At 44.1% G+C, this 227,720-nt stretch overlaps 2 protein-coding genes across 8 annotated transcripts; both read right to left on the reverse strand.

Moving 5' to 3' along the window:
• Positions 1 to 12,725: 12,725 nt before the first annotated feature.
• LOC119930497 (complement receptor type 2-like) lies at positions 12,726 to 81,220 on the reverse strand. Its single transcript, XM_038748867.1, has 14 exons — positions 81,058 to 81,220; positions 71,332 to 71,428; positions 67,874 to 67,959; positions 65,545 to 65,736; positions 64,354 to 64,533; positions 55,348 to 55,533; positions 53,697 to 53,726; positions 46,331 to 46,522; positions 44,909 to 45,005; positions 43,707 to 43,795; positions 42,829 to 43,020; positions 41,640 to 41,822; positions 35,140 to 35,235; positions 12,726 to 13,428 (listed from the first exon to the last, which is right to left on the reverse strand). The coding sequence occupies exons 1-14, from the start codon at positions 81,173 to 81,175 to the stop codon at positions 13,364 to 13,366; spliced, it is 1,803 nt and encodes a 600-aa protein (XP_038604795.1). The 5' UTR covers positions 81,176 to 81,220; the 3' UTR covers positions 12,726 to 13,363.
• Positions 81,221 to 98,397: 17,177 nt separating this feature from the next.
• CD55 (CD55 molecule (Cromer blood group)) lies at positions 98,398 to 156,708 on the reverse strand. Of its 7 annotated transcripts, none has more exons than XR_005451833.1 (15): positions 156,573 to 156,708; positions 145,499 to 145,684; positions 144,816 to 145,007; positions 138,052 to 138,148; positions 135,288 to 135,373; positions 133,212 to 133,394; positions 132,485 to 132,670; positions 130,265 to 130,447; positions 128,729 to 128,911; positions 125,882 to 126,064; positions 118,706 to 118,882; positions 114,050 to 114,070; positions 104,043 to 104,075; positions 100,296 to 100,401; positions 99,426 to 99,488 (listed from the first exon to the last, which is right to left on the reverse strand). XR_005451833.1 is itself a non-coding variant. In XM_038748863.1 (15 exons), the coding sequence occupies exons 1-14, from the start codon at positions 156,658 to 156,660 to the stop codon at positions 100,299 to 100,301; spliced, it is 1,959 nt and encodes a 652-aa protein (XP_038604791.1). In that variant the 5' UTR covers positions 156,661 to 156,708; the 3' UTR covers positions 99,426 to 99,488; positions 100,296 to 100,298. The 7 variants fall into 7 exon arrangements, 6 of the variants coding, with proteins under 6 accessions (XP_038604793.1, XP_038604791.1, XP_038604790.1 ...); XM_038748863.1 differs by having other exon boundaries at positions 103,985 to 104,075; XM_038748865.1 differs by lacking the exons at positions 100,296 to 100,401; positions 104,043 to 104,075 and having other exon boundaries at positions 98,398 to 99,488.
• Positions 156,709 to 227,720: the final 71,012 nt, after the last annotated feature.

A 227,720-nucleotide genomic window follows, 5' to 3' on the forward strand; every position in this document is an offset into this window, starting at 1 on the left:
TTAAAGCATCACTCTACCTGCCCTCTGTCAATAGCTGTTCTGATGTTAGCAGAGCACAACTTTCTGTTTTGGCAAATACGAATCCAGACGTTAAAACTTAAATCTGAGCCCTCGCTGCCTTGTGACATCCAGATGTCAGCCCATCCATATTCCTTTGTCATTTGCAGAAGTTCTTTTGTCACCTCCCCAAGGCTAGCAGGGATTCTTCCACTGATTGACTGCCCTCATCTTTTTCCTAGTAGTAGTGGTGGTGGTAGTAGTAATAGTAGTAGTACTAGTGTTTACTAAGCATTTCTTGGTATGGTGTGCTGTATTAAGAACTTGGAAAGTACACAAAAACAAAGCGATATATCTCTGCCCACCAAGAGCTTATACTCTAATGAGGGAGACAAACAAAAAAGTGTTTATATCTAGAGAGGTTAAAAACAAAGACAGCAAACATGTATTCACAAGGGCTAAGGAGAATGAAAATACATTCTTCAGTGAACTTTGATATTCACCCCATCCCACCCCAACAGCATTTATGTACCTATTCTTAGACCCTGTTGCTGCGATTTAGCTTAATGTCTATCTCCTCCACTTGGATTATAAGCATCTCGAGAGCAAGGGTCATGTCTACCAACTCTGTTGTACCACAATTATTATTATTACTGGGAGGAGTGAAGACAGTGAGCTAGGAGAAGCCACTTCTCCCACTCCCTTCTGCATTGTCCTTGCACTTGGATTTGCTCCTGTTATTGACCCCTCCCTCTTTCCCACAGCACTTAAGTCCAGATCTGTAATTTATTAATTTATATTAATATCTAGCTCCTTTTCTAGACTGTAAGCTTGTTATGGGCAGGGAACGTGTCTACCAACTCTGTTTTATTTACTCTTCCAAGCACTTAGTACGGTGCTCAGCCCACAGTAAGTCCTCAAAAATATGACTTGGAATAGGGGGAGAAGAGACCATACAGGTAGGGTGGGGCCAGGTTGGAGTTTGAGCTTCACTTATTCTTAATGATAAAGCATCTGTATCTGTCACCCATCCACATAGAATCCTAAAAAGTCACTGAAAGGGGATTGGGTCCTGCCTCAGATAAGAAAATGTACAAACTTTGCGGGGCATCATTTTTCCATTCATCAGAAAGTGTCCCCAGGAGTCAAGAGCTTCATTCATCCATACTACCACCTCAATAACCATCATCAGTAGCACTTATTAAGCACTATGGGCCTGGTAGTCTAATGACCCGGGTTCCAATCCCAGCTCTACCATATGTCTGCTGTATGACCTTGGGCTAGTCACTTCACTTTTCAGTTCCACAGTTACCACCTCCATAAAATGGGATTCAATAATAATAATTGTGGTATTTGCTAAGTGTTTACTATGTGACAGACATCATACTAATCACTGGGTTGGATACAAAATAATTGGGTAACTCATTCATTCATTCAGTCATATTTATTGACTGCTTACTATGTGCAGAGCACTGTACTAAGCGTTTGTACAATCAACAGTGACATTTCCTGCCCACAATGAGCTTAGAGTCTCGGGGGGGTGGAGGGGAGACAGACATCAATAGAAATAAATAAAATTACAGATATGTACATAAGTGCAGCGGGGCTGGGAGGGGGAAGAGCAAAGGGAGCAAGGCAGGGTGACACAGAATGGAGTGGGAGATGAAGAAAAGTGGGGCTTAGTCTGGGAAGGCCTCTTGGAGGAGATGTTCCTTCAGTGACCCTCGTACTTAGACTTTGAGCCCCATGTGGGGCATGGACTATGTCCAACCTGATTAATTTGTATCTACCTCAGCACTTAGCACAATGCTTGGCATATAGTAAGTGCTTAACAACTACCACAGTTATTATCATTATGTTTAATATGCAAGCTAAACAGTGATGTTTGGTCTTCTAGTATCTCATACTTTAAATCAGATAACAATGATACGGCAAAACTATAATGGAAATGAGCATTAATAAGCATCATACTAAAACAGAGTTTCAGTGATTGCAAGCAGATGGAGAGGTACATTAGTGAGAAGTTACCCACTGCAGAAGAGAAGCAGGGTGACCTAGTGGAAAGAGCATTATCCTGGGAGTCAGAGGACCTGGGTTCTAATTCTAACTTCATCACCTGTGTGCTGTGTGATCTTGGGCAAACCACTTAATTTCTCTGTGCCTCAGTTTCCTCCCCTGTAAAATGAGAATTGATAATAATAATAATAATAATGGTGTTTGTTAAGCACTTACTATGTGCCAAGCACTGTTCTAAGCACTGGGATAGATACAGGGTAATCAGGTTGTCCCACATGGGGATCACACTTTTAATCCCCGTTTTACAGATGAGGTAACTGAGGCACAGAGAAGTTAAAGTGACTTGCCCAAGGTCACACAGCAGACAAGTGGCAGAGGTAGGATTCGAACCCATGTCCCCTGACTCCAAAGCCCGCGCTCTTTCCATTAAGCCATGCAGACTGTGAGCTCTCTGTGGGGAATGGATTGTATCCAACCTGATTATCTTTTATCTACCCCAGCACTTAGGACAGTGCCTGGCACACAGTAAGCGCTTAACAAATACCAAAAAAAAAGCTATGGAGTGTCAATTTCTTGTGCACCTTCAATCGATGATCCTATCTGTTTTATAAGTCAACAATCTAACCCTGCCTCCTAGCAATTTCCAATCAGTTAAGGGAAATTCCTTTATTTCTCTAGGCAGGGAACGTGTCTAACCAACTCTGTTATATTATACTCTCCCAAACGCTTAATACAGTCCTCTGCACACAATAAGCACCAGATAAATATAGCTGATTGAAAAAGGTTCTAGTTGCTGTCCTGTTTGAACCAACAGCCAGAGCTGACTTCCTGCTTTCAACAAAGCTACATATTCATTCAATCATATTTATTGAGTGCTTACTGTGTGCAGAGCACTCTACTAAGTGCTTGGGAAGTACATGGGGCCCCTGTTGAGCTGTGTGATATTTTGCTAATTACCGAGGGGCACCCTTGCTTCGTCGCTTCAGTTGATCAATCAATAGTATTTATTGAGCACTTACTGTGCGCAGAACACGGTACTAAGTTCTTGGGAGAATACAGTAGAACAGACTCATCCTTGCCCACAGTGAGTTTACAATCTCCCCCTCTAGACTATGAGCTCGTTGTGGGCAGGAATGTGTCTGCTTTTTGTTGTAGTGTACTGTCCCAAGTGCTTAGTACAGTGCTTTGTGCACAGTAAGCGCTCAATATGATTGATTGAATGAATGAATCTAAAAGGGGAGATGGACATTAATAAAAACCAATTAATTACGGATATGTACATAAAGGCTGTGGGGCTGGGGGCTGGGGTGAACAAAGGGAACAAATCCAACTGCAAGGGCAGTGCAGAAGGGAGTGGGAGAAGACGAAAGGAGGGCTTAGTCAAGGAAGGCCTCTTGGAGGAGATGGGCCTCCAATAAGGCTTTGAAGGTAGGGAGAGTAATTGTCTGTTGTATTTGAAGAGGGAGGGCATTCCTGGCCAGAGGCAAAAAGCGGGTGAGAGGTCACCGGCAAGATGGACGAGACTGAGGGACAGTGAATAAGTTGGCATTAGAGGAACAGAGTCTGCGAGCCAGGAGAGTAGCAAGGTGAGGTAGGAGGGGGCAAGGCGATTGAGTGCTTTAAAACCGATGGTAAGGAGTTTTGGGTTGATGCGGAGGTGGTTGGTGGTTCCCTTCCCCACAGCACCTGTATATATGTATATATGGTTGTACATATTTATTACTCTATTTATTTATTTATTTATTTATTTTACTTGTACATTTCTATCCTACTTATTTTATTTTGTTGGTATGTTTGGTTCTGTTCTCTGTCTTCCCCTTTTAGACTGTGAGCCCACTGTTGGGTAGGGACTGTCTCTATGTGATGCCAATTTGTACTTCCCAAGCGCTTAGTACAGTGCTCTGCACATAGTAAGCGCTCAATAAATACGATTGATTGATTGATTGATTGACAACCACTGGAGGTTCTTGAGGAGTGGGGAAATGTGGACTGAATGTTTTCATAGAAAAATGATCCAGTCAGCAGAGTGTAGTATGGCCTGAAGTGGGGAGAGAGTGGAGGCTAGGAGGTCAGCAAGGAGGCTGATGTAGTAATCAAGGCTGGATAGGATAAGCGCTTGGATTAACACAGTAGCAGCTTAGATGGAGAGGAAAGGGCTCATTATAGCTATGTGGTTAAGGTTGAACCAGCAGGATTTAGTTGAATGTGAAAAGAACACAAATTTGATTTTGAATATGTACTTGAAATTATCAGGGACCAGATGAACAATCAGATGTTTGCTCCTCTGGAAAATCCCTGCACCAGGCCAAGAAAGAACGGTGCTTTCTGTAAGATAGGAAGGGGGATAATTTGTCCTGGACACCCAGAATTCTGCTCTCTTTAGCAAACATCACTTACCCAAAGGCAGAGTTTAGGATGAGGGCTAGGATAAAAATGGAACTAAGACTGCATTACTAATTCCTTTTTATATTTTGAATTCCTCTTTATCTACAGAAAAAATCTTCTTGGTGAATGCTCCTGAAGAGGTGAACTCTTCAAGCCATCCATAAAGAAAATCATTCTTTGTGGGCAAAAATTGATACAGATCCATGAGGTCAACCTCAAAAAAATGGCGATATATACAATTCGGTTCTGAACAGCTTTTCTCAGCAGTACGTAACTATTTCCTGACTGTAAGCTCATTGTAGGGAGGGAATGTGTCTACCAATTCTCCCAAGTACTCAGTGTTCTGCATACAGAAAGCACTCAATAAATACCATTGTTTGCTTGATTAAGGTGATTTTATTTTGTATTCAACCGCAAATGGATGAAGCCCTGAATGGGGAATCGCAGCTGGGTAAAGGTAAACAAAGTAATGCCATATTAGGTCCTTTAAAATCATCTAAAATAATCTGTGCCCTTTGGGCATTTGATAGTCACTCCATCTTCAACCCCACAATGCTTTTGTCCATATCTTTTTTTAAAAATGGTATTTGTTAAGAGCTTACTATGTGCCAGGCCCTGTTCTAAGCACCGCAGCAGATGCAAGATCATCAGGTTGGACACAGTCCATGTCCAATATGGGGCTCACAGTCACAATCCCCATTTTACAGGTGAGGTAACTGAGGCACAGAAAAGTGAAGTGACTTGCCCAAGGTCACACAGCAGACAAGTAGCAGAGCGGGGACTAGAACCCAGGCCCATGCTCTGTCCACTAGATAGATAACCACTGCTTCTGTATCTTGTAAATGATTCATTTATATTAATGCCTGTCTCCTCCAGACTCTAAACTCCTGGGCAGGGAACAAGTCTGCTAACTCTCTTCTACTGTTCTGTTCCAAGCGCTTAGTACAGTGCTCTGCACATAATGCTTAATAAATGCAATGGATCGATTGACCGATCTAAGTTGCTCTGTGCGGAGAAAAGAACCTTGTCTGTTGGCTGCGACCTCGGTTTCCCTCCTAGTTGGTCTGGCCAACACCTCTCAAACCTTAGACAAGTACAGTAGCAACTTCCTTTGTCAATTTTACTATTTACCTTCAGTGGTTACCAGGGGAAACAGGAAGCAAGGTACACTACACTTTCTTTTCCATTCTGGTTTTTCTTGTAATAAAACCATAGGGTTCACAGTGACATTGAAGTTCAGTTCAAAAATTTCAGTCCGTTTTCGCCAAAGCAAAACCAATGTCAATTGATTAAAAATTGGGGAAGGTCTTAATTTCCATTCAGTATAAAATTATTTTTATGCAGTGATGCATGATTTCTACTCTACTATCAAGGGAAATGACCTAGGGAACACTGTCTTCAAAATTTGAAGATAGACAGATGATTACTTCTTTTTGTGCCAGGAGTAAATTCTGACCACAGAGACAGCGCACACATATATATACCTTTTCCAAGGAGTTCTGTGAACATTACTCTGGCAGGGTAAGCTGGATCGTAATCTCTCTGTGGGCAGGGAATGTATATTGTATTGTACTCTCCCAAGCGTTTAGTACAGTGCTCTGCACACAGTAAGCACTCAATAAATACCGCTAATGGTAGGTGGCAACAATTCCAGGACAAACTTAGTCCGTGAAAGTTGACAGTTGATGGTGGAACACCATTTTCATTTCTGGGCATCATTCTTTGTTTAAAAAAATGGTATTTGTTAAGCACTTACAATGTGCCAGGCAGTGTACTAAGCACAGAGGGAGAAACAAACTAGGTTGGACACAGTCCAGGTTCCACATGGGACCCACAGTTTTAATCCTCGTTTTACAGATAAGGTAACTGAGGCTCAGAGAAGCTAAGTGACTTGCCCAAAGTCACACAGCAGACAATAGGCAGAACTGTGATTAAGACCAGGTCTTTCTGACTCCCAAGCCCTTGCTCTAACCATTAGTCTAGATTCAAACTCTATTCACCCCTAGTTCAATTCAGGTTGTAGAAAGAAGCAACAGAGGAGAGGCCCTCCAACTATTACTCCACAAGCTGATTTGAATTCAGTCTTCCTAAAATGGACTTTTCTCCACCTAGAGCTACCCAGTAATTATCATTGGGTCTCAAAATTTTTACATGCACGTTTTCTGCAGAATATTAAAACAAACTGCAACATGTTCAGAACCAAACTTTTACTGGGTATTTCATTTAATGCAGCTGCTCTTTCAGATAGGGTATGCCCGGTGAGAAAATTTACGCTTGACTGGTATCTAAATAACATCTAAAAAAAAGGAAACAAAACTGATACTTTTAAGACCATTACGCTGTTCTTCAAATCTGTTAGACCACAGCTCTCCCCATCTTCAAAGCCCTTCTGATATTGTATCTTTTTCAGAAAGTTGTCCCTGGTTTATTTTTCTTCTCCCCAGTTCACATCCTCTTACTCTTCACTATTGGCTTAAAAGCTCTCCATCATCTTGCCCCTTCCTACCTCACATTCCTTCTCACCTACCTCACCTTCTGTCTCACCTTCTACAGACCAGCCCGCATACTCCACTCTTCTGCTGCTAACAACCTTCTCACTGTGCCTTGTTCTCGCCTGTCCCACCGGCAACTCCTGGCCCACGTCCTACTTCTGGCCTGGAATGCCCTCCCTCCTCAAATCCATCAAACTAGCACACTTCCTCCCTTCCCGGACTAAGCCCCCTTTTCCTCTGCTTTCCCTCCCCGCCCCATAGCCCCCACTCACTTCCTCTGCTCTACCCACCCTCCCCGCCCCACAGCACTTGTGTGTATATATGTCCATATTTAGAATTCTATTTATTTTATTGATGATGTGTATATATCTATAATTCTATTTATTTATATTGATGCTATTGATGCCTGTTTACTTGTTTTGATGTCTGTCTCCCCACTTCTAGACTGTGAGTCCATTGTGGGCGGGGATTGTCTCTGTTGCTGAATTGTACTAAGTGCTTAGTACAGTGCTCTGCACACTGTAAGCACTCAATGAACACGACTGAATTGAATTACTATCATCTCAGCATTTTTGTACCAACTCTGCACTCATATGTAGGAAGAAGTGTGGCCTAATGGACAGAGCATGGCCCTTGGAGTCAGGGGACCTCGGTTCTAAATCCCACCCCATCTTTTGTTTGCTGTGTGACCTTGGACAAGTCCGCAACTTCTCTGTGACTCAGTTACCTCCTCTGTAAAATGGGGATTAAGAACAGGAGCCCCATTGGTCCATGCACTGTGTCTACACCAGAACTTCATAGCTTAGAACAGTGCTTGGCACATAGTAAGCACTTAACAAATACCATCAAAAAAAAATTAAAAAGAACTTAGTATAGTGCCTGACACAAAGTAAGCACTTAACGAATTCCATTTAAAAAAATGTATTCCCAATCACCAGTAGCATTTCTTTACATAGAGACTTACCCTGCTATTTAGGCATGTTCTCCTATTTAGGCATGTTCTCATCCATGTCTCCATCTTTCCCGTCTCAATAGCCTCCATTCCGGAAATCACTTTGTGTCTTCCTCCCCAATTGCGTTGTAAGCTCCTAGAAGACAGGGGATATATGTTTTGCTAAAGTTTTACCCTCCCAAGCTCTTAGTGTTTTACCCACAGCAGATGCTCAACAAATCTATTGATTAATTAACTGATTCATAACCAAGGCCAATTAGCAATTCATTTTCATTCCTGCTATGGGACCCCGAAACAGGCCTCCTCATACTTACCCCTGGGTTCTGCTGGGTTGTTTCACTTTTGAGGTTTTTTTTAAAATGGTATTTGTTCAACGCTTACTCTGTGTCAGGAACTTTACTAAGCTTTGGGGTAGACACAAGCCAATCAGGTTGGACATAGTCCATGTTCCACATGGGGCTCACAATCTTAATCCCTATTTTACAGATGAAGTAACTGAGGTACAGAGTAGTGAAGAGACTTGCACAAAGTCACATAGCAGACAAGTGGCAGAGCTGGGATTAGAACCCGTGTCCTTTGGACTCTATCCAGTACGCCATGCTGCTTGTTTTGAAGGGAAGCTGACCACCCTGTCACCCAGAAGGACTCAGCATTGGCAGTCTGGGACTCAGCATTGGCAGTCTGGGACTACCATGAATCAAAGAACACTGGGAAGGTCCTAGCTCTGACTTTTCTGACTGTCAGACTGAAACACTAGGCCCTAAAAACTCCGCTCCTCTGGCCATGTTGATCATCCTATTCACCTCATGCGTTTAAGCTGCTTGTGCTCATTACCTGGACCGGCGGCCTTGTGCTGAGCTGTTCCAGGAAGGATTTGGTGTGAGCTCTTGTTCCTGTCTTCTCTATGTTACACTTCTCAGGAAGGGTAGCAGTGTCTTTTCCTCCCAGGTTTCAACTGGATGGTCTTCAACATGGTTTAAGTTACAGTGGTTTGCAAGCTGTGAAATAGCTAATATGGTAGGAGTTTTACTGTTCAGGAAATCAGCATGATCCAATGGCCCTTAGTATAAGATATCCAACATGCTGTGGTGACCTATTATGGGATAGTTGGAAGGGGAATTGGCTGAGAAGCTTAGCCATAGAATATTCCATAGCCTTGGGGCTCTGTGAAAATCACCACAGCAGGGTTTATGGCATCTGACTACGGATGCTCCGACATTAGAAAAAGGGGGGTTTATAACCAGTCTTTGGGGAAGTTGGCAGGGAAGAATTGGTACTTAAACAATGCAAGCCTTGCTAGACAAGCCTTCCCAGATGGAACCCTCATTTCCCCTACTTCCCCTCACTTTCGATCAATCGGATTTATTGAGAACTTATCGTGTGCAGAGCACTGTACTAAATGCTTAGGAGAGTGCAATATAACAGAGTTGATAGACGTACTCTCCTCCCACAAAGTTCTACCTTGAGCAGGATTTGTACTCTTAATTCACCTCAGAGTGTCTCACAGCAGTAACATCTCCCCCCCCAGACTGGAAGCTTGTTGTGGGCAGGGAATATGACTGTTTATTGCTATAGTGTACTCTCCCAAGTGCTTAGTACACTGCTCTGCCCACCGTAAGCTCTCAATAAATACAACTGATCAACTGTAGAAGGGGTTAGATTTATGATCCAACAAGGAGATATGTCCCTTATGATTGACATCTGTCAGTCATATGACACAATCTCACACCAACCTAGTGCCCACTCCTACTGTCCCCGTCCCCACAATCCGCATGCATCTCTGGAGGAGAAAATTGTGTGTCAAAGACCCTGCTTCCCAAGGTTGTAAGATGGAGTCTCTGTCCCCTGGTTCCCACCAGAGGGGTCAATTCCGGAGGAAGGGGCTGGGTGGTCACTGTCCTCTCCCTTCGCCACAGGGATCAGCTCCACTGGAAGGGACCCAGTGAAGAGGTTTCATTGTCAGGTGTTTGTGATCCGGGCTTCTGCCCATCCTGGAGGAGAATGCTGGATGGCCCCTCCAGGAGATTTGGAAGCCCAACTCACCCACCCCTGGCTCAGCCTGCAGCTTCTTCCATGAGTGGGACACAGAAGCAGCTCTGGGGGAGATATGAAAGACATCATCAAAAGGAGGAGGGTGACTTCCTATTAATTAATTCCTAAATAACTGAAAATGGGAGACGTGCATACTTTAAATATTCTCAAGTTCTCTTCCCTGCCCACACTTCCTCCACCCACCCCACCTTCAATTCTCTTTAGGGCTGCACTCAATCCACATGTCTGACACAGAGAGAGGTCTCACAGTTGACCTGGGGACCTTCATCAATCAATCAATCAATCAATCAATCAATCATCATATTTACTTAGCACTTACTGTGTGCAGGGCACTTTACTAAGTGCTTGGAAGGACACAACAATATAACAGACACATTCCCTGTCCTCAGTGAACATACAGTCTAGAGGGGCAGACAGACGTTATTATAAATAAATAAATTACTGATATTTTCATAAGTGCTGTGGGGCTGGGGGATAAAGGGAGCAAATTAGAGTGACAGAGAACAGAGTGGGAGAAGAGGAAAGTAGGACTTAGTCAGGGAAGGCATCTTGGAGGAGATGTGCCTCCAATAAGGCATTGAAGGTGGAGAGAGTGATTGTCTGCTGGATATGAAGAGGGAGGATGATCCAGACCAGAGGCAGGATGTGGGCGAGAGGCCACTGGTGAGATAGATGAGATGGAGATAGAATGAGTAGGTTGGCTTTAGAGGAGTGAAGTGTGTGGAGTAGGTTGTAGGAACTGACACTCATTGTTGGGGTGGTGGGGAGAGCCCCATCCAGCGGCTCCAGATCTGAGCTCTGTGGCAGGGGCAGTTGGGGTAGATGGCACAGGGTCTCCTCTGGAGCTGACCACCACAACAGGTAGAGGGAAGAGACTGCCCAGGATCTTCTCCAGACCTGATCCCCAAGTGGGGGCAGGGGACGGAGGCCGCTTAGGGTCTCCTCCAAGGCTGACCCCCTCCTAGCAGGGACAGAATGCCCAGGGCCCTCCTCTGCAGATGACCCAATAGCAGGGACAGGGAACAGAGGCTGCCTGGGGTCTCCTCCAGAGCTGACCCCCATGGCAGGTGCAAAGGGCAGAGGCTGCTCAGGGCCTCCTCCAGAGCTGACTCCCATGGTGGGGTTAGAGGGCAGAGGTCACCCAGGGTCTCCTCTGGAGCTGACCCCCATGGCAGGGTCAGCAGGTACAGCCTGCCCAGGGTCTCTCCAGGAGGGTGGGAGCCAAGCACCCAAATGCCCCTTGGTAGCGGGGGAGGGGGGGAAGCAGGGCAGGAGGGGGTCACGGAAAATCCCACTTCCCGCTTCCCTGGAGCCGCCGCTCAATCCGAATATCAGGTGACTTCGTAATTTGAACTATGAAGACAATCCATCAGGAGACGCTGTAAACCACCCGTTTATCAGATCAGCTTGTGGGGTTTCACCTGGGGATTTAACAGGTCATAATGCAAAATGTGCCAATCCACCATGGAACTCGTTTCAAGACGGCTGCAGATGACAGTGTTGGGGGTGAGCTGGGGGCGGATGGGGGTCTGGAAAGTTGACAGCTAGGAATAGCTGGTCCTTTTAGCCCAATTTATAACAATCTTGGACAACTAGGAAGGAGATAGGATGAACGAAGGAGACAGAAACTCATCTCCCTACTGCTAACCTTCTCACTGTACCTCAATCTCATCTGCCTCACCACCAACGCCTCACCCACATCCTCCCTCTGGCTTGGAACACCTCCCTCCTCAAATCCAACAGGCAATTACTCTCCCCCCTGCATTCAAGGCCTTAGTGAAGGCCCATCTCCTCCAAGAGGCCTTCCCTGACTAAGCCCTCCTTTCCTCTTCTCCCACTCCTTTCCGTGTTACCCTAACTTACTCCCTTTAATCATCCCCCCTCCCGGCCCCACAGAACTTATGTACATACCTGTAATTTATTTATTTATATTAAATAGCCTCCACCTTCAATAGACTTCAGTCAGTGAAACCCTCTTTTAGCATAGCATAGCTCCTCCTCCACATCCCCCCACCCTATGTCCTTCCCCTCTCTACAGCGCCTGTATATATGTTTGTACAGATTTATTACTCTATTTTACTTGTACATATGTACTATTCTACTTATTTTGTTCATGATCTGCATTTAGCTTTAATTCTATTTGTTGTTATGACTTGAAACCTGGTTCACATGTTTTGTTTTGTTGTCTGTCTCCCCCTTCTTGACTGTGAGCCCGTTGTTGGGTAGGGACTGTCTCTATATGTTGCCAACTTGTACTTCCCAAACACTTAGTACAGTGCTCTACACACAGTAAGCGCTCAATAAATACAATTGAATGAATGAATGAATAGCTTCTCCTTTTCTGCTCTGTTCACTGATGAGAAATTGGGTATTTTAATTCACAACTCTATCATCTTCTTTGTTGTTCAGTATGGCTCAGTAGGTGTTGCTGACTGTGAGCCCATTGTTGGGTAGGGACCGTCTCTATATGTTGCTGACTTGTACTTCCCAAGTGCTTAGTACAGTGCTCTGCACACAGTAAGCACTCAAATACGACTGAATGAATGAAATGAATAAAGGACTGTCTCCCCCTCTAGACTGTAAGCTCATTGTGGGCAGGGAATGTGTTTATTGTTCTGTAGTACTCTCCCAAATGCTTAGTACATTGCTCTGTATACGGTAAGCATTCAATAAATAACCTCTGAATGAATGAATAAATGAATGAAAGCAGCAATCCCTGCTCTCAGGGGCCGCATCATTTGTCAACAGAAAAATTTGGCTTTGCCTGTTCCAAATTGGTAAACCAATATTAATAGTTCTCATAGTGAATTCCACAGAAAACAAAAAACCAATTCATGCTCACAACATTTTACTTGGCTAACTAGTTTAAATCAAAAATCAAATGAAAAGTGACTTTGCACTTCATGTCAAACCGCTTGCAGACTAAACTATTTTCCTATCAGAGAATGTTTGTTCTTCTTTATCTTTTTCCTCCATTTGTTAAGGCTCTGGAGTGGTCTTGATTCATTCCATCCACTTCTTAACACCTTTTAACATAAATTAAATGAGATTGTTGCTCAGAAATCATTTCATGACAGTGGACTGTTAGAAAATTGGCCTTAAAACTTCAGTGAAGAATAAAGGAGAAACATCACAGTTCTCTGTTAAGCCTAGAATGACTTTTGAATACTTTACAGGAAAACCAGACTCTAACCGCAGGTTGGAAGGGCAAGCAGTCTTAAGACATCACGAGGGCTTCACTTTCAGTGAAGTGAGCTAGTTACAGAACTTGCTTAAAAAATACACAAATCAACACCTGTTGTAGAAATCCATTTCTGCCTTACTTTCTTCAGGCGAGTTCTAAGCAGTCCTAGCACAATTCATCGAGGAGTGGCTTTGGTGAAAGTGACTACTCTCATTAGAAAGCTGATTGAATTGAAAACATTCACTGCAACTGTAAGTATTCCCTTAATGTTAACTTTTCTTCTGCTTAAATCAATTCACCAGCAGCTACAAATGTCAGAATCAGCATTGCCAAAGTTAGACAAATTTGTCCTGCAAAAGTTAAAGGAAAAGAAAAAATGAGGGAAAATAATGGAGACAAGATAAAATACTAATCAAAGGGAAAGTTAACACTAAAGCATATCCTGTAGGCACAAACATTTTTTTAAGGTATTTGTTAAGCATTTACTAGATGCCAGGCACTGTACTAAGCACTGGGTAGATAGATACAAGTTAATAGGTTAGACGCAATCTATGCCCCACAAGGGGCTCAGAGTCTTAATCCCCATTTCACAGAAGAGGGAATTGAGGCACAGTGAAGTTAAGTGACTTGACCAAGGTCACACAGCAAACAAGTGGCGGAGCAGGAATGAGAATCAAAATCCTTCTGACTGCCAGGTCCATTCTGGCTGCGATCTATTTCAGAATATTCCAACATGGTGGATATTGCATTGTGTGGCAACCAAAGTAAGGCCCATTGAGGACCATGGAAAAGAAGTTTTCAAACCACAAACCCTTCAAAGGAACAGGGTGGAGAATACAAAATCGATATATCGATAACGCTTCCTACCTGCTATTTTTCTTATGACACCTTGGGCAAATTCAAAAAATGAAGAGAGGATCAATAAACTAATTTTAAAATGTTTTTATGAAATGGGCTAAATAAAAGATGTTCAGATTTTTGAGATCAGTATAATTCAGTTTCTTGCTCCATAGCAGCTTTAAATTAAATTTACAGATGTCATTCTTATTCTCAGTTTTTTCACATTAGTGCATCAGCTTCATACATAGCATTTACTCCTCAAAAATCTCCAGTGGCTACCAATCAACCTACGCATCAGGCAAAAACTCCTCACCCTTGGCTTCAAGGCTCTCCATCACCTCGCCCCCTCCTACCTCACCTCCTTTCCCTCCTTTTCCAGCCCAGCCCGCACCCTCTGCTCCTCTGCCACTAATCTCCTCCCCGTGCCTCGTTCTCACCTGTCCCACCGTCGACCCCCGGCCCATGTCCTCCCCCTGGCCTGGAATGCCCTCCCTCCACACATCCGCCAAGCTAGCTCTCTTCCTCCCTTCAAAGCCCTACTGAGAGCTCACCTCCTCCAGGAGGCCTTCCCAGACTGAGCCTCCTCCTTCCTTCCCCCTTCTCCCCCTCCCCATCGCCCCACCTTACCTCCTTCCCCTCCCCACAGCACCTGTATATACGTCTATATGTTTGTACATATTTATTACTCTATTTTACTTGTACATATTTATTCTATTTATTTTATTTTATTAATATGTTTTGTTTTGTTGTCTGTCTCCCCCTTCTAGAATGTGAGCCCATTGTTGGGTAGGGATCGTCTCTATGCTGCCAACTTGTACTTCCCAAGAGCTTAGTACAGTGCTCTGCACACAGTAAGCGCTCCATTGCTCATTGGAAAGAGCCCAGGCTTTGGAGTCAGAGGTCATGGGTTCAAACTCTGGCTCTGCCAATTGTCATCTGTGTGACTTTGGGCAAGTCACTTCACTTCTCTGGGCCTCAGTTACCTCATCTATAAAATGGGGATTAAGACTGTGAGCCCCAAGTGAGACAACCTGATCACCTTGTTTCCTCTCCAGCACTTAGAACAGTGCTTTGCACATAGTAAGCGCTTAACAAATGCCATCATTATTATTACTATTAATAAATACGATTGAATGAATGAATTTACTTATGCTTCTCATTGGGAATCAAGAGAGTTCATTTAATGAAAGAATTCCTAGATGTAGGAAATGACCCAGAATCACCTTTCTTGGCAGTGAACTCAGATGAAAAAAATGCTTTCCCCAATGCTTCCAATAGTGTTGTTGTGTTTGATTCCAAGTTTTATGGTGATATTGTATTTACCAATTAGAGTGACATGTGAAAGGAAAATGATCAAGTGAATTCAGATGTGAAAATTGAGACCAGGTCTTAAAAGTCTTAACAAAAAATCCAAGAATATTTGGGAAGATTAGTAGAGCCCATATGGCATCAATATGAGTGTCAAGTTTTAAAGCAACCTAAAGGCCTACAAAACCAAAGGGCTGCCTTTTCCGAGAGTTGATGGAACCGTCTGCCTTGCTACAAGGCATCAGATTTGTCTTTTGGAAGAACTTCACCATTCATTCATTCAATCATACTTACTGAATGCTTACTGTATGCAGAGCACTGTACTAAACGCTTGGGAAGTACAGGTTGGAAACAAATAGAGACGGTCCCGACCCAACAATGGGTTCGCAGTCAGCAACTCCTACTGAGCCATATTGAACAACAAAGAAGATGATAGAGTCGTGAATTAAAATACCCAATTTCTCATTGGTGAACAGAGCAGACAATTGGAAGCTATGCTAAAAGATGGTTGCACTGACTGAAGGCTAGAGAATATTTTTTATCGATAATTGACACGAAGAAAGAGGGAAGAATATAATCACTACATTCTTGGATGGCACCAATCAATCACAATTACTGAATGCCCACTTTGTGCAGAGCACCATACTTAGCACTTAGAAGACTGCAATAATTGGACACAATCCCTTCCTTCCAGGAATTTACAGACTAGAGGGGGAAAGAGACATTAAAATCAATGATGGATAGAGGCAATGGCAGAACATAAGCATATGAGCATAGATGCTGTGGAGCTGGGGTGCAAGGAGTACAGATCCAAGGGCATCGGTAACATAGAAGGGAGGGCCAATTGGTTGGGGAAATAAGGAATTAGTCACGCCTTCTTGGAGATGTGATTTTAGGAGGGCTTTGAAGGTGAAGAGAGTGGTGGTGTGTCATATCTAAAGAAGTAACGAGCTCCAGGCCAGAGAGAGGGTATGGACAAAGGATCAGTGGCGAGTTAGACAAGATCAAGGTACTGTGAGTATGTTGGGGTTAGGGCTGGGTTGGGTTGTAGTTGGAGATCAGCAAGGTAAGGTAGGAGGGGAGAGCTGATTGAGTGCCTTAGAGCAGATATTAAGGAGCTTCTGTTTGATGTGGTGGTGGAAAATAATAATAACACTAATAATGATGGTATTTGTTAAATGCTTACTATGTGCCAAGCACTGTTCTAAGCACTGGGGTAGATACAAAGGTAATTAGGTTGTCCCACGTGGGGCTCACACTCTTAATCCCCATTTTCCTGATGAGGTAACTGAGGCATAGAGAACTAAAGGACTTGCCCAAAGTCACACAGCTGAAAAGTGGCAGAGCCGGGAATAGACACCACGACCTCTGACTCCCAAGCCTGGGCTCTTTCCACTAAGCCAAACCACTGGAGTTTTTTGAGGAGTGGGATGACAAGGGCAGAACATTTTTAGAAAAATGATCTCAGCATCAGAGTGAAGTATGAACTAAAAAGGGGAGAGACAGGAGGCAGGGAGGTCAGCAAGGAGGCTGATGCAACAGATAGGGTAAATACTAGGATCAGGGTGGTAGAGTTTGGATGGAGAGAAAGGGGCAGATTCTAGAAATGTGAAGGTAAAGCTGACAGGATTTCATAATGATGGCATTTGTTAAGTGCTTACTATGTGCAGAGGATTTGGTGACAAACTGAATATGTGGGTTGAAAGAGAGAGATAACGTTGATAATAATAATAATGGTATTGGTTAAGTGTTTACTAGGTGCCAAGCACTATATTAAGCACTGGGCTAGATACAAGATAATCAGGACCCACATGGGGCTCAGAGTCTAAGAAGGAGGAAAAACAGGTATTTGAATCATCATTTTGCAGTTGAGGGAACTGAAGCACAGAGAAATGAAGTGACTTACCCAAAATCACACCGTACACCAGGGATCTGGCATTAGAACCCAGGGCATTTGACTCCCAGGCATGTGCTCTTTCCACTAAGCCATGCCGCTTCCCAGAGATGAGTCGGGGATGTCGGATTTCCTATAATGGGGGGTTGTGTTCTCAAGGGACTCCACGTTACAGAACACTCGCACCATAGAACTCTCCCCATGTCGGACACTGCACGCCTACATACAACCGCCTCTTCCACTGTCCCCCTGCACTGAACTCTGTTGGATGTGCACTGTCAGAAGAACATTCCCCACCTCTGTCAATACATTCTATCCAAATGCACAGTGAAAACACAAGTTAAGGGAGAACTTCCTGAAGAATTCAAAATGACCTAACCAGATCAGTGTGTATGAGCTCAACGGAATCTCGATAGGCACCATTTAGGAAGCAAAAAACTAGTAACATAAATGAAGACTCAGAAATGACTCTGACAGCATACACTTAAAGCAGAAATGATAGCAAGGGCTATAGTGAATTATGAGAACAGCAAAAACCAGTTACAGTGGGGCATAAACCTCAATTCCTGGGAGGTGAAGAAATGATAATAGCCCCTCTAGAATTGGAACCTGGATGAAAAATGATTAACTTTGCTCCCCACCCCTCAGAGTTTCTTAGTCAGCTGCAGATGAGGGCCAGCAGAAAACGGACCTGCAAGATGACTGGCTTCTCACCCCACCTTTTCCAGCTAATTCCTCTTCAGTTAGGTCACTGGGGGGCCTAGGCTGTCTCCAATCAATCAATTAACTAAACAACTGATAGTACTTATGAAGTACCTGACATGTACAAAGCCTTGGGAAAGTACAGTCAAATTAGTAAGTAGGATTCCTCTCTCAAGGAACTTACAATCTCACGAAGGAGATGAACACTAAAAAGAAATTACAAGAAGCAGGATGTAATAAAGTATATGTGGGGATGAGGGTGAGGGGGTTGAGTAGTGCTGAGGTGGCCAAGGAGGGGCCAAAATGGCGGTTGTGGGAAGAAGAATTTGGGAGATGATAAATCAATCAGGGAAGCTCGTGGAGATGTGATTTCCGAAGGGCTTTGAAGATTGGGAGAATGGAGGTCTATCAGATGTGAATGAAGAGAGAGTTTTAGGCAATAAGATGGCAGTAGGAGAGGTAAGAATGAGGAACAGGAGATAGACTCGTTTCAGAGGAACAAAGAAGTGTGAGTTTAGGAGGAGTGGGAGAAGAGGGGTTTAGTAGGAAGGAGAGAGATGATTGAGTGCCTTTTAGTCCATGGGCTGGAGTATGCACAATGTGGGAAGGGATGGACAACCATTAGCAGTTTCTGAAGAATGGGGAGATAGTAACAATAATAATAACAATAATTTTGGCATTTGTTAAGTGCTTACGATGTGCCAGACACTGTACTAAGCGCTGGGGTAAATACAACCAAATCAGATTGGACACATTCCCTGTCCCACATGGGGGGTCACAGTATCGATCCCCATTTTACAGACAAGGTAACTGAGGCACAGACTTGCCCCAGGCCACACTGAAGACAAGTGGAGGAGCTGGGATTATTAATAATAATAATAATAATAACGATAGCATTTATTAAGCACTTACTATGTGCAAAGCACTGTTCTAAGCACTGGGGAGGTTACAAGGTGATCAGGTTGTCCCACAAGGGGCTCACAGTCTTAATCCCTATTTTACAGATGAGGTACCTGAGGCACAGAGAAGTTAATTTACTTGCCGAAAGTCACACAGCTGACAATTGGTGGAGCTGGGATTTGAACCCATGGCCTCTGACTCCAAAGCCTGTGCTCTTTCCACTGAGCCACGCTACTTCTCTTAGAACCCTTGACCTTCTGACTCTAAAACTTCATCCACTACTCAAAGCTATACATCTCCGAGGGACTATATGGTCTGGAGTGGGGAAAGACTGGAGGCAGGGAGGTCAGTGAGGAGGATGACACAGTCGTCAAGCCGAGATAAGGCAAGTGCCTGGACCAGTGCATTGGCTGTAAGGATGGAGAGAAAGGAGCAGATTTTGGAAATACTATGGATGGAAAAACCACCAGGATTTGGTGACTGGCTGAATATGGGGGCTTTAAAAGATGGCCATGGCTGAAAGCAGACCTGCCCCAGGTTCTGGCCCCAGAAAGGAGCAGACATTGGCCTGGCTTGGTTGGGGGATAGGCTCTCTTCCACAGTTGCTTCGGGGGATGGTCCTGGGACTTCTCTCATGTTCCAACTCCAGGATAAGGCCTTCCCTCACCCCAGCAGAACTCTGGGATGAAGGTGTGGGCTTTCACACCCCACCTAAGCTCCAGACCAGGTTGGGGGACATTTCATGCCTTCCTCAATCAATCAATCAATCATATTTATTGAGCGCTTACTGTGTGCAGAGCACTGTAGTAAGCACTTGGGAAGTACAAGCAACATATAGAGACAGTCCCTACCCAGCAGTGGGCTCACAGTCTAGAAGCCCTCAGTAGATCAGTTGAGACTGTGTCCCATCCAATTTGCTTGTATGCACCCCAGGGCTTACTTAGTACAGTGCCTGGCACATAGTAAGTTCTTAACAAATACCATCATTATCATGATTATTATTAGTAGTATTAGATACAAAATAATAAGGTTGGACACAGTCCCTGCCCCACATTCATTCAATTATCTCTATTGAGTGCTTACTGCGTGCAGACCACTATACTAAGTGCTTAGGAAAATACAGTATAACAATGAACAGACACATTCCCTGACAACAGTGACCTTACAGTCTGGAGGAGGAGACAGACATTAATACAAATAGATAAATTACAGATATGTATGCAAGTGCTGTGAGGCTGGGAGGGGGGATGATTAAAGGGAGCAAGTTACGGTGAAGCAGAAGGGAATGGGAAAAAAGGAAAGGAGGGCTTAGTCAAAGAAGGCCTCCTGGAGGAGATGTGCTTTCAATAAGGGACTTCCTGTCTAAGAGGGAGAGTAGACAGGTACATAATCCACATTTTACGTATGGGGAAAAACCCTTATTTTACATATGAGCAAAGCACTGTTCAGTGACCCCAACAATCACACAGCAGGCAAGTGGTGAAACTGAGATTAGAACCTAAGTTCCCCTGAATCCTAAATCTGTGCTCTTTCCATTAGGTCATGCTGTTCTGAAACAAAAATCAGACCTAGCTGCCCGAGTCGTCTTTGTTGTTGCATGATGGTGTGTCCTGTGTGTTGTTTTACTTCTCTCCTACTCTTCCTTGCTTTCTTTGCCCCTCTCCTCATCAAAATCCCTACAGTTGCTCCATTTGTGGCTGCAGTTCTGGCACCTTTCCTGTTCCTTGCCTTGTGTCTTCAGCTACCTTCACCACATGTGTACCCACAATAATCTATTTTTGCACAAAATGGCTTTAGTTTGTCTTCTTAAGGGATGGATTTGATGCCATATTAGAAAATAGTGTTAGAAACGTCGGGAAGGCAGGCTGAGTTCACCGATCGTGACTCCAATTAGACAGTCTTCTTCCAGTGAGAGCCTAATGAATGCACATTCATTCATTCAATTGTATTTATTGAGTGCTTACTGCATGCAGAGCACTGTACTAAGTACTTGGGAGAGTACAGTAGTAACAATAAACAGAGACATTCCCTGTCCACAACAAGCTTAAGGGAGGAAACAGACATTAACTCACTCTGTTGTCTGGAACATTTTTCTACAGAGATGCTAAGACCATGTTTCCCCACTCCTCGAGAACCTACAGTGGTTGCCAATCCACTTCTGCATTAAACAGAAACTCCTTATCATCGGCTTTAAAGTCGTTCAATCACCTTGCCCTCTACTGTTTTACCTCCCTGACTTTCTATCACAACTCAGCCACTATACTTTGCTCCTCTAATACTAATCTGTTCAGTGCACCTCAATCTCCTCTATCTCCCTTCTTCTTCTGTTGTATTTACTGAGTGCTTACTGTGTGCAGAGCACTGTACTAAGCACTTGGGAAGTACAAGTTGGCGACATATAGAGACGGTCCCTACCCAACAGTGGGCTCACAGTCTAGAAGGGGGAAAATCTGACCTTTTGCCCACATCCTGCCTCTGGCCAGGAACTCCTTCCCTCTTCACATCCGACAGATGATCACTCTCCTCACCTTCAAATCCTTATTAAAAGCAAATCTCCTCCAAGAGTCCTCACCAGATTAAGCCCTCATTTCTCTTATCCCTTTCCCTTCTGTGTCACCTTTGCACTTGAATTTATTCCCTTTATTCACCCCTTCTTCATTCCCACAGCACTTTTGTACGTATTTGTAATTTATTTATTTTAATGTCCATCTCCACCTCTAGACTGTAACCTCATGATGGGCAGGGAACATGTCTACCAACTCTGTCATACTCCACTCTCCTCAGCGTTTAGTACAGTGCTGTACACATAGTAAGCACTCAGCCAATACCACTGATTGATGGACTGAATGTACAGAAATCTCTTTCCTTTCTTGGGTCAATCCAATATATTAGAAGCTCGATCTTCAGCAGACAGGACTCCACGAAGGGAGGGGTATGAGAAGAATTTGGTGAGAGTCTGGAGGAGGGTGCTGAAGGTTGCAGGGTTAGGGACAAGGAAGGTTAAAGGAATTGTGATTACACAAACTGAAGAGTTTATTAAGGATGACTTACCATGAAGGGCAGGGATTTGCTGCTGTCTGCTTCCATAGGACAGAGCGAGAGGAAAAGGTGCTGAACTGGAGAGATTTAAGATTAGGATGACTACCTATCTTTATGGAATGACCTGGGTGAAGCTTGTCTGGAGACACGAGGGTGAATTCTAAATCACCTTGCTCCTTGCTTCTGTACCCGCTAAACCAGAACACCCAAGCAGTGTGGTGAAGCTACTATTTCCTGGAAAGTTACAGTGGTAGAAACCACACTAGCCTTCCATCCAACAGAAATGTGCTGGTTCAATTGAAGCCAAAGGATGCTGTGACTCATAAGATAACAATAACATGTTGCATCCAATCTTTTTTAAAAAAGATCACATTCCACAAATTAGCACACCACTCTTGATGATAAGACTGTCTACATACACACGCATTTCCAGTGGAAAGGACTGGAGGACAGACAAGTCTGCATCTGCGCTAGTTGTAGCATTAGCAAAGCAAATTCTGCATAGAGAGTTCCCCCACGGTTTAGAGTTTAAGTTTCACAGCTACTTATGAAACCACTATAGTAAACACGCATTCAGCATTTTAAATGAAGTCGATTCCATTTGGCGCACTGTGTGCTACGGAAGGGAACAGAAGAAATTTCTCAGAAAAGATTTCTCACCTGAATCGCGTTAAGTGGTGGTTGGCCATTTGACTTACTGGTAACATACGTCCTAAGCATTAACCATGTTCCACTGCTACAGTGGTTACTAAGATGTTTCTGCTTCTCCAAACCATCTTTGGCACCCAAATTACCCCCAGGCCATCTTGCTGAGATCAAGGAGAATGGAAGTGGATTTGCATAAGCCATTACCGCTCCAATCCTGTTACAAGCCAGTCTGGGAGATGATGAAAAGTAACTGGGGAAGAAAGGCCTCCTCTTGGAGGTGGAAGCCACTGCTGAAAGGGAGTGAAATGGACAGCCGCTTCTAAAGTACCAGGGCAGATGGAGCTGGGCCAAATTCATCTGGGGGTTTGATAAAAGTACTTACTAATGTAAATAAAAGGGATTCTTGAATTATTTGGATCATCTGGATTTCTTTGCTCCTGTAGGTCATCGTGGTCACCTGGTTCATCTGGGTCACCCTCTGAAGGTGGAGAAATGGGTTCCAAGTAAGCCAACGTATATATTATTCCCTCCTACTATTCAGAAAAGCTTGCCGATGGGAGGGCATGTGGGCTCATGGGTAAATAAATATCTGTGAAGGTCTATCCCTTTCCTCCTCTTTACTCTCTCTCCTTTGTTGTTTTTTGTTTTGGAAGAAGGGACTCAGCTATAGTGTTTGTTAAGCTCTTGCTGTGTGTCAAGCATTGTACTAAGTGCTGGAGTAGATGCAAGCTAATCAGAATGGACACAGTTCATGTCTCACATGGGGCTCTTAGTCTTAATCCCCATTTCACAGCTTGTTGTGGGCAAGGATTGGGTCTGTTTATTGTTGTATTGTACCCCCTCACTCCCTGCACACAGTAAGCGCTCAAAATACAACTGAATGAATTTCACAGATAAGGTAACTGAGGCACAGAGAAGTTAAATGACTTGCCCAAGGTCACAGAGCAGACAGGTGGAGGAGCTGGGATTAAGATCCAGATCTTTCTGTCTCCCAGGCTTGTGCTCTATTAGGCCTTGCTGCTTCTCTTGTTTATCGAGTTTGTCCTGCCTCTCCCCAGAAAGCTTCTGATTGGCAAGGATACTGCCTTCTAGACACTTTGTAACCTCCTGCCCTTACCAGTCTTGAATAATGTGTTGGACCTGTGTCCTTCCTTGGGCCTGGGACGCCCTCCCGCTTCACATTCAAGAGTTCACCACTCTTCCCATCTTCAATATCCTCCTAAAATCCCAACTCCTCCAAGGGGCCTTCCCTCACTGAGCCCTCATTTTCCCCTCCCTGCCTTCCCCCTACATCACCTCCCCATCCTCCCTGCCTTACCTCCTTCCCCTCCCCACAGCACCTGTATATATGTATATATGTTTGTACGTATTTATTACTCTATTTATTTTATTTGTACATAATTCTATTTATTTTATTTTGTTAATATGTTTTGTTTTGTTTTCTGTCTCCCCATTCTAGACTGTGAGTCCGCTGTTGGGTAGGGACCGTCTGTATATGTTGCCAACTTGTACTTCCCAAGCACTTAGTACAGTGCTCTGCACACAGTAACTGCTCAATAAATACGATTGAATGAATAAATACTATTGAATGAATGAATGAATGAATCACCTATGCACTTGGCTGTGTAACCCTTAGGCTATTCACCCTAGTCCCACAGTACTTTTGTACATATCCTTATATTCTACTATTTCCCCCATCTGCAGTGTATTTTAATGTATCTCCCACTGTAGACTATTTAGCTCCTCATGGGCAGGGATTACATTTACCAACTCTATTGGATTGTACTTTCCCCAGCGCTTAGTACAGTGTTCTGTACAAAGTAAGCATTCAATAACTCCCACTGATTCATTGTGTACACATTAGCTACACTGCTGATTGACCAGATTCATCAACACTACCCACAAATTTTTCAGTGGTATTTGAGTGTTTACTATGTGCAGAGCACTGAACTAAAGGCTTAACTCTATTATGAAAGAATGAACCAAATTCACTAGAAATACATTTCCAGGGAGTCTCTACTTTAATCCAGATTTAAGGATGTTCTCAGATGTTAGAAGGATATGAATAATATTTACTTCTCAGCCTTTATCCTACCTTGAACAAACACCCCAGAGGCCCAAGTTTTGGACATAAAAGTATCTCTGCATTTTTGTTTCATTTCAACCATAACCTGAGATTCAAACTTTTGTTTGCCTTTTTCTTCTTTACCCAGTCACTTAGTTCATACTCTGCAGTTAACACTGACAAGGTTGGTTTTTTAAAGCATACAGGATTAATAATAGTCAAAGTCCTGCTTTCTCTTCCTCGGCTTCTGAACTTCAAAAGGTATGCCATTTCAATAATAAACTGGTACCAAAGTGAACCTCAAAAGCTACCATTTTAGCACCTGAATGTGACTTGCCTTTTTAATAAAGCACACTTTAATATTTTTATAAAGAGGTGTTAGGTAGCTGATTCCAGTTGCATTTGTGTCCATAGCAATGATCACGCTCAACTATTTAAGCAGTTCCTATCTGTAAATTATTTTGTGTCTGTCTCCCACCTTAGACTGTAAACTCCATGAGGGCCAGGATTATTTCTTCCATTTCCAGTGTTTTTTTACCCTTCTTCAGTCCTTAGTACATTCTTCTGTGTATAGTAGCTGGCTAATAAATACTACTAATAGATTCAGAATTACCTTTGTAAAAGCAGGGAAAGATATAGGGTGGTCCTTCTGCTTGAAGATGATATTGCTAGTTGTGGTAAGAATGACGATGATGGTACTTATCAAGTATTTACAAGGTACCAAGCACTGTACTAAGTGCCGGGATTGATACAATCAGCTCAGACACAGTCCCTGTCCCACATGAGGTGTACAGTTGTAAGAGGGAGGGCCAACAGGCATTGAATCCCCATTTTACAGATGAGGAAACTGAGGCACAGAGAAGTGAAGTGACTTGCCCAAGGTCACACAGCAGGCATGTGGAGGAGCCAGGATTAGGATCCAGGAACTCTGACTTCCAGGCCCACTAGGCTATGCTGATTCTCAAGGAGTGGGAGGTAGTAGTGAGATTGTATCCATGAGTGAGAATCATTGAAAGACTTAGAAACTCTTCCACACCTGGACATTTTATCCTGGATGATTACAATACTTTACCTCTCCTGGCCCCTTGCTATTCAGGTTGAGCATTACTCAGACGTTTGAGGGAAAAGCTACATCCTCCTACCAGTAGGTCATGCGGTTGAGTTGTTTGTGTGGAGCGATGATGGTTTGCGTTGAGCCATCCACACTCTTTTTCCCAGTCCTCCTGTGTCCAGAGGCGGCATGCATGCAGAGACAGCTAGTAAAGGGAACGGGGGTTGCTAGTGGTCATAGAAGAAAACATCTCTGAGATCTCAGTAGCAGCAGACATCACTGGGCCCTCACCCTTGCCACAGACCACGTCTGGGTGCCGTTCCCAGAATGGTTTAGGAAGGGTTGGAGGAGTCTTTTCCTTTTTCTCATGAAAACCAGAAGAAAGGCGGAAACAAGATATGCGAAACCAAACAACAAAGGACAACAACCACAGTTGTGGCGTTCGATTAGGGCCGGAGAGCGACAGGAGTGTCGGAGCGGTGCATAAGCTGTGTGGAGAAGCAGCATCTCCTTTTGGAAAGAGCACAGGTTTGGGAGTCAGAGGACCAGGGTTCTAATTCCAGCTCTGCCAAATAATAATACTTATGGACTCTGTTAAGCACTCACTGGGTACCAGGCACTGTACTAAGTGCTGGGGTGGGTACAAGCAAATCGGGTTGGACATAGTCCCTGTCCCATGTAGGACTCACAGTTTCAATCCCCATTTTACAGGTGAGGTAACTGAGGCACAGAGAAGTGAAGTGACGTGCCCAAGGTCCATAGCACACAAGTGGCAGAGCTGGGACTAGAGCCCACGACCTTCTGACTCCCAGCCCGTGTTCTATCCACTCTGCCATGTTTGCTGAGTGACCTTGGGCAAGTCACTTCACTTCTCCGTGCCTCAGTTCTCCTGTTCTCCCTCCTAATTAGACCCCGAGGCCCATGCAGGACAGGGACTGTGTCCAACCTAATTCACTTGTATCTACCTCAATGCTTAGAACAGTGTTTGACACGTAGTAAGCGCTTGACAAACACCATTACAACAAAAATCCAGGAAAGGGTGGTAATTTCAGGGGGCAGCACAGCATGATGGACAGTCAAATTCATCCCTGCCAGCGTGGGGAGACCTTATCCCACCCCGCCACAGAACCTCGGCTGCAATAAGAGCACTCTTCTCCGAGAGCCAAACCCAACAGCTTCGCCCACGCTGGGATATGAACTCGCGTACCCAACTGGCCATTACTTGCTTTAGCAATAAAATGACTCCTTTTCCAATGAAAGCCTTGTCATCCAAATTCTTACTGGTCAACCTTTCTGTCATGGTGCCATTAACTCGAGGCTGGAAAAACAACCCCTCTAATGAAATAAACTCAATATATGAGAAAAGGGTTGCAATCAACAACGTGAAATACCCTAACAAAGTAATCTTGTATTCCTAGGCCTTTCCTCATAAATATGAAGTCTTTGGAATTTTTTATGGTATTTCTTATGATAGAAGCTTATCAGGTTGGGCACAGTCCATGTCCCATGGGGTCTTACAGTCTCAATCCCCATTTTACAGATGAAGTAACTGAGGCACAGAGAAGTTAAGTGGCTTGTCAAAAATCACATAGCAGATGAGTGGCAGAACTGAGACTAGAACCCAGATCCTTCTGACTCCTAGGCCCATTCTGGCTGTGACCTATTTCAGACTATTCCAATTATATTCCAACATGGTGGATGTTACAATGACTGGCAACCAAATTAGGGCCCATTGAGGACAATCAAAAGGAAGTTTTCTAACCACAAACCCTTCAAAATAAACCAGGTTGGAGAGTACAAAAATCTAAAATTCAACACCTTTCTAATCCTTCTTATCTGCTCTCTTTCTTATGGTACATGGGGCAAGAATGAATGAAATCAAATAACTAATTATAAGATGGTTTTATGAAATGTGATAAATAAAAGATGTCCAGATTTTTGAGACCAAGAGAGTATAGTTTCTTTGTTCTATTGCAGCTTTAAATGAAATTTATAGATGTCATTCTTACTCCCATTTATTTCACATTATCACATTAGTTTCACACAAGGCATTTTCTTATACTTCTCACTGGGAATCAAGAGAGTTAATTTAATAAAAGAATCCCTAAAGGTAGTAAATGACCCAGAATCACCTTCCATGGCTCTGAAATGAACGTGAAAAAACACTTTCAAGAATGCCCCAATATCACTGTTGGTTTGCTTGCGAGTTTTACAGTGATACTGTACTTACCAGTTAGAATAACATTTGAAAGGAAAATGATGAGGTGAACTCAGACTTGAAAATTGAGACCAGGAGTTAAAAGTTTTATCAAAAAGTCTGCAAGTATTTGGGAAGATCAGTAGGAAGCATGTGGCATCAACATGAGTGTCAAATTTTAAATCAACCTAAAGGCCTGAAAAACCTAAGGACTGCCTTTTCCAAGAGTGGACGAAGGCATTAGACCTGCTACAAGGTATCAGATTTGGCTTCTGGAAGATTTTCACCAGCAACACCTACTGAGCCATACTGAACAACAAAGAAGAAGATAGTGCCGTGAATTAAAATACATGATTTCACATTGGTGAACAAAGCAGATAACTGAAAGCTATGCTAAAAGAGGGTCGGGCAGGCTGGGCCCTATTTAATTATTTTATCCTTATAACTGACATGAAGAACACATTCTTACAGTCTAGGGGGGCGACGGACATTAAAGTCAGTTACAGATAGGGAAATGGCAGAGTGTAAGGACATGTAGACAAATGCTGTGTGGCTGGAATGAATATCAAGTGGAAAGGTGATATTTGAGGGAAGGCGAATAGGTTGGGGCAATAAGGGGTTAGTCAGGCAAGGTTCCTTGGAGGAGATGTGATTTTAGGAGGGCCTTGAAGGTGAAGAGAGTGGTGGTGTGTCGGATATGAAGGGGAAGTGAGTTCCAGGCCAAAGGAAGGATATGGGCCAGGGATCGGTGGTGAGTTAGAAGAGATCAAGGTACAGTAAGTAAGCTGGCATTATCAGAGTGAAGTGTATGGTTTGGGATGTAGTTGGACATCAGCAGGGTAAGGAAGGAGGGGAGAACTGATTGAGTGCCTTTAAACAGAGAGTAAGGAGTTTCTGTTTGATGAAGAGGGGGATAGGCAAACGTTGGAGGTTTTTGAGGAGTGGGGAGACATAGACAGAACTTTTTCTAGAAAGATGATCTAGGCCACAGAGTGAAGTATGCACTGTATAGGGTAGAGCTGGGTGGTGGGGAGATCAACAAGGAGGCTGATGCAAAAGTCAAGCTGGGATAGGATAAGTACTGGGATCAGCACGGTAGCAGTTTGGATGGAGAGGGGCAGATTCTAAAGACATGAAAGTAGAATTGGAAGAATTTTGTGACAGACTGTATATGGGGGTTGAAATATATATACATGAATATATACATATGTAGATAAAATAATAATAATAATAATAGTCATGCTTTGTTAAGTGCTCAGTATGTGCCAAGCACCGTATTACGCACTGGGATAGACAGAAGATAACCAGGTCCCACATGGGGCTCAGAGTCTAAATCAGAGGAAGAGCAGCTATTTGAATCCCCATTTTGCAGACGAGGAAACTGAAGCACTGAGAAGTGAAGTGACTTGCTGAAGGTCACACAGCAGACAAGGGAGGTAAGTGGGATTAGGACCCAGGGTCTCTGACTCTCAGGCTCATGCTTGTTCCACTAGGCCATGCTGCTTCCCAGAGATAAGTCAAGAATATCAGTTTTCCTATAAGGAGGGCGTTGTTTTTTGAAGGACCGCACATTAAGGGACACTTGCACTGTAGAACTCCCCCTGCGGCAGACATTGCATGCACACACCCAACTGCCTCTTCCAATGTCCCGCTGCATTGTACTTAGACAGCTGCACATTGTCAGAAGTGCATTCTGTCCAAATGCACAGTGAAAACACAAGTTAAGGAAACACTTCCTGAAGAACTGATCGGAACTCAATAGGTACCATTTAGGAAGAAAAAACCAGTTACTTAAATAAAAACTGAACAATGACTGTGATGGTGTACAATTAAAACAGAGATGATAGCAAGGGTTATAGGGAATTATGAGAACAGCAGAAACTAGTTATAGTGGACCATATACCTCAACTCTTGGGAGGTAAAGAAGTGGCAATAGCCCTTTTGGAACTGAAACCTGGGGCAAAGCCATTAACTTTGCCCTCTCCCCTCACCAACTCTCCCCCCAAGTTCTTAGGCAGCTTTAGATACAGGCCAGGAAAAAATGGCTACAAGATGGCTGACTTCTCACCCCACCTTTCCTGGCTCACTCCTCTCTGGTGAGGCCATTCAGGGACTTAGGCTCTGTCCAATCAGTCAATCAATCTTCCATATCTTATCTTCCCCCCAAAATCTGGTCCTCTCCCTGATTTTCCCTTCGCTGAAGAAAGCACCACCATCTTTCCTGTCTCACAAGCCCATAACCTTGATGTTATCCTTGTCTCATCTCTCTCGCTAAACCCACATATTCAGTGTCACTAAATTCTGTCAGTTCAGTCTTCAAACATCACTAAAATCCCCCCTTTTCTCTCCATCCAATCTGCTACCACCTTAATCCAAGCACTTTTTCTATCCCACCTTGATTACTGTAGCAACCTCCTTGCTGACCTCCCTGCCTCCTGTCTCTCCCAACTCCGGTCTATACTTCACTATGTTGCCTGGATCATTTTTCTACAAGAACGTTCAGCCTATGTTTTCCCACTTCTCATGAACCTCCAGTGGATGCCCATCTACCTCCATATCAAAGAGAAACTCCTTACCATCGACTTTAAAGCACTCAATCACACTGCCCTCTCCTACCTCACCGTACTGCTCTCCTACTACAACCCAGCCTGCACACTTCACTTCTCTAACGCCAACCTACTCACTGTAGCTCCATCTCGTCTATCTCGCTGCCAACTGCTCACCCACATCCCACCTCTAACCTGGAATCCCCTCCACACACAAACACACACACACACACACACACACACACACACACACACTTCCTAACCAACAGACAATTACTCTCTCCACCTTCAAAGCCTATTTAAAGGCACATCTCCTCCAAGAGGCCTTCCCTGACTAAGCCCTTATTCCTCTTTCCCCATGCCCTTCTGCACTGCCATTGTACTTCTCTTTTCTCCCTTTATTCCCTCTTCCCTCAGCCCCATAGCACTTTCATGCATAGCCATAATTTATTCATTTATATTAATGTCTGTCTCCCACTCCAGTCTGTAAGCTCCTCATGGGCAGGGAACACGTCTATCACCTCTTATTATACTCTTCCAGGCACTCAATACATTGCTCTGCACACAGTAAGCACTCAATAAATATGCTCGATCAATTGATTGATATTTGTTAAGTAACTACTATTTGCCAAACATTGTATTAAGCACTGGGGTAGATCCAAGATAATCAGATTGGACTCAGTTCCTGCCCAATATGGGACTCCTTGTCTAAGAAGGAGGGAAGACAGGGGATGTAACCACATTTTACATAGGGGAAAAAATCCCTTATTTTACATATTGGCAGAGCACAGTTCAGTGATTCACCCAAAGGGTGGAATGAAGTTAGAACCCAGTTCTCCAGAATCCTAAATCTGTGGTCTTTCCATTAGGTCATGCTTTTCTGAAATAAAAATCAGACCTAGCCGCCTGAGTCATCGTTATTGTTGCATGATTGGGGTGGCCTGTGTCTTGTTTTGGTTCTCTCCTACCCTTCCTTGTTTTCCTTGCCCCTCTTCTCATCAAAATCCCTATAGTTGCTCCACAGGGGGCTGTAGGTCCAGAGGCTCTCCCTGTTCTGGCATCTTTCCTGCTCCTTGCTTTTTGTCTTCAGCTACCTTCACCATGCCTGTAAGCACAATAATCTATTTCTGAACAAAATGACTTTAGCTTGTCTCCTAAGGGATGGATTTGATGCCATGTAAGAAAACAAGATAGTGTTAGAAACATCGGGAAGGCAGGCTGAGCTCACAGATTGTGATTCCAATTAGAGTACCTTCGTCCAATGAAAGCCTAATGAATGTACATTGAAAACCTCCAGAGAGATGACTTTGGGCCTTCCTGAAATTAAGCGGAATCACATCTGGCCTTAATCCACACCAATTAAGTATTAATGCTGGGTCAGAAAAATAGGAGTAATTCGCTCCTGTGGCCTCAACCACCATCTTTATGTGGATGATTCCCAAATCCACATGTCCAACCCTGATCTCTCCCCTTCTCTACAATCTTGCATTTCCTCCTCCCTTCAGGATATCTCTACTAGGATGTTCTGCTGAGACCTCAAACTTAACATGTCTGAAACAGAACTCCTTATACTCCCACCCAAAGCTTGCCTTCCCCCTGACTTTCCCATCACTGTAGACAGGACCACCATCCTTTGTTTCACAAGCCTGTAATCTTGGCATTATTCTCAACTCATCTCTCTTACTCAATCCACATATTCAATGTCACCTATCAACCTTCACAAACATCCTTCTAGACTGTAAGCCCGTTGTTGGGTAGGGACAATCTCTATATGTTGCCAACTTGTACTTCCCAAGCACTTAGTACAGTGCTTTGCACACATGCACACAGTAAGCATTTAATAAATATGATTGAATGAATGAATGAATGAATGAACTGAGAAAAGCCACCTTTTCCTCTCCATCCAAATTGCTACCATCCAAGCTACCATCCAAGCAGCTTTCCTGCCTTGATTACTGCATCAGCCTCCTTGCTGATTTCCCTGCCTCATGTTTCTAGCCATTCTAGTCCACACTTCACTCTGGTGCCCGGATCATTTTTCTACAAAACCAGTCAGCCCATTTTTCCTTACTCCTCAAGAACCTCCAGGGAGTGCCTATCTACCTCCACATCAAACAAAACTCCTTACGATAGGCTTTAAAGCGCTCCATCACCTTGCCCCCTCCTACCTCACCTTGCTACTCTCCTACTACAACCCAGCCAGTACGCTTTGCTCCTCTAATGTCAACCTTCTCACTGTACCTCAGTCTCTTCTATCCCACTGCTTATCTCTTGCCCGTATCCTGCCTCTGGCCTGGAACGCCATCCCTCTTCGTATCCGACAGTTGATCACTCATCCTCACCTGAAAAGCCTTATTAAAAGCACACCTCCTCGGCCTTCCCAGATTAAGCTTTCATTTCCTCTTCACCCACTCCCTTCTGTGTCGCCTTTGCACTTGGATTTGCACCATTTATTCACCCCTCCCTCTGCCCCACAGCATTTATTAAAATTACACAGTAATTTTACTTATTTATACTAATATCGGTCTCCCCTTCAAGACTCTAACCTTGTGGTGGGCAGGGAACATGTTTACCTACTCTGTTATTCTGTACTCTCCCAAGTGTTTAGTACAGTACTCTGCACATAGTAAGCTCTCAACAAATACCACTGATTGATAGATTGAATGTATAGGAATTTCTTTCCTTTCTTGGGTCAATCCAATATTCTAGCTATCTTTGGCAGGCCAGAAATCCACAACTTGAGAGGGATGAGAAGAATTTGGCGAGGGTCTGGAGGAGGGGGCTGATGGGTTGCGGGGTTAAGGACAAAGATCTTTCAAGGAAGCTTAAAGGAATTATTATTACCCAACCTGAAGAGTTTAAGGGTGACTTAACATGAAGAGGAGGAATTAGCCACTGCCTGTTTCCATAGGACAGAGTGAGAGGAAATGAAGTTGAATTGCTGCATGAAAACTTTAGACAGGATAATAAAAATCCCAACCATAGAGATTGTTAAATCTGGATGGGGCTACCAAAAGTTTACAGCATTTCCTTGCCTGGAGAGAAATTTAAGATTGGTATGGCTACCCAACTCTCTGGAATGATTTGGGTGGAGCTTATTATATTACACTTCCACCCTTTCCTCTCCATCCAAACTGCTACCACATTAATATAATCATTCATCCTATCCCACCTGGATTACTGCATCAACCTCCTTGCTGACTTCCCAACCTTCTGTCTGTCCCCATTCCAGTCCATATTTCACTCTGCTGCCCAGATCATTTTTCTAAAAAAAATTCAGGATATGTTACCACACTCCACAAGAAACTCCAGTGGTTGTCCAGTCACCTCAGCATCAAACAAGTACTCCTCGCCATTGGCTTTAAAGGACTCAATCACCTTACCCCCTCCTACTTCACCTCACTACTCCCCTACTACAACTCAGCCTACACACCTAGTTTCTCTAATGCTATCCTTCTCACTCTGCCTTGATCTCATCTATCTTGCTGCCAAGTCCTCACCCATAACCTGCCTCTGGCCCAGAATGCCCTCCCTCCCCAAATCCAACAGACAATTACTCTCCCCCATATTCAAAGCCTTATTGAAGGCACATCTCCTCCAAAAGGCCTTCCCTGACTAAGCCCACCTTTCCTCTTCTCCCACTCCCTTCCGACTTGCTCCCTTTGTTCTTACCCACTCCCAGTTCCGCAGCACTTATGTACATATCTGTAATTTATTTATTTCTATTAATGCCTGTCTCCCCGCCTTAGACTGTAGGGTCGTTGTGGGAAGGGAATGTGTCTGTTTATTGTACTCTTCCAAGTGCATAGTACAGTGCTATGCATGTAGTAAGCACTCAAAAAATATGATTGAATTAATGAATAATTGTATTTGTTATGCACTTAGTAGGTATCAGGCACTGTACTAAGCACTGGGGTAGATACCAGCTAATCAGGTTGGATATAGTCCATGTTTCACATGGGGTTCAACCCTACTCCCCATTTTACAGATGAGATAACTGAGGCACAGAGAAGTGAAGTGACTTGCTCAAGATCACACAGCACATGAGCTGCTGAGTCAGGATTAGAACCCAAGTCCATCTAACTCCCAGGCCCAGGCTCTATCTGCTGCTTCTCTAATAATGTACTAAGCAAACAATGTATTAAAGAAAGGAATAGAAGTGATGGGCCAGTTCTCAGAAAAGATTTCCCTTTTGAGTCATGGCAATAGGTGGTTCGCCATTTGAGCTATTGGTAACATACGTTACAAGCGTTAACCACATTCTCCTGCCACGGTGGTTACTATGAGGTTTCTGCATCTACAAACATCTTTGGCACTCTAATTCCCCCAGGCCAACTTGCTAAGGTCAAAGAGAATGAAAGCAGTTTTGTATAAGCCATTAGAGCTTGAATCACTTTACTAGTGGGTCGAGTAGGTGGTGAAAATAACTGGAGAAGAAAGGCCTCCAATGTGGCACTCTCTTTGAGGTGGAGGCCAAGGCTGAAAGTGAGTGAAATAATAATAATAATAAAATAATAATAATAATAATAATAATAATAATGTTATTTGTTAAGCACTTACTATGTGCCAAGCAGTGTTCTAAGCACTGGGGTAGGTACAAGGTCATCAGGTTGTCCCACGTGGGGCTCACAGTCTTCATCCTCATTTTACAGATGAGGTCAGTGCATCACAGAGAAGTGAAGTGATTTGCCCAAAGTCACACAGCTGATAGGAGGCAGAGCTGGGATTAGAACCCACGACCTCTGACTCCCAAGCCCGGGCTCTTTCCATTGAGCCACTCTGCTTCTCTGAAATGGACAGTTGCTTCTGAGGTACCAGGGCAGATACAGCTGGGCCAAATACATCTTGGGGGTTGGTTAAAAAATACTTACTAATGCAAACAAAAGGAATTCTTGAATTATTTGGGTCATCTGGATCACCTGGTTCAACTGGGCCATCATGGTCGCCTGGTTCATCTGGGTCACCCTCTGAAGGTGGAAAACGGGTTCCAAGTAAGCCAACAAATACATCACTTCCTTCTACTATTCAGAAAATTTGCCGATGGGAGGGTGTGTGTTGTTCATGGGTTACCTGTTTAGCGCTATCCTTTTCCTCCTCTCCATTGCCCTTGGTTGTTTTTAATGGTGTTTCTTAAGCATTCTGTACCAGGCACTCTACTAAATGCTGATGTAAGTATGAGATAATCAAGTTGGACAGTGTCTCTCGTGGGATTCATAGTCTTAATCCCCATTTCGCAAATGAGGTAACTGTGGCACAGAGAAATTGAATGATTTGCCCAAGGTCACGGAGCAGACAAGTGGCAGAACTGGGATTAGAACCCAGATCCTACTGACTAGGGCCCATACTCTATCCATTAGCCCATGCTGCTTCTCGGCTTCTCTTGTTTATTGAGTTTATTCTGTTTCTCCCCAGAAAGCTTCTGGATGGCAGGATATGTCTTCTAGATGCTTCATAACCTCCTGCCCTTACCAGTCCTGTATAATGTAATAATAATAATAATAATAATAATAATAATAATAATAATGGCATTTGTTAAGTCTTACTGTGTGCAAAGCACTGTTCTAAGCGCTGGGGAGAATACAAGGTGATCAGGTTGTCCCACGTGGGGCTCACAGTTTTCATCCCCATTTTACAAATGAGGTAATGGAGGCACAGAGAAGTTGCCCAAAGTCACATAGCTAACAATTGGCGGAGCCGGGATTGAACCCATGACCTCTGACTCCCAAGCCTGGGCTCTTTTCATTGAGTGATGGACCAAAGCCCTTCCTCAGACCTGGAACTGTCTCCCCTTTCACAGCTGACAGAGCACCACTCTACCCACCTTCAAAACCCTCCTAAAATCCCATCGCCTCCAAGAGGCCTTACCTAACTAAGCCCTCATTTCCCCCCTCCTACCCTCCTCCTGTATCACCTGTGCACTTGGCTGTGTACCCCTTAGGCATACTTAGGCATACTCACTCCAGCCCCACAACACTAATGTATATATCCGTATACTGTACCATTTCCCCTATCTGTCATGAATGTAAACTCGTTGTGGGCAGGGAATGTGTCTGCTATATTGCTAGGTCGTACTCTCCCCAAGTGTTTAGTACAGTGATCTGCAAACAGTAAGTGCTCAATAAATATTATTGAATGATGGAACTGTCTCCCCCTGTAGACTGTAAGTTCCTCGTGGGAAGGGATTCCATTCATAAGTGCAAGCTTATTGTGGATAGGGAACTTGTCTGCTAATTCTGTTGTATTGTACTCCCTCAAGAGCTTAGTGTGGTGCTTTGCACGTAGTAAGCGCTCAATAAATACCATTGATTGATTGAAAAGGAATGCGTCTAGCAACTCTGTTATACTGCACTCTCCCAAGCGCTTAGTATAGTGCTCTGCACACAGTAAGTGCTCAATAAGTGATTGATTGATTGACTCAGTGCTCTGCACAAAGTGCTCAAGAATTCCCACTGATTGGTTGTGTACACATTGCTGATTGACCAGATTCCTCATCACTACCCACATATCTATCAATGGTATTTGAGTGCTTACTGTATGCAGAGCACTGTACTATGCGGTTAACTCTCACTATCATGAAAGAACAAGCCAAATTCACTAGAAATAAAATTCCAGGGGTTTTCTGCTTTCATCCACATTACGGAGGTTCTAGTAATATATTGTATCATACATCTAGTGATATGAATAAAGGTTATTTCCCGGCCTTTCTTTGACCTTGGACAAACAAACCAAAGGCCCATGTTTTGAACATAGTAATATCTCCTCATTTTTGTTTGGTGTCAATCATAACCTGAGAGCTCACCTCCTCCAGGAGGCCTTCCCAGACTGAGCCCCTTCCTTCCTCTCCCCCTCATCCCCCTCTCCACCCCCTCATCTTACCTCCTACCCTTCCCCACAGCACCTGTATATATGTATGTATGTTTGTACATATTTATTACTCTATTTATTTATTTATTTTACTTGTACCTATCTATTCTATTTATTTTATTTTGTTAGGATCATCATCATCATCAAGCATATTTATTGAGCGCTTACTATGTGCAGAGCACTGTACTAAGCGCTTGGGAAGTACAAATTGGCAACACATAGAGACAGTCCCTACCCAACAGTGGGCTCACAGTCTAAACGTTAGTATGTTTGGTTTTGTTCTCTGTCTCCCCCTTCTAGACTGTGACCCCACTGTTGGGTAGGGACTGTCTCTATATGTTGCCAGCTTGTACTTCCCAAGTGCTTAGTACAGTGCTCTGCACACAGTAAGTGCTCAATAAATACGATTGATTGATTGATTGATTCAAGCTTTCACCTTTTTCTCCTGTTCCCAATCAGCTCATACACTGCAATTACGCTATCAAGGACTTTTTTTTATGCAAACAAGAGTGATATTTGTCAAAGGTTTGTTTTCTTTGTCTGGGCTCTGAACTTCAAAAGGTATGCCATTTAAATACAAAAAGTCACTACCAAAATGAATCTAAAATGCTACCAGTTTAGATCTTGAATGCATTGTGATCTTTAATGAAGCACACTTAAAACCTTTTATAAAGAGGTGTTGGGAAGTGGGCTGATTCCAATAGCACCTGTGCTCATATCAGTGGGTACACCCAACTATTTAAGCACTTCATCCTATCTGTAAATTATTTTGTGTCTGTCTCCCCCATTAGATTGTAAACTCTATGAAGGCCAGGATTATTGCTTCTACCTCCCTTAAGTGCTTAATAAAGTGCTCTATACATAGTAGGTGGTCAATAAATACTACTAATTGATTGATTCAGAATCATCTCTGGACAAACAGGGAAAGACAATAGGGGCCCTTCAGCTTGAAGAGGATACTGCTAGTAGTGGTAAAAATAATGAAGATGGTATTTGTTAAGTATTTATGATGTGCCAAGCACTATGTTAAGTACCAGGGTTGATACAATCAGCTCAGACACAGTCCCTGTCCCACATGAGGTGCTCAGTGTAATAGAGAGGGCAAACAGGCATCGAATCCCCATTTTACAGGTGAGGAAACTGAGGCACAGAGAAGTGAGGTGACTTGCCCAAGATCACACAGCAAGCTTGTGGAGCAACCGAGACTAGGACCCAGGAACTCTGACTTCGAGGCCCAGGTTCTTTCCACGAGGCTATGCTGCTTCTCAAGGAGTGGGAGGGTTGTAGTGAGATTGTATCCAACAGTGAGAATCTTTGAAAGATTTAGAACCTCTTCCACACCTAGACACTTTGTCCAGGACGATTACAGTAGTTTACCTCTCCTGGCCCCTTGCCATTCAGGTTGAGCATTACTCAGACATTTGAGGGAAAAGGTATATCCTCCTGCCAGCAGGTCATTCGGTTGAGTTGTTTGTGAAGAGCGATGGTGGTTTGTATTGAGCCATCCACACTCTCTTTCCCAGTCCTCCTGTGTCCAGGGGCGGCGTGCGTGTAGAGACAGCTAGTAAGGCGAACGGGGGTAGCTAGTGGTCATAGAAGAGAACATCTCTGAGATCTCAATAGCAGCAGACATCACTGGCCCCTCACCCCTTCTACAAGTCATGTCCGGTTGCTATCCCCAGAATGGTTTGGGAAAGGTCGGAGGAGTCATACTTATTTTCTCCTGAAAACCAGAGGAAGGGCACAAACAAGAAATGAAAAACTAAACAACGAACGACAACAACCACAGTTGTGGCCTTCAGGTGTCTCAAGTAGGGCTGGAGAATCAAAGCAGGGCATGAGCAGGAAGGGGCGGTAGTTTCAGGGGGCAGCACAACATGAAGGGCAGTCACGTTCACCTTTGGCAGTGGGAAGACCTTATCCCATCCCTCTCAGAACCTCAGCTACAATAAGAACACTCTTCTCCAGGAGCCAAACCTCACAGCCTCACCCACGCTGGGAAGAGAACTCAAGTACCCCCTGGCCTCTCCTTCCTTTACTTGTCATCCAAATTCTAACTGGCCAGTCTTTCTGCCATGGCGCCTTTAATTCGAGCAGGGAAAACACCCCTCTAATAAAATAAACTCTACATGAGGAAAGGGCTGCAGTCAACAATGTGACTTAACCTAACAACTAGTCTTGCATTCGTCGGCCTTTCCTTCAATATACAAGTCTATTTTTTTCTTTATGGTATTCATTAAGCGCTATGTGCCAGGCAATGTACTTAGTGCTGGAGGAGATATAAGCTAAACAGGTTGGACACAGTCCATGTCCCACACGGGGCTCACTGCCTTAATCCCCATTTTACAGATGAGGTAACTGAGGCCCAGAAATGTAAAGTGACTTGTCCAAGGTCACAAAGCAGATGAGTGATGGAACTGGGATTAGGACCCAGGTCCTTCTGTCTCCCAGGCCTGTGCTTTATCCACTAGGCCATACTGCTTCCTGTCTTCCAATTTTCTGATTCAGGGTGAGAAAACTATTGTGTGAAACCAAAATATAAGGGAAAATGCTCCTTTATCCACTGGCAATGAATACATAAAACAAGCCACATTGTAGGAATTTCCAGTGGGAGCTGCCTTTGCATTTAATATCACTTCTTACAGAGATCAAGTATGCAAACACTAACCACCCTAGAGATCTACGGGTAGGTATGGATGAAAAGGCCAAGCTATGTGCATTACTACCTTCCATGTTATATAAATAAAAGGCTGCTACCTGTAGAAACTGACCCCATTTTTAACTCTCTTTCAAACTCGAGGTCTTTTACTGAAAAAGAACTACCCCTCTCCTAATTGGGCACTGCAGACGGGTCTGACGGACATTGCTGCTTTCCAATTACATTGTGTTTCGCCACCTCAAAAATATTTCCTATGGTCCTTTTTTTTGCTATTCATCACTCACTGGTTGCTAGGACATCTTAAGATCATTCCATTTTGTCATATGTTAGAGGCGCATTGTGGTTTTGCCTCCTGTCGATGCTGCTACATTGGCTCCCAACCCCACTAATTTTTACTGAACACGGGTGCACAGACTACATTCCAAGATCTCGTTTCTGGGGATTCTCAAAAACCAATATTTTAGACTTCTTAATAAAGGCTTCATAATAATACTGATGATATTACCCACCCTGCTTTACTCTGTTGATGATAGACATTGGCTGAGCCCTGGCTCCTTCAGCTCTGACAAGAAGCCACACCATCATTACATCTTGGTAAAATTCCCAGGGCAGCAGAAACTCCCTAGTAGCTTTGCGAGCAGAGATCCGGGGATTATGCTGGTTTGGTATGGTTAGTGAATACGGTGTTGAAGTGCTAACAGTGATCTATGGACTTCCATTGTGTCTCTCATGCCATAAAGATCATGTCTCCTGCACTGCGCTGAGGGGACTAAAGCTCCAGTGCAGTTCCATATCAACAGAGAGAATACAGTTTTGTTCAGAAAGCCTTTGTCTAAGATTTGCCAGCAATGGAGAGCAAGACAATTCTGCAATAATGTCTACAGTTAGCGTTCTCTTCTTTCTTTCTTTTTCTTCCTTTCTTCCTTTCATTCTTTCCTTCTTTCTTTCTTTCTTTTTCTTTTTCTTTCTTTCTTTCTTTCTTTCTTTCTTTCTTTCTTTCTTTCTTTCTTTCTGTCTTTCTGTCTTTCTCTCTCTCTCTTTCTTTCTTTCTCTTTCTTTCTTTTCCTTCCTTCCTTCCTTTCCTTCTTTCTCTTCCTTTCTTTCTTTCCTTCTTTCTCTTCTTTCTTATTTTCTTTCTCTTCTTTCTCTCTCTTCCTCACTTTCTTTCTCTCTTCCTGTCTTTCTTTTTCAGGGTATTTGTTAAGCGCTCACTAAGTGTCAAAATACTGTTCTAAGCGCTGGGGTAGATCCAAGTGAGTTAGGTTGGACACAGTCCGTGTCCCACATAGGGCTCACAGTCTAAGTAGGAGGAAGAACAGGGGAACTGAAGCACAGAAAAGTTAACTGACCTGCCTAAGGTCCCACAGCAAGCATTTGGCAGGGTCAGGATTAGAACCCAGGTCCTCTGACTCCCAGGCCTGTGCTTTTTTCCACATGGCCATGCTGCTTCTCAACCTTTTTAAGAAGAAGGTGGTGGTGCTGCTGACACTGGATACTTTGAATTCTACAAAACTGAGTTTAGATTTTAGCAAAACTTTCATTGTTGGAGAAATCAAGATTACCTAGAATTTCTGTAAAGTGGACAAAAAGTGAAACATCTTTCTGTGATACAAAAAGTCAAACTAATATAATGCAATAAAACTTTCTATTTCAAAAGAATTCCAAGACTTACCGTAGAGGAAGACAGTATTTCATTTACTGTCTGTATCTGTAGTTCATTTACTGTTAGCCCGAATCTCTCTTTTTCTTCTCTCACCATGAACAGATGAGATTTTTTTCACACAGAAAAAGGAGAAAATAAAAGTCTGACTTTGGAAAAAAAAATTATAGCAAAGGTTTGGCCCTTACCCCCTTTACATCTTGGAATCTTGGGAATCCAGAGGTTGTTGGCTCCACAATAAATTCTGCTTTTGCCTACCATGACGAATCCAGGATTGCATTGAAATGTCACATAGTTCATATATGAATAAGGGGGTGCTGAGGCAGATGTCTGATGTCCGTTTTGGACTATGGGATTTTCACAGCGGACCACTGAAAATGAAAAAGATTAGGTAAAGATAGTCTGTGTAAGTAGGGACATGGGCAAGAAGATCAATCAGTCATATTTATGGTGTGCTTACTATATGCCACACACTGTTCTAAGAGCTTGGGAAAGTACAACACAACAATATAACAGACACATTCCCTACCCACAACAAGCTTACAGTCTAGACCAGGGGGAAGAGGGCAAGAAGTAGAACTTATTCTATTATCTTCCTAAGTTAAAGTAAAATCATCAATGCAGGTATAGGGCTAGAAATTGAGATTGTTTCAAGAGTGCATCCTCCATTAGCTGTAATTGGCATACACATGGAGGGGTCAGGACTGAATGTCAATTGGAAAAAAAATCTTTAAGTCTGAATTTCCATTCTTTTGATAAAAGTGATTAAAGTAAACAAATCACTTCATTTGACTTAGTATGGACGGTTTTAAAACTCACAAATGATCTCACTCAAAAAAAGGGCAATACTGCAAAGGAGAACCTTATTTATATGCTCCACCAGGAGCTAACAAACTGGGGTAGTGGTCAGTCACCTGGGTCCTTCCCAGAATAGCCTCTTCCTCAAGTGCCCTTGAGTAAGTGGAGCAGCAACTAATCTTCACTGTCATAAGTAAAGTTAGGGATGTGTCGTTTCTGTGGTAAACAGGGGTCAGGGGAAATGTTAGCAACAAAGGCGATGCAAATTTAGTTGAGAAAAGGGAAATGGTACAGATTGAATTAACCGATGATGCAGCATTCATGAAAATAATTTTTAATACTACAGGAGAAAAGGATGTGTGAACCCTTTATCAAGCCAAACTGTATTTCATGTTCTCCAAGTTTCAGGAGATTGCCCCCATCTCCACCCAATCATACATTAAAAATAAGACCTGGTTTAAAATTGTTGGAATTCCTTTGAATTCATCTAAAACATTTAATCTTTTCTCTAGTTGCTATTTTATGGGGTGTGTATAAGAAACTTCACAGGCTGAAAAAAATGCCATGGAAACTGGTTACCTTTACATTCAGGAGGTTTGCCACTCCACTTTCCAGATCGGCGGTTATCAGAAATACAGTGGACAGAATCCAATCCAATAAGTGAGAAGCCTTTGTAACATTTATAATTCACAACAGAGCCAAAAGAATATTCATCTTCATTTTGTACCTTTACCCCATTACTGATATCTGGAGGTGGTAAACACTTAATGACTGCAGTTGGGAGTGGGGTTGGGGGGAAGTGAGAGAAAAAAAATTAAAAAGTTAAAAGTTAAAAAGTTGTTTTAACTTTGAGGTTTGAAATAAAGCATATTCCTAATTTCCAGACTTCACCTTTCCTACCATGTAGAAATGACTCATTACTCCCTCCCTCTGGAAATACCTCAGCCATTGCAAGCACTTCAGCAGGTTTCCGATTAAATCTTGTTTAGAAGATACAAAAAACCCCGGAAGATCCATCAGAAGAAGCCTTATATAAGCCTTTCATAATCAGTAAGTACAGTCAGCTCTTGATAATGGATCACTACTGATCAAAGGCATGCTTTCTTGCTATTTGATGGTGAAAAAAGCCAGAGAGGTTTAGAAAGAAAAATGACAATTTTGCAATCTGTAGTGGAGTTGATGTAAACTACATTCTTAAACTAAATTTTAGACAAACAGAAGAGAGCAATATACTGTACTAAGCACTGGGGTAGATACAATATAATCAGGTCAAAAGAGCCCCTTGTGGGACAGGAACTGTGTCCAACCTGATGGACTTGTATCTACCCCAGTGCTTGTATTTACCCCAGTTAAAACAGTGCTAGACACACAATAAATAGTTAACAAATATCATTTTTAAAAAGTCACTACCTATGCTCCAAGATTCACCCAAACATCAATTTCTGCTAATGACTTACTTTCACATACTGGATGGCTTTGACTCCAGCCAACCCTATTGTTGTCTGTAATTTCACAGATGCTCTGAGATGAGCCAATTAAGGTGTACCTAATGGGGTGGGGGCGGATAGGAAGGGAAAGGAGAAAGGAAAGTTACTTTAACAATTCCATCAGTTATGACCTCTCATAAAGCAAAGAGAAAAACATGAAATTTCACAGAAAAATGCAGAAGTCTGGAAAAAAATTCTTCTACTGTGTTCCTTCCATCTATTAGCAGAAACTGAGCCAATTCATGTTACCATAAGACTGCTATTACTACTGTGATAGTTAGCATTTATATTACTGTACTAACTTGAACAGTACTGTACAAGATAATCAGGTCTGGCACAGCCCTGGTTCCACGCGAAACTCCCGGTCTAAGTAGGAGGGAGAAAAGGTATTTAACCCCAGCTTTACAGATGACGAAACTGAGGAAACATAGAGAAATTAAATGACTTGACCAAGGACACACAGCAGCAAGTGGCAGAACTGGGATTAGAACCCAGGTCCTCTGACTCCTTAGGCCTTCATTTAGCCAATGACATGGAACATACATCAGTAGGAAGAAGGCAAGGCACAGGGATTAGATGTATTTAATGAATCCAGATTATTAGTCAGTATCTCTTGGTTTTGACAAATACTAATATTATTATTATTATTCTTGTATTACCCAATGGCTCAAAGTTGTTTTTTGAAGGGATCCTGGTCTCCCACTAACTTTCAAAATGCTGGCTACTAATACCTTCTGAGCACATGGAACGATTCCTCAAGGAACTCAACCTGCTCTACAAATAACGATTTTATAGTGAAAATGTCTGTAAAATAGATCAGTAACATTCGTTTCACTTCACAGCCAAGTAATTAAGGAACAGTTATTAAGATTATTTCTAAGTCTCTGAAAGAAGAGCACTAAAGTGCCGCAGTATGAAAACATTCATTCATTCATTCTTTCATTCTTTCAATTATATTTACTGAGTGCTTACTGTGTGCAGAGCATTGTACTAAGCTCTTAGAAAGTACAATTTGGCAACAAAGACAATCCCTACCCAACAATGGGCTTCAAGTGCTTGGGAGAGTACAATATAAAAATAAACAGACACATTCCCTTCCCACAAAGAGCTAATAGCTTAAAACATTAGCATAGTCAGAAGCCAATAGTTTTACACCACGTCCCGCAACTCACCCATCATTACATCTAAAGAAGATGGTGGAACCAAACACAGTATCCTGTATTTCAACTCGACCATTCAGAAGGTCCTCAGGATTGGGACACTGTTTTGCTAAGGTAACAAGGAAAGCTTAGAATTAATTTCCCTCCTACTAAATCAGACACACATCCTAAGCTCAACACAAATATAATAATGGCAAGATCTGCCAATCTTGATGATGATGGTATTTGTTACATGCTTATTTTGTACCAAGCACTGTTCGAAGTGCTGGGGGTAGAAACAAGTTGATCAGGGTGGACACAGTCCCTGTCCCACAAGGGGCTCACAGTCTTCATCCTCATTTTATAGATGTAGTAACAGGCACAGAGAAGTGAAGTGACTTGCCCGAGGTCCCACAACAGACAAGTGGCATACCCAGGATTAAACCCAAGTCCTTCTGACTTCCGTGCTCTATCCAGTAGACCCTCCTGCTTCTGTATTAGCAGAAGCAAATTTTAGCATGTTATTTTCCTTCTTTCTGTTCTCAGGTAAAGTCTTTGAAAAGTGTAATCCATCAACCAATCAATGATCGTTTTGAGCACTTAGTGCAGAGCGCTGTACTAAGCGCTTGGTTGAGAATTAAAGTGAGTAAAATTTGATGAATAACCTTCAGTGGTCTCTGGGAACAGCTAAATCTAGGATTGTATATTCTCCCTGACATGTAATGCTATCAGTTTAGTTTAGGAACAAATGGGACTACATTTCCTAGATCTTAAACAAAACGAACACATCCAGGGCTGAAATGAACAAAAGGTCCACCAATCAACCAATCTATCAATGGCATATATTGAGCAGTTAGTGTGTGCAGTGCACTTTACTAAACCCTCAGGAGAGTACAGCGTGGCTCAGTGGATAGAGCCCGGGCTTTGGAGTCAGAGGTCAGGGGTTCAAATCCCGGCTCCACCAATTGTCAGCTGTGTGACTTTGGGCAAGTCACTTAACTTCTCTGCGCCTCAGCTACCTCATCTGTCAAATGGGGATTAAGATTGTGAGCCCCCTGTGGGACAACCTGATCACCTTGTAACTTCCCCAGTGCTTAGAACAGTGCACTGCACACAGTAAGCGTGTAATAAATGCCATGACTAATTAATTAATTAATTAATTACTGAGATTGTGAGCCCCATATGGGACAGGAACTATGTCCAACCCGATTTGCTTATATGCACCCCAGTGCTTAACTGTACTTTCCAAGTGCTTAGTACAGTGCTCTGCACACAGTAAATGCTTAACAGATATGATTGAATGAATACAGGGCCTGGCATATAGTAAGCACTTAAAAATACCATTATTACTACTATTATTACAATAGAAACAACATTGTTATAGACACGTTCCCTGCCCACAGTCCCAGTGTAACACAGACGATAATGAAGAAGGAAACGAGCTTTCATGCTTACGCTGACAAAACCTGGGGGGTTTTGACCATGTTCCATTTGCAAGACAGGTAATTTGAGGTGAAAGGGAAGGTGTTCTCCTGTAACCCGGTCGGCAGGTATAATCCACAGTGGCTCCCACATCGAACCTAACCTGGCCTTGATACTCCGGCTTAGGTATAGCAAAGGTTAACCTGGTTGGAACTCCGCAGTTACCTGGGGATGGACGGTGGACAAATGGGTTCAGCAAGTGCTGGTAATAATCCCGGTCAATGGTCAAGCATTCCCTGCTCCCCGGGCACATCCAGTTCCTCCCTGGGGACACGGCGGACTTCGCTGGGGCCCCATCAGTTGGTATCGGCTTGGAGGGTTTGGCCCCAGGGGAGGTGCAACGATGTGCAACGGAATCAACGGGGCTGGGAGGGAGTCGCGGTGCCCGCAGGCGGGCTCACTGGGATTGGATCAGGTTGGACACAGTCCCTGTCCCATAAGGGGCTCACAGTCTTCATCCTCATTTTATAGATGCAGTAACTGAGGCACTGAGAAGAGAAGTGACTCGCCCAAGGTCACACAGCAGACAAGTGGCAGAGCCAGGATTAAACCCAGGTCCTTCTGACCTCCAGGCCATTCTCTATCTACCAGGCCTTCCTTCTTCTGTATTAGCAGAGGCAACTTTTAGTGTGCTATTTTCCTTCTTTCATTCATTCAATGGTATTTATTGAGCGCTGACTATGTCCAGAGCACTGGACTAAGCATTTGGGGAGTACAAGTCGGCAACATATAGAGACGGTCCCTACCCAACAATGGGCTTCTTTGTATTTTCAGGTAAAGTCTTTAAAAAGAGAAATCAATCAACCAATCGATGGGATCCCCGGGGGTGCCCCCTCCCCTCTCGGTCTGCCCTTTTCCAGCAGGAGCCCCCAGGGACCCTCGACTGATGTCTCTGGAAGAGCCGCGGAGCAGCCGGGGGACCGGTCCTTGAGTAGCGCAGGCATGCGGTGGCTCAGTGGAAAGAGCCCGGGCTTGGGAGTCAGAGGTCATGAGTTCTAATCCTGACTCTGCCACATGTCTCTTGTGTGACCTTGGGCAAGTCCCTTAACTTCTCTGAGCCTCTGTTCCCTCATCTGGAAAATGGGGATGAAGACTGGGAGCCCCACGTGGGCCAACCTGATCACCTTGTATCCCCCCAGCTCTTAGAACAGTGCTTCGCCCATAGTGAGTGCTTAACAAATGCCATCGTCATTATTATTATTGGGAGTCAGAGGTCATGGGTCCTAATCCCAACTCCGCCACATGTCTGTTGTGTGACCTTGGGCAAGTCACTTCACTTCTCTGGGCCTCAGTGACCTCATCTGTAAAATGGGGATGAAGACTGTGAGCCCCACGTGGGACAACCTGATCACCTTGCATCCCCCCAGCGCTTAGGACAGTGCTTTGCACATTCATTCATTCATTCAATCAATCGTATTTATTGAGCGCTTACTGTGTGCAGAGCGCTGGACTTGAGCGCTTGCGACGTACAAGGCGGCAACATACATAGAGATGGTCCCTACCCAAGAGCGGGCTCACAGTCTAGAAGGGGGAGGCAGACAACGTAACAAAACATATAGACAGGTGTCAATGATGCCATCAGCGTGGCTCAGTGGAAAAGAGCCCGGGTTCAAATCCCGCTCCGCCACTTGTCAGCTGTGTGACTTTGGGCAAGTCACTTCACTTCTCTGGGCCTCAGTTCCCTCATCTGTAAAATGGGGATGAAGACTGTGAGCCCCCCGTGGGACAACCTGATCACCTTGTAACTTCCCCAGCGCTTAGAACAGTGCTTTGCACATAGTAAGCGCTTAATAAATGCCATTATTATTATTATTATATTATTATTATTATTATGAGGGCCAAGGGGTGAACCCGTGGGTGCATGCAAGCAGCCCCATCTTACCCCCCGCCGCTGCAATGTGGTTGCCTTGGAAACGGGTGGCCACCCCGGCGCCCCATTTACCGCACGCGGTGGGGAGGAGCAGGAGCAGGAGCAGGAGCAGCAGCAGGAGGGATGGAGGGTGAGAAGAGGGGCTCATGGCTCCCGGTGAAGGCCGGCTGTCCGGCTCTAACGGCCCCTGGCCCCGGGTGGGCGGGGCCCCGAGCCGCCCCGCCCCGTCCCATTGGCCCGAGGGCCGGCCACGAGGACCCCAGCCCCGCCTGGGTAGGCCGAGGTCGTGGGTTCTAATCCCGCCTTTGCGCGGGTCCCTTCATTCATTCATCCATTCAACCGTATTTCTTGAGCGCTTACTGTGGGCAGAGCCCTGGAAGTCCAAGTGGGCAAGATATAGAGACGGTCCCTACCCAGCATTCATTCAATCGTATTTCTTGAGCGCTTACTGTGTGCAGAGAACTGGACTAAGCGCTTGGGAAGCCCGAGTGGGCAACATATAGAGACGGTCCCTACCCAACAGCGGGCTCACAGTCTAGAAGGGGGAGACAGACAACAAAACAAAACGTATCAACAAAATAAATAGAATAGTAAATATGTACAAGTAAAATAAACAGAGTAATAAATATGTACAGGCATATATACAGGTGCTGTGGGGAGAGGGAGGAGGTAAGGGGGGATGGGGAGGGTGGGATGGGATTCACTCCTCTGCACCTCATCTGTAAAATGAGCTCTCTTCCTCCCTTCAAATAACTACCTGTATAGGTATATATATGATGATGATGATGATGGTATTTGTTAAGCGCTTACTATGTGCCAAGCACTGTTCTAAGGGCTGGGGGGATACAAGGTGATCAAGTTGCCCCAAGTGGGGCTCACAGTCTTAATCCCCCTTTTACAGATGAGGTAACTGAGGCACAGAGAGGTTAAGTGACTTGCCCAAAGTCACACAGCTGACAATTGGCAGAGTTAGGATCTCAACCTATGACCTCTGACTCCAAAGCCCGGGTTCTTTCCACTGAGCCACGCTGATTATCTAATGTATACATATATAGATATGTATAGAAGCCCGCTGTTGGGTAGGGACCATCTCTATATGTTGCCAACCTGTACTTCCCAAGCGCTAAGTACAGTGTTCTGCACACAGGAAGCGCTCAATAAATACGATTGAATGAATGAATGAATGAATATAGAAGGCTCAGTGGAAAGAGCCCGGGTTTGGGAGTCCGTGGTCGTGGGTTCTAATCCCGCCTTGGAAGAGTCACTTCACTTCTCTGCACCTCATCTGTAAAATAAGCTCTCTTCCTCCCTTCAAATACCTACATGTATTTATATATATATACATATATATATATATATATGTTATGTTTAGAAGGGAAGCAGCATGGCTCATTTGATATATATAGAAGCAGTGTGGCTAGAGAAGCAGCGTGGCTCAGTGGAAAGAGCACGGGCTTTGGAGTCAGAAGTTATGGGTTCAAATCCCGACTCTGCCAACTGTCAGCTGTGTGACTTTGGGCAAGTCACTTAACTTCTCTGTGCCTCGGTTTCCTCATCTGTAAAATGGGGATCAAGACTGTGAGCACCCCGTGGGGCAACCTGATCACCTTGTGACCTCCCCAGCACTTAGAACAGTGCTTTGCACATAGTAAGCACTTAATAAATGCTATCATTATTATTACTCTCTGGGCCTCAGTTACTTCATCTGTAAAATGGGGATTATGACTGTGAGCCCCCTGTGGGACAACCTGATCAACTTGTAACCTCCCCAGCATTTAGAACAGTGCTTTGCACATGGTAAATTCTTAATAAATGCCATTATTATTATATAGCTATAATTCTATTTATTCTGATGGTATTGATGCCTATCTACTTGTTTTGTTTTTTTATCTGTCTCCCCCTTCTAGACTGGGAGCCTGTTATTGGGTAGGGTCTGTCTCTATATGTTGCCGATTTGTACTTCCCAAGCGCTTAGTACAATGCTCTGCACACAGTAAGCGCTCAATAAATATGATTGAATGAATGAATGAAATGGGAATTAAGTCAGTGAGCCTCATGTGGGACAACCTGATTACCTTGTATCTACCCCAGTGCTTAGAATAGTGCTTGGCACATAGTAAGCACTTAGCAAAGACCATCATTGTTGTTATGATGATGATGATTAGAGAAGCAGCATGGCATAGTGGCAAGAGCACGGGCTTGGGAGCCAGAGGTCGTGGGTTCTAATTCTGCTTCCGCCCTTTGCCTGCTGTGTGACCTTGGACAAGTCACTTCACTTCTCTGGGCCTCAGTTACCTCATCTGTAAAATGGGGATTGAGACCGTGAGCCCCAAAGGGGACAACCTGATTACCTTGTGTCTACCCCAGTGCTTAGAATAGTGCTTGGCACATAATAAGTGCTTAACAAATATAATAATAATAATAATAATAATAACAATAAAAAGGGAGGGACTGCCCTGGGGGAGGAGACAGAAGCGGGCTTGGCCTCTTGTCTCTGCTGCAGCTGCTCTCCGGAGAAGACACGTAAAGAGCAAAGCATCTTCCCCCATCTAAAGATGATCGTGGAAGGCCATCTTTGTTCACACCTGGAGAAGTCCTCGACGCTTGAAAGGATTCGAGGCACATTGCCTCCACCCATTCCAGAGGTTAGGGAGCTGTGGAAAAATCCTCGTTCCAAACCCCAAAATGCACCTTTTCTCCTCAAAAAGGATGGCCGTTCACCTCAGGAGGAAGTCTAGAGGGCGTCGGCGTTGTTAAAGAAAATTTAGATCGTATGATCAACCCAGAAAGGCACCATCGGATCATGATCCTTTCAAGTGTCTTTTATTTCTTCAGATGTAAATTGTAGATTGTAAATTGTAAATCATCCTGATTGAATGAGCTTTTTAAGTTGCCTAGGTAAAGTCATTCTGCAGTTTGGTATTAATAAGTGCAAGTAATAAATAATAAGACAGAGAAGCAGCATGGCTTAGTGGAAAGAGCCTGGGCTTGGGAGTCAGAGGTCATGGATTCTAATCCCGGCTCCACCACTTGTCTGCTGTGTGACCTTGGGCAAGTCACTTAACATCTCTGAGCCTCAGTTACCTCATCTGTAAAATGGGGATTAAGACTGTGAGCCCCACGAGGGACAATAATTACCTTGTACCTTCCCTAGCACTTAGAAGAGTGCTTGGCACATAGTAAGTGCTTAACAAATATCATTATTATTATTATTACAAACAAATTAAGTGCAGTATGGCACAGTGGGTAGAGTCAGAAGGACATGGGTTCTTATCCCCGCTCTGCCACTTGTCTTCTGTGCGTTCTTGAGCAAGTCACTTCACTTCTTTGTGCCTCAGTTACTTCATCTGTAAAATGGGAATTGAAACTGTGAGCCCCACGGGGGACAAGGGATTGTGTCCAACCTGATTTGTTTGTATCCACTCCAGTGCCTAGTAACAGTGCCTGGTACAGAGTAAGTGCTTAGCAAATACCATAATTATTAAATCTTGTAAATCAGGAAAATATACCTTTTGGTTTATTAATAGCTCATACCAGCAACAAATAAAAGCTATTTTACAGTTGCAGAATATAAAACAAAGTGCTTCACTTGAGCAATATGTAGTACCACAGGGCTCTTTTTTCATGTTACATAGACGATAAGGACTATAAATATGAAAAACAGTATTTTCTGGGGTTTGGGTTGAATGCAACAATGACATTTTAAAATATTTTTTTACTTTTTTATATTGGCAAGCCTTTCACTTTTCAAACCATATTTGCTCATTAATTATTACCCTTTTTACCAAAGAAAATAGAAACAAATGTCCACTCATAGTCTGAAGATTGAAAATTTCACTCATTTATTTGTCTTGTGTTAAGGTTCACAAGAACTTTGCCTTTGTAATTCCTACCAAATTACTTCTGTATTTATTTTCTCATTAACTGATTAAAAATTATTGGAAAAGTTTGGTTTTTCTCTTAAATTTAACAGAAATTCTGATTAAATGTATATGTGGAAAACTGGTTTTAAAATTAAAGATATACCACCGTGAAATGGATCATTTCTTTTTACACAAAGCAAAAATGATTTTTGCACTTAAGGAAAGCACAGGTATTTAAGGAAAACCAAGCAACCTTGATCTTCAGGGTGTTTCATTTGTGGTAGATATGTTTTTTAAATTGTAGTTTCAAAACAGTATAACTAGAATGACTGAAGCAGCCTCATTTTCTTGCTTCATTCCAGTTCTGAACATGTACGAAAGCAGGGATTAGTGAAGGACAACCCGTTTTCCTGAAGATTGGATGATTAGAAGTTTTCAGCGTGATTGAGTTCTCTTACATGAACTTTTCTTCTGTTAAAGGTCCCAGCCAGCGGTTACCCATATAACAATCACCACTGCCAATGTTAGGCACACATTTCCTGCAAAAGAAATGATCAAAATAAAAATTAAAGTTTAGAGCCTCAATTCTGCCTTGCAGTTCCAGAAAGTATTTAACAACATGCCTCTGAAGCAGTGGCGAGAATTTTCTTCTTCATTCCCATATTCTTCCATTCAGTCTGCTTTATATGTGGTCTGACTAGAGTAGTTCATTTATTCATTCAATCATATTTATTGAGCGCTTACTATGTGCACTGTACTAAGCGCTTGACAGCGCTTGACAGTCAAAGACCAGGAGCCCGAAGTCTCTTCAACTTCCTACCCTGCTGCTCCCTGGCTTTCCCAAACTCCAGTTCAGTTGCCTTTTGTATCCCGCTGCCACCTTCTACTGCTCTCTCCATCTTTCTCAGGGTTTTATCAGGGATTTCTGCAGATGCAAAGGCATTGAGATGGGGTTTCTACAGCTGTGGAATTGGAGCAGTGTTGAGAATCCAGTGTGGACAATTTTGAGGGGAGGATTTGAGATGCTGGCTGTACCAGGTAAAATGAGGAGAGAGTTAACAAGGGGTAACAGAATGGGCAGGACTGAGACTGGGAAGTGGATTGGAGTGGTCACTTTTCACTTCCATCTTGTTAGTGAATTGCTGCTGATTCTCTGGAGCTTTCTTTTTAAATTTTGAGTTTGAAATGCTAAAAACAGGCCTGTATGATAGTTACATCTGTTAAATTCAGATCTTTATGCAAATCTTCCATTAGAACCCAGAGAGAAAGGATGTAAAGAAGGGGTATGAGTCAGTCACCACGTTCATTTATAATTATTTAAAACACAAACTGCAACCATTTCCATAATGGAGTTATTACTGGCCCATTTTAATATGGCGATCCCAATTAAGTATTTCTCGGGCAGGAAAGAGGACAGATTTCCTCCATTAGCACTGGGAGGGAGAGGTCTCCCACTTGGGTGGATTCTGTTAGCCCAATTAAGTTGCATGTTTGATCAATAAATGGCATTTATTGAGCATTTACTGAGTGCAGATCAGTACTAAGTGCTTGGGAGAGTAAAATACAACAGAGTTGGTAGACACGTGCATTTGAGGGTAATACTCACCTCTAATGGCACTTGTGGCACTTTTGGCAGCTGAGGGGAAGAGATAAATCATTATAAAACTCCATCCTCTACTATTACCAAAAAAGCCAGCAAATCTTTGGAGAAATTCTAGATTGTGAGCCCGATGTGGGACAGGAACTGTGTCCAACCTGATTATCTTGCATCTACCCCAGCACTTAGTACAGCATAGTAAGTGCTTAGCAATTACCACCATTTTAAAATTATTATTTTTATTATAGAAGTAACCAGAAAGAGAATAGTGTTAATTTAGCGGGGATCTCTGAGCAGAAGATAAACAAAATCAAGGGATAAGTACTAGACAAAATCATGACTTAGAGCTAACAAGTGTGCTAAGTGATTGTGGGTATTTGCCTATAATTCTTTTTCACAACTGACTATAGGGAACATCTTAGGGGAGAGGTGAGAAGAACACCTGTTCTCAGATTTTTCATTGGCCTACTGCTTCAGTGGCCCTGGGCAAGCCTGCAGTTTAGGGATGGGAGAGGTGTTTAAAAACAGCAAAACTCAGTGGCTGCAGGAATTTTGCTCCTTAGGCCACTTCAACCAAGACTAAATTTGGGGCGGTGTTGGATCCCAGAACACAGATCTCCTGGGCTTGATTTGGGGAGGTTGGGGTCGGGAGTGTTTTGAGGAGTTCAGCTCCTGTAGCAGGAGAGACTGCCTCACATTCACACGTCTTCCCTGCCTAAAGGACTGTGACTGTAAATTTGTCTACTCCTGTGAAACTGTTAGTGCCAACCCTAAATCCAAGAACCAGAGAGTGGCATATCCTAGTCTATTTATTTATGATAGTCATAGATGAGTGAAACAAGAGAAAAACAATCAAATTAGTATGTATTTAAGAGTTCAAACCATTATTTTAAACGCTCTTTTGTGGTATTTTTAAGCACTTACTATGTGCCAGACACTAAGCACTGTACCAAGCAGTGTGGCTCAGTGGAAAGAGCTGTGTGACCTTGGGCAAGTCACTCAACTTCTCTGAGCCTCAGTTACCTCATCTGTAAAATGGGGATTAAGACTGTGAGCCCCAAGTGGGACAACCTGATCACCTTGTATCCCCCAGAGCTTAGAACAGTGCTAAGTGCTTAATACAGTGCTAAGTGCTTAGTACAGTGCTCTGCACACAGTAAGCACTCAATAAATACGATTGAATGAATGAATGAATAATAATTATTATTATGGTTTTTGTTAAGTGCTTACTATGTGCCAAGCACTGTTCTAAGCATTGGGGTAGATACAAGGTAATCACGTTGTCTCACCTAAGGCTCACAGTCTTAATCCCCGTTTTACAGATAAGGTAACAGAGTCACAGAAAAGTCGAGTGACATGCCCAAGGTCACACAGCAGAAAACTGGTAGAGCCTGGATTAGAACCCACATCCTCTGACTGGCTCTTGCCACTACGCCGTGCTGCTTCTCTCTTGGGGTCAATTTCCTTTCCTTCTTTCTCCTCCTTCTCCCCATGATAAAAAAAATCATCATAAAACTTGCCCGTTGCATAAAGTACAAGCACTTGAACAGTGCTCTGCACACAGTAAACGCTCAGTAAATACGATTGAATGAATGAATGAATGAATGAAAGTAAAAAAATATTTTGAAAAATGTATAAAAAAAACTACATAAATTCTTACCCTGACAGTATGGCAAATCAGTTAGCCATAAGCCACCGAGTCCACAAGAAATGTGAGCATTTCCTACCATGGCAAATCCAGGATCACAATCAAGTGTCAAAGTGTCACCATATGAATAACGAGGACTCGGTGATGATGATGATACTGCATGTGCATATGGGATTACAGGCACCTCACAAGTGGCCCCTGGAAAGGACAAGAAAATTGTAAAACAAATTGTGTATGTAATACCAGATGAAAAAAGAAAAAAGAGGACAGACATTTAGGAAGCTTGTACAAGCAAACACAAGTGTTCTACAAGCAACTTTTGTTTCATGGAGAATTCATCTATGCGGGACACAATTTTAAAGGAAGCCCACAGTCATTCATTCATTCATTTTCATTCAACTGTATTTATTGAGCGCTTACTGTGTGCAGAACACTGTACTAAGCGCTTGGGAAGTACAAGTCGGCAACATATAGAGATGGTCCCTTCCCAACAACGGGCTTACAGTCTAGAAGTGGGAGACAGACAACAAAAGAAAACATGTAGACAGGTGTCAAAACCATCAGAATAAATAGAATTATAGCATATGAACATCATTAACAAAATAAATAGAACAGTAAATATGTACAAGTAAAATAATATAATAAATCTAATTAAATAAATACATTCAAAATATACTGAGCTATATAAACTTTACAAAATGTATACTGACTATGAAGTAGACATTTACTGGATAATTTATGAAGATGTCAAACAGGTGGATTAGTAGTAAATTGCATTGCAGAAACGAGTTCCTAGCCAAGGTGGCAGAAGCATTCATTCATTCAATCGTATTTACTGAGCACTTACAGTGTGCAGAGCACTGTACTAAGCAGTTGGGAAGTACAAGTCGGCAACATATAGAGACGGCCCCTACCCAACAACGGGCTCACAGTCTAGAAGCAGTGGAACGGTTCCATTCTCTTTCCTGGCCACTGCTTCACTTCTTACCCCAGCTAACTATTCCTCTTAGGAGAACTAGGCAAGATAATGTAGAAGGCTCAGGACAGCCTATCAGCAACTGCTGGAAAAAAACAAGGTTATTTACTATGATGTGAGTTTTCTGAAGGCGCATAGCCACACCACAATTCTGGTTGCCATTCCCAGGTACCTGCAGGACTCGTTGGGGTAAATCTCAAGCAGCTGCTACTCCTAGATAATAGAACAATCCTGACACACAGTAAGCGCTTAATAAGTACCATAATAAATAATAAACACCACCCGGGGAAGAAGATAGCCCAATTAGAAGGCATTCAGGTCCCCATCTCCCAGTATCTAGGGAAGTCAGCCCACTCTTCTCGTCCCCATGGTTGTCCATCGCTAGGAAAATTGGCCTTTGGGTCAGAGCTTACACCCCTGACAACGAGACTGTCTTGTACTCATGGACACTGTGGCCATGAAAATACAGTAGGGCACCTTTGTCATTGAGGGTCCGCCTTGCTCACATCAATGGTAAAGCAGGGAAAGGTGTGGCCAGCAGAACAAACACTTGGGCTGTTAGTGCAGCAGGGGCAGTGGATTGCATTGAGCGACCCTCACTCTCTTGCCTGTTCCTCCCATGCCCACTGGTATCCACTGCCAGGTGGCTCGTAGAGAGATGGTGACAGTCTTTGGCCCCAAAGAAAATATCTCAGACCTCAGTGGCAGCAATGGCAGGCCCTCCTGGGCTCTCACCCATTCCAGAAGTCAACCCCGTGTATAACACTCAGACATCCCTGTGAATGATTCTCAGACTGGTTTAGAATGGGGAGCGGACTCTTTTCTACTTTCTTGCCAAAACCGGGTGGTTAAAAAAAGAGAAATGAACTACCTAAAAAACAACAGCAATTTATATATGTATGTAAATACCATGATTGTTATATATATATATTAAGCAAGCCCTTACTATGTGCCAAGCACTAGTCTAAGAGCTAGGGTAGATGCAAGGTAATTAGGTTGTCCCACATGGGGCTCACAGTCTTAATCCCCATTTTACAGATGAGGTAACTGAGGCACTAAGAAGTTAAGTGGCTTTTCCAAGGTCACAAAGCAGACAAGTGGCAGAGCCAGGATTAATTAATGTCCTCTGACTCCCAAGCCTGTGCTCCTTCTGCTAAGCCATGCTGCTTCTTATTTATATTGATATATACACAGTTGTCCTTCACACAACTAGACAAAGTAGAGCCAAAAAAAATCAGAAACACCAAAGCACGGCATATGGAGAAAGGATGGTTGTTTCAGAGGACAGTGGAGTATTTCTGGACAACCATTGCTCCCTCGAGGTAGCTATCCAGCAACTGTCTGAACATGAAACTGCTCCAAGACAGCCAATGATGCAATGAGGTGGGAAGAAACTCTGGAAAATGAGGTGAGGTGTGTACAGCGCTCGTTTCTTCATGTCAGCCTTCATCAGGCGGTAGTCTCATTCAGTGCTGGGATACTGATGCCACAAATAGTCCATGTGTCATAAAATATAATAATAATAATAGTAAGGGTATTTGTAAAGTGCTTACTTTGTGCCAAGCACTGCTCTAAGCACTGGGGAAGATACAAGCTAATCAGGTCAGACACAGTCCTTATCCCACAGAGGGCTCACAATCTAAGTAGGAAGGAGAAGAGGTAACGAATCTCCCATTTTACAGATGAGGGAACTGAGGTCCGGAGAAGTGAAGTGCCTTGCCCAAGATGACACAGCAGACAAGTAGCGAAGCCGCGATAAGAACCCAGGACCTTCTGACTCTCAGTCCGGTGCTCCATCCAGTAGGCCATACTGCCTTTCTGGGGAGAACAGGACTGCTTTCATCATCCTTCAGTGCCCCAGTTAGAAAGGGAACAATATGCAGGTGGGACTTGAATATGGTGAAGGAGTGAAATAGAAAAAATGTTTAAAAATATGAAAATCACACTTTACATCAGCTAGGAGTCCAGAAGCAGGGGAACTTCACTTCTCCAGAAACTCTCTTTTGTAGATCAGGCCAGTAGAAGGACATATAAATAAAATAAATGGTTGATCTCACTTCCTGGCCTCCTGCTGGCTGAATCTAATTGACCACTTGTTGCATGAGACTCTCACTACTTACGTGCACAGCATTAACAATTTGAAAGCATTCAGTAATGGAAATGCTAGGTGTTGATACCCGAGGAGCAGGAAAGAAAAAGTAGGAGCTTCACACCCAGTGTTTGCCTGGAGGGATGGGACAGTTAAGCATTTAGTACAGTGCTCTGCACACAGTTAAGTGCTCAATAAACACCACTGATCGATAGAAAAACCATACGTTCCTGAAAGTCCTCCTTTCCCTAAGTGGAAGGACACAGAAGTCAAAAGAAAAACTAAACAATCAGTGGTATTTATTGAACACTTACTATGTGCAGAGCACTGTACTAAAGTGCTTGGGAGGGTATACTACAACAATATAACAGACACATTCACTGCCCAAAACAAGCTTACGGTTTACAGGGGGAACAGTCTAGACAAGGAACAGAAGAAGAGACGTGGCTTATGCCACTGGCTGCTCTCCTACTGTTCTCTTCATCCTGGGTCTGTCAACCCCTTGTCAGGTTGGCGGAAAATGGATCCTGGGAGGGAAAGTCTGGAACGTTTTTTAACAGAAACTGAGGCATTCATTCATTCAATCATATTTATTGAGCACTTACTGTGTGCAGAGAACTGTACTAAGTGCTTGGGAAAGACAACTGATCCTCTTGCCCAGTGTCTTGTTCAAAATGGGTCAAGGAATCCAGGGGCCTAGGAAACAACCGCTTATGCCAAATGCCATGGCTCTCTGTGGGTAGGGAACATGTCAACCCACTCTGTTGTACTGTTCTCTCCAAAGCACTTAGTACAGTGCTCTACACATGGTAAACACTCAGTAAATACCAGTGATTAATAAAGAAATGCTCCCCTGATATCCAGGGTAGGAGGGGAAATCTCCTCTGGGGACATGAGATTCAGAGAAAACCAAGAACGGTTGATATCTACTGATTGATTGTCAGTTCCTTTAGGGCAGGGATTGGGTATACTAATTCTGCACACAGTAGCTACTCAATAAATACTATTGATTGATCAAAAACCTGAGGCCACCTTGGGAAAGCAGGTGGGTATGCCATTTCAGTTGATCTTTGAACATTCTGGTAAAGGGCAAATCTATCCCCTACACTTGGAATTCACTTTCGATGTGGGCAGGGAATATATCTACCAACTCTGTTATATTGTACACTCCCAAACCCTTACTACAATGTTCTGCAAACAGTAAGTGCTCAATAAATGTGATTAACTGAATGATTGATTATATGCTGGGGCGTGGTAGCCATCCAAAATAAGACTGTCCGCTGCCCACCCAGGTGTTGAATTGGGGAAGCAACAGTCTAGTTGAAAGCACGGGCCTGGGGGCCAGAAATTCTGTGTTCTAATCCCCTATGACAATTGCTTGCTGTGTGATCTTGGGCAAGTCACTTGACTTCTCTGTGCTTCAGTTTTCTCAACTTAAGGTGGGGACTCAGTACCTTTTCTCCTTCCTACTTAGACAGTGAGCCCCATGAGGGACAGGGACTGTGTCTGACCTAATTAACATGTACCTACTCCAGATGTGTTCTCTGATAATGTCCAGGGTTTTCTGCTGGTATTCTACCATGCAGACCACAGCTATATACTTTGGCTGAATAATTCAGCACCTTAATATTCTAGGAGAGTCTGTGCTGATACCTCCAGAGATAGAATTAAGGGAGTGAGATATATTCAGGGAGTGAGATCTGCCCCAGGATTCTTGGGCATGTCTGTGGCTACTTCCTTAAGGACAGAGTGGCAAGGAATTACTGTACTCATAATCAATCAATCAATGGTATTTATTGAGCACTTACTGTGCATGGAGCACCGTACTAAGTGCTCAGGAGAGGATGATTTATATTATATTTTATTTTATTTATATCAAAGTCTGTCTCCCCTCCTAGACTGTAACCTTCTAGACTGTAACTGTAGGCAGGGAAGGTGTCTGTTTATTGTTTTACTGTACTCTCCCAATCGCTTAATATAGCACTTCGCACACAGTTAGTGTTCAATCAATATGAATGAATGATTGAATGAATACAATATAGCAGGGTTTGTAGCCATGTTCCATGCCCACGGTGGGAAGCTGAAGATCTTTCCCTGGACCTCCTGCCATCAACCTGGTCACCAAAGTTGGAGGGCTGCATCACGGGAGAAATCGTTTCCATCACCTCTCCTGATGAATCTCTAGTGCAGTGGAGCTTGAAGCTTAACTGTGAGGAGAGCCTGAAGACAGTCCTGGACTGAAAAGGAGGAGAGAATTGCAAGTATTGCTGCAAAACCACTAGAATTCTAGTCAGTTCCTTCATGCAGGTTCTCGTTCTCAGTGACTTTCTGACTGGACCAAGGCTCATCCGCCATTTGCAAAGGGAGATTCCATCATGATCAAAGTCACTATCCTACATGTCCCCTTACCCACCTCTGAAAGTAACTCATTCCTACTCTTGATAGGATGGCCTTTAAAATTCTCCTAAGAAGGCCCAGGTTATTCATTACTTGGTTGTTGAAGAGGCCAAAGGATTAGCCAGCAGTACTCAAATGCCCGAGTAACTCTATTTAGGAATGCACTGCTCACCCTACTGGGAAAGGGGCAAGAAAAAGTATGCCCAAAATACATTCCCTAATCTCAACCAGTCATCTTTTGCTAGTAAAGAAAGAAGTAGTAGTAGTAATAGTCTTTCGTAAGTGATTACTCTATGCAGAGCACTGTACTAAGCACGGGGAAAGAGTATAGTGATGGGAATTAAGAAAAGAAGCAGATAAAGTAAATTTAGGCAGCATGTCCTTTTGGAGGTTAGTAATCAATCAGTGATAGCCACTGGGTAGCTCACTGTGTGCAGAGCACTGTACCTATCGCTTAACAGAAATAGAATGGTCACGTCAGTGACATGAAACTCCAAAGAAACTGAATGAAGGTTCCGGTCAGCAGCACTCCAAAATTTCTTGTGCTGGACTCAACTTTCTCTATGTCTGCTGGTCATCTCACAATGAGCCTTGAGCAATTCCATCAACATCATCTAGGAGTCGGGGGGGCTGAAAAATTAAAGGTGGAGCTGAGACTCACTGAAGGTTAAACCCTGACATAGAAAGATGGCTCCTTATCCTTTTGACAAGCAGGAGAGTGGGGAGAGTGGAAATGACAGGATCTTTGATTCCCAGGAACACTTGCTCTGAGATGATCCAGGACACTTGGTAAACGTCGATAAGATGTCCAAAAAAACCTCAATTTTTGGAACTGCCCTAGGAAATCCCAGTTAAAAATGATCACTTGATATCATGGAGAAAACTTTACATGAATGCTAAGGAAATAAGGCAGTAAATTTGTAGATAACAAGCACCTCTGAAAAGAACTCTGTGGAAAAACCCATCTGAATTTTGTAAAACCTAAGCAATACTGTAGGATTTCAAGTACTAGAAAGTGAAGTTGGACCACTTAATAATGCCTACAGTTCACGCTGAACGAGGCACACGCACACAAACATCAGAAAAATCAATATTACCACTTCAGTAAAAGTTGAAAGATTTCTTGTTGAATCACTATTAGAACAGGGCTGCCACTTACGGTCATTTTTTTCTCTGAATGTGACCTCTGAAAAAGCTGGAAAATCCAGAGGAAAAACCCACCACACATCCAGATTCCAATTGCATGCACACAGCCCCATCCACTGGCCTCCCTGCCAGCTCTGACCCTTCTAGTTCCGCCCACTGCCATCCTGCCAAGGCCGTGACCCTCTCTGGCCAGGGGTGAAGTCAAGCAAGCTTCCCAGGTGTTCACAAAACCCTTAAGGCAATCACTCCAGACTGAAAAGGACAGAGTAAGCGGGGAACATGCCTACCTACTCCATTACACTGTACTCTCCCGAGCACTTAGTACAGTGCTCTGCATACAGTATGCATGTGATTGATTCACTGACGGATTGACAAACCTTTAACTGATGTGCTCCGGGTGGGAGAGAGAAAAGCTACCAGATTAAGTGTCTGAGGTGGGTGCTTGGGAAACAGGACTGCTTTAATTAATTGTGGTATTTGTTAAGCGCTTACTATGTGCCAAGTACTGTACCAAGCACTAGGGTGAAAGCAGCGTGGCTCAGTGGAAAGAGCACGGGTTCTGGAGTCAGAGGTCATGGGTTCAAATCCCAGCTCCGCCAATTGTCAACTGTGTGACTTTGGGCAAGTCTCTTAATTTCTTTGTGCCTCAGTTCCCTCATCTGTAAAAGGGGATTAAAACTGTGAGCCCCCCCATGGGACAACCTGATCACCTTGTAACCTCCCCAGTGCTTAGAACAGTGCTTTGCACATAGTAAGAGCTTCACAAATACCATTATTATTATTAGAACAGTGCTTTGCACATAGTAAGCACTTAATAAATGCTATTATTATTATTATTGTTATTATTACAAGAAAATTGGGTTGGACACAGTCCCTGTCGCACATGGAGCTCACAGTCTCAATTGCCATTTTACAGATGAGGGAACTGAGGCCCAGAGAATTCATTCATTCATTCAATCGCATTTACTGAGCACTTACTGCGTGCAGAGCACTTTACTAAGCGCTTGGAAAGTACAATTCAGCAACAGAGACAATCCCTATCCAACAATGGGCTCACAGTCTAGAAAGGGGAGACAGACAACAAAACAAAACAAGTAGACAGGCATCAATAGAATCAAAATAGATCAACAGAGTTATAGAGCGCTCAATAAATACGATTGAAGGAACATCATTAATAAAATGAATAGAATAATGAATATGTACAGTGAGGTGACTTGCCCAAGGTCACACAGCAGATAAGCAGTCATGGCTCCCAGGCCCGGGCTCTATCGACTTCACCACACTGATTCTCTACGGCTTCTCTGCTGCTTTAAACTTTGGGAAAAGCGGGGAGCTGCCCCAGACCCCCTGCCCTCAGGGAAATCCCCTTACAGACATCTGAGGGGCTCTCCAGATCGGTCCTGGAAGCAGTCCTTGCTCCTTATTCTTCCAGTTGCTGGTGCTCTGGAACTAAAATTAGCCCTGGCAGCGCTCTCACCCTCAAGAGTAGGAGGAGGTGCATATTCTGGGGAGGACCATTAGGGAGCTAGGCAGCAATCAATCAATCAATCAATCAGTAGTACCTACTGAGCACTCACTGGGCACAAAGCACTGTGCTTGGAAGAGTACAATAGTGTTACTAGCTATGATCCCAGCCCTCAAGGTGCTTACAATCTATTCATTCAATCATATTTACTGAGCATTGTACTAAGCGCTTGGAAAGTACAATCCAGCAATAAAGAGAGACAATCCCTGCCCACACTGGGGTTACAGTCCAGCAGGAATTCCTCTGCCTTGGGCCTGAAACTGCCTTATTGTGGGTGAGCAGGGCAGCAAAAATCTCCAAGGGCCACTTTGGACTGGGGAAGGGGTGGGTAAGCCCCCCTATGGAATGCCCCAGGAAGGGGAGGATGTGAAGACTCAATCAGTAGTACTTATTAATAATAATAATTGTGGTATTTCTTAAGCAGTTAGTACGTGCCAGGCACTGTACTAAACTCTGGGGTGGATACAAGCAAATTGGCTTGGACATAGTCCCCACCCCAGGTGGGGCTCACAGTCTCAATCCCCATTTTACAGAAGAGGTAACTGAGGCACAGAGAAGTGAAGTGACTTGCCCAAGGTCACACAGCAGACAAGTGGCGGAGCCGAGATGAGAACACATGACCTTGAGTGCTTACTGTTTGCAGAGTGCTGTCCTAAGTGCTTGGAAGGGTACAATACAACAGAGTTGCATATAAGCCTTCATATGCAGGAGCCCCCACACACAACCCCCATGTTTCCCCTACTCACTCACACACACACACTCTCTCTCACACACACACACACACTCTTACACACACACACACACACACACACACACACTGATTCATTTCTGTGGTTTTTAGGAGCACAAAATTGATAAAAGCCAACAAGTTTTACACATCCTTACGTCTACATTCTGGAATTGCCGGGATCCACGTGCTGTTGGCTCCACAGTAAACCTTTTCCTCGCCAAAGATTATGAAGCCAGGTGCACAGGAAATATGCATAGCATCCTGATACGAATAAGGAGGAGCTGCTGGAGGTAACGCATGCCCATTTGGGATCTCTGGACTTGGGCACCTCACCTCTGAAAATGAGAGGAATAATATAAATTTTGTTTTTATGGTATTCGTTAAGCGCTTGCTATGTTCTAAGCACTGGGGTAGGTACAAGGTAAGCAGGTTGGACACAGTCCATGTCCCCCATAGGGCTCAAAGTCTTAATCCCCATTTTACAGGTGAGGTAACTGAGGCACAGAAAAATTAAGTTACAAGGCCACACAGCAGACAAGTGGTGCAGCTGGGATTAAAACCCAGGTCCTTCTGACTTCCAGGCACACGCTTTAACCACTAGTCCATGTTGCTCCTTATTTTAGATATGAAGCAGGGAGTAGACTGCTGACGAGAAAATACAAGTTTAGAATATAGAGCCTAGGAATTTAGTGATCACAGACTTTTTCCAATGCCTAAGATGTGATCACTGGGATACCACTTAAGTTAATAATTTAGGCTGAAGTAACATTTGACCATTTTCCTAGGCTTCTGAAAAATAATGTCACATCATGAGTAACATGCTAAACTATAAATCCAGTATTTTACAGACTTATGACCCATCTGCTTCCTGAAAACTAGGTTTCAAGTTGAAACTGACCCAATTTTCAGGAGGAGTCATGTTATAAATGGGGGATTGGTTACTCAACCAAGGTTGGATACCCTCATTTTTACCAAAATAATCCAGAATTGTGTTCTTAATCAATTACAGATGAGTCATAAAGCCACAGTTACAAAACAGAGTGCCCTAGTAGAAAGAACATGGGCCTGTGGGTCAAGGGGCCTGGATTCTAATCCATTTTTGTGACCTGCTATGTGACCACGGACAAGTCACTCAACTTCTCTGTGCTTCAGTTCCCTCATCTGTAAAATGTGAATTCAAATACCTGTTCTCCCTCCCCCTTAGAAAGTGAGCCCCATGTGGGAACAGGATTGTGTCCACCTGATGATCTTTTATTTACCCTGGTGCTTGGAACGGTGCCTGATACCCAATAAGCACTTAACAAGTGTCATTAAAAAAAAAAAACCAAAATATTGAAGTTAGTCACCTGTGCATTCAGGAGCCTGGGTACTCCATTTTCCCTTGTCTCTTTCAGCAGAGCAATGAAGAGTCTTATGCCCAATAAGAACAAGGCCACTGTTGCACGAATAAGTCACTCTCGTTCCAAACGAAAAATTAGCCCCATCAGCTGATGCCCATTTCCCATCAGTAACATCTGGAGGAGGCTGACAAAGAATGGCTAAAGAAAAGTATTTAAACAGGTGTTAATGGGATGGATACTCATTTTTCATAAAAAAAAGCCTGGAATAAAGGAGCCTTCTAGTGAATGGAAATCTGTTAAACTGACGAGAAGAGGGCAGTAACTAGTTTCGCACCCTCTGACTGCTGAGATGAATCATATTTACTCTCGGGCCATTCTCCTCTGCAAAAACCCTTTGCCTCAACTTGTATGAACAAGTTCTTAAATTCCTTTAAAAGATCATGAAAAGCGGTATGACCCAGTGGAAAGAGAACAGCCCTGGGAGTCAGAGGATCTGGGCTCTAATTCCGACTCTTCCGATTGTTTTCTTGGGCAAGTCACTTAACTTCTCTGTGCCTCAGTTCTCCTGTTGTGGCTCCTACTTAGACTGTGAGCCCCATGTGGGACAGGGTCTATGTCTGATCAGATGGCACTGTATCAAACCCAGCCTTTAACACAGTGCTTGGCCACTGTGTGAGGCCTTGGGCAAGTCACTTAAATTCTCTGTGCTTCAGTTCCCTCATCTGTAAAATGTGGATTAAGACTGTGAGCCCCACAAGGGCCAGGGACTTTGTCCAACCCAATTAACTTGTATCTACCCCAGCACTTAGTACAGTGCCTGGAACATAGTAAGCATTTAACAAATATCATTTAAAAAAAAGTAAGAGCTGAAAAATATCAGGATCGTGAAGATAATGATGATTACTGTTATTGTAGTTGTGATGAGAACAGCATGAGTTTTATTGTCTTTTTTTCAAATGTTACTGGGCTGGGGTTGAAGGGATGGACGATTATTCTGTGTCACTGAGTTTGCAGGAGAGAACATGAGCCTGAGAGTCAGAAGGTCAAGGGTTTTCTACTCCCGGCTCTGCCACGTGTCTGCTGTGTGACCTTGAGCAAGTCACTTCACTTCTCTGGGCCTCAATTACCTCACCTGTAAAATGGGGATTAAGACTGTAAGCCCCATGTGGGACATGGACTGTGTCCAACTTGATTACTTTGTATCTAACCCAGCTCCTCTTAGAACAGTGCCTGTCACACAGTAAGTGCTTAACAAATACTATTAACATCCCCCCGAAAAAACTGCACATTGTATTTCCCGCATTTAATAATAATAATAATAATGGCATTTATTAAGCACTTACTATGTGGAAAGCACTGTTCTAAGCGCTGGGGAGGTTACAAGGTGATCAGGTTGTCCCTCATGGGGCTCACAGTCTTAATGCCCATTTTATAGATGAGGTAACTGAGGCCCAGAGAAGTTAAGTGACTTGCCCAAAGTCACACGCTGACAATTGGCAGAGCTGGGATTTGAACCCATGACCTCTGACTCCAAACCCAGGCTCTTTCCACTGAGCCACGCTGCTTCTCTCTCAAGCGCTTAGTACAGTGCGCTGCACACAGTAACCACTCAATAAATACAATTGACTGACTGAGCTCAACTGCCATGGGGGGCAGGATTGATGATGCCCATTTGCGGCTAACAGAACAGAGATATTAAATGACTTGTTCAACGTTAGAGGTTGAGCCTGGACCTGATCCCTGACCTCTGGCCTCTCAGTTCAGTAAATTTCCCTCTAGACCAAGATGCTTCCTGCTATGGAGGCTCTTTTATTAATTTTTAAATTGTATTTGTTAAATGTTTACTATGCCCCAGGCACTGTACTAAGCACTGGGATACTTCCCAAGCGCTTAGTACAGTGCTCTGCACACAGTAAGCACTCAATAAATACGATTGATGATGATGATGATGATGATCCAAGTTAATCAGGTTGGACACAGTCTGTGTCCAAACTGGGGCTCACAGTCTTAATCTCCATTTTACAGATGAGGTAATTACGGCCCGGAGAAGTGAAGTTTTGAGGGGAACATTCTAACCAAAGCCTAGCTGTCCGTCAAGGGGTCACGTTTGCCATCTTCCACTCTAGCTCCCTGTGGGTGAGTCACAGGGAAATGGAAGCATTAGAGTTAGCAAACTGCAGCCTTGAAAATTCCCTCCTAGGAAGTAGAGTTCAGTGCCTAGACAGGCATTGGCTCCATGAAGTCAAATAACTGAGAGAAAAATACAATTAAGTCAAACACTAGAGAAAAATTTGGACATGGTGCCTCCCACTATCTCACTTGTACAATGTCTTACCTCGGCATCGTGGAAGAGGGTCACTCCACCTACTCTCATTTTTCACTGTTTTACATGTGCTCGTGGATGACCCAAACAATTTGTGCCTAAAAGAGATGACAGAAAGAAAGTTCAAGTTTCATTTCCCCTATTCCAAAAGCCCATCTAGTAGCCCTTAACTGTTTGGATTTTTTTTTTTTTTTTTGGTATTTGTTGAGCATTTACTATATGCCAGGCACTGTACTAAGTGCTGCGGTAGATATAAGCTAATCAGGTTGGACACAGTCCCTGTCTCACATGGGGCACACAGGTTTAATCCCCGTTTTACAGATGAGGGAACTGAGGCACAGAGAAGTGAAGTGACTTGCCCAAGGTTTCATGGGGTGGACAAGTGGTGCAGCGGGCATTAGAACCCAGGTTCTTCAGACTCCCAAGCCTGTGCTCTAACCATTAGGTAACGTTGCTTCACAATTGTACTTATATGAAGTTCTAAGAGGGAAAAGTGTCTGACTTCCTGGAGTAGAAGCAGCTTGGGCTAGTGGAAGGAGCGCCAGCCTGGGATTCAGAGGTCCTGGGTTCTAATCCCAGCTCTGCCGCAGTGCTTGCTGTGTGAACTTGAGTAAGTCACTTCACTTCTCTGGGCCTCAGTTACCTCACCTATAAAATGGGGATTAAGACTTTGAGCCCCCTGTGGGACAGGGACTGTGTTCACCCAATTATCTTGTATCTACCCCAGTGTTTAGAACAGTGCTTGGCACATAGTAAGCACATATCAAGTACCATTATTATTATTATTGTTATTATTGAGGATCGGTTTCTAGCAGCAGCCAGTTTGTGACACTAGGGAGGAAGGAAAGTGCCAACTGATGAAATCTGACTGGGATTAAAAGAGAAAAATTTGACTGGGATCAGAGAGAGAGAAAAGTGTGGGAAAAGGAAAGAGATCATTATGAAATTAAAAAAAACATGAAAAGAGCAGGAAAAAGATAAAAGAATAAAAGTGGACAATCAGTCAGAAAATATGAAATCAAGTCTAAAGAAGAAAGGGACAGGCATAGAACCACATCACTACAGCAGGGAAGCAATTACAGCAGAAGAAAAGATACCGAGGCTGAAACCTAAACAGAAAACAAAAAAAGAAAGAAATGGAGCAGGAAAAAGACAAGGAGAGAGAAAAAGCAAAATAACACTGTGTTCGGAGTCCAGGTGAAACATGGGCAATACTGTATTATTCCTAGAATTATCACAGGGTTGGAGAATATTCCTTTTCCCTTTCCTCTGGGCTGAAAGCTTTTGTAGACAGGAAACATGTCAATGAATTCTGACGTATTGTTCCCTCCCAAGTGTTTAATACAGTGCTCTGCACACAGTAAGTGTTCAATAAATATCATTGATTGACTGATTGTATATCAAAAGCAAGAACTCACCTAGAAGCACGAGCAGGGAAACTTAAAAAATGGGACTTAAGTTTTCCTTCGAAAAAAAAAATATCTGAAGAGTCATATCAACCAGCAGTTTCTTAAACTTTTCCAGGTCTTTCATATATTTTTTGAGAGCCCCCTATCTTGCTGCTCTTCTGAGGCAATATCACTTACAAGGACAGGCAGCATAATCTAAAGGAAAGTGTATGGGTCTGACGGTCAGGGGACCTGGTCTCTAATCCAGCCATGCCACTTGCCTTTACCTTGGGTCAATCACTTCTCTTCTCTGGGTCTCAGTTTTCTCTTTTGTAAAATGGGGAGGAAATACTTGTTCTCCTTCTCCCTTAGACTGTAGACCCCAGGTGGAACAGGGCTTGCACCTGGCCCTATTATCTTGGATCTATCTCAGGACGTAAAGCAATGTTTGGCACATAATAAGCACTTGACGGATACCACAGTTATCACCAGCTGAAACTCTTGAAACAGTTGTATTTTTTTTCTGTCAGACACTTTGTGCCTGTCATTTTCATTAGCAAGCTTCTCCTTTTCTTTTCAGTTATTCCTATTTATTTCTATTTTCTCCTTCCTCTTATCCTCGGAGCTTGAGAAGCAGCATGGCTCAGTGGAAAGAGCATAGGCTTGGGAGTCAGAGGTTTTAATCCCGGCTCCACCACACATCTGCTGTGTGACCTTGGACAAGTCACTTAACTTCTCTGAGCCTCAGTGACCTCATCTGTAAAATGGGGATTAAGACTGTGAGCCCCACATGGGACAACCTGATAATAATAATAATAATGGCATTTATTAAGTGCTTACTATGTGCAAAGCACTGTTCAAAGCGCTGGGGGAGATACAAGGTAATCAGGTTGTCCCACATGGGACTCACAGTCTTAATCCCCATTTTACAGATGAACCTTGTATCCTGATCGCCTTGTATCCCCCCAGCACTTAGAACAGTGTTTCACACGTAGTAAGCGCTTAACAAATGCCATCATCACTCACCAAATTTTTGTCTGTCCTTTGAGGGCCCCTCTGTCTTACATTCTCTAACTGTCATCTGTGGAACTCACCATGTGCCTAGCAAGCCACTCTTCCACCACTTTGTACCCGCTTGGTGACCCACCCCGCCACCGTGCCAACTCTAGGCTGGCATCCTAACTTGTTTCTGTCTGCTTTGGGTGTCCCTAATGACTTCTTCTTTTTCTTCTCCTCAAACCCACCCATCCCCTGGTTCTGCTTGATAGTTTACAGAAAACTACAAAACATTGTCAGGGAACTTGAGCCCCCCATTATTTTTTTCCATCTCCACTTAACCATCTGCCTCCATTTTTCGTTTCTCTCCCTGTTCCTTGACCCCTGTTCCAACACCCCCACACCAGTACCCGCTTTTTCCCCAGCACCAGAATTCCACTTAGTCAAATGTCCCTGCTTTCTTCTCCTCCTTTCCTTCTCCCTGTGGTTCCCAGTGCCATCTTTTCTAGCTTCCTAACACTCCCATTCCAACCCTCCTTTTTGGGCTTTCTGCCCCACCCCTTCTTGACCTTCCCAGAGTTCCCCATTCTCAATACTCCTGATTCCCTTTTTCTCAGCCTGACCAATGCCTCCACCTCCCAGGATTCCCTTTTTCCATTTTCCAGGATCTCCCTTTCTCAGCCTTCCAGGCTAGCCAGACCATCTCTCGTGGAACCTCTTCCTCTGCGCCAGGAAGCTCTTTCTTTTCTTATGGGATTTGTTAAGCGCTTGCTATGTGCCAGTTGCGGTGCTAAGCAGTTGAATAGAGACAAGCTAATCAGGTTGGACATAGTCCATGTCCCACCTGGCGCTCATAGTCTAAATCTCCATTTTACAGGTGAGGTAACTGAGGTCCAGAGAAGTGAAGTGACTTGCCCACAGTCACACAGAAGATAAGCAGGGGCCCAGGATTAGAACCCAGGTCTTTCTTACTCCTAGGCCCGGGCTCTATCTGCTGCACTGTGCTCCTTCTCAAAATAAATCCTAATTTGTTGAACCATTCAATAACTATTCACTAGCCATGGCATCTCCAACTCTGCCACTCACCCCTTGTTACATGTGAAGCGAATGACTGAATCAAGTCTGAGGTTTCCCATCTCAATGTGACCATTCAGGAGCTCTCCAGGATGAGGACATCGTTTTTCTAAGAAAGAATAAGAGTCAAATTTGGTCTTTATTTGGCCCCAATACCAGCATACAAGGATTTCCTGACAGAAAGTCGTAAATATCAATGCCTGATCTATTTCCTCCTCCACTTTCAATGAAATCAGTTTGAAGATTTTTACTCTAATTCTGCGTTGAAGGCAAAGATTCTTCAAAATGTGACATCATTTTCACTTATCTTGCATGTGGACAATCTGGGCCTTTCAGTTTTCAAAGTCAGGCCCTTTAACTGGAAAACATATTTTGTATTATTTCTTGCATTTCCAGAGTCAATAAAAGTCTTACTGGGAAAGGATCTTAGTGGCTCATGGAATATTTTGCATTTGACCAGAAAAGAAGAAGCAGGGTTTGAAAACACATTCACTATTACAAATGATGAGGGAAAAGGTCCATTTTTTACTTTTATGGCAAGTAAGTATGAGTGCTCCTTCAAGACTTTGATTTAAATTTGAATAGCAGTGATATTCTACAGTTCAACCAACAGGAAAATTGGTCCTTCTTGAGTCCTCATCTTTAAGTTTAGCATCGGGGATCTCTGCAGGGATAGGACAGCTATCTAAAAAGAAAAATAAAAGTAAAGAAACCTGTACTTACAAACTATTAAAATGTATTTTGAAAAAAATATTTGAAATCAGGCCATTTCCTGGTAAAGCTCTGCCGCTTTACCTGCTGTATGACCTTGGACAGAGCACTCGGTCTCCTTGTCAGTAAAAATATCTGTTCTCCCTCCCCCAAAGACTTTGATCCCAATTGGATACAGGGGCTGAGTTGGATCTGATCTTTATTTATCCTACAGCTGGTACAGAATGAGTGTTTAACAAATACCACAGTTATCATTGTTACTTTCATTATTATTCTTAATCTCACTGAATTAGGCTCAGAGAGAGTTACAAAGCAAAATGAAGTAATAACTAATGGGGAGATTCAATGAACCTAAACACAGGTTCATTTAATTCATTCAATCGTATTTATTGTGCGCTTACCAAGTGCAAAGCACTATACTAAGCGCAAATAAATAAAAGAGAGAAACACATCAGAGGGGTTGGTGTGAGTGGGGTCAACTGAGAACAGTCTGGGAAGTCTGTATGGGAGAAGGAAGATTTGTGGTCTTTAGGAGGTGGGTAGAGCTGTGATTTGTGGGCAGAGGTATGTCAGCTTTTACAGGGACAGGGATCATGTCTACCAACTCTATTGTATTGCACTCAACTACCAGTGCTTAGAACAGTGCTCCAGCACTTAGAACAGTGCTTGGCACATAGTAAGTGCTGAACAAATACCATTATTATTATTATTACCATCTCTTCTGAAATAGAGAGAAGATTGAAATAGTTGACAATTTCAACTATTTCAATTGCTGGGATCAATAGTCAATAATAAAGGAACTAATAGCCAAGAAATACGCCAAAGATTAATGTTAGGAAGGCTTGCCTATGAAGAGCCTGAAAAGAGTCATGAAGCGTGCAGATGTAATAATTGCCACAACAATACAAATTGTCAACTCTATGGTATTTCCCGTGACACTGTATGGATCCGAAAGCTGGACAGTGAAAAAACAGGATAGAAAGGACATTGATTCCTTTGAAATATGGTGTTGGAGAAGGCTTTTGGAAATAACATGGACTCCCCAAAAGACAAACAAATGGATTTTGGAGCAAATTAAACCAAAGTGGTCTTTGGAAGGCCAAATGACTTGACTTAGATTAGCACATTTTGTACACAAAATCAGGAGGACTAAATCTCTGGGGAAGACACTAATGCTGGGAAAAGTCCAGAAAAAACGTGGAAGAGGTAGACTGGCAGCTAGATGGATAGAGACCATGACAACAATAATGGAAGAACCATTAGAGAGGTTGCGAATTATGGCAGAGGACAGGACGTTTTGGAGAAAGTATTTCCATGGAGTCCCTATGAATTGGAAATGACTCGATGGCACATAATAATAATAATAATAACAATAATAATAATAATACCATGTCTTCATGGATAATTCCCAAATCTACATCTCCACTCTGACCTCTCTCCTTCATTTCAGTCTCGTATTTCCTCCTGCCTTCAGGACATCTCTATTTGGATGTCCTGCTGGCACTTGAATCTTTATGTGTCCAAAACAGAGCTCCTCATCTTCCCATCCAACCCCTGTCCTCCCCCTAACTTTGCCATCACTGTAGACAGCACCACCATCCTCCCTGTCCCACAAGCCCATAACCTTGGCATTATCCTTAATTTATCTCTCCCATTTGAATGACATATTCAGTTTGAGGAGCAGCAGGCCCTAGTGGCTAAGAGCCCAGGCTTGGGAGTCAGAAAGAGCTGGGCTCTAATTCTGACTCTGCCACTTGTCTGCTGTGTGACCTTGGGCATGTCACTTCACTTCTTCGTGCCACAGTTATCTCATCTGTAAAATGGGGATTAAGACCGTGAGCCCCATTTGGGACATGAACTGTGTCCAACCTTATATCTACCCCAGTGCTTAATGCAGTGCTGGCACATATTGAGCACTTAACCATTAAAAAATACCATTAAAAAAACTGTCACAAAATCCTGTCAGTTCTACCTTCACAACATCACTATAATCCACCCTTTTCTCTCCATACAAACTGCTACTTTGTCGATCCAAGCAGTTATCATATCCCATCATGACTGCCACATCAGCCTCCAGCTGACCTCCCTGCCTCTTTCTCCTTATTCCAGTCCACATTTCACTCTGCTGCCCAGGCCATTCTTCTAAAAATAAGTTCAGTCCACATTCCCCCACACATCAAGAATCTTCAGTGGTTGGCTCTGCATCAAACAGAAACTCATTACCATTAACTTGAAAGCACTCAATCGCTTTGTCCCATCCTGTCTTACGTCGCTGACTTCCTACTACATCCCAATCCGCACACTCTGCTCTTATAACTCCAACCTACTCACTGTGCCTTGATCTCATCTCTCTCACTGCTGACTCCTCACCCATGTCCTCCTTCCGGCCTGCAGAAGAAATTTCTGGAACTACCTGCCTGTCCACATCCGACAGACTATCATTCTCCCCATCTTTAATGCCTTATTAAAATCACATCTCCTCCAAGAAGCTTTCCCAGACTAAGCCCTCATTTCCCCTACTCCCTTTCCCTTCTGTGTCGCCTTTGCATTTAGGGCAAGCAGCATGGCGTAGTGGATACAGCACGGGCCTCACATCCACAAGGTCATGAGTTCTAATCCCATCTCCAACACGTGTCTGTTGTGAGATCTTGGGCAAGTCATGTCACTCCTCTGTGCCTCAGTCTTACAGGGGATTGAGATTGTGAGCCCCATGTGGGACAGGGACTACATCCAACCCAATTTGCTTGCATCCACCCCAGTGCTTAGTACAGTGCCTGGTACATAGTAAGTGCTTAACAAATACCATTATTATTATTATTATTTGTACCCTTTACACACCTGATAGTCACCCCACCTCACCCTCACAGCACTTATGTACTTATCTGCAATTTATTTTAATGTCTGTCTCCCCCTCTAGACTGTCAGCTCCTTGTCGGCAGGGACCATATCTATCAACTCTGTGGTATTATACTCTCCCAAGCGCTTAGTACAGTGCTCTGCACACAGTAAGTGCTCAGTAAATACAATTGACTGTTACCCTCCAAAGCTCTTAATACCGACTTGTACTTCCCAAGTGCTTAGTATAGTGCACTGCACACAGTAAGTGCTCAATAAATATGAATGAATGAATGAATGAATGAATGAATGAACGAATGAATGAATGAATGAATGAATGAACGAACTCCAGACGGTAAGGTCACTGTGGGCAGGGAATGTGTCTATTTTTGTATTGTATTCTCCTAAGCTTAGTACAATGTTCTGCAAAGAGTAAATGCACAATACTATTGACTGAATGATACAGTATTCTGCATACAGTAAGCCCTCAATAAATATGATTGATTGAAAGATTCTCTCCCAAGCGCTTAGTACAGTGCTCTGCACATAGTAAGTGCACACTATATACAACTGAATGAATGAATGAATGAATGATGCAGTATTCTACACAGAGTAAGCCCTCAGTAAATACCAACTGTTTGTATGGAGAGGAGTCAGAGCTCATTGTGGCCAGGAAATGTGTCTATTGTTATATTTTACACTCCCAATATCCCAATAAATCCCAAGCATTTAGTCTAGAGCTCTATGCACAGTAAACACACAATACATATCATCAATTGAATGGCTGATTGCCCGTCGGCCAGAGAATGCCCCTCCCCCAATGGAATGTGTCTGATATTCCAGTTCAACAATAATAATCATAATAATAATAATGGTATTTGTTAAGCACCTACTATGTGTCAAGCACTGTGCTAAGCCCTGGGGTAGATACAGGGTAATCAGGTTGGTCCGTGTGGGGCTCACAGTCTTAATCCCCATTTTATTACAGATGAGGTAACAGAGGCTCAGAGAAATTAAGTGACTTGCCCAAAGTCACACAGCTGACAAGTGGCGGAGGCAGGATTTGAACCCGTGACCTCTGACTCCAAAGCATGTGCTCTTTCCACTAAGCCACGCGGCTTCTCTATTGTACACTCCCAAGCGCTTAGTACAGTGCTTTGCACACAGTAAGTGCTCAATGAATGAATGAATGAATGAGTACCACCCCAGGAGAGTTGCCCTGTCCCCCCAGGTGAAGCAGGGCGGTCAGTAGCCAGTCCCAGGAGTTCTGGGGTTCCCTTGGGGGAGGCAGGGGATGCCGAAGGCTACAGTAGCTCTGCCCTTGCCTGAGTCCCAGCCCTGGGCACCAAACCAGTCCCCACCCTCCTCCTGCTGGACCAGCCTGCAAGCCTCAGCTGTCGGATACGGTCAATCCATCAACCCATCAATGGGATTTAGGGAGTGCTTACTCTGTACACAGCACTGGCCTAAGCACTTGGGAGAGGACACTAGAACGATATAACAGTGTGGCTCAGTGGAAAGAGCACGGGCTTTGGAGTCCGAGGTCATGGGTTCAAATCCCGGCTCCACCAATTGTCAGCTGTGGGACTTTGGGCAAGTCACTTCACTTCTTTGTGACTCAGTTACCTCATCTGTAAAATGGGGATTAAAAGCGTGAGCCCCATGTGGGACAACTTGATTACTCTGTATCCACCCCAGCACTTAGAACAGTGCTTGGCCCATAGTAAGCACTTAACAAATACCATAATAACAATAATAATAATTATTATTATTATTACAGAGAATTAAGTGACTTGCCCAGAGTCACACAGCTGACAAGTGGAGGAGCCAGGATTAGAACCCATGACCTCTGACTCCCAAGTCCGTGCTCTTTCCACTGAGCCGCCTCAGAGCTCGTGAGACTAAGTGACATGAGTTTGGTTTCCTCTACTCCTAACCATCATTCACGCCATCCCATCAGTCACCTTAAGGATGTGTATCCTGATTGTTCATTTTTCTTTAATGGCCTTTTAAAAAGTCATGCAAGATTACGCTCTTATTCTTTTTAAATGGGTTGTCATTTGTAATAATAATAATAACAATAATAATAATTGTGGGTTTGTTAAGAGCTTCCTATGTGCCAGGCACTGTACTAAGTGCTGGGATGGATACAAGCAAATTGGGTTGGACACAGTCCCTGTCCCATGTGGGCCTTACAGTCTCAATCCCCATTTTACAGATGAGGGAACAGAGGTCCAGAGAAGTGAAGCGACTTGCCAAGGTCACACAGCAGACAAATGGTGGAGCGGGGATTAGAACCCATGACCTTCTGACTCCCAGGACCTTGCTGTATCTGCTACATCATGTTGCTTCTAACCTCCCAGAAGTTCACCGTATAATTTTTTGTTCTTACTGGAAGGCCCAGGATTTCAAAACTCCTGTGGCCACTGTTACAGCATCGGCCACATGTTGCTCAGTGCCCAGGTGGGAGGGGGCAGAGGGGCAGCCTGCCCCAGGGAAGGGGCTGGATGACCCATGCGGGTCTTGGGTCGGGGGGTTGGGAGGTCTCCAGATTGTCCTGCAGCCTGGCTTTCCAGGGGTCTCTGGGCTGGACAAGAGTAAGCTTGCTTTGGGTAGAGATTGTGTCTCTATGAAACACTATGGGCACGTTACTCCCCTCCTCAAAAATCTCCAGTGGCTGCCAGAAATGCTCTGGGCATGTTACTCCCCTCTTCAAAAATCTCCAGTGGCTACCAGTCAACTACGCATCAAGCAAAAACTCCTCACTCTCGGCTTCAAGGCTCTCTATCCCCTCCTACCTCACCTCCCTTCTCTTCTTCTACAGCCCAGCCCGCACCCTCCATTCCTCTGCCACTAACCTCCTCACTGGGCCTCGTTCTCGCCTGTCCCGCCGTCGACCCCTGGTCCACGTCCTCCCCCTGGCCTGGAATGCCCTCCCTCCACACATCTGCCAAGCAAGCTCTCTTCTTCCCTTCAAACCCCTACTGAGAGCTCACCTCCTCCAAGAGGCCTTCTCAGACTGAGCCCCCTTTTTCCTCTTCTCCTCCCCATCCCCCCGCCCTACCTCCTTCCCCTCCCCACAGCACCTGTAAATATGTTTATGTTTATACGGATTTATTACTCTATTTATTTTCCTTGTACATATTTACTATTCTATTTATTTTGTTAATGATGTGCATCTAGCTTTACTTCTATTTGTTCTGACGACATGACACCTGTCCACATGTTTTGTTTTGTTGTCTGTCTCCCCCTTCTAGACTGTGAGCCCATTGTTGGGTAGGGACCATCTCTGTATGTTGCCAACTTGTACTTCCCAAGCTCTTAGTACAGTGTCCTGCACACAGTAAGCGCTCAATAAATACGATTGAATGAATGAATGAATTGTGTCTGTTATATTATTATGCTATATTCAACCATATTCATTGAGCGCTTACTGTGTGCAAAGCATTGTACTAAGCACTTGGGAGAGTACAATATAACAATAAAGACACATTCCCTGCCCACAAGGAGCTCACAGTCTGGAGGGGGAGGGAGACATTAACGTAAACAAATAATAGATTAATAAATAAATTACAAATATATACATATGCGCTGTGGGGATGGAAGGGAGGATGAATGAAGGAGCAAGTCAGAGCAGCACAGAAAGGCGTGAGAGGAGAGGAGGGCTTAGTCAGGGAAGACTTCTTGGAGGAGAAGTCTGTACTCTCCCAAACGCTTAGTACAGTGCTCTGCACACAGTAATCACTCAATAAATATGATCGACTGACTGAGTGACATGTCGTGCTGGCCAAAAGATGAGGAGCAGCAGGAGCAACCAGCCGGCTCTCTCCGCCCGCCCGCACAGGAGAGGCCCTTGGGTCCCCCGGGGCCGCGGCAGGAGCCTCGTGCAGCTGGCTGTGGGAGCAGACAGTGCAGCTGGCAGCTGTGGCGCTGGCATGCTGCGGGCACGTTGCGGCCACACTGCGGCCACGCTGCGGCCAGGGCTGAACACTACAGCTCGTGCTGGGGCCTGGTCTGCTCCTTTGCAAGTCGCTCTTGGGGACAGGAATCCCTAAATCTAGACTGTAAGCTCACTGTGGGCAGAGAATGTGTCTGTTTATTGTTATAGTGTACTCTCCCAAGCGCTTAGCACACTGCTCTCCAAACAGTAAGCACTCAATAAATACTGACTATTTATGGGACTTACTGACTAAATCAGAGAGGGGCATCGCTGGGAAGTCCCCATTCCGAGCTCCGCATCCGAATACTTCTGGATCACCTGGATCACATGTGTCAGCCCTTTCCCAGACTGTTGTCTGTCTCCCCCTCCTAGACTGTGAGCCCACTGTTGGGTAGGGACTGTCTCTATATGTTGCCAATTTGTACTTCCCAAGCGCTTAGTACAGTGCTCTGCACATAGTAAGCGCTCAATAAATACGATTGATGATGATGATGTCCACTGAGAATTGCTGATACTGAAACGGCAGCATCCGGCCTTATTTCTTAGTACAGTGCTTAGTGCTTAGTACGCTGCTCTGCACACAGTAGGCACTCAATAAATACAATTGGATCAATGAATATGTCTTTGCTTCTGTGGCCTTCTTGATGGCTCTAGCTTACTTTCCCCTCTGCTCTCTCCTTAGCGTGGGAGCTTCTCAACGGCTGGAAGAGTCTTCCCCTTCTGTTGTAAATCTGTCAGAACCTAGCCACAGAGGCTCATTAGAGATTGTTCATAATAATGATGCTCTGCTCTGCTCTTTCTCCTGTATCTCTAGGGTCCCAGCCCCAGCTGGGGCTTTTGGGAGCCCGTACTTTTGAGGGGTTCAAAAAAAGAAGAAAGGGGCTTCTCTCTACTCAATCTCTAAAGATATCACTAAAGGCCAGGGGGAAATCCTCTGCTCCACAGAGGTTCACTCCACAAATAACACCTCCCCTCCACCGCCCGAAAGTCAGGGCCTCTCAAAGATCTGCCCTGATTTTGTTCCCTAGCTCACACTGAAATGTCAGTACCCTTGGATGGAGAACGAAAGGAGAGTGTAAAGCAATAGAAAAGGAAAAGGTGGGAGGAGGTGAACACAGCTTGTGGTGGAAAAGGAGGAAGTTCAACACGCTCTATTGAGCATATTAAAAATCACCCTCCGGGGGCAATATAAATATAACTGTACCGTATCATATTGGCACTTTCTTAGTTAAGTGGGAGATTTAATGACGTGACAATGAAGAACTGGTGGGGAGGTATTGATTAATGAAATAAAACATTTAGAAGGGAGCATGTCCCTTTTATAGTTGACAACTTTTCATTTTCCGTGTTGGGGTGAAATTTAAGGTCAGAGCTTGGCAATGGAGCTTCGAGGATGATAATAGAACATAGGTCTGTTTGGCAGATTAATATGTGACTGTGAAATTTAGATGAATAGATCATTATAAAGTTTAAAAATGGCAACAGATGCTTGTTTTTAAGGATTCTTTCCATTCCCCAGCAGACCAGACCTTAGAAGTGTCTCAATGACATATGTGAAAGAAGTTCCACTCTCTTCCGAAAATGATTTACAAAAATGTTTTAGTTCTTATATTCATCTCAATATGGATTTACAGCTCAAAGTAATTTTGCCCATTTACAGTACTGACAGTTTCAGTAGCTCCCTGTATGACAGATGGGAAAAAAATATTTTCTTTATTCAATCCTCTGGAAATTATGTCATTTGGAAATAGCAACTGCTCTCAATTCTCCACTTTTATATTGAAAAAGGAAGCACCAAAAATTGAAATGTGAAACAGAAAAATTCACACTAGTTGCATATAATAACTGTGGTATTTGTTAGGAGTTTACTATGTGCCAAGCACTGTACTAAGTGTGGGGGTAGATACTAAATCATCAAGTCCCACATGAGGCTCACAGCCTAAGTAGGAAGGAGAACAAGCACTGAATCCCTATTTTGCAGATGAGAGAACTGAGGCACAGACAAGTTAAGCGACTTGCCCAAGGTCACACAGGAGGCACAAGGGGGAGCTGGGATTAGAACCCAGGTCCTCTGACCCCCAGGCTCGTGCTCGTCCCACTAAACCACATAGCCTTCTTTTCCGAAAATAACAGAATGATTTAGGAAATAAACAATGAAGGATTAGAATCTAAGAGACAATTTTGAGAAGATTCACAAAAAGACTGGTAAAGGTTTTTCTCTTTTCCAAGACAAAAGAATTTAAAGGACTTACCAATACAAAAATTTTCAGGGTATGACCATTCACCACTTGGAAGACAAACCACAGCATTGGAAAAGTTGGGGTCTTTTACAAAACCAGGAAAACATTTATACTTTAAAATAGTGCTCATAGGGTATTTTGTATGGACGATCTCTGTGGGTCTGGCATTCTCTACTTTGGGGGGTGGCCCACATTCACCTAAAGAAAAAAAAGATGGCTTTAATAAAGGATAAAACCAACCATATGGAAAATTTCTGAATTAAATAAAGGAGCACATCCTGCCCTACCCCTAGGCTGCAACTGCCACCCACTCTCTTGACAACAAATGAGCCTCTGTGGTTTATTTTTCCCTGAGTTGGAAGCAATGTTGCTTGATGTACTGTACAGAATTTCCATATTTTACCAGACCAGAAAATAAGCACTGCATGTCCAGGGCCTAAAATATATGGCAAATATGAAAATGACAACAGGCCCAAAGAAGAGAAGTCACTGAACCTAAAAGTAATGGAGTGCATTCTGTTTCTCCTTTTCTTTTCCCTTTTTGATTTGTTTTTATAAGAAAGTGAGTTTGAGGAAATAGGAATTAATTTTCTCCAGAAAGCCCCTTTTTCTCCCTAATTATTTCTATATTTAGCTGTTCTCTGGGATAGGAAGCCAATGATATATACTAAGAGATCTTTATCAGTGTGGGCAAGTGGGGATGATAAAACTGATGGGTGACAGCTCCTTCCAAGTTGTGAATTTTGTCTCATTTGCATTTGCTTCCCGCACACTAACTGGCACTGGCACTGTTCATTTCTCCCTTTTTGTGTAATAGTCCTCCCGAAATCCCTGCTCCAGGAGAGTCTAATTTCCAATTTCTGTACACTGAGTTGGTCTGCTTTTTACTGATGTCTCCTAGCTATCCACAGCTATGTCACATCCCAGGAGATTTTGTTTCATCACGTCTAAAACATTTATTGATCCTTCCCATTTATGCTCTCCTCACTTCAGTTCATCACAGAGCAGCTATTGTCCCTTCTCTTCACATGCCTCAGTCAACTGATCGGCTCCTAGTATGTCACCCAACAAAGTGTCATTGATCAATCCATCAATCATTGGCATTTATCAAGCACTTTGTACAGAGTGCTGTACTAAACACTTGTGGCTGCTGTGACTACTAGCATTATTTAGATAATAATAATGGCATTTATTAAGCACTTACTATGTGCAAAGCACTGTTCTAAGCACTGGGGAAGTTACAAGGTGATCAGGTTGTCTCATGGGGGGCTTACAGTCTTAATCCCCATTTTACAGATGAGGTAACTGAGGCACAGAGAAGTTAAGTGACTTGCCCAAAGTCACACAGCTGATAACTGGTGGAGCCGGGATTTGAACACATGACCTCTGACTCCAAAGCCCGGGCTCTTTCCACTGAGCCATGCTGCTTCTAGATATAGGTGGTGTAGACTGTGAGCTCTTTGTGGGCAGGGAATGTGTCTGTTATTGCATTGTACTCTCCCAAGAGCTTAGTACAGGGCTTTGCACACAGTAAGCACTCAATAAATATGACTGAATGAATGAATGAATGGACTAAACCTCATTCCAGGATCTGGAATTTCCTCCTTCTTCATACCTGACAGACGATCACTCTCCCCTCCTTCAAAGCCTATTGAAAGAAAATCTCCTCCAAGAGGCCTTCCCTGACTCAGCTCTCCCTTTCTCTTCTCCCATTCCCTTTTGCTTTGCCCTTGCACTTGGATTTGCAAGTGCAAATTCACTTCATTCGCCCCTCCCTCAGCTCCACAGCAGTTATGTACATATCCATAATTATTGTATATTAATGTCTATCTCACCTCTAGACGGTAAACTTACTGTGAACAAGGAACATATCCACCAACTCTGTTACACTGTACTCTCCCAAGGACTTAGTACAGTGCTCTGCACACTGTAAGTGCTCAAATAGACGCAATTTGATTGTTAAGAATGGTATATAGGGGATACAGATGGAATTCCTCTACAAGTTGAATGTAGCATTTGTGTTAGCTTCAGGGTTTAGGGTGGTTTAGAAGACTGAACAATACAACTGCTCTATAGATTTGAAGTTGGTGTGAAGCTTGATGTCCTTGGACAGTCACCCAAGGACATATTAATCTTCTTTGGAATGTCTCCTTCTCGCATTTTTGCAAAGTGCACTGCCCAACTTGCAGAATTCAATGATGGCATTCGGTTTGGTTAAAGGTCCGTGGTTGTTTGTAGGGATTTTCAGGTGAAGGCTGATACTTGGATCTTCTTCAGGCTAACTGCCAATGCAATTTGCTGATTCTGAAAAGGGGTTTATAATCATCTCCCTGGCTTCTTAATAATAATAATAATTGTGGTATTTGTTAAGTGCTTACTATTTGTCAGGCACTGTACTAAGAACTGGGGTAGCTACAAGGTAAGTGGGTTGGACACGGTCCCTGTCCCACACAGGGCTCACAGTCTCTATCTCCATTTTACAGATGAGGGAACAAAAGCACAGAGAGTGAAGTGACTTGCCCAGGGATACACAGCAGACAAGTGGCAGGCCCAGAATTAGAACCCAGGTCCTTCTGACTCCCAGGCCAATAGTCTATCCATTAAGCCACGCTGCTTCTTGTGTATGTGCTTCAGAGCAGTCATTAGAATATGAACCCCTGGATGGCTGACTGATTGAGTGATTGATTCAATAACTTTTCTTGATGCTCTTATCTTGTTGATTTGGAATCAAGTCTCTAAAGATCAGAAGTGTATTCTGACACCATCTTCCAGAATCCCAGTTGTATCTTCACATCTTCGAGTATGACAGCATAGAAGAGTTTGGACAATAAATCAGTCAATCATATTGATTAAGCGCTTACTGTGTGCAGAGCAGTGTACCAAGCGCTTAGGAGAGTACCGTGTAATAGAGTTTTAGACACATTCCCTGCCCACAACAAGCTTACAGTCTAGAGGATTGCATGGCATAGTGGATAAAGCATGGGCCTGGGCATCAGAAGGACATGGGTTCTGATCCCAGCTCTGCCACGTGTCTGCTGTGTGACCTTGGACAAGTCATTTCACTTTTCTGGGCCTCAGCTACCTCATCTAGAAAATGGCGATTGAGATTGTGAGCCCCATGTGGGACAGGGACTGTGTCCAACCTGATTAACTTGGATCTACCCCAGTACTTAGAACAGCGCTTGGCACATAGTAAGCGCTTAACAAGTACCAGAAGCATTATTATTATTATTATTGAATGATTTGAACAACACGGGACCTAATACAGAGCATTGTTTTACTCCACTGGCGAAGGGGAAAGGATCGGACGTGGTCATTCCTATTTTTTTTAAAATGGTATTTGTTAAGCGCTTACACTGTGCCAGACACCGTAATATTCTGGTGCAATCAATGGTATTTATCGAATGCTTGCTCTGTGCAGAGCACTGAACTAAGCACTTGTGCAGCTGGCTACATCTCTATTATAGTAATCTTAGGAACTAATGAACTTTTGAGGGATGCCAAACTTTTCTTTCATAAATGCCAGAGCCCAGGTCTGTTGATGATGTCAAATGCTTCTGTGAAGCAGCCGAGTCTCAAAATTTGAGGATTATTCCACCGTGGTTCAGTGGAAAGAGCACGGGCTTTGGAGTCAGAGGTCAGGGGTTCAAATCCCAGCTCCATCAATTGTCAGCTGTGGGACGTTAGGCAAGTCACTTAACTTCTCTGTGCCTCATTTACCTCATCTGTAAAATCGGGATGAAGAATGTGAGCCCCATGTGAGACAACCTGATCACCTTGTATCCCCCCACCCCCTCCCAGGGCTTAGAACACTGCTCTGCACATAGTAAGTGCTTAACAAGCGCCATCATTATTATCCCAGCCCTTAGAACAGTGCTTTGCACGTAGTAAGCACTTAATAAATGCCAACACTATTATTATTATTATTATTATTATTAAGGGAGTGGTCAGCAGTGTCCAAGGAAGCCAAGAGGTTGAGAAGGATTAGGAGAGAGTATTTTCAAAATGATAATGCCAAAGGTGAGACTGCAGGTACGAAGGCAAGTGTTAGGAAGAGAAAATCTCTTTCACCCTTGGTCCGTGACAATATCGTTATGTGTCTTTTCTGTCCCTTTGCCATTAGGTTGAGCATTCCTCAAAGCAGAAATGTGTGCCCTACTCCCAGCTGGACATGCGCTAACATTGTTTTTGCAGAAATAGGGACGGTTTGTGCAGAGCACAATACTCTTTCCCCTTGTGCTCCTGTGGCCCATGCCATGACCTGAAAAATGGCTGTTGGACTCGGTTATGATGCAAAAACACATGGGAAAATAAAAGCAATCATATAAAATTCAGCATATTACTATTCTCAAGTCTCTGGGGCTGGTGGGTGCCAAAATGATCTAAATCCAATTTGAAGCCATCTCTTCCCACAATTTGATACGACTTATCCTGGACGGACCACAAAAGTGATTCTCCTAACAGCCTAATTTCAGATGGAGACCTACTGGTGGTCTTGGAGTTTTGCATAGTTTTAATTAAATTTTGGTCATAAGTTGGAGCATTTGAAAATGAAAACGGCACTGGGGATGAGACAGGAGAAGCACTAAAAGGGAAGCAAGAAAAGGTGAAAGAAGCCTTTTAAAGAAAGAAGTAGTGTGGTGTATGCATGTATATGTGTGTGTGGGGGCGGGGGGGGGGGGGGTGATCCGGAAGGGCTTGGAAGTAGGAAGATAAGAAGAAATTCAGGTGCATTAGTCACCTAAGATGGGGCTGATTCAGTCCTTATAAAAATACACCAGATAATGCACTAGCTGAGCTGAAGCCAAGGAGAGCAGATCAGAAGCCCATCATTGCCCAAGGTGATAATGATAATAATAATAATAACAATGGCATTTATTAAGCACTTATTTTGTGCAAAGCACTGTTATAAGAGCTGGGGAGGTACACGGTGATCAGGTTGTCCCACAGGGGGCTCACAGTCTTAATCCCCATTTTACAGATGAGGTAACTGAGGCACAGAGAAGTTAAGTGACTTGCCCAAAGTTACACAGCTGACAGTTGGCAGAGCTGGGATTTGAACCCATGACCTCTGACTCCAAATCCCAAGCTCTTTCCACTGAGCCACGCGGATGGGGGGGTGGGCTCTGTCCAGAAGGCCAGGGGCAAGGAGTTTGATGGGCCTGATGCTTGGTGCTTGAGAAGGGTCAGGCCAAACATTTCCTGGAGGCAATGGAGGACGGTTGGGGTCTAGGGACTCTATCCGTCACCAAATCCTGTCTGTTCCACCTTCACAACATCGCTAAATTCTGCCCTTTCCTCTCCATCCAAACTGCTACCACGTTAATCCAATCACTCATCCTATCCTGCCTGGATTACTGCATTGGTCTCCTTGCTGATTTCCCAACCTCCTGTCTCTCCCCACCACCATACTTCACTCTGCTGCCCTGGTCATTTTTCTACAAAAACCTTCAGGACATGTCACCCCCCCTCCTAAAAAATCTCCAGTGGTTGCCTACCCACCTCGGTATCAAACAGAAACTCCTCACTCAAAAACTCTCAGCTCGCTTCTCTCCTTCTACAACCCAGCCCATACATTTCACTCCTCTAGTGCTAACCTTCTCACTGGGCCTCCATCTCACCTGTCTTGCCGCTGACCCCTAGCCCATGTCCTGCCTCTGGTCTGGAACCCCCTTCTCTCCTCAGATCCGCCAGACAATTACTCTCCCCCCTTTCAAAGCCTTCCTGAAGGCCCATCTCCTCCAAGAGGCCTTCCCAGATTAAGCCCCACTTTTCCTCATCTCCCATTCCCATCTGCATCTCCCTGACTTGCTCCCTTTGCTCTCCCCCCCCGCCATCCCCACAGCACTTATGTACATATCTGTCATTTTATTTATTTGTATTGATGTCTGTCTCCCCCTCTCCATGCATTCAATCGTATTTATTGAGCACTTACTGTGTGCAGAGCACTGTATTAAGCACTTAGACTATAAGCTCATTGTGGGCAGGGAATGTCACTCTTTATTATTGTATTGTACTGTCCCAAGAAGTTTGTACAGTGCTCTGCACACAGTAAGTGCTCAGTAAATATGAATGAATGAATGAAACCTACTGTACTCTCCCAAGTGATTAATACAGTGTTGACACAGTAAGGGCTCAATAAATACTATCGATTGATCCTTGATCGTGACTTAACAATAATAATAATAATACTGATGGTATTTGTTAAGCGCTTACTCTGTGCCAAGAACTGTTCTAAGCACTGGGGTAGATACAGGGTAATCAGGTTGTCCCACGGTGGGGGGCTCACAGTCTTAATCCCCATTTTACAGATGAGATACCTGAGGCACAGAGAAGTGAAGTGGCTTGCCCAAGATCACACAGCAGACAAGTGTCTGCTTCGATAGCTCAGTTGGTAGAGCGAAGGACTGCAGTAGTGAATACGTAGGCATTCTTGAGTCATTGGTTCGATTCCCGTTCGAAGGACTCTACTTTCTTTCGCCCTGCCCCGCAGACTGTGAGCCCGTTGTGGGCAGGGATTGTCTCTCTTAGTTGCTGCATTGTGCTTTCCAAGCGTTTAGTACAGTGCTCTGCCTATAGTAAGCGCTCAATAAAAACGATTGAATGAATGACCAAGTGGCGGAGGTGGGATAAGAACATCCTCTGACTCCCAAACCCGTGCTCTTTCCTCTAAGCCACGCTGCTTCTCTGCCTCCCGACTGCACTGCATTCTCCCAAGCGCTCAGTCCAGTGCTCTGTGCACAGGGAGCGCACAATAAATACCCTCGATTGATGGATCGCTCCATCGCCCCTTCCCCCAAATTACTTAAGTTACTCAACCTAACTCCGCCACTTGTCAGCTGTGTGACCTTGGGCAAGTCACTTAACTTCCCTGTGCCTCGGTTATCTCATCTGTAAAATGGGGATGAAGACTGTGAGCCCCACTTGGGACAACCTGATAATCTTGTATCTACCCCAGCGCTTAGAACAGTGCTTGGCACACAGTAAGCACTTAACAAATGCCGTTATTATTATTATTAATCCCCATTTTGCAGATGAGGGAACTGAGGCACAGAGAAGTTAAGTGACTCTGGGGAAGTGATTCATTCAATTGTATTTATCAATCAATCAATCAGTCGTATTTATTGCGCACTTACTGTGTGCAAGGACTGTACTAAGCGCTTGGGAAGTACAAGTTGGCAACATATAGAGACAGTCCCTACCCAACAGTGGGCTCACAGTCTAAAAGAGTCTATTGAGAGCGCTTACTGTGTGCAGAGCACTGGACTAAGCGCTTGGGAAGTACAAGTCGGCAACGAATAGAGACGGTCCCTACCCAACAAGGGGCTCGTGGTCTAGAAGTGGCCCATTCCCCCAAACTTTGGCGTTGCCATGGCGACAGGTGCATCTCCTCCCCGGCCCGGGATGGGGGTAAGTGGTACCCAGGGCGTCCCACTCACTGCGCGCGGCGGGTGGGAGCATCAGGAGCAGCAGCAGCAGCAGGGACGGGGGCGGGGGCCCCGCCGGGACCCCCAGGGGCCACAGCCAAGAAGGGGTGTCGGGGTTCATGCCCCCCACGGAGGGCTCCCGGAGGATGGAGGATGGAGGATGGAGGATGCGACCAGCTGGTCCCACCGCGGGCGCCGCGCTACTGGACCGCGCTGAGCCGAGACGCTAGGCGGCGCTAAGGGGCCGGGGCCCGGGGGGGGCGCTGACGTCACGGGAGGGGCGGGGCTCCGCTCCACCAATCATCAATCATCATCATCAATCGTATTCATTGAGCGCTTACTGTGTGCAGAGCACTGTACTAAGCGCTTGGGAAGTACAAGTTGGCAACATATAGAGACAGTCCCTACCCAACAGTGGGCTCACAGTCTAACTTGAACTCCAATCAATCAATCAATCGTACTTATTGGGCGCTTACTGTGTGCAGAGCGCTGTACTAAGCGCTTGGGAAGTACAAGTTGGCAACATAGAGAGACAGTCCCTACCCAACAGTGGGCTCACAGTCTAACTTGAACTCCAATCAATCAATCAATCAATCAATCAATCGTATTTATTGGGCGCTTACTGTGTGCAGAGAGCTGTACTAAGCGCTTGGGAAGTACAAGTTGGCAACATAGAGAGACGGCCCCTACCCAACAGTGGGCTCACAGTCTAAAAGGGGGAGACAGAGAACAAAACCAAACATACTAACAAAATAAAATAGAATAGATAGGTACAGGTAAAATAAATAAATAAATAAATAGAGTAATAAATATGTACAAACATATATACATATATACAGGTGCTGTGGGGAAGGGAAGGAGGTAAGATGGGGGGCGCTCTGCACACAGTAAGCCCTCAATATTGTACTTTCCCAAGCGCTTAGCACAGCGCTCTGCACACAGTAAGCACTCAATAAATACAATTGAATGAATGAATAATAATGGCATTTTATTAAGCACTCACTATGTGCAAAGCCTTCCCTCCACAGCCCTACTGAGAGCTCACCTCCTCCAGGAGGCCGTCCCAGACTGAGCCCCCTCCTTCCTCTCCCCCTCCCCATCCCCCGCGCCTTACCTTATTCATTCATTCATTCATTCATTCGGTCGTATTTATTGAGCGCTTACTGTGTGCACAGCACTGTACTAAGCGCTTGGGAAGTACAAGTTGGCAACATATAGAGACGGTCCCTACCCAACAGCGGGCTCACAGTCTAGAAGGGGGAGACAGACAACAAAACAAAACATATTAACAAAATAAAATAAATAGAATAAATATGTATAAATAAAATAAATAGAGTAATAAATATGTACAAACATATATACACATATACAGGTTCAATCGTATTTATTGAGCGCTTACTGTGTACAGAGCACTGCACTAAGTGCTTGGGAAGTACAAGTTGGCAACATATAGAGACGGTCCCTACCCAACAGCGGGCTCACAGTCTAGAAGGGGGAGACAGACAACAAAACATATTAACAAAATAAAATAAATAGAATAAATATGTACAAATACATAAATAAATAAATAGAGTAATCAATACGTACAAACATATATACATACATACGGTTCCATCGTATTTCTTGAGCGCTTACTGTGTGCACAACACTGTACTAAGCGCTTGGGAAGTACAAGTTGGCAACATATAGAAACGGTCCCTACCCAACAATGGGCTCACAGTCTAGAAGGGGGAGACAGACAAAAAAAAACAAAACATGTGGACGGGTGTCAAGTCGTCAGAACAAATAGAAGTAAAGCTAGATGCACAATAAAGCTGGACTTGCCCAAAGTCACTTATTCATTCATTCAATCGTATTTATTGAGCACTTACTGTGTGCAGAACACTGTACTAAGTGCTTGGGAGGTACAAGTTGGCAACCTATAGAGATGGTCCCTATCCAACAGTGGGCTCACAGTCTACCTCCTTCCACTCCCCACAGCACCTGTATATATGTATATATGTTTGTACGTATTTATTACTCTATTTTATTTGTACATATTTATTCTATTTATTTTATTTTGTTAATATGTTTTGTTTTGTTCTCTGTCTCCCCCTTCTAGACTGTGAGCCCGCTGTTGGGTAGGGACCATCTCTATATGTTGCCAACTTGTACTTCCCAAGCGCTTAGTACAGTGCTCTGCACACAGTAAGCGCTCAATAAGTACGATTGAATGAATGAATGCAAAGCTCTGTTCTAAGCGCTGGGGAGGTTACAACGTACTCAGGCAGTCCCATGGGGGGCTCACAGGCTTAATCCCCATTTTACAGATGAGATCACTGAGGACCAGAGAAGTTAAGTGACTTGCCCAAAGTCACAGGGCTGACAACTGGCAGAGTCGTGATTTGAACCCATGACCTTTGATTCCAAAGCCCGTGCTCTTTCCACTGAGCCATGCTAATTGTACTTTCCAAGCACTTAGTAATAATAATAATAATAACAATACTGCTACTACTAATAATAATGGTATTTGAAGCGCTTACTATGTGCCAAGCACTGTTCTAAGCACTGCGGTGGGGGGGGGGGGAATACAAGGTGATCAGGTTGTCTTATCCCACGTGGGGCTCAAGCGTGGCTTAGTGGAAAGAACACGGGCTTGGAAGTCAGAGGTCATGGGTTCTAATCCTAACTCCGCCACTTGTCAGCTTTGTGACTTTGGGCAAGTCACTTAACTTCCCTGTGCCTCAGTTATCTCATCTGTAAAATGGGGGTGAAGGATGTGAGCCCTACTTGGGACAACCTGATAATCTTGTATCTACCCCAGCGCTTAGAACAGTGCTTGGCACATAGTAAGCACTTAACAAATACCGTTATTATTATTATTAATCCCCATTTTGCAGATGAGGGAACTGAGGCACAGAGAAGTTAAGTGACTTGCCCAAAGTTACACAGCTGACAAATGGCAGTGCCGAGATTAGAACCCATGACCTCTGACTCCCAAGCCCACGATCTTTCCTCTGAGCCGTGCTGCTTCTCTAAAGTGCTCTGCACTCAATGAGCGCTCAATAAATAAATAAATAAATAAATAAATAAAACAGAAACATTCCCTGACCACAAAGAGCTCAGTGCATTGCTTAGTGCAGTACTCTGCACATAAAATATTTTGATCTCTGTCTTCACCTTTCTAGACTGTGAGCCTGTTGCGGGCCGGGATTGTCTCTATTTCTTGCCAAATTGTCCTTTCCAAGCGCTTAGTACAGTGCTGCAAACAGTAAGTGCTCAATAAATATGATTGAATGAATGAATCAAATGAATGAATAAAAGCACTTTAAAGCTTAATTAAGCACTTAATCCCCTTGCCCCCTCCTACCTCACCTCTCTGCTCTCCTAATCCAACCCCACCAGTACACTTCACTCCTCTAATGCCAACCTCCTCAATGGGCCTCCATCTCCTCTATCTCACTGCCCTCCTTTCACCCACATCCTGCCTCTGGTCTGGAACACCTTCCCTCCTCAGATCTGACAGATATTTGCTCTCCCCACCCTTCAAAGCCTTATTGAAGGCCCATCTCCTCCAAGAAGCCTTCCCTGACTAAGCCCTCCTCTCCTCTTCTCTTCTTCCACTCCCTTCTGTGTCACCCTGACTTGCACCCTTCATTCATCCTCCCTTCCATCCCCACAGCACATATGTATAAACAGACACATCTGTAATTTATGTATGTATGTATAGTAATGCCCATCTCCCCCCCTAGACTGATCTCATTTCGGGCAGGGAATGTGCCTGTTTATTGTTGTATTGTATGCTCCCATGCGCTTAGTACAGTGCTTTGCACACAACAAGTTCAACTCCAACTCTCTCCTAGATCTCCTCCAATCTGGCTTCCATCCCCTACACTCCACCGAAACTGCCCTCTCAAAGGTCACCAATGACCTCCTTCTTATAAAATCCAGTGGCTTCTACTCTATCCTAATCCTCTTCGACCACTCAGCTGCCTTTGATACTGTGGACCACCCACTTCTCCTCAACACGTTTTCCAACCTTGGCTTCACGGACTCCATCTTCTCCTGGTTCTCCTCTTACCTCTCTGGCCGTACATTCCCAGTCTCCTTCACGGGCTCCTCCTCCCCCTCCCATCCCCTTACTGTAGGGGTTCCTCAAGGGCCAATTCTTGGTCCCCTTCTGTTCTCCATCTGTACTCACTCCCCTGGTGAACTCATTCACTCCCACAGCTTCAATTATCATCTCTACGTGGATGATACCCAAATCTATATCTCTTCCCCTGTTCTCTCTACCTCCCTCCAGGCTCACATCTCCTTCTGCCTTCAGGATATCTCCACCTGGACATCATCCGGCTACCTAAAACTCAGCATGTCCAAGACAGAGCTCCTTATCTTCCCTCCCAAATCCTGTCCTCTCCCTGACTTTCCAGTCACTGTGGATGGCACTACCATCTTCCCTGTCTCACAAGTCCGCAACCTTGGTGTCATCCTTGACTCCACTCCCTCATTCACCCCACACATCCAATCCGTCACCAAAACCTGCTGGTCTCACCTTCACAACGCCAAGATCCACCCTTTCCTCTCCATCCAAACTGCTACCTTGCTGGTTCAATTTCTCATCCTATCCCGACTGGATTACTGCATCAGCCTCCTTTCTGATCTCCCATCTTCCTGTCTCTCCCCACTTCAGTCTATACTTCACTCTGCTGCCTGGATTATCTTTCTACAGAAATGCTCTGGGCATGTCACTCCCCTCCTCAAAAATCTCCAGTGGTTGCCTATCAACCTCCACATGAAGCAAAAACTCCACACTATTGGCTTCAAAGCTCTCCATCACCTTGCCCCTTCCTACCTCACCTCCCTTCTCTCCTTCTCCAGGCCAGCCCGCACACTCCGCTCCTCTGCCACTAACCTCCTCACAGGTGCCTCTTTCTCACCTGTCCCAATGTCAACCACTGACCCACATCCTACCTCTGGCCTGGAATGCCCTCCCTCCACACATCATTAATAAAATAGAGTAATACATTTGTACAAATATACACAAGTGCTGTGGGGAGGGGAAGGGGGGAGGGCAGAGGGAGGGAATGGGGGCCATGGGAAGGAGAGGAGGAGCAGAGGAAAAAGCAGGGACTCAGTCTAGGAGCTAGTTTGGTGGATGTGTGGAGGGAGGGCATTCTAGCCCAGAGGAATCTGAAAAACAATCTCAAAGCCCTACCAAGAGCTCACCTCCTCCAGGAGGCCTTCCCAGACTGAGCCAGTGGCTCAGCCCCCACTTTTTCCTCTGCTCCTCCTCCCCTCCCCATGGCCCCCACTCCCTCCCTCTGCCCTACCCCCTCCCCCTCCCCACAGCACTTACGTATACTTGTACATATTTATTACTCTATTTTATTAATGATGTGCATATATTAGAGAAGCAGCATGGCTTAGCGGAGAAAGCACGGGCTTGGGAGTCAGAAGTCATGGGTTCTAATCCCTGCTTCACCACTTGTTAGCCGTGTGACTTCAGGCAAGTCACAACTTCTCTGTGCCTCAGCTCCCTCATCTGTAAAATGGGGATGAAGACTGTGAGCCCCCCGTGGGGCAACCTGATCACCGTGTACCTCCCCAGAGCTTAGAACAGTGCTTTGCACAAAATAAGTGCTTAATAAATGTCATCATCATTATTATTATTATTCCATTTATCTATTTCGATGATATTGACACCTGTCTGCTTGTTTTGTTATTGTTATTGACACTTGTCTACTCTATATGTTGCCGATTTGTACTTCCCAAGCGCTTAATACAGTGCTCTGAGCACAGTAAGTGCTCAATAAATACGATTGAATGAATGAATAAATGAATTGTGCTTAGAATTACAGCACTTAGAACTGTGCTCGGCACATAGTAAGCACTTAACAAATACCATAATTATTATTATTACTTTCCAAGCGCTGAGTACAGTGCTCTGCACACAGTAAGCACTCAATAGATATGATTGAATGAATGAACAGACAGATTCCCTGACCACAGCGAGCTCACAGTCTCCCCAAGCATTTAGTGCAGTGCTCTGCACATAAAATGTTTTGATGTCTGCCTGAGCCCTTCTAGACTGTGAGCCCATTGTGGGCAGGGATTGTCTCTATTTGTTGCCAAATTGTACTTTCCAAGCGGTACAGTGGTATGCACACAGTAAGTGCTCAATAAATACGATTGAATGAATGAATTGAATGAATGAATAAAAGCATTTTAAAGCCTAATTAAACACTTAATCCCCTTGCCCCCTCCTACCTCACCTCTCTACTCTCCTATTCCAAACCCACCAGTACACTTGACTCCTCTGATGCCGACCTCCTCAATGGGCCCCCATTTCCACTACCTCACCACCCACCGAATTGTACTTTCCGAGCACTTAATACAATGCTCTGCACACAGTAAGCGCTCAATAAACACGATTGAATGAATGAAGTAAGCACTCAGTAAATATGATTGAATGAATGGTGAGCTCTCAAATACTATTGATTGATTGATACAAAATGACCAAAAGTTAACTCCTGGGAAGGTTCAGTTTCATAAGTACCCAAACAAAAAAGAGCTAACTTTTTGTTAACTGGCCGTCTAACTTCGTGGATTTTTTTCCCCTGCAAATAAAGATCCTGGAAGGAGTCTGAGACTCACTGGGAGATCCAGGGAGGGAGGTAACGATCCTTCAGTTTGTGTGATTCCATCAATTAATCAATAAGTCAGTAGCATTTATTCAGTCATTCATTAAATCATATTTTTTGAGTGCTTACTGTATGCAGAGCACTGTACTAAATGCTTGGAAACTAAGGGCTTGGGAGAGGTCAATACATCCGAGTTAGCAGACATGCTCCCTGCCCACAGTGAAGCAGCGTGGCTTAGTGGAAAGAGCACGGGCTTGAGAGTCAGAGGTCATGGGATCTAATCCCAGCTCTGCCACTTGTCAGCTGTGTGACTTTGAGCAAATCACTTCCCTTCCCTGTGCCTCAGTTACCTCATCTGTAAAATGGGAATTAAAACTGTGAGCCCCACATGGGATAACCTGATAACCTTGTATCTTCCTGAGGGCTTAGAACAGTGCTTGGCACTTAGTAAGCGCTTAACAAATACCATTATTAGAGAAGCAGCGTGGCTCAGTGGAAAGAACACGGGTTTAGGAGTCAGAGGTCATGGGTTCTAATCCCAGCTCTGCCACTTGTCAGCTGTGTGACTTTGGGCAAGTCACAACTTCTCTATGCCTCAGTTACCTCATCCGCAAAATGGGGATTAAGACTGTGAGCCCTATGTGGGACAACCTGATAACCTTGTATCCCCCCCAGTGCTTAGAACAGTGCTTGGCACATAGTATGCACTTAACAAATACCATTATTATTATGTATACATTTTATTCCTAGCCTCAGCACTTAGGCTTATATAAACATTTTTATTTGGACTTCCTGGGTATAGTCAATGACTTTTTTCACTATTTCCTCTTGCTAAGTGTTTTCATCAACAGAACTTGGCACTCAATAAACATTAACACCAAAATTATTACTTCCTGTTATATTTTTGCTCTTCACCTACTCACACTATTTGGAAACCATCTTTTCTGATTTCCCCATTAGACTGTGATCTTGCGCCCAAGTGAGTCAGGAACAGTGCCTGTTCTAATTATCTTGTATCTACCCCAGCACTTTGCACAATGTTTAGCACATAAGTGCTTAACAAATACCACAGTGATTATTATTGAGAACAGGTAAGATGCAAGGTGATCAGGTTGGACACAGTCCCTGTCCCACACAAGGCTCACAATCTAAGTAGGAAGGAGAATAAGTATTGAATCCCCATTTTACAGGTGAGATGACTGTAGACTATAATCATCATCATCATCATCATCATCAATCGTATTTATTGAGCGCTTACTATGTGCAGAGCACTGTACTAAGCGCTTGGGAAGTACAAATTGGCAACATATAGAGACAGTCCCTACCCAACAGTGGGCTCATTAGGAGTAGGGAATGTGTCCATTTATTGTTGTATTGAGCTCTCCCAAGCGCTCAGCACCCAGTTAGTGCTCAGTAAATGTGATTGAATGATTGAGGCACAGGAAGTATCGAATCCCCATTTTACAGATGAGGTGATTGAGGCATAGAGAAATAAAGTGATTTGCCTGAGGTTGCACAGAAGGCACATGGCAGAGCCGGGATTAGGACCCAGGCCCTCTGACCCCCAGGCCTGTGATCTTTCCACGAGTCAATACTTTCTTCTGTTGCACCTCCCCAACTTTTAGTGCAGTGTGTCACACTCAGCAGATGCTCAAGGAATTCCACCAATGGATAGATTGATTATAGGTTCACACCCAACACCACCCAGAGGTGGCTTTCGATGGTAAAGGAGTGAGACGATCACCTTAGGCTGTGGAGTTAGAGTGGCAGAGCATAAGGATATTCATTCAATCGTATTTATTGAGCGCTTACTGTGTGTAGAGTACTGTACTAAGCGCTTGGGAAGTACAAATCAGCAACATATAGAGACGGTCCCTACCCAACAGCGGGCTCACAGTCCAGAAGGGGGAGACAGACAACAAAACAAAACAAGCAGACACATGTTAATACCATAAAAATAAATAGAATTATAGCTATATACACATCATTAATAAAAACAAGAGTAATACATATGTACAAATATACACAAGTGCTGTGGGGAGGGGAAGGGGGTAGGACGGGGGGGTGAAAGGGAGGGGAGGAGGAGAGGAGAAGGGGGATACTAAGTCTGGGATGGTTTCCAAGAGGAGGTGAGCTCTCAGTAGGGCTTTGAAGGGAGGAAGAGAGCTAGCCTGGCTGATATGCGGAGGAAGGGCATTCCAGTCCAGAGGTAGGACGTGGGTCAGTGGTTGACATTGGGACAAGTGAGAAAGAGGCATCTGTGAGGAGGTTAGTGGCAGAGGAGCGGAGTGTACAGGCTGGGCTGGAGAAGGAGAGAAGGGAGGTGAGGTAGGAAGGAAGAAGGTGATGGAGAGCTTTGAAGCCGAGAGTGAGAAGTTTTTGATTGATTCAACGGCTGATAGGCAACCACTGGAGATTTTTGAGGAGGGGAGTGTCATGAGACTGGATTGAGTCCTCAGTGCTAGCCCCTTGATCCCCCTGGCTCTGTGCCATGCCGCCATCTTCAGAAGAGGCTGCTTGGATGGCCGTCTTTGAAAAGTCTGGTGCAGCTACTGTCTCTGAGGGTCCCATAGGCTGCCCGCCCCTCTCTGAGGCAACAGCTTATGTTATGCACGGTCTGAAGCCTCATTCCAGAGCAAGGGGAGGAGGACTCGGGGTTCCCTCCCGGAGATGTGCCCTAGAGAAGCAGCACAGCCTAGTTGGATAGAGCACAGACCCAGGAGCCAAAAGGACATGGGCTGGAATCCCAGCTCTGCCACTTGTCCGCTGTGTGACCTTGGGCAAGTCACTTAGCTTCTCTGTGCCTCAGTTATCTCACCTGTAAAATGGGACTAAGACTGTGAGCCCCATGTGAGACAGGGACTTTGTCCAACCCGATTTGCTTGTCTCCACCCCAGTCCTTAGTACAGGGTCTGGCACACTGTAAGCTCTTAACAAATACCACTATTATTTAAATCAGATTGGGAGTTCCAATGGGCTTCTGTATGACATAACCGTTATACACACAGTGTTATGAAATGATGTCATACGCAACAGGCGGAAGGGACTTTTTCCAGGCTTCGGGGTGATCGAATGCCTGAGGCAGGTCTGGCTCTTGAGCTCAGCAATATTTCAAAGCAGGAGCCATTCCATCGCAACCGCCTTGTCCTCAGGTGCCCTTTTATAGGGAAGTCCACCTCAGATCAAGAAAAAATGCTGCTCACTGAAAAAATATTCTCCTTGCAACACAAGCTTACACTTATCTCACCTCTTCATATTAAAATAGTGGAGTGGGAAAGGAAAAAAAAACACTTTAAACACTCTTTCGCTCTTTTATTTAGGGAAAATAAGTTATTTCTTGTAATTTTCTGAAAAAAAGAACTTAGCATGGTAAACATGTAAATCATCCTTTTCACTGGTATAAATAAGTACAAATAAATTAGGCCTTAATATTACAAAATAGCAACATATACAATTTGGCTAGGAACACCTCATTTCAGCTGTAAGAACCATTTTGTTTTGGAATTCACTATTATACAAGAATCGATATAAAAATAAAATCATTTTATTCTCCTCATCCCAGGCCTCTTGAAGTACTTATCCTGTTATTCAGTTGAAGTGAAAAATCTACACTTTATATTTAATGGACAGATTCCAGATTCTTTACCTTAAATCTTCTTCATGGCAAAATGAAGCTTTCATGAAGCTGACTTCTGAGTTAATTTTCAAGGATTTGGGTAATTAACATACTTTGTTTTGTTGATGTTGATACTAAACACACTTCACCTGGACCCAAAAGGGAATAAGAAACCTTTTCATCCTCGAAGTCCTCAGGATGAAAAAATTTCACAGCAAGATGAAATTAGCAAATTCAGTTCAGATACCTCTGGCAGTTTTGTTCAGGGCAACTGTTTTGGGAACGTTTTTCATCAGATTTCATTTAGAATCTATCGACTTAGTACAAAGATGATCTTTAGAACTTCTGTGGAATTCTACTGCCAGATTATTTCTTGAATGCAATGACAAAGTTCTAAATTTAAACCCACTCAGATCTTTAGTCCCTGTTTTAGAAGAGCAAAGTTATATGGATGTAGCAAGTTGCAATTTGTCCAGCAGCTACAGCTAGAAGCTGATTCAGCTGGTTTGGGGAAATTCAACAATGCCGATATTAACATGATTCTGAGGATCCATTTTTGGGGGGGTTGGTGGGGGAGGTTTCTTCTCTTCATTAAGATGCTATAGAGCTCTAGTACAATTTAAAATGCTACAGTGAAAATCACGTGGAAGAGTCTTGATGCTACCTAGAGATGTTTGGGGTATTGGTACGAATTGCTGTACTGCTAATCTTCTGCTGCTGCCAGCTAGCCAGTTGCGATTAGCTTCATAATCAGCACTGCGAAAATTAGGCCCATACTTCCTAAAAAGTAAAAAGGTAAAGAAACTTTAAGATCAAAACTATAATGTGCATTGTATACAGTAAAGTGAATGCTTAATTTTGAATGCATAATACAATTTTAATGCAATAATGTACCAAGGATAAAATGGCAGATATCAAGACAAGACCACCCCCATTACATTTTTTTCAAATAGCGACATCCAAAACAGCTGCAGAGAGCATTTACAAGTTAGCTTGTAATTTCATTTCAAGAATAATACTGACAAACTTAAAATAGAGCCCCCAAAGGAATGTTTCCTTCAGTTTAGGCTGTGATACTGTACTGGATATGGGGAGAGATGAGAACATGTGGAATGCTTCATAAAAGCCCCCTTTAAAGGACTTTACATCAATTAGTTTCAGTGTAACCACATCGAACTGAATGGAAAACAAAGAGAGCTGAAGAGAGTAACATTCAACCTGGTATTGACACTGTTAAAACAGATGCTGGAAAAGTTAACGGATGATGAATACCTCAGAAAGCAAGCAGTGAAATGTTTTTTATATACATAAATATATATTAAGACACCCTGTTAAGACACATTAAAAATGGGATTGGCAGAAAAAAGTTCATTGTAAAAGGATAAAAAGTTAATGAATGATGTTTTAACAATAGACTCAGTGCATTCCGGCAAAGAAAACAAAAGTGATCACCTTTGGACAGAAGAAAGCGTTTTATGAATATGTTTCCTTACACCATATTTTCTCAAATGTGGAAAACGTCCAGGACAACTTTGCGGATTGTAACTTTTACAAACCGAGGACTAGTGCTTTTGTGAAAATAGGTACCTTTCATATTTTATTGAAAGTTCTTACTTCTGTGGGGTCATCAGGCGCTGCTATTTTATGCAATGTAACATTAAGGGCTTTGTTGTTCTCATATGTATTGTAAGAGCTGAACAGCAGAAAAAGGAAGAAAACTAATTGAATCACATAAACGACATGTTTAATCAAAGCGAAAGCAAATCACCTCCCCTAACAGCCAACCCTCTTAAGAATAATGTTCTGTTATACCTCCAAAACAATTACCCAACTGTAAATTTTGGAAAGGAATGACTTTTAATGTCTGAAAATAAAGACTTTTCGCCCCACTCATTCTGGCCAAAATGTGAGCCCTGAGTGGAACAGGATCTAATGATCTTAAATCGACCCCAATGCTTATCAAGCACTTTTCACAGAGTAAGCACTTAATAAATACCACCATTATTATTACTATTATTATTATTATTATAATAAGTTAATTCACAGATTCAGTGAACTTTTGCAAATATGAGTCCACCATTCAGTTATATATATATATATATATACATATATATATATATATATATATAATATATATATATGATAACCACATTAGAGGATCAAGAAATGTGAAGAAATTTCACCATTTTCCCCATCAGCAATTTGAATACATGAGCCTTGATATTAGACAAACGATCCCAACATGTGTTGGGGACTGCATCCAACCTGATTAACGGGAATCTACCCCCAGAGTTTAGAACAGCACTTGACACATAGTAAGTGCTTAAGAAATAATAATAATAATCAATAATAATGCAACAGTATCATAGACTGTAAAGAGAAAGCTTTTCCAATATGTCCTTCATTGCATCTTTCAAGCATAATCATTCAGTTATGAGATAAGCACTTGTTTTAGTTTTATTTTATAATAGTAATGCTAAAGTTCTAAGTCTCTTCACCGTTGAAATAAGAGACATGTCACAAGCCAGGAAGAAATGCTTTGCATGCTGAATAGAGATGTGTCATTAGGTGCTGTAAAAGCAGATGATCTATTCCTTTGTAGACAGAGAATCCTTCCTGAATTTTTCACAGGATGATGAATGACCCAGAAATGTCATTCCTCAATTGACAATGAAGTAGTAAAATCAAAACTCATCAGGGCTTTCAGAGAGAGATGGCAATTTTCTTAATATTTTACTTAAATGAAAAATTTGCTCTAACTGATGGGTCTTCTGAGTTGACCCTAAATCCGTTCCATCCTGGTGAGTTTACTCAGTCTGATTTGTAATATACCCACAGAGCAAACACTTTGCCATATGATTATGGCAAAAGATGCATCGAAGTCCAGAAGGGTTTCCTATAAAATCACAATCCATAACACATCCATTTATTTGAAATGCTAAGAAAGCTTAATAGCACAGGGAAAGCTGGGAGGAAAAGCTACAAGTTATGCAAGACTGTATCAAGATACCTGTTGTAAACGTATACACTTCAAGGATCTTAGGCAGGGATTATTTGACTTAATCAATCGGGTGTATTGAGCACTTAGTGTGTTCAGAGCACTGCACTTAGTGTTTGGGAGAGTACAATATAACAAAGTTGATAGACATGTTCCCTGCCCACACGGACCTTGCAGTCTAGTGGGAGAGACAGACACTTTTATAAATTTTGAACATGTACTTAACTGCTGTGGGGCTACGGGTGAGATCTCTGCCCCCCAACTTAAACATTTCCTAAAAGATTGAATTTACACTTGTATCATTTGATTGGCATTTTGTCGTCATTCAATTACTGTTTCTGGCAGTGTCAAAATGATATAAAATGGAGTACAGTGAGCCAGTGTTGTTCATCTAATCAAATCAGTGAATTTCGTAGATTTGGGTGAAGAGGAAAATGAAGGCACTTCTGTTTCCAACAGGTGCACATGATACTGCTGCTTGGAAGAAAGTAATGGTAAGTTAAAAAGTTGACTGTTCACACCACCCAGTGTGTCCAGAAAAAAAAAAATCAATTTTTAGCATAAAGATCATTTTAGCGACTAATAAATGGACAATATATATAAATCTAGGCATTTTTGAAACACAGAATTTCCGAGGGATCCCTAAATTCTTAAATCATTTTAAATTACAAAAGGCTACAAAGCACATTTGAACAATGTTAGGTCAGAGGTCCTACAAAGAAAATTAATGCAAAATTTCAAACGTAGAGCAGAAAATGTAATAGCATTCCATGACAAAAGAAAACAACTTCTGCAGTATTCAGAAGTTACAGACAACAGAGGAGCAATGTGGGCTGGTGGAAAGAACACAGGGCTATGAGTCAGGGGATGTGGGTTCTAATACTGAGCCTGCCACTTGCCTGCTGGAAAACCTTGGGGAAATCACCACCGTCGAGACTGTAAGTCTATTGTGGGCAGGGAATGTGACCGTTTATTACTGTAGCACAGTCTCCCAAGCGCTAGTACAGTGCTCTGCACATAGTAAATGTTCAAAAAATATAACTGAACGAATTGAATGAATGAACTTAACTTTTCTGTGCTTCAGTTTCCACATCTGTAAAATAGGGATTAAATACCGGTTCTTCCTCCACCTTAGACTATGGAACATTTGGGACAGGAACTGTGTGTGACCTGATTATCTTGTTTCTACCTCAGCACTAGTACAGTGCTTGGCACATAGTGCTTAAAAATACCACTATTATTATCGATAATAATAACAACCGAAAACTTGAAAGTGAATGAGAAGTTAGGGAAAAGGTTAAGTAGAAGCCTGAGAAAGTACTGTTACTTAAAAAATGATGTCTTTCATCGTAACTCCCCACAATTATTTGTTCTTTGCACAAGATGGACACAACACACACACACACACACACCCCTCTGCAACTCTAATATCATACTTTGTTAGATTTCAAGTAAAATGAACACGACATTTTAGTAGTACAAAATGAGAGCAAGACAATTGATAAGCACTGAAGTCTAATTTTGCCAGTTAATGGGACAGATATTAAGAAGCCTTAAGAAATCATGAGTTTGAAAGTTTGTGTAAAATTTCAGAATATGGGGTGCTGATCTTGCAGGTTCCTAAATTAGCACTGTTATTTTCTCAACAAGTACACAAGCCATGCCTGAAGTTAAGCACTGCACCTGTTAACAACCAGTTGCTAAAATGTCACGCAAAAGTTAAACGTTAATGTATTAGTAAATTACACTTAGGGCAAGAGACCAAAACTCAGCAAATCTAGCAATAAAGTCAAGTTTAGAACAGATTTTTCTAGGATTCAGAATTCTTTCCAGATACTTAATTGCCAAAATGAGGTAAATTCAAAGTTAGCAGCCTGTCCATTTAAACTTTATGAATTCTTTCCTTTTTACCTACAGCAAACTGGTAGGCTCTCAACATGAATTTTCAGTTCATTCTCTGAAAATTTGCTGAAATTTCCCAATATTACATTCACTCTTTTGGAATTACATTTGGTGACATTTAACAAATACAAATACATTGAGCACCAGTTCCATTGAGTACACATGGGTGATGATTTCAGCCTAAGGGAATTGGATGAAAATCCAATACATTGAGTTAAAGGCTTTTACTTATGGAAAAAGATGGAGTTCACATATCTGTTAGCTTACAAAGCAAGAAAGCTCTGATATTATTTGCCGTTGCGACAACTGACCAGTATTAAACTGGGAAGAAAGCTGGCCAATTGATAAGAGGAAATTATGTTTGAGTCTGGCTCACCCTGATTTCCCAGAATCATAACAATATTTTGCTAGAACAGCAGCAACTATTACTATACCCAAAACACCAACTGCTATTACACCACCAACTCCTTGAAAGAAAAACACATGTGGGTGGCAAGGTTAGCTGTGGAAACAAAATAGCATACTTAACAATTATATCCATTTATAAACACATCTTGGCAATGTCACCCAAATGGATCTGGATTCAGTATCTCTTTGCATGTCCTTCTGACTCTTCAGCTACAACACCATAAACCCTCTGCACTGCTTTCTTTCTTCCTCCTTCATATTCCCTCAGAAATAGGGTTTGCTTTTCTATTATCACACTGGAAATTGCTGCCAGTCAGTCATATTTATTGAGCTCTTACTGTGTGCAGAGCACTATACTATGCACTTGGAAGAGTATAATATAACAATATAACAGATAAATTCCCTGCCCACAACAAGATTACGGTCCAAACTATACAAGTTATCCCCACACTGCACAAGACTGTTTTGACCTTAATAATAATGACAATGGCATTTGTCAAGTGCTTACTATGTGCAAAGCACTGTTCTAAGCGCTGGGGAGGATACAAAGTGATCAGGTTGTTCCACATGAGGCTCACAGTCTTAATCCCCATTTTACAGATGAGGTAACTGAAGCCCAGAGAAGTTAAGTGACTTGCCCAAAGTCACACAGCTGACAATCGGCAGAGCCGGGATTTGAACCCATGACCTCTGACTCCCAAGCCCATGCTCTTTCCATTGAGCTACACTGCTTCTCTGTAAAAGTATGATGAACCGAATATCAGATCTTGACTGTTGTTCTACAAGTAGAAATTACATTTAACAAGATCTCTGACAAAGGTTTTGTGAATATCTCTCTGGCCTACTTCTCTGGCCCTGCCCCATGAAAACTCCTACTAAATTTGGAGTATATTCTTTTTTTCTTTCTTCTTCTTTTGTAACACTTCAGTAAGAGGTTCAAATAGCAATTTAAATCCCTTGGGTGATGGGGGTTCCATTAGGCTGAAAATTTCTCGAGGTCAAGGAACATTTGGGTACTTAGGTTGAACTCTTCCAAGCACTTGATTCATTGCTTTGCACTCAGTAACTATGATAGATTGAGATGAAAGATTGATTGACATGATAGATTGGTTGAGATGAACCCCGAAGAAATTACTCCTCTCCATCCCGTGAAGGGTCTGTGTGTCAAAGGAGCTGGGTTCTAATTCTGGCCTGTGACTTCCCTGCAGTGTGACACTGGATAAATTCTCTGGGCCTCAGTTACCTCATCTAAAAAATGGGGGTAAAATACCTTTTCTCCCTCCCTCAGACTGTGAGCCCCTTGTGGAACAGGGACTGTGTCCCATCTCCTTACTGTACCAAGCCCAGCGCTTAATACAGTGCTTTACACATGATAAGTGATTAAGAAATACCACAGTTATTATTAAAACCAAAAGCTATACAATGCAAAACTTTTGACAACTATAACCGACTGGAGAAATATGGAGTGAGAGCCCAAGTGTAGAAGGAATTCTTTGAATCCCTATTCTTAAAGTTCTTTCCATGGGATACTACTACTACTAATAATAGCAGAATTTGTTAAGTCCTTACCATGTGCTAAAAACTGTACTAAGCGCTAGGATAGGAAAAAGATCATCAGGTCCCACATGGGGCTCACAGTATAAATAGGAGGGATAACAGTTATTAATAATAATAATAACGAAGGCATTTATTAAGCACTTATTATGTGCAAAGCACTGTTCTAAGCGCTGGGGAAGTTACAGGGTGATCAGGTTGTCCCACGGGGGGCTCACAGTCTTAATCCCCATTTTGCAGATGAGGTAACTGAGGTACAGAGAAGTGAAGTGACTTGCCCAAAGTCACATAGCTGACGATTGGCGGAGCGGGGATTTGAACCCATGTCCTCTGACTCCAAAGCCCGGGCTCTTTCCACTGAGCCACGATCCCCATGGTGCAGATGAATGAACTGAGGCAACAGAGAAGTTAAGTGACTTGCCCAAGGTAATACAGCAGGCAAGTGGGTGGATCCAGGATTAGAACCCAGATCCTCTGACTCCCATGCTCACAAGTCCTCTTTCTACTAGGCCATGCTGCCTTTGGAAAATGGCTCTCCACATATGAAAAGAGCTAAGAGATAAAATAGTAAATTATTCTGTCTAGTTCTTTAGAAGTTTGGCTCATCATTCTATAAAAAGAAAGAATACCTTTGATACCTGTGGTTATGAAATTTAAATTAGATCAAATACTCATTTCATGATTAGATTAGTGTGGGTGGTGGAAGACATTTGGGGTATTCCCAGTTAAAGAGTTTTTCTTACGGCCTTTCCTCAAACAGAAAGATCCATTTAAATTCCCAAGGGAATTCACAGCTAGATATCAAATCATAGAGGGAAAACACCCCATTTCTAGACTGTGAGCCTCATGTGGGACTGGGTCTGTGTCCTACCTGATTAATTTATATCTACCCCATGCTTAGAACAGTACTGACATGTAGAAAGTGTTTGACAAATACCACTTAAAATTTCGAATTGGTAAATAGCTAAAGTGTATACAGAAGATATATGTCGATGGGCAATTACTGTACCAGTGTTGAGAATCAGAGAGACCACTTAGCTTGATTTTGTCATTTCTTATAATCTTATATACCATCTGCATCCTTATTAGCGAGAAGCAGCATGGCCTAGTAGTGGAAGAGCTTGGGCTTGGAAGTCAGAGGACCTGGGTTCTGATCCCTGCTTTGCCACCTGTCTGCTGTGTGACCTTGGACAAGTCACTTCACTTCTCGGGGGTCTCAATTACCTCATCTGTAAAATAGGGAATAGGACTGTGAGCCCTATGTGGGACATGGACTGTGTCCAACCTGATTAACTTGAATCTACACCGTGCTTAAAACGGTGCCTGGCACATAGTAAGCACTTAAATACCATTTTTAAAAATCTGGGACATGGACTGTGTCCAAATGATTAGCTTGTGTCTACCCCCATGCTTAGTACAGTACCTGGTACATTAGTAAGTGCTTAACAAATGCCATAAAAAAAGTGGAGAAACCTGATGAAGTGTTACTAGGTTAGGGATTTTCTCAAGTGAAGAAAGATATGCTTAGCTTTTAAAAAAAACTTTGAAATATTTAGTAATTATTAATGCAAAGTATATTTTCCAAACAACAGTAAAACCTAGTGATACTCAAAATCATCTTGGGAAAGTTCCTCTTCCCATAACAATAGTCACCCAAAAAAACCAAAACAATTTGAGTTCCACGATAAAGTATGAGGCAAACCCCAAATAATCGGGGGTTTTGAAGCTGGATCATGCTGGGGTTTTCAGTTTGGTGGCAAGGCAGCACGTGGTTTTTAATTTCCCCCTATCTGAAAAGCTGTACGTGCATCTCCAAAGAATGCTGCGGGACAGAAGTGTAATGTATTAGAATATAGTGGTGATCCCTTCTAGACTGTGAGCCCGTTGTTGGGTAGGGACCAACTCTATATGTTGCCAACTTGTATTTCCCAAGCGCTTAGTACGGTGCTCTGCACACAGTAGGCGCTCAATAAATATGACTGACTGACTGAATGAATATCTGTGAATTTAAAGTCCCTTGGCCCCACATAATCCCATGGAACTGAGCTCAAACACTTGCCAAAGAATGAGCAATTCACCCTGAATAGAAAGTACAGGGAAGATCACTCAGTAGCCCACATATGGAAGAGAAAAATGGAAACAAGGTTCTAAAAGTCTTTAAGAGTTGGCTGGTAAATTAACCGGAGAAAATACGCAGCGAGGATCCAGAGAGGTGCACTGATTGGAACAACTAGCATTTTGGAAGAGACTCATTGCTTTTTATTAAATCTAACGGATATTGGGAAACCAAAATAAGTGAGCTCTAAATCAAATCTGCATTAGTCACCTGGTTGTAGTTGGATGATTCATCCTGTAACCGGGAAGAAGAATTCTACAGGCACAAACCAGTACTTAGTTCTAGGAGGACTCAAGCATTTATCACTGGTTAGAGTTATATGGCACCAGACGTGGCAAAAACAAAGACAACAGAAAGGAATGGTTATTAATATCGAAAACGCGGGATCCATAGGATGATGGAGAAATTATATTGCAGCAGCTTGGCCTAGTGGAAAAAAAGTATGGGCCTGGTTCTTACCTTGGCTCCTGCTGTGTGTGACTCTCGGCAAGTTAGCTAATTTTCCCATGCCTCAATTTTCTCATCTGTAAAATGGGGGTTGAATACATGTTCTCCCTGCCCCTTAGACTGTGAGCTCCCCCTGGGGCAGGGTCTGTGTCCCACCTGATTCTCTTGTATCTATCCCAGTGTATAGTACAGTGCTTGGCACATAGTAAATGCTTAACAAATACCACAATCATTACCATTTTTTATTCAGGTGGTTGATTGTGACTCCAAAAAACAATTCAGGGCGTAATCCTGCCAATGGAATGAAAAGGTATCCTTCCTCAGATGGAATAATAATAATTTTGGTATTTGTTAAGCGCTTACTATGTGCCAAGCACTGTTCTAAGCGCTGGAGGAGATCAGGTTGTCCCACATGGGCTCACAGTCTTAATCCCCATTTTCCAGGTGAGGTAACTGAGGCATAGAGAAGTTAAATGACTTGCCCAAAGTCACACAGCTGATAAGTGGCAGAGCTGGGATTAGAACTCATGACCTCTGACTCCCAACCCACGCTCTTTCCACTGAGTCACGCTGCTTCCCTGCAGAGTGGCTCAGTGGAAAGAGCACCAGGGATCCTGGGGTAGAAGTAGCCTGGCCTAGTGGAAAGAGCCCAGGCCTGGAAATCAGAGGTCATGGATTAGAACCCATGGCTCTGCTGTGTGACCTTGGGTGAGTCACTTCCCTTGTCTGCACCTCAGTTACCTCAACTGGAAAATGTGGATTAAGACTGTGAGCCCCATGTGGGAAGGGACCGTGTCTGATCTGATTACCTTGTATCTACCCCAGTGCTTAGAATAGTGTTTGTCAGCACATGCTTAACGAACATCACAATTATTATTGTTAGAAGACATGTATATTGGGTGAAATGAGCCGGGTCTGGGTTTCTCCCACCACAACTCCATTCTTCAGAGCAGGGCAGAGGTGGGCTCCAGTAGTTACACATAATTTCAGGGGATTTATGGGGAATAAAAAGTTGCAGATGCACAGAACTCACTTCTCCACAACAGACTCAAACTAAATTTGTGTAAGATCATTTCATAATCTTGACTTCAGGCACACTACGTCTGGGAATAATATAGTGTGAAAGGTCACTGTGGGACTATTGCTTAGAAAAATACAGCCCCCAAACAACTGCTAAGGCTAAAAACACGATCAGTGAAATCCAGGAGCGTGAATATAATATGACTATTACAAAAATCTATAATGTTCTTTTACCCAGAAGACTGCTTGGTGCAAACCAGTTTTGTTGGACCAATAATGCAGTGTAGCTCAGTGTACTAAAAAAGGAAAGGAGTTTAGAGATTTAAGAACTTCCGGTGTTTTACATTATTATTCAGCTACTATTTCTTATTTATTGACTTACTTTATAACCTAGATCAAAAGCCACCTTTAAATTGGAAGCAGTGACCTCATAATAGAAACAAGATAAACAAGAATGACTCCAAAGTCCTTTCATATTTTGCAAAGCTTTCTATAATTGCTAAATAATAATTCTGCTACGACAAAGTTCCGAAGTAAATAACTCCATTAAGTGGAAAGGGGCCGACACGGAAGCACACCGGAGTGTGAAGGGCAGGGTTGTCAAATTTGCAACTCAGACTGGGTAAAAACAGCGTCGAATCACTTGTACCTGGCACTGTTAAATCACGCTGTGCATACGAGTCACACCGCAAACAAAGGGTGATGTGCTGGTGCCATTTTGTTACACCAACCTCGCACACAGCGTATTGAAGCCGCACAACATTCTGTGGCATAGAATTTCTCCATGCCCCTGAAGCCAACACCTGACCAAATGGTTTAGGCAACTCAGCTCTAAAGCCAGAATTTACGCCCTGTAAATGAATAGCTTCTGTCCCACTGCCATCTTTGAGGAGGACTGCAGTGTGGTCATTTTTGAGAGAAACCATATGGCAGCTATCCCTGAGAAGGACAGTAACAGGGCCTCCTCTGGGAAGGGCAGTAACAGGGCCTCCTCCGGGAAGAAGGCCTCCTCTGGGAAGGGCAGTAACAGGGCCTCCTTTGGGAAGGGCAGTAACAGGGCCATCTTTGAGAGGAACTGGGTGGCGGCCATCTCTGAGAGGAACCGGGCGGTGGCCACCTATGGAAGCTCCTGCACGGCTGCCACAGTTGGAAGATCCGGCAAGGCCACCGTCTTTGGATGCTCCCGGGATGCGAGAATCTTAGGAAGGTTCTGGACAGCAACTTCTGACAGGCGGGGACCTGAGGCGGCGAGTTACTTCGCTTGCTGCCTGACCCTGGCCATACAAATTAAATGCAAATGCAGATTAAATGTATGCCGCTGGCAGAGGAGGGCCGGTTGGCATCGGGAGAGGAGAGAGAAATGCAAATGAAGCCCCGTCTCTGCCAGCTGCCACTGCTGGTTTGTGCATCAAACAGAATGTCACCCCCCCGCCACCGCCCGCCACTGGCATTGAGAGCTGCCATCTGGAGGCTCTGTGGGCTAATGGGTATGCCATGCTTTCACACTGGCAACTAACTTGGCCAGGCCCCTACAGTTCCTGCCATCCATTAGGTGGGGCATTCAGGAGCTGCTTGGCATGGAGGAGTAGCAGAGGTCATTGGCATGTCAGAAACCAGCAGCATTTGGGACACCCTGAACAAGTGGTCTCAGAGGCCAAAACAACAAAACCAAGTGGGGCAGTGGACACAAACCTATCAGAACGCTCAATCCAGGGCCCCTGAAAGAGAATGCAGAAAAGCCAGTTCTGCCAAGAGCCTGGAAGAGGAAAAAGTATGTTGGGGACTTGAAGATGAAGAAGATCTCGCAGCTGCCGGCTTGGATCTTTTCCAAGCTGGGGACTGAGGGAATGGTCAAGGGGCCATCTCCCAGGCTCTGAGAATGGGGAAATCTCCCTGAAATGTTAAGAAGCCACCGCAAACCAGAATTTCTACTCCCAGAGCCAGAACTCTCCTCTGAGACAAGTCTTCACAGGGCACGGTACCCTCCTACCCACAATCATCCGCAGGTTACAGGTGGGGACCCAAACACCTGCAAATATGGATATTCAGCATGGCTCAGTGGAAAGAGCATGGGCTTGGGAGTCAGAGGTCATGGGTTCTAATCCCAGCTCTGCCACTTGTCAGCTGTGTGACTTTGGGCAATCATTTAACTTCTCTGTGTCTCAGTTCCCTTATCTGTCAAATGGGAGTTAAGACTGTGAGCCCCATGCGGGACAACCTGATTACCTTGTATCTACCCCCGTGCTTAGAACAGTGCATGGCACATAGTAAGTACTTAACAAATACCACTATTATTATTACTATTATTATTATGCAGGAGAGGGCAGGGATCACAAGGTCTTACAAGTGGCTTGAGACATATCCTCGGATGATGACAGGAGATATGGAATCGGTCCTACAGAAACACCAGGGTCAATCCAAATGACGACCGGACTCGAGATGCAGGTTTTACTATTTTTGTCATCACAACCCTGGTGAATTTCCACAGGGAGAATGTCACATCACTGGGCCCAGGACTATGTGGGAATTGGGCAAGATGGCCGTCCTGATCACTTATGTACTTAAATTCACTCAATTGTATTTATTAAGCAATTATTGTGTGCAGAGCACTGTACTGTTTGGGAAAGAACAATACAATGATTAACAGTGACAATTCCTGCCCACAACGAGCTCAGTCTAGACTTATCTATTTATTCCGATATTTCATCCTGGTGTATTTGACAAATCTCACTGGTACTTATTTACGTGCTTACTAGATGAAGAGCATTGTTCTAAGTGCTTGGGAGAGTACAATACAACAGAAGTAGCAGGCAAGTTCCCTTGCCCATAAACGGAAATAATGTCTCCCTTTCTGAATCTTGTTCTTACCAGTCTCACTGTTGATAAACATTTGAACTTTCTGTTTCCCCACTAGACTCCTCACAGGCAGGGAAGGCTCAGCTGTACTTTCCCAAGCTCTTAATAAGGGGGGTTTGTACCTTCCCACCCCCCCAGCCCTACCTCCTTCCCCTTCCCACAGCACCTGTATATATGTTTGTAAAGATTTATTACTCTATTTTACTTGTACATACTGTTCTATTTATTGTGTTAATATGTGCATTTAGCTTTAATTCTATTTGTTCTGACGACTTGACACCTGTCCACGTTTTGTTTTGTTGTCTGTCTCCCCCTTGTAGACCATGAGCCCGTTGTTGGGTAGGGACCGTCTCTATATGTTGCCAACTTGAACTTCCCAAGCGCTTGGTACAGTGCTCTGCACACAGAAAGCGCTCAATAAATTGAATGAATGAATGAATGAATTACATTACCACCTTCTCAGAGAACCAAGGAGAAAGTTGCCATGTAGCACCCCGATTTGGGGATTCTTTTGATTTTATAATGTTACAATCTTTATATCTCTCAAGAATTGTATAATAAAAAGAGGAAAATCTTAGCAATCATGTGTTCTAGGCACCCACATCCAATATGGGCTCGCTTTACCAAGAGAGGAGTTCAGTTCTAGAGCATTTCTCCGAGCTCGGCAACTGCCTCAGCCTAGAGCCAGGGACAGAGGGTGGAACCTGAATTATTCCTGTCCTGGTAAAACACAGGCCTGGGAGTCAGTGGACCTGGGTTCTAATCCCAGCTCCACCGTTTGCCTGCTGTGTGACCTTGGACAAATCACTGCACATTTCTGTGCCTCAATTTCCTCAACTGCAAAAGGGAGATCCAATACTAGTTCTCCCTCCTACTTAGACTGTGAGCTCCATATGGGACAGGGACTGTGTATGACCTGATTAACTTGCAACCACTCCAGCACTTAGAACAGTGCTTGACACATAGTAGGCATTTAAATACCATAAAAAGGGGTGTGTATGTGTGTGTGTTGGGGGGCAGGGGCCTGTCACTGAAAACCACAGGATGGAGGTAGTGATTTCTCAGTGACCTCAGGGGACATCCTGGGAGAGGGGACTTCGAAATTTCAATAAACTTCAGTAGTTCAGGTTGAAGAAATTCCTGGCTGCTGTAAACAATAGCAAGCCCTGAAATTTTGCTAGTCAGAGCCATGGGTAATTGTAACAACAAAAAAAAGTCCCTTGGCTAAATCTCAAACTGCCACAGAGACCCAGAAAGGGGTATAGAGATGTAGAGAATTAGAGGGAGCTTGGAAATCCTGAGATAAAACAGAGCCCTGGATCTTCTCAGCTCATGGAAATTCTACCTCTGCTGTGTGACCTTGAGCAAATCACTTAACTGCTCTGTCTTTTCCCTCATCTGTGAAATGGGGTATTCAATACCTGTTCTACCTCCTACTTAAACTGTGAGCTCCATGTGGGACAGGGACTGTCTGATATAATTACTAGACTCTATGCTCCTTGTGGGCAGGGAATGTGTCTACCAACTCTGCTGTATTGTACTCCACTATGCCCTTAATATAGTGCTCTGCACACAGTAAGCACTCAATAAATGCCATTGATTGACTGATTGATTACCTTGTATCTAACCCAGTGCTTACCATATAAAGTACTTGGCACATAGTAAGCACTTAATCAATCAGTCAATAGTATTTATTGAGCGCTGTGTGCAGAGCATTGTACTAAGCACTTAACACATACCACAATTATTATTATTATTATCATTATTACATGAACATGGGGAGGCAAAGTGTGTGGTGGGGTATCAGACATTCAAAGGCACCTCAAGTTTGAAGGCTCCTGCATTTCTGCAGTCATGGTACATTTGCTTGATTTCTCTCTGGAACCTCGAAGTTCTGAATTCTAATAGCATTCCTAATGACCGGGGTAGGTTGCAATCTCCTCTCGTGCAATGGATTCTAGAATCAAAACTCCACACTTGCATGATTACTGATTATCCACAGTGATGACAATTTCTTAGGAAAATTGAGAGTAGACTTACCAGAAGAAATGGTGGAGGAGCCTGAAAGAGGGAAAAAAGGAAAAGGAAAAAAAAAGTCAGCTAAAATGTAAATGTCCACTAGAAGCTTGCTAGAAGTATCACAGAAAACGATTTTCACATTTGTAAAAACTGCAATTTATGAAAGACATATGGCCAAACCAGACAAAAAGCCTATTCCTCTAGAAGATACCCAGCATAATAAAAACTGCTAAATAGGCAAGACAAACATATGACAAAAAGTCAGACAAATCTGGAAGGTGAGAAACATACATAGGATAAAATATAAAGATGGATCCAATCCTGGGCAGTTTTTCTGGATGATTTCATCGCCTCTCTCATAGTCCTTCTCTCCTCATCCTTACATTGATCCTTGGGTACTTCAATATCCATGTGGACATTCCAGATGATCTCCCAGTGTCCGCTTCCTCTCACTCCAACTCTGCCGACCTCCTGCTCCACCCCACCTCACTCACTCACCAGGTTGGATACACGCTTGATGTCATTATCTCTAAATCACTGTGCAACCTTCAACCTCACCAACTCTAAAATCCTACTCTTGGATCACAACCTCCTTAGTTGCCCTCTCTCCCTTACACTTCCCCACAGAATTGTCCTGTTCTTTGACAGACACCTATGATCTCTTGACCTCCTCCAATTATCCCAGGCCATCAGGCCCCATTTGGATTCCCTACCCAATCCCTCAATCAGTGGTGTTTATTGAGTTACTACTGTGTGCAGAGTGTTATACTAGGCGCTTGGGAGAGTACAGTACAATATAATAGTCGTGATTCCTGCCCACAAGGAGCTTTCAGACCCCACCCCACTGAAAGGACAAATGTACAATCTCAACTCTGCCCTCTCTCCTGGAACTCAACTCCCTGGCTCCCCGGTTTCTTCATCAACCTCATTCCATAATCCCCAATTCCTGGATCATCTTCACAGTTTGTTTCCTCCTCTCATTTGTTCACACCACAGAGTCCTGATGGCAGAAATCCAGGCTCCAGGCTAAACTTATCCAACTCGAATTCATCCTCACTGACCATATTTCTGCTCTCTCTTCTGCCCAGCAACACTACTTCTAATTAATTTCTATGCCTACTGCCTGCACCAATTACTCCAGACTTTTAACTTCCTCCTTAAATCCCCTGTGCTCCCAACTCTCTGACTCCTGCCCCAATGACCTGGCCATCTATTTGACAAAATTAAAAGCATCAAGTGTGAACTCCCCCAAATCCCCACCTCACCTCTTCAGCTCATTCCCTTCTCCCAAGCACTCTCTTATCCTGCCCGGCTATCTCTCAAGAGATTTCCCACCAGTCTCCAAAATCTACTGCCTTCATCTGCACGGATGACTCCATCCCTTTCCAACTTATGAAAATATTTGGGCCAACTCATTTTCCCTCTCTGTCTGCCATCTTCAACCACTCATTCTCCAAGGGCTCTTCCCTTTCACTTTCAAATACACCCACGGGTCTCCAATCCTTAAAGACCCTCTCTCAACTCCACTGCACTATTCAGCTATCATCCCATCTCCCTCCTACCATTTCTGTCCAAACTCCTTGAACGGGTTGCTGACGCCTCCACTTCCTCTCCTCCAAATCCCTTTTCGACCCTCTACAACTTGACTTCCACCTGCTCCACTCCACTGAAATTGCTCTTTCCAAGGTCACCAATAAACCCACTCTTTGCTAAATCTGAAGAATCCTACTCCACAGGAGACTGAAAGCTCTTTGAGGTCACAGACCATGTTCACCACCCTATTGCACTGTACTCTTTGAGCTGCTTAATACAGTGCTCTCCACAAAGTAAGTGCTCAAGAAATACCACTGATGGTTTGACTGCTCTGTCCTAGTCCTCCTTGACTAGCCTCCTAGTGCTCCTCTTGGCAACCTTTGACACGGTGGACCACCCCCTTCTCCTGGAAATATTATCTAACTTTGGCTTCATTGACACTGTCCTCTCCTGGTTCTCCTCTTACCTCTCCTTGGTCTCTTTAGTAGGCTCCTCCTCTGTCTTCCCCTCCCTAACTATGGGTCCCTCAAGGCTCAGTTCTGGGCCCCTTTCTATTCTCCATCTACATCTGCTCCCTTAGGAAGCTTAACTCTGTTAAAATAATTGATGGCAATTTATTACGTCTATTCGCTTTTACAGGACAGAACAATTTGCACCCATAGGGGAGGGTTTTTTAAAATAGGAAGATGGGATCTAATTGTTAAAGTTTCCTTCTTTAAATTGTTCAGCTCAATTTCACTCAAATGACTATTAGAAAGTTCCTCTATAAACACAAACTATGTCAACTGACCTGAAGAAGAGCCGCTTGTTCCCTTTCCTCTGTTAGTTGTACCAGTCTTTTTAGTGGTTGTAGTGGAAGGATGAGATTTTTTAGTTGTCAGGGATTTTTTAGTTGTTGTAGAGGGTTCTTTAGTTGTTACAGGGCATTCTACAATTGTAGTTGGAGCTTCACTAGGGGTCGTAGGGGGTTCTCTAGTGGTCACTGGGGGCTTTCTAGGGGTTGTAGGAGGCTCTCTAGTGGCCAAAAGGGGTTCTCTAGTGGCCGAAGCAGGTTCTTTAGGAGTCAAAGAGGGTTCTCCAGTGGCCAAAGGGGATTCTCCAGTGGCCGAAGTGGGTTCTCTAGGATCCAAAGGGGATTCTCTAGAGGCCGAAGGGGGTTCCGTAGTGGCCAAAGGGGGTTCCGTAGTGGCCAAAGGGGGTTCCGTAGTGGTCAAAGGGGGTTCCGTAGTGGCCGAAGGGGGTTCCGCAGTGGCCGAAGGGGGTTCCCTAGTGGTCGAAGAGGGGTCCCTAGGGGCTGAAGAAGAGTCTCTAGGGCCTGAAGGGAGGTCTCGAGTGGTCATAGGGAGTTCTCTAATGGCTGAAGAGAGTTCTTTAGCGGTTGTAGGGGACTCTTTACTCGTCGTAGGGGGTTCTTTAGTTGTCGTTGGGGGTTCTTTAGTTGTCGTAGGGGGTTCTTTAGTTGTCGTAGGGGATTCTTTAGTTGTCGTAGGGGGTTCTTTAATTGTCAGAGGGGGTGATGTAGGAGTTTCTGTGCCAAAAGGAATTGCAGAAAAATGTTAAACACTACTATTCCAAATTCACTGTAAACCCAAACTATAAAAACTATAGGTTACAAAATTGACTTTTAGGAAAATTGTAGCCCTTGCTCTTGGTTATAATGATGATGATTATAATTATAATAATAATGATACTTGAGTGCTTACTATGTGCCAAGCACAGTTCTAAGCATTGGGGTAGATACAAGCTAATCAGGTTGCACACAGTCCACGTCCCACATGGGCCTCATAGTCTTAATCCCCATTGAACAGATGAGGAAACTGAGGCCCCGTGAGGTGATTTGCCTGAGCTCACATAGCAGATATGAGAAGGAACTGAGATTAGGAACCCAGGTCCTTCTGACTCCCAGGCCTGTGATCCATCCGCTAAGCCACGCTGCTTTTACAGAAACTGAAGTGCTTCCTCCTCATCTGCTGATGTGGGAAAACGGTACCCCTACTGAAAATGAAACCAAATTCGTAGTCCAGAGCTAGAACCCTGAACTAGATGTTTGACGATTCGGTTCGAGTCTTAATCGAGTGCCTGCATAATCCCTCTTCCTTCTTCAAAAGAGCAGGGAAGGGAGAGGAAGTCAAGCATTATGCTGGGCCAGTCCTGTCTGTAAATGGAAGCAGAGTGGCTTAGTGGAGAGAGCATGGACCTGGGAAACAGAGGACCTGGGTTCTAATCCTGGCTCCATCAATTGCCTGCTGTGTGACCTTGGGCAAGTCACTTCACTTGCCTCAGTTTCCTCATCTGTAAAATGGGGGTTCAATATCTACTACTCGGTCTGTGAGCCCTATATGGGGCAGGGCCTGTGTCCAGTCTGATTTATTTGGATCTACCCCAGTGCTTAGGACAGCGTTTGATGCAGAATTAGTGCTTAATTAATACCCTAATTAGTATCAATTATTAAATGGTAGCAGAATGCTGTGGAGCACAGAGCCATGACTTTCTTTCTCCTTGGGTAATGCCCATCTTCATGCCAGGTAAGGAAATGAGGTACAAGCATGTGTCTTGGTGTTCTGGCTCAGAACTTGGATTGGGGGTTGAATGCTCTCTCAGAGTTATGATGTCTTAACCAGAAGCTAACAGAGAGCGAGAGCTGCAGATTCTCCTTTTCCTCTCAACCTCATCTCACCTCTCATTTTCCTGTCCTTTGGGTTATATTCCCAGGTGGCCCAGTGGAAAATTCATGAAAAAATGAGAATATAATGTTCACCGATGTTCACAGACTGCACCACAGTGCCAATCCCTCTGTATCTCTGCTCAATTATTAACTGCTCTTCACGGTTTTAAATTAAGAATCGACAAGTATCAAACAACATAAAATCATCAAAGTTTCCCTACCAACCATCCAACAACGAAAGGTTTTGATTGGAGGCAGCTTAATTAAATGTCATTTCAGACTTACTGCCTGGTTTTCCTTATGGTCTCAATTCAAACAGGAAGAAGTACAGAAAGATATAGAGAACACATCTTTAGAAATAGAGACAGTAATAAAACTGGGAACACGTATTGCCACATAAATTACCTTCTTATTTACATGCGGAAATTTTAAAAGCAGTATAAATATTTGGCAGCAATTTTTCCTAAATTTATCCTTACTGCGACAGAGTGGAGGGGGAGGGATCCAGTTGCCATTTTCACATCTAATCCTTGGATTCCCTTCCATGGTGAATCCCGCACTGCAATTAAATCGTAGTGTGGCTTGATACAAATAGGGTGGTGGTGATGACTGTTCAACCACATGTCCATTTTTGACTACTGGATTTTCACAGAAACCTAGAAAAGAAAATAAAGAATATGACATATTGGGGAAGAGTAAAGGAGGAAGGAAATGATCCCTGATTATTGCATTTTTAAAAGATAGTGTTTCTTTTTAATTATCTTTCCATGTTTGAGAGATGTCTAAAATACAGTTGAAACGAAACTTAAATGACATTACAATAATGAGCCCTTGGAGAAAATAATCAGATGTTAGCTATAATGTTTCATGACCTATACCAAGAAAATTTTAGGAACATTATCCAACCTTGGCTTCACCTGTCACTGCCCTCTGTTTTTTTACTTGTTTGTTTGTTTTTTATGGTATTTGTTCATTCATTCATTCAATCGTATTTATTGAATGCTTACGGTGTGCAGAGCGCTTGGAAAGTACAAGTGGCAACATATAGAGATGGTCCCTACCCAACAACAGTCTCACAGTCTAGAAGAGGGAGACAGACAACAAAACGTGTGGACAGGTGTCAAGTTGTCAGAACAAATAGAAATAAAGCTAGATGCACATCATTAACAAAATAAATAGAATAGTAAATATGTACAAGTAAAATAAATAGAATAATAAATCTGTACAAACATACATACAGGTGCTGTGGGGAGGGGAAGGAGGTAGGGCAGGGGGGATGGGGAGGAGGAGAGGAAAAAGGAGGCTCAGTCTGGGAAGGCCTCTTGGTGGAGGTGAGCTCTCAGTAGGGCTCTGAAGGGAGGAAGAAAGCTAGCTTGACGGACGTGCGGAGGGAGGGCATTCCAGGCCAGGGGTCGATGGCGGGACAGGTGAGAACGAGGTACAGTGAGGAGGTTAGCGGCAGAGGAGCGGAGGGTGCAGGCTGGGCTGTAGACGGAAAGAAGGGAGGTGAGGTAGGAAGGGGCGAGGTGATGGAGAGCCTTGAAGCCGAGAGTGAGGAGTTTTTGTTTGATGCATAGGTTGACTGGCAGCCACTGGAGATTTTTGAGGAGGGGAGTAACATTCCCAGAGTGTTTCTGCACAAAGTTGATCCAGGCAGCAGCGTGAAGTACTTACTATATGCCAGGCACCACAGTAAGTAGTGGAGTAGATACACACTAATCAGGGTGGACGCAGTCCAGGTCTCCATGGGGCTCACACTGTTAATACCCATTTTACAGATAAGGTAAGGGAGGCACAGAGAAGTGAAGTGACTTGTCCAGGGTCACACAGAAAATAAGTGACTCGCTCCCTCTGCTCTTCCCCACCCCCCCCCGCCCCACAGCACTTATGTATATATGTTTAATTTTATTTATTTATATTGATACCTGTTTACTTCTATTTATGTCTGTCTCCCCCTCAACCCACCACCCAAGACTGTGAGCTCATTGTGGGCAGGGATTGTCTCTCTTTATTGCTGTACTGCACTTTCCAAGCACTTAGTACAGTGCTCTGCACACAGCTAGCGCTCAATAAATATGACTGAATGAAGCAACATTAAATTAGATTAGAATCGAGCTTCTACTGACTCTCAGATCCATGCTCAGAAATGGTATTGGGGGCTGAATGATCTCTCAGAGTTAACATGTCCTAATGAGAAGTTAACAAACAACGAGAGCTGCAGATTCCAGATTCTCCTTTTCCTGTCCTTGGGGTTATATTCCTGATGAACCCCATGGAAATTTCATGGAAAAGTGAATAAAGATAAAAGTGTGCAGAAATTCTCAACAACTCCAAAATGTTCACGGATCACACCATCCATAGGGCCAATCCTTCCTTATCTACGTTCAGTTACAAACTGCTGTCCATGATTTGAAACTAAAAATTGTCAGGTATCTGTACTCAACATAAATTAGGCAAAGTTTCTCTTTTCTTGTGTTTTTTGTTTGTTTCCCCATCTCACGCCAAGTTGTATTGAGCTGTGAGGTGAGGTGAGACACCAGCTTCATGGTGGAGTTGAGCTTGTCCTGCAGGCTGCGGGTTTCATTCTGCTCACCTTCGCCCTCGCTGCTGACCAGCGACATGGCTCGCATCACATCATCATCATCATCAATCGTATTTATTGAGTGCTTACTATGTGCAGAGCACTGTACTAAGCGCTTAGGAAGTACAAATTGGCAACATATAGAGACAGTCCCTACCCAACAGTGGGCTCACAGTCTAAAAGGGGGAGACAGAGAACAAAACCAAACATACTAACAAAATAAAATAAATAGAATAGATATGTACAAATAAAATAAATAAATAAATAGAGTAAAAAATATGTACAAACATATATACACATATACAGGTGCTGTGGGGAAGGGAAGGAGGTAAGATGGGGTGGATGGAGAGGGGGACGAGGGGGAGAGGAAGGAAGGGGTTCAGTCTGGGAAGGCCTCCTGGAGGAGGTGAGCTCTCAGCAGGGCCTTGAAGGGAGGAAGAGAGCTAGCTTGGCGGATGGGCAGAGGGAGGGCATTCCAGGCCCGGGGGATGACGTGGGCCGGGGGTCGATGGCGGGACAGGTGAGAGCGAGGTACGGTGAGGAGATCAGCGGTGGAGGAGCGGAGGGAACATACATGGGAACATACATACATGGGAACCGATCCAGGTTCTTGTTCTGGGGAAGGAGGCCATGGCTTACAAGGTCACAGGAGTTCAGGGGTCAGCGTGCACCCCAAGGGGCCTCTCGGGTCTATCCAAGGACCGGCATGAAAACAGCCTGGGCTGGCTGGGCCCGTGGCAGAGATGGTGGGCTAGCCTGGGTGGGGGGGAGTGACTTCTGCACCATCTGTCCAGTTTGCTGACACGTAAATCTTTCCTTTCAGCCTCCGAGGCTGGAGGGTCCTCAGGGCAAAGCAGGAGAGCCCCGAGAAAAGAGTAGCCCAGAGAGATAGCAGGAGAGCCCCCCAAAAAGAGTAGCCCAGACACAGTGGAGCAGGAGAGCCTCAAGAGAAGAGTAGGCTGGACAGAGAGCAGACGAGCCCTGAGGGAGCAGCTCCGACACTGATAGAGCAGGAGAGCCATGAAAGAAAAGCAGCCAGGACACAGACAGAGCACAAGAACCCCTAGAGAACCACCTTCCACTGAGGCTCCCTGGGGCTGGGCTCCCCTCCCCAGCACAGACAATCTGTACAAGAGAAGCAGTGTGGCTCAGTGGAAAGAGCACGGGCTTTGGAGTCAGAGTTCATGGGGTCAAATCCCGGCTCTGCCGATTGTCAGCTGTGTGACTTGGGGCAAGTCACTTCACTTCTCTGTGCCTCAGTTATTTCATCTATAAAATGGGGATGAAGACTGTGAACCCCCCGTGGGACAATCTGATCATCTTGTAACCTCACCAGCACTTAGAACAGTGCTTTGCACATTTCCCTCTCCCCATCCCCCCACCTTACCTCCTTCCCCTCCCCACAGCACCTGTATATATGCATATGTTTGTACATATTTATTACTCTATTTATTTCACTTGTACATACTTATTCTATTTATTTTATTTTGTTAATATGGTTTGTTTTGTTGTCTGTCTCCCCCTTCTAGACTGTGAGCCCGCTGTTGGGTGGGGACTGTCTCTATATGTTGCTGACTTATACTTCCCAAGCGCTTAGTACAGTGCTCTGCACACAGTAAGTGCTCAATAAATACGATTGAATGAATGAATGAACGTATCTGCTACTACATTGTCAGAAAAAAAAATCTGTTTCTCTTCTGGTTCTCCTCGTCTTTGTCCGTTCATTCTCAATCTCTTTCGGGGGCTCCTCCTCTGCCTCCCACCCCTTAAGTGTGGGAGTCCTTCAAGGCTCAGTTCAGTTCTCTTTTCTATCTAAACCCACTCCCTTGGAGAACTCATTTGTTCCCCTGGCTTCAACTTCAAGCGCTTAATACAGAGAGCTCATTGTCTGTTTATTGTTATATTGTACTCTCCCAAGTGCTTAGTACAGTGCCCTGCAAACAGTAAGCACTCAAAAAATATGACCGAATGGATGAACAGTAAGCACTCAATAAATACGACTGACTGATTACCAGATTCATGAGGATGATTCCCCAATCTACATGTGCTGTCTCACATTTCCTCCTGCTTTCAGGTCATCTCTACTGGCAGACCTACCAACACTTTGAAATTAACATGTACAAAACAGAACTCCTCATCTTCCCCCCAAAACCCTGTTGTCCCCCTGACTTTCTCATCACTGGGGACAGCACCACCATCCTCCCTGTCTCACAAGCCTGTAAATTTGTTATTATCCTCAAGTCATCTCTTTCATTCTACTCACAAATTCATTCTGTCACCAAATCCTGTTGGTTTAAACCTTTACAACATAACTAAAATCCACCTTTTCCTCTCCATCCAAACTGCTACCATAACCATCCAAGCACTTATCCTAGACTGTGAGCCCGCTGCTGGGTAGGGACTGTCTCTATGTGTTGCCGACTTGTACTTCCCAAGCGCTTAGTACAGTGATCTGCACACAGTAAGCGCTCAATAAATACGATTGATTGATTGATTATCCTGTCCCACCTTAATTACTGCATCAGCCTCCTTGTTGACCTCCTTGCCTCTTGTCTCTCCCTACTTCAGTTCACACTTCACTCTGCTGCCTGGATCATTTTTCTACAGAACCATTCAGTCCATGTTTCCCCACACCTCAGTTACCTCCGGTGATTGCTCATCCACTTCTGCATACTGAAACTCTTTACCACTGACTTTAAAGCACTCAATCTCCTACCCCTTCCTACCTCATTCTCTGATTTCCTACTAGAATCCAAGCCCACAAACTTTGCTCCTATAATAATAATAATGGTATTTGTTAAATGCTTACTATGTGCAAAGCACTGTTCTAAGCACTGGGGGGATACAAGGTGATCAGGTTGTCCCTTATGAGGCTCACAGTCAATCCTCATTTTACAGATGAGGTAACCGAGGCCTAGAGCAGTTAAGTGACTTGCCCAAAGTCACACAGCTGATGAGCAGTGGAGCTGGGATTAGAACCCATAACCTCTGACTCCCAAGCCCGTGCTCTTTCCACTGAGCCATGCTGCTTCTCTAATGCCAACCTACCCACAGTACTTCATTCTCTTCTATCTTGCCACTAACCTCTCATCCACATCCTGCATCTGGAATGACCTCCTTCTTCATTTCAGAAAAATGTTAACTCTCCCCACTTTCAAAGCTTTATAGAAAGCACGACTCCTCCAAGAGGCCTTCCCCAACTAAGCCCTCATCTCCTCTTCTCCCATTCTATTCTTCATCATCCTTGCACTTGGATTTGCATCCTTTTTTACCTACCCTCAGCCCCACAGCACATATGTACATATCTACAATTTATTTATCTAAATGTCTGTCTCCCCTTCTAGACTGCAAGCCCAATGTGGGCAGGGAATGGGTCTACCAACTCTGCTCTATTATTCTCTTTCAAGCAGTTAGTACAGTGCTCTGCACATAGTAAGTACTCAGTAAATATGATTCATTGATTGAATGGCTTGAAAACAAGAATAGGGTGGTGATACAGTTTTAAAACAAACTAAATTACAAATTATCAGAGAAATTTAAAAAAATAGTGTGGCAATTTTTAGGTTTGGTTTACCCTCTACAACTAGAGCAAAGATCAGTTATGCACAAATACCTGAACATAGTCCTAATCTCTCCTTTTTTATGGCATTGTTAAGTGCTTACTATGTGCCAGGAACTGTACTAAGTGCTGCAGTAGATACAAGCTAATTAGGTTAAACACAGTCCATGTCCTGCACGGAGCTCACAGTCTTAATCCCCATTTTACAGATGAGGTAACAGAGGCACAGAAAAGTGAAGTGACTTGCCCTAGGTCACAAAGCTGACAAGTGACAGAGCCAGAACTGGAACCCAGGTCCTCTTGACTCCCAGATCTGTGCTCTATTCACTAAACTACACTGTTTCGTTCTGTCCCATTGTCCCCCAATCCACCCTAAGTCACCGTCTTCAAGTTTCGCTTTGACCATGACACCTCCCCTTTCAGATCGCTACACTAGAACATCTCTTATTCTGGCTTAACTACAGGATCAGCCTCCTCACTGACCTCCAGCCTCTCCTCGCCAATCCATATTTCATTCTGCAGCCAGATATTTCCCTAAAAAGTCATTCTGCACGTCTCCCCACTCCACAATGTACTCCAATGGCTGCCCATTCCTCTCCACATCAAGCAGAAACTTCTGAGCCTTGGTTAAGACACTCAATCATCACCCTCCTTCCTACATGTTCATTCTTTTCACCCACTACATCTCAGCTTGCCTGCTTCATTCCCCCTCAAGCTAACCTATTCATCGTACCTCATTCTAGACTCTCTTCTAGCCTCTCCCATCTCTTTCTCAGACCCCTCCCCACACCTGAAACTCTCCCTCTGTGCACTCAGATAGACCACTCCTCTCCCTATCATCGAAGACCTTCTGAATTCACATCCCCTCCAGAAGGCCTTCCCCAGTTCATTTCTAATCCCCCACAACTGGCACTTCAGAACTTCCATTTTCAGCGGAGAATGTGTCTACCAACTCTGTTGTATTGTCCTCTCCTAAGCACTTAGTACAGTGCTCTGCACACAGTAACCACTCAATAAATATGATCGATTGATTGAAGAGGTAACAACAGATTGCTCATTCTTCCAGTGATAAAGAGAATTCAGGCTTTTTAACATTTCTCATTCACCTCAATGGCCATATCTACTTTGAATCCACCAAGAATTCAGCTTTCTTGATTTTATTGAATAGTTTTCATTTCTTCATCCTAACTCCTAACAAAATGTTTCCCCACCTCTCTCCTACTCTCACCCGCCAAATTGTTCAAATGAACATTATGTACGCAGGGAATGCATTTACAAGCTGTTACAATGTTATCATTGTACTCTCCTAAGTGTTTAGTAAATTGCTCCACACAGAGTAAACCCTCAGTAAATACCACTGATTGATTGATTGACTGAAGTACCTCATTACAGACATTACAGCCTCATTAACACTTCCCATTGATTGACTGATTGAAGTACCTCATTATAGACATTACAGCCTTTTAACACTTCCCCTCTGTAACCCATTCCACACCTATGCTGCTAGCTATTCACCTTTACATTCTGGGGGAGGGCCACTCCAGGTTCCATCACTGCCACAAACAAGATCTCTGTTTCCAGTGAGTAAGAAACCTCTCTCACAGGTATAAAACACCGATGCTCCGGCTACCAACTCTTCACTTCCATTTCGTTGCCATGCTCCATTGGAAACATTTTGTGGTGGAGGGCACAAAGTGGCTAAAGAAAATGACTTCAAGTTAATTTGCAAACAAGCGTGGGGCGGTGATTCGGTTTAAAAATTTGAATTGAATCACAAATCATCAAAGGAATTTGAAAAAATCAGAGTTGCAATTTGGGGGTTTGGTTTACCCACTACGTCTGGAGCAAAGATGAGTTATGCACAAATACCTGAAAAGAGACCCGATCTCTCCTTCTGTCTCATCTTTTCCCAGTCCAATTTAAGTAAATATCCTCAAGGTTGGTTAGGACCATGAGACCTCCCCCTTCAGATCTTCACACTGGAACACCCTGTATCCTGGCTTGACTACCCAATCAGCCTCCTCACCAACCTCCAGCCTCCAGTCTCTTCTCTACAATCCATACTTCATTCTGCTGCCAGATATTTCCCTAAAAAGTCGTTCTGCACACGTCTTCCCACTCCTCAACAGACGCCAATGGCTACCCATTCTTCTCCACATCAAACATAAACTCCTGAGACTTGGTTAAGACACTCAATCATCACTCTCCTTCCTACATGTCCATTCTTTTCACCCACTTCATCTCAGCTTTCCTGCTTCATTCCCCCTGAAGCAAGCCTATTCGCTGTTCCAAATTCTAGTCTCTTCCACCTTTTGCTCAGACCCCTCCCGCTAACCGAAACTCTCTCCCTCTTTGCACGCAATAGAACACCGCTATCCATAACGTCAAAAACCTTCTGAATTCACATCCCCTCCAGGAGGTCTTTCTTCCCCGATTAATTTCTACTCTCCCCACCTTACATCCTCCACAACTGGCACTTCAGGACTTCCACTGTGGGGAGGGAACGTTTCTACCAACTCTTGTATTGTACCTCCCCAAGTGCATAGAACAGTGCTCTGCACACAGTAACCACGAAGTAAATATGACTGATTGATTGAAATGGAGAGCAACAGATGCTAATGCTTCCTGTGATAAAGAGAATTCAGGCTTTTTAATATTTCTCATTCACTTCAAAGGCCATCTCTATTTTGAATCCACTAAAAATACTTGGCTTCATTGATTTTTTTTGCTTAGTTTTAATTTCTTCATCATTTCAACTCAATCTAATAAAATGTTTCCCTCTTGTCACTCTCACCTTTAAATAGTTCAAGTGAACATTAAGTAGAAGGGGGTCGTGTCTACCAATTTGCTATATTGTTATCGTTATATCCCCCAGAAGTGCTTAGTACAGTGCTCTGCACACAGTAAGCACATGATAAATATCACTGATTGATTGAAGTGCCTCATTAAAGACATTACAATCTCATCACTCATCCCCTCTGCACCAAATTCCACTCCTATGCTGCTAGCTATTCACCTTCACACTCTCGGGGAGGGCCACTCCAAGTTCCATCACTGCCATAAATGAGATCTCTTGTTTCCGATAAGTGAGAAACCTCTCTCACAGGTATAAGACACTGATGCTTCAGCTACAAGCTCTTCACTTCTATTTCGTTGCCATGCTCCACTGGCAATATTTGGAGGTGGAGGGCACAAAAGTGGCTAACGAAAATGATCAAGTCACTTTGATAAGAAGCATGGGGTGCTGATGCAATTTTAAAAATTTAACTAAATTACAAATTACCAAAGAAACAATTCAAAACAACAGAGTTGCAATTTGGGGGTTTGGCTTACCCGCTACACCTAAAGCAAAGATCAGTTATGCACAAATAACTGAAAACAGACCTGATCTCCCCTTCTGTCTCATCTTCCACCAGTCCAGCCTAAGTCAACAGCCTCACGTTTTGTTTTGATCATGACACCTCCCTCTTCAGATTTCTACACTGGAACATCCTTTATCCTGGCTTGAATACCCGGTCAGCCACCTCACCAACCTCTGGCCTCCAGTCTCTCCTCTCCAAACCATATTTCCTTCTGTTACCAGATAGTTTCCTAAAACAACATTCTGCACATTCTGCACATTTTCCCCATTCCTCAACCTACTCCAATGGCTGCCCTTTCCTCTCTACATCAAACGGAAACTCCTGAGCCTCGGTTAAGACGCTCAATCATCACTCTCCTTCCTACATGTCCATTCGTTCTCCTTCCAACACGCCCATTCTTTTCACCCACTATATCTCAGCTTGCCTGTTTCATTCCCCGGGAAGCTAACCTATTCACTGTACCAAATTCTAGTCTCACCCACCTCTTGCTCAGACTCCTCCCCCTACACTAAACTCTCTCCCTCTTTGCAATCATCAGACCACTGCTCTCCCTATCTTCAAAGACCTTCTGAATACACATCCCTTCCAGAAGGCCTTCCCCAATTAATTTCTATTCTCCCCACCTTACAGCCTACACAACTGGCCCTTCAGAAATTCCAGTGCAAGCAGAGAACATCTCTACCAACTTTGCTGTACTGCACTCCTCCAAGTGCATAGTATAGTGCTCTGCGCACAGAACCACTCAATAAATTTGATTGATTGATTGATTGAGGAAAGAAACAGATTGCAAATGCTTCCAGTGATAAAGAGAATTCAGGCTTTATAATATTTAATATTGTACTCTCCTAGGTGCTCACTAAAGTGCTTTGCACACAGTAAACATTCAATATATACCACTGATTGAATGATTGATTGATTGAAGTACCTAATTACATACATTACAGCCTCATTATTCGTCCCCTCTGCAACTCATTCCACCCCTATGCTGCTAGCTCTTCACCTTTACATTCTGGGGGAGGGCCACTCCAGGTTCCATCACTGCCACAAACAAGATCTCTGTTTCCAGAAAGTGAGAAGCCTCTCTCACAGGTATAAGACACCGACACTCCAGCTACCAACTCTTCACTTCCATTTCGTTGCCATGCTCCATTGGAAATATTTTGCGGTGGAGGGCACAAAGTGGCTAAAGAAAATGACTTCAAGTCAATTTGAAAACAAGCATGGGATGGTGATACAGTTTAAAAATTTGAATTGAATCACAAATCATCAAAGAAATTTGAAAAAATCAGAGTTGCAATTTGAGCATTTGGTTTACCCGCTATGTCTGGAGCAAAGATGAGTTATGCACAAATACCTGAAAACAGACCCGATCTCTCCTTCTGCCTCATTTCCCCCCAGTCCATCCTAAGTAAATATCCTCAAGGTTGGTTAGGACCATGACACCTCCCCCTTCAGATCTTCACACTGGAACACCCTGTATCCTGGCTTGACTACTCAATCAGCCTCCTCACTGACCTCCGGCCTCCAGTCTCTCCTCTACAATCCATATTTCAGTCTGCTGCCAGATATTTCCCTAAAAAGTTGTTCTGCACACATCTCCCCACTCCTCAACATACTCCAATGGCTGCCCATTCCTTTCTACATCAAGCAGAAACTCCTGAGCCTTGGTTAAAACACTCAATCATCATTCTCCCTCCTAGGTGCCCATTCTTTTCACACACTGCATCTCAGCTTGCCTGCATGATTTCTCCTCAAGCTAACCTATTCACAGTACCTCATTCTAGTCTCTCCCACCTCTTGCTCAGACCCCTCCCCCACCTGAAACACTGCTCTCCCCATCTTCAAAGACCTTCTGAATTCACATCCTCTCCAGGAGGCCTTTCTCAATTAATTTCTAATCCCCCACTTACATCCTTCACAAATGGCACTTCAGAACTTCCACTGTCGGCAGGTGTCTACCAACTCTGTTGTACTGTCCCTTCCTAAGCATTCAGTACAGTGCGCTGCACACAGTAACCACTCAATAAATATGATTGATTGATTGAAGATAGCAACAGATTGCTAATGATTCCAGTGATAAAGAGGATTCAGGCTTTTTAACATTTTTCATTCACCTCATTGGCCATCTCTACTTTGGATCCATCAAGAATTCAGCTTTATTGATTTTACTGAGTAGTTTTCATTTCATTTAAGCGCTTATTACAGTGCTCTGCACACAGTAAGCGCTCAATAAATACGATTGATGATGATGATGATTTCTTCATTGTTTCAACTCCTACTAACAAAATGTTTCCCTACTGTTACTCTCACCCCTAAAATGTTCAAGTGAACATTATGTACGTAGGGAATGTATCTTCCAACTTTGTTACAATGTTATCATTGTACTTTCTTAAGTGCTTAGTAAATTGCTCCACACACAGTAAATCCTCAATAATTACCATTGATTGATTGATTAAAGTACCTCATTACAGACATTACTGCCTCATTACTCTTCCCCTCCGTAACCCGTTCCGCCCCTATCATGCTAGCTATTCACCTTTACATTCTGGGGGAGGGCCATTCCAAGTTCCATCGCTGCCACAAACAAGATCTCTGTTTCCAATAAGTGAGAAACCGCTGTCACAAGTATAAAACACCGATGCTCCAGCTACCAACTCTTCACTTCCGTTTCGTTGCCATGCTCCATTGGCAATATTTTGCGGTGGAGGGCACAGAGTTGCTAAAGAAAATGACCAAGTCAATTTGCAAACAAGCACGGGGTGGCGATGCAGTTTAAAGATTTAACTAAATTAAAAATTACCAAAGAAATAATTCAAAACAATAGAGTTGCAATTCGGGGGGTTGGCTTACCCTCTAAACCTAAAGCAAAGATCACAAATAGCTGAAAACAGTCCTGATCTCTCCTCTGTCCCATCTTCCCCCAATCCATTCTAAGTCAACTTCCTTAAGCTTTGCTTGACACTTCTCTCTTCAGATCATTACATTGAAACATACTGTTTCTAGCTTGACTACTTTGTCAACCTCCTCACTGATCTCCAGCTTCCAGTCTCTCCTCTCCAATCCATATTTCCTTCTGCTACCAGATAATTTTCTAAAACATCCTTCTGCACACCTCTCCCCACTCCTCAACATACTCCAATGGCTGCCCATTCCTTTCTACATCAAGCAGAAACTCCAGACCCTCGGCTTAAGACACTCAATCATCCCTCTCCTTCCTACATGTCCATTCTTTTCACCTGCTTCATTCCCCCTCAAGCTCACCTATTCACAGTACCTCATTCTAGCCTCTCCCATCTCTTGTTCAGATCCCTCCCCTGCCTGAAACTCTCTCCCACCCTTTGCACTCAACAGCCCACCGCTCTCCCCATTTTCCAATACTTTCTGAATTCACATCCCCTCCAGGAGGCCTTCTCCGATTGATTTCTAATCTCCCCAATTTATATCCCCATCAATTGGCATTTCAGAACTTTGTTTTGTGCAGGGAATTTTTGAGCACTCAAATAATAATAATAATATTTGTTAAGTGCTTACTAAGTGCCAAGCACTGTTCTAAGCACTGGGGTAGGTAGAAGCTAATCAGGTTGGACATAGTCCCCGTTCCACAAGGGGCTCACAGTCTTAAATACAATAACACAATACAATTGATTCTGTACCAACTAGGCTCTACCACTGTGTACGTGTCTGTATACTCTATTACTTCTTGCGATCTGTAAATTATTTTAATTTACATAACGTTGAAAACTCGTTAGGGACAGGGATCATTTCTACTCATTCTTTGCCTTTTCCCCAGTGCTTAGTACAGTGCTCACTAAGAACTGATTGATCTCAATTTTTCAGTGTAAAAAATCCAACTTTGAATGAGGGCCTTCAAAGCTCTTCAGCCCATGGCCACACTCTCGTCACCACTCCCAATTTTCCAAGATCCCATGATTCATAGAGTCATGCCCTCCCTATCTTACTCACTGCTGTCCACTTTGACAAACCACAAATTTACAAATATCCATTTGCAACACAGAATACCCAAAGCTTCCACGGAAAATACAAGAGCTCATGAAGTACCCAATTACAAAATCTTCGATTGCAGACAGACTTGACTAAATTTATTTTCACACCTACTTCCTGATTTTCCTTAGGATCTCAATTCAAACAGGATGAAATACAGACAGGTACAAAGAGCGTAGCTTTAAAAATAGAGACAGTAATTGAACTTTGAACACAAACTGTTGCTTAAATTGAGACGCAGCATGGCCTAACGGAAAAATCTTGGGCCTGGAAGTCAGAGGACTTGGATTCTAATCCCAACTCCACCACATGACTAGTGTTTGACCTTGGGCACTGTCTGTAATTTGTTTAAATCGTCTGTAATTTATTTATTTACATTTATGTCTGTCTCCCCCTCTTGACTGTAAGCTCATTGTGGGCATGGAATCTATTACTGTACTGTTCTCTCCCAAGCACTTAGTACAGTGCTCTGCACACAGTTAGCACCCAATAAATACGATTGAATGAATGAACTGGGCAAGTCACATCACTTCTCTGTGCCTCAGTTCCCTCACCTGTAAAATGGAGATTAACATGGTGAGTTCCTCTAGGACATGGACTAGGTCCAACCTGATTATCTTGTATCTACTCTACTGCTCAGAACAGTGGCTATCACATAATAAGTCCTTAAAATATCATTAAAAAACCCTATATATTTACAATACAAAGATCTTAAAAGCAGTGCAAACATAGCAGCAATGTTTCCAAGATTTACCCTTCTTGAGACATTTTGGAGGATCAGGGGTCCATTTGCTGTTAGAGTCACATGTGATTTTTGCACTCCCTTCCAAGGTGAATCCAGGTTTACAACTAAATATTAGTGTCGTTTCATATGAATAGGGTGGTTTTGATGGATTTTCCAGAACTCCATCTTGGACTACTGGATTTTCACAAGAAACAACTGGAAAAAAAAAATGAAAAACCAAAAAACAAAATTATGTAGTGGGGAAGGAGAAAAGGAGGAAGGAGATAGTACATATTGTTTCTTTTCAACTATCTTTTCATGTCTGAGAGATATCCAGAATACAGCTTTAGAATGGAGCTAGAATGATCAGGCAATAAATCATACTTTTTGAGTGCTTTCTGAGTGTAGAACACTGAACTCAGCACTTGGGAGAAAAAGGCATTCCAAAAATGAGCCCTTGGAGAAATAAGAGCCCACCCTCATTTGCTAGGTATAATATATTTTATGGCATATACCAAGAAAATTTTCATCTACATGACCGTCTCTACTGATAATTCAATTTTCTTGATGGCTGAAATCTTTTTCATTTCAGCTCATTCTAACAAACTGTTTGCCTCCTGTCACTATCACCTCCCAAACCCAAATAGTTAAATTGAACAGTAATTAACTCATTACAGATACACACAGCTAGCTCTTCCCCTTTGCAACCCATTACACACGACTCAATCAATGGTGTTGAACATAAGCAGCTATTCACCTTTACATTCTGGGGGAGGGCTACTCCAGTTTCCATCATTGCCACAAACAAGATCTCTGTTTCCAACAAGTGAGAAACCTCTGTTACAGGCATAAGGCACTGATGCTCCAGCTGGATACTCATCATTTTCATTCCGTTGCCATGATCCATTGGCAATATTTGGAGGTGAAGGGCACAAAATTGCTAAAGGAAAGAATTTCAAATCAATTTGAACACAGGCATGGGTGGTGAAAAGGTTTTAAAAATAAAATCAAACTAGATTATGAATTCTCAAAAAGATTTTGGAGTTGCTCAAAGTAGGATATGCATTTTCAAAGAGATTCCAGAAGTGGAACTGCAACGTTGGGGCTTGCTTTATCCTCTACTCCTAGAGCAAAGAGCAGTTGGGCCCATAAACTTGAAAACAGCTCTTGATTTTAACATGCTTGATCTCTCCTGCCCCACATTTCCTCCATCCATCCTCCGTTCATTTTCTCAAGTTGACTTTCATCAGAACCTCTCTCTTCACATCCCAACCCTGACACTTGTCTTATCCTGGCTTGTTTACTGCATCAGTTTCCTCATCATCTTCCCTGCTTCTAGTCTCTCTCCTCTCCAATCCATATTTCATTCTACTGCCCGGACCAGTTTCCAAAAACATCATTCTGTACATGTCTCTCCGCTCCTCAAACACCTCCAAAGGCTGCCCGTTCCTCTCTGCATCAAGCAGAAACTCCTGACCATCGGGTTTAGACACTCAATCACTTAAAACACTTTCCTTCCCCCACGTCCATTCTCTTCACCCACGACATCTCAGATTGTCGTTTTGTCCTCTCCCTGACCAGCCACCTCCCCCTTAGTACAGTGCTCTGCACACAGTAAGCGCTCAATAAATACGATTGAATGAATGGAACTCTCTCTCCCTTCTCATCTGCTGGACAGCTGCTCTCCCTATCTTCAAATACCTTGTGATGTCATGTCTCCTGCAGGTAGTTTTCCCTGATTAGAAAGTTCTAGTAATAATAATAATGATGATGATAACAATAATAATAATTATTATGGTATTTATTAAGCACTTACTACAGGCCAAGCACTGTTCTAAGCACTGGGGTAGATACAAGTTAATCAGGTTGGGCACAGCCCCTGTCCCACATGGGGCTCACACTCTTATCCCCATTTTTCAGATGAGGTAACTGAGACACAGGGAAGTTAAGTGACTAGCCCAAGGTCACCCAGCGGACATGTGGCGGAGCCAGGATTAGAACCCAGGTCTTTCTGACTCCCAGGCCCATGCTCTGTCAACTAAGCTACACTGCTTCCACCTCATATCTCAGTGGAAAGAGCATGGGCTTTGGAGTCAGAGGTCATGGGTTCAAATCCCGGCTCTGCCAACTGTCAGCTGTGTGACTTTGGGCAAGTCACTTCACTTCTCTGGGCCTGAGTTACCTCATCTGTAAAATGAGGATTAAAACTGTGAGCCCCCCGTGGGACAACCTGATCACCTTATAACCTCCCCAGTGCTTAGAACAGTGCTTTGCACATAGTAAGTGCTTATCAAATACCATTATTATTATTATTATTGTATCCTTCCAACTGGCACTTCAGCACTTCCATGTCATCAAGGGACTTGGGTATTCATTCCCCACCCTCCCCAGGGCACTTATATGCATATCTGTATACTCAATTACTGCTTCCTATCTATAATTTGTTAGGGTCAATCTCCCCTGCTAGACTGTAAACTCCTGGAGGGCAGGATCCAGGTCTAATAATTCTTTCTACTTTCCCCAAGTGCTTAGGAGCAGCATGGCCAAGCAAAAAGAGCATGGGCCCAGGAGTTGGAGGACCTGGGCTCCAATCCTGGCTTCACCACTTGTTTGTCGTGTGACCTTGGGCAAGTCACTTAACTTCTCTGTGGCTCTATTACCTCTTCTGTAAAATGGGGATTAAAACTACGAGCCCCATGTGAGGCATGGACCAGGTAAAACCTTGTACCTACACTAGTGCTTAGTACAGTGTCTGGCACATAGTAAGCACTAAAATAACAATTTTTAAAAAATCTACCCCAAACACACTTAATTGTTTCTGTTACTCTCTTACGTGCACAATCTGGATGTGAATTACTCCAGGCCAGAGTTTGGTCAACTAATTCACAGGTGCTGGAATGTTCCCCAATCAATTTGTACCTGAGAGGGAAAGGAGAAAGAGGGGAGGGGGATAAAAGTCTTTGTGATTTCATTCAGAAGTTTAGAAGCATCATCATCTCACAGTGTTTCATGGGTTTTTTGCTTTTTTTTTCCCTGCCAACAGATGGATTATTTTTTTTGCCAGCTCTTCAGAAAGGAAGGAAATACATACAGAGGAAATGTTTTCAAGTAAGTAGAACTCTCTGCACACAGTAAGCGCTCAATGAATAGAACTGAATGAACTCATTGCTGCCTAGTTCTCCTCTAACAGTCTTTAGCGGGCAGATGTTTGAATTTTCCAGTAGTCCCAGTCTGTTTTATGTGGATTCCAAGACCCCCCTCCTCGGGACAAGAGAATTCTCATTGACTTAGGCAGGACAGGGTTGGGATAGAGGGAGCCATGGGGAGAGAGCTGAAGGCAGAGGGGAGAAAGATGAATAATAACAACAATTAATAGTAATGACAAAAATAATATTAATTCAGTTCTTACTATAGGCCAAGCACTGTACTAAGCACTGGGAGAATACAACGGAGTTGGTAGACACATCCCCTGTCCACAGCAAATCTAGTTAGGAAGAAAAGAAGTGAAGTGACTTGCTCAAGGTCACACAGCAGACAAGTGGCAGATCTGGGATAAGCACTTAGCACAGTGTTCTGAAAACAGTGAGCGCCCAATAAATATGATTAAATGAATGAATGAACCCAAGTCCTCTGACTCCCAGCCCTGTGCTCTTTCCACTAGGTCATGTTAATTCTCTAATAAAGCCAGAGAAGAGGGAGAGAGGGAATGGAAGGAGAGAGAATCCATATCTCCTGCCCAGCCACTGTCTTCTCTGTGTCCATGGCCAACCTAGTGGCAGGGTTTATAATAATAATAATAATAATAATAATAATAATAATAATAATAATAATAATAACTGTGCTATTTGTTCAGTGCTTACTACATGCCAGGTACTGTCCTAAGCACTGGGGTGGATACAAGCAATTCAGGTCAGACATGGTCCTTGTCTCACATGGAGCTCACAGTCCTAATCCCCATTTCACGGATGAGGGAATTGAGGCACAAGGAAGTAATAGTAATAATAATAATGATGGTGTTTGTTAAGTGTCTATTATGTGCCAGGCACCGTAGTAAGTGCTAGGGTGTATATAAGCAAATCAGGTTGGATGCAATTCCAGTCCCATGTGGGGCTCACAGTCTCATTCCCATTTTACAGATGAGGTACTGAGGCCCAGAGAAGTGAAGCGACTTGCCCAAAGTCACACAGCAGAGAACTGGCAGAGGCAGGATTAGAACCCAGGTCCTTCTGACTCCCAGGTCTGCACTCTATCCATTAGACCACACTGTCTCTCTGAAGGATTATGCCACTCGGCATAGTGTGGGCCAGGGTAGCCAAGGCCAGGGGCAGTAACCCCAGCAGTTCATCAGGGCCCAATGAATCCAACTGTCTGTAAACCAGGCTCTGCAGAGCTCAGGTCGAATCCCAAACCAAACAGGCTATAATGAGCTCTGCTTGTAGGGCCTGGCTTACAAATCTGACCACAGTTCTGAGAGATGATACCAAGGAGAGGGGAACTGAACAAAAAGTAGAGTTTACTTTTGAAAAAAAAAGAGATAATTCAAGAGCTAGCCTACATTTAACACATTATATTCGAGTTTATGCTAACCTCAGAGGTTTAGCATTCCCCTTCCCTGCCAAAAGTGAGAGGCAGTGTGGCCTAAAGGAAAGAGCACAGGCCTGGGGGTTGGAGGACCTGGATTTTAATCCCAGCTCTGCTACTTGTCTGCTGTGTGATCTTGGGCAAGTCACTTCATTTCTCTGTGCTTCAGTTCCCTCATCTGTAAAATGGGGAGTAAATCTTACTCCCTCCTATTTAGATTATGAGCCCTATGGGGCACAGGGACTGTGTCTAACCTGATTAACTTTAATCTGCCCCAGTGCTTAATACAGTACCTGGCACCGTGTAAGTGCTTACAAACACCTTGGAAAAAAATGGAAATACACTAAACCTGGAAATATGTTTGACTTGTTCTACATTCAGGCTCATATGGATATAGACCTGAAACATGGTTTTGATCTGAATACATAGAAAATGAATGGATATGGAATACAGACTTAGAATTTAGGCATATATCAATATGCTTGAATATACATGACATGAAAGAACTGAAGCGAAATATTTGTGTTTGGTTAAATTTTAGGCTCCAAAACACATGGTAGGACCTCCTAAAATATGAAATATTTCTGATCTTTTAAAAAATGATGATGATGATGATGATGTTCTACCAACAGATTTTGTTCCTTGAATATCACTAAGAAACATTCAATATACAGGACCAACAAATATCATTGTTTCATCACCATTTTGCTCTTCTTGGACGTGGCAACCTATATACTGGAAAACGCCAACTTACTTGTTGGTCACCCAGGTCCTTTAAGCACCAAGCTACAATATGTCTCTGTTTTTCTTCCCCCAATTGTATTCATTAAGCACTTACTTCGTGCAAGGCACTGTACTCAGTGCTGGGGCAGATAAAAGCTCCCAAAAGCTTCCCCTCTGCATTAAGAGATTAAAGGACGCTTCAGAACCAGTCCAGATCCAAAATTCTTGAAATCAGGTCCAGTTTTGCCTCTCTCTTTGCTGATTTGTAATTGGATGTAAACTTAGTAACTCACCCTTCATTACAACTGAAGAGGATGACTGAGCCAAATAATATATCGGTTATATGAACTTGACCATTCGGTAGGTCGGGCGGAGAAGGACACTGTTTTCCTAGAAGAGAATAAGGAGATAAACCTTTACTGCACATACTGATGACTTTATTAATATATATACATAGCTCATTATGGGAAGGGAACACTTCTACCAACTCTGTAGTACTGTATTCTCCCAAGCTCTTAGGATAGTGCTCTGCACACAGTAAGCACTCAATAAATATGACTGATGTGTATATTAATGTGATAATATGTGTATAATAATTAGCTGGATTGATTCAAATAGCGGCCCGTTGACAGAAATTAAAAAAAGACTGCATGCCTAAGATAACACAGTTTAATGATCTATGTTTTGCCAACATTACTAAAAGAGTACTGTATGGTGACATTATTTCTTAAAAAATTGTCTATGCAAGTTCTAGGGAGTGATGCTCAAAAGGCTGAATAGGAAACGTCTTGTCTTGTCTTATGCTGTCGAGTCATTTCCAACCCATAGTGACACCTCGGACGCATCTCTCCCAGAACGCCCAGCTCTCCATCTGCAATCGTTCTGGTAGTGGATCTATACAGTTTTCTTGGAAAAGATCAATAAAGATGGGGAGATACTGGACCTACCACTAGCAGACAACTGTGCAGGAGTCATCAAAAACCTTACAGAAGTGGAGAGAAAAATATAACCATTGGAACAAAACTCCCTTAAAATTAATCTGGAAATATATACCTCCAAGATAAAAATTGGACCTATATACTATCTTGAGGGTTCCATGATGATAAGCAGTGAAGAAATGCAAGGCTATGACAGCTATGGACAGCTAGGGTATCTGCCAAAGAATATTAATATCTTTGATGATGCATGAGCTAACAGGCCCAGAGAGGTGAAGTGACTTGCCCTAAGTCACACAGCGGATGGGCGGCGGAGTTGGGGGCAGGAATCCATGTCTCCCTAACTCCCAGGCCCGTGCTCTATCCCCAGGCCCACGCTGCTTCTCCGAAGCTGCTCCTTTTTGGATCGAGACCAATTAGTCCTCCAGATTATAAACTCGTTGTGGGCAGCAATCATGTCCATTGTACTCTCCCAAGCGCTTAGTACAGTGTCCCAATACTCAGCAAATGCAATCGATTGATTGCATCAAGCTGGGCTGATAGACCTGCTGCAGTTGTCTTCCAGCTTTCCGTGTGATGAACTTTTCCTGTGCTCTGCTGCGAGGGAGTAAGAAGGACATGAGTTCTAATCCCTGCCCTTGCAGCTGTCTGCTGTATGACCTTGGGCAAGTCATTGCATTTCAAGTACTTGGTACAATGCTCTGCACACAGTAAGTGCTCAATCAATCAATCAATCATATTTATTGAGCGCTTACTATGTGCAGAGCACTGTACTAAGCGCTTGGGAAGTACAAATTGGCAACATATAGAGACAGTCCCTACCCAACATTGGGCTCACAGTCTAAAAGGGGGAGACAGAGAACAAAACCAAACATACTAACAAAATAAAATAAATAGAATAGATATGTACAAGTAAAATAAATAAATAAATAAATAGAGTAATAAATAAGTACAAACATATATACATATATACAAGTTCTGTGGGGAAGGGAAGGAGGTAAGATGTGGGGGATGGAGACGGGGACGAGGGGGCTCAATAAATACAATTGAATGAATGAATGAATTTCTCTGGGCCTCAGTTCCCTCATCTGTGGAATGGGGATTAGGACTGTGGGACAGGGGCTGAGAAGAGCTTACCCAGCTCTTGGGACTGTGCTTGACACATGGTAAGCGCTTAACAAGCACTATCATTATTATCATTATTGCTGTTATTATTGTTATTAGTCACCCCATCACGGCTCACTATTCAGCAGCTAAGTTTGAAGCTTAGCTTGTGGGCAGGGAACGTGTCCACCAACTCTGTTATACTGGACTCTCCCAAACAATTAGTACAGTGTTCTACATGCATCAAGCACTCAATAAATGTGCTTGAAAGAGCACAGGCCTGAGAGTCAGAAGGGCCTGGTTTCTAACCCCAGCTCCGCCACAAATTGCCCTAGACCGTAAGCTCGTTGTGGGCAGGGATGTGTCCCTTTATTGTTATAGTCTGCTCTCCCAAGTGCTTAGTACAGGGGTCTACACACAGGAAGTGCTCAGGAAATGCAATGGACTGACTGGTGAGATGATCGATTGACTATCCAACGGCCAACCTTTCTCCCTATGTATCCCACCCAGGCAAGTTGTTTTTAGGTGAGCAGAGTTTCAGAGCTGTTAGAATGACAGCATTCTAACAATTCCTGGTTTGTGATCCAGTCTCACCACTTGATGCCGAAGGGGTAACTGAAAGACAAGAGACTTTCTAGAAGCTAGATGTTCAAAAAAAGTTTAACAGTAGAGTCCAGGTAACACGGGTGCTGAAAAGCAATAGCAGTGTTGTCTGTCTCCCCCTTCTAGACTGGGAGCTCGTTGTTGGGTAGGGATGTGTCCCTTTATTGTTATAGTCTGCTCTCCCAAGCGCTTAGTACAGGGGTCTACACACAGGAAGTGCTCAGTAAATGCGATGGACTGACTGGTGAGATGATCGATTGAATATCCAACGGCCATCCTTTCTCCCTGCGTATCCCACCCAGGCAAGTTGTTTTTAGGTGAGCAGAGTTTCAGAGCTGTTAGAATGAAAGCATTCTAAGAATTCCTGGTTTGTGAACCAGTCTCGCCACTTGATGCCGAAGGGGTAACTGAAAGACAAGAGACTTTCTAGAAGCTAGATATTCAAAAAAAGCTTCACAGTAGAGTCCAGGTAACACGGGTGCTGAATAGCAATAGCAATGTTGTCTGTCTCCCCCTTCTAGACTGGGAGCCCGTTGTTGGGTAGGGACTGTCTCTATCTATTGCCAAATTGTACTTTCCAAGCGCTTAGTACAGTGCTCTGCACACAGTAAGCGCTCAATAAATACAATTGAATGAATGAATAAGAAAGACAAGAAGGATTAAACAGGATTAACAGGATTAAACATATTACTGTGAGTAAAAAGAAACAAGGATGGTTCAATGTGTGACTTGGTGGATAGAGCATGGACCTGGGAGACAGAAGGACTTGGTTCTAATCCCAGTTCTGCCACATGTCTGCTGTGTGACCTTGGGCAAGTCACTTCACTTCTCTATGCCTCAATTCCCTCATCTGTAAAATGGGGATTAAGACTGTCAAGCCCCATGTGGGACAGGAACTGTGTCCAGACTAATTAATTTGTATCTACCCCAGTGCTTAGAAGAGCCTAACAAGTACCAATATTATAATTGCCTTGTTCTTGCATCCAGGATATGGGTCATCAATCACTCAATCACATTTATTGAGTGGTTACTGTGCACTGAGCACTGTGCTAAGCACTTGGGAGGGTACACTATAACAGAGTTGATTAGGCATGTTCCCTGCCCACAACAAGCTTACAGCCAAGAGAGGGAGACAGACATTAATACAAGTAAATAAATAAATTATGGATTTATAAATAAAGTATGAACCAACAGGCAGAACTAACCACAAATAATGCAGAGTATGGAATGGAGTGTATATTTAGAAGGACTGTATGCAAGTATGTACTGAACAAGGAATTACAGCCACACCCAGGAATAGCCGAACTAACGCTGGCAATTTACAAAACCAGAGGGAGTTGGCATGAGGCTCCACAGTCAGGATAATAGGTGACTATTTTGTCCCATAGAGGCTTCTCCTCGAAAATCATAGTTTTCATTATGATACCTGTTGAGTGCTTATTATGTGCCGAAGCACTTTTCTAAGCATTTGGGTAGATGCACGTTAATCGCTTTGGACACAGTTCCTGTCCCACATGAGGCTCACAGTCTAAGAAGGAGGAAACAGGATTGAATCTGCATTTTACAGATAAGGTAACTGAGGCCGAGAGAAGTGAAGTGACTCGCCCAAGGTCACACAATAGGCATGGGACAGAGGCGGGATTAGAACCCCAGTCCTTCTGACTCTCAGGCCCTTGCTCTGTCCGTGCTGCTTCTCTAAATGAGCCAAAGTGCTGTTGGCTGGGCTCTTCCATTGTTAAAACACTGCAATAAACACATCACGTAGCTTTTATTTCAACTTGTAGCTGTTTCCTCAACTGTAAAATGGGGATTCAAACCTGTTCTCCCTCCTACTTAAGACTGTGAATCCCTATGCGGGACAGGGACTGTGGCCGACCTAATTAACTTGTACCTACCCCTGCGCTTAGAACAGTTTTTAACGCATAGTAAGCACTTAACAAGTACCATAAAACAAAAACAAAATGCATTTTCACTCCTATTCAATCAATCAATCGTATTTATTGAGCACTTACTGTGTGCAAAGCACTGTACTAAGCGCTTGGGAAGTACAAGTTGGCAACATATAGAGACAGTCCCTACCCAACAGTGGGCTCACAATCTAAAAGGGACTCCTATTCTCAGTAAGGTTATTGATATCTACCCGTGGAAAAAAAGATTTAAAAAAATAATATAGCTTTTAAAATTGTCTTGTACAATACAGTCATTTAGTATCTTTTAAGCCATTAGACTTTGAAATCAGTTGTGTGAAATACATATCTCAGGCAATTTTTTTAAGTCACAGGTGAACTGACAAAATAAATTGATTTAAATTTCAGTACTGAAATATTCCCAAAAGACTTATTATTGAACAGAAACACTTCATGTAGTAAAATATCTTGTAATCTACCCCAGAGTTTAAAACAGTGCTTGACACAGAGTAAGCGCTTAACAAATACCATTAATAATAATAATAATAATAATAATAATAATAATAATAATAATAATCTACTATCTGGCTGCCCTATGAAATGAAAGTTGCATTCTTGCATGAGTGTGCATTAAAGAAAAGTAACACTATAGTATACTGACCTATTCCTAAATGCAGTGCATAATGCACACAAGCAGAAGCTTTGATATTGTGGCATTCCCAAACAGGCTCTGACAGTCACAAGAATGCTTACCAGTTCCCTAACTGTGTTGTCTCCCAAAATGCAGAGTGAAGATATGTGTTATGATAATGTGTGGCTTAGTGGAAAGAGCCCGGGCTTGGGAGTCAGAGGTCATGGGTTCGAATCCCGACTTCACCACTTGTCAGCTGTATGACTTTGGGCAAGTCACTTCACTTCTCTGTGCCTCAGTTCCCTCATCTGTAAAATGAGGATGAAGACTGTGAGCCCCAGGTGGGACAACCTGATTACCTTGTATCTACCCCAGCACTTATAACAGTGCTTGGCACGTAGAAAGGGCTTAATAAATGCCATTATTATTATTATTATTATAGAATTCGGTATAATTTTGTCCCAGGTTAACAAAATCTTATATAGAAGCAGTGTAGCTTAGTGGAAAGAACATGGGCTTGGGAGTCAGAGGTCATGGGTTCTAATCCTGGTTCTGCCACTTATCAGCTGGGTGACTTTGGGCAAGTCACTTAACTTCTCTGTGCCACAGTTACCTCATCTGTAAAATGGGGATTAACACTGTGAGCCCCACATGGGACAACCTGATTACCTTGTATCTACCCCAGTGCTTAAAACAGTGCTTGACACATAGTAAGCATTTAACAAATACTATTATTATTATTATTGTTAACCGCTTACTGTATGCCAAGCACTGCACTAAGCACTGGCATAGATACTAGATAATCAGGTCCCACGTGGGGCTCACAGTTTATATAGGAAGGAGAAGAGGTATTGAATCCCTATTTTGCAGTTGAGGAAAATGAGGCCCAGGGAAGCAAAATGACTTGCCCAAGGTCACATGACAGGCAAGTGACAAGAGTCAGGATTGGAACCCAACTTCTTTGGTTCCCAGGCCCATGCTCTATCCAGTAGGCCATGCAGTCTCCCCTGAGGGGGATGGACACAGCAGATCCTGTCACGGACCACAGAGAAGGGGCTCACCACGAAGATCTGACTGCTTCCCTCTGTATCCTCCAAGGCCTTGGGATGTCAGCAGATGGTCCCCTCCCCACCTTTAGCCTGGGTCTATGGGCTTACCTTCCTGACCCCAAAGAGTAAAGCACTTGCTTGCTTGCATCCACCTCCCTGGGCTGCATATGTGCATGTGTGCGCACACATGGGTATGTATCCCCACTTCCCTGGCCCCCATGTCCCTGCGTGTACATGTTATGTTCACATGCATCCATCTCCCTGTCCCCCAGACTCATAAATGTGCGCATGTGAACATGTAGCAACTCTTCTGCACATATCTGCAATTTATATTAATGTCTGCCTTCCACGCTAGACTAGAAGCTCGTTGTGGGCAGGGGACATGTCTATTTATTGTTATAGTGTACTCTCCCAAGCGCTAAGTGCTCGATAAATACGATTGAATTGAAAGCTGAATTGAATGGTTGCATCATACTATCCCAAGTGTTTAGTACAGAGTTCTGCACACAGTAAGTGCTCAAGAAATGCCATCGACTGATAGCCCACTCCACCAGGAACTCAAATTTGCTCCCACGCCCACTGGGCACCCCTGCCGAATGAACTTGCATTATTAATATTATTGCGATATCTGTTCAGGCTGTCAAGTACTGTACTAAACGCTGGGATAGACACAAGCTAGTCATGTCGGACACAGTTCCCATCCCACGTGAAGCTCACCGTCTAAGCAGAAAATGTTCAAGTGAAACAAATTTTTCCAAACTCCTTAATGGAAGGAATTTTTTTTAATGTCATCAACGAATATGGAAAAAAATATTAAAACATACTCACTTATACAGAAGTCAGGCACTTTGGACCACAGTAAATTCTCAAGGCAAGTTAGATTAGGTGAAAGCGACAAGTCTCTTTTGTAACCTGGACGGCACTCATATTCCACCACAGAACTGACAGGAAAGTAGTTCTGAGTTCTATATTCAGACTTCAGAGAGGCAAATCGTAAAGTTGGAGGGACGTCACAGGACCCTAAAAATACAACAGACGTGAAAAGATGCTAAAACATTTCATATACTGGATTTAACTGTGAACCCCAGAGAATTAAAAAAACAAAAAGGCTCAGTGGCCTGTTTTTGATTTTTCAATATTCCATTTCTAAAATTAAATACAATTTCAGCTATGTTTCTGATTGCAAGATGGTTGAAAACAACTGATTTAACCTAACCTTTAAGCAGTAAATGTATTTGTCCATTGTTGGTTTTCTTTACTGGTTTACAGAGAAGACTATTATATTAAGAAAAGTCTTTAAGAAAATGAAAAAACTCTTCCTGAGAAACAAGATAGCTACATAAGTGATATGCCCTGTTTAATTAGAAGCAATATGAAACAGTAACACAACACTTTAGGGTCTAATGTTCTATAATGCCCATGCCAAGGTTACTTTGAACAGATAAACATTCTTTTTTTTTTTTAAAGGTGTCCTGACTTTCCACAAGCACAAAATGAAATGAAGAACTTACGGTTGCAGAACTCTGTAGACGCCGACCACTGATCATTTTCAAGGCAGACTACTGAATTTGACTTTTCGGGAATTTTCACAAATCCTTTATTACAGCTGTAAGTTAGGGAAGTGCCAGTGGGAAATTCTGGAGGATCTGGCAAAAGTGGGTGGGCATTGGGTATTTCTGGGGGCTCCGGACAGTCACCTAGGGAAAAAATAAGCTTTTATTAATAAAGAACGTTACAATCCAAGGTATCTTCTCTGTGGAGGGAAGAGGGGAAAGGGAAAACAGGTCCCAGGGTCTTCTGGGACCTGGCACTGCACTATGTTAGATGCTTGCAAAGTACAGAATAATGAAGGGACATATTACCTGTCCACAAGGAGCTTCCATTCTAACGGAAGAGTCGAAAGTGATCAAAGGAATAATTGAACAGACATGAGCAATGAGGAGGGGGTGTAAATAAGTTCATGTAAGTGCATATAAGTGCTAGAGTAAGCTGATGGGCTTGTTTGCTTAGGGTGCTGGGAAATTAATTGGGGAAGACTTGGAGGAGGTGGAATTTTAGGAGAGAAGAACCATGGTCTGTCAGATTTGAGGGGCGGGGGACTCTAGGCTGGATGAAGAGAGCCAAGGTGGGGAATGGAGGCTGGAGAGATAAAAGTGAGGTACAGCTAAAGGTTAAGCTGGGGGGGCGGTTGGAGGGAATGGAGAGAGAGAGCTGGGAAAATAGAGGATGATGAGAGCACTCAGGTATGGCCAGTAAATTGGTGGACAGCCTTAAAGTTGGTTAATGAATTCATTCATTTAATCGTATTTATTGAGCGCTTATTGTGTGCAGAGCTCCATACTAAGTGCTTGGAAGGTTCGATTCAACAATAAAAAGTGACAATCCCTGCCCACACTGGGATGAATCAAAAGTATTTATTGAGCACTTATGGTGTGCAAAGCACTGTACTAAGTGCTTTGGCCTGGAATTCTTTCCCCCTTCAGATATGACAGACCACCACTTTCCACACCTTCAAAGCCTTAATAAAATCAAATCTCCTTCAAGAGGACTTCCCCGACTAAGCCTTCATTTTCTCTAAATGGTCTCCCATCTGCATCACCCTTGCATTTGGATCTATACCTTCTAAGCACTTGCCATTCACCCTACCCTCAGCCCCACGGTACTTACCTACACATCTGTAACTTATTTTACAGTCTGTTACCCCTATACACTGTAAGCTCCTTGTGGGCAGAGAATGTGTCTACCCACGCTGTTATTCTGTATGTCCCCAGGTGCTTAGTACACTGCACTGTTCTAAGAGCTGGGGTAGATACAGGGTAATCAAGTTGTCCCACGTGGGGCTCACACTTTTAATCCCCATTTTACGGATGAGGTAACAGACACAGAGAAGTTAAGTGACTTGCCCAAGGTCACACAGCAGACAAGTGGTGAAACTGGGATTAGAACTCACATTCTCTGACTCCCGAGCCTGTGCTCTTTCCACTAAGCCATGCTGTACAGCAGCCTATAGTAGAGACCGGAGGAGAAGAGTCTGGAAAATCTGCGAGGAAGTTGTGGCAATATTCTAGGTGTGGTATGCCAGAGTTTTTATCAAGTTGGAAAGGAAATCCAGGGTGTGTGTATGGGTGGGCAGGGGGATTCACGGGGATGGAAGTGGGGAGGCAGGGAGAATTGTCTAGGAGGCATTGTCAGAAAGAGAAGCAGTTTCCCAGAATACAGAGCAAGGGCCTGGGAGTTAGAGGACCTAGGCAGTCCACTAACTGTTTATCTGCTCTGTGACCTTTGGCAAGTCGCTTCAGATCTCTGGGCCTCAGTTACCTCATCTGTAAAATGGGGATTAAGACTGTGAGCCCCATGTGGGATATGGACTGTGCCCAACCTGATTAGTTTGTATCTTCCCCTGTGCTTAGTACAGTGCCCGGAACATAGCAAAGGCTTAATAAATACAGTAAAAAAGGAAGAACTGGCAAGATTCTGGAGAAGCAGCGTGGCTCAGTGGAAAGAGCTTTGGAATCAGAGGTCATGGGTTCAAATCCCAGCTCCACCAATTGTCAGCTGTGTGACTTTGGGCAAGTCACTTAACTTCTCTGTGCCTCAGTACCCTCATCTGTAAAATGGGGATTAAGACTGTGAACCCCACGTGGGACAACCTTCATTCATTCATTCAATCAATCGTATTTATTGAGTGCTTACTGTGTGCAGAGCACTGTACTAAGCGCTTGGGAAGTCCAAGTTGGCAACATTTAGAGACAGTCCCTACCCACCTTGTATCCCTCCAGTGCTTAGAACAGTGCTTTGAACATAGTAAGCACTTAACAATTATTATTATTATTATTCTGCAGTAGATTGAGTGTTAGAGTTGAAACATAGCAGAGTCAAGGAGGGCACCATGGTGGCAGGCTTCGGAGAAAGAAGGGATGGTGATATCAGCTGAGGTTGGCAGATAAAGGGAAGGGGGAGGTTTGAGGAAAAGAAGAGAAGTTCCAGCTTAGACATTTTGAGGATGAGGTATGAAAGGAATCTTCCAAGTGGGGGTGTCTTGGACACAAGAGGAGATGTGAGATTACGGGCCTGATGAGAGGTCAGGATTAGAGATATGGGGAGTCATCAACACGGGGGTGGTAGCTGAAGCCCTGTCTTAGAACAGTGCTTTGTACATAGTAAGCGCTTAACAATTGTCATCATCATCATTATTATTATTATTATGGTCAGGTCCCTGAAAGAGTAAATGTACTCAATCAATCAATGGCATTTATTGAGTGCTGACTATATGCAGAGTCCCTGGAAGAATAGAGTTTGTAGACATGATCCCTACCTACAAGGAGATTACAGTCTAGAGAGGGGAGACAGACATTGAAATAAATTACGAATAGGGGAGATGGCAGGGAAAAAGTATATGTACATAAGTGCTGTGGGGCTGACAGTGAAGTGAATATCAAGTGCTTAAAGGGAACAGATCCAAGTGCATAAGCAACCCTGAGGGAGAGGGAGTAGGGGAAAATGATGGCCTAATCAGGAAACACTTCTTGGAGGAGATGTGATTTTAGAGCTTTGAAGGTGGGGAGAATGGTGGTCTTTCAAGTATGAAGGTAGAGGGATTTCCAGAACAGAGGCAGGACATGGGTAAGGGGTCAGCAGTAAAATAGATAAATTTGAGGTACAGTGAGTAAATCTGCATTAGAGGAGCAAAGTGTGTGCGCTGGGTTGTAGTAAGAAATCAGTGAGATAAGGTAGGAGGGAGTGAGGTGATTAAGTAAAGCCAATAGTAAAGAGTTTCTGCTTCATATGGAGGTGAATGAGCAATCATCAGAGGGTTTTGGGTTTGGTTTCTTTTGTGGGGGTGGAGGGAGATGTGGGTTGAATATTTTTTGTAAAGAAATGATATAATAATAATAGTAATAATAATGGTAGTTGTTAGCACTTTTTCCGTGCCAAGCACTGTTCTAAGCACTGGGGGAGATACAAGGTTATCAGGTTGTCCCACGTGGGGCTCACAGTCTTAATCCCCATTTCACAGATGAGGTAACTGAGGCACAGACAAGTTAAGTCACTTGTCCAAAGTCATACATTTGACAAGTGGCGGAGCCAGGATTAGAACCCATGACCTCTGACTCCCAAGTTCATGCTCTTGCCACTAAGCCATGATATGAGCAGTAGGGTGGAGTAAGGACTGGAGTAGGGAGAGACAGGAGGCAGGGAGGTCAGCAAGGAGGCTGATGCAAGTAGTCAAGGTGAGATATGACAAGTGATCGGATCAGGGTGGTAGCAATATGAATGTAGAGGAAAGAGCTGCTTTTCGATAAGTTGTGACAGTAGAACCGACAGGATTTGGTGACAGGTTGAATATGTGGGTCAAAAGAGAGAGATAAATTGAAGATAATCCCAGGGTAAGGGGCTTGTGGGACAGGGAAGATGGTGGTATTGTCTACAGTGATGGGAAAATCACGGGGAGGACAGGAAATGAGAAGTTAATTTTGGCAGCGCAAACAGCTGCATCCAGAAAGGAACCAGAAGTGAAGTTGTGATGTTGCCTTCCCTCTGTCAACGTACCCAGAGAGAAGCAGTGTGACCTAGTGGAAAGAGTATGGGCTTGGGAGTCTGAGAACCTGGTTTCTAATCCCAGCTCTGCCAACTGCCTGCTGGGTGACCTCGGGCAAGTTACTTAGATTCCCTGAATCTCAGTTTCCTCAACTGTAAAATGGTGGATTGGGACTGTGAACCCCATGTGGCCTTCAACCAGCTTCAGAGCCGGGAGTGAGAAAAGCCCCTTGCATCCAACCTGAGGAAGAGGGGGAAGGGACCACCCTGTCCTTTCTCTTCCTCTGTCTCCTTCCCTCCTTCTAAACTCAATTCCCTGGACTCTGCTCAAGACATCAGGACTTTACAAAATTCACTCTGGCACTCAAAATGAAAAGTTGCCTGTTTATCATCCCTTGGCAACTTCTGGGTGCAAATGAGCACACCAAACAGGATTATTTTAGCAAAGGTAAATGGTTTAAGAGGTGCATATACTGTAAAATTGTCACTGACCAATAGTAGCAGTAATGACAGAGCACTTTCTTGATGCAGTGGTAAGCAAAGAATAAGAAAGTGAAACATTCCTTGACCATAAGCAGCTCATACTCCAGTTGGGAGATGAACATAAACATTTTTTTACCACCAGAGTGGTCAAAATGAATCATTGTATAATAATAATCATTATGGTATTTAAGTCAGTCAGTAGATCATATTTATTGAGTGCTTACTGTGGGCAGAACACCGTACTAAGCACTTGGGAGAGTATGATACAACAATAAACAGACCCATTCCCTGCCCTCAACAAGCTTACAGTCTACAGAGGGAGGCAGACACTAATACAAATAAAATTATAGATCTCTACGTAAGTGCTGCGGAGCTGAGACGGGGAATGAATAAAGGGAGCAAGTCAAGGTGACACAGAAGGAAGTGGGAGAAGAGGAAGGTTTAGTCAGGGAAGGTCTTTTGAAGGAGATGTGCCTTCAATAAGACTTTGAAGGGGGGAGAGTAATTATCTGCCAGATATGAAGAGAGAGGGCTTTCCAGGCCAGCGGCTGGAGGTGGACGAGAGGTCGGTGATGAGATAGACAAGATCAAGGTATAGTGAGAAGGCCAGGATTAGAGAAGCTAAGTGTGCAGGATGGGTTGTAGTACTAGAGTAGCGAGGTGAAGTAGGAGGGGGCAAGGTGATTGAGCTCTCTAAAGCCGATGGTAAGGAGTTTTTGTTTGATGCAGAGGTGGATGGGCAACCACAGGAGGTTCTTGAGGAGTGGGGAAACGTGGCCTGAACGTTTTTATAGAAAAATGATCTGGGCAGCAGAGCCCGCACCCTCCGCTCCTCTGCCACCACTAATCTCCTCACCGTACCTCGTTCTCGCCTGTCCCGCCATCGACCCCCACCCCACGTCCTCCCCCGGGCCTGGGATGCCCTCCCTCTGCCCATCCGCCAAGCTAGCTCTCTTCCTCTCTTCAAGGCCCTACTGAGAGCTCACCTCCTCCAGGAGGCCTTCCCACACTGAGTCCCTTCCTTCCTCTCCCCCTCGTCCCCCTCTCCATCCCCCTCATCTTACCTCCTTCCCTTCCCCACAGCACCTGTATATATGTTTGTACACAATTATTACTCTATTAATTTTACTTGTACATATCTATTCTATTTATTTTATTTTGTTAGTATGTTTGGTTTTGTTCTCTGTTACCCCTTTTAGACTGTGAGCCCACTGTTGGGTAGGGACCGTCTCTCTATGTTGCCAACATGTACTTCCCAAGCGCTTAGTACAGTGCTCTGCACACAGTAAGCGCTCAATAAATACGATTGATTGATTGATTGGGAGGTTAAAAAGGCGGCTGATGCAGTAATCAAGGTAGCATAGGATAAATCCTTGGATTAATGCGGTAGCAGTTTGGATGCAGAGGAAAGGGCAGATTTTTAGTAATGTTGTGAAGGTAGAACTTACTATACAGCAAGCGCTGTTTTAAGCACTGGGGTAGATGCCAGATACCGAGTGGCGGAGCGAGGATTAGAACCCATGACCTTCTGACTTCCAGGCCCATGCTCTATTCACTTATTATGGTACTTGTTAAACATTTACTGTGTGCCAAGTACTGTTCTAAGGCACTTGAGTAGATACAAGTTAATCAGCTTGGACCCAGTCCCTGTCCCTCATAGGGCTTACTAAGTAGGAAGGAAGAACATTTAATCCCCATTTTACAGATGAGGAAATTGAGGCACAGAAAAGTCAAGTGATTTGTCCATTGGCAGAGCTGGTGTAAGAACCTAGAGCCTCTGACTTCCACTAGGTCTTATAATATATAAAAACACATATATTAGAAAACAGGGAAGCATCTAGTAGCCAGAGGCTTTGGGGTCCCTCAAGGAGCTGGAGAAGAAAAGCCAAAGCACATCAGAGCATTTTCTTCCCCCTTCCACAAATAGCCTTCAGTATTTATTGTTGAACTAGATTAATATTCACCGTTGAACTAGATACTGACCATCGACTTCCCCAGCAGGCTAGGATCTGCTTAAAAGGGAAGAAAAGATCAGACTTCTGCCCTAGGTACAGGTGCAGACATACAAGCCCACGACCAAACCCCAGCTTTGACAGTGACCCACAACCTCTCTCTTCTTACATCCCAGCCTGCACACTCTGCTCTTCTGATGCTAACTTTCTCACTGTGCCTCCATTCCACCTATTTCACCACCAACCCCTGGCCCACATCCTACCTCTGGCCTGGAACGCCCTCCCTCCTCGAATCCGTCAGACAATCACTCTTGCCCCCCTTCAAAGCCCTACTGAAGATGCACCTCCTCCAAGAGGCCCTCCCAGACTAAGCCCCACTCTTCCTCAGCTCCCCTTCCCTTCCGCATCACCACGACTCGCTCCCTTTGCACTTTCCCCCCTTCCCCGCCCCACAGCACTTAACGTATATATGTATATATCTATAATTCTATTTATTTATAATTAATCCTGATTACTAGTTGTGATGTACTTTCCAAACACTTAGTGCTCTGCACACATTAAGCAGTCAATAAATATGATTGAATGAATAAACGCCTGCCTCTCCCGCCTAGACTGTAAGCCCATTGTGGCCAGGGATTGTCTCTCTTTCCCGGCTCCGCCACTCGTCAGCTGTGTGACTTTGGGCAAGTCGCTTCATTTCTCTGGGCCTCAGTTACCTCATCTGTAAAATGGGGATTAAGACTGTGAGCCCCACATGAGACAACCTGATAACCTTGTAACTACCCCAGCACTTAGAACAGTGCTTGGCACATAGTAAGCGCTTAACAAATACCATCATTATTATTATCATTGCTGTACTGTACTTTCCAAGCACTTAGTACAGGGTTCTGCACAGTAAGCACTCAATAAATATGACTGAATTGAATTGAACCAACAAGCTTTCTTTCCCACCTTGTGCAGCAACATGAGAAGCGGCTTAGCCTTGATGACTTGGTTCAGCCCTCCTCCTCCTCCCTTCACTGGAAGTGAGTAACCGGAGTCGGAGGGAAGTCAGCACCTCCACGGACGCAGCCAGAAGGTCATCGGGACCCAAACTGCCAAACAATAGGTGGGGAAGGGCTTCTCCACTGACCCCTTCACTGGATGGCCCCCAGACAAGAGGAGGTGCGTTGGAGAAGCCCTCAAGGCTCTTCTGAAACTCTCTGGGAGACACGGTCTTGTCTAGATCCACAACTCGATAGATCATTCACTCAGTCAGTCGTTTATTGAACGCTTACTGCGTACAGCGCACTATACTAAGCACTAAGAAAGTACAATACAGCAATAAAGACAGGCAATCCCTACGCACAACTGGCTCACAGTCTAGGTGGGGAGACAGACATCAGTACAAATATATCTACCCCAGATCTTTGCCAACTGCTATCCTAGAGAAGCAGGACGGCACTGTGGATAGAGCAAGGGCCTGAGGGTCAGAAGGTCATGCGTTCTAATCCCAGCTCGGCCACTTGACTGCTGTGTGACCTTGGGGAAGTAACTTCACTTCTCTGGGCTTCATTTTCCTCATCTGTAAAATGGGGATTAAGACTGTGAGCCTCATGTGGGACAGAGACTGTGTCCATTCCGATTACCTTGTCTCTACCCCGGCACTTAGAACAGTGCTTGATACAAAATAAGTGCATAACAAATACCATTATCATCATCATCATCCTTGAGGAGACAGGAAGGAGGGGAAGAGCGATGGTACCCAGGGGTCAGAAGAAGAGACGGACCTCCTCTGCCCAGGGAGACCCTCTTCTCCTCCCGGGCCTCTCTACCCCCTCCTCCATAGGCTCCTCGCCTCTCTTCCCTCTGGAATCCCGGGTTCCCCTCCTTTCCTCTCGGGGCTCCCCTTCTCCATTGATTCCTCCCCATCTCGGGGCTCTGCTGGTCTTCTGGCTCCCCTCTCCTCTTCATTTCGGGGCTCCCCTTCTCTACTGACTCTCCATTTCGGGGCTCTGGTGGTCCCCCGTCTCTCTTCATTTCGGGGCTCTGCTGGTCCCCTGGCTCCCCACTCTCCATCTCTGAGCTCTGCTGGTTCCCTGGCTCCCCTGTCTCTCTTCATTTCGGGGTTCTCCTGGTCCCGTGGCTCTTCTTTCTTCCTCTCGGGGCTGTGCTGGTCCTCTTCTTCATTTCGGGGCTCTCCTTCTCCGCAGACTCCTCTCCATCTCGGGGCTCTGCTGGTCCCCTGGCTCCCCACTCTCCATCTCTGGGCTGTGCTGGCCCCCCGGCTCCCTCCATTTCGGGGCTCCCTTCCCCTCCTTGCTCTCCTCCTCTGGGGGCTCTCCGGGGTCCCCTCCGACCCTCTCGGGGCTGTCCTCTCCTTTGATGCTATTGATGCCACTCTACTTGTTCTGTTCTGTTGTCCGTCTCCCCACTTCTAGACTGTGAGCCCGTTACTGGGTAGAGACCGTCTCTATATGTTACCAATTTGTACTTCCCAAGCGCTCAGTCCAGTGCCCTGCACACAGTAAGCGCTCAATAAATACGATTGAATGAATGAATGGTGTCTCCCCCTTCTAGCCTGTGAGCCCGTTGTTGGGTAGGGACCGTCTCTATCTGTTGCAGAACTGTACTTTCCAAGCGCTTAGTACAGTGCCCTGCACACAGTAAGTGCTCAATATATACGATTGAATGAACGAATGCCGTCTCCCCCTTCTAGACTGTGAGCCCGTTGTTGGGTAGGGATTATCTCTATCTGTTGCCGAATTGTACTTTCCAAGCGCCTAGTACAGTGCTCTGCATAAAATAACCGCTCAATAAATAGGATTAAATGAACGAATGAATGCTGTCTCCCCCTTCTAGACTGTGAGCCTGTTGTTGGGTAGGGACTGTCTCTGTTGCCGAACTGTACTTTCCAAGCGCCTAGTAGAGTGCTCTGCATAAAATAACCGCTCAATAAATACGATTAAATGAATGAATGCTGTCTCCCCCTTCTAGACTGCGAGCCCGTTGTTGGGTAGGGATTGTCTCTGTTGCCGAACTGTACTTTCCAAGCGCTTAGTACAGTGCTCTGTACAGAGTAAGCGCTCAATATATACGATTGAATGAATGAATGGTGTCTCCCCCTTCTAGACTGTGAGCCCGTTGTTGGGTAGGGATTATCTCTATCCGTTGCCGAATTATACTTTCCAAGCGCCTAGTACAGTGCTCTGCATAAAATAACCGCTCAATAAATACGATTGAATGAACGAATGAATGCTGTCTCCCCCTTCTAGACTGTGAGCCCGTTGTTGGGTGGGGATTGTCTCTGTTGCCGAATTGTACTTTCCAAGCGCTTAGTACAGTGCTCTGCATAAAATTACCGCCCAATAAAAACGATTGAATGAATGAATGAATGCTGTCTCCCCCTTCTAGACTGTGAGCCCGTTGTTGGGGAGGGACTGTCTCTGTTGCCGAACTGTACTTTCCAAGCGCCTAGCAGAGTGCTCTGCATAAAATAACCGCTCAATAAATACGATTAAATGAATGAATGCTGTCTCCCCCTTCTAGACTGTGAGCCCGTTGTTGGGTAGGGATTGTCTCCGTTGCCGAACTGTACTTTCCAAGCGCTTAGTCCAGTGCTCTGCACAGAGTAAGCGCTCGAAAATAATAATGATGGCATTTATTAAGCGCTTATTCTGTGCAGAGCATCATCATCATCACCATCAACCGTATTTATTGAGCGCTTACTGTGTGCAGAGCACTGTACTAAGTGCTTGGGAAGTACAAGTTGGCAACATATAGAGACAGTCCCTACCCAACAGTGGGCTCATCATCATCATCAATCGTATTTATTGAACGCTCACTATGTGCAGAGCACTGTACTAAGCGCTGGGAAGTACAAATTGGCAACATATAGAGACAGTCCCTACCCAACAGTGGGCTCACAGTCTAAAAGGGGGAGACAGAGAACAAAACTAAACATACTAACAAAATAAAATAGAATAGATATGTACAAATAAAATAGAATAAAAAATATGTACAAACATATATACATATATACAGTATGTCTAAAGTCTAAAAGTCTAAAAGGCTCACAGTCTAAAAGGGGGAGACAGAGAACAAAGCCAAACATACTAACAAAATAAAATAAATAGAATAGATATGTAAAAGTAAATAAATAGAGTAACAAATATGTACAAACATAGATACATATATACAGGTGCTGTGGGGAAGGGAAGGAGGTAAGATGGGGGAGGTGGAGAGGTGCACGAGGGGGAGAGGAAGGAAGGGGCTCAGTCTGGGAAGGCCTCCTGGAGGAGGTGAGCTCTCAGTAGAGCACTGGACTAAGCGCTGGGGAGGTTACAAGGTGATACAGTCTTGATCCCCATTTTACAGATGAGGGAACTGAGGCCCAGAGAAGTGACTTGCCCCAAGTCTCGATAAATACGACCGAATGGATGAAGATTGTGAGCCTGTTGTTGGGTGGGGATTGTCACTGCTGCGGAACTGTAGTTTCCAAGCGCTTAGTCCAGTGCTCTGCACGGAGAAAGCGCTCAGTAAATACGACTGAATGGATGGAAGTCCTCTTCTCCCGTGTCGGGGCTGTCCCGCCCGGGTCTCCCCCGCTCCCCCGCTCCCCGTCCGCACTCACCGCGCGCCGCGGGCGGGAGCGGGAGCAGCAGCAGCGGAGGCAGCAGGAGGAGGAGCAGGGGAGGGAGCCGGGGGGCGTTGGGGCTCATGACAGAGCGCGGGGAGCACGGCGCTCTCCGACACCCGGCCGCTGCGGTTGCCCCTCTGCGCGCTCTGCAAAGTAGCGCTCCGCCCAGCGCGGAGCGGGCTAAGCGCCACTCCAGGGGGCGGGGCCTGATAAAAGAGGCGGGGCCACTGCTGGGGTGGGCGGGGACAGTACCGCCATCGGGGCGGGGATTGGTCGGCGAGGGGGGCGTGGCCGGTGTCGTCATCGGGGCGTGGCCAGGGGGCGTGGTCAGCTCCGGATCGACCGGGCAGGGATTGGTCGGTGAAGGGGGCGGTGTCGTAAGGGGGCGTGGCCCAGTGGAAAGAACCCGGGCTATGGAGCCAGAGGTCGTGGGTTCAAATTCCGCCCCCGCCACTCGTCAGCTGTGTGACCTCGGGCAAGTCACTTCACTTCTCTGGGCCTCGGTGACCTCCTCGGGAAAATGGGGATGAAGACTGTGAGCCCCGTGTGGGACAACCTGATTACCTTGTGTCTACCCCAGCGCTTAGAACAGTGCTTTGCACATAGTAAGCGCTTAACAAATACCAGCATTATTATTATTATTATTATTATTATTATTAAGGGGGCGTGGTCAAGGACAGATCGGCGGGGCGGGGATTGGTCGGGGAAGGGGTGTGGCCGGGGCGTGGCAAGGGGGCGTGGTCAACGCCGGATCGCCGGGGCGGGGCTTGGTCTCTTCCTCCCTTCAAGGCCCTGCTGAGAGCTCACCTCCTCCAGGAGGCCTTCCCAGACTGAGCCCCTTCCTTCCTCTCTCCCTCGTCCCCCGCGTCTTACCTCCTTCCCTTCCCCACAGCACCTGTATATATGTTTGTGCATATTTATTACTCTATTATTTATTTTTTTACTTGTACCTATTCTATTTATTTTATTTTGTTAGTATGTTTGGTTTTGTTCTCTGTCTCCCCCTTCTAGACTGTGAGCCCACTGTTGGGTAGGGACTGTCTCTATACGTTGCCAATTTGTAGAGAACAGTGCTCTGCACACAGTAAGCGCTCAATAAATACGATTGATTGATTGATTGAGTAATGATGGCATTTATTAAGCGCTTACTATGTGCAAAGCACTGTTCTCAGCGCCGGGGAGGTTACAAGGTGATCATGTTGTCCCAGGAGGGCTCACAGTCTTAATCCCCATTTTACAGATGAGGGAACTGAGGCACAGAGAATAATAATAATAATAAGTCTACTTGTTAAGCGCCTACTATGTGCAAAGCACTGTTCTAAGCGCTGGGGGGGGGATACAAGGCAATCAGGTTGTCTCATGGGGGGCTCACAGTTTTCATCCCCATTTTACAGATGAGGTAACTGAGGTGAAGAGAAGTGAAGTGACTTGCCCAAAGTCACCCAGCTGACAATTGGCAGAACTGGGATTTGAACCCATGACCTCTGGCTCCAAAGCCCAGGCTCTTTCCACTGAGCCACAATGTTTCTCAATAATAATGGCATTTGTAAAGCACTGTTCTAAGCACTGGGGAGGTTACAAGGTGATCAGGTGGTCCCACAGGAGGCTCACAGTCTTAATCCCCATTTTACAAATGAGGGAACTGAGGCACAGAGAAGTTAAGTGTCTTGCCCAAAGTCACACAGCTGACAAGTGGCGGGAAAGGGGTGTGACCGAAGTCGTCATCAGGGCGGGGGCGTGGACAGCGCCGAATCAGTGGGGCGGGGGCTGGGTTTGGTCGGGGAAGGAGTTCACCTCCTCCAGAAGGCCTTCCCAGACTGAGCCCCCCACTTTTCCTCTCCATCATTCAATCGTATTTATTCATTCAATCGTATTTATTGAGCACTTACTGTGTGCAGAGCACTGTACTAAGCTCCTGGAAAGTAATAATAATAATAATGGCATTTATTAAGCGCTTACTATGTGCTTACTATGTGTTCTAAGTGCTGGGGAGGTCACAAGGTGATCATGTTGTCCCACGGGGGGCTCACAGTCTTACTCCCCATTTTGGAGATGAGATAACTGAGGCACAGAGAAGTTAAGTGGCTTGCCCAAAGTCACCCAGCTGACAATTGGCAGAACTGGGATTTGAACCCATGACCTCTGACTCCAAAGCCCATGCTCTTTCCACTGAGCCACGCTACTTCTCCAGTCGGCAACATATAGAGATGGCCCCTACACAACAACAGGCTCACAGTCTAGAAGGGGGAGACAGACAACAAAACAAAACATGTACTTCCCAAGCGCTTAGTACAGTTATCTGCACACAGTATGTGCTCAATAAATACTATTGAATGAATGTAGACAGGTATAATAGTAATAATAATAATAATGATGGCATTTGTTAAGTGCTTACTGTGTGCAAAGCACTGTTCTAAGCACTGGGGAGGATACAAGGTGATCAGGTTGTCCCACGTGAGGCTCACAGTCTTAATCCCCATTTTACAGATGAGGTAACTGAGACCCAGAGAAGTTAAGTGACTTGCCCAAAGTCACCCAGCTAACAAGCGGTGGAGCAGAATGAGAACCCATGACCTCTGACTCCCAAGCCCAGGCTCTTTCCAATGAGCCATGTTAACGATGGGTATATAATCTATAATTTTATTTATCAATTTTGATGGTATTGACACTTGTCTACCTGTTTTCTTTTGTCAATCAATCATATTTATTGAGCGCTTACTGTGTGCAGAGCACTGTACTAAGCGCTTGGGAAGTACAAGTTGTCATCTGTCTTGTGAGCCCTTTGTTGGGTAGGGACTGCCTCTATCTGTTGCCAAATTGTACTTTCCAAGCACTTAGTACAGTGCTCTTCTCACAGTAAGTGCTCAATAAATATGATTAAATGAGTGAATGAAATGCGCCTCAGTTTGGGTGGTCCGCAGGGGGTGGGAGGGAGGGGAATTCATCCAATCAGGCTGCAGCATGGGGGCGGGGGATGACGTCTATTTTTTGCAGCTTATAAAATGCAAGTTGTTGCCTTTCGGGAGAAATAAGGGAAAACCGGGTGGGAGGGAATGTGAGACAAGCTGCCTTGCTATTTAGTAATACTAATAATAATGGTATTTGTTAAGCGCATGCTAAGGGCCAAGAGCTGTTGTAAGCGCTGGCTGGGGTAGATAGAAGGTTTTCAGGTTGTTAATCATCATCATCATCATCAATCGTATTTATTGAGCGCTTACTGTGTGCAGAGCACTGTACTAAGCGCTTGGGAAGTACAAGTTGGCAACATATAGAGACAGTCCCTACATGGGACTCACAGTCTTCATCCCCATTTTACAGTTAACTGAGGCACAGAGAAGAGAAGTAATAATAATAATAATAATGGCATTTGTTAAGCGCTTACTATCATCATCATCAATCGTATTTATTGAGCGCTTACTGTGTGCAGAGCACTGTACTAAGCGCTTGGGAAGTACAAGTTGGCAACATATAGAGACAGTCCCTACATGGGGCTCACAGTCTTCATCCCCATTTTACAGATAACTGAGGCACAGAGAAGAGAAGTAATAATAATAGTAATAATAATGGCATTTGTTAAGCGCTTACTATGTGCAGAGCACGGTTCTAAGCACTGGGGGGGATACAAGGTGATCAAGTTGTCCCACGTGGGGCTCACAGTCTTAATCCCCATTTTACAGGTGAGATAACTGAGGCTCAGAGAAGTTAAGTGACTTGCCCAAGGTCACACAGCAGACATGTGGCAGAGCCGGGATTCGAACCCATGACCTCTGACTCCAAAGCCCGTGCTCTTTCCACTGAGCCACGCTGCTGACTTGCCCAAAGCCACACAGCGGACAAGCGGAGGGATTGGGTTTAGAACCCACGAACTCTGATTTCCAACACCATCCTCTTTCCGCTAGGCCATGCTGCTAGTAGCTCCTTTCTGTATTATTAATAATAGTATTTTAAGCATTTACTATATGTCAAGCACTGTTCTAAGCACTGGGGTAGATACAAGTTAATGATGCTACTTATGTCTGTTTACTTGTTTTTGATATCTGTCTCCCCCCTTCTGGACTGTGAGCCCACTGTGGGCAGGGATTGTTGCTATTTGTTGCTGAACTGTACTTCCCAAGCACTTATTAATAATAATAATAGCATTTATTAAGTGCTTACTATGTGCAAAGCACTGTTCTAAGCACTGGGGAGGTTACAAGGTGATCAGGTTGTCCCACAGGGGACTCCCAGTCTCAATCAGTCTGGGCCTTCCCAGACTGAGCCCCCTCCTTCCTCTTCCCCTCCTCCCCCTCTCCATCCCCCCGCCTTACCTCCTTCCCTTCCCCAAAGCACCTGTATATATGTATATATGTTGTACGGATTTATTACTCTGTTTATTTATTTATTTTACTTGTACATATCTATTCTATTTATTTTATTTTGTTAATGTGTTTTGTTCTCTGTCTCCCCCTTCTAGACTGTGAGCCCACTGTTGGGTAGGGACCGTCTCTATGTGTTGCCAACTTGTACTTCCCAAGCGCTTAGTACAGTGCTCTGCACACAGTAAGCGCTCAATAAATACGATTGATTGGTTGATTGATTTATCCCGATTTTACAGATGAGGTAACTGAGGCACAGTGAAGTGACTTGCCCAAAATCACACAGCTGGCAGTTGGCAATGAGAAGCAGCATGGCTCAGTGGAAAGAGCCTGGGCTTTGGAGTCAGAGGTCATGGGTTCAGATCCCAGCTCCTCCACTTGTCAGATGTGTGACTTTGGGCAAGTCACTTAACTTCTCTGGGCCTCAGTTACCTCATCTGTAAAATGGGGATTAAGTCTGTGAGCCCCACGTGGGATGACTTGATTACTGTGTATCTACCCCAGCATTTAGAACAGTGCTTTGCACATAGTAAGTGCTTAATAAATGCCATTTAAAAAAAAATTGGCGGAGCTGGGATTTGAACCCACGATTTCTGACTCCAAAGCCCGGGCTCTTTTCACTGAGCCACGCTGCACTTAATACAGTGCTCTGCACACCATAAAAGCTCAATGAATACGATTGAATGAATGAATGAAAGGTTGGACACAGTCCCTGTCCCACATAAGGCTCACACTCTTAATCCCCATTTTACAGATGAAGTAACTGAGGACCAGAGAACTGAAGTGACTCACCCAAGAACACACAGCAGACATGTGGCGGAGCCAGAACTGGAACCCATGACCTTCTGATTCCCAGGCCCGTGCTCTCTCCACTAAACCACACTGGAGTAGCAGTGTGGTTTAGTGGTTAGAGCACCTGTCTCCCTAGAGAAATCCAGCTTTGGAACCAACAGGAGTTTTTCTTGGTTTTTTTTTAATGACATTTGTTAAGCGCTTACTATGTGCCAGGCACTTTGCTAGCACTGGAATTGATACCAGCTTATCAGGTTGGACACAGTTCCTATCTCATATGGGAATCAGTCTTCATCCCCATTATACAGATGACAGAATAGAGGCCCAGAGAGGGGAAGTGATATGCCCCAGGTCACACAGAAGACGTGGTGGAGGCTGAATTAGAACTCAGGTCCTCTGACTCCTGGACCCAAGCTCTTTCCACTAGACCACACTGCTTCTCAAGTTTCAGGGATCATGACTACCTACTTATTGGATCCTCTGGCCTGTAAACTCGTTGTGGGCAGGGAACGTGCCCAGCAACTCTGTTGTGTTGTAATCTCCCAAGCGCTTAGTTCAGTGCTCAGCACACTGTAAGCAATCAGTATGATTGAATTGTACTCTCCCAAACACTTATACACGGTAATCACTCAAATACTATCGATTTTTACGTGGCTCAGTGGAACAAGCCCGGGCTTTGGAGTCAGAGGTCGTGGGTTCAAATCCCGGCTCTGCCACATGTCTGCTGCTTGACCTTGGGCAAGTCACTTAACTTTTCTGAGCCTCAGTTACCTCATCTGTAAAATGGGGATTAAGACTGTGAGCCCCACGTGGGACAACCTGATCACCTTGTATCACCCCCAGCGCTTAGAACAGTGCTGTGAGCCTGCTGTTGGGTAGGGACTGTCTCTATGTGTTGCCGACTTGTACTTCCCAAGCGCTTAGTACAGTGCTCTGCACACAGTAAGCGCTCAATAAATACAATTGATTGATTATTGAAGCAGCGTGGCTCAGGGGAAAGAGCCCGGGCTTTGGAGTCAGAGGTCATGGGTTCAAATCCCGGCTCCACCATTTGTCAGCTGTGTGACTTTGGGCAAGTCACTTAACTTCTTAACTGCCTCAGTTACATCATCTGGAAAATGGGGACTAAGTCTGTGAGCCCCATGTGGGACAACTTGATTACCATGTCTCTACCCCAGCGCTTAGAACAGTGCTTTGCACATAGTAAGTGCTTAATAAATGCCATCATTATTATTATTATTATTATTATTATTATTATTATTATTATTGATTGATAGTAGACACTTAAATGCCATCATTATTATTATTATAGACCAAGGCACATTTGGCTAGAACCAAAATGAGGAAATCCATTAATACACATCCGTATCCATACCCATATCCACAGAGTTTTCTTGGTAAAAATACAGAGGTGGTTTACCATTGCCGCCTTTCGTGCAGTAAACTCGAGTATCCACCCTCGACTCTCTCCCACGCCGCTGCTGCCCAACACAGGTGAGTTTTGACTTGTGGCAGATTGCCTTCTACTCGCTAGCCACCACCCAAGCTAGGAATGGAATGGGTATGCCACTCCTTGACTCTCCCTCCCCTAGCCAAGATTAGTAGAGTTCTGGAAAGTCTCCAGGTGCCATTCTGGGTGGGTGAGAGAACTGGAGTAGATACAAAATAATGAGAGCTCACCTCCTCCAGGAAGTCTTCCCAGACTGAGCCCCCTTTTTCCTCTCCTCCTCCCCATCCTCCCCACCCTACCTCCTTCCCCTCCCCACAGCACCTGTATGTATGTTTGTATAGATTTATTACTCTATTCATTTTACTTGTATATATTTACTATTCTATTTATTTTAATGATGTGCATCTAGCTGTATTTCTATTTATTCTGATGACTTGACACCTGTCCACATGTTTTATTGTGTTGTCTGTCTTCCCCTTCTAGACTGTGAGCCCGTTGTTGGGTAGGGACCGTCTCTATAATATTGCCAACTTGTACTTCCCAAGTGCTTAGTACAGTGCTCTGCACACAGTAAGCGCTCAAGAAATATGATTGAATGAATGAATGAATGAGAGTGAAATGCAGGTTGGTTCCCCGGGTGGCAGGATGGAGGGAAGAGGCAGCCCACTGCCGAGCCCAAAGCCTACCCTAGGTTTGGAGGGACTCTTCCACTTGTCTGCTGAAAGGGCTTGGGGGAGTCACTTCACTTCTCTGTGCCTCAGTTCCCTCATCTGTAAAATGGGGATTAAGACTGTGAGCCCCATGTGGGACATGAACTGTGTCCAATCTGATTAGCTTGTATCTACCCCATTATCCAACCTCAGCTTCAGTGACACTATCCTTTCCTGGTTCTCCTACCTCTCTGGCGCTCATTCTCGGTCTCCTTCGTGAGCTTCTCTGCCTCCCACCCCCTAAGTGTGGGGGTCCTTCAAGGTTCAGTTCTGGGTCCCCTTCTATTCTCCATCTGCACTCACACACTAGGAGAACTCATTCACTCCCACGGCTTCAACTACTACCTCTATGAGGATGATACCCAAATCTACATCTCCCTCCCTGATCTCTGTACCTCTCTGCAGTCTCACATTTCCTCCTGCCTTCAAGACATCTCTACTTGGATGTCCTGCTGTCACCTCAAACTGAACATGTCTAAAACAGAACTCCTTATCTTCCCACACAAACCCTGTCCTTCCTCTGACTTTCCCATCACTGTAGATAGCACCACCATCCTTCCTGTCTCACGAGCCTATAACCTTTGCATTATCCTTCTCATCTAACCCACATATTCAGTCCATCACTGAATGCTGTCAGTTCAACCTTCACAACATTGTTAAAATCCGCCCTTTCCTCTCCATCTAAACTGCTACCACATTAATCGAAGCACTTATCCTAACCCACCTTGACTGCTCCTTGCTGACCTCCCTGGCTCCTGTCTCTCCCCACTCCAGTCAATCAATCAATTGTATTTATTGAGCGCTTACTGTGTGCAGAGCACTGTACTAAGCACTGGGGAGAATGCAATATAACAATAAAACAAACACATTCCCTGCCCACAATGAGCTTGCAGCTAGCTAGAGCTTACAGTCCTTACTTCACTCTGCTGCCTGGATCATTTTTCTACAAAAACATTCAGTCCATGTTTCCCCACTCCTCAAGAACCTCCTGTGGTTGCCCATCCACCTTTTCATCAAACAGAAACTCTTTACCATTAGCTTTAAAGCCACCCAACCACCTTGCCCCCTCCTACCTCACCTCACTTCTTCCCTCCTACAACTCATCCCACACACTTCACTCCTTTCATGCTAACCTTCTCACTGTATCTCGATCTCGTCTATCTCACTGCCAATCTCTCCCCACATCCTGCCTCTGGCCTGGAAAGTCCTCCCTCTTTATACCCAACAGATAATTACACTTCTCCCTTCAAAGTCTTACAGAAGGCACATCTCCTCAGAGAGGCCTTCCATGACTAGGCTCTCTTTTCCTTTTCTTCCACTCCTTCTGCATCACCTTGATTTGGTCCCTTTCCCTCATCCCCCCTCCCAGCCCCACAGCACTTATGTGCATATCTGTAATTTATTTATTTATTTATATTAACGTCTGTCCGCCCCCCCCCCCCCCCCCCCCCAGACTGTAAGCTCAATGATGGCAGGAGATTTGTTTGTTATATTGTTACACTGTACTCTCCCAAGTGCTTAGTACAGTGCTTTGCACATAGTAAGTACTTAATAAATGCCATTATTATTAGTAGTAGTACAGTACTCTGCAAACAGTAAGTGCTTAGTGAATACGATTGACTGACTGACTGACCTCAGAGCTTAGTATAGTGCCTGTCACAAAGTAAGCTCTTACAAAATACCATTAAAAAGTAGTTCATGTAGAGAAATGGCATCTTCCTAAATAGTAGGGACAACAGGTGTCCTAGAGGAGGGAAAGCATCATCACACAGAGGAGGAAAGAGTCTTTAGATTAGTCCCTTTACCTTCTGTGGCTCCCCCTTGGGAGAGCAGTCTGTTTTGTGAGACATAGCTTGTCAAACTGTAAGTTACCAGGTTTGTATCATGCTGAAGGGCCAGGTTTGTATAGTTCTGGACTAGGACTTGGGTATAATAGGCCCTTAAGAAACACAAGCTACCTGCAAAAATAATATTGACATGGTTTGGCAGAGGGAGTCATAAAATTTGATAAAGGAAGACTGAAGAAAGCATCTATAGTGGAGATTTATATGACGAAAGAGCGCTGCAGCTAAAAATCCAGGGTGTTGGTGCTTTGAAATTTTGAAAAATTGTGCACATCAATGTCAGTCACATGTAAAAATGCCTCTCATCTTCAAGGCATAACTACACTATTTTGTTTTCCCATATTTTAATAAACATTCTCTCCTTTATAAATCACAGTTTCTCAAAGCTCTTCTTTCTCCTGCCTATCTTCGCACTTGAAATTCCCTCTCAGTTCAAAGGAAGAGCAGTATGCCCCAGAAATATCTGTGGAGAAGCATGGGATGAGAATCAAACCCTAGAGGTTCTGGAACAAGAATCTTTAGTCAAATAAATAGCAACAGTGGCAGAGAAGCTCCATTGTGTCTGAACAGAATTATATTCCATATCCATATTTCTAAATGTCCAGAGGCAGTAAATGCTGATGTGTAGGTTTTCACAGCTGTTATTAGATATTGTAGCGACTTTTATATTTTTGGGGTGCACAGGTGAGTTGTTCCTTGTTGAGCTGTTTCAGTTGATGTTTATTCATTGTATTCTCCCAAGTGCTTAGTACAGTACTCTGCACACTGTAAGAGCTCAATAAATAATACTGATGGATCAGACTGACCTCTGTTCAGAACTTCTGCTTACTAGCTCTGTTTCTTGTAAAACAACCTGGGATCCTGATTACAGCTAGTATTCTTAGTACTATGTTCACATGAGAACTCTGAATTCAGGAAGCATTGCTGAACTAAGCGAGTGTTCACTATGATATGTGGATTCCCCTGAGATAATATCTTTCGGCTATTTAATAGAAGTGTGGGGGGCGGGTCTCGTGTCACTCATTCATTCAATCATATTTATTGTGTGTTTACTCTGTGCGGAGCACTGTATTAAGTGCTTGGGAGAGTGTAATAAAACAATAAATGGACACATTCTCTGCACACAACGGCTTTCAGTCACCAGCAATGGACAAGCCTCAGTTCCGAGACTTTAAGAATTCAGGACTTGCTTCATGAAGAAAGTGATTATCGCAATTCTGGTTAAGCAATGATAATAGTAATAATGGTATTTATGAAATGCTTATCGTGTGCGAAGCATCGTGCCAAGTACTGTCGTAGCTACGAAGTAATCAGATCATCAGAGTCCCTGTCCCACATGGGGCTCACTGTTTAAGGGGGAGGGGGAACAGATATTGAATCCCCATTTTAAGAGATGCCGAGGCACAGAGAAGTTAAGTTACTTGAACAAGGACACACAGAAGGCAGGTGGCAGAGCCAGGACTAAAACCTGGGGCTCCTGTACGTTTACTGTGAGCAGAAGATGTGTCCATTTATAGTTATCTCGTACACTCCCAAGCACTTAGTACAGTGCTCTGCACACAGTAAGAGCTCAATAAATATGATTGAATGGATGATTCCCAGGCCCATGTTCTTTCCCCGAGAAAAGTACTATTTGCATGTTCTTGCCCCTGCCACGTGATTAATCATAATAATAATGATGGTATTTGTTAAGCACTTACTATGTACACTTACTTTGCACTTACTATACAAAGCACTGTTCTAAGCTCTGGGGAGGATACAAGATGATCAGGTTGTCCCACATGGGGCTCACAGTCTTAATCCCCATTTTACAGATGAGGTCACTGAGTCACAGAGAAGTTGCCCAAAGTCACACAGATGACAAGTGGCAGAGCCAGGATTAGAACCCACAACCTCTGACTACCAAACCCACGCTCTTTCCACTAAGCTACTTTACTAAGCACAGGATACAAGATAATCAGGTCTGACATGGACTCTGTCCCACATGGGGCTCACAGTTACCCTGAATAGAGAACCAACCATCCTGCAATGTCCAGAGAACCTTGGATAACACTCAGACTTCATAGTTCATCAGGAATGGTCCACTAATTGCACCACATATAGAAGTCATCCTCTTTGTGGAAAGCCCACTAAAAGTGATTCTCTAATGAACTGGTTTAGAGTCAGCCAGGCAGTTTAAAAAACAAAACAAAACAAAAAAACTCCTTTCTAGCATTTTCCCACTCAAGGTGAGCAGCACATTCCTACGTAGGGGTGTTCAAACACCCAAGACATCCCTGGACACTCTTTTTGCCTCATCATTGAGGCAGAAATAATACCTGGTCCACCTACTTGCTGAGGGCATTGGTAAAGTGTATTCATTTCTTTATATGCATAAAGAAATGAGAGGGAAAGTGTGTATCAATGTCTAGGTCATTTTCAAGGACAGTACCTGAAATTTTATTTGGAGCTCTGCACACTTGAATTCTTAGTCGTATTTGGTAGTGATATTTGCAGGTATTCCCTCTAGCTGTTTTCAGAGTTGACTTGAAGGGGGAAAACAGAATCTAATCCAAACTATTTCAGATTAGTCCCCAAAACCCTCCAAAAAGATTCCTCAGAAGTTGAGAAGCAGGTGGCCTAGTGTATAAGAGAATGGGCCTAGGAGCCAGAAGGCCCTAGATTCTAATCCCAGCTCCACCACTTGTCTGCTGTGTGACCTTGGGCAAGTCATTTAACTCCTCTCTGTCTTAGTCACCTCATCTGGAAATTTGGGATTAAGACTGCTATTCCCATGTATCTACCCCAGCACTTAGTACAGGGCCTGGCACGTAGTAAACACTTAATAAATACCATTAAAACAAAATAAAGTCACTTCCCACTCCTCCACCCCGCCCCCCCTGACATCCCCTGCTTATAAAAGGATCATCGCATCCACTCAGGTTGGTCCCTAAAGTAAACGTGAAAAAAAATCTGATTCTGTTGCCAACTTGTACTTCCCAAGTGCTTAGTACAGTGCTCTGCACACAGTAAGTGCTCAATAAATACGATTGAATGAATGAATGAATGGTTAATGGACACCAATGTGCTTTCAAGCAAATGGAGTATCTGTTGACACCGGATGTGAAGGAGATCTGTATTCACCCTTCCCTGCTTTTTCAAATACTGACCGATGACCATGAGTCAGACTGGCTGGAACATTTTGCTGTCAATACTAATAATAACAATTGCAGTATTTCTTGAGAGCTTATTATGTGCTGAGCACTCTACTAAACCCTGGGGTAGATAGAAGCGGATTGGACACAGTCCCTGTTCCACTTGGGACTCCCAATCTGCGAAGGAGAAAGAACTGATATTTAAACCCCATTTTACAGATGAGGAAACTGAGGCACAGAGCAGTTAAGCGACTTGCCCTAGGTCACACGACAGAGCTGGGTTTATAACCCAGGGCCGGACTCTTTAAATAGTGACCGCAGTCAGAGAGCCAAGGTTGGTGCTTGGTAGATGCTCTGTGGAGTACTTAGCTCTCCTAATCCCCCCTCCCTGCCACCCCAAAGGTCCCCTTTAACCCCCACCTCCCACCCTTTCACACAGCAACTTGAATACAAATTGGGATATAGAGGAGCATGGCTTGGCCTAAATTTGTTTGCAGAAATGGGTAAGTATTCAGGCATAGCACTTTAGTGGGATAATACGGCATTATTCTTTGCAGCGTTAATGAATACAGAAGAAGAACCAAAATGACAATATAACTTATACATAGGAAATGTTATAGTAATAATAACTGTGGCAGTTGTTACTTACTATGTGCCAGGCACTGTACTAAGCGCTGGGGTGGATACAAGCAAATCAGGTTGGACACAGTCCCGTTCCCACATGTGGCATGACATAAATGGCAAAGTAGGTCCTAAAAGAAAATTGCATTTCTCAGAGAGAGTTTAGATGAATTGACTTTTCCTCCTAAGAACTGAGATAACATCAGTGACGAGAAGCAGAGTGAGTTCAATCTGGATTAGTTTCGTAGTTACATGAAAACTGTCACTTCTCACCTCAACCCAAACTATGACTCCGTGCTGCTGGAATCCGGTTGGAGGGAAGGTGGCTGGGTTTGATTTCTCTTTCATTCTATACCAAAGCAATTTAAGAAGCAGAATAAACAACCTAACTGTAGATCAGCCTGAGTCATCAGGAAATTTATCTCTGACTTCTCGAGAATCCTTCAGTGCAATCAGGAATAGCAGGGCAGTTCTATTATTAATGCCAGAGAGGTTAATTGCCTCTGTGCCTCTCCTCTTTCCAGCTTTTACGTCTTGCCTCATCATCCCTTCCTTAGGCCAGGGGCAGAAAAATACCTTGACCCAGCCCTGATAGGTAGTTAAGTTTGCGTCACCCACATCCTTCTCCCCTGCCTGACTCTTTGTCTCGGGAAAGTTAATTTATAAATTATAACATTCCAGGAAGCCAAAGAAGAGGTAACTGACTGCCAGTATAGTATACAGCATTGCCATTGTCTTTCTGCCCTGGCTAGAGACAGTCATCCATCAATCAGTGTCGTGTGTATTGAGGTCCTACCGTATGCGGAGCACTGTCCTAAGCGCTTGAGAGAGTAAAATACAACAGAGCTGGTAGACGAGTTCCCTGCTCACACTCGGCTCTATCCAGGTGTCCAAATGTGATCGAAAGAAGGTCAATGTCTGGATGACTATCCCTCCCATGTGACACATTGATAAGGAATATGCTGTTTATTTGCTAGTTGCAGTTCTCTGTTCTTCCTCTTAGTACGAGAACATATCTTGCATGGTAGTTGCTTCACACAAAAGAGTCCTGCCCTGCCTGTATTTTACTTCCTCTCCAGACTTCAACCCGGTGATGACGCTCCATGGTGCTCTCAATTTACGGAGGCCCTTACTTTAAACCCGGTGCTCTCTGTTGGGCTAAACAATGAGCGCAACGACAAACGGGGCTTCTCAGCTCTCACTGTGCAGTTGAAATGGATCCGAATCAATTCTCCCCACCCCTACTCTGCAGCCTTAAACCGCTTGGACAATTTATGATCTCAGTGGCTGAAATTCCTGTGGGGCCCACCCTTTCACAGCTGCAACTGAGGTAACAACCACAGTCTGACTTTTGAAAATGTTTCTGCATCTTGTGAGGAAAGGGCGATTGCGTCGCCCAAATAGCAGGCAGTTTATCTCTACAGAACACACACACAGACACACATACACACACAGACTTGCTCAAACTTTCACCCCCGAGTTTCCACCAAGGGAAGGTAGTGTTTGTGTGGGTTCTGGCTATTAGGGCATTTGGTTTCAATTCTTGCAACAGGCTTCTCAGTTGAATATTGTACTCTCAAGCATTTATTACAGCGCTTGGAACACAGTAATCGCTCAATAAATACAATTGATTGATTGCTTGCTTGAAATCCATTGTAAGGGACTCAGGAATCCTGGCATCATCCTGTGACAGAACTTCTCTGTGGCTTTGTGAAAGCCATGATCCTTACTAATAGAGAAGCAGTGTGGCTCAGTGGGAAGAGCACGGGCTTTGGAATCAGAGGTTATGGGTTCAAACCCCGGCTCCGCCAATTGTCAGCTGTGTGACTTTGGGCAAGTCACTTAACTTCTCTGGGCCTCGGTTCCCTCATCTGTAAAATGGGGATTAAGACTGTGAGCCCCCCGTGGGACAACCTGATCACCTTCTAACCTCCCCAGCGCTTAGAACAGTGCTTTGCACATAATAAGCGCTTAATAAATGCCATCATTATTATTATTAATAAGAATGGGAGTTTTTAAGCACTCACCATGTGTCAAGCATTATTCTAAGTGCTGGGGTGGATAAAGGTTATTCACATTGAACCCAGTTCATGTCTAACACGGGGCTCAGAATCTAGGTAGAAGGGAGGACAGGTATTGAATCCCCTTTCTACAGATGAAAAAACTGAGGCTCAGAGAAGTTACGTCACTCCCCTAGGGTCACACAGCGGGCAATTGGCAGAGCTGGGATGAGAACCCAAGTCTTCTGATTCCCAGGCCTATGCTCTTCCTCTGGGCCATGCTGTTTCTCTAACTTTGAAGAGGAAATTATGTTGGAAATGTACTTGGAAAATAGCTTGTGTGGGCATTCCTTCAATCAATCATTTACTGAGCACTTACTGTGTGTAAAGCACTGTACTAAGAGGCTTGGGAGAGTACAATATAACAATAAACTGACACACAAGGAGCTTACAGTCTGTGGCAGACATCAATGTAAAATAAATACATTACAGATATGTATCCTCACTTTTCTTCCCTCTCCCTGCTCCAAGCCACTGCATCCTCTCCCCTGTGAGCCCGTTGTTGGGTAGGGACCATCTCTATATGTTGCCGATTAGTACTTCCCAAGCGCTTAGTACGGTGCTCTGCACACAGTAAGTGCTCAATAAATACGATTGAATGAATGAATAGCAGTTTACTCAGCTTCTTTTCTCCAGGTAGAGCTAGGCAATACAGGGGCAGGAAAGGTGGTGTCTGCTTATTGTTACACTGTACTCTCCCAAGCGCTATCATCCTCTGCACTCAGTGCTCATTAAATATGACTGAATGAATACGGGATAATTTACCTCACCCCATTTCCTGGAAGAGCTGGAGTTTCCCCCACAAATAGGGCACCTGTTCTTGCTTCCAACAGGAACTCTTTCCTGCCACTGTAAATCTATCTTCCCACCCCAGCCTCGGCCTCTGCATCAACATCAACAGTATTTTATTGGGTGACTTCTAGTATTTTACTGGGTGCTATTCTTCTAGACTGTAAGCCCACTGTTAGGTAGGGACCATCTCTATATGTTGCCAACTTGTACTTCCCAAGCGCTTAGTACAGTGCTCTGCACACAGTAAGCGCTCAATAAATACGATTGATTAATTACCTATTTGGCTTATTCATTCAGTCGCATTTACTGAGCACTTATTATGTGCAGAGCACTGGACTAAGCACTTGGGAGAATACAATATAACAATAAACAGACACATTCCCTGCCCTGATGCAATGAGGACTTACCCACCTCCCCCCAAATAAGATTTGGTCAAGGTGATTGCCAGGGTGATTCGGGATTCAGGACAGGAGTTAGGTGGCCAGCAACAACACTCCACAAAGCCTGATGCTCTTTTTGTGGAAGTCCACCCAAATTCACCCAAATCTAGAGCAAAGCCCATCGCATTCCCATTCCGGGTCTGGATGAATTCAGACCCACAGCTGAGCCACAGAACTCAGTGGAGATTCAGCCCCGAAACTTAAAATACCGGACATGAGAGTGACCAGATCCCTTTCTGTAACAGATAGCAGGTAGGTCGGCTGAAAATCTGGCTGTCCTTTGTAAAACCAGATCTGGCCACCTGAGCAGGAGGAGAGAGAAGTGACTGCAAGACTGTAGACTGTAAATTCATTATGGGCAGGGAATGTGTCTGTTTATTGTTATACTGTACTCTCCCAAGTGCTTGGTTCAGTGCTCTGCATACGGTAAGTGCTCAATAAATACAACTGACTGACCGAAGGGCCTCTCTGTCACTACTATTTTGTCATGCAGAAGCAGCATGGCGTAGTGAATACAACACAGGCCTGGGAGTAGGAAGGTCATAGATTCTAATCCCGTCTCCACCACTTAATAATAATAATAATAGTAATGGCATTTATTAAGCACTTACTATGTGCAAAGCACTGTTCTAAGTACTGGGGAGGTTACAAGGTGATCAGGTTGTCTCATGGGGGGGCTCACAGTCTTAATCCCCATTTTCCAGATGAGGGAACTGAGGCACAGAGAAGTGACTGTGAGCCCACTGTTGGGTCGGGACTGTCTCTATATGTTGCCAACTTGTACTTCCCAAGCGCTTAGTACAGTGCTCTGCACACAGTAAGCGCTCAATAAATATGATTGAATGAATGAATGAATGAAGTGACTTGCCCAAAGTCACACATCCAACAAGTGGCAGAGCCAGGATTTAAACCCTTGACCTCCGACTCCAAAGCCCGCGCTCTTTCCACTGAGCCACGTGACTTGTCTGCTGTGTTACCCTGGGCAAGTCACTTCACTTCTCTGTGCCTCAGTTACCTCATCTGCAAAATGGGGATTGAGACTGTGAACCTCACATGGGACAGGGACTGTGTCCATCACACTTTGCTGATATCCACCCCAGTGCTTAATGCAGTGCCTGGCACATCTTAAGCGCTTAAGAAATACTTAATACCACTTTTGTTATTATTATTAATAATAATAAACTTTGTTTTTCTCATAGCACAGTCCATTCCATAGGCAGCATTTATAGGACCACATATTCTGGGAATTGTGGGAAAGGAGAATGCACGATGGCTTTAAACCTGAATCTGCGGAAACAGAATTCTGTCTCCCTGTTGCAATTGCTAGGAGTGTTTCCACTGCCAGGAGAACACTTCTACTTTTGCTGTTGTGGTGAAGCAGCCCTTACGCCATGACCACAAGTTTCCTCTCTGACATCAGCATGGGTGGAGGCCCAACAGCATCATTCACAGAGATGCAGGGGCCCCAGTTCACATAATCCAGCAGAACGGTCCATGCAGCCAGCTCTAGGTACTGACCTAGGGCTGACCACCGGTGAGGATCCAAGATAATCAGATCTGTCGCAGTCCTGTCCCATACAGGGCTCACAGTCTAAGAGGGAAGTGCTCTGCACATAGGAAGCGCTTAATAAATTCCACTGATCATGATTGATGAGGTAAGGAGAGCAGGGATTTTATGGCCATTTTACAGATCATGGAATGAAGGCCCAGAGAGGTTAAATGATTGGCCCAAGGTCATTCGGCAGACCAGACATAGAGCTGGGAATAGAATCCAGGCCTCCTCACTACCCAGCCCCATTCTCTTTATAGTAAACCATACCGTCTAGCAAAAAGATATCCAGAAAGTCAAGAATGGAAAGACAATTTCCATTGCCTTTGCCAAAAAAATTATATTTCCATGTCCATTGCCAAAAAAAATCTCCTCACTCTCGGCTTCAAGGCTGTCCATCTCCTTGCCCCCTCCTACCTCACCTCCTTTCTTTCCTTCTCCAGCCCAGCCCGCACCCTACGCTCCTCTGCCGCTAACCTCCTCACTGGGCCTCGTTCTCGCCTGTCCCACTGTCGACCCCCAGCCCACATCCTCAATCAATCAATCAATGAATCAATCAATCACATTTATTGAGCACTTACTGTGTGCAGAGCACTGTACTAAGTGCTTGGGAAGTACAAGTTGGCAACGTATAGAGACGGTCCCTACCCAACAGTGGGCTCACAGTCTAGATACCCTCCCTCCGCACATCTGCCAAGCTAGCTCTCTTCCTCCCTTCAAATCCCTTCTTAGAGCTCACCTCCTCCAAGAGGCCTTCCCAGACTGAGCCCCCTTTCTCCTCTCCTCCTCCCCATCCCCCTGCCCTACCTCCTTCCCCTCCCCACAGCACCTTAATATATGTTTGTACAGATTTATTACTCTATTTTACTTGTATATATTTACTATTCTATTTATTTTATTTTGTTAATATGTTTTGTTTTGTTGTCTGTCTCCCCCTTCTAGACTGTGAGCCCATTGTTGGGTAGAGACCGTCTCTATATGTTGCCAACTTGTAATTCTCAAGCCCTGAGTACAGTGCTCTGCACACAGTAAGCACTCAATAAATACGATTGAATGAATGACCTTGTACTTCCCAAGTGCTTAGTACAGTGCTCTGCACACAGTAAGTGCTCAATAAATATGGTTGAATGAATGAATGAATTTGAAGAAGAAATGCATGAATTTGGGGACAGATATTTCAAGAAAGAACAAAAAAGTTGAAATGATTTCTTTGTTCCTGGCAACACTGCCACATCTCTCTTTTTGCCAAATTGTCTTCAAGTGCTTCTTCTCATTGAACCCAACAACAACAAAAAAAGGCAACAGAACAAAAAATGTTCTCTGCAGAACCGTGTCAAAGCAGTGTAGCCTAATGGATGGAGTATAGGCCTGCTAGTCAGAAGGACCTGAGTTCTAGTCCTGGCTCCTCCACTTGTCTGCTGTGTGACCTTGGGCAAGTCATTCCAGTGCTTAGAACAGTGCTTTGCACGTAGTAAGCGCTTAATAAATGCCATCATTATTATGATTATTATTTCACTTCTCTATGCCTGTTACCTTATCTGTAAAATGGGAATTAAGATTGTGAGCCCCACGTGGCACACGGACTGTGTCTAACCTGATTATTTTGTACCTACCCTAGCACTTAGAACAGTGCCTGGCACATAGTAAGCGCTTAACAAATACCACAGAAAGGTCAGCTCCGAATGGGCTCTCTAAAAGTTAATAAAGGGTTGTGTTCCCTTCTTTTTCTCATATGCACACACCCACTCACTCACATATTCATTCTCCCTCTCTTAAATGGAAAGAAAGGATAAGCTCTGTGGCCTGGAACAGCTGTTTCTTAGACCTTCAAATCTGCAGAAGCTAGGGTGTGGATGGGATGAATCAAAATGGAGAGACCACAAATAACTCAAAAGCACTAGTCTTTCTGTCCCTGGGAAGTCAGCTATATCTGACACATAAGGGCCAGGAATAGTGTCCTTTGGCTATTGGACTCTAATCAGAATCTGCAGTATTTCTTGAGCACTTTTGGTGCATAACCAGGATTATCCAAAATACATAAATGAAAGGCACGATTCTAACCTTCCGTAACTTTAGGATCTATTAGATTATTGTGTCCAGTTTCTGTCTCAAAAGGCACAGAGGAGGAAAATGGAGGTAGTCTAGACCAGAGAGGCAAAAGTAATTAAAGGGACAGAAAATAGGCTTTGGAAGAAAAAGCGAAGGCATTGGGGTTGTTTTGCTTGGAAAAGAGGAGACTAAGGAGTGCATTTATAACTGCTTCAAGTAGATAAGGGAGTCTCTGAATAAGATGCTACCTTACTGATCTTCGTGGCCACAGAGACCTGAATGAGATAAAATGAACTTCAGTTAAATCAGGAGAGATTTCAGTTGGACACAGGGAAGGAAGGCCTTAATACTGCTTTAAGAAATCTTGGTCATCATTTTAGACAAAAAGGCTCTTCAATGAAACAGACAACTATCTGTCTTGGATAGTTTAATCATTGACTTGTCTGGAGGCTGGGAGTGGAAACAAATGATCTCTTGATGTCCTTCCTTTCCAGCTGAAGGAGTCTATGACTCTATAATATGGAAATCTGCAGCATTCAATATTGCCGATGGCAAGAATCCACACGAGAAACTCGCTAAACAAGCAGAGTATCTATTTTTAAAACATTCGTCTGAAGCTATTTACATATTCTGGATGGTGATTTCTCGTCCCCATTTCTAAGTCTTGGGATTGGGATTTGGTTGTTTGACAAGGCACAGTAAATACAAACTTCACTCACTCCCCTTGGATTTTCTGGTGACAGATAGCTAAGTACCTAAACTATGATCTTAAGAATGTGACTCAACAGGGGTACAGTGCTTTGAAGACTTCTATGTTGACTTGAATTGCCAAATCAATCAGTCATATTGATTGATTGCTTACTGCGGGCAGAGCACCGTAGTAAGCTCTTGGGAGAGTACGAAGTAGTAGAGTTGGTAGACACGTTCCCTGCCCACGAGGAGCTTATAGTCTAGAAGGGGAGACAGACATTGAAAAAAATCATGCATATGCACATGTGTTGTGGGGCTGAGTGGGGTGAATATCAAGTGCTTAAAGGGTAAAAACCCAAGTGCAAGAGCAACACAGAGAATAGGGGAAATAAAGGCTTAGTAAAGGAAGGCCTCTTGGAGGAGATGTGTTTTTAATAAGACTTTGAAGGTGGGAAGAGTGATCATCTGTCAGATATGAATGGGGAGGGAGATCCAGACCAGAGGCAGGATGTGGGAGAGAGGACGGTGGCGAGATAGATGAGATCAAGGTACATTGAGAAGGTTGGCGTTAGAGGAACGAAGTGAGGAGTTTCTGTCTGATGCAAAGATGGATAGGCAACCATTGGAGGTTCTTGAGGAAGGGAAGACACAGACTGAACTTTTTTTTAGGAAAATGACCCAGGCAGCAGAGCGAAGTATGGACTGGAGTGGGGAGAGACTGGAGGCAGGAAGATCAACAAGGAGGTGGAGGTAGTAGTCAAGACAGGGTGGGATAAGTGATTGGATCAGCAAAATGTCAGTTGGAATGGGGAGGAAAGGGAGGATTTTAACAATATCGTGAAAGAAAAATTGACAGTATTTCGTGACAGATTGAATACATGGGTTGAATGAAAGAGATAAGTAGAGGATAACGACAAGATTACAAGCTTCTGAGACACGGAGGATGGTGTTGTTGTCTATAGTTATGAGATTGTCAGTGGGAGGACAGGGTTTGGGTGGGAAGATGAGGAGTTCTGTTTTGGACATGTTACATTTGAGGTGTTGGTGGGACATCCAAGAAGAGATATTCTTAAAGCAAAGGAAAATTCGAGAAGGCAGAGAAGTAGAAGGCTCAGGGCTGGTGATGTAGATATGGGAATCATTTGTGTAGAGATGGTAGTTGAAGTCTTGGGAGTGAATAAATTATCCAAGTGAGTGGCTTTAGATAGAGAATAGAAGGGGCCCCAGAACCCAGCCTTGAAGGATTCCCACAATGAGGAGGGAGGCAGAGGAGGAGCCCAATGAAAGAGATTGAGAATTAGTGTCCAGAGAGATGGGATGAGAATCGGGAGAAGACAGTGTTAATGAAGTCAAGGTTGAATAATGTTTCCAGGACAAGGGGGTGATCCATAATGTCAAAGGTGACTGAGAGGTGGAGAAGAATTAGGATGGAGAAGAGGCTGTCAGATTTGGCAAGAAGGAGATCATAGGTAACCTTAGAAAGGACAGTTTCTGTGGAGTGAAGAGGGCAGAAGCCAGATTGGAGGGGTCAAGGAGAGCATTGGAGGAGAGGAAGTGCTCGTTGTGGGCCAGGAATGTATCTATTTATTGTTATATTGTACTCCCCCAAGTGCTTAGTACCGTGCTCTGCATAAAGTAAGTGCTCAATAAATATGACTGACTGAGGCAGCAAGATAACTGAAGTCCAAGGATTCTAACTGCGGAAGAAGCCAATAATAATACTAATAATAATGATGGTATTTGTTAAGTGCTTACTCTGTTCAAAGCACTGTTCTAAGCATTGAGGGGGATACAAGGTGATCAGGTTGTCCCACGGGGGGCTCACAGTCTTAATCCCCATTTTACAGATGAGGTAACTGAGGCACAGAGAAGTGAAGTGGCTTGTCCAAAGTCACACAGCTGACAATTGGTGGAGCTGGCATTTGAACCCATGACCACTGACTTCAAAGCCCAGGCTCTTTCCACTGAGCGACGCTGGATACGCATACCAGAATGACTTTATGACAGAAGATAGGATGTTCTGAAGGGCACATGTGCATGGTCACGATGGGTCGGAAACGACACGATGGGTCAGAAACGACTCGGCTTTGAAGAAGGATTCTAATTATTGGGAAGACATATAGCCATAATAAGAATAATAATGGTACTTATTGAGCACTTACTATGTGCCAAGCACTGCTACACACACCCAGGTAGATAAAAGCAGCATGAGAAGCAGCATGGCTTGGTAGAAAGAGCTTAAGTTTCAGAGTCAGAGGATGTGGGTTGCAATCCTGGCTCCACCACTTGTCTGCTGTATGACTTTGGGCAAGCCACTTAACTTCTCTGTGCCTCAGTTTACCTCATCCATAAAATGAGGATTAAAAATGTGAGCCCCACGTGGGACAACCTGATTACCCTGCATCTACCCCAGCGCTCAGAGCAGTGCTTGGCACATAGTAAGTCCTAACAAACACTATAATTATTATTTTTATTATTATTATTATCATTACAAGTTAATTAGGTTGGACATACGTAGCCAAGCGACAGCTAAAAAACTCAAGTCCAAGGATTCTAACTACGGGGAAGATATATATAGCTGAGGGAGTCCATTTGGTAAATCACTCCTCTACCCTGGTTACTGGGAAGAAATCTGGATCTATCCTATTTCATTCAGTCAGCAGTTTCTGTGCCATGATAAAATGGACCATATCAATGAGCTGAGTTGTGCCATTCTGAGCCAATGCTTTCTCCCCAAAGAACAGAACAGTTACCACACCGGGCTCAGGATTAGGGGAAAATCCTAAAAGATCACTAGGGCAGGGTTGCCATCATGTGACTGACCCTAAATCAGGACCCAATTCCCACCTTCCTAGCAGAAGCTTCTTTATTGTAATAATAAATCTGGCATTTGTTAAGCGCTTGCTATGTATCAAGCTCTGAACTAAGTACTGGGGCAGATAAAAAATTATTAAGACAGACCCTGTCCCACATGAGGCTCACAGTCTAAGGTGGAGGGAGAACAGGTATTTCCCCTCCACTTTACAGATGAGGAAACTATGGTAGTAGTATTGTATTAATTCAACTTATATAAAAATGACGGTATTTGTTAAGCGCTTACTATGTGCCGGGCACTGTTCTAAGTGCTGGGGTAGAGACAAGGTAGTCAGATTGTCCCATGTGGGGCTCACAGGTGTCATCCCCATTTTACAGATGAGGGAACTGAGGCACAGAGAAGTTAAGTGGTTTGCCTAAGGTCACACAGCTGACAAGTGGCGAAGGCAGGATTAGAACCCACATCCTTTGACTCCCAAGCCCGTGCTCTTTCCACTAAGCCATGCTGCTTATCTACCCCAGTGCTTAGAACAGTGATTGACACATAGTAAGCACTTAACAAATACCATCATTATTAGTAGTAATGGCACTTATTCAGCTCATTATGGGCAGGAAACATGTCTGTTAATTCTGCTGTATTGTACTCTCTCCCAAGCATTCATTCATTCAATTGTATTTATTGAGCACTTACTGTATTCAGAGCACTGTACTAAGCTGTTGGAAAGGACAATTCAGCAACAGAGACAATCCCTACCCAACAATGGGCTCACAGTCTAGAAGACAGGCTCACAGTCTAGAAGAGCACTCAGTACAGTGTTCTGCACATGGTAAGCACTCAATAAATACTGCTGATTAAATGCTTCCTGTGTGCAGAGCACTCTATTAATCTCTGGGAAAGAATTCACAGGTGGGAATTAGAAACAGTCCTTGTCCATCGGCAAGGGTGGGGGAGGGAAGGCGGGGGCTCACAATCTGAAAATTAAAAGGGGAACAGGGGACTGCCCACAGATACATAAGGGGAGGCCCAGAAAAGCTGGGACTTGCTCACAGTGGTGACTTGCTCAAATGATGGTGTTTGTTAAGTGCTATGTGACAAGCACTGTTCTAAGCGCTGGGGTGGATACAAGCTAATCAGGTAGGAAACAATCCCTGTCCCACAAGAGGCTCAGTCTTAAACTCCATTTATACAGATGAGGTCCTGCAGTAGGTAAGTGACAGAGCCGGGATTAGAGCCAGGGACAGAACTTCTGACTTCCAAGATGTACTCATTCCACTGATGGCCAGCTATAAGGATTAGGGGTATAGACTGTAAGTCCCCTGGGGGCAGTTATCATACCTACCAACGCTGTCATATAGTATTTTTCCAAGCACTGAGTACAGAGCTCTGCACATTCATTCAATCATATTTATTGAGCACTTACTGTGTGCAGAGCACTGTACTCAGTGCTTGGGAAGTACACATGTAAGTTGATTGATTGATAGAGTGTATGCTGACCCCTCTTTCCACCCACAACTATGCTAAGGGGGTGGTCTTTGCCACCATTTTTTTTTTTAGCATTTATTAAGCACTTACTACGTGTCATGTTCTGTTCCAAGTGCTGTGGTAGATACAAGTTTATCAGGTTGGAGCCAGTCCCTGTCCAACACGGCTCACAGCCTAAGTAGGCAGGGCAACAGATATTGAATCCCCATTTTAGAGTCGAGGAAACTGAGGCACAGAGAAGTTAAGTGACTTGCCCAAGGTCATTCAGTCAGCAACTGGCTGAGGCAGGATTAATAATAATAATAATGAAATTTATTAAGCGCTTACTATGTGCAAAGCACTGTTCTAAGCGCTGGGGAGGTTACAAGGTGATCAGGTTGTCCCACGGGGAACTCACAGTCTTAATCGCCATTTTACAGATGAGGTAACTGAGGCACAGAGAAGTTAAGTGACTTGCTCAAAGTCACACAGCTGACAATTGGCGGAGCCGGGATTTGAACCCGTGACCTCTGACTCCAAAGCCCGTGCTCTTTCCACCGAGCCACGCTGGATTAGAACCCAGGTCCTCTGACATCCAGGCCCGGGCTCCTTCCACTACACTAGGCCACGCTGCCCTCTGGGCCTCCATCCGGTGCCTCCATCATCTCTGCAGCAAAGATGAGGGAGAAGGAAGTGCCCGAACGAGACAGGAAGCCCGGCCCCCACCGCCAGAAGCAATCTCTCCTTCCCTTCGCCCTGCTGCCGCAGCTCTCCAACTGGACAGCCGTGATAAGGGAGAGTCTCAGAAAGTTTGCAGAAATGAGAGGCACAAAGTCCCACTTCATTTCCCAACAGAGGCATGCAAACTATCCTTGAGGGCAAAGACTATATCCTCTTACAACTCCTCTCTGTCTTCTGCAAGGTAGCTGCTGGATTAATACTTTACCAACCAACAGTTCACCTGCCTTAGCACGTTATCTTTATTTAATGTTCTCTCTCTAGAAATGATGAAAACACTTCACACACCCAAAATGCCTCCCGGATTTCTGGGGGAATGGTTGAGGAGAAGCGAATTCAGATGGTAACACTCTCCTCTCCTCCCATTTTCTCATAGGTCAACGTAATGGCCAGAAGCCTTTTGGGCTAGAAAAGGAGTAGGCGTGAATGAAAGGCTCCAGAGCTAGAGTCTTCACAGTCTGTTCTAATTCCAAGGCCATAATGAGTAGAAGGTCCTTGGCACAGGAAATTCCGTGACAGTGAAATGCTTTTTACTTCCTTTCACCGGCACGCCTAATGACAATAATAATAATATTCACTGGAGTATCTGCTAGATGCTGACTAGCCCCTTGTTGTGGGCAGAGAACATGTCTATCAACCCTGTTATAGTGTATTCTCCCAAGCGCTCAGTACAGTGCTCTGAAAATAGTAGATGCTCAAAAAATACAACTGATTGGTTGACTACATGCCAAGCGCTGGGGAAACCGCAATGCAATGAGACACAGTCCCTATCCCACGTGGATATCACAGTCTAAGGGAAGATAGAACAGGTATTTAATGTCCATTCTACAGATGAAGAAATTGAGGCATAGATTCATTCATTCAATTGTATTTATTGAGAGTTTACTGTGTGCGGAGCACAGTACTACCAAGTGTTTGGTCGAGTACAATGCAACAATAAACAGACACATTCCATAAAGCAACTTGCCCAAAAAGGTCACACAGCAGGATAGTGGCAGAGTCAGGATTAGAACTTGAGTCTTTTGACTCCCAGGCTGTGTTCTTTTCACTAGGCCACACTCCTCTTGCCGCTTCACACAGAATGAAATTCTCCATGACTCATTTCCTACTTGTCACCCAGAAAATTATTTTTGTTAATTTTTCTTTCTTCATCCTAGCCTCCACCCATCCTTTCCCCTTCCCCTTTTAATCTGATAAACCTCTGTCCCCAAGACTCCTCTTTACCCCATAACCTAAATTTTCCCTTCCCACCCCACTCAACGCTGGCCAGGCCCAGGGCCCTGTTAACCTGAATCTGCTCCATTTCATTTTATAACAATTGAAAACATGCCACACCAAGGCTGTGCTGTTCCTTTCCTGCCAATTGGATCTCATTACAGTTCCCCGGACCATGGATGGTGGAATTTCTTAAGCACTTTCTATGTGTCAAGCACTGTACTAGAGAAGCAGTGTGGCTCAGTGGAAAGAGCCTGGGCTTTGGAGTCTGAGGTCATGGGTTCAAACCCCAGCTCTGCCAATTGTCAGCTGTGTGACTCTGGACAAGTCACTTAACTTCTCTGTGCCTCAATTACCTCATCTGTAAAATGGGGATTAAAACTGTGAGCCCCCCGTGGGACAACCTGATCACCTTGTAACCTCCCCAGTGCTTAGAACAGTGCTTTGCACATAATAAGTGCTTAATAAATACCATTATTATTATTAGTAGTAGTACTAAGCACTGGGGTAAATACAAGATAATCCAGTCCCACATGGGGCTCACAGTAGGAGGGAGAACAAGTATTGAATCCCTATTTTACAGATGAGACACCGAGAAGTGAAGTGACTTGTCCAAGGTCACACAGCAGACAAGAGTTGGAGCTGGAATTAGAACCCAGGTCCCCTGACTCCCAGGGGAGTCATGCTCTTTCCATGAGGCACACTGCTTCCCTAAAGCAAGTGGCAGCAGGGACGGGTCTGGGCTTGCAAAGGGAAGAAATATGATGGAGTGGATACAACATGGGCTTTGGCATCATTAGCACCTGGGTTCTAATTTCAGCTCCAATATTTGTCTGCTGTGTGACCTTGGGCAAGTCACTTCACTTCTCTGTAAGTCAGTTACCTTATGTGTAAAAAATGGAGATTAAGAGTGTCAGCCCAATGTCCCTTCCTGCCTGATGCTTCCCACACCTCCTTATCATTATAATTATAGTACTTGTTAATTGCTAATTATGTGCCAAGCACCGTTCTAAGCCCTGGGGTAGATACAAGGTAATCAGGTTGGATGAAGGGGATAGGCCTTCCCAGACTGAGCCCCCTTTTTCCTCTCCTCCTCCCCATTCCACCTGGCCCTTCCTCCTTCCCCTCCCCACAGCACCTGTATAAATGTTTGTACAGATTCATTACTTTATTTATTTTACTTGTACATATTTACTATTCTGTTTATTTTGTTAATGATGTGCATTTAGCTTTAATTCTATTTGTTCTGATGACTTGACACCTGTCCACATGTTTTGTTTTGTTGTCTGCCTCCCCCTTCTAGACTGTGAGCCCGTTGTTGGGTAGGGACCATTTCTGTATGTTGCCAATTTGTACTTCCCAAGCGCTTAGTACAGTGCTCTGCACACAGTAAGTGGTCAATAAATACGATTGAATGAATGAATTAAAAGGGGTGTGGGAAGCGTCAGGCAGCACCCAGGAAACATGGGGACAGATTCTGGGTTTTGAGGTGGGGACGTGAAAGGTCTCAGGGAGGAAGGCTCAATAGTGGGAATGAGAGGATGTGGAGGGAGCAACAGGTAAGGATTATTGTAGATTGACTTTTGATGTGTACGCAAGAGGAGGTCAGAGATGATGTTCTGACCCTCATCCCCATAGGAGTGGCTGGTAGGGAGCTGATGCAGATAGTAACAGCAGGGAAGTGCCTGGGTAATGGATTCATTCATTCATTCATTCATTCATTCGATCATGTTTATTGAGTGCTTACTGTGTGCGGAGCACTGTACTAGCACTTGGAAAGTACAATTCAGCAACAAATAGGGACAATCCCTGCCCACAACGGACTCACTGTCTAGAAGCCGGGAGACAGACATCAAAACAAGTAGACAGGCATCAGTAGCATCAATATAAATAAATGGAATTATAGATATATACACATCATTCATAAAAATAAATAGAATTATAAATATGTACATACATACACAAGTGCTGTGGGGCAGGGAGGGGGGTAGAGCAAAGGGAGAGGGTTGGGGTGATGGGGAGGGGAGGGGGAGCAGAGGAAAAGGGAGGCATAGTTCGGGAAGGCCTCCTGGAGGAGGTGAGCTTTCAGCAGGGCTTTGAAGGGGGGAAGTGTGCTAGTTTGGCAGGTTTGAGGAGGGAGGGCATTCCAGGCCAGGGGTTCATGGCATGATGGGCGAGAATGAGGCACAGTGAGGAGGTTAGCAGCAGAGGAGCGGAGTGTGTGGGCTGGGATGTAGAAGGAGAGAAGGGAGGTGAGGTAGGAGGGGGTGAGGGGATGGAGAGCTTTCAAGCTAATAGTGAAGAGTTTTTGCTTGATACAGAGGTTGATAGGCAACCAGTGGAGATTTTTGAGGATCAGACTGTGCCAAGATTGGGGGAGGCTGGAATGGGGTTGGGAGGGGGTCCAGGATCCAGATCCCCTCCACTAAACCCTGGTGCTGCCAGGAAAAAAAGGATGGATCCTACAGCAACAGAATTCATGGTCCAGCAACCCCAGCGACCAAAGAAAGAAATCCGGAATCAGAACCGATCCTCTGAGCTTGCCACTGAGGGATTCAAAAAGAAGCAGCGTGGCCTAGTGGATAGAGCACGGGCCTGGAAGTCGGAAGGATCTGGATTCTAATCCCGGCTCCCCCACTTGTCTGCTGTATGATTTTGAGCAACTCACTTCACTTTTTTTAATGGTATTTGTTAAGGGCTTACTATGTGTCAAACACTGTCCTAAGCACTGAAGGAGATACAAGTTAATTAGGTCAGATGCAGTCCCTGTCATGCATGGGGCTCAGAGTCTGTGTAGGTGGGAGAGCAGGTATTTAATCCCCATTTTACAGTTGAGGCAACTGAGGCACAGAGAAATGAAGTGACTTACCCAAGGTTACGCAGCAACCAATTGTGAAGCAGCGTGGCCCAGTGGATAGAGAATGGGCCTGGAAGTCAGAAGGACCTGGGTTCTAATCCCGGCTACACCAAATGTCTATGTGTGACCTTGGGCAAGTCACTTCATTTCTCTGCCTCAGTTACCTCATCTGTAAAATGGGGATGAAGACTGCGAATCCCATGTGGGACAGGGACTTTGTCCAACCCAAATAATTTTTAGCTACCCCAGCACTTAGTACAATGCCTAGCACATAGTAAGTGCCTAACAAATACCATTATTATTATTATTATTATTATTATTATGCAGAGCAGTGGGCAGAGCCAGGATTAGAACCAGGGCCTCTGATTCCCAGGCCTGTGCTCTTTCCAATAGGCCATGCTGCTTCTTTATACTTCAGGTACCTCATCTGCAAAATGGGGATTAAGACTGTAAGCCCCATGTGAGAGAAGGACTGTGTCCAACCTGAGTAACTTGTATCTACGCCAGCTCTTCATATGGCGCTTGGCATATAATAAGCATTCCGCAAATACCATAAAAAAACCCTGGCCCTGCCCAGTTTTGTTACAAGTTAGCTGAACCTAAGAGATTACGAAAACTGGTTTTTGTTTTTTTCCCAGTTGTGTGATTGCGTGTTGTAAGTACCTTCTCATTGGTCCAGTGTCTTGCACAAATTACCAGCTGACACCAGATAACTGCCTGTCACTTCATCTCCCGGCTTCTCCTACTTGACTGTCAAAGACTGACAAGGTATTTTCCAGGATTTAAAGCCTTATAGCCCTATGCCCAGCTCAGCAGGGAGGTGGCCACAGTTAATTCTGATGACTGAACTAATGAACCCTAACTCAACTGCCCAATCGGCTGCCTTTTTTTGGATGTAAGGAGAAAAGTGGAAATTGGTAATCAGTCAGGTGAATCTACTGAGTGCTAACTATATTGTGAGCACTATACTAAGTGCATTAGATACTATAGTAAAACAGAGATGGATGATATGTTCCCTGCTCACAAGGAGCTTATAGCTTGGAAATCACAAGGAGCTTGGAAGTCAGAAGGACCTGGATTCAATGATCTGAAAAATGGGCTGCATTTAGTGGGTGTCACCCCTGCTGGCTCTAGACTGTGAGCTCGTTGTGGGCAGGGAATGTCACTGTTTGTTGTACTGTACTTTCCCAAGAGCTTAGTATGGAGCTCTGCACACAGTAAGTGCTTAATAAATACAATTGAATGAATGAATGAATGAATGAATGAGGTGAAGCCCCCAGGACTGTAGCCTTTTGCTGTCACTTATGTCCCCTTGTCTGGGCTGGATCCAGATTGGGGACTGCTGGGAGATGTATACAGAGCAGAGGAAAACATTCCACTCCATCCTCAACACCATCCCTGGTCTAGCTGGGTAATGTGTGGCTGATCACCAATGACATTTAATCTATTAATCAATCAATGGTATTTATTGAGCACTTACTGGGTACAGACTACCATACTGAGCATTTGGGAGAGTACAATCCACTACTTGGCAGCTGTGTGACTCTGGGCAAGTTACTTAACTTCTCTGTGCCTCAGTTACCTCATCTGTAAAATGGGGATTAAGGCTGTGAGCCCCACGTGGGGCATTCTGATTACCTTGTATCTACTCCAGTGCTTGGCACATAGTAAGTGCTTAACAAATACCAAGGTTATTATTAAGAAGCAGCATAACTTAGTGGAAAGAGCCCGGGCTTAGGTGTCAGAAGTCATGGGTTCTAATCCCAGCTCCTCCACTTGTCTGCTGTGTGACTTTGGTCAAGTCGCTTAACTTCTCTGTGCCTCAGTTCTCTCATTTGGAAAATGGGGATGAAGACTGTGAGCCACATGTGGGACAACCTGATGACCTTGTATCTACCTCAGTGCTTAGAACAGTGCTTGGCACATAGTAAGCACTTAACAAATACTGCCATTATTATTACTATTACAATACAACAGAATTGGTAGACATGTTTCTTGCCTACAAGGTGCTTACAGTCTATCTTAGAATACAATCAAGTTGGTAGAACTTAGGGAAGCAGTGAGGCCTACTGGATAAGAGCACAGGTCTGGGAGTCTGAAGGACCTGGGTTCTAATCCTGGTTCTACCACTTATCTGTATTGTGACCTTGGGCAAGTCACTTGACTTCTCTGGGCCTCAGTTACCTCATCTGTAAAATGGGGATTAAGACTGAGAGCCCCATGTGGGACAGGAACTGTGTCCAACCTGATTAGCTTATATCTACCCCAGAGCTTAGAACGCATTAGCAAGCGCTTAACAAATGCAATCATCATCATTATTATTATTAGACATGATCCCTGCCCTCGAGGAGCTTAAAAATCTACCGGGGAAGACAGACATTAGAATAAATTACAGATAGGAGAAACGGTGGAGTAGTAGGATGCGGGCATAAGTACTGTGGGACTGGTCCATTCATGAGAGGCAGAAGGGGTTGATGGCCCAACAGAGATGTCAGTTGCACATCAACCTGGATTTTTTTTCCCTTGACTAGTCCAGAGACTCACTGTACAAGACACTGGGCCGCCACCACCTTCTCTTTCAACCAGGTCTGCTCAAATGGCCGGATACAGCCATTCCCAAAGCCAATCCTGGTGTAGGAATGCTTCGTCCACTATTAAGAAGTTGCTGAGGAACTGGCCCCCAGTGTCCCAGTGGAACCTGGGTGTCCAAGGAGCCGGACTTGCATCTAGGATTTAGTTTGTGCTTGCTGAAGTCAGAAGCATCACAAAGCCCAGCTGCACATCTCTCCCTGCCTGGAGGATGACAGAACAGTACTAATGTCCATTGTAATGGTACCTCCCAACCCCATCCCAACAATAGAGAAGATGGTCTAGTGGATAGAGCATGAGCTTGGGAGTTGGAAGGATTAATCGAAAAAGGGCACAAAAAAGCAAGGGGGGCAGGGCAAACATTTTAAGGTTGTATACTTAAAGCAGAGCAGCAATGTAGCATCACAGCTAAATGCTGGGAGACTTCTGCCACAGGCAGACCAGCAATCGAGAAAGGAGAATCTCATTTCTGGAGAACTACTCCTTTGTGTTACAAAAAGCAAACACATTAGTGCAACAGGGGACAATAGTTTTGTGTACATTTCCTCCTTTCAGCTACAGTGAAACCCAGTAAACTTCAGTCAGTGGTCTTGCAGTCAAATACAAGGGATAGCTATTAATTCTATATTTGTCAGATAGTCAGTGATGTTGACTTTGTTTTCATTGTAACTGAGATATAAGAAGCAAGATTTCTCCTCTCTAAATATAACGTCATAAAAACTATCATTCAAAAAGTGAATTGGCACATGAAGAAGGTACTTTCCATACACAATCTGCCTTTAGCAAGAAAAGCAGTTTGCCGCAATTCTTTTCTTTTACATTCTAATCGTGAGGTGTGCCTGCCAAAAGACACCTTACAACAACAACAGAGCTGTTAATATTCAAAGGGCTATTTGGGGATTTGGGATCTCCCGAACCTTGCCAGAAATAAATTCGCCTCTGTGGAAGTTTTTGTAACTATGCAAACATGACTTATCACTATGGTGAGGATTTCCTTCAAATAGAAAGAGCACTAGAGGTCTTCTGGGAACTGAGGTCACATCGGACTTCAAAGAGCCTTGGAGGTTGAAGAAATCACCTAGAAAGAGCCCCAGCTTGACATGGGTAGGTGGCATTAATGGTTTCAACCATCTAAACCGGGGTTCCCTGAGTCAGAGATAAATGGCTGTTTTCTTTTGCTTTTCAGCTGCGTCATTCAGTCAATTGTAGTTGATGGGGTTTCCTGTCCTGTCTTTTGAGAATGGGGTAGTGTGTGGGAAACATCATTCTTGATGTATTTGTTTTGGAAGGCAAAGTGGAGCTCTAGGACAAGTGAGGAATGGTGACTGAGAAAATGTGATCAAGAGGTGTGAGGTTGTATTTCCTTTGGCTTAGGCAAAAAGTTAAACAAAGTAGGAGTCTGGGAGAGATCCATGTAAACATAAGTCACGTGAATAAGGAGAAGAACACTTCCAGAGACATAAGAGACTCTTAAGTCAGGGTAGAGTTGATATTAAAAAAATAAAGAGCTTGAATCGATGTAACGGAACAAAATTCATTTTGGCCCCTTATCAATTCTACATGGAAAGGGAAATGAGAAAGAGGAAGGCCTAGTCTAAAGTCTAACCTTCAAGAGTAATCCCCTAAAGACCCTCCACAATTCTTCCCATCTTTCATATCAATCCTGTTCACTTGCTACCATCTGGCTCACACTCTTCATTGCCCCCACAATCCGACAGACTACAGCTCTCTCCGTCAACAAAGCTCTCCTAAAACCTGCCTCCTCCAACAAGACTTCCCCACTTAATTCCCCAAACTCATGGCACGTCAACCCATTGATGGATTGAAATTTATACCCTTCCTCAGCACTTATGAATGTCTGATCAATTGTATGATTGATTTATTCGGATTACCCTGTTTGTAAATACTTTCCTGCTTTTCTCCCTCATTAAGAGTGTAAGCTCCTTGTGGGAAGGGAATGTGGCTCATTATTCTGTCCTACTTTTCCCAGCGTTTAGTATAGTACATTGCACCCGGGGGGCACACAAGTACTTTTTCTACTACTGCTGCTACTGCTAACAGTAATAATCATGGTACTTGTTAAGCATTTACTACATGTCAGACACTGTTCTAGATATAAAATAATCAGATTGGTCACAGTTCCTGTCCCACATGAGCTCACAGTCTTAATCCCCATTTTACAGATAAGGTAAGTGAGGCACAAAGAAGTTAAGCAACTTGCCCAAGGTCACACAGCAGACATGTAGTGGAGCCAGGGTTTGAACTCAGGTCCTTCTGACTCCCAGGCCCGTGGTCTATTCACTATGTCATGCTGCTGCTACTCCTCCTCCTCTTTCTCCTCCTCCTCCTCTTCCTAAAAAATAAATACAAGAAGGCAAGGAATGAACAGAAGGAAATCCATCTGCCTTCAGAGCCTCTTGATATTAACGGAGCTTAAGATGAGTCAAGGCAGCTTGCACCTCACATAGCCTCTCCCTGATGGCAAAATTGGATTTTTTAGGAGAGAGTATTCTCTAAGCATCTTTCCTAGACTATTAAATTGAGAAAATACTGTTGTGCCCATCCAGAGACCACCTGGGAAATATATATTCCAAAGTTTGATCTTGGATTACAGATGTGCCCTTGGACTCCCATTCTGCTGTGAGAGGGATGTGTTCAGAAAATCCCATGGCGAGGAGACTTTGACTCCGTGCTCCAAATTCTCCCCATTTTTCACTTCAATTCTGGAGAATTCTTTCCTCTCAGGCCACCAGCTAGAACTGGCACCAAGCCCATGATTTTCCAACAGATTTCCATTTAAATGCAATGAAATAGACTAGCTTCCAAACTTGGTTATGAGCTCATCCAACCCCCGAGCCTAATAACGATAAAAAATAATAGTAGTTCTTATTTACTAAGCACTTACTACGTGTCAAGCACTGTACTAAGCACTGGGACAGATGCAAGATAACTGTAGATACAAGATACACTGCTCTTGTAAAATAAATAAAGTTAACCTCCTTCAGAAGAGGTTTAAGTAGCATGGGCTAGTGGATAGAGCACAGGCTTGGGAGTCAGAAGGGCCTGGATTTTAATCCTAGCCCTGCCACTTGTCTGCTCTGTCCTTGGCCAAGTCACTTCACTTCTCTAGTCATTTCACTTCTCTAAATGAGGATTTAGATTATAAGCCCCGTGTAGGACAGGGACTGTGCCCAAACCAATTTGCTTGTATCTACCCCTGTGTTTATAGTAGTGCCTGGCACATAGTAAGCGCTTAACAAATACCATAAAAAAAAGAAAGAAGAATAAAAAAAAGAGTGAGGCAGACTGAAATGGTAATGTGAAAAAAATGTTATCAAAAGAAAAGTAAATTATTTCTAATGAGTTGGTAAATATGACTGAATCAGCAGTAAAAATCAATGAGGCCCAAGGGGGCCGACCCTCATTCTTAACTGACCTATTACGTTCCCATATTAAATAATGGTGGTGTTTACTAAAAGTTTACTATGTGTCAAGCTCTGTACTAAGTGCTGGGATAGATGAAAGTAAATCAGCTCAGACAGTCCTTGCCCCACATGGGGATCACAGTCTGAAGTAGGAAGAAGCTACTTAGACTGCTACTTCTCTCTAACCCCCTGAAGCAGCATGACCTAGTGGATATAGCATGAGCTCTAATCCTGGCTCCACCACATGTCCGCTCTGTGACCTTGGATTAGTCAATACACTTCTCTGTGCCTCAATTACCTCATCTGTAAAATGGAGTTTAGGACTGTGAGCCCCATGTTGGACATGGACTGTGTCGAACCTCATATCTATCTCAGTGCTTGAGAAGCAGTGTGGCTCAGTGGAAAGAGCATGGGCTTGGGAGTCAGAGGTCATGGGTTCTAATCCCGGCTCTGCTACTTGTCAGCTGTGTGACTTTGGGCAGGTCACTTCACTTCTCTGTGCCTCAGTTACCTCATCTGTAAAATGGGAACTAAGATTGTGAACCCCACATGGAAAAACCCGATTACCTTGTATCTACCTCAGTGCTTAGAACAATGCTTGGCACATAGTAAGCACTTAACAAATACCAACATTAATATTATGATTACAGTGCCTGTCATGTAATAAGTGCTTAAAATAATCATAAAACAAACCAAAAAAGTGCCCCAACTTCCTGAATGCCTAAATGCCACCCCTATAAGACATTTCTTTGAGACTATATACTTGTGTACTCCATAAGTTACTTTATCCCTATCTTAACATGTGTGATTCTTTTGCTGCATGTGCAAAGAATTGATTCTTTTGCTGCATGTGCAAAAAATTATGGGCAAGAAGACTACTGAAGAAAACCTCCCAAAAAGAAGTCTTTCATCATAAGGCAACTTTGATTTCCTGGTTTTTGCAACTTCTGCCTAGTCTTTTACCTCTCCCTTAAGGTCCAGATACCAGGATGCTACAAAAACCATACTTTTAAGTGGGGACATTGGTTGGGGACATAAGTAGCCTACCTTGATAGGATTTACTTCCTAGAACATCTGCTCCAGACCTCTCCCCTGGGTTTGGTAAGAGTCAGCTTAAGGAAGCTGTGTAGCTGTTTGTGTCACCTTATTTTTGACAAATTAATGGTCACTCAACAAGAGCTTTACTATCTTGCTTCAGAAGCAGCAGCCTTTCAGTTTCTCTACCACAGGGGTGTGGGTTAGTCTCTGCTGAAAAGATAAGCAAAGGCTATCACCCTAGCCGTTTGGAAAGTGAGAAGTAGTCCGGAAAAGTTGCTTCACAGAAAAATGAGCATAAAGGCTGGCTCTGCCCGACTCAATGAAGTGGCAAATTGAGCAATTATCCACCTGATTTGCTCCATATAGACAGCTCAAGCAGATCATTTTGGCCTCAAGAGGCAAGGTCGACTTCATGTATCTAAACTAGATAATTGGTCTAAGGGACAGGGAATGTGCGCAACTAACATTTTGCACTTGGATTTACACTCTTCATTCACCCCTCCCTCAGCACCATGGCATTTATGTACAGATCCATAATGTATTTAGAATAATGTCAGTCTCCCCCTCTGAACTGTAAGCTCATTCTGGGCAAATAATAAACAATAATAATGATGGTATTTATAAAGTGCTTACTATGTGCCAAGCTCAGGGGTAGATACAAGGTAATCAGGTTATCTCACGTGGGGCTCACAGTCTTAATCCCCATTTGTCAGATGATGTAACTGAGGCACAGAGAAGTGAAGTGACTTGTCCAAAGTCACACAGCTGATAAGTGGCGGAGCTAGAATTAGAACCCCCTACCACTGACTCCCAAACCCGTGATCTTTCCACTAAGCCAAGCTGCTCCTATGATGGTATTTGTTAAGTGCTTACTATGTGCCAAGCACTGTTTTAAGTGCTGGGGGAGATATAAGATAATCAGGTTGTCCCACGTGGGGCTCAAAGTCTTAATCCCCATTTTACAGATGAAATAACTGAGGCCCAGAGACGTGAGATGACTTGCCCAAAGTCCCACAGCTGATAAGTGGCGGAGCAGGGATTAGAAACCATGACCTCTAACTCCCAACCCCGTGCTCTTTCCACTAAGCCATAATGCGGCAAGAAACATGTCTACCAACTCTGTTATTTTATATTCTCCCAAGCTCTTAGTACAGTGCTCTGAACACAAGTATGGGCTCATTAAATACAGATGATTGATTTATTTCCATCCTGAGGCACAGAAACAAACTGATTACAACTTTTCCAAAACACCACCTGACCAAAGGCACTGAGGAAAGAATGAGCCTTCTGTCTCCTTTGCAATTATCATCCTCCTGGCTAGAAAAAAAAAATAAACAAAAAACCTCTGCAATTTAGAGTCTGGCAAGAGAGATGAGAAATTCAATGACTCACAGAAGACTTTCTGCTTTCACCCACCCAAGCTTCTCTAGTATCTCTAATACTGAGACCCAGTAGAGACCAGGTCTAGGAAGTTTGTACTACCTGAAAGAAATAATTTGCACTTTTGAATTTCCAGAGGGAAGGACTCTTGGCTTCTGAGCTGGGACTATTATTCAGAACTCAATCAATATTCATGGTCTTTATTGAAAATATGGGATTTAAATGGTTTTTGGCTTTGCCAGCTGGGCAGAGGGGGAGAGGGCAGGTCCTGGGAAGGAGGACATGTTGTATTGTACTTTCTCAGGTGCTTAGAACAGTGCTCTGCACATAGCAAGCACTCATTAAATATGATTGATTGATTGATTGCCATCCTGAGGCACCAAAACAAACTGATTACAACTTTTCCAAAATGCCACCTGACTGAAGATGCTGAGGAAATAATGAGCCTTCTGTCTGCTTTGCAATTATCATCCCCCTGGCTAGAAAAAAAAATAAGCAAAAAGCACCTGCAATTTAGAGTCTGGCAAGAGAGATGAGAAATTCAATGACTCACAGACGACATTCTGCTTTCCCTCACCCAAGCTTCCCCGACATCTCTGTTTCTTGGACCAAACTGAGACCAGATCTGGAGAGTTGGTACTTTCTGGCAGGAAAAATTTGTATTCTTGAATTTCAGGAGGGCAGGAACCATGGCTTCTGGGGTGCGACTACTATTCAGAACTCAATCCATATTCATGGTCTCTGTTGAAGAGATGAAATTTAAATGGTTTCTGGCTTTGCCTAGACCAAGAGAGGTGATGGGAGGGAAAAGGGGCTTTCAGAGGAAGGAAATGGGAAGCAGAAGATAATGGGCTGGGCAAGCATGAAAAAAAGTTAGGACTAGTGGATTGAGCACAGGCTTTGGATCAGAAAGACCTGAATTCTAATTCAGAATCATCATTACCACCACTTGTCTCCTGCATGACCTTGGACAAGTCACTTAACTTCTCTAGGCCTCAGTTACCTCATCTGCAAAATAAAGATTAATAATAATAGTGGTATTTGTTAAGTGCTTACTATATGCTAGGCACTGTTCTAAGCACTGGGATAGATATAAGATAATCAGGTTGGACCCAGTCCCCGTTCCACACAAGGTTTATAGTCTTAATCCCCATTTTACAGATGAGGGAACTAAGGCCCAGGGAAGTGATGTGACTTGCCCAAGATCACACAGCAGACAAGTGACAGAGCTGGAATTCGAATCCAGGTCCTTCTGACTTCTAGATCCATGCTCTATCCACTAGCCCACACTGCTTCTCACTTTGTGGGCAGTAAATATGCCTTTTCTCTCTTTTGAACTTCCCAAATGCTTAATGTAGTACATCATAGCCAGCGGACACTAAATATATGCTATTATTACTGCAACTACTAATTTTGGTCAGGGTGTATAAAACCCCTCTGGACAGTGCTGGGAATGGAAGTGTCTGTCCTGTCTCTTGTTTGCAAATTGTTAAATGATTCAGATCCCCAAAGGGTGGGGACAGATCCACAGCTGGGTTCTTCCACAATGGATAAATATCAGTTACCCTGCAAAGCAGGGCAAATCAACAATGGAGCTGCTTGTTTTCCTCGATCAACACTGTTGGGTGAGAGTTGTTGACTCTGGATTCCTCCCTCCCTTTCTCAGTATGAAAGTGTTCCATGATGGAGGTACGGATAAGACTTGAACAAAAGTGCATTTTCTGGGAAGACTTGGCCCACGTGTGGAGATTGGATGCTAGCCAAGCATGGGCTCTCCAGAGGGCTGGGGGAAGCCTACAACTCTTCTCTCACCACTCCCTTTTTCACCTTATTGCCCCCCTCCTGTCCTAATGCCCAAAGTAAAAATCGGTGGCCACGTGAAGTTCAGAAGCCAGGAGTTGGAGGTCAAAGGAAGGAGACAGAATAAGGGCCCTGTCTCCTGCTGACTTTTCCAGTTTTCTGGGGAACCTTCAGTCAATCAGTAGTATAATTTAAGCTCCTTTATTAGGAGCTGTGGCACTGATGGAAGAAGGTGGAGCTTTGTATGTCTCTCCCCTCTTCAGGTTTTAAAGTCCTTGAGGGCGAGGGTTGTATTTCCTACATCAACTGTTCCCCTCCCAATGAGAAATACAGTGCTGAACACTGTTATTATTATGATTATGGATCGATTCTCCCCCTGAAGACTGTAAGCTGGTTGTGGGCAGAGAATGGGGCCACCAACTCTGTTGTATTGTACTCTCCCAAGTGCTTTTTTCAGTGCTCTGCACACAGTAAGTGCTCAATAAATGTGATTGATTGGTTGCAAAGGTTGGGGTTAGCCTGAAAATCCTGTGGGCAGGGAATGTGTGTGTTATATTGTGATATCGTATTCTCCCAACCACTTAGTACAGTGCTGTGCACACACTAAATGCTCAATAAATGTGATTGACTGGCTGACTGAGTCAGGATAAGACTCTCAGGCCTGTCTTCTTTATATTAAGCCATATGGATCGGTAAAAGTGCAAACCACCTCTATTTTTTTAATGGTATTTGTTAAGTGTGCTTACTATGTGTCAAGCACTGTGCTAAGAGCTGGAGTAGATACAAGTTAATCAGGGTTAATTAGTTGCCAGGGTTAAGTGTTTGCATATAGCCCTGATTATTTTACAGGAGTCCTCGAGCAGATCTAGTCTAAATTTGGCCTCTGACTGAATGGAAAACAAGCTTATTTCTCCTGACAAATGGGGGAAATCTGTCTCGTGGGAGAAAATGACCAGCTTATGATCACCAAATAGAGCATCACATGATTTGTAAACATTTATGAATACTATATTTCAGAATCCCCTGTGCTGGGAAGTTCGATGTGATAGATACATCGTTTCAAACAAATGCAGCTAAATCCCCTTATTTTAGTCTTCAGTCTAAAAGTATTTAGTAATGAATTTGTGAGAATTCCGGTGTTATGTGCCCTCTCAGTTTTCTAATAATAATAATAAGTGTGGTATTTGTTAAGTGCTTACTATGTGCCAAGCACTGTTCTAAGCTCTGGGGCAGATACAAGGTCATCAGGTTGTCCCGCGTGGGGCTCACAGTCTTAATCCCTATTTTACAAATGAAGTTACTGAGACCCAGAAACTTGCCCAGGGTCACACAGAAAGTAGCCGAGCCAGGATTAGAACTCAGGTTCTTTGACTCCCAAGCCCGGACTCTTTTCACTAGACCACTTACCCTCGTGAGTCCTCACAAAGAAAAGCAGGGTCTGAGCTGATATAGGAAACTACTCCGTGATTGCATTGCCTAATCCTGAAGGCAATAGAGCCTGGACCAGGGAAACCCTAGGAACAACCAAATATTTTCACAGGCAACACAGAATGTCATGCTATCATCATGTTTTGATACCTGTTCAGGAAACTGTCCAACAATTCACAGACATGCAACAGCATACCAACCGAAGAGTTCAGTAAGCCCTTTAGAAGACTGACATTCCATTTTTTTAAATGTATTTGTTAAGCATCTACTACGTGTCAGGCACTTTACTAAGCACTGGGGCAGATACAAGATTATCAGGTTGAACACAGTCCATTTCCCATTTGGGATCACAGGCTTAACCCCCATTTTACAGATGAGGTAACTGAGGAACAGAGAATTTAAGTGACTTGCCCAGGGTCAAACAGCAGACAAGTGGAAGTGGCAGGATTACAACCCAGATCTATTTCCCAAACCCTTACCAGTAAACCACACTGTATTGACAATAACATCAAGCTTCATACCAAATTCATGTAGCCCTCTTTACCTTTTCTTCCACTCCCTTCTGCATCACCATGACTTCCTCTCTTTCTTCAACCCTTCTCCCAGCCCCCAGAACTTCTGTACATAGCTGTAATTTATTTATATTAATGTGTCTCCCCCTCTAGACTATAAGCTCGTTATGAGCAGAGAAAGTATCTGTTATATTGTACTTTCCCAAGTGCTTTGTACAGTACTTTGCACACAGTAAGTGCTCAATAAATACAACTGATTGATTGATTGCCTGATTGATTAACCTCCTAGCCTGTGGTGCTCTTCAGCCCATTCCAGGGTTGTACGAATTAGACCCACTCTAAGCATGCATAACCAACTTCTCCAGCAATTTCTTCAGCACTCCCTATCACCTCTTCCCAACAGCAGCAGCCCCACACCACCACCACAGCACATAATAATAACAATAATAATAATAACTGTGGAATCTGTTAAGCACTTATTATATGCCAAACAATGTTCTAAGCACTGGGGTAGATACAAGGTAATCAGGTTGGATACAGCTCCTGTCCCACATGGGGCTCACAGTCTTCATCTCCATTTTACAAATGAAATCACTGAGGCACAGACAAGTGAAGTGATTTGCCCAAGGTCACATGGCAGACACGTGGCAAAGCAGGGATTTGGACCCCCATCCTCTAACTCCCAGGCCTCTATTCTTTCCACCTTTATTTTATTCTTGTGCTGCTTCCTTTATTTATATATCTGTCTTTTTATTTATATTAATGTCCGACTTCCCCTCCAGACTGTAAGCTCACTGTGGGCAGGGAATGTATCTGTTTATTGTTACATTCTCCCAAGCACTTAGAACAGTGCTGTGCACACTGTAAGCACTTAATAAATATGATTGACTGACTTTCAATAAGGTCCTGAAACACAGTCAGCCCTCCACCACAAGTCTCTGTTTATAATAATAATAATAATAGTAATGGCATTTATTAAGCGCTTACTATGTGCAAAGCACTGTTCTAAGCACTGGGGAGGTTACAACGTGATCAGGTTGTCCCACGGGGAGCTCACAGTCTTAATCCCCATTTTACAGATGAGGTAACAGGCACAGAGAACTGAAGTGACTTGTGCAAAGTCACACAGCTGACAATTGGCAGAGCAGGATTTGAACCCACGACCTCTGATTCCCAAGCCCGTGCTCTTTCCATTGAGCCATGCTGCTTATAACAACACAGCTTCCCTGGATGAGGTGTTTGAGGAGAATGGATGACAGCAGACTATCTTCCCGCTGATGTTCACTCACTTGAAAAAAGGAGTAAGCAAGGAGGGAAGAAAGGATATTTGTTTTAAATTCATAGTGAAGCATGATTTCAAGCTTGTGCTTTAATGGAGAGCAGCTGGGAGACGACTGTTAGGTATTCGTTCATTCATTCAATTGTATTTATTGAGCACTTACTGTGTGCAGAGCACTGTACTAAGTGCATGGAAAGTACAATTCAGCAATCAAGAGAGACAATCCCTGCCCACAACAGGCTTATGGTCTAGGAAGGGGGAGACAGACATAAAAACAAGTAAACATCCATCAGTAGCATAAATATACATAAATGTAATTATAGCTATACACACATCAAAACAAACAGACATTAATATAAATACATAGAATTATAGATAGGTACATGCATTAATATAAATACATAGAATTATAGATATGTACATATATATACAAGTGCTGTGGGGTGGGGTAGAGCAAAGGGAGTGAGTCAGGACGATAGGGTGGGGAGGGGGAGCTGAGACCAGGCTGGCCTGCAGCAGGCAGAATAGAGGTTGTTTCCCCCTAGATGAATATGTATTTACATAATAATAATAATAGTAACAACAATAATATTTATTATATAATAATAATAATGGCATTTATTAAGCGCTTATTATGTACAAAGCACTGTTCTAAGCACTGGGGAGGTTACAAGGTGATCAGGTTGTCCCACAGGGGGCTCACAGTCTTAATCCCCATTTTACAGATGAGGTAACTGAAGCACAGAGAAGTGAAGTGACTAGCCCAAAGTCACACAGCTGACAAGTGGCAGAGCCAGGATTTGAACCTATGACCTGTGATTCCAAAGCCCGGGCTCTTTCCACTGAGCCACGCTGCTTCTCTCAATGGCGTAGTGAATGGAGCATGGGTCTGGGAGCCAAAAGGTCATAGATCCTAATCCCAGCTCCACCACCTGTCTTCTGTGTGACCTTGGACAACTCATTGAGCATGGCTCAGTGGAAAGAGCCCGGGCTTTGGAGTCAGTGGTCATGGGTTCAAATTCAGGCTCTGCCAGTTGTCAGCTGTGTGATTTTGGGCAAGTCACTTAACTTCTTTGTGCCTCAGTTACCTCATCTGTAAAATGGGGATTGACTGTGAGGCCCCCGTGGGCCAACCTGATCACCTTGTAGCCTCTCCAGCACTTAGAACAGTGCTTTGTACATAGTAAGCACTAAATAAATGCCATTATTATTATTATTATTTTTGTTCTGGGCCTCAGTTACCTCATCTGTAAAATAGGAATTGAAACTGTGAGCCCCACGTGGGACAGAGACTGTGTCCAACTCACTTAACAAATACCATTATTATTATCATCATCATCATTATTATTATTAATCACTTTTCCAAGCACTGGGGTGTCTACAAGGTAATCAGTTTGGATGCCGTCTCTGTCCCACAAGGGGCTCCCACTTTGGGTAAGAAAGGGTGGATTTAAGCTCTGTTTCTATAGGTGAGGAGCAATAATACGCATTATTCTATGTAGGTAAATATGTGCATATATGGTATTCAATTTTCAATCAATCTCCAAACATTCTGGGCTGCTGGAGAACCCATAGAGGAAGTTTGAGTCTGAGTGGGAGAGACCCAAGTATTTTTGGTCAACCAAGCTCTTGTTTAATGCCATCGCATTGTCTCCGACCCACAGCAACTCCAAGGACACATGTCTCCAGAACACCCCACCTCCATCTGCAATTATTCACCCCTTGGACATATTAGAAGATAAAGTCAGAGAAAGGACAAACCAGTAGAGACCCTAAGGTGGTAAAATTGAGCATTTACTGTGTTCCAAGCCCTGTACCAAGCTCTGAGGTGGATACAAGATAATCAGGTTAGACACAGTCTCCCATGTGGAGTTCACAGTCTAAGGAGAAGAGAGAACAGGTATTTAATCCACATTTTGAAGATGAAGGAACTGAGTCCCAGAGAAGTGAAGTGACTTGCCCCAGGTCACATAGAGTTAGGATTAGAACTCAGGTCCCCTTACTCTCAGGACCTCGCTTCTTCCAGTAGGCCAAGTTGCATCTCAAAGATGCACTAAAATGGGGTTTACAGGTCATACTTGAAGAGTGAGGACTTGTCTCCTTTAGACTTGTAAAGTCCTTGTGGGCAGGGAAGTCGTCTACCAACTCTGTTATATCGTACTCCCCCGGGGGCTTAGTAAAGTGATCTGCACAAAGTAAACACTCAATAATTAATTGATTGTCCCACTACCCCCTGCTTTAACAGAATCAGGAAGGTTTTTACTATGTACCAAAAGCCAGGTGATAAACCAACCTAAACCAATGCAGACAAGGAAAGCAAGGAAAATGCTACCTGCCTCTAGAACTGCTTCTCTTCATCTGTCAGAGGCTGAGCAATTTCAGCACCAAAGCCCTCCCCTCCCTACCCTTGGAGGGGCTCATGGCCTAAAGAGCACAGATCTGGGAATCAGAAGACCAAGGTTCTAATCCCAACTCCGCTCTGTACCTGCTGTGTGACCTTGGGCAAGTCACTTCACTTCTCTGTACCTCAGTTCCCTCATCTGTAAAATGGAGATTCAATACCTTTTCTCCCTCCTCTTTAATAATAATAACTGTGCTAGTTGTTAAGCACTTACTATTTGCCAGGCACTGTACTAAGCACTGAGGTGGATACAACCAAATCAGGTCAGACACAGTCCCTGGCCCATGTAGGCCCAATTTTGCCGATGAGGTAACTGAGGCACAGAGACGTGAAGTGACTTGCCCAAGGTCACACAGCAGACAAGTGGCAGAGCCATGACTTTTTGACTCTCAGGCCTGTGCTTTATCCACAACGCCATGCTCCTTAGACCCTGATCCCCATCTCACGGCCTGATAATAATAATAATGGCATTTATTAAGCACTTACTATGTGCAAAGCACTGTTCTAAGCGCTGGGGAGGTTACAAGGTGATCAGGTTGTCCCATGGGGGGCTCACAGTCTTAATCCCCATTTTCCAGATGAGGTAACTGAGGCCCAGAGAAGTGAAGTAACTTGCCCAAAGTCACACAGATGACAATTGGCGGAGCCGGGATTTGAACCCATGACCTCTGACTCCAAAGCTCGTGCTCTTTCCACTGAGCCATGCTGCTTCTCTGATGATCTTGTATCTCCCCTAGCGCTTAGTACAGTGCATGGTACGTAGTAAGCGCTTAATGAATACGACAATCATTTGGCTGCGCCTGGCAGGTGTGAGTTGCTTCTCTTTCCCACTTCCATCCTGCTCCTTTGGGGATCACAGGCTTTGCGGCTCTGAGCAGGCGGCAGAGTCTGGGCCCCCGGGACTTCAGGAGGGTTGCTCAGCAGCAGCCAGAGCCAATTATTAAGAAGCAAAGAAAAATCCCTTCCATTTGTAATTGTGGTATTTGTTAAGTGCTTACCACAGGCCAAGCACTGTACTAAACTTTAATGCTAAGCTTCTCATTGTACCTCAATCTCACCACCAAGCCCTCTCCCAGGTCTTGCCTCTGGCCTGGAACGCCCTCCCTCCTCATATCCCAAGGGCAGTTACTCCTCCACACCTTCAAAGTCTTATTGAAAGCACACCTCCTCCAAGAGGTCTTCCCTGACTAAGCCCTCTTTTCTTCTTCTCCCACTCCCTTCTGTATCGCCCGACTTGTTCCCTTTATTCATTCCCCCTCCCGCCCCTCAGCACTTATGTCCATACCTGTCATTTATTTATTTATATTAACATCTGTCTCCCCTTCTAGATCGTAAACTCATCATGGACAGGGAATGTCTCTGCAATACTGTTGAACTGTACTCTCCCAAGTGCTTAGTACTGTGACCTGCAAACGGTAAGCGCTTAGTAGAGTGCTCTGCACACAGTAAGAGCTCAATAAATACGATTGAATGAATGAATACAACTGACTGACTAAGCACCGTGGTAGATACAAGATAATCAAGTTGGACACAGTCCATATCCCACATGGGATTCACAGCCTGAGAGAGAGGGAGAGCGAGTACTTTTACCCCCATTTTACAGGTGAGGAAACTGAACCTCCGAGAAGTCATGGCGTGCCTAATAGCACACAGCAAGCAAGTTGCAGAGCTCTGATAATAATATTGACGGTATTTGTTAAGCACTTACTATGTGCCAAGCACTGTTCTAAGCACTTGGAGAGATAAGAGGCTATCAGTTTGTCCCACAGAGGGCTCACAGTCTTATTCCCCATTTTACAGATGAGAGAACTGAGGCACGGAGAAGTGAAGTGACTTGTCCAAAGTCACCCAGCTGAAAAGTGGTGCAGCCGGGATTAGTACCCATGACCTCTGACTCCCAAGCCGTGCTCTTGCTAATAACAGGTCCTGTGACTCAGGCCCATGCTCTTTCCCTTAGGTCACAGCTGCTTCCATGCCAGCTTAAAGCTGATCAGTCCATCCACGCTATTTATTGAGCACTTACTATGTGCAGTGCATTGTACTAAGCACTTGGGAGAGCACAATACAGCAGAATTAGCAGACACGTTCTGCTACAGCCAGAGTACAGGGTGTAACCTGGCCCAGAGTGAGCGTGCCATAAACCAGGCTCTAAAGTAGTAATAATAATAATAATAATAATAGTATTTGTTAAGCGCTTACTATGTGCAAAGCACTGTTCTAAGCACTGGGGAGATACAAGGTGATCCAGTTGTCCCACGTGGGGCTCACAGTCTTAATACCCATTTTACAGATGAGGTAACTGAGGCACAGAGAAGTGAAGTGACTTACCCAAAGTCACACAGCTGACAATTGGAGGAGCTGGGATTTGAACCCTTGACCTCGGACTCCAAAGCCGGTGCTCTTTCCACTGAGCCACGAGAGTAGATCCTCAGATTCAGCTACAGCCCTGCACTCCCTTATTCAGCTGTTTTGTTTTGTTGTCTGTCTCCTCCTTCTAGACTGTGAATCCTTTGTTGGGTAGGGATCGTCTCTAGATATTGCCGACTTGTACTCCCCAAGTGCTTAGTACAGTGCTCTGCACACACTAAGTGCTCAATAAATACGATTGAATGAATTGAATGAATGAATGAATGATTGGTTCCACCCTGGGGGTTCCGTCTGGGAAAGTAGACTCCCTGTGGGTACAGATTGGGTTTGGGGAAATTATGCTGCAAGGAATCTCACGGATAGAGCACAGACCTGTGAGTCAGAAGACCTGCCTTCTACTCCCGGCTCCGCTCCTTGTCTGCTGTGTGACCTTGGACAAGTCACTTTACTTCTCTCGGTTACCTCATCTGTAAAATGGGGATTAAGACTGTGAGCTGCATGTGGGACATGGACTGAGTCCAACTTGAATACCTTGTATCTACCCCACCCCAGCACTTAGAACAGTCCCTGGCACATAGTAAGTGCTTAACAAGTACCATAAGAAAAAAAATGTCATCACCACTGATGCTGCCACCATTAAGATGCCCAGGGTAAGCCCTGGGATCACATCAATGTCTCCCTTGAACCCCCTCTCTCCCACACCAGCTAGTTTTCCCTTTTCCCAGCACCCTGTCTGTCCTCTCCTGCTTTGGCCCAGTTCCCACTACTCTGCTCCAAGAAGAAAACAGGGGGTGGTGGGGTGGGGCAGGGATTTGGAACAAATCCGTACATTGGGAGAAGAATGAGGTGAGAGGATGGATTGTACCTAGTAACTATTATGTCCTGTCTGCCCGTCCTGTCTCCAGACTGTAAATTCACTGTGGGCAGGGAATGTATCTGTTTATTGTCATATTGCACTCTCCCAAGCACTTAGTACAGTGCACACAAGAAGCACTCAATAAATACAATGGACAGACTGACTGATGTGGAAAACTGCATCATCCACAGTTTACCCAGCCCAACACACAGGTACCCCCAGGAAAGTTGCAGGTTGGGTGAATCAAACAATCGATCAATTGTATTAAGCACTCACTATGTGCAGAGCACTGTACTAAGCACTTGGGAGAGTACTTAGCTGTGTGACTTCGGGCAAGTCACTTAACTTCTCTGTGCCTCAGTTACCTCATCTGTAAAATGGGGATGAAGACTGTGAGCCCCAAGTGGGACAACCTGATCACCTTGTAACCTCCCCAGCTCTTAGAACAGTGCTTTGCACATAGTAAGCACTTAATAAATGCTATCATTATTATTATTATGATGCAATAGAATTAGCCAACACAGCTAATGACAAGGTTACAGTCTAGAGGATCAGCTGAGTAGATATGGGCCGTGGATATTGAAGGGCATGACTAGGTACCTGTGTAGGAGGGGTAGGGAACCAGTGCTAAATAGCATCCAGGTGCTCAATAAAGCACTTCCGTTAGATCTCAATCCAGGAATCCTTTCCCCGCTTCCCGGTTCCAGCCATCAAAGATCACAGTACAAGCTGGCAGCCTTCTAAACAAGCCAGCAATTTATCACTCGATTTCTCCCTGGGCCTCGATCTGTCCTCTTGGGAGATAGGCAGAGGGCAAAGAAGCGAAGCCCTTCTACTCACACCTGAGTTGAGGACTGTGAAGTAGCATCGGGTCTTTGGGCCAGAAGCATAGGAAAGATGCTAAGGAACAGTTTAATGAACATTTTATTCTTTCCTGCTTCTGTGTAGGTGGGGAAGGTCAATTAATGTTGCTTTGGGAGCTGACTGCTCTTTCCTGTACCAGAAAAAAAAGTACTGTATCATGGTGATGGGATAATGACAACATCTACAACTCAGTACAATCTGTACCATACCCCAGGGTGGGAGTGACTGTTCCAAAAACTGAACAAGAACTAATGTTCACCCAAGTAATCAGGACCAGATAATCCTGATATGCAAAAGCCAGGGGCTCCTCTGTACCTGGATTCCTCTGCCCCCAACAGCTGTGCTGCAGAATTGTTTTTCTTTTTCATGTGGTTTGCTTTATTTTATGACATTCATTAAGCAGGCGCTATAAGCCCGGCCCTTTTCTAGACACCGGGGTAGAGAGCAGTTAATCAGGTTGGACAAAGTCCACGTCCCATGTGGAACTCACAATTTTACAGGTAAAATAACTGAGGTCCAGAGGAGTGAAGGGACTCACTCAAGGTCATACAGCAGACAAGTGGGAGAGAGACAGGATTAGAACTCAGGTCCTTCTGATTCCTAGACCCAAGCTCTATCCATAGGCCTCAGTGCTTTCCAATTACTCACTGCCAAGTTACTCAAATAGAGGGAAGCAGCACCCACAAACCACAGAGAGGTTGAATAGATCTTAGGCTTAAAATTAGTGCTGAGTAGCCTCTGGTCAAAATAGCATCTTCCTAGGTCCCCTGGGAGCCCTGGGCTGGGTCCCTCAGCTTCCAGCAGCCCAGCCAGCCAAGGATGCTTAACGAGCTCTTTCCATTTGGCAGTCAGCTAGGACTGGGGAGAGAAACCAGTCCCACCCTTAGATCACTCGGCCATAGCTGGATGCTAAACAATTTGGGTTTGTTTATGGATTTTGGCTTCCCTGGAAACAAGTAAACAAGAATCTTAAACACAGGGATGGAAAAAGGAAAACATACCCTGAAGGGGGCTGGAAAGGAGGGCTCAGCTCTTCCTGCTCCAGAAGCCCCCAGAACCATCATTTTCAAAGCTGAAATGTGATGAGGAGCACCACCCTTCTATTCACCTGCTTTCCATTTCACCATCTCCCCATTGCAGCTGGTCCCTGCCGCCCAGAGGCAATCATTTTTGGGACACTGAATGACCAACAGCTGTGGTCCCTCCCAGTCAGTCACAAGCAGGCCCTGCTCCCTTTCAGTCGCTGACTCCACTGTAAGCTCTTTGAGGGCAGGGTAGCCCCATGACCCAGTGGGGTGAGCATGGGCGTCGGAGGACCTGGATTCCAATCCTGGTTCTGCCACATACCTGCTATGTGATCCACTTAACCTCTCTGTGCTGCAATCTCCTCATCTGTAAAATGGGAATTCAATATCTGTCCTCCCTCCTCCTTAGGCTGTGAGCCCTAGCTGGAACCTGATTATCTTCTATCTACCTGAGAACTTAGTACAGTGCTTGGCATCTAGTAAGCACTTAAAAAGTACCATAATTATTACTATTTTACCAACTCTATTGGACTGAACTCTCCCAAGCACATAGTAGCACAGTACTCTGTATACAATAGGCTCAACCAATCAGCTTTTCCCCTGCTACCTGAGAAGTAGTGGAAAGAGCATGGACTTGAGAGTCAGAGGATGTGGGTTCTAATCCCAGCTCCACCACTTTGCTGTGTGATTTTGGGAAGTCACTTAACTTCTCTGTGTCTCAGTCACCTCATTGGCAAAATAGGGATTAAGGCTGTAAGCCCCAGGTGGAACAACCTGATTACCTCATATCTAACCCAGGGCTTAGAGCAATGCTTGGCACAGAGTAAACCCTTAACAAATACCATAATTGCGGGAGAAGCAGCGTGGCTTAGTGGAAAGAGCATGGGCTTGAGAGTCAGAGGCTGGGGGTTCTAATCCTGGCTCCGCCACTTGTCAGCTGTGTGACTTTTGGACAAGTCAACTTCTCTGGGCCTCAGTTACCTCATCTGTAAAATGGGGATTAAGACTGTGAGCCCCAGGTGGGACAACCTGATCACCTTGTTTCTATCCCAATGCTTAGAACAGCGCTTGGCATATAGTAAGTGCTTAAGAAAATACCTTCATTATTATTATTATAATTCAATCACTGGTATTTATTGAGTGCTTACGGTGTGCAGGGCACTGTACTAAGGGCTTGGGAAAGTACACTGCACAACTTTCTTGCCACTGGTTGTCCTCCTCTCTGCCCAAGGAAGCCCTGAGAGGTGAGAGCTTAAAAGTGGAGCTCTAGATCCGCTGCGAGCATGAACCTTGTTAGAAACCATCTCACCTGAGCAGTTTTTTTTGAATGTTGTTTATTAAGACCTTACTATGTGTCAGGCACTGTACTAACCACTTGAGTTGGTACAAGATAATTAGGTTCCCCATGGGGGTCACAGTCTTAATCCTATTTTTACAGTGGAGGGAACTGAGGCACAGAAAAGTGAAGTGGCTTGCCCGAGGTTATACAGCAGACAAGTGGCAGAGCCAGGCTTAGAACCTAGGCCTTGTGACTTCCAAGCCTGGGCTCTTTCCATTAGGCAACTCTGCTTTGTCACTCAGCGGTTGTCCAGGCAATGTAACTCCTCCTCCGGCAGGTTCCTGGAAGCCTACAGCTTCCCGCCCCGTCCTTCAGTGTTTCTGGAAAAGGACTCCGGTGAGGAAAAATGCCTCATCGCTCACCCTCAAGCCTAAAATTAACCCAACAGTTGGTGAAGGGAGGAGGAGAGAAAGGGCAGCTTAGGGGGAGGGTGCAGGGAAGAGCTGGAAATGGAAATCAGAGGACCGGAAGGGTGGCCTTCCTGGACAGTGATGTGAGGGATCAGGGCTACCACCCCACCTGCCCTGCAGAGAATGAGAATGGTACTTGGCCAGAAACCTGAGCTCTTTCCTTAGCAGAATAACTGGAATAGCTGCAGGGAAGAGGAAAAAATAGTTTTGATTGACTTAGTGCCCTGCTGGCCCTCCTGGCTCTGATTCCTAAGATCTGTCGGCGTATGAGTGTATATCCCTCAAATCCTCTTATTCATTCAATCAATCATATTTACTGAGCACTTACTGTGTAAAAAAGGACTGTACTAAGCACTTGGGAGAGTATAACATAGCAATAAACAGACACATTCTCTGCCCACAATGAACTTGCAACCTCTTTCCAGGAAAGAGGTGCTCACAGTTACTTCTTCCTGTTGGCCCCAGTCAGAGAGAGAGATAAGTGCCCCGACACATTTTCTGGGTATTTATTCCTCTGGCATCAGCCTGAGGGCCCCACTCTCTGCTTCTGGCAAAGGTGAGTATCCTGCTTGGCGACACCAAGCCTCTTGTCAGCATTTGGTTCCCACATGTGGCGGCCACCCGCCCGGCTGGGGAGCCCAGCCCACCCAGAGAGCTTTCTCAGGGAGCGGGTGCCTGTGGCAAGTGGGACAGCAGACCACATGAGTGACCAGAAAAGGGGGGGGTGGGGAATACAACTGGTCCTATTTCTTGACTTCCCAGAATAGCCAGTGCCAATTGTAGTCAAATACAGTCCTCTGGGAAAGAGCAGAAAGGATTGGAGGGTTCTGGGAGAAGGGGGATGGAAGGGTTAGGGCAGGAAATAGCTCTGCAACCCTAATTGAGAAAATTTTATGCTCAGGGACAATGGGACTCGGCTTAGATTATTTGCTAGAGAATGTCACTTCTCTTCTTCCACATTTTCCTTCTCCCTCATCTTCAACCTTCTCCTCTGCCTCTCCGCCATTCTCTTTCTTCTTCCTTTCCTCCCATTTTCCTCCCTCTTTTCTTGCCCCTCCTTCTCCCTGTTGTCCCTTACCTCTTTTCCTCCCCACGTAATAGTGCTGAAGGCAGTGTGCATTTACTAAGCATTTCCTCCATCTTATCTCCCAAGCGCCTAGTACAGTACTCTGCACACAGTAAGCGCTCAATAAATACGATTGAATGAATGAATGAATGAATCTCCTTATTCCCCACCGCAGATCACCTCGAGGTCAAACAGCAAGCCAGTGGCAGAGCCATGATTAGAACCCAAGTCCTTCTGACCTCCAGGCCTGCGCTCTCTCTACTAGGCCACGTTGCTTCTCTACAAACAATGCCTAGCATTGTTTTCTGTTTTTCTTCTTTGGATGTCACACAGTTCCCCAAACCTCTGCTCTCAGAAAATTATGCCACTTCGGATTGTTGCCTATGAATTTGACCTTTCTCCTATGGCTGCCTCCCCACTGACCCCTATCTACCACTCTGTATCTCTGAGATCTTGCTTCTTTGTCTGGAAAGTGTTCCTTCTTCTACCTCTTCAATGATTACCCCAGTTCAGTTCCCTATAAAGCAATTATTTGTACCTTGTTGTCCTCTATTTTCCTGCCATCTTTCCTAGCAGTGGGGTGACAGGGAGAGCGTTGCTTCTATGCTAGTGGTCTGACCGGTCTCTAGGACTTTAGATTTTGTCACCCTGTTTTGGTTGCCCTTAAATGTTATGTATTGTGCATAGGCTTATAAAGAAGCAGCATAGCCTAGTGGATGAAACACAGGCCTGGGTGTCAGAAGGACCTAAATTCTAATCCTGGCTCTGCCACTTGTCTGCTATGTGGCCTTGGGCAAGTTACTTCACTTCTCTGTGCCTCAGTTGCCTCATTTGTAAAGTGGGCTTTAAGACTATGAGCCCAATGTGGGACATGAACTGTGTCCAATCTGATTATCTTTTATTCATTCATTCATTCATTTAATCATATTTATTGAGTGCTTACTGTGTGCAGAGCACTGTACTAAGTGCTTGAAAAGTACAATTTGGCAACAGAACGAGACAATCCCTACCTAACAACAGGCTCACAGTCTAGAAGGGGGAGACAGACAACAAAACACAACAAGTAGACAGGCATCAATAGCATCAAATAGATAAATAGGATTATAGATATATACACATCATTAATAAAATAAATAGAATAATAAATATGTGCAAATATACACAAGTGTTGTGGGGCATGGAAGGGCTTAGAGCAGAGGGATGGAGTAGGGGCGATGGGGAGGGGAAGAAGGGCACAGGAAAAGGGAGGCTTAGTCTGGGAAGGCCACCTGAAGGATGTGAGCTCTCAGTAGGGCTTTGAAGGTTTATCTACCCTAATGCCTAGAACAGTGCCTGGCACATAGTAAGTGCCTAACAAATACCATAAAAAAAATAGGTCACAGGATATTGGAAGATAAATGAGACATCGCTGGCAAGTCCAGGTCTCAGAGCCAGAAGGCAGATGAGACACTTCATTTCCCCTGTCCATCTTCAGTTTTGCTTGAATCTAGGTGTCCTCTTGGCATTACATTCTGTCTTTGTCTCTCACAAAGGATACACTAATCTTCTCGTTTCCATTTTCTCCCTCCTTGTCTATCCTTGCACTATTAACCAATGTGCTGCTTGGGTAACATTTTTTTTCATGGTACTTGTTAAGTGCTCACTACGTGGCAAATGCTGTTCTAAGGGCTGGGGTACATACAAATTAATTACGTCAGGCACAGCTCCTGTCCTGCATGGGACTCACAGTCGAAATTAAGAGGAAGAACACAGGTATTCCCATTTTACAGTTGAGGAAACTGAGGCACAGAAAAATTGAGTGATTTGCCCAAGGTCATATAACAACCATTCAGCAGAGCTAGGATTACCAGGTCCTTCTGATTCCCAGGTCTTTCCTCTCTCTGCTAGGCCATGCTGCTTCTCCATTCATTCATTCGTCCATTCAATTGTATTTATTGAGTGCTTACTGTGTACAGAGGACTGTACTAAGCGCTTGGAAAGTACAATTCAGCCATAGAGACAATCCCTGCCCAACCCAGGCTTAAAGTCTAGAAGGGGAAGACAGACATCCAAACAAGTAAATAGGCATTGTCAGCAAGTGCAGAGCAGATGTTTCCATTTGCTGACCAACTGGAATGGTTTTATATATTGCACTATTTTTAAGTGGGAACTAAGCACGATTATGGAATTTTTAATTTCTTTAGAATTGATATTTCTTCTGAATTACCATCAGCTTTAAAACACTTAATCACCTGGCCCACTCCTACCTTACCTCACAACTCTTCTACTACAACCCAGCCCACATGCTTTGCTCCTCTAATGCTAACCTTTCTCATTTGACACTCCATCTCTTCTATCTTGCCAGCGATGACTCTCCCATATCCTGCCCCTGGCCTGGAATGCCCTCCCTCTTCATATCTAACAGACAATCACTCTCTCCACCTTCAACACCTTCTTGGAGGCATATCTTCTCCTTATTGGAAGCATATCTTCTCCAAGAGTCTTTCTTCGACAAAGCCCTCTTTTTCTTTTCTTCAACTCCCTTTTACATCATCCTGACATGCTCCCTTTCTTCATTCCCCCTTCCCGACCCACAGCACTTATGGACATATCCGTATTTAATTTATTTATATTAATGTCCGTCTTCCCCTCTAGACAGTAACCTCTTTGTAGACAGGGAATGTGTCTGTTGTATTTTTATATTGCACTGTCCCAAACAATTATTACAGTGCTCTGCACACAGTAAGCACTCAGTAAATACGATTGATTGATTGACACATGTTACCAACAAGCCTGCTGGCCTGAGGCCAGATTGTATTCCTTTGCCTCCCCCTCACTAGCCCCATCAGTTAGTGAGCCAATCATATTTATTGAGCACTTACTGCATGCAGAGCACTGTACTAAATGCTTGGGAGAGTACAACACTATAACAGACATATTCCCTGCCCACAGTGAACTTACAGTTTAAAGTGGGAGACAGACATTGGTAAAAATAAAGAAATTGCAGATATGTACACAAGTGTGGTGGGGCTGGAGGGGGAAATGAATAAACGGAGCAAGTCAGGGTGACACAGAGGGAGTGGGAATGGAAAACGGGAGAAGAGGAAAGGAGAGCTTAGTTAGGGAAGGAAGCCCTCTTGGAGGAGTTGTGCCTTCAGTAAGGCTTTGACGAGGGGGAGAGTAATTGTTTGTAGGGTATGAGGAGGGAAGGGCATTCCAGGTCAGGGGCTGGACATGAGCGAGAGGTCGACAGCGAGATAGATGAGATTGAGGTACAGAGAACAGGTTGGTATTAGAGGAGCAAAGTGCTCACTGAAGGGCTTCCAAACGGGGCTCTAGCCACATAAAAAAGACAAGAATGGGCAAGTCCTCATGGGTTGGGCTCCTCTGACTGGCTGCAAAGGCCCCACCACTGGCAATGGACCGCAGAAGCTCCCTTTTCTGTTCAATGGTTAAAGGGCTCTGGATTCTTCCAAACTGTACCAGTCAGGAAGAGGGCAGAGAATTGACTGGGTATGAAAGTGGCCCTTGATCTCTATGAGCCTTCATAATAAATAATAATGGCATTTATTAAGTGCTTACTATGTGCAAAGCACTGTTCTAAGCACTGGAGAGGTTACAAGGTGATCAGGTTGTCCCACGGGGGGCTCACAATCTTAATCCCCATTTTACAGATGAGGTAACTGAGGCACAGAGAAGTTAAGTGACTTGCTTAAAGTCACACAGCTGACAATTGGTGGAGCCGGGATTTGAACCCATGACCTCGGACTCCAAAGCCCGTGCTCTTTCCACTGAGCCACGCAGCCCCCACCCGGAGGGCACCGCCCCAGATGCCGAACTGGGAATATGAAATCGAGAAGAAAAAAATACCTGGTATAAGGAAGCCTGGAATCACCTCCACCCAGGATGGGAATTTTAAAACACTACTTTGCTTCCTTGTCCCAGTTTTTCTGACTCATCCTCGACTAAAGGTCAGGTCAATCAGTCGGTCAATTGATGGTATTCATTGAATGCTTATTGAGAAGCTGCATGACCTAGTGGAAAGAGCACGGTCCTGGGAATCACTCATTCAATCGTATTTATTGAGCGCTTACTATGTGCAGAGCACTGTACTAAGCGCTTGGGAAGTACAAGTTGGCAACATATAGAGACAACCCAACAACAGGCTCACAACCAGAGGAGTGGGTTCCAACTTGTCTACTGTGTGACCCTGGACATTCACTTCACTTTTCTGTACCTCAGTTACCTCATCTGTAAAATGGGGATTAAGAATGTGAAACCCATTTAGGACAAGGACTGTGTCCAGTCTAATTAACTTGAATCTTCCCCAGCACTTAGTAGAGTTCCTGGCACATAGTAAGTGCTTAAAAAATGCTATTAAAAAATGCTAATTGTTTACAGTGCCCCCATCTAGACTGTAAGCAGGGTGAGGGCAGGAAACATGTCTGCTAAATCTGTTATATTGTAGACTCCCAAGAGCTTAGTTCAGGGTTTTTCACAATAAATACAATTGATTGATTGATTGATTGCAGAGCACTGTATTAAACACTTGGGAAAGTTTGATGCAATAGAGGTGGGAGATGCGATCCCTGCCCACAAGGAGCTTACAGTTGAGCATGGAAGTCTGTTCTCCACTGTAAGCTCCTGTGGGCAGGGAATAAGTTTACTAACTCTGACGTACTGTATTCTCTAATCAGCTCAGTACAGTGCCCTGGACTCTAAGCACTCAATAAATACCTTCAATCAATTGACTGATAAATCATAGATAGGGGAAAGCAGCAGAGTGCAAGGATATGTACATAAGGGGTGAGGAGAACTGCATAGGTGATGTAGAAGGGAGGAAAAATAGGGTGAGGAGATGGGAGATAGCTCAGGGAAGGCTTCCTGGAGGAAATATGACGTTAGTGGAGCTTTGAAGGTAGAGGATTAATAGTTTGCTGGATGTGAAGGGGGACAGAGTTCCAGGCAGGAGTGAGGGAGTGAGCTAATAATAATAATCATAATAATAGTGATATTTGTTAAGTGCTTACTATGTGCCAGGCACTGTACTAAGCACTGGGTAGATATAAGCAAATATGGTTGGACACAGTCCCTGTCCCATATGGGACTCACAGTCTCAATACCCATTTTGCAGATGAGGTAACTGAGGCCCAGAGAAGTGAAGTGACTTGCCCAAGGTGACAGAGCAGACAAGTGACAGAGCAGCGATTAAAGCCCATGACCTTCCGACTCCCAGGCCCAAGCTGTAACCACTAGACCACGCTGCTTCTCTTATTGAGCTGGGGGTCGGTGGTGAGAAAGATGAGAAAGAGGGACATTACTTGTACATATCTATTCTATTTATTTTATTTTGTTAGTATGTTTGGTTTTGTTCTCTGTCTTCCCCTTTTAGATTGTGAGCCCACTGTTGGGTAGGGACTGTTGCTATATGTTGCCAATTTGTACTTCCCAAGCGCTTAGTACAGTGCTCTGCACATAGTAAGCACTCAATAAATACGATTGATGAAAGAGGGACAGTGAGTAGTTTGGTGTTAGTGGAAGTAGGGGGAGAGGAGTGAGGTTAGGTAATGGGGAGAGAGCTGACTGAGGACCTTGAAACCAAGATCCAAAGGTGAGTCGCAAAGAATAATGTCACGCCCTTTTAGTAACTTCTATCAGACAATTCAGAACAGCTACCAGGACATAATAAATCAATAAATTCTGCAGGAGAGCAAAGTATTCTTTATAAGGCACTCCTCATAATTCAGATATGGTTTTGCAGGACTGTTAATCATTTTTAGGGGTAGACAGAGCTTATTTCAACTGCCACTACTATTTTACAGATGGGTAAACTGAGACAAAAAAGGAAGAAAGTGACATGTACAAAGTTCTAAAAACCAAACCTTTATTGGGTGGAACTGTTTCTCTACTTTGAGGGAGCAGCTCCCAAATTCAGGGGCTGTCCTATTTCCCACTTTTGGACACTATGAGACAGTAAGTTCCTTGAGAGAAGGGACTGTATCTACATACTCTATTGTACTCTCCCAAATATAAGCAGCATGGCCTAGTGGATAGAACATAAGCCTGGGAGTCAGGATCTGAGTTCTAATCCCAGCACCATCACTTTTCTGCTGTGTGACCTTGGGCAAGTCACTTAACTTCTCTGTGCCTTAGTTATCTCTAAAAGGGGAATTAAGATGTGAGCGCCATGTGGGACAGGGACTGTGTCCAACCTGATTAGCTTGTATCTACCCCAGTGTTTAATACAGTGCCTGGCAAATGCCTGGTTTAACAAATACCATTTAAAAAATACTTAGTACAGTGCTCTGAACATAGTGAGCACTAAATAAACACCACTGATTGATTAACTTTGGGCCATCAGTAGCAGTATTCCCTGACTACTGTGGGCAGAGTGAGGTACTTCGTGCTTGGGAGAATGCAATAGAAATAAAAAAGAGGATCCCTGCCCTGGAGGGCAGTCTACAGTTACAGCCTAATGGAGACAATGAGCAGACACCAATTTCAATCTCTCAACAATACAGAAATAAATGGAAAAAAAACAAAAAAAAAACTTAGAAAGCCCTCTATTTACTGGGGTATTGTCACTTAAAAATACGATCGACGGATGAGCACACGTCAGAGGTTCAGCAAAGGATTGGCACCATTTAGAGCTACAACCACTTATCAGGCGGGAGTCCTACAAAACGGCCTCTTCATCTCCGTGCCTCATCCATTATCTAGGTGGTTTAAACTTGGAAACAGCATGGCCTAACGGATAGATCACAGACCTGGGAATTAAAATGACCCACCACTTGTCTGCTGTGTGCTCCTGGGCAAGTCACTTCACTTCTCTGTGCCTCAGTTACCTCATCTGTAAAATGGAGATTAAAACCGTGAGCCCCATGTGGGACAGGGACTGTATCCAGCCTGTCTAGGTTGGATATGCCTCAGCATTTAATACAGTGCCTGGAACATAGTAAGCACTTAAAAAATACCACAAAAAGGGAGCGGAGAGAGTGGAAGCGGGAAAGATGGAAGGTGAGGCACCCCATAATCCCCACTTCTACCACTCTCACAATGTCTCGGTGTCTCCGCACATTCTGGCCTCCTCTTTGTCCTTCAGGGGGGCAGCAGCAGTAGCACAACACCCCTGGATCCCCCCTCTGTTTTCCAGAAGGGCAGAGAGTGGGGTTTATGGTGAAAACACACCCCTCTCCTTCCCCCTCCACCCTTCAAGGGGTCAGGACAGAGGAATGTGAGGCTCACGGGAATGTGGGAAGCCTGCATGGACAACTCCCATCCCATGAGGAGCTGGGAAGCTACACTGTAAGGCCTTCTGGGCTGGGTAAGGCTCCAGGGTACAACTCTCCCACTCAAGAAGCCGGGATACAGCATGGCGAGTCTCCCAGGCTGTGTGAGGTTTGTTGAGATGTGTGACGCTCACAGGAAATTTGACCATTTCCCCCACCCATATGCGTCAGATGGTGTCATACGATTGGCAAATGTTCCAAACAAATCAGTTTCCAACTGCAGGAAGCAATGAGAGGATGTAGACGAGTTGTGGGCCATAAATCAACTCCTTCAACTGGGTGGAGGACACTCAGAGGGACAACCAGGCAAAACTGCCATCCAATCAAATGCATGTTAGGCAATTAGTACCCCTTTTATAGACCCATTTCAGCGAAAGGGAGGAGTCACTTCTGCCGGAAAATGTAACCTTGTCGATAGGCTCTCCCTGAATTTCTTCCCAAGCTCCTGGATCCACCAGAAGCCGTGAGTCTGGAGGAAATGTAGGCTCTTACCTATAAGGTGGAAGAATAATGATAATAATAATAATAATGGTATTTGTTAAGCGCTTACTATATGCAAAACACTGTTCTAAACACTGGGGAGGTTACAAGGTGATCTGGTTGTCCCACGGGGGCCTCAGTTTTAATCCCCATTTTACAGATGAGGTAACTGAGGCACAGAGAAGTTAAGTGACTTCATTCATTCATTCAATCGTATTTATTGAGTGCTTACTGTGTGCAGAGCACTGTACTAAGTGCTTGGGAAGTACAAGTTGGCAACATATAGAGATGGTCCCTACCCAACAGTGGGCTCACAGTCTAGAAGGGGGAGACAGAGAACAAAACAAAACGTTTCACAAAATAAAATAAATAGAATAAATACGTACAAATAAAATAAATAAATAAATAGAGTAATAAATACGTACAAACATACATATATACAGGTGCTGTGGGGAGGGGAAGGAGGTAAAGCGGAATAAATGCCATTATTATTATTATTATTATTATTCTCTGTGCCTCAGTTCACACAGTTGACAGTTGGCAGAGCCGGCATTTGAACCCATGACCTCTGACTCCAAAGCCCAGGCTCTTTCCACTGAGCCACACGGCTTAACAGAAGCTGAGATTCCTGTTGGAGGTGAAAATGGTAGTGTTATCCTTGACTCATTCAATCTATTACTAAATCCTGTCCATTCACGACCTCGCTAAAATCTGCCCTTTCCTCTCCATCCAAACTGCCACCATGTTAATCCAAACACCTATCCTATCCTGTCTTGATGACTGTATCAGCCTCCTCGCTGATCTTCCTGCCTCCTGTCTCTCCCCATTCCAGTTCTTACTTCACGCTGCTGCCCAGATTATATTTCTACAAAAACTTTCAGTCCATGTTTCTCTGCTCCTCAGGAACCTCCAGTGGTTGCTCATCCACCTCCGCATCAAGCAGAAACTCCTTACCATGGGCTTTAAAGTACTCAATCACCTTGGCCCCTCCTACCTCACCTCACTCCTCTCCTAGTATAATCCAGCCCGCACACTTTGCTCCTTGAATGCTAATCGTCTCACTGTACCTTGAGCTCATCTATCTCGGCACCACCCCTCACTCATATCCTGCCTCTGGCCTGGGACATCCCCCATCTTCATATCCGACAACAATTACTCTCCCTACCATCAGAGCCTTATTGAAGACACATCTCTTCCAAGAGGCCTTCCCTTCTAAGCCCTCACTTCCTCTTTCCCCACTCCTTTCTGCAACACGCTCATTTTCTCCTTTTATTCACCCCTCCCTCAACCCCACAGCACGTGTACTCATTTGTATTTTATTTATATTAATGTCTGTGTCGCCATCTAGACTGTGAGCTCGTTATGAGCAGGGAATGCATCTACTAACTCTGTTGTACTCTCCCAAGTGCTTAGTACAGTACTCTGCACACAGTAAGCTCTCAGTGAATACAACGATTGATTGATTGATTAATTGGGTGGGGAAAGGATTTTAGGGCTGGGAGGATCTGAGTTGGAGAGAATTAGTGGAGAAAAGTGGCTCTTCCCCCTCCCCTCCCAGCCATTTCAGTGGTCTGGGAATCCGGTCTGCCCTCTGGGAGGGAGGGTTAAGGGGGATGTGGGGGTCTAGGAAGAAGCAAGGGGGGAGTGTCTGCTATTTGGCCAGTCAGAGAAGGTGGCTTGGTCTGTCATTTCCACTGCTCTGAAAGAGGCTCATGGGTCGTCAGTCAGTTAATCATATTTATTGAGTGCTTACTGTGTGCAGAGCACTGTACTAAGCACTTGGGAGAGTACAGCGTAGCAATAAAGAGACACAATCCTTGCCCACAGTGATCCTAGAGGAGTCTAGAGGATGGGCTTATAGTCTAGAATCAGTCCCATTCGATGGGGGTGAGGGCAGGATTGTCTGTCTCCCCCTTCCCCCTGAGCCCGTTGTTGGGTAGGGACCGTCTCTATATGGTGCCAACTTGTACTTCCCAAGCGCTTAGTACAGTGCTCTGCACACAGTAAGCGCTCAAATATGGTTGAATGAATGAATGAATGAACAGTGCTCGACACACAGTAAGCGCATAACAGATACTATCATTTTTATTATTAACACTGGGACCCAACTGTGGCCACCCAGATCCAGGAAGCGGAAACCTGGCCAGTGTTGCGGTGACTTCCTCACCCCAACGAGTCACCCTGATGACATCAGCCAAAGACACACAAAACCCCAGCTCTGGTCAGCGGGTTTCTGCCAGCCAAGTGGCAGGCTGAAATGGAGTGGAACGGAAGTGGAATTCATGGGCCCTTCAACTGACCAGTCAATGAAAGTGACTCATGAACAGCTTCCTGGAGAAGCAAAAAAATCTGGGACTTGATCCCGATAAATAAAACATAGGGTGAGGGTTCACCAGGAAAGAAGTCAAATAACCTAGACACAGTGTGGCCTAGTGGAACAAGTAGATTGGGGGCTCCCAGATTGAGTCCCCTCCTTCCTTTCCCCCTCCCCATCCCCCCCACCCTACCTCCTTCCCTTCCCCACAGCACCTGTATGTATGTTTGTACAGATTTATTACTCTATTTATTTTACTTGCACATATTTACTATTCTATTTATTTTATTTTGTTAATATGTTTTGTTTTGTTTTGTTGTCTGTCTCCCCCTTCTAGACTGTGAGCCCGTTGTTGGGTAGGGACCATCTCTATATGTTGCCAACTTGTACTTCCCAAGCGCTTAGTACAGTGCTCTGCACACAGTAAGCGCTCAATAAATACAATTGAATGAATGAAAGTACAGGCCTGAAAGTCAGAGGACTCTGCCACCTGTCTGCTGGGTGACCTTGGGCGAGTTACTTAACTTCTCTGTGCTTCAGTTTCCTCATCAGTAAAACGGGGATCCAAGACCTGTTCTCCTTCCTAATCGATAAATCAATCAATTATGTTTATCGAGGACTTACTGTGTACAGAACACTGTATTAAGAACTTGCGGGAGTAGACAAGTTCCCTGCCCACAAAGAACTTCCAGTCTAGAGGGGGAGACAGACATTAGTATAAATAAATTCAACTATTGATAGGTACATAATTTCTGTGAGTCTGAGAGAGAAGTGAATAAAGGGTGCAGTTCCAAGTGCAAGGGTGACGCGGAAGGGACTGGGAGAAGAGGAAATGAGGGCTTTGTCAGGGAAGGCCTCGAGGAGGAGGTGTGATTTTAATAAGGCTACTTACACTGTCAGCCCCATATGAGACAGGGACTGCGTCTGCCCTGATTAATTTATATCTACACCAGTGTTAAGAACAGTGTTTGCCCATAGTAAGCACTTTACAAATACCATTTTAAAATAATAATAATAATAATGGCATTTATTAAGTGCTTACTGTGTGCAAAGCACTGTTCTAAGCGCTGGGGAGGCTACAAGGTGATCGGGGGTTCATGGTCTTAATCCCCATTTTACAGATGAGGTAACTGAGGCACAGAGAAGTGAAGTGACTTGCCCAAAGTCACACAGCCAACCATTGGCAGAGCTGGGATTGGAACCCCTGACCTCTGACTCCAAAGCCCAGGCTCTTTCCACTGAGCCACAAGAATGAATGAGTTTAGGATTCTGCAAATCATTATCATTTTTCAAGGGAGAGATTGGAAAGAGAGGAGGACAGCAAACAACTAGATTTCTCATAAGGGCAGAGGGGGAGCTGACACCCCCCCACCCCACCTCCCAGCCCCACAGCACTTATGTACATATCTGTAATTTGTTTATTTCTATTAATGTCTGTCTCCCCTCCTCTTGACTGTAAGCTCATTGTGGGCAGGAAATGTGACTGTTTATTGTTACAGTGCACCCTCCTAAGTGCTTAGTACAGTGCTCTGCACACAGCAAGTGCTCAATAAATACAATTGAATGAATACTGTAAGCTCACTGTGGGCAGGGAATGCCTCCGTTTATTGTTGTATTGTACTCTCCCAGGTGCTTAGTACAGTGCTCTGCACACAGTAAGCACTCAACAAGTATGACTGAATGAATGAATTAATCCTGTTCTCCCTGACCAATTAGTGATGGCACAGGTCCAGCCCTGGGGCTAGTCACGGTGCCCTCTCCCCAGTCTCTCATCCGTGGAAGCGGCTGTTCTTGGGACAGGTCAATCGCTCACTACCCTCCCCTCCACCTCCTTGTGTCCCAGGCTGTAAACCACAAACTCCCACAGGCCGTCAGGTCCTCCCAACTCAGGTGGAGCATCCCTCTCCTCTCCCTCTTTCTCCATCCTGTTTTTCAAATGATACCTCTGGGGGTCTGCACCTCTCTGGCTTCAGGGCATGGAGAGGGAGAAGGGAAGAGCAATAAGTAAATAAATAATGATGGCATTTGTTAAGCGCTTACTGTGTGTCAGGCACTGTTCAAAGCGCTGGGGGAGATACAAGCTAATCAGGCTGGACACAGTCCCTATCCCACGTAGGGCTCACTATCTTAATCTCCATTATACAGATGAGGCAATTGAGGCACAGAGAAGTGAAGTGATTTGTCCAAAGGAGGAAGAGGTGAAGGGGAAAGGAGGAAGCAGTGAAGGGGGAAGTGAGAAGCAGCGTGGCCTAGTGGGAAGACCGTGGGCCTGGGAGTCGGAAAGTCCTGAGTTCTAATCCCGGCTCCGCCACTTGTGTACTGTGTGACCTTGTGCATGTCATTTAACTTCTCTGTACCTCAGTTATGTCATCTGTAAAATGGAGATTAAGACTGAGACCTGTGTGGAAACACGGACTGTGTGCAAACTGATTAGCTTGTATCAGCCCCAGTGCTTATCAAAGTCCCTACAAATAGTAAATGCTTAACAAATACCAAAAAGGTGTGTGGGGGGGGGGGGGAGAGGAAGAGTGGAAGGAAGAAGAGGGAAAGCAGAAGAGGAGAAGAGGTGGAAGGGAAGGGGGGCTGAGGGCAAAGGGGAAGGAAGAACAGGTGAAGCGGGGAGGAGGGAATGGTGAAAAAGGGAGGGAAGGAAACAATGAAGGGGGAAGGTGGAAGAAGAAAAGGAGAATGGAGGTAGAGGAGAAGGGGAGAGAAGGGGGAGGGGAAAAGAAGATCCTTTAATCTCTTCCTTTCCTCTGTCATATCCCAGCTTGATTACTACATCCGCCTTCTTGCTGACCTCCCTGCTTTCAGTCTCTTCCCTCTACAGTCCATACCATACCACACTCTGTTCCCCAGATCACCTTGTTAAAACTTTGTTCTACACACTCCTCCCCATTCCTCATAAATTTCTAATGGTTACCCATTCTTCTCCACAACAAGCAGGCACTCCTGACCACTGGCTTTAGTGCACTCAATCAGTTCTCTCCCTCCTAACTACACACTCTCATCTCCTTCTACACTTTAGCTCACACTCTTTGTTCCTCTCAAGCTAATTTACTGTGCTTCATCCTCATCTCTCCTGCGCTTCCTGCTCATGCCCTCTCTGTTCTCTGGAATGCACTCTTAACACTCAGCAGATTACTGTTCTCCACCCCTTCAAAGCCCTGCTGAAATCCCATCTGCCCCCAGAAGGATTTCCTGGATTGATTTCTTATGTCCCAAACATATCCCCCCCCACTTTCATTTCAGCCTCCTTTCTCTCAATCACTTAATCACTGACAACCCACTGAAGCACTGAAGCACATATCTTTGTATTTATTACTTCCTCTTATACTTAGCTAATGTTAGTGTCTCTCTTCCTGGCTAGACTGTCAACTCCTTAAGAGCAAGGAATGATGTCTACTAATTCTAACATACTCTCCCCACCACTTGGCACTGTGCTCTGCCAAGAGTAGGAGCTCAATAAATATATTTGAGTGGTTGATTCACTTCCTCATTTCCCCTAACTCTTCTCTGCCGTCTCCTCCCCTCTTTCTACATTTTCTTTTCTTTCCTTCTACCCATCCCCTTTCTCCTCTCTCCTCCATCCCCCCCTCCTCTTTCACTCTCCCTTATCTCTTTTCTTTTCCCTGCCATTCCTCCTCCCTCCCTTCTTTTCTCCTTAGTCCCTTTACCTCCTGCCTCCTGGAGTTGGAACTGTGGTTTGTAAACAATCAATCTGAAATTGCTCCTAAAGTCCCTTCCCCTCCCCTACTTCGAGGCTTGGGTTAACATTCCCTGCTTGCTGGGCCCTTTAAAAGAAAAATGACATTCTTTAAGTGCTTACTAACCACCAGGCACTGTGCTAAATGCTGGGGTAGTTACGAGGTAGTCATGTTGGACATAGTCCCTGTCCCATTCGGGGCTCACAGTCTTAATCCCCATTTTACAGATGGGGTAACTGAGGCATGGAAAAGTGAAATGGCATGCCCAAGGTCACACAGCAGTAAAGCGGCGGAGCCATGATTAGAACCCAGGCACTTGGCATAGTCCTAGCTATGGGCCAAATAGGTACCTCAACTGACGCCCAATTACCACTTTACGTTATGGAAAATTCAGTGATTCGGTCTGTTTTTCCTATCGTTTGAAAAACTCAATCTTAGCAGATGGCAACCCTGTCTAAGTTTACATGTGGGCTTCCCCACCAAGATTCTGTGCTTCAAACTTCTCATCTATCACAGCCTGTGATTTTAAAATAACCAACAGCACTAGCTGCTGGTGGTCATGATGTAAAATTTGAAACAATCTGGGTGGAATGGAGCTAGATGAACTAGACATTCATCCAATCCTCAGCCACAAGGGCTAGTCAGTCACTCAGTCACCCAGTCCTATTTACTGAGCATTTATTGGATGCAGAACACTACTAAGCAATTGGGAAAGTACAATATAACGGACCCATCCCCTGCCTCCAGTGATCTTACAATCTAGAGGATGAGTTTACAGTCTAATCTGAAAACCAAATTCTGTCTTCTTTAGGGAGGTTAATCCCAGGAGCTGGTTTGAGTCACAGATTTAGGAGTCAGACCTAGCTTCCAGGCTGAACCAGGATCTGACCTAATCCTTCAGATTAGGTATGAGGAACCAGTTCAATCAATCAATCGTATTTATTGAGCGCTCACTGTGTGCACAGCACTATACTAAGTTCAGACCAGAGTGGATCCTTTTCATAAATATCTTGGGGCTGGGCTCCAGCCAGGATGGGCTACAGGAAAGAACCCATTCATCCCTCTCTGTCCACTTCATAAGCAGCCTTCCTACCAAGGGGAAAGCGCACTCCAAGCTTCAGAGGCCAAGGTTCTCACAATGACAAACAAATTCTTTAGAAGGATGGAAGGGGAAGGAGAGATCAACCAATGCCATTCGTTGCGCTTCTACTGTTCACAAAGTATCAGTTAATCAATGGTTTCTATTGAACACTTACTATTCTAAGACCATGGGAGAGGCCAATAGACTTCGTAGACCCAATTCCTACCCACAAGGAGCCTAAAATCTAGCAGGGGCGAGTACCAAAAGGAGATGAAGATATACAGATCATTTTTCTACAAAAACGTTCAGAACGTGTCATTCTACTCCTCGAAAAACTCCAGTGGCAGCCCATCCACCTTTGCCTCTAACAAAAACTCCTCACCATTGGCTTTAAAGCACTCCACCACCTTGCCCCCTCCTACTTTGCCTCGCTACTTTCCTTCCACACCCAGCTCACACACATCACTCTTCTAATGCTATCCTTCTAATGCTTGATCTCACCTATCTCACTGCTAACCCCCATGCCCACACTCTGCCTTTGGCCTGGAACGCCCTGCTTCCTGAAATCTAACAGACAAATTACTTTCCCCCTCTTCAAAGCCTTATTGAAGGCACATCTTCTCCAAGATGCCTTCCCAGATTAAGCCTCTCCTTTCCCCTTCTCCCACTCTCTTCTGCATTGCCCTGATTTGTTTCCTTGGTTCTCCCCCCACCACGCTCCCCCCTGCTCCCAGTCTCACAGCACTGAGGTACATAATCTGTAATTTATTTATTTTCATTGTTGTCTGTCTCCCCCCGACCCCGACCCCCACAACTCCTAGACTCTAAACTCATTGTGGGCAGGGAATATCTCTGTTTATTGTCGAATTGTATTCTCCCAAGCTCTTAATACAGTGCTCTGCACACAGTAAGTGCTCAATAAATACAATTGAACGAATGAATGAAAGAACATTAGGGTACGGAAAGTAGGATCAATCTTAGAAGCACACAGATGGTGTTGTTTGTCCCTTAGAAGTGACAAATTGATTTTGAACCAGGGTCCTTCTGTTTCTTCATTCAAAACTGAGGAAACCCAAGCCCAGAATCTGCCCTGGAACCACTGACTCTGATATTTATCTGTGTCTACAGCCAAAGAGTTCAGACCTGGGTTTGAATCCCTACTCTTGCACTTATCTACTGTGTGACCTTGGGCAAATCACTGACTTTCAATTATGCCTCAGTTTTTCATCTGTAAAACGTGGATTAGGACTGTAAACCCATGTCGGACATGGACTGTAACCAACATGATTTGCTTATATCTATCCCAGCGCTTAGAACAGTGCCTGGTACATAGTAGGCACTTAATACCACAGTTATTGTTATTATTATTGCTACGTGTCCAGAGATTCTCACTCCTCCAATCTCAAGACCCCAAACTGCCCCAGCCTGATCGCTGGGTCCAGATCAAACTGATAGACCCAACTGGATACAGGGGTGTGAGCATTAATTAGGGACAAGCCTGGATGTTCTTTCTGTTGTCTGGGTGATTAACCAAGCCAGAAAAAGAATGGGATAATCAGAAAGGAAAATAAGGGGAGGTTAGAAACCAAAAGGCTTTGTGTAATCAGATATTCTTTTACAACTTGGAAAATCTTGGCAAGTGTTCTGCATATTCATATTTATTCCTCAAGCCTGGATGTTCTGTTGTCTGGGTGACTAACCAAGCCAGAAAAGGAACAGGATAATCAAAAAGGAAAATTAGGGGAGGTTGGAAGTCAAAAAACTTTGTACAGTCAGGTTTTCTTTTACGACTTGGAAAATCTAGGCAAGTATTTTTGCATTTTCATATTTATTTCTCATTAGATAGGAGATCTTGTGATGTGAACAGAGAAAGAAGGAACAGACTTGTCTAGCTCAAATAAAGACTTTATACTGTCAAGTTTTCTCAGTCAAAGCAAAGCAGAATATTGAAGTGATCATTTGGATAATTTAGGCAACATAGCTTCTTTAGCCTGGGTTTTCCCGGATGGTAATTTTCAACTTTAATAACTTTAGCAATCTCGAGATTTCACTTGAAGAATTTCACCCTGAGCTTCCTCAACATACCCAGCCTCTTCTTGCCCTCTCTCTCTCTCTTTCTCTCGCTCTCTCCCCTCCTTTTCTCCTTGCACACACAAACAAGGATCAAGGGAACAGAGCAGCTACTAGAACAAGAGAAACTGCCGCTGCTACTCCTGCCACAGCTGACTTTTTTTTAAATGGTATTTGATATGCACCTTCTATGTGGCAGGCACTGTACGAAGCACCAGGGTAGATACAAGATAAATAGGTTGGACACAGTCCCTATCCTACATAGGGCTAACAGTCTTAATCCCCTTTCACAGATGAAGTAATTGAGGCACAGGGAAGTGAAGTGACTTGCCCAGAGTTACTCCTTGCTTTCCCCCCAGTTGAGGCCCGGCTTCTGGGAGAGTTGGTTGTTGGGGAGATCGCAAATGCCCCTTAGGACAAGGAGACATATGTGACATCATAGGCTATTCACCTGGCATGCAGCAGACAGTGATAACATCACAGCCACTACTTTTGCAGGAGGAAGACGATTTCGTCTGATCCCTGAATGTTCCTCTGGGGAAGCTCTTGACCTCCCCAAATGTGCTCCAGAGACTTTACGCTCCCCTCTCTCCTCTGTAGGAACTCGGGACCCTTGGTGGAGTTGTGGAAAGTGGAGGGAGAAACCGTGGTGGTGGTGGGGAGAGGTGGAGGGGCCTCAGGGCTGATAACTTTAAAAATGGGAGAAAAGAGCATCTGGTTCAAGAAAGGGATTGGTCAACTGAAAACTGAACCAATGGCCATCCTAATCCCAGAGGGAGCAGCAAGAGTAATTTCTCTTCTCTTGCCAGTCAATCGTATTTAATGAGCGCTTACTATGTGCATATCACTGTAATAAGCGCTTGGGGGAGTA

The sequence above is a fragment of the Tachyglossus aculeatus genome, chromosome 7, assembly GCF_015852505.1.
Source record: "Tachyglossus aculeatus isolate mTacAcu1 chromosome 7, mTacAcu1.pri, whole genome shotgun sequence".
In the NCBI taxonomy this organism is placed as follows: Eukaryota; Metazoa; Chordata; class Mammalia; order Monotremata; family Tachyglossidae; genus Tachyglossus; species Tachyglossus aculeatus.

What these genes read in the sequence shown, in the direction of transcription:
- LOC119930497 (XM_038748867.1), bottom strand. Translation starts at nt 81,175, where the DNA reads ATGAGCACTATTTTAAAGTATAAATGTTTTCCTGGTTTTGTAAAAGAC. An exon ending in TTCTTTAGATGTAATGATGG is followed by an intron (nt 43,796 to 44,908) that starts GTGAGTTGCGGG and finishes CCACCCCATTAG; the next exon opens with GTACACCTTAATTGGCTCAT. An exon ending in GATTCCAAGATGTAAAGGGG is followed by an intron (nt 35,236 to 41,639) that starts GTAAGGGCCAAA and finishes TTCCACCTTCAG; the next exon opens with AGGGTGACCCAGATGAACCA.
- CD55 (XM_038748860.1), bottom strand. Translation starts at nt 156,660, where the DNA reads ATGAGCCCCAACGCCCCCCGGCTCCCTCCCCTGCTCCTCCTCCTGCTG. An exon ending in GTCTACAGAGTTCTGCAACC is followed by an intron (nt 145,008 to 145,498) that starts GTAAGTTCTTCA and finishes TTGTATTTTTAG; the next exon opens with GGTCCTGTGACGTCCCTCCA. An exon ending in CCCTCCCCCAGAATGTAAAG is followed by an intron (nt 128,912 to 130,264) that starts GTGAATAGCTAG and finishes CATTTTCTTTAG; the next exon opens with CCACTTTGTGCCCTCCACCG.